The sequence below is a fragment of the Ammospiza nelsoni genome, chromosome 11 (assembly GCF_027579445.1).
Source record: "Ammospiza nelsoni isolate bAmmNel1 chromosome 11, bAmmNel1.pri, whole genome shotgun sequence".
Lineage (NCBI taxonomy): Eukaryota > Metazoa > Chordata > Aves > Passeriformes > Passerellidae > Ammospiza > Ammospiza nelsoni.
The window spans coordinates 17,162,281-17,447,336 of NC_080643.1; the positions used below are offsets into that span (position 1 = coordinate 17,162,281).

General features: G+C 46.2%; 8 protein-coding genes across 11 annotated transcripts; 7 read left to right on the forward strand and 1 right to left on the reverse strand.

Annotated features, from left to right (window-relative positions):
• The first annotated feature begins 1,737 nt into the window (after nt 1-1,737).
• IPPK (inositol-pentakisphosphate 2-kinase) lies at nt 1,738-31,814 on the forward strand. Its single transcript, XM_059480452.1, has 13 exons — nt 1,738-1,892; nt 14,858-14,905; nt 18,550-18,645; nt 19,340-19,406; nt 20,871-20,992; nt 21,346-21,435; nt 22,734-22,792; nt 23,146-23,218; nt 24,334-24,613; nt 25,826-25,976; nt 27,061-27,163; nt 27,646-27,725; nt 28,704-31,814. Exons 1-13 carry the CDS (start codon nt 1,812-1,814, stop codon nt 28,927-28,929), a joined length of 1,476 nt encoding a protein of 491 aa, XP_059336435.1. The 5' UTR covers nt 1,738-1,811; the 3' UTR covers nt 28,930-31,814.
• CENPP (centromere protein P) lies at nt 31,606-146,081 on the reverse strand. 3 transcript variants are annotated; one of them, XM_059480455.1, is made up of 10 exons: nt 146,003-146,081; nt 145,044-145,254; nt 143,813-143,961; nt 143,239-143,396; nt 142,797-142,885; nt 140,022-140,110; nt 135,073-135,169; nt 33,863-33,942; nt 32,176-32,267; nt 31,606-31,961 (listed from the first exon to the last, which is right to left on the reverse strand). In XM_059480455.1, exons 3-10 carry the CDS (start codon nt 143,947-143,949, stop codon nt 31,840-31,842), a joined length of 864 nt encoding a protein of 287 aa, XP_059336438.1. In that variant the 5' UTR covers nt 143,950-143,961; nt 145,044-145,254; nt 146,003-146,081; the 3' UTR covers nt 31,606-31,839. The 3 variants fall into 3 exon arrangements, with proteins under 3 accessions (XP_059336438.1, XP_059336437.1, XP_059336440.1); XM_059480454.1 differs by lacking the exon at nt 146,003-146,081 and having other exon boundaries at nt 145,044-145,339; XM_059480457.1 differs by lacking the exons at nt 145,044-145,254; nt 146,003-146,081 and having other exon boundaries at nt 143,813-144,031.
• Nucleotides 49,412-64,637, forward strand: ECM2 (extracellular matrix protein 2). Its single transcript, XM_059480435.1, has 10 exons — nt 49,412-49,639; nt 52,971-53,250; nt 57,615-57,803; nt 59,041-59,520; nt 59,834-59,949; nt 60,623-60,758; nt 61,521-61,678; nt 61,996-62,135; nt 63,244-63,570; nt 64,231-64,637. The coding sequence occupies exons 2-10, from the start codon at nt 52,995-52,997 to the stop codon at nt 64,433-64,435; spliced, it is 2,007 nt and encodes a 668-aa protein (XP_059336418.1). The 5' UTR covers nt 49,412-49,639; nt 52,971-52,994; the 3' UTR covers nt 64,436-64,637.
• Nucleotides 77,470-93,701, forward strand: ASPN (asporin). The gene is made up of 8 exons (XM_059480320.1): nt 77,470-77,725; nt 82,926-83,196; nt 84,705-84,817; nt 87,100-87,313; nt 87,692-87,802; nt 90,553-90,646; nt 91,719-91,857; nt 92,461-93,701. Exons 2-8 carry the CDS (start codon nt 82,950-82,952, stop codon nt 92,656-92,658), a joined length of 1,116 nt encoding a protein of 371 aa, XP_059336303.1. The 5' UTR covers nt 77,470-77,725; nt 82,926-82,949; the 3' UTR covers nt 92,659-93,701.
• OMD (osteomodulin) lies at nt 107,084-116,361 on the forward strand. The gene is made up of 3 exons (XM_059480191.1): nt 107,084-107,336; nt 109,577-110,529; nt 111,065-116,361. Exons 2-3 carry the CDS (start codon nt 109,599-109,601, stop codon nt 111,382-111,384), a joined length of 1,251 nt encoding a protein of 416 aa, XP_059336174.1. The 5' UTR covers nt 107,084-107,336; nt 109,577-109,598; the 3' UTR covers nt 111,385-116,361.
• Nucleotides 120,738-132,954, forward strand: OGN (osteoglycin). Its single transcript, XM_059480453.1, has 7 exons — nt 120,738-120,998; nt 121,624-121,870; nt 126,604-126,688; nt 128,622-128,780; nt 129,267-129,469; nt 130,042-130,137; nt 130,440-132,954. The coding sequence occupies exons 2-7, from the start codon at nt 121,709-121,711 to the stop codon at nt 130,608-130,610; spliced, it is 876 nt and encodes a 291-aa protein (XP_059336436.1). The 5' UTR covers nt 120,738-120,998; nt 121,624-121,708; the 3' UTR covers nt 130,611-132,954.
• A 313-nt stretch (nt 146,082-146,394) lies between the features above and the next one.
• Nucleotides 146,395-156,646, forward strand: NOL8 (nucleolar protein 8). Of its 2 annotated transcripts, none has more exons than XM_059480392.1 (17): nt 146,395-146,452; nt 146,831-147,013; nt 147,154-147,216; nt 147,992-148,070; nt 148,330-148,477; nt 149,294-149,362; nt 149,663-151,489; nt 151,776-151,892; nt 152,222-152,341; nt 152,661-152,745; nt 153,079-153,223; nt 153,725-153,808; nt 154,387-154,661; nt 154,871-154,997; nt 155,447-155,517; nt 156,180-156,262; nt 156,573-156,646. In XM_059480392.1, the coding sequence occupies exons 2-17, from the start codon at nt 146,875-146,877 to the stop codon at nt 156,624-156,626; spliced, it is 3,486 nt and encodes a 1,161-aa protein (XP_059336375.1). In that variant the 5' UTR covers nt 146,395-146,452; nt 146,831-146,874; the 3' UTR covers nt 156,627-156,646. The 2 variants fall into 2 exon arrangements, with proteins under 2 accessions (XP_059336375.1, XP_059336377.1); XM_059480394.1 differs by having other exon boundaries at nt 146,403-146,408.
• A 71,670-nt stretch (nt 156,647-228,316) lies between these two features.
• Nucleotides 228,317-229,734, forward strand: LOC132077988 (PHD finger protein 7-like). Its single transcript, XM_059479807.1, is given in 7 exon segments — nt 228,317-228,534; nt 228,611-228,784; nt 228,786-228,825; nt 228,827-228,972; nt 229,187-229,300; nt 229,447-229,584; nt 229,722-229,734. Coding segments are annotated over 7 exon segments (843 nt in total).
• The last annotated feature ends 55,322 nt before the right edge of the window (nt 229,735-285,056 follow it).

The following is a 285,056-nucleotide window of genomic DNA, read 5'->3' on the forward strand; positions in this document are numbered from 1 at the left end:
GAAACTTTGCAAACACAGATGACAGAAGCCTACTTTAAAGAAATCACTGTCATTGTTTTAATCTTTATCAAATAGTCAAAGGAGCAAGATTAATTTTTCATGTAGGCATGTATAGTATGCTAAAAAAAGGAAAAGTCATCAGTTAGTATTTTAGCACATATTTTGTTTAACTCCTGTTTTTTAAGTTTTAGTGAAATTTTTAAATTTTAGTGAAACTGGATGATGTATTTAATTATACCACACACATTTAAAAAAATGATCAGTGACTCATTGCAGATTTATGCAAGTTTTATTTTCAGCCTTCTAGGTGCATTTTCTCTCTCCATAAAAAAGGCACTGTTTACTTCACTTTGACTTTCTTTTGAAAAGCTACAATAGAGAGACAAGTTTGGGTACTATCCAAATTATACAAATGTTCATTATACAGAGGAAAGCTTTGGAGTGTTAATTACCTCTTTTTGTGCCAGCCTGGCCCCTGTCATGAAGAGCCTTGTGAGGACACAGGAAAGAAAAGAGGGAATTTCAGAGAACCCTTAGGGATTGTTTTAAAATGGTCATTGAAGGGTAAAGTTTCGCTGCTTGTGGTCAAAACTCATAGTCATAAAAATTACTGGATTAAGGGTTCTAAAATTTAATCCTGTGCTTGTGATAGGGAGTTTGGATTTTTAATTGTTTTCTATTTATTGTAAATCATGTATGTGTATATTCATACTTGGGAAAACAGCTTAGTGTTTAATTTTTAAAGAATGTTACACAGATGTTCATCTTTCTGCTTCTAACATTGGGTATTTTAATCACTTGGTATATTGGAGCACAAGGCTAATTAAACAGACACTTGACTGCAAGAGAAAACATCTGTAAAACTCAAACCAGCGTGACTGGAAACTGTGGCTGAACAGACATGGAAGGGACTGCCCAGGGGGATGCTGGAGTCACTGGAGGTGTATAAGGAAAGACTGGATGTGGCACTTAGTGTCGGGTTTAAAGGCGGTGACTGGTTGTAAATTGGACTTGATGGTCTTGGAGGTCTTTTCCAGCCTATTGATTCTGTGAAATGCAATCCCAAAGGGCTCAAATCCTGCCCTATGTTGGATGTTGGACCATGCACAGAGCCTCTGCCACAGCTCATCTTCCCCACAGTGAGCACGTTGTGTGTGCACCCCACACCGCAGAACACTCGGAGCTGGAGGGACCCATCGGGACCAGAGTCCAGCTCCTGGACAGCCCAAAATCCCACCCTGCCCCTGAGAGCAGTGTCCGAACTCTGCCGGAGCTCTGTCAGCTCGGGGCTGTGACCGAGGGATGCTGCTCAGTGCCCGACCCTGCTCTGGGTGGGCTCCTGACAAAGATGAGGTCTCTCTCCAGCCTCCTTCTCTCCAGGCTGAACAAACCAAGTGCCCTCAGCTGTTCCTCATAAGCCTTTCCCTCCCGGTCTTTCTGCATCCTTAGGATGCTCACCAACAACTTAGTCCGTTTTTTTACAGTGTGGCGCCCAAAACTACACACAGGTGGAGGTGAGAGCCCTGCAGAGCAGAGCGGGACCACGCTCTCCTTTGACCGGCCGTTCCCGGAGGCAGAAGATGATTTTCCGCCGCCGGTCCTGCCCGGGCGGTGCCTGAGGGCTCCCGCTGCTCCGGCAGCGCTGCCCGGCCCCGCCATGGCGGCCCCGGCGGCGCTGCCCGGCTCCAAGATGGCGCCCGCGGCGGGCGGGACTTCCCGCGGCCGAGGGCGGGCGGCGCAGCCGCGATGGTGGCGGCGTGAGGCGGCGGGGCCGGCGGCTGCTCCTGCCCTCCGCGCGGCCCGGGCCGGGCATGGAAGTGGAGAAGATGGATGAGAATGAATGGAAGTACCACGGGGAAGGCAACCAGAGCCTCGTCGTCTCACACTGCCAGGTACGGGGCAGCCCCGAGCCGGGCCCGCGTGAGGGGGGCGGCCCGGCGGGAGCGGCCGCTCGGCCCCGGCGCCCGCCCTCGCTGCTTTCTTTGCCGGAGCAGTTTTCTGTCCCGGGGAGATCGGGCCCGTCCCGTGGGGAGGATGAGCCGGCGTTTCCCCGGGCCCTCCGTCACGGCCAGCAAGGATGGGAGCGAGAGCAGCCGGTGGCCGGGCAGCTGCCGCCTGGAGATGGGAGCTGTGGGGAAAAGTGCTAAAAATTCGCCTCTTCCACCATCATTCCCGGGTGTGGGTGATGTGACAGGAGAAAGCGAGCTGCTGAAGGCGTGTTTTTCCCTTTGTCACCGACTGTGGCTCGGTGAGGAGTTTGAGCCCTCGCTGCAGTGCTGGGCCGGGCTCCGACTCTCATTGAGGTTTTTGGCTTTGCCACGGAGCTGCCGTGCCGTGACCCCGCCGGGCACTTCATCCCCATTCTCCCGTGTACCTGTTGGGCTGGTTTTTTGTTTTGTTGATTTTTTCCCCTTTTTGTCTGGGGTTTTTTTTGGGAGGTGGGAGGGGAATGGACGTGTATTTTATTTAAAAATACCAGTAAAATAGATTCAACACTTGAAGCAGAAATGATTAAACAAAGCTGAATCCAATCGAGCAGACTCTGTGTCAGTTTATGCTGACAGTGTATTCGTGCCCCCCTTACATGTGCATTATTTACTTAATACAGTGGAATACATGACCCTTAAAGGAGTTTATTCCTTTTCTAAAAAGTGCCTGTGGCTGTGTTTGTGCTTTAAAGATGTATTTGTATTTTAGTTTAAAAGCTGGTATGGATTTGCCACAGAATGTTCTTGATGACTCATAGATCAAAACTCAGCAAAACCAGAATGTTGAAATGTAGGATTTTTGTAGAAAAAGATCTATAATAAGAGTTGAATCTTGAAAATAATTTTTTAAAATTATGTCTAAATGAATGACTGTAAAGGATGGATTATTTTAATGTCTGTTTTCTGTGTTATAAGTATGAATTAGATGTAAAATATTAACAAATACCAAGCCTGAGAAAATGCTAGAAATCTTGTGGTGCTCTCCAAACTTTAGGAGGGCACTTCTGTGGCTCCGGCTTTTTCCCCCTCTTTTTCTTTATATCAAACACTATTTATAAGCTATTTTTGTGGAAGAAGAACATGTGTGATTTTGTTTCCTGTCACATTGAACCTTGAAAAAGGCAGTGTAGAAACTTCTCAGTCACTGGATGACGGGAACCAGGATAAATAATGGATTATTAGTGATGTAATTGTGATTATCTTTAAAGACGTGGAAAGTGAGGAAGTCAGCCAGTGATTCAGAATAGCTGCTGAGCGTGCCAGTTCTCTCTTTAAGAAGATGCTAAAACTTTTTAAAGTTAGAGTGAAAGTGAAATAGATACATTTTTTCCTTTATACACAACTTTGAAACAGGAGAGCTTACATTTTGGATCTTTGTGTCTATTGATGACAAGGTCTGGTAAACCTGAAGCCTATAAATACTATTTAGATGTTAATTGTAACTTTGTGTCTCTTAGGAACAGGATATGCTTGCACCATTAATCATCGTGCTTGTGATCACCAGTGTGGAGGGATCAGCAGCACAGCTAAGACATTTTGACTGTTCTCACTTCATCCTGTAGCTTCCCAGTTCATGTTTTTTGTGTATCAGTGCAGGAGGAAGGGACAGGGATTTGGTGGTGGTGGGAGAGACGTGAATGGATGCTCAGATACAAGTGAGAGGCCAGATTGGAGCCGTGCATGTGCTTGTGGTTCCCATGTTCTGATGTGGTGTTTTGAAATGTGGAGAGAAAGCTGCTCCCTGCCTCTCTGTGTCTAAGCCTCTCTTCCTTGCTTTTGGAAAATTTGAGAAGTTTTACTTTTTAAACTACAACAAAAAAGTGAATCCCTGTCCTTTTGGAGAAGAGGGCATGAGCTGCTTGGCCTGTCCTGAGACGAGGTCTGGGCTGTTGTGTTTGAGCTGCTGCTCTCTGCCCCGTGCCTTGGAGCTGAGAACAGCAGTGCAGGCTGTGTGGGCTGGGTGGGCAGCCTGGCTGGACCCTCCTGCTGCAGCCTGTGGGGCTGTGCTGGCCTGGGCATGGACAGGCAGGGCTGTGGGACCCGTGCTGTCACAGGGAGCTCTCCTGGGCTTAGGGCTCTGCTCAGTTCCTGGGGTTGCTCCATTCCCTGTAGGTGCCCTTTAAGACTTGAATGTAAGGCATTGTTAATCCAGAGAGTACCAAATGAAAAAGTTGGTCATGGAAAAGTCACATGGCCAGCACACAGCTCTGCTGGCAGGAGCTGGCAAGCCCTGGACACCGGCGACACGCAGCCACTTTCCAGCTTTGTCTGGCACTGGGATGTGCTGGCATCCTATGGAACGGGCTCTGCTCTTTCCATGAAAGTGCTGTCAGTGCTCTCTGTGCTTTTTCCTCTTGCTGGTTATTAATCCTGCAGGGTGTAACAGTGACAGGAGTGTCACTGTGTGCTGAAATCACTGCAAGTGCATCTCTGCTCCCTGTCCCTGCAGTGCAGGATAAGGATCCTGAGGCACACCAGGGGCTGTGCAACACATCTCTTCTTACAGTGGTAGCTTTACAGAGTTACTTTAATTAGTTTGGCAGCATTTAGGCAGTGATCCGGGGAGTGAAGATGGAATGCCTGCCCAGCATTTCCAGTTCCCATTGTTATCACTGGAGCTCTGTGCTCGTTTGCTTGATGAGCACTCAAACTTCTGCTTTAATGAGTTTTTAAAGTTTCAGTTCTGGAGACTCTAAAGTTCCAGAGGATGTACAGAACTATGGTATAAATGTCTCTGGTAGTCAGGCTTTTCCTTTTGGTTTTTATTGAAGCTGTGAATGAATGAATTCAAATTGAAACTGAGTTGTGGTCAAAAGGCCTTTGTGTAGTCTTGCAGTCTGCTGAAGTGCTAGAATGATCAGACAACTTTCCTGCCTCATGATTCTAGTGTGAAATAAAGCTGGTGACTGTGAGGTGTTGGTGAGACATCTGTGCTGCAGGACAGATACAGATACAGCTCCACAAACCCTCAACCAAGCACCATCACAGCCATCCAGGTGCTTTAGAAAGGAGGTTTCTTTTTCACAGAGTTTTTTAGTGGAGAGTCACTCCTTCTGCTTCAGATTTGGCTTCAGATTTTATTAGAAAGAGAGCAAAGCAGTGCTTTCCCTCCTCCTCCCTCCTCATGAGCAGCAGAGAGGGTTCAGAGGAGCTGCTGCAGGGCTGTTATCTCCTGGTTAGCTGTTGTGTCTTTCTGCAGCACAGATCAGAGCTGGAAATCCTCCTCTGGAGTTCTGCACTTGGGTCAGTTGCTTGCTCTTATGGAACACTTAACACTTCATTTCAAAAGGCTTCAGGAGATGTTTGTAGAAAATAGTGTAAGCAGCTCAAGGAGTAATAACTTGGATTTCCTTCTGCTGTTGAAACATGTGCTGGTGGTCTGCAGTAGCTGCTGTATGACGTGGAGTATGTACATTCCTCCTGGCCTCTCTTTTACTTCTTGTGTGTTGGGATATTGTGCTAACCAAAACCCTCATTTTGAAATACATTTGAACATTAAACTTGTGTTTCAGGGTGAGTATGGGGAAGTGGAAAGTAGGAGGCTTTTCCCCCCAGCTTGGTTTTTATTCAGTGAGATGGTCTAGAACAGCCTTGTCATGCTGTTGCAAAAGGTTGTGGTTTATGGCTTCAGATGCCTGGATTGTTAGTGTTCATCTGCTTTGTGTCTTGGAATGTTTGCAGCTCCAGCAGATTTCTTTGGGTTTTGGTACAGGACTTAATTAGAAAAACGTGAACCATCTCCACAGCATCTGTGAGCTTACAGGTAGGGAAAGGAGAGGAGATGGAGAAGGTGAGGGAAGCAGCTGAGGAGTCTGGATGAGGGAGTCAAGGCAGGTAGTGAAGCTCACAGAAGATTCTCAAATTTGTGCCTGTATTAGACAAATAATATGTCTCTTTGTGATATTTATTTTCCCTTCAGGACCTGTAGTGAAGATGCAGGATGTCCAGTGCTGCTTTAGAATCCTTCCCAATCCTTGTGCTGGCTGCACAGGGGCCTGCAGAGGAGCAGGGAGAGAAGGGATCTGGTGTTTTAGCAGCAGTCTCTGCTCTCACTGTGTGTGCAGCTGCTTCTGCTGGCACCTGCATTGTGATGGCTGCACAGCAGGGCAGGAGGTCACTGTCTGCAGAGAGGCATTGGGTTTGGGACTTTGCAATAACTCTGAGAAAGGGATTTGTGTCAAATCAGGGTAGATAATTGTTCCTCATAATGCCTTTGCATTATGAAAGAGTTTTTCTGTGGCTGTTGGTTGTTTTGTTTATAAGAGTAATGACAAGTTCAGTTCTGTTGCAATGAACTGACTTGAGGAGAGGACGGGATTGTGTGTTTAGACAGAAGGGTGTTGCTGAAAGAGTTGAAAGCTTCTGGTTGGAATGACTTCGTTATGTGCAGCTTTCCTCTGCTCTTGTTTGGCAGAAAGGGATGATGCTGATCATTACTTGCTGTCGTTGAGGGAATCTTCTTAAGGTGCTTTTTCTGATGATGTCATTTTGTACAAGGCCCAGAACTCGTGTGGCCTGTTTCTTCTCTTGTTTTTCTGTGTGGAGCTGCCTGAATCTGTTTGTGCTATTGAAGTTTGTGTAAGTACTGATGCCCCCCCAAACTTCTGAATTGTTCCTGAAAAATTCCAGATCCCTGACTAGAAAGCAATTTTTTTTTCAGCTGTGTTCTGTTTTCTGTTCAGTTGTGTTCTGATTGTTTTTTTCTTTTCATTAATATCTATAAATGTCTTGATTTCATGAAAATATAGAACAGGATGATTATTTCTGTATTAAAGAATCTTCAGTTAGGGAAATTTTGCTGTTCCCGTGGATATAAATACAATAGTTAATTAATAATGGCCTCTCTGAATTTTGCTCTGATTAAACATGGCTACATTCTGGTCTCTTAGTTCTTTTACAGAAAGATATTACCAGAAAGAGTAAAATGCAACTTGTATTTATTGAATTTTAATTTGACTAATTGGGAAAGGCACAGTTATGGTAAGACTTGAACTTAAACATCTTTGTCTCCTTGATGAGATTCTGGTGTTTACATTCCAAACCTGTGCTGATGCCTGCTTCTGATGCATTTGGCAATCATGTAATGTAGGGAGGAGTTCTGCATCTGATTCTGTAGAATTTTCTGTCTCTTCTGCTCGATGTTTGGGTTTTGTTTGTTATTTTTTAATTTCATAGGGCATTTCTTTGACCTGGACTCTCCAGCATTGTTGTTTTTTTGGGTGTGTGTGTATCTCAGCAGTGTCTAACAAAACAGTGTTTAACAAAACCCCCACACCTGCACCCCTTTTGCCTGCTTAGACAAAGGACAGGAGGACAGTTTGATGACTGAAGGGAATAGTCCTTCTTTCTTAGATGATTTTTTAGCATTTTATTTACTTATTGCAAACAAGTGGAGGAGCTTCTGCCCAAATTGACTGAAGCAGCTCTGAAAACCAGTTGAAAAAGCCAAGTGTGTAATCAGGGTGTGTAATCAGTGAAAAGAGAGGAAGAGATGCCTGTCCTGCTGGGAACAACAATGAGGATTTTATGAACAGAGGGCAATCACCAGTTTGAGGTGGAATTTGGGAACTTTTGTGACACCTGCATTAAACTGTTGGATTCCTTGCACTGACCTTGGCTAATTGATATTTACATGCACATCTATGGTCAGTGGATGAGAAAAAAAAGTTTTGTATTTGTTTGTGTTTAATTCTTTGGCTAAACAGGTACAATGTGACTGTGGATGCCATAACTAATTGACCTAACTCTACTTGAGTACAATCTGCAAAGGTTTTACTGTAAACAAAGAATTAAAAGTTGAAAGTACTTCCAGTTCTGTGAATTAGCTGTGAAGCTTTTTATTGACACACACTTCTCCAAAGTTATTAGATTGAGTCAACATCAAGGAATTTTAATTCTGTGTCAGGATTTCAATTCAATATTGTACCAGTGGTTAACTGTAAATTTTTCTTGTGTTTCCCAGGTTTCTGCAGTGCAAGGATGCTCTGAATGCAGAGTGGTTCAGTGCCTTCCATGGAGTGCAAGGGAAGGTGGCACTGGGTGGCAGGGCTGCATGTGGAGAGGAGAGAGAGCAGAAAAGCAGCAATTAAAACTTTTCTTGTAAGAGTGCCTTAAGTTTTGTAGATGCAGATGGGGAAGCACAGCCTGAGTGTGGATGGAGATGGGAGACAGAAGCTCTGCTCCAACACTAATCCCAAATGACAGCAATCATTTACCTGCAGCAGCAGCAGCACCTCGCTCCTCCCTGCAGAATACTTATTTATTTCAGAGGTGCTCTCTTTTGCTAATAATGAGGGTTGGAGCAGACTTGTCTTTTGGTGACCTTCTTTGGAAATTCAACTCTACTGTGGGTCAGTTTTTTTCCTTTTTTTGGTGTGACTTTTGAGAATGCTGAAGGAAGGCAATATCATTAAAATGTAAAACCAATCCCAGTCTTGCAGTCAAACTCAGGAGGTCATTAGCCTTGATTAAAAATGATCCTGTTTTTTTCTGGTTGGATTCAGTGCTGGCTCAAACATGAATGAGTTCCTTTTGCAGTTGAGATCAAGTTGTTGTCTCAAAAATATTTCTTTTGTGTCTGTAGCAGGTGCTTGCAATGCAGTGCTGGAGTTTCTGTGCCTTTTCTGTATCTGCCCTCACTGACAGTGGCTGTGGGTTGAGTAAAGCAGCCTGGCTGACCCAAAGCTGTGTAGGAGTGCTCAGTCTGAGCCTGCTTCATTCACTCTTTTGGTTCTTCCTCCCTCCCAGCCTTTCAGTGGATGTGTCTGTGACATGGAATAAAGTGTCAGGGAGGTGTCCTGACCCCCTTCAAGTGTCCTCCCCAACCTGCCTTTTTTTGGGAAGGAGCAGTCACTGGGTTCTGCATGAGCACAAAGTGGCTTAGCTGCCTTCTGCTTGGCTTGTTCTGGATGCTGAGGATTATTCACTTGTTCTAACTGTCCATTTAATTATTTAACTCCGTTCTAATCCCTTTTACTGTTTGACTCTGTATTTCCTGCCCCCATTAATAATTTCCTGGAATGCCTGCTTTCCCCTGCATGCCGTCAGATGACTTGGCAGCTTAAAGCTGGGGTGAGTGTGCTGCTGATAGAGGGGGATTCAGAGCAGCTGAAAGGGAGGGAGCTCAGGGTGTGTTTTTATGTTCTGATTGCTACAACTCACCTGTCTGACAGATGGATGAGGCATTTCATGTGCTTTTAAATGTTAAGGAGCATTTTTCCTTGTTTCCATGTGCTGTGCTCCCCAGGCAGTGCCAGTGCACATGAGGGTCAGGCATCAATGGGTTTATTCATCCTGCTCTCTCTCTGGTATGTGTTTGCACCTCATAGCAGTGGTGTATCACTTGATATCACTTCAGGTGATCTGATTAGCTGCTGTGGCTGAAGGGCAGACATTTCCTTCTCACTCTTGCAGAGTGCAATCATTAAATTCTCTCAGAATTGGTACCATCTGTGCGTTGCAAGGTTACAGAGGCTTAGCTATAAAGTGAAACCTGAGGTAGTGCTTGACTCTCATGGGAATCAAGATTATAACCAAGCAGGAAAATAAATTGTAATGAGCACCTGAATTCTGATGCAAGCTGTGAGCTGTGTGCTAAAGAAAACAAGTGTCATGGGGGGTTTGCTTTCAAATAAGGGTTTGCCATATTGAATGGTGTAAAGCCAGATGCCATGCCAGAAATCCTTTATTCATGTTAAGAAATAAAACCATTGTTCTTCAAGGACTCCTGTGCTAAATAAAAGAGTATTGTTCCTATTTCTGAATGCTTCTTTGCACTATGTGTGAGCAATTGCTAAACTTCCTCCATACTGGCAGGAAATGTAGCTTTCCTCACTTTGTTTTGTGTGATCTTATCCACCTTGTGTAGAACAAAACTGAGTTGGAAAACAATTGTGCATGATGCTACCCGTGTATTTCATTCAAAAGCTGCAAAATTTTCTAGTTCTTAGTTTGTTTCCATCTCTCATAACCCTTCACATTACACAGCACACTGACCCTGGATGGAGAGACCTTTAAAAATGTCTTGTGTTGAGTGCCATGAAGGTAAGCTTTGGCTGAAGTGCCTGGGCACTGTGGTGGGCATGTTTCCACTGAGTTCCACCATTTCTCAGAAGGACAAACTCTCCCTGTCACTGGCTTTTCTGAGATGTGAAGATAACACTTCTTTGTCCATTTTTCTCCTTCCCAGAAGTTGCATTTTCTGAATAGAAAACCATTGTTTTCTGTTCAAACCCCTGAAGCTAGAATTGGAATTGAAGGGGTTGTGGAATTTAAAAAGTCAGAATAATTTTTTTACTTGGGAAATAGTGCATGCAGCTGCAGTGTGCCACTGCAGGAATTGCTTAATATCAGCTAAACAATTCCACAGTTCATGTTGAGCACCCTTGGAACTGTCAATAATCAATATTTGCTTATCACTGTGTTCAGTTTGCCTCCCTCCCTTGGGCTGACAATCAGAATGTGCTTTCTGTAGGTGCCATTGCTGCAGGTTGTTGTAAACCCTCAATGATTGGGTGGCACTGAATAACCACAGGGGTAGCTCTGGCATCCTTGGAGCTGAGTTTGGTAAGTTCTTGGTAGCTCTTCAGGGTCAGCAAAACAGTGAATTAAATAACCAGGTATAAAGAAATTCAGAGCCTTCACAGACACTATTTTCTCCAAAAGTGTTTGACTTTGTATCTTCATCTCCTTTGGCAGTGGCTGGTGGTGGTGTGTGAAATTAGTTGCAAAAAATAGCAGAGTAAGAATTGTAGAGAAGATTTGTTACCAGTCTTGGAGAGTGTTTCACACCTTGTTTATAATTGGAAACTTGTGACTTTAATATGCACAACTTTTAAAGAAAGATGTGTTTAGTTACTCTGTTTCTGTATTTTGGGCCGTTTTAAGCAGCAGGTAGGTAACTTTGTCATGTGAAATTGCAAACAGAGCCTGCAAAAACACTGGTCAGTTTTTAGATGCCAGAATTTATGAGGTGTTGTGGAGTGAGGGGGATGATGGCTGTGGGAAGGGGGGAGCAGTTCCTTTTAGGAATTAAAAAGTTGCATCTCAGAGTCCTGTTCTCTACCAGTGGATCTTGCATTTGTGAGCCCAAGTTGGGAATGGAGGAGATGAGAATCTTTTCCAGTTGGGAAGGAGATGTCAGAGTAGGGCTGTGCCTCCAGACAAAAGCAGTTAATGTGATCTGCTCAGAATAATAACAGAGTCATAACAAATGACGTGAACCTGCTTATTTAGAGAAGGAGCAGCTGATGTTTCCCAGGCTTTGTGTTTGGACAGGCCAATTCTTTGTGTTTTTGTACAGAAACTTATTCTAAACCTGAGTGAGCAGAGGGAAAATACACATCTTTCTGTATATCTGAGCACTTTTATCAGCAGTTGAGCTAATTTTTTTCCCGTTTCTTTCACTGCCACCAACTCTTATCTAGATTTTTGTTACTCATGTAGCAAGAGACCTGAAAAAAACCATGACGCACACGAGGTTGTTCCCTGAGGGGGAATATCAAGATTATAGATTTGCCCCAGTTGTGTTCAACTTTTCAAAACCCTCCAGTTCAGGAGGCCTGCATTTTATGTTAGTGAGGTCATAGAATAAGGTCATTATCAAACACCAAGCTGTAAAGAAACAAATGTAAGCTTTTATCCTGGTTTCATAATTCTGCTGCCTAATCCAAAGTACCTGGATTGATTCCAGTCATATTTTGGCCGAGCTACCAAGGATTACTTTATTTTTTGGATTTTATTGGGTAAGATTAATATAATAGCTATAGTAACTGCTCTAGAGAATAAAAATTTTTACAGGTGAGCTTTTGGGGGCCAGGCCCAGGACACACGAGGACAAGAGCTGTGCTTGCCACTGATTTGGAGCATTTTCACAGCTCCTTCTCTCCTCATTGGCAGTCCTTGACTTGGTTCCTCTAAGCCCAGCAATGGTTCGCTGATGGGTGTCAAAGAGGGGTTTGCCCTTCTTGGTGGGGCTGTAACTCCAAACGCTGTGGTCTGCGATGGAGCTGCCCCAACACCTCTGGTTACATCACCTCAGCCCCAGCCTTGTGGATGTGTTTTAGAGACACAAGTTTTGTATCCTCGTTGCTAATGTTTGTTTTCAGTTTTCCATAACAATTGGGAAGGGTTGTTGTTGTAGCCTAGTAGGGCCCGGAGCCACTGAGAACATTGTTATCTGCCATCAGGCTGCTCTGCTCCCATGTGAGAGTTGTCCTTAAATTCCTTATTTGAGAGTGAGAGCTGCAGTGTGTGATGTTCTGATGGGTGCGTTATTTTTAGTCTTTTGTCACTAAATGGAGACTGAACATATGCAGGGATTAAAAAAAATTGTAGAGAATTCTTCCTTTGAATTCATAATTTTTCTAACTTATCTTACATCATAAGATATGAAGCCTTTTAATGTTGTATGTGTTACATTTGCCTACATCCATGCACTGTTTCTTTTTTTCTCCTTTGCTTGCAGCCTGCTTTTTTCATCTTTTTATCTCTCTGGGGCTGTTACCCAGCTCACTGAATGCTGTGCTGGTGCCAGGTGCCTCTGTGAGCCCTTCCACTGTTTCAGGAGAAGGAAATGCAGGGAGCATTAGGATCTAGTTGAGCTGATTCTCAAAGTGCTGAGGAGTAGTGGCAGCCTCCTCAGAGATCCTTTGGAATTTGGGTCATTCTTGTGCATGCAGATAAGTATGGCACATATTTGATGTTCAATCTGTAAATATAAAAAAAATTGAAGGCATTTTAAGATAACTGACTAAAAAACCTCATGGCAACAACCACCCACAATATTTCCAAGTAAAGAATCAGCCAAGTGAATCAGAAATGCAATAGCATGAAAAATGTGGGCCAATATTTTTGGTGGTGATGCTTCTGAAGCTGTTGGCACCTGTGGCATCTGATGGATTAACCTTGGTGCTGTGGAGCTGCTATTGAAATGCACAAAGGGATGTAGCTGGCTGGAAACTTGCCTCAAAATAGGAAAGAAGTGCTTGGAGGGTTTTTTGATGTTTGGTTTTGGGGTGGGTTTTTGTTTGTTTGGTGATGGTTTTGTTTTTTTATTTCCTCTAACCATCTAATAGTCTTACTGAAATGTAGTCTGGGCTGGCTGGTCTAAGTGCATCTGTGAAGTTTGTTTGAACAGTGCTGTGTTTCCTTTTGACATCTGTAGGCCAGCAACATGTTCTTCTTTTGCCATATGTAATTTCGGTCATTTTGCCAAATCAGAAATAACTTGCTGATGAACAAATACTGTCCTGAGTCAGGTTTTCCAGAGCACTGCTTGGAATCATGGCTGGGAACTGATTAAAAGATAAATATCTACACTAGCCTTGAAAGATTACAGAATCATGTTTCTCAATGGATTAGAAGTGATAATCAGATCACTCCATCACTGATCCACTTACTAATGAATAATTAAAGCAGGAGGCCCAGATGGTTGAAACACTGTAAGAATAACACACTGCCCACAGAGCCACGGGCTCACCAGGCCTGTGCTCATCATGACAGAGGAGAGGAAGTGTCACCAGCACCTTGTCCAATCCAGGGGACTGTGATTCCCACTCTGGTGGCATCTCCTTTGCTCTTGGGGCACTCATCTTGCAGGACAAATCAAATTAACAGCAAAGTATCCTTTCATGTAAGAGTGTTTTCCAGACGTTGTGGTGGTGTGAGGCTTCATAGATCTGGAAGGGGCCTTGTCTGGCTTTCAGTGGCAGTATCTGAACCTGGACCCAGTTTTGTTATTGTTTTGGATGCCACATTGTCATTAGTTTTGCTTGTTTCCTCTTTCTCTCCATGTTAGTAATTAAAGATATCTGCAGCTCTGTCCCTCAGCCCTTGCAGAAACAGCTTTCAGCTCTGAAACATGGAACAGATCTGGTGCTGTCATGCTATGGGGAGTTTTTTAATGGCAAATCATTTGGAAGGGAAAAAGCTTGGATTCCATAAACCAGACATTTTGTCTGCATTGTCTTTGTCAGCAAATCTGAATGTACTTCTGTGGGAGTGCTTTAAATGGATTTAATCCTTTTTGGAGTATATTGGGAAGGCCCAAATGGAGACAGACTGGCTGAGAGGTAACTCTGGAAAACAGAGTTTGTCTCTACCTTCTGTGGTGCCCAGTTGTTGGTATTGTACCCAGTGTACCTGGATAGGCTGAACTGCATCCATATTTACAGTGGAAGTAAATATCTCTAATATCAGCTATTCAGGCAGACCAGAGGCAGGGCTGTGTGTTGCCTTTTAAGGCTGCAGGTGCCTTGACACTGTGTCAGACTTTGATTTTAATTTGTAACATGTCAAGCTTTTTGAATTGTTACAAAACTGATAACAATTGTAAAAATTACAAAAAATTAGGGAGTTTTTCTATGGTTTTAAGGTAAAATATTTGGACACCTGCTATATTTGTTCCTGTGTTAGATATTTACTCCACAGCAGGGTGTAGTTTAGGGTTGTGTAGCTGCTGCTGGTAACTTGTGTGTCCTTAATAATTTGTAATGCTCTGCTGATGCTGTGAGTGCAATGGGCCTTGTGTCCCTTTTGGGGAGCTTTGGTGCACAAATACCAGGGTGGGGGTGTTTGTGGCTCCATGTGAGCTTTCCCAGACTTTCAGGGCAGTGCTGTAAGCTGAGGGAACATTTCCCTGCTGTACTCAGTGACTGGGAATGCAGAGTGGCTGCCTTGTTCAGCTGATGGCATTGCTGGGTTTGATTTCAGCTGGTGGATTTGATTTCAAGGTGAGTGAAATAACCATCTAAAATGTGCTTTTCTGTTTGGTTTTTTCCCTTAATTTCTCAGAGGGGTGCACTGGGGAGTCAGACAATGGTGGTGTTAATAGATGCTAATGGATCCCTGTTCTTTGCTGTTTTCCTCAGCGCTGTGTGGTGCTACGGTTCCTGAAGTCCCCTCCCAACCAGAACAAGGTAAGATTTAAACCTGTCCTGAATGCCCTTGGGTAAGCTAATAGCCAGGGTGAGGAGAAACAAGAAACCTGTGAAAGAGCTGTGGCTGGCAGGGGTGAGAACAAATGGCTGTTTTGAAATGTGCCTGTGTTTCAGGGGCTTTGGCAACAGGAGGAAATCTGAGGTTGCCTTGTGTAACTGGGCTGATGTGAGTGCTCATAGCACGGGCTCTGTGTGGGGCAGGGCAGAGCTTTCAGTGTAAATGTTCCAAATCCACCTGTGGGAGCTCAGGGATGCTGAGCAAGAAAGGAATTTTCCTGGCTGTGGGCAGGTGGGACAGAACAGGAGCTGCACATAGCTGGTGCCACGGTCAGGGTCTGCTGTTCACCACCCGTTCAGGAGCTAAAAAGCCATGGAATGGGAGCAAAGACATGAAATGTTCACAGAATTCCTTTGTCAGTGAGTGACTGAGTGTCCTAGCTGTGACAATCTCCCAGTTTCTTCCATGGTACAATAGCAAGGTTTTGCTGCTTGAGAAGGAGCTGAAGTGAGTTACTTTAGATTTCTTTTAACAGGGATAAAAGATGATCAAAAACCAAAGGTGGAGCATAAACACAGTGTTCCAAAGAAGAAAAATGAGAAAAGAGAGCGCAAGGTTCAAATTGTTTCATTTTCTCAACCTTGAGAGGAGTCTTTAGGGTGTGTTACCTGGGAGATGCAGGGCATGGCTTGAGTTCCAGCAGCCCTGAGCCATGGCTGTGTGAGGCACAGGGACATGTTGTTCTGAGGAGGGACATCCTGAAAGCATTGGGCTCTATGGGAACTGCTGTGTGCCTCATTTTAGGAAAATAGAAACAGGGATGAATGCAAAGTAAATATCTAGAAAGGGCATTTTATTGCTTTAAATCAGGGAGATAAATGTGAAAAGCATCCAGTTTTACAAGGGACAAGTTGCTAAAGCAGAGGAAGGCAAAGTTGGTGAACACAGCATATGTATGAGTTACTTGATGGTCTTTCTGCTGCTACTTAACTTGAAAAAAGGCCTGGTAAAAAAAAGTATGATTCAAGTAGATTTTTGAGCTGCTTCTATTGGCAGGATTTCAAAAATGTATCTTGTGCTTTGGTAGTAGCCCAAGATAATAATGTTTAGTGTTAACAAGTGCAGTGATGAGCCCAGAGCACCAAAAGAAAGGAAACAGTGCTTATCTCAACTTTTAGTATAGCAGGAGAGGACTAGACCACAACTTTATGTAAAAAGCCAGTCTGTTGGAGTTTATTTAAGAAAACAGAACCCTGAATGCCTGCCCCTTTTCCTTGCTAGTTTTCCAATTTTTTAATTTTAACTTCAAAGAGATTGTTGCACAGTAATTGTATTTAACAAATTGACAGAGTATGAGAGAGTCACAGAGGAAGGCAGGAAGTGACTGCTCAGTTTCCACAGCACTGGGGCTGGGCAGTGAGGCTGGAATGTGATTCCAGGGCTGCATTCTGGGGAGAGCTGGCTCCAGCTCTGCACTTGCCTTGCATTGGGAGTGTGTGGACTTGGTGATGCACAAAACCAGAAGGTTTTGTAATTTGAATATATTTACTTATTCTGGTGATTGATTTTTTTAAAGGGCCATTTTTTCTTGGAGCAGAACAGAATAAATATTTTAGCATCAGATCAGTAAACAAAGCCTGGAGAATCAGTTTTGGGATAAACTTGCACATAGCAAGAATGACAGGGAAAATGTTTTGGTTTATTTTTTTAGGAATAATCTGTATTCCTGACTTAAACAAAGTGAGTTAGGTTCAGAAATGTTCTGTTCTGTCTGTGCATGACATCACAGGTCATGCAAGGTAAACAATGCTGAAGGAAGCAGTTCAAGCAAAATATTTTCTAGTAATACACACACTGAAATTCAGATGTGAACAAATAGGTCTCAGTCTCTTCTGCCTAACTCCTTTGGGAAGGGTAAAGAAGTCTGGATGCTGCTTTGTACATTTAATTATCTGTTTAATTATGAATTTGGGATTAGATAATCCAGTAGTTGAATAAGTTGGTATTATTGTGCATTGTAACCTTGTTGTTATGATTGAAAAACACTCAATGTAACTGCAGAGCTTGCATTGCTTGAATAGAAAGTCAAGTGTCAGCCTCAGGGAGTGCTTTTAATTGCATATTGCTATGTTAGTGTGTGATCTTCTTCATGAAGGAATTAAAGTTATTGTGTAAAGCCTATTTGAGTTTTGGTGAGTGAGCTGGCAGTAATTATGGGTCCTTCAAAAGCTTTTCATCTTAGTGGTTTTTGATGTTAAAAGGTGATGCCCAAGTAGCCTGTTAGTTGTTTTTTGTTTCATTTAGGTATATCAAATATACTTGCTCTTAAAAGACATCTTAAGCTTGACTTATAATTTTATGGTTGTATTGATATTTTCAATTGGTGAGTCTCTCCATGTAGTAAAAGTGACAGCAGTAAATTTTAATGAGATGTTTATTTCTCAGTCTGAGAGTCTGTGTGTCTGTGTTAACCCCAACCAAACACAAACCTGGGGTGCTGTGTACGTCAGCAAACCAGGCCAGAACCATCTGTGAATGGGAATGAGCTGAGATTTCTGTTCCTGATGGGATGATGTCATGTTCCCTCTCACCACCCAGGATTTGTGTAGGTTAAGGAAGGGACTTTTGTCATTTGTGTAAGTTAAGGAAGAGGCTGTTGTCATTTGTGATTAGTGCTGGATGTGGTCTTTCCTCCTTTCTCTAGGCTATGTCAGTGTCTGGGTGTTGTCCTCTAGTATTTTATTTCCTCTTACTCTGCTCTGTTTATATATTTTCCTCCTGCTCTCGTTTTTCCCCTTTGATTTGCTAACATGTACCCAAGTGTTGCACTTTCTTTTCCTCCACTTACTCTTATTGTGAGGTTTGAAGAGGGTTTGTGTGTGTGTTACAAAAGGACAGAGCAGCTTTGAGGTTCTCTGTGGTAACACTAAAATACCCAGCAGAGAGGCAGAGTGTGCTGAGTGCAGGCAATGGGATCATGCTGCTGTACAGCTCCTTTGCTGGGAGCGTGTCCAGGTCTCACTGTGCACTTGTCCCTGTCCTGCTTCCAGTTCTCGTGAGTTTCCTTTCTGGCTTTTGGCATCTTGTGTCACAGAAAACCTTTCCTTATGAAATTACAGAATATCACAGTAGGGTAAGATTTTTCCCTGTGTGGGGCAGGATTTGGGACAGATGGAGAGTTCTGTACCTGTTCATGCCAAGGGCTGGAATATGGCTCAGTCTTTGTAGCTGTTCTCTTCCCAATCTCCAGGATGTGTTTTGTAACACTCCAAGCCTCTTCTGCTCTGCAACTTTGGGCAGCTGGAGTTCTCTGAGCTCTTTTGAGAATAATGGTCAGAGTAGGTGTTGAGCAGTCTCCCCTTCTTCCATCTTTATCACTTTCTCTCCCCTTTGTCTCCTGAAGCAGAATCATCTTTTGTGACCATTTTTCTGTGTGTCCCAGCCCTGAGGTGGCAGTAGGGACACAAATTCAGCACCTTTGATGTGTCTGTTTGACTTCAGTGTGCACTGAACTGCCAAGCCCAGCAATGCAGTTATTTGTTGAATCACTGACCAGGATGTGTGTGTGTTCTGCAGGGTTTTTATTGTTATTTTGGAGTTCAGTCACTGCATTTGTGTCTTCCAGACTCCAGAGGAAATACTACACCATCTGCAAAACATCGTGGACTTTGGAAAACATGTGATGAAGCAGTTCTTTGGGGAGAACTATGTTCACCATGGGGTAAATGATTTGTTTTTAAATAAATGGCTTAGGCATTGTAAACACTGAAGTGTTTGGGGGAACACAGAGTGCCAGTGAAAGGAACTAACAGGGTTTGCACACACACAGGAAGCATTGGGATGCAAACAGGAACCTGCTCTGTGCTGAGGTGATTGGATTGTACTCAGGGCTTTGGCTGAGAAGTGTGGTCATTGCTCTGCTCTGCAAGAGGGGTGTGTGTGAGAGAGATTTTTAACTGCAAAACAGGGAGAGAAACCTGGTTCATCTAAATTGTTGAGGTTTCTGTGCAGTCAGAGATCGCCATTTCCCTTGCTCTGTTCTTCAGGGCAGCCAGATCTTGTTCACTGAACACCAGATCAGTGAAAAAGTTACAGCTGCACCTGGAACTGAGTTACACATGGTTGGGATGTGACACATGGGACTTTTCCACTTGTGGAAAGGACAAAGTGCTGCAGGTTCCTTCTCACACATCAAACTTGCACTGAAAATGCTCTTTGCCATGCATTTATTGAAATCAGTGCTTGGGTTTTATAGAGGAGCAGGTGTTCACAGACAGTGAATCAGAGGGAAAGCTGCTGACTGCGCACTTCAGTGTGCTTTGTGTAACCCACTGAACTTTGCTGCTCCATTTCAAGATTCTCAAACTGGGTATTAATTTTTGCATTAAAATGTTTACTTTTTTGTTCCCCAATAGGAAATTATTCAACTGCCTTTAGACTTTGTAAGGCAGCTCTGTTTGAAAATCCAGCCAGAGAGGCCAGGTAAGTGCCAGGGGTGGGATTAGAAAGGGGCTTCCTCAAGCTGTAAAACATTTTCCTTTGTTCTAAAGTAAAAAAAGCATCACACTACTGAATATAAGGAAACTTTTTTTAATATCCAGACAATGATAAGTTGAAAATTTGTTGTGGAAAAAATGGATTCTGTTCTGGAGTGAAAAGTAGTCTGTGATAGCTCTAAAATAGGCAAAGAGATTGGCCCTGTGGTGTCTTATGTTCCCAAAAGTTCCTGAGAATGGCCAGAAACTCCTGCTTTAGCAGAACTCCTTGAAGATAAATACAGTTTTAAATCAAAGTACTGTAGTCAAGTGCTTCGATGCCTTTAATCCAGGAAAAAAAAAGGAATTAATTTACATATAGTGAGCACAGGTCCACAGTGCCAGGAACCAGTGAGGAAAGTAAATAGTGTCTAATAAAAGTGTGGTGGAAGGGAATGATAGAATTTAGTTTTATTTTTCCAAGTTAACCTTTGTGTGCCCACAGCTGCTGGGGATTGCAGTGTGCTTGTGGGGAAGTGTCCAGGTGCTTCACAGCAATGAATCTCACTGTCCATTTTTAGGAGGAATTTTTTTTTGAAACCTCAAGGATTTTTTTTTCAATGTTACTCTTCACATAAGCCTGTGTAACATACAAAAGAGCTTCTCTAATACTTCAGATTCCTGTGCCTTTCTGATTTGGCAAGTGGCTTTCAGCTGTGAAGGTGTGAAGGATGTACTTTTGCTTAAATTTAGAAAAAGAAAACAAACCTCAACATTTGGTTGGAGACAGAAGGCTTCTTGCTCATCCTGGTGAAGCAGTATGGCATGACAGGCTGGTGCCTGAGGCTTTGGTTTCTCAGATTTATTTTTTCTATTGCAGTATATTTTTCATTTTTCTTACAGTGGAAACTGTAGCAGGAATGTGTGTTCTGTGTGTCTGTTTAATAACAGGTACTTGGAAATCTGGGGCTGTGTGCTCTGGTTAACTTTGAGCTACAACCTCACAGACCTTTCTGTGTCCCAAGGGATGCACATGGAGAGAGGTTATTCAGAGGATTTTTATGCAGAATACCTCTTGGGTTTATGATATTCCTGCCAGTTCTCAGATCCTTTTGACTCAGCTGAGGGTTGGTAGGTCATGCATAGTAAGCAAAGGGGAGATCACATCTTTGAATAAATACATGAATGAGTCACTTCACCTGTTGTTGGCCAATCCATTTCCTTGCTGTTTCAGACCTCACCTTTCCTGGGCTGAGCTGGGAGCTGGCCATTACCAGCAGCTCTTGGGACAGTTTTGAGGGAACTGAAACCAGGGTTGATAATGGGGAGGGCAACTTTGTGCAAATGCATAATTGTGCAAATGCAGCTTTGTGCAAATCGCGTCCTGTCCTTCCCCGCTCGTTCCCACGCGGTGACCGAGCAAACGCCCCGGCGCTGATCTCCCTGTGGTGTTTGTCCCCTGCTGTGGCAGAGTGTCGCTGTGACAAGGACATGGACACGCTGAGCGGTTACGCCATGTGCCTTCCCAACCTGACGCGGCTGCAGCCCTTCCGCTTCGCCGAGCACCGGCCCATCCTGTGCATCGAGATCAAGGTGTGCGGGGCGGCCCGGGCCGCGTTTGTGCTCCTGCACCGCGCTCTGGCCCGCGGGAGGGCGCGGGAGGGCGGAGCTCCTGCTTCACTGGCACCCACGGGAGGGAACAGCTCCCTCTCTCTTCCAATTCCCGTCTTTTGAAACCTGGGAAATTCCCAGGTATTACATACAGGCTTTTCTGTGGGCCACAGCAGTTTGGCATGTCGTTATTTTAAAAAATAATTCAGCTTTTAAGTGCTGGTATTTTTTATAATTTTAAAACATTTTCCTTTAACTGGAAATATTTGCATATTGCCTTTATATTTTTATAGAGACATTTGTATTTACAATCTTGTTTTGTTTGTTTGTTTTAGCCAAAGTGTGGCTTCATTCCCTTTTCCAGCCATGTTTCACAGGAGATAAAGCACAAGGTGTGTCGTTACTGTATGCATCAGCATCTAAAGGTAATTATTAAGTCACCCTGCTTCCCTTTGGCTGTACTGTGCTCTATTTGCTGTTCCAGGCTTGCTTTCCTGTTGAAACTTGCTCAAATCTCTGATATGACTAAAGCTGGTAGGAGGATACACAGCTGAGTTGCTGGGTGTGAATTTATTTAGTGAGAGATGGAACAAGTTCTGTGGGAAGCTGGAAGCAAACAAATACAATCTCAGCCTTTGGGGACTATGAACGCTGGGATTGGGTCAGCTGTGATGTGGAACTTCCTTCCCAGCTCAGCTCCCCAAGTGCATTCTGTGACTGAGAACAAACAGCACTTAACAGGCAGGGAGTTCGTGGAGCTGTGCCTGCTGGGACTCTGGAATGGAGTGACTGTGGCTCCCTGGGATTTAATGTGACCCTTTCTCCTTTGTTGTTGGGAAGGATGAAAGTTTGACAAGAAAGTCTCACAGATACGGATGCTTAGCAGAAAGATTTTTAAATGTAGAGTCTGATGAAGGAATAGAGATGGAAGCAAGTTTTGATATAGCAGAAAAGAATTGCTGAGCCAGTCTGACTGGATAACCAAGGAGGCAAAGGATGTGTTAGTTAGAAGGGGATTTTATGGCTTAGAGCAAAGGATAAACCCACCTCAAACAAGATGATGTTTTTACCAAGCAGAAAGACAGCACAGGCAAACAAGTCAGCAAAGCTGCAAGTAGAAAAAAGGTCTCAGAATTTTCCACTGCAAGAAAACTGAATAACAACTTCTAGCTTAGACTGTAATGTAGTAACTGTTAGTGATTGGAGAACAGTAACATGAATATGGTAATTATAGCAGTTATGATAGGCTATAGATAAAAGTTAAGGTATAGATTGGTTCTACTGTATGAAGATGCTCAGCAAAGAAAAGTGTGAAATGCATTGTAACCAAAACCAAAGTGTCTCCAGGCCTGGCTGCAGCTGGAGCTGAAGCTGTGGGCACAGCTCTGTCACCCACAACCCTGGACTGCTGTAACCTCTTGGATGGAATAAACTGCATTTTGGATACAATAAACTGCATTTTGGATACAATAAACTGCCTTTTGGAGAGCCCCTGGGTCCCACATCTCTCATTCAGGCTCTTACACCTTGTGAATGCAGTTTGAGTGACTTGAGTTAAAAATGACTGGGAAGCACCCACAGTGGTCCTGAATTTTGTGTTCAAAGTGGTTTAAATGTCCTGACCTCTGAAGGCAGGATGTCAGTGGCACAGAGCTGGCTGTTAAAATGGGGGGCAGCCGTTCCAGGCAGGGAGGGTAACAGAAGTGCTCTGGCTTTCCCACAGGTAGCCAATGGAAAATGGAAACGACCAAGTAAATATTGCCCGTTGGATCTCTTCTCAGGGTAAGGATTCTGTAATTTTGCCCCCCTCCCCCCCAGAAAAAATCTGCATTACAGATTTCTTGCTTGGATTACTTTGCCTTTCACTGAGGTGTTATGGGTGATCAATGCTGGCTTGTCTGGACCTTTACAGTGATTATATAATCTGCTGTTTCCCCCTTACACCCATCTCAGCAATCAGAGCTGCCTTTTGCAGCATAACATTTCACCCAAGAACTGTTTAGTGTACTCAGATCTGAAGTTCACTTTGCCTTTGCCATGACCTCAGTGTGAGTAATGTGTTCAGTGCATGTGCTCATGCCAAGTGTGAACATCCAAAGGCTGTGATGAAACATTCTTGGCTTTGTTTTCCCTAGAAATAAACAAAGAATGCACTTTGCTTTGAAGAGCTTATTACAGGAGGCACAGAACAACCTGAAAATATTTAAGGTAAAGTTAAATGTTCTCTGCTTGCTTTTTTTGCCTTGGATTTTAAACAATTTGACTTGAGCATCTCAGCAGTCAAGATCTTCTTACAAACCTACCTAGTCAGACCATCACTGTTGGACCCCATCAAGAGAAGGAAATGGGGAAGTTCTTAGATTTCAGATGAGGACAGAAAATTAATAATAACCCAGAATTCACAGACTCAGAATATGGGATTGTCCAAGTCCAGCTCCTGGCCCTGCACAGACACTCCAACAATCCCACCCTGTGGCTGAGAGCATTTTCCAAATGCTCCTGAAGCTCTGGCAGCCTTGGGGCGGTGACCATTCCCTGGGGAATGAATTAGTGGGAAGGAATCACTGAGGAGCAATTAACAGAAAAGGACTCTTAAGGTGACCAAAGTTTTAAAACTTTATGTACTGCTTCAGGAAGAAGGAAATGGAGAACTTGGCATGCTGTTGCAAATACTTTGTTGTAGATTCCTGTTAGAGCACTGATGCAGACCTCACTGAGGAAGGAAAAAGTGGCATTCCATGACAGTCACGTAGGAAAAATATGAAGCAGTAACTGATGATTTGTGGAGATTTTCAGATTAATTCTAGGAAACAAGATTACTTCAATTTATTTCCAATATTAAATCAACTATTTGAATTACTTAAACTTCTATGATCTGCCCTCTTTTTGTACTACTATCATACCTTTTCTGTCCCCTTTCACAGCCTTCCCTTTGCTGGTCTGGGCTGGTAAAAAAGGGTGTTTGACACGGTGCTTCTTCACTGCTAACATTATTCAGAAAGAAGTGATAGGAAAATGTGCCAAGGATCATTCCCCTGTATTGTTCTGATTCCTCACAGGCCATTGAGTTGGGAAGGTAGCACTTGATTTAAGCAGTTTTGGTTTTCATTCAGGGGTTGTTACTGCAGGCTCTGATTAGACTTAAGAGGAGACTGAGATCCCAAATCTTTAGGAGATTGGGAATGTTGTGTGTCTATGTGCAGATTATTAAGATAATAACACTTTCCTATGCTTAAAATACTAGACCTGATGCTCTGAATAGCTCAGTATGAATAACCTGACTTCCTGATGTGCCTAAAAGCTTCTTTTTCTCCTTGTTGCAGAATGGGGAGCTAATTTATGGCTGTAAGGATGACCAGGACTGTGTGTGTGACTGGAATGAACTTGCTCGTCACCTCAAGCCTTTCTTTTTCCCGTGCAACGGGCTGGCCAGCGGCCCCCAGTGCACCAGGACCGTGGTGAAGGAGCTGATCCACGTCATCACCATGGCCCTGCTGAGCAGCACCGACTCCTGCAGGGCAGGGGACATGAAAACAGTTCCCATCTCACAGGGGAGGAGCTACTGTGAAGCAAGTGCTTTTAATAAGGAGCTAGTAAGGAATGGTAAGGGATAGTGGTGTAAAAACTGTCCATCATTTACTGTTGGTGGAATCCCAGCGTGGTGAGGGCTGGAAGGGAACTGCACAGGCCACCCAGTCCAGCCCCTGCCATGGGCAGGAACACTTCCCACCGGAGCAGCTTTCTCAGAGCCCTGCCTGATGTAACAATTCAGATCTTTGTCTCTTGGTTATCAATACTGATATGAGAATGGAAACAGGGGAATTCTGGTGGCATTTAAAAAAAGAGTTCTGAGCTGCGTAGCTGCCAGATAATTGTTGTTAAAATAATGTGGCATTGTAGTGAACACTTACAGCACTGTATCTAATAATATCTAACAAATAAATAAAAATAAATTCAGGAGGTGGTACAGCAAAAAGGGAAGAAAACAGCAGTTTGAGCTGATAACAATCATAGGTATTCCAAATGACTGAGGAATTTTCATGTTGTATGTGATGAAGTTGGGCTGCTTTGGCTGGTTTATTACAACTCCTGTACTTTGCCTTTCTCTGCTGCTCCTGTCAACCCTCACCAGGGCACAGCTCATGTTCTTTTCTTCAGCTGCTCTTCTCCTGGTGAAGAGAGGTCTGAATACCAGAGGGAAGAGGAATGGGAAGTGAGAGCAGGAAAATTGTTAATTATGTTAATTCCTCAGTGCATAAATTCTGTAAAGCTCTAATTATTCAAGATGCTGCCAGTTGTCCTAATTATACAAACAGCACATTTCTTTCTCTGCTTTTGAGGAAGACCTTTTTCACTGCCCATGGTTTGTTGTAGTGCTGGAGGAGGAGCTGTCCTAGAGAAATTACAGCAAATACAATTCATTACACTGTATAGAAAAGACCCCAGAGCTGAAATGCTGAATTACTGTCAGCAGTTGATAGTGCTCAAAGTGCACTTGTGGTGGCTTCAAACTCAGATGAGAAATTTCTCTTGTGGACTCAGAATGAGTAGATTGCAGTGGATGTGGGTGTGTTTTGGTGTTTGTTTTTTTAGGTAGTTTGTAGAGTTTCAGGTGTTTTCAGTCCCAGATGAGCTGTGTAAATGTGCAGGTCAGCAGCTGCACCTCGCACTTTTGCTTGGTAACTGAAGTGTTTTGAGGTTTCCCCCTACCTGTGACTGGACAAAAAAGTATTTAGACTTTTAAACAAGCATATGTAATGGCAAATTGAAGTTAAGGCTTGTGTCTGCCTTATTTTAAAATGCATTTTCTTCTAGGTAAACATAAGTTGGAAAGCTCTGGTTTACCGAGGGGTTGTCTCCTTTATAAAACCCTTCAGGCTCAGATGCTCGACATGCTGGATATTGAAGGACTCTATCCTTTGTACAGTAGAGTTGAGCAGTACTTGGAGGAATTTCCTGAGGAGAGGTAAGACTTGGTGGCTTTTCTTTGCAGTCCTGAGTAACCAGGGCTGCAGGCAGGATTGGCTCTGTGCACACTCTGTTCTGCTGTACCTTCCTTCATGGCACTGCATGTTCTGAATTTCTACCTGAACTTGCAGCTCATGTTGGCCACTTTGGCCTGAATTTTAAAGTAATTATTATGGAAAGTTCACAACAGGCTGAGAGAGGAGAACACTCTCTCAGTACTGGGGGTTGTGTATTTGCAGAAAGGTGCAGTGGAAGGGGTGGTTCCTCCTGTCTCCAGTACCTGCAGAGCTGGGAGAGTCTGCAGGGATAATGATGTTCTGAATGATGAATGCAAGCTGCTGTGGTTTTTTCTCAAATAAGGCTTATTAGTGTAATTATAATTGCTGCAAGCAGCCTCCACTGGGCTGCTGTTCCTCTCCTGTGCTCACACGAGGGCACTCTGGCTTCACTCAGGAGCTGCTGCTGCTTGTGCAGAGCACTGGGAAATGAGTTCCTGGCTCTGTGGGGGTTTGTGTGGCACAGACTGCCCTGGGAGGGTTCAGCTGCTCAGCAGGGCCTCAGCTGTTCAAAGGGGGGAAAAAGGGGGAGCCCAGGACACCCCCATTAGCACATGGTGTTGGAGCAGGGCCCTGTCAGATATGCCTCTGCCCCCAGTTTATACTTCTTACATACAAAATAATATACATATAAAAATAGATATCAATATATTATATATTTCTCATATATGTATTTTCAGCAAGGATTCTGGAGCTCCTGCAGACTGCTACAAATTTTGAAACTTACCCATTTTTTTGCCAAAACCCCATAATTTTGCAGTGGCAGAGATGGCAGTGGATTAAGAATGATTCATGTTTCTAAAACCCCACACTACCCAGATCCTAAGCAGCAGCAAATCTTGAGTGATTTGAGAATAGCAGGGACTGTTGTGATGTTGGCTGGCAGTGGGTTAATTCTTGGATATGTTTATCAGTGTCCTTGTTGGGCTGCTCTAATCTGAGTGTCTGGGCTGCTGAGGAAAGCTCACACTGAAAACCAGCACATCATTTTGGCTGTCTGTAAATCTTCTTTTAACATTTATTTAGAAGTACATTGCAGATAGATGGACCTTACAATGAGGCGTTCTATGAGAAGCTGCTGGACCTTTCCCTGGAAGATGATGGGACAGTGGCATTTGCATTAACAAAGGTACTTCTCAACTTCTGACATTTTTTGGTCTGTCATTGTTAATTATTCAGTCTCACTGAAAGGGCTGGATGATGGCTGGAGGCAGCACTGCTGGTTTGTTGGGGTCTGTGCAGTTAAAGTGCTTCATTGCAGTTAAAGGGTTCATCTTTACAGCAGAAGCAGTTAAAAACAAGCTTGTAGCACCAGTTCCTGAGAGAAAAATAAAACTGTTTATTTACTTTTTAAACTGAGGAAGCATTTGCAGGAACTGGTGCTGCTTGGCCTTTAGGAGCATGATCTGCAGGAAATAAACCTGACTGTTATACAGGATGCTGCAAAAGCACCTGCTCCTGCCAACCTTCTGTTCCAGAGAGAATTTCCTGCTCTTAAAGTGCCAACATACCAAGTCAGGGAGTGCAGTGCTGCTTTTTGTAAGGAACAGGATGCTTTACTCAGGAAAACAGCAATCTGAGAGAAAATGTGTGTTATGTTCTGTTGTACAGGTGCAGCAGTACAGAATAGCAATGACTGCTAAAGACTGCTCCATCATGATTGCCCTTTCCCCCTGCCTGCAAGATGAATGGTAAGAGCTGCCTGTACCTGCTTTGGAATGGCTCCAGTTGTTTATAAATTGGGATGTTTGTACTGCTCAGGCAATTCAATCACTTTAGAAAATTGTGGGATGTGTGTGGGGGGTGGTTTGTCCAAATATTTGGCTGTGAGCATTTTACTATAGTTCTGATTTAAGACATTTAGGACCAGTGTCTCTTTCTAAAGAGTTTTAAGTTGATCAAAAAGATCAAAAGTTTTATTCCCTTCTTAAACTTTGAATTGACTGTTCATAGCAGCTCTGGATGGTTTTTACTAGGTACAGTTTTTCTGCCTCGGTGCTCTCATAGGAGAGATTTTTCAAGCTGAGTTGCCTTTAATGGCCTAGTTAGAATAAAACCAAAGCAATAATCAAGAGGTGACAGCTTTGGCTGTCAGGCAGGAGGCTTTGCCACAATATTGTCCCTTTTGGTTTGTGTCAGCACAAATCTGTTCTTCTGCAGGGGCCTTTGCTTCAGCAGAGCCCTTTTATTTTTAGAGAATGCTGTTTTCTGCATTTGTCCTGCAGTTCTCCAGAGCAGTGTTAGTGATGGACATGACTTGTGCAATGGCTGACTTCAGAACTCCTCCATCCCTCAGCATGCTTGGACAGCACACTGAATGTTTTATTACCTTGAGCCTCAGTAGGAGTTGCAGTCCCTTTTCTGCTTTTGCTGTTAATGAGGCTGTTGCTTTGCATGCACCACCTAGAAACAGCTTAGATTTGCTAAATACAGTAAATGAGAGCAATGTTTGCCTTCAGCTGTGTGGGAGCTGAAAGGAAAATGAAGAGGTGCCAGCAAGGTCCATCAGGACTGGTAAAGCTGGAGTTTCCTAAGGGCTACATTAGCTGCAGTTTATTTTCTTGGGCTCCCACAAAAGTTCTAAGATAAACATTAGAGTCACTTCTGTAAAGGGACACATAAATTACAAGTACTGGTTTCAGTGACTCAGATGTGGTTTTATTTTCCAGCTCTGAGCAAAGACCTGTGGTACTGACATCCAAATCCAGATTCACCTTCTCTGTTTCTGTGCTGGACCTGGACCTGAAGCCCTATGAAAGCATCCCCCACCAGTACAAACTCGATGGAGAAATAGTCAATTATTACCTGAAAAATGTACAGGCCAAAGAGGACCCAGTTATGTCCAACCTCTTCAAGGAGAATGAAGACTGCACATTAGTTCTCCATAAAGTGTAACCGTTCCCTTAAGGTTATTTTTATTCAAACACATGAGAAAGTGAAAGATTATTGGAATACAGTTATGGTGATTTTTTTTTCCCCTTTTCTGTTGTGTTCAGTGCATTTTTCAGCTGTGAATGTTTTTGCTTTATGAAATGATTTCTAATGGGTAATGCCTTCTCAGAGAGCTGGGATAGCACTAAGCCACATGTTTGCTAGATAACCTTAATGAATGTATTTAATGTGACAGAACAGGTAATGTGCCATACCTTGGAACTAGAGGACAGATCAAATTAATATGGAAAGTCTACTTCCTTAGAATTGAAAGAGCACAGAATGAAAGGTTTCCTCAAGTATTGCACTAACATAGAAAGCCTAATTACTAACAAGAGAATTACCTTGGACCCTGTGCTTTGAGTGTCCCTCATCCCCACTAAAGGAGGGAATGCTTTGGCACAGCCTGTACAACACTTTAGCATTAATCCACTGGAAATGCAACCATGCAGAGGCTGCTCTGGAACTGCCCTGGCACTGCAGAACATTTCAGTACTAATGCATGCACTAGGAACACCAGGCTGCCTCCAGGAGCTGTGTGATCACCTTGTATCGACCTAAAGCTTCTGAAACAAAGTGCAAAGGGTTAAGGTAAGCAACCTTGAGTTTTACATGATAGTTGGGCTTAACTCACCTGCCATGCTGGTTTTTATTGTCTCTATACATGATATGCTGCTATTGGAGGTGAAACCACAGCTTGCTCTTGCCTGATTTAAATTGAGCTCTAAGAAGAATATGTTCTGAATTTTACAGATCATTTCAGGTCCTTCAGATTGTGTCAAACATTGGCACTATTACACTGATGCCCCACACACTGCCTAGCCTGAGCAGCTGCTTTCAGGCTTCTTTGCTGGAATGACACAGGAAAAAGGTGACAGAACCCCATTTTCTTCCCTGCAGTGGGTCAGTCTTGTGCCAGTGCTGCAGATGAGCAGTGCTCTGTGCAGCTCAAGGCTGGGGAGCTGCTGCAGCAAAGCCATCCTTGGGGCAGATCCTGAGCTGGAACTGAAGGCTATGTCCAAACCTGAGGGTGCATTGATAAAATCTGCAGCTCTGTTTCCCTCAAGGATCCCTCAAGGATCACAGCCCCAGTGAACAGCTCTTACCTGGATACAGCCTGTGCTTACCAGCAATGGTGTTCAGGGTCCTAAAAACAGATTTATATTGGGATCCAACTGTAACCTTTGAATTGTTCCGCTTTACCTGAAATTCAAAAATAGGACCCCTGGATCTTGGCACAACTCAAGAAAGAAAAGTGAAACACAGAGCCACCACTGTCCCCCTGTGCCAGAGAGCTGAGCTGGCAGTGCTGGCACCCAGTGCCAGGAGCCCTTCTGGGGCAGGGCCTGAGCTGTGAGACTCCAACAGTGCAATGGGCAGGAATAACCCCTTCTTCCCAAAGAAAACCTGGAGGAGGAGAGCTCCTTACAAATCCAGAAACCCTCCAGCTATTAGAAAGAGGAGGAAGGAAGGACCCTGCACAGCTGGGAAGTTTCCAGGTTTTTATGCTGTAACTTTACACACAATTCATATGCAAACAGCAGTGTCTGTGCTGAGCAAACAGTTTCATTTTCAGGCCAGGAGGAGGGAGCTAAAGATGAACTGAAGGTTACACAAAACTGGCTCAACCAGTTCCATGGCAGTGGAGAAGTGGGAAGGAATTTTGCCTGAGTACTGGATTCCAAACTTGAAGTGAGCCTGCCTTATCTGACAAGATAGAGCTGCAATTCATCAAAGCCCCATCTCTGGTGTTGATCTGGTCTGTCAGTTCCTCCTAACCTACCAGAACAGTGGGACACCATTTCAGTGATCAAATAGTGGATGATTACATTTATGGGATTAGAAACACACTGTTGCTTTAGTTCAGACTTCACCTCTTTCCCCATTGCTGCATGGGGTGGGTGGTTGTGCTCCAGCAGCTCTGGCCTTGGAAAGGAGGGCCCGGAGCTGCTGGGTTTGGGCTCTTGTTCCAGCAACTGTTCCTCCCCACCTGAGAAGTTCCTGACTTCAGTCACATCACTCTGGCTGGGTACAGTGCTAGTGCAGAGCAGGAACTCCTGCAAACACTGAGAGTTCCCAGATGGGCTCATGGCACATCTGATGGAAGTGAAGGGAGAGGCAAGACATTTGTCTGATCTGTTTTATTTCTTCAGGGGTGAATGTGTGAGAGGTGATGCTTTGGTAATGTGTTGTCAGGATTTCCTCCTGCAATCAGAGATGCAAAGGAAGGGCTGCAGGGAGCAGGGGGTGACTGGCTCACCTGTTCCCAGGGCTGGCATGGCCCCCTCTGGGTTAGATTGATGCTGTCTCAACACACATTGTGGAACAAAGTTACTTCATACAGTTACCTTCAGGTTTTTTAGCACTGTATGTCTTTGAAATCTTCAAACTGTCTTCTTCCACCCTAATTTAATGAGAAAGCTGTTTAACTCTTTGTTCTAGGAGTCTCTTACTGTTCTTTTGTCATTTTAAAATCACTGTACTTTTACAGAGCTGTGAAATGAATTGGATTTTTATGGACTTGATTTTGACAGTGCATGATCTTTTAACAATTTCCAGGTATCTAGAAAATGTTAAGAAGATAAACCACTCTGGTACATTAATGATTCAGAAAGATAAATTTATAATGAAATCACTCTGTACATGTAACTATTTTATTTGGCATTTTTGTATTTAAATGGCTGTATTTATTTTCATGTCATGACAATTTATATATAACGTGCCATAATTGTACAGATAGCATGTTTTATGAGTATGGTTTCTAAATGGAAAATAACTTAATGTTTATATTCAATAAAATTACAGACCGTGTAACACAATATCTTAATTAAAACTACTTTTGAAATTGCTACCTGGTGTAAGCAGTGCTGGCCTTCACTGTCCTGAGCCCAGCACTCGGATCAGGTTCTCCATGGCCGCCTCGATGCCGAAGAGCCGGAGCGCGCTGCGGAAGCTGCTGGGGATGCTTTCCACGCTCCTCATCCTCTGCTCCAGCACTGCAGAACAAACACAGCACGGCAGGTTACGGCAGCAGGGGGTGAAGCAGGAGCCTGCAGGCAGACAGCCTTTGTGAGCCCCTGGAGATTGCACAGGAGGTGAACTGTGCTGAATTGGGGTGGGTTTGTGTGGCTGGGCTCTGGGAGCTGGAGTTCCATGGCCAAAACCAGGGCCAGGCAGTTCAGGAACAGTCCCTGAAGTGATTTGGATTACCTTGCTCTGGTACTTTGGGCAGCAGGTCCAGGACAGGTGTAGTGGTCCCTTCTTCATCAAGATGGATCTTCCAGACGATCACCAGTTCAAACCTGTAGCAGGTGCACAGCAAAGGCAGCTCAGGTTAACCAGGTGCTGCTTTGAGGTTCCTTCAAAGCCAAAAGTGTAGCAGTCAAGAGGCTCAACCTCGTGCTCTGCAACAAAATCCACCTCACATAATGCCACAAACCATCTCTGGATTTGGGAAGCAGCAGCACATCAATCCAATGACAAGGAAAGGCTCTGGCTACATCCAGATGTGCACAGGGCAATAAAAGTGAGAGGAAAGCAAAGAAGAGAGAGCACTGAGTGTCCCCTGGCTCTACCCCTCATGTAATATCTGCACTCAGGATCAGGTGCTGAGAACAGGAAACTTGTTTCAGAAGTGCTGGCATAAATGGTGATGTGCTGGGTTTGGAATAAGGGCTACCCTGCTACTCATGGCCTTGTTAGACTAATGGCAGGTAGAATCTGTCCAAGGCCTACACTGCCTTCCTGCAGTTCTTTGCTTAAAAAAGAAAGCTGGACATCATTCCTTCTCCAGGAATAGTGCTGGTTGTGCAAAGCCAGCCACGATTCCCAGCTGTCACAGTGGGATGGGATCCCTGCACCATCCTGAGGGAACAGTGAGGCAGGAGCTGAGTCCAGAACAGCACCCACAGCAGAGCTGCTGCTTTAGAGCTCCCTTTGTTCCCTCCACCCCTCACCTCCCTTACTGGAGGAAAGGCTTTCCCAATCCAAAGCTGTCTGCACGCTGAGTCACTGTGAGGAGCAAGGTCCCTTTCTCAGCCCATCATGATTCTAAGAGTTTCCTTCCAATGTGATTTGTCAGCCTTTTGCTACTTCATTTTTACAAATCCTTTGGGAATTTGTGCACAGCTTGTTCTGGGATTTTGCAAACAAATTTCTATGCCAGTCTGGTTTCTACCAAGCCACTGAAATGACTTTTATATTGCTGTGTTTCATGACTGTGGGTGAGAGGGAATGAGGATAATGGGACTGGCACCTGGCACCAGAGGAGAAAGTGTAAAATAAAGCAAGTTCTACCCTATGTGGGATAGTTTAAGAACAATTCATTCCTGCATCCCCAAGTTAAAGCATTTAGTTTTAAAGGGCAAGTTTGGCTGAATGAAGCAGCATCATCTCTTAGGGTTTGTTTGCTAATTCTACACACAAACAAAATGAAGGGAGCTGTGCCTTATTTCCATGTAAATGAAAGCATGTTAAAGCAAGGTGTAACAGGAGAAGGGAATGGTCTGATCCTGTCACAAAATACTTACTTTTCATGACACTGACACTGATAGTTAGACCATTTAACTGTAAGGATTTTTTTCCCCTGCTGAAAATCCCAAATGAACATCTCTCATGGGGAGGCCAAATAAATCCCATGTACCTGGTAGGTAATAATTCCTTATCTAACTGATTTCCTTCTAAAACAATGGAAAAGTGGAGCCACAGCTGCTTTGCTTCCATTGCACAGTAAATGCCTTTTTCCTTCTGTTCTTTAATGGCAGGACACCAAGGCAATGGTGAGGAGCTGGGCTTTGCTGGGATGGGATCCCTGCACCTCCTGCCACAGCACAAGGCTGCTGCCCTGCCTGTGCAATCCCTCACCTGTGTAAATACAGAAATGCATTTATTGGCTTACCCAGGAACTTTGGGGTTCTTTAGAATTATAAAATCTCCCAGCAGTCCTTCTGGAAGGGTCACAATGTCAGGATACTTGGCCTGTGAACAAAAAAGTTCAATTGATTAATAAAAATCACAGCAGATAAGGTGGTTCCTACCCAGCCACAGTGGGTTGCACTAAGTTAAGAGTAACAACATTCATTCTCTGAAATTCTGACCTGTTGGTTTCTTTTTTTTTTTAAAGATCCTTACATAAAACCCAGGAAATCTTGGAAAGAAAATTTTTATTTTAACTAAATTTGTTAATTGGATTTAATAACAGTTTATAATACATCATCATGTCACCCCTTGCCTCTGTGAGCGATGACAGGTTGCTGGTACACTCTGCTTTGAGATGGATACCAAACTTTGAAAGAGTAATTGAGCCAATGAAATACCAAAATACCAATGTTAGCAACAAATGGGACAACAGCACATGATCAAACATAAAAGTACTGGCCCCTATTAAAATTCCATGTTTCTGGGAATTATTTTCAGTTACTACAATGTGCAAAGGTTGATGGTTGCTCCATTACTTTGTTAGTCCATCTCATGTGTTCCACATGTCTTGTGAAAGCCTCAGAAGTTCAGAGCTCTTTCAAAAGCACTCCCAGCTCTGCATGGGTGCTGCAGGTGCCAGGTTACCCAGAGAATGGGGCATGCCCAGACCCCCAGCACCAAGGAACAGCATCCTACAGGGATTGCTGCTGGAAAAGGAAGCAGAATGGAGCCACAGACTGCAGGGCTGTGCTGCTTGTCCTGCCTCGTGTGCTGGACACAAAGCTGTGTTCCAAACCCTGCAGTTTATAAAGTGTGAAAAGTCTCAGCCTGAATCATTCCCAGAGCTCCCAGCACAAGCAGCAGCTCTTGTGGAAAAGGAGCAGGAGAGCTCAGCTTGGAGCAGCACTGGAGAAAATGAGTTTGGTTTTATGGGATTACGCCTCATCTGGCAGAGCAAAATTGCTACCAGATGTGACCTTGCTCTGGTTTAGGAATTTCTGACAAACTGAAGGGGGCTGTGCAGGATGCCAAATGACATACAGCACATGGAATTTGCTCATTTTCATTTCAACCCAGGATCCAGTACTGTATTGACTGTGGGGATAACAACCATGATCTATGCTGGGAACACAGACACCGAAGGGAGGACTCTGAGCAGGGCAGTTCCAGGGTCAGAAGTGTGGCTGATCAAGGGTCACTCATCCAGCACAGCAGGGATCCTCTTCCAGCTTTACTCCCGATGGAATTATGCCCATTTGATAACAAAAGTTTTCCAGGCTTTCCTCCTCAATAACCCAAGCCTGATTTCCACCATGAGCCTCTCCTTGCCTGGTGTCAGGGGCCTGGGAGGATCCAGGGATCCTTTAGCTCCAAGCTGTAGATACTGGAAATGCAGGATTAGCTTCTACCTGGGACTCAGCTTGTGCATCCCTCATTGACAAGGGATCCTGAGTATCCCATAGCTGAACACCGAGTCACACTTCACCTCACCCACCCACACATTGGCAACCAGCACAGAAAACAGAGCAGAGGAACCAGATAAGAGCTACAATGGCCAAAACAAAATTAAATCCTTCCAGGGCTGTCTCAGGCGTTCCTGTGCAGCTGACGTGTTCCCCCAAAGCTTGGGGGGGAATATTTATGTTCCATAGAAGCCAGAGGCAACTCAAGGAAAGCCCAGTGCATGATTTTCTGTGGCAGAGCTTCCCTGTACCTGGGAGAGGGAGCTCAGTGAGTTCTGCACACAGCCAGGGCCGTTCTGTGCCTTCCCTTAGTGCCGGGGTTCTGGCAACCAACCTGAATGCTGTGAGAAGCCAATCCTGTGTGAAATTCAGGATTTGGGATAAAATCCAGCTTTTCAGTGGGAAAGGTCATATTTGAGCTATCTACAAAACACACAAAAAGCCAAACCACAAATACCTACATGCCTGTTTGCTGTAACCCAGCCCTGGCAGTGGTGAGGCAGCCCCGGATCTGTGCGAGGATCCCGCTGCCATTCCCACCTTCCACCAACACCCACGGGGGCAGGAGCAAAGCACCACACCCAGCATCAAGCAGCACCTCAAACATGACAGCTCCAGGATGAACTCTGGGAAATGCAGTCATGCAATCTGCCTCCAACTCCACACAGAAAATACTGAGTACAGGCTCTGAATCACAAAGTTAAAAATGTGGGGATCTGGCAGTGACTGCACAGCCAGGCACAGAGTGGGCATGGGCAGATCCCAAACTCTCCCTGGGTACCACATCACCACCTCTTCTCTGCTGAGCAACTTTCCAAGTTTTCCTTGAGGAAAAGAAAAGCTGAGCAATAAAACCAGAGTAACAGAATGAGCTGAGCCACTGAAAGGTCTCTTGGGAAAGTCAGGAGCTCCTGAGGGATCTCGTAAACCAGGGAAAGAGATCCCATCAAGGACACAATAGCAGATGGGAAGGATCAGCTCAACTGCATCAAGCAAAACCTGACTTTCATCAAGAAATAGCTTTCCTCAGATGACTCTTAAATGTCAGCTTATGATCAAAACCAAAAGTCCAAGCTATTATTACTCCTAGACGGAAATTGCTTTTCCAGCTCCTCCAGGAGTCCAAGCAGGGAATCTTATGGGAACTTTCGTCTCAAACCACAAAGTGACTGTGCTGATGGAATGCACAGCTTTGCCTTGCTCCCATGACAGATTTTACACACACACCAAGCCATCCCAGGGAATACACTTGTAGCAGCTATTTCTCAACAACATACATTATTCTGCAGCTGCACTGCAATTTTCTGCACACAAAATCTCTGCTAAGGAAAACGTTATAAATGTGTTCAGCTTCAAAGCTGTAGCTACAAATACAAAGCAAAATTGGCAAGAGAGATGCCAGATAAAAGCAGATAAATTGCTTCTGTCCCACTTAGCAAGAAAACACACAACTGCTCCCAGCTGGACCAACAGCTCCCTTTTACTGGTAATTCTGAAATTGCTGCTCTGGCAGGAGGATGCATATAAAGAGTTATGGTACCAGAGTTCCTCTATAGAGAGAAGCAATTTCTAAACCTGCCCAGGAGGCTCTGACTGGGCTCTGATTTGGGTGATTTCTCTGTATGGTTTGCTCAGCTAGGGCCACGTTATCACCCACTGAAATCACACAAGGCTGGGAACACCAAGACCTCAAATCCCAGCACAGCTATAGCACCAGTAATTTTTGAATGAATTTCACTAAAGCAATAAAGGCACATTTAAAAAGTGGAAGTTTCTCACTTTGTGCAACTAAGGGAACTGTAACCAAGAACCCTTCAACTAAATTACACCCCATAGAAACATTGTATGGATTGGACTGGATTTACGAAGCTTCACCACTCATAATTAAGTCTCAGAATAAATACAGCTCCCCTCTTCCCATCTTGAGGGAAAGTTCCTCAAGCAAACCAGTCCTGCTGGTGATCCCTGAGCTGCCAACCACCCAAACCTCTGGCGCCAGCGGAACCAAAGGACGAGAAGGGCACGAGGGCAAAGTGGTTTTGTCCAAAATGATAAAGTGATTTTGTCCCCGTGGCAGTCCCAGCCCACCCCCCATCCTCAGCCAGGCTCAGCCCTCTGCTTTTAAAACTAAAATCACAAGTGACACGACCAGCATGCAAGTGTCACTTTTTAGAAGAGGGAAGGAGAATTTTGGGAGCAGATTTGAGGGCCTATTAGAAAGTCTGACAATGGCAAGTAGTGACAGCACACAGGGAATTGCTTCCCCCTGCCAGAGGCAGGGACAGATGGGGCATTGGGAAGGATTAATTCCCTGTGAGGGGAGGAGCCCCTGGCACAGGGTGCCCAGAGCAGCTGTGGATCCCTGGCAGTGCCCAAGGCCAGGCTGGATGGGGTTGGAGCACCCTGGGACAGAGGGATGAGAGGATCTTTAAAGGTCCCTTCCAACCCCAGCCATCCTGGGATTCTATGCATGACAGTCTGAATGCCACCCTGGACAGGGCAAATCTTTGCAAACATTGACCAGAATCTCTCCCAGGCTCAGGACATGCCTGGTTCCCTCCTGCAGCACAGGCACAGCTGGTTGGTTACTGGGATAAAAACTGCTCTGCACCCCCCTGGTTCAGACCTGCCCAGATCTGTGATTTGGGTCCTTGATCCCTTTGCCAAGATTCAGTTTTGCAGATCAGCCCTGCACAGGTACCTGAAAGCACTGACCAGCAGCCCCAAATCTAGGGTGCTAAAACACAAACAAATCCACGTCCTCGCAGGGACTGGAGGATTTTCTCAAAATCTCAGAGGTTCTGATGTGAAAATAAAACATTGCTCAGTTCTGTTTCAGTCTCTATGCAATACTGCATAGGGAAATGGAAGATATCAGCAATTAGGAATCAATCAGATAATCCACATAACCAATAACACATCTGAAATCATACCATTACCAAGCACACAACACTGAACTGTCATTTCAGAGTCTGCAACAGCTGATAAACCTTTAAACAACAGAAAATTGGAGAAATCATGTCACACTAGAGCCTGTGCTCACTGTCAGTGAAATCCCTCTACTTTATTCTTCCTTTCCTTTCCTTTCCTTTCCTTTCCTTTCCTTTCCTTTCCTTTCCTTTCCTTTCCTTTCCTTTCCTTTCCTTTCCTTTCCTTTCCTTTCCTTTCCTTTCCTTTCCTTTCCTTTCCTTTCCTTTCCTTTCCTTTCCTTTCCTTTCCTTTCCTTTCCTTTCCTTTCCTTTCCTGTTGATTACAGCCTCTCTTTTTTGGCCCCTGCTCTATTTCCATTGCCATTTATTTTCCTCCTTCCATATTTCCATAACATTATTATTTTTCGTGCTTGACTCCCCTGAGTTTACATGATTCAGTTTGTCACTATGCTCACAATGTGACCAATAATTTTCCATAATTTTTGTATTTTTCCTAATTGGATCTAGGCTGTAGGTCTACAGAAGAGCCAACCCAGCATAACCAAGGCCTGAGTACACAAAATTCTGTGTCTCATTTCCTTTCAATATCACTTTGTCATTTGGCAACCATGTGTTTATCTGCAACTTAATTACAGCAGACTGGGAATAAATTAAAATACATACTGGAGGTTTATTTTTGTGAGGAAAAATAGAATTAAATGAATATGAAACCTCAGGAAGAACAGGAAGGGGTAGATAATAAACAGAGAACACAGAGGCTGCAGATGCTTTTTTTTCCACTTTTTTTCTTGCTGGGCAAGAGACAAATCTTCTCTCCAGTATTTCTCTTTAAAATTGTTCACTAGTTTATGAATGTTTTAAGCCCTACATTTTCCAGCTTAAAATTCTTGGGTTTTTTAGGCATTTTATTTAAATTTTAAAATACACTGAGCTGGCAGTAGAGGCAGGGCCTGGCCCAGCTCCAAGCCCAGGGCACAGAAACTCCTTGGGATGCTGTGGGAGGGCACTGACCCTGCCCCAGGACATTTATTTTGGGGGATATACCCAGAAAACCAGCAGAGCTCAGCAGTTCTGTTCTCCCTCCACAACTTCACTGACATATCAGTTTTCATTCTGTTTATTTTGAGTCCCCTGCCCTCCCTCTGCAGTTAGGTATAATTAAATATTTTTGATGATAAACTTCATGAACAGCACCATTTGGAAGTAGCAGAGATGTCAAATTTAGCAAGAGATGATGAGCAGCCAAGGACAATAGAGAGATGAAAAATTATGGAAGGAAAAAAGATGTCATATTGCAGAGCAGCATGAAGCATCAACAATTTGTGAAGAAAGAATTGTGAGTCAAATTTTCAATAATCTGAAGGAAGTAGACTGCAGGAAAGGCATTTTTAGGAGACAAATTAAGCCAAGTTTGTGTTTTCTTCCATTACAACAGAAGCCAGATACCTCACGGATCTTTATTTTTTTTCTGTATAAAAGTTGCTGCAAGATTCTCTGTAAGCCTTTTTGAAGTTTCAATAAAAGGATCCAGAATTGCATAAAGCAATTTGGATTTGAAATACCACACAAAAGTTGATTATCAAATGTGGCCCAACTTGCTTTTGTAGTTTACATTATCAAGCTCACCCAGACAGCGCAATTTAAACATCAGCTAAATAAAAGCATCTGAATTTAGTTAATGACTTGGCTACAACACTGTGTTAGTTTTTTCCCAAGTAGGCAGATTAATTTAAAAAATAAACCATAGGATATAATGAAGAACATCTAGTTCATCTAAATTAGCTCAAGGTTAGACATTTACTTTTAAAAAAGTGTGATTAAAGGAAGTTTTTAAACAAGGTACTCAGCTTATGTCCATCATTTACTGTTGTGGTTTTTTAATCTTTCTTGAAGGTCTCACGAGTTATTTGCTTCTGTGTGGGCAAATTTATCTTACCTGGTAAACAGAGATACATCCATAGACCCACCTGGAACATCCAAAATACCATTTTCATTTCTCACCAGGAGCTCTAAACTGATTGAGAGGTCAGTCTATCACTCAGAGCAAACTGTCCCACAGCAGAGGGGATTTGGCCAAAATCTGCCTGTGCTGTCCTGTGGGTGTTAAGGAGCAGCCCAGCCCTGCCCTGCCCTGCCCACAGGAGGAACCTGGGCTGGCAGAACACAGCCCAAACCCCTGTGGGACTGGCACTCCAGGAAAGCTGAGCTCCAGCTGCAGCCCCACCTGGATTTGCTCTCAGTGAGGAATGGCAGAGTCCACAGCACAGCTCCTCCTGAATGTGCACAACAATCACCCACCAGCTCCAGAAAATCAGATTTTCCTTTAACTTACACAGCTCTGTCCATGTGCATCCTCCTTTCACAAACACCTCTGCAGTATTTCTATTATTCTTCCTGAGCTTTACAAAAAGGTTTAACACCTGCATTAGGTAAAAAGTGAAGCTTTACCTATAAATCTATATTTCCTATAAAACACATACTGCAGACACACTGAAATCCTTCCCACAAGACATCCAACCTCTTTTAATGGTTCTACAAAGCATTACACTTTGGACAGACTCCACAGAAATTTGCCACCCAGTAGCTTTCATTTGTCTGGTTATTTACAATTCTCAGCTGCTTATGTGAAAATAAATATCAGCATGCAGTGCTGAAGTGCCTGTTGCTATCAACAAGGGCAGGAACGGGTCCAGCTGAAAAGCCTTTGGAAGCTTTGAACCCCCTGAATTCTTTTCATGTCATACCCAAACACAGCCCTTCAGATCTGTCTGTCAACAACACATTTCAGATTTCCAAACACATCCTTAGCACAAACAAGAGGGACACAGGAAATATTCTTGAGAAGACACAAACATCTGCAAGAAGAGATCCACCAATTTATAATTATTGTATGTGTGTGAGGGTAAAGTTGTCAATCCACTCCTGAATAACAGGCTTGCAAAATTGGTCATCTATCCTCAAACTTTGATCTACTCAATCAATTCCATAAGAAAGCCACAAAACCTCCCCAAAAAACCAAAACAGAAGCAAAAATAAGGAATACTGAAAACCTGTAGCACTGTATGTGTGCAAACTTTGTTATACTTTTGACCAAATCTCTCACAACAAATTAGAGATTTGGTCAAAATTATAACAAAGTCTGCACACATACAGTGCTACAGGTTTTCAGTCTTCCTTATTTTGACTCAAATATTTGTGTAGAAACGAATTTAGGGCAGGGAGAATTCTTTAGTGCGTCCAGGAGGAGAAATCAGAGGCAGCTGCCAGGCAAAAACATCTCCTTATGCTCCACCTTATTTGGTTTATAAAGGCCAAGGCTGCACTGCCCAGGAATGTTGTGTGATGCATGTGGATAAATATTTGTTTCATTGCTTAGGTACTGCAACAACACAAAGAGCACTCACTGACAATACCAGTGCAGCTGCCAGTGCATTTCATTCACTCTCAATGCAAACTTCAGGCATTTCATAATTTGAATTTCAATTGCTGGCCTTGCAGAAACATTTCAAAACTGTTGGTAACAATATGTTCTGTTCTGGTAGAGGCCCAGTTGAAAGGAAAGCTGTTAATATTAAAACTTTCTCTTTTTCCTTCTTCAGTTTCCCAAGCAATCAGTTCAGCTCTCCTGTGTTTTTAAATCTCAAAGGAAGTAAAGTGACCCAAACATTCCTGTGTGCAAACGTGGTGAATGTTTCAAGTTTTCCTTATGTACAAAGCAGGAGCTTGGTCCTAGAAGCTGAGGAATAATGCCTGCTGCAGCCTGGATCCTGGAGCACCAACCTTTCCCAGCCTTTCACACAGACTGATCTGAGGAAGGAGCCCTCAACCCTCTTGAGTAAAAACAGTTCAAGAAAAAGGAAATTAAAGCAACAGATAGAAGGAAGATTTCCATTCCCAGAATTTAAACATGAAGCTACCCCCAGCTCATGTAAAAAACAAGGCTGTAACACTCAGTCTCCATTCCCAAAGCCAGGCCCAGTCCCAGAGCAGGAACTAAAAGGAATATCCAGACATTCCCATGGAAAACTCGAGAAGAAAGGCAAGCATCATAACGTTTAAAATGGAGTTCTGGATTACTTCAATATTCATTTTTCCTGTAGAAAGACCTCTGGATGACTCTTCCCAAACACACTGAGCTCTAACATCTGAGGCCTCCAGCATATTCTTCACCTTTGGCTTTTCCTATTTCCCCCCTCCCTGTTTTGGACTCAGCTCCTGCATTAACATTTCTTGCAGCTGCCCCTGCCAGTGCAGAAGTAGCACTGTCTAGACTATGCACATATTTGTGCCTCCTAAAACCTCTTAAAATAATTCCAATTGTAGCTGCACAGCCCCTAAACCTCCAAAATCACATTTCTGATCTCTAGCATATCCCTATGAATTCAGAGTTATTGTCTAACTGTTCAATCCTTATTAACTCACAGGATCTTTCCTGCTAATTCCCATGAGACAAAAATACCATAACATTTGGTTCCCCAAGTACTTGCTGGGAATGGACCTCATAAAATGTCCCAGCTCACTGAAACAAAATCAGTTTATTCCACCTTGGACAATTCACATTGTGTAATAGAAGCAAAGGCCATGAAATACAGAAGAAATAGCAAATAAATAATAGAAAAGTATAATATCCAGGGCTGGGACTCACAGGGATCATTGATATCAAAGCCTGTGCAAGCATTTCCACAGGGATAGTCCAACAGGGAAGCTGGGATTGTCTTGGCAGAACAGGAATTACAAGGGAACTCAGTTCTGCCCCCAGCCCCAAACTTCTCATCTTGTATCACAAAAACAAAACTCAGTGTTTCAGAAATAACTCTACTTGTTCTCCAGCCATTTGATGATTCCCCCAGTTCCCAAAGGCAAGGGAACACGCAGCATTTAATGTGAAGAACAGAGAGAAATCATAATAAAAATGATTGGCAAAGTCTGTCTGATCCTGGGAAAAACCCAAACCACACCAATGTTCTCCTTCAACAAGACATGTTTATAAACTATACCCAGAGCCATCCAGAAAAACAGAACCTGCTCAGAGGTCTTTTTTGTTTGTTTTTAACATTTCCCTCCTGGAAGATAACAGGGGAACTGTGCTGGAGTGTCAGGAGACACACAACTCCTGTTTGTTTGGAGTGGCCAAAGTTTGGCCACGAATGCCCATCAGACCATAAAGAAAACATAATTAATCACTTAATGGGTGTTTTCAACTTGCAGTCAATTCTGAATTTTGTGCACTCTGGAATTATAAATCTCCAGAAAGGTGATAATCAGAAATACCAATATGGTATTAATAGTTACATTCAAAAATTAGATATCTGTACAGACACATACACAAATGTATTCTGCCATTCTGTCCCTCCAGACTCTCACTGCAGAACTGCTGTACAAATAATTTTTGTCATTGTCCACCAATTCACCCAACAAACCATTTGATGCTACTGTTTGTAATGGGAAAAACATGAATCAACAGGCAAAGACATCTCATTTTTAAATCTAAAAGGAAACCACAGCAAACTTTGTAATTGTCCTCAAAGTGTCTTCTTGTCCCAGCTGCCAACAAATCCTTCGTTTTGACTAAAATACTTCAAAATATTTGTGTCCTCAGTTTACATCTCCTTCCTGAGACAGTCTCTCAGTGGACAGGCATCCTGTTACTAATTCCTGCTTAAATTTAAAACCAAGGGGAAAACATCTGAGGCCCCAAACAACAGGGATATCAGCAGCAAGTCACAGGAACCCAGCCCTGTATCCCCATTGACATTTCAAAGCACCAGTTTTATCTGTAAGATCAAGCTCAATTTTCACATGTCAGTTCTGATACAGTCTGAGATGGAAATAGTGCACAAGAGAAGCTTAAAAAAAGATGCATTCACTTTTTAGAGAAGTACATAGTGTTTTATATGGAAATGGAAAGTGCAACCAAGCACGAGGAAGAAAATGGAAACCAGATGAGAAGAGCAAGCAAATAGAGAAAGACCACTAGAATAATTACATATTCTTACTTTCGATAATTAATATATTTAAAATGCAAACTTCTCTATATTTAATTTTTTCAGTATTTCCTATATATAAATGACATATTTCTAGATAGAGTTATTTAAAACAGAATTTTCTCGCTGCTCCCTATAGCCCAATCTTTATTTAAGAGAAACACTGTCCCTTTGCTCTGGTGGGATGTAGCTGCCCTTTGAAGAAATGGAACTGGGTATGAGAAGTAAAAACATCAATGAAAATCTATGGAGGCTTATGGCTCATGCTGGAAACTGAACAACTGCTGCAAAACACAATTATTTCAGAAAAAAGTTGGAAACGTCCAAGTCCTATCGATGAGTAAAAATGCTCATTACTGGCACAGGAGGGAACCAAACCCAGGCTGAGCTCTTTGTGCTGTTTCACACACAGAGGATGTGCTGAGTTCAGTATTTTGTAAAAACATGAGTCAGCACATAGCTGAAATAGAACTACCCAACACACAGGGAAGTGTCACCATTTGAACCCCAAAAAAGAAGTGATGTTATTTGACAGAAAGGCAGGAGGACAGGGGAAAGCTTCCATGTTTCCTTCCAATGGGGTTTAAAGCGGTATAAAGCTGTATTTATTCAGGGTAGGTGGGCACCTTGCTTTGGACCACCATAGGGAACAGCTCCAGGTAATGATATAATAAAGATTTCTGTACATTTCTTCACTAATGCACATAGAGGCAATATGTAAAAGCTTAAATTTCAGGTAGCTCTGAAGAAAGGCTTTACAAATCTCACTTCATCTGTCTGGTCACTGGCATTTCAGATACAGTGTGAAAAAAACATACCACAAATTAAAACTGATGCTGTGGGATTGAACAGGAACCTAACCAAGAGACAATGAGTTGTGGCAATAATTAGTGTCCTCAGAAAGTTATACTAATGAATATTAATATTCTGCAATTAGGATTCAGTTACAGTTGAAAATTAAGCTTTTTAAAACGTAAATACCTCCCAGCCACACACATCTCCCATTGCAATTTTAGGTTTATTCCCACATAACGATGTATCCCATGCTTTTTGCAATGTATTGTTAATATTTGTAAATATGTGAAGAAAATCTGTGCTTAATATCTCAAGGTTTACCAGCAGTATCTCATCTTTTCCTATATTTTTTCCATAAGGATATTTGTGACCACAGATTGCAGAAGGAATGCAGTAACTGGTACAGGTTTCAGAAATGCACTGTGCTGCCAATCCCAAATTCCCCATCTCATGTTTTGTGCTGACTTTAACAGTTAGAACAATTTTTCCCCATTGCTACTTTTTTCCAACTATAAACTTGTGTGTTTGATGTTAAAAAGAGTAAACCACATAAGCAATTGCAAAGTTTAGGATTCTGTCTTTGTCTCTGATCAAAACCAGGCAGCAACCTGCATGGGTTCAACATGACAACTAAGAGTAAAGCAATTTAAAAATGTAATTACTTTCTTATATTTCATTGGCAGGTTAAAAAACTGCTGCAGTAATTTTCAGTTGTCTCTTTTTATTCCAATTCTTGAACAAAGCAGAAATAACCTCACATTCCTGAATGTGGATGTGTTTTTTTGACTCATGGAAATGATATTATGATCAATGTTTTAATTAAATAACAGATCCAACTTCAACACAGCCCTTCTGTAAATAACACAGCAAGCCAAGAGGCATAAGTAAAATATCTATTCATGATATAATGTGAGAGAAAGTTGTTAAAAATAAGGATGACTGTGGAACATTTAAATCCATAGAATGTTCTTTTGGTGCCAGGTGAGACATGGCAACAGGTACAAAGGTCTGGAGTTCCCACCAAGGAAATGGATATTTTGCAAGCATATAAAATTATCAGAGGTCAGCATATGGCTACTGCTCACCTACGGCAACATAAGGGAGATACCACAAAGGGTTGCTGTAACATGCAAAGGCAGAATATTGCAGAGTTAAAAAGGGAGGATGGGAAGTATCAGCTTTCCTTTGATGCTCAAAACAAAGAGGATAGGACAACCAGATTGTAATTATTAAATAAAGGTATAATCCTGCAAAATGGAGTCAGTAGGGAAGTTGTAAACCTTGGCTGAGTATTTTGAAATGGCTGAGAAAAGAACCTGTGAGGGTGAAAGGGGAGGAGAGGGAATAAAGGAATAGAAGATAAAGCAAATCATGAGATCTGGGCAGCCAAGAGGAGTCACCCCTGTCCTTGCTGCCTTTCCAACCAGCAGGACAAAGCCCTGCTCTGGCCCCTGCCCTGCTCCCAGGCTGGACTCACTGGCCTGCCTGAGCTCCTGAGTGCAGCCAGGGGAAAGGTGGGCAGGAGATTCCAGCACCACAGAATGGTCAGGCCTGGCTGAAGTGAACCTTTGATTTCCTCTGCTCTGCTCAGCCAGGCTACTCCTGTCATCCACTGCCTCAGTGAAGGCAATTCCTGCTCCCATCCCACCTGGTCTGGCCATTCTGCAGATAAAAGATTCCATTTCTGAAAGGGATGATACAGAACTGAGTTTCATGGTCTCTGTATGCTGTGACCATAACCAGTACTCTGGACTCTTCTATACTTTCTACACTTAAGTTGGTCTAATAATTTTTATTTTCAAGATATCCTTCTTCTACTCCTTCAGCCTGCTGGCTTTCTTTGATGACAAAGATATTACACTGCAGGCACCTTGAAGGCTTTTGAGAAACAGTTTTTCCTCCTGTTTCACCATTCTCCATGTATTGAAGTAGCCTTTCAAACAGAAGATGAAAATCTATAAGCTCTTCTCAGCATCACAATTCTGTTAATTTATACATTAATTTGGCCTCCTCTGAGGTTTAGAACAGGGGCACAATAGTGAATGTTTTTCCTCCCTCCATTGCCTCCTACAGAAAGACGCAAAATTGATAAAAAGGAAAACAACAGCAGTATTATTGTACACTGACTAACAGTTCTTGTTGTGAGAGGAAAAGAGAAGAATCCGTGCCAGAGGCTCCAGCCTTCCACAGCCATTTCTCACCTCCTATGGCTCTTGCTCAAGACACAAACCAACAGTGGCAGTTTGCCCTCAGATATAAAATCATAAAAAGTTATTCTAATTATTTTTCATTGCTGTTTAGTCTGCCTCTTCTCTCCTCAAAGGACACAGTTCCACATTGAGGTACTTTAACACACCAAAGCACTCCCATTGCACAACTCAGCCCAACAACTGGCCATGGGACGGACAGGCATAACACAAATTGCAGATGAAGCAGAGATTGGCAGCTTGCTCTGTACTTTTGGATGAACCATTCCCATAAAACCAGTCAATATCAGATCTGTGAGGACACAGCAGTGTTTGCACTCACATAGAAACCCAGCTGAATTGTGCATGTCTGAAAGAATTTGCCATCCTAGTCTGAACTTTTAGCAGAATATACAGCATTTTTTCTTTAGTTATTATGACAGGCAAGATTATGTGGCACATTTTAATGTAAATAACAATATTAAAGCAAATCTAATTATTACTCTTACATAGATTCAAATCTTATTGAAAGGCAGCAGCTGATGTCCATTCTCAGACACATTATTTTTCCAGTTAAAATTTCTAAACCTTCTTGATACCAGGCAGCCACAGGCCATTCTTTACCAGCTCCTACAATTTCCAAGTGTTACTGCTCATTGCAGGAAGGTGCAATGCCATTTTCATGAAGAGGGATCTGTATCTCTGCAGATCCCTCAGGCTGTCTTTATTTTCTGAATGGAAGTTGAGAAGATAAGCAAGGGCCTCACAGACATGCAGTGAAAATCCTAAATGCCCTAAGCTGCCTGAAGGATCTCTTAAGGTGTGTCTGAAGCTACACCTCACTAATGAAGACTTGGGGCAGTTCAGCCTGGAGAAGAGAAGGCTTTGGGGACACCTCAGGGCCTTTCCAGAGCCTGAAGGGGCTCCCAGAGAGTGGGAGAGGGGCTGGGGACAAGGACCTGGAGTGACAGGACATGGGGGAAAGGCCTTAAGGTGAAGAAGGGCAGGGTTAGATGAGATTGGGAAGGAATTCTTCCCTGTGAGGGCCCTGGCACAGGTTCCCAGAGAAGCTGTGGCTGCCCCTGGACCCCTGGAAGTGTCCAAGGCCAGGCTGGACACTGGGGCTTGGAGCAGCCCGGGATGGTGGAAGGTGTCCCTGATAATGGGATAAACTTTAAGGTCCTTCCATCCAGATTTTCACTCCATTTTTTATGTGACTGTCTCCTTTCCTTTCAAACAGCTTCAGATTAATTACCAAAGTTTAATATTTCTTCTTTTGCCTTTGCAAAGCAGAGCACAGTAGGGACTGGATGCCTATTTTAAGAGACAATGTGTTCTCCCAGTATCTTTCCACCACACACCAGTTAACAATTATGGTTAACTCAATGGTTACACCATTCCATGAGTATCTGTCTAAATATTCCTCAGACTGCGAGTTCAAGGAAACTACAGATGTTTAATGTCAGCAGAACTCAGAAAACTTGGTGTCCCAGGTGAGTTTGTCATTTTGAAGCTCAGCAGACCCATCCCACACCCCCTGGACCCTCGGAGCGAGCTGGGGATGCAGGAAAAGGCTCTGCTGGCACACACAGGACTTGTGGTAATGTATCCTTAACTCCCTCCCTTCTCCTCTCTGGATCACCAACTTCCCTGCAGCTTCTGCAGGACTGAGCTCCAGGATCATGTTTCAGGATGTAATTAGCCTTACAAAGAGAAAAAATGAAGGGAAAGTGCTTCAGTAGTTTTATTTTCCATGCATAAGCTGCAACTTGCAGTGAAATCATTGCTGTAAATGGACAAAAGAAAAACTTTCCATGCTAAAACCTCAACAAAAAGGCTTGCTGCTTATAGATGACAGGCTTTAAGTGCAGGAGGGGATTAGGAAAACATGAATTGAAAAAAAAATTATAATTTTAATAAATGTTTTTATGAAAAGGCTACATCTGCCAAAGTGTATTAGATCTTCTTATTTTATTTAAATCTACATTAAAGTCGCGCCACCTGGAAACGAAACTTCCAAATACATAAAGCAGCACTGAATAAAACACACATTTTTTGTTTCTTGTGCAAACACTCCATTTCCTTGTTCCTTATGTGACTGAAAGCCCTGGAAAAGGATTTCCAGCTGTGCCTTGTCAGCCTCGGGACCAGAGGCATTGTGCTGCTCCTCATTTGCCCGAGCGAGGTTCCAGCACCAGCACGGGCTCTGCTCACAGAGCTCAGCCCTGGCTCCCCTGGGGAAGAAGCTATTCCAGGCTTAACTAAGGAATCAGCTCACATGTTTCAACAATCCCTACAGTTTCTCTGTTTGTTTTAAAGATATCACTGAGATTTTGTTTCATTTGCAGCGGGAGACTAAATGACAGCAAGCAGAATCTGCTGTTAGGTTAGATTACAAGGTAAAATGTTTTCCATTTTAAATTACTGCTTAAAGCATGGTGTTGAATGGCTTAAACTTCATGTTAACTTTGCAAATATGTAATATTTGAAATGAAATGATGTGGGCTATTTTTAGCAATACTGAAGAGAAATGCCTTTCTAGATAAAGTGTGCAATACCCGTTGAGCTGCTTTTTGTTCTGTCTGAATGTTTGCCACTCACATCCAACTGAAACTAACAGAGTGTGCAACTGGTCTGGCTGCTGTGGATAAATGTAATTAATTTCTGTGCAATGCATTTAAAAAGGATGAGGGAAAAATCTTGGTAAAGCACTTTAACCCCTGTGTGTCAGGAGAACACTGACTTAGAAATGTGTTTGAATTTTGACTGAATGGATGAAGATAGATTATTTAATAAATTCTGATACTCTGGCATTTCTAAAGGGTCTCTCCTTTAAAAATTAACTCTGTCTGTTAGCATAATAGGAAACTGACAGGTACTGAAGATAAAGGTACAAATTACTGAACACGTTACAAAGTAAAAGTAAATGCTTTCACATACTGTTCCTGATCTAAATATTTGTGGGTGAAATGAAAAAAGGCACAGCAATGCAGCCATGTTGAAACTATCTGGCAACACAAACAGTTAATGATTTCATTACAGTGGCTATCTATAACTGTATTTTACTATGCAATGATTTATTATGAAAGTCATAAATTGAATAGTCTGAATTTCCCCCAAATTAAAATTTGGCTGGCACTACACAAAATACAGCCTCCTGAGAGAAATCTGAGGATCCCAGACACGGGCAGGAAAGGCCCAAAGCACCCAAGGCCTTTCACAATTTGGGCCTTAAAATGTGAGGCAGCACTTATCAACTAAGCCAAGGAAAGGAACCCAGTAGCCCAGTGTTTTGCATGCAAAGAACATAATTTAGTTGAAAATAGCACTATTAAGCTTTCAGTGCTGAAGAGTTAAATTGGTGTTAAAAATGAGCATATTAACTCACATATATGAACAGAATTAGTTTATAAAGACTTTTTTTTGGGGGGGGGTGTGGTGTGCTTTTTGTTGTTTTGTTTCTGATTTTTAAAAATTTGTGTTTATAAAGTACTTTATGAAACCAAGTTTCACTTTATAATAATTTGCTTTTCTATAGAATTTTACTCTTCAAGTTCCTAGCAAAACATCTTTTAATGTACATTAACATCAGTACAGTTAATGTAATATAATTCACTCTATATTATTCCTGACTTTTAAAAAGAAATGAAGAATGGAAAAGTGTTTCAGTCATGCCATTATGTGCCTCTGACCACAGGAAGAAATGGTTAAATGTTAGAAAAGCCCAAGTGCAACGTAGCAGCATTGTAGCTGCACAGCTCTGGTGTTATTATAGAGTATCCCAGAAAAATGGAACCATAATTAAGATGTCAGAAACTTGACAGAATGAACACACATGGCCAAGCCTTTCCTTTGTACATCCAGTTTTCCCTGAGGGCTCTCAGTGTGTCTCAGCCCAGCCTGTGGAACAGAAGTTTCCTGTGTAATTTTACAGCCACTCATTACCACGCAAGGCAGACACCAAAGGCTTTGGCTCATTCCTCCTGAGGCACTCAGAAATGAGCACTTTCTCAACAAGATCAGGCATTTCCAGTGCAGAGGGCAAGCTTCTGCATCTATCTGAGATGTTAACTAGCAGTAATTGCTGTAAATAAAAAGCCATAGAGTCTATACAGCATTTTGGAATACATGATTTCTGAGGGGCAGAAAGCAGCAATGTAAAGTTTGGATTAATTTCAAAACCTGATATTCCAGGAGCTGCTGTGAGGATTTGTGTGAGACACTTGCATCTCAAATTCCCTTCATATAGAAATAAAAATATTAACTTCAAATCCTGCAAATGAATACCTAAACTTATGAAACCATTTTAATTTTAAAATAGTTGAACACAGAAACTACATTATTAAACAAAAGTAAAATACATACTCTTAAGCTGATTTATTGCCAACTTCTCATTTTAAAACACGAGAATAAAAAAATATATGAGAATTATGATGTGGAAAGCATGGAAAACAAGCAATCAATCACATGGCTTATATTAAAGAACAGTTAGACAACTTGTACCAAAAATGTGACCTGTTCTATAAATCAGAAAATACCAAGATGAACAAGCTTTTAAACAAAATCTAATTCAGGCAAAGCCACAGTTCAAGTTCCTGAAATAATACTGCCCAATATTTACACAATATAATTATAATAAGATTAACTCCAAAGTGAAAGATGACATGCAAAGCCAGACTGATGAACATGAAGAAAAAGCATTTTTGAATCCCCTCAGAACTTCCTCAGAGAAAAGCCACGGCCATGCTCTAAGCCTTGTCTTGGCCACAAAGCCCAAGAGCTCCAAGTCCTTCACTAATTCCCACTCTCCCAAGAACACAAATGTCTCCTGTCTGTGCTGTCTCAGTTAAAACAGGCCACAGGACAGCAGCGTTTCCTTTTTGCAAGGATTATGCAACACAGATCATTAATGACCTTGGTTGTACAGGCTCTTATTTCCACACCGGTACAGCAATCCACTGCTGGATTTCCTTCCTTGTGTGTGCTCCTGAATCCTGACTGCTCTGTTTTGGAATGCCACCTATTGGTGACAGTAAATGTAATTTTTCTGTCATGATCATAAGAAGGCTCAATTATTTTGAATTTTTTAATAAGTAAATGCAGAACACAACCCATACTAGAGCCTACACTTCATAAAAACTTCCACTGGAAAAGCAGTTGTGGGATGTCACAAATAGCACAAACTTCCTGAAGGTCTCCTCTGAAGAACCAAGCAGATCCTGTTAGAGAAGAGGATGGCCAGAGATGGATGGAAAAGCAACATCTCTTCATTTACAGTGAAAAGACACCTTGCACAGAAATGCCAACCCAAGAGCATTTGGGGCAGCACATCACAAATGAATTGGCATTTTTTGGTTACCTTTCCACTCCTACACTCAGAACTTACAACACTCTGGAAGAAATAAAAAAAGGAAGACACACTTTACAGAACTCTCAGGAAGTCCCTTGCTGGGAGCAGCAACAATTACTGAACAGCCAGTGCTCTGGCACTGAAAATCTAAACCACCTCTGCAAGTGCAACCCCAAACACAAACCAGCACCTGTTTGATGGTGACTGTTGAGAATCACTACAATCAAATTGGTCATTGGAGCTCTCAGAGGGCAACTTCTTTCCAAGGGGAACCTTGGTTATAGTGACCTACCATTTCTTAGTTCATCTGCCTTGAAAAGTGCTGTGTGACTGACATGGCCCTAAAAGCTCTGATTTCCCTCTTTTTTTCCCCATTCCAGGGCACTCTGTGGGACCCATAGACGATGCAGGCACCATCCCTGCTCTGTTACTTCCTGCTCCTGTGGCTGTGCAGGGATCTGTGCCCAGCTGAAGGAGGCACTGGCAGGAGGCAGAGGAGGAGGATTTCCTCCAGGGCAGGGCACAGGAGCCCCAGGGCAGCGGGGCTGCAGCGCCCGGGGCCCAGGATCCCGCTCCTCACCATCGATGACAACGTCATGGGCGTCTTCGACTCCCTGGTGGGGCTGGGCCAGCATGAGAGCACCTACAGTGTCTTACCAGGTGAGAACACAGCCCCTCTGCTCTGCTCCTCATTTCAGACAGATCAACTCTTTAAAGCTTTATTTTAGCTCTAATGTTTGCAGGAGTCCCATGACCAGGGAAGAGATGAGAATCTTGACTCCATGTTTCAGAAGGCTGATTTATTATTTTATGAGAAATACTATATTAAAATTATACTATATTATATTAGAACTATACTAAAATAATAGAGGGAAAGGACTTCATCAGAAGTCTAGCATGGAAAGAAAAGGATGATAACAAAAGCTCGTGACTCTCAGAGAGTCTGAGCCAGCTGACTGTGATTAGCCATTAATTAGAAACAACCACATGAGACCAATCCCAGATGCACCTGTTGCATTCCACAGCAGCAGATAAACATTGTTTACATTTTGTTCCTGAGGCCTCTCAGCTTCTCAGGAGAAAAATCCTGGCAAAAGGAATTTTTCAGAAAATATCATGGTGACACTCTACTTCCACACATTCCTGCTGCTTCTGCAGTGATTCTGCAGTAGGCATTATGAGGCTTTTTATCAAACCCTGCTTTGCCAGATAACAGCAATATTTCCCACAAGTTTTCTGCATTATTTTTTATCTTAATGAACAAGAAATTTGTTGGGGTATTTTCATAATTCCCAATGAGTTCCAAACTTGTGTTCCAAGTTTGAAGGCCATTTTGAAGAATTTATTGCTCAATATATCTCCTAAGTCAATTAACATTTCACTGAGGCTTCAACAGCAGTAACAACAGTGTTAATTAAAATAGATTCAGATTTTTATTTTTACTTTATGGGTTGCATTTTTGAAAAGCAAATTGCATATGCAAACCTTCAGGAATATTTCTTGATTTTGTAAATAACACTTGGTAGTGGCTGCAATATGGAAGTTACACTATAAACAAGACCCTTATGATGGAAAACTGAGTTAAAAGAGAAAAAAATCCTACTCATTCAACACAAGACCACTCTTATGCTCCATCTATATTGACAACCCAGATTTATTTAACAGAAGTTCAGTAGTATGATTTATACCTAACTTGCCTTTTTGGTGATCCAGAGATTTTCACCTCTGTATTTCTGTATCCATAAATAATATGATATCTGTATTTATGGATACAGATATTTCCATTCCTCCATCAAGATATCACACACTAAAATATTTATATGCAGTTTAATGAATTTTATAGAAAAAAATCAAAACAGAATGCTCTGATTCCCATATTCTATATATAAATAATAATTATCTATTTTTATAAGCAAGAATTAAAGCCTTTCAGTGTGTCACACAACAGACATGACCACTGGGTTAAGAGGTCTCAAATGGCCAAACATAAATCAGCCACAGTTTCTCCACAATTACTGTTTGTTGTGAGTCCTTACTTCAGAAAGGCTGAACCATTTCAAATCAAGTATTTGAAGAAAGGGGTTAGAATAGGAAAACTAGCAAAACTCTGGACTATGGCATTTTCAGTGTGTATTACAACATTATACATATTACTAATGTCAAACATCTAATTTACAAATATTTTTAAAGTTAAACAGAGGAAAATACCATGTAAGTAGCATACACTTCATGTAAGATATTCCAGGGTTTCTGTCAGGACCATCAGTCATGCTGAAATAATGCACAGCTCTTCCCCCTCCCCACCCCGCTTGTTTCTTTCTATCTGGACTTGCATCCAAAAGCTGAGCTCAAACCACTGAACTCATTTTATTTGGAACTCCATGCTGAATTTACACCATATTTCCAAAGGTTAAAAGTCCTGTGCTCATCTGCCAAAGACTGGAACCACAAGGTATTTTTTAGTCTAGCTTTTAAAGTTCAAAATTTTTTCAAGTTAATGTCAGATTTGGAAAAAACAGAGCCTATTAAATAATAGAACACTATTATTAATCATGCTTCAGAATAGAAGAAAATGCAATCCAAACATTAATTTCCATTCTCTTAGCTACTTGTTTTGCTCTTAGTAGACTAAAAAAAACCCAAACCCACCCAAATTTACAGATATATGCAGGATGAAAATTAGCAGCTAAATGGAGGTTTAACAGTAACCAGACATGTAATTCCTCCAGACTAGAACCATGTGAACATTCAAATTAAATCAAACAGTTGGCCACAGCATGAGGTAATTTGCAGTTGTCCATTAGGCAGAGCAGAGTAGGATGTTCACTGCTGCCCCATCTCTGATCCCTCTCACCCCACCAAGCTGAAGTGACTCAGTGGTCAGCAAATGTGAGGAGCATCTCAGCACAGCCTTTGTGTCTCACAGGGGTTCTGGGAATCCCAACAGTGCCAGACAGCAGCTCTGCAATGCACCCAAAAAGGGGAAAACCTTTGTCTGAGCACACACTGCTCCTGCCTTTTATGCAACTCTAATGTACACAGGGAAACAAAGGATCATTTGTTAAAGAAACCTGCAAAGGCCAAGCCTGATAACTCAGATCTTTATGCTTATTCAGACAAGATTTGCTTTGACTTCTGATACACTCTGGTAGCTAAAACAAAAGAAAGAATTTTAGGAAGCACGGAAGAATTTCCTTCTCAGGCCAGATTATGCTCTTCTGGAACAGTCATTGTTTTATTGTTTAACATGAGAAAGTGCAGGATTCTTTTTGTGTTTCTTTTGGAGGTTATTTAAAAGAAGTATTGTGGTGTACTGGCAAGCACATAAACCCCAAAGTCAGGATCCAGCAAACAGCTGGATTGCAGATACCTGGGTGGAATGACAAGGGACTTAAAGCCAGCTAACACTTGGCCTGGGTTAATTCCTCTCCTCCAGTTGACATGGCTGGAGTTGCTTAGAGCACAACTTTATGCAGCTGAAACGAGGCAGAGATGTCCCAGACTTTTGAAAAAACAAGATGCAACTACTCAAAACTTCAATTTCTTGCTTTTGTCATCATAAGAGCAATTTAAATCAAAGCATTAAAAAAATATGGAATATAGAGATCAACCAAACTGGATGATTCTGGTAATTAATTTTTACTGTAGAAAGCAGATTGATATCCAGTGGTCTTTGAGTAGAAGGAAAAAGAACTTTTGTTATGAAGTAGGACTACCTTGAAAGACTATGCAAAATGCCTCATTTTGAAACAAATATTAATACCAGAGACATTTAAAACCAAATATTTACAATAGTCTTACAAGGTTATTAGGAGGCTATCCCGAATACTCTTATTAGAATTAAACACCCAGGCATGGAGCAGGGCAGAGTATGGGAAAACAAACCCTGCAAAGAACCCTCCAAAGACAATTTGTGCACCACAAGCGAAAGTCTCTTGGCATGCAGATTCAGGTGAGAAAAGATTTTTCCCCTGTATTAAGTTTCATTTTAAGGAGGAAGTCAAACTGAATAGGAAGAGAGGAAATTTCTTCTTCTTTATATGCAGGGAAGCACAAAGTTAACTTAGAAATGGGTTCTCATCTCAAAGCAACACTTCAGCAATGCATTCTCAGGTCAGTTAGAAAGAGGAAAAGGAAGGTGTGAGGGAGTTCAGCTTCTCAACAACATTTAGAGGTACACACAAAAATAGGAATATTTGCATGGGATGAAGAATCTCAGCCTTGGTTTTCCTTCTCTCAAAAGACCAAAAATAAAAAAGCAACGTGCTAAAGTGCAATGTTTAGCCTGGGGTCTGGGTGAGAACTGCCCAGGGAAGATTCTGAAGTGAACTCCACCACTGGAAGGAAAGGGAGACTGGGATTACTTTCCTTCCCCAGTCTCTGTGCTCTCCAGATCACCCCCCTACTGAATATCTGACCAGAGCTTACAAAATTACATTTCTTTCTGAAAATTTGAACTGTATACCCTGGGGAAATCTCAATCTTTTGTAGATACATATCCAGAAATTTGGGAGACAGAGTATTTCATAGCACAAGTTGTTCTAGATTACTGCTTTTATAGCAAAGAGGGATTTTTGGTTTTTTGTTTTTCAAATAAAGCAAGTTACAGGGAAGTGGAGATTTTTGCCATCTTATCAGTCATCCTGGAATGGAACTTTACTTCCACCAAGCCTATGAACTGTCACTATAAACTGAATATTGTTACCCTCCCAGTTCTGCAGGGCCTTAATAAAATTTTCTCATTTAATGTGCAAGATACTAGAAAAGATCTGTAGTGCACAAGAGAGGAATAGAAGAAAGTCTGGAAAAAATATTGAAGCTTTCCATAAGTGGAGATTACCAATAAGCTGAAGAAAATATAGCTATGAAAAGTAAGGAATAATGATAAGATCCTTTGAATAGGGTGTATTTTACATATTTTCAAAATGAGAACAAAATAGTAGTGCTTCTTTCCAGAGCTGTAAATGAGCCCTGTTGGTTCACTGTAAGCTGTTTACCTGCCATGTCCCATTTTGTGTTCCCAGGGAAGAAGGGGCAGTGCACAGCCAACGGGATGATCATGTTCGACAAGGCCGTGTGGTCTCCCCAGCCCTGCGTCACCTGCCTGTGCTCCCAGGGCCAGGTGATCTGTGACACCGCCATGTGCCACCCTCTGACATGTCCCCACACCGTCATCCCTGCAGGAGAGTGCTGCCCAGTGTGTTCTGACACCGGTATGGGACACCACAGATATTTAAAACCTTCCATAAACACCACATTTAATGATCTCAAGAGTTACAAGGCACACATTATCCTGAATTCCATGGTTAAAGCAGCTCTTCAGAGTTTCTACTCAAGTTGATCTTGGTTTCTCCGAGTGCTATGTTAGATGATTTTGATTCAGCATTTAAAGAAAAGATGATGCTAAATATGCAATAGTAAAGATAATTGTATTTCTTTTTTTACTTCCCCCCTACCTTTACAGAACTTTGTAAATGTACAAAGAAATAACATCTATTTATATTTTCTATCCCACTTCCATTTACAAAGGATCAATCAATAACTACTGGTCATTACTGATGTATTACACATACAGAGTGGTAATTCTTTGTTAGAAGTGCAAAAACCTGCAGCAGTTTCATGTAAATCAAGAGAAGAAAGTCAATTCCCAAGAGAAGCTCCAGAACTACAATTTTGGTATTTCACAATAATTTAAATAAAACTGGTACCTTTAAAAAGAAAAGGAATGGAGGAGATAAACATGAGATGGGATTCCCTTCCTTTCCTTCCCACACTCCCAGTATTTTATATCTGCAAAGTACTGAACTCAATCTTCTCCTACTGTAAGAACTATTTATCCTCATGTGTATATGCATGTGACACTCTGAGATGAGACATCATAGGAATTCTCTGTAGAACTGTAAAAGTCACGTTGACTGAGACATTTAAACTCCTTTTATTAGAATTGTCCTGTTATGGAAGTAAAAACTGCATTTTGGTAATGGAGTTAATGCATTTCCCTGGTGAGATCCCCACCTGCAGCCAACTCCTCCCCTGACAATCCCTTTTGGAGAACAAGTCTTGACCTTTGTGAATTTTTTCCAAATTAGCTCCCACTTCCAGACACATTATTTTTCCTCTTTAGACACCTCCATCAACACAAACCTCATAATTAATAGTAAGTCAAAAGAGGAAGATAATGAAAGCTATATTAATTTTTCCACCTTTTTGTCTGGAGTTCTCAGGAATTGCAGCTGTGTACAAACTCTTCTGTATAGTTACCTTCATAATTTCTCAGTCAAGTGTCTCTTTTCTCAAGCAGCAATTTAAGACCACATTTTTATTCTTCGAAACATATTCTAAGAGGAATAATCTATAGTCATAATTTTCTACAGTATGTGGGAAACAGTGCTCACTAATCTTTTAGTTTCATCAGACTCTCTTGTCTTGTTTTATTTTTTCCCTCATCAGCCTCCTCGCTGGACTCCAGTATAATTGCACTGGATGCCATCAGTGAGATGTCTGGTGACTCCCCAGAGCCCAAGGACCTCGACACCACCAATGTTCTGCCCTCAGCACAGACTCACATGGAGAAGGATGAGCTGCTCCCAACAGCAGTGACAGAGGGCAGAGACAAGGAGGGGCACAGGAAAGGGGAGAAGAAAAGAAAAAGGAAAGGCAGAAAGAATCGCCGGAGGCACAAAGGGCGGCACAGAGGGAGGCTGCCTGTGCCCAGAACGGGAGCTGCAGGAGATGAGCAGGATGACAGTGATGAAGATGATGGTGCTTTCAGAATTCCATCTCATTTCCCAATTCCTGTTCCACCCATAGAAACTCCTCCTTTGCCATCTGGATGTTCCACCTCAGACACCACAGTAAGCTGCATTAATGCCAAACTTACACAAATACCTCCCATCTCAGATCCAGACCTAACGAGTTTAGACCTCACAGGTAATTAATGGATCTAATTTGCATGACTTCTCTAACATCATCCACCCTAAAATGCAGTCAACAGCACTGTTAATGCTTTGTCATTCCTTAATATAGACAAGTTTTAGAACTAAATTTACAGCTATGCCTTTAAAACAAGAAATGAAAAGCATTAGATTTGCATGCCAGTGTTTAAATACTAAGATAAATACATCTACACAAAATTACTGTCCATAATGCTATTTTTGTGATATATTTTCTAGATGCAGTATTACACACCTCAGGTGCAGACTGTATTTCATTACTGAAACTTTTTTCTTGCCTTCTGCCCCAGGAAATAGCATCACTACTATCTCAGATGAAGCATTCAATGGGGTACCTAATTTGGAATGGATTGATCTGAGTAAAAATAACATTACCTCTCCTGGCATAGGTCCCAAAGCATTCAAAGTAAGAAAGCATGGCTCCTCTGCTACCCTCTCAGTAATTGCTGCTTAAAATAATGTTTTTGCTTTTCAGTTTATGGATCTAAACTACTTTGCACCTTGTATAATAAGCATTGTATAATTCAATAGCTACTTTGAGAAATCTCTCACCATAATCAAGAATTAAAATTGAGATATGATAATTTTTCATACCAATCTTTTAAGCTAGCTTAAGCATAATAACCCTCAGTTACTGAAAGCTGTTCTCCTTCTGTCTGAGGAAATTTGCTGACCTACAGAAAATGATCAGTTTGCTCACAGATTAAGAGGATAAGCATGTAATTTCTAAATGCATGTACTTTGAAGTCCTAAATACTGCCCAGCGTAGTCAGGCAATTCTTCCACAATTCACAGAGAGCAGCAGGAATGCAAACAATGATCCCGGGGAACCACAGCAGGGCTGTGGGGAAGCTCTTTGAGTCACATGTCACATTAACTGCACTTTTGTTAATATTTAGCAGAAAGTAACTTATTAATTAGATTGACAGGAAAAAATAGTTTTTAATTCAGAACACTGGATACTACTGCACTGCTGCTGAAAAACCTTACAGAGTGTGTATTAAAGAAACTCTTAACTCAATATTTATCTGCATATATTTCTCCTTGATAATATAAATGCTCTTCCTCCCTGTGATAAGATCCTGAAAAAGCTGAAACGTTTGTATTTGGATGGAAATATGCTGGCACTTATTCCCTCTGAATTGCCATCAGCTTTGGAAGAAATAAAAATAAATGACAACCAACTTCATGCCATTGATGAAGACGGCTTAAAAGGTATTTTAAAAAATGAAAATCATATGAAAAGTCAAAAATAAATTTGGAAGGCTGAATGTTGAACCTGGTTTGACATAGAAAAATAATTGCTAGCTTTAAAGTGCCATGTCTTTAAAAGCAGCACAAGCTGAAAGACTTGCATGACAAAGTATTTAAAAATTACATTTTCCCTTATGCAACTGCTCCTCTCCCAAAGCAGTTTATATTTAAGGTCACTGAGTGGAGGTGAATTTGAAGCATGTTGAAGACACCAACTATCCCCACCTTTAACCTGATGGCTTTTCGTGTGGTGGAACCATTTTAGTTAATTTCAAATTGCATGGAAGTGAACAGAATTTGATGCCCATGCAAAATAAAGGAGAATATAATTGGAGTCAACCATGATAATTTGAAGCCAGTTTAAACACAGGCTGATAGAAAAAAGAGAAAAAAAAAGGAAAAGGTACCATCCAGGTCAGAATTTGATGGACTTTTTTGCTTGTTTTCCTCTCCTGCCAAAAGGGTCCCATCTAAACTGGATCAGCTGCTGCCCTTTCCATTTGGATTGGGAGAGGAAAATGTAAATAAAGCTGTGGTCAATCTCTAAAGCTCTACAAACCTATGAACAAGTCCAAGATTATGAGATAATAAAATCAGTTCATTTTTATTTTTCATTGCTGTGAACTGATCTGGGTAATGTTTAAGACTGTTAAATTATGAACATGTATTTTAACAAGATATAAGATGGCATTAATTAACTGAAATGAAACTTTTTCTCCTTAGGTTTAAAGAACTTGGTCACTCTGGAATTAGAAGGAAATAAACTTAGTGAAGCAAATGTCAGTCCTTTGGCCTTTTATCCCTTGAAAAGCCTTTCTTATTTGCGACTGGGAAGAAATAAATTTAGAATTATACCACAAGGTCTTCCTGCCACTCTTGAGGTAAAAAACCCCAAAACAACCCAATACTAACAACAACAACCCCCCAACAACCCCCCAACAAACACCCAAAGGGATGTAATTCCTTCTGTTTGCCCTTTCAAAGCAATATGTATTCTCACAAATGAGAAAACAAAACAATTGCTCTGAGGAATTGTGTTTCTGAGGGTCCCGCTCCAGGTACAAACTGCCTGGTTCAGATTCAGAATTAACATAGACCAGGGAATACAGGGGACAGGTGATTGCTGCGCTTGGAATTTGCAATGGGAAAACTCAGCCCATTCTGATCTCACAAATTTTCTTCCCAAATGCACTTACAGGAGTTATATCTTGAACATAATCAAATTGAAGAAGTGTCAGAAATTTGTTTTAACCATACCAGAAACATCAACATCATTGGCCTAAAGCATAACAAATTAGAAGAGCACAGGATAGCACCTTTGGCTTGGATAAACCAAGAGTAAGTACCAAACATTAAGAATACATTTATTTAATTTTTCTCTGTTTTTAGTGGGTCAAATAATCAAATAAATATCTGCACTTCATTATTTTTAACTTAGAGTTGTAATTATGCTTTGATTTATTTTCCTTTGCTAATTTTTCTAAATTTCCTTTGCCTAATTATATAATCTAGAAGATACTCAGTCAGCTGTCAAATAGAAAGATCTTCTACCTCAAATCTGTACCATATTAACATAAAAGTCAATATTTTTTTCTGACCACCCATTCAAAGATGAACATTAATTATAAATAATACTATATACAATTATATGGTAATTTAGTATTGATACATAATTATCTCAAAGGTAATTTAAAAATAATTTAATACTATCCTAGCCTTATTTCCCATTGGATTAAAAACTATAAAAGTCAATAAGATGAAGGGAAGATTGTTCAGCTGCATTGTCTAAGAGCAGAATATTAGCACAGTGAGCAATGAGAATGCAAGCAGTAAAAGATGATAGTGCTTTTGATTTTCCTGCTAAATAATTTGCCAAGCTGAGCAGGGTACTTGACCATCACTGGCACTGCAGCCCTATTCCTTGATTCCTGAACCTGTGAATTCCTGAAGCTGAAAACAACCATGCTGCTACTACTGACAGCATCTCTCATGCCTGGAAATGCAGCACAGGGGACTGATTCATTCAGACAATTCCATTTCACATGGGCTTCAGAACAAAGCTTAAAACTCCCTGTTAATGAGATAATGACTGAAATCCCAAGGTTATTCCAGCTCTTCAGTGTAACTCATTATTGCAGCAATCCCAGATTAGTCCCATGGGATTGCCCTGTACTGACCCCCCCCGCCCTTATTACTGGAGATCTCTTCCCATCAACAAAATTCTTGTGCTTGATTGGTAATTAATGACTTAATTATTTATATTCCCAGAATAATTATGCACGATCATATTCCATAAACACATTTTGCCCCATTATCAGGATCAAATTTCCCTTGGAAATGTCATTCCCTGGCAATGCCCTGAAGCAGAGCCTTGCACAGACACAGCACTGCCAGGCCAGGAGCTCAGAGGGGTTTCAGCTTCTTTTTGTTTTCTCCTTTAATGCAGGAACTTGGAATCAATTGACCTCTCTTACAATAAGCTGTATCATGTTCCCTCCTACCTGCCCAAATCTTTACTCCATCTGGTGCTTATCGGGAATCAGATTGAGAGAATTCCAGGCTATGTGTTTGGCCACATGAGGCCTGGGCTGGAGTATCTCTACCTGTCCTTTAACAAACTCACTGATGATGGCATTGACCCAGTGTCGTTTTTTGGAGCTTATCACTCCCTGAGGGAGCTCTTTTTGGATCACAATGAATTGAAGGCTGTACCCTTTGGCATTGATGAAATGAGAAAACTACGTTTTCTAAGACTCAACAACAATAAAATAAGGTAATTTCCAAACTCTTTTTACATTAATGACATTAAAATAAATAAGATATGCTTTGCTTTAGGAATTTGTTATTTTAAAGTAAATATTTGTTAAAAAAAACTGAAGAAGGAGCTGAATACTGAGTTTTCTTTTACAATATTTCTTAATATACTAGAAGTGAGATTTCCCCCTTTCTCACAGTTACTGAAAATGCTCATCACTAGCAATCACCAGCTTTTCTGCTCCTGGAGCAGATCTCCAAGTGATAACAAAATAATGAGAGGAGTCAGCAGCTGGGGTCACCTAGTGAGCAGGTTCCACCAGCCCCAGCTCTGGAGCCACGTGCTCCATCCAGGCTCTCTGTGCTGTTTTGTAAAACAAAGAAATGGCAAAGAGAGAATTCCCATGTGTCAGAAAAGGTTTTCATTCAGCAACACATAGCAATATTTTCCTCAGGAAAACTCAGTATATAAATGAGAAAACAATGCAGAGAGAATGTTCAAAAGAATGGCTTTTCAAAGTCCTCAGTAAATATGTAATTGAGAAAATTTAATGTACTGAGGAAGTTAAAATTTTCAAATATCTAAATAGACAGCAACTCTAAAATAAAAGATGAAGTTGAGAGTTCTCTGCAATGATTTAGAACATGATTAGAACATGGTTCCTCCCTTGTGTCACAGGAGGGTGCCCCCAGAACGCATCTGCAGGACTCAGAGCCACCACGAGGACGAGCATGACCACAGCGAGGAGGAGCATGAAGATTCCCACCTGGAACATGTTCACCTTGAAAACAACTACATCAACACAAGGCAGCTCTCCCCACATTCATTTTCATGCATAAGATCCTATTGCAGTGTTGTTCTTAAACCACAGAAGACCAAATAAACCCCCCCAAACCTGCACTGCAACCCCCATCTCTAGCAAAGCAGTTTTATTTATTCTCTCTACTCACTGGTCTGCTTATTTTTGATTTAAACCCTTCCTGCCATAAATATGATACTGTATATTATCTACTGAAGTAAGGTAGCAGTGTGTTTCTTCATATTGTTTCATTATAAAACCATTAAATGTAAAAATTGAAGCTTAAGACTATGAGATCTATTTTTATTTCTATTAACAGCATTCTGCTTAAACACAACAGGTCAAACTGTGCCCCCAGGCACACCCTCTGTAAGATCAGATTTTATGATTTAAGAATATAACTAAACCCTCAGCTTGGTTCTATCTTATTTAACTGAATTTAAAACATTTTAAATGGTACCATCAAGTGCAAAAATTGTATATAAGAGATAAAAATCCTTGAGCTATGAACGTTCTAGCAATGCAGGAATCAAATTTCTTGAAACATACACAGGATTGGATTTTCTACCAAACATTTTGCGGTGTTAAGCTCTCTTCCAAGTGAAATTTTAAGAAAAAAAATTAAATTATTTGTTTTAGATGGCCCTAAAAACTTCCTGTATTCAAGCACAGATTCTGATGACCTAGAGGAATGAAAAATTCATTTCTGTCTGGATGTTTTTTTTTTAAGCAAAGCATATTTTAAATTTTTAAAATTATTTTTAAAGTCACAGTAATAGGTTCCATTCATTTGTATCATAGTTAGTTTGTTAGATTTTTATATTGTACAGGATGTGTAGTCTTATAATAAATTTAAGCAAAACACCACCTATTGCTGCAAATATTTTCTTTTAAGTAGAATTCTTCTCTTATCAAACATTCAGACTCCTAAGACCCAAAAGAAATTCTCCACTGTGTTTGCATGGGATAACACCACTAAAATACAGATTAATTGAGATTTATTCATATTTTTTCTCCAAGGTGTGCTTTTCACTATTAAGATACCATAAAAGTGAATTTTATGCAAGTGATGTGACTAAGATTATTCCTGTGGGGGTTTAGTACAATGAGTACCAAGCTTGCCTGGCATCGCTCTGTGGAAGTTGTTCCTATGAGAAGCTCTCAGCAGTGGGATGTGACCTAAAGTGAAGTTACAGCACCAAAGTAAAGCCCCAGTAGTGAGACAGAGAATGAAGGGAAAATGTTCTCAAAATGGAGCACAAGAGTAGCAGAGGCAGGAGAACAAGCAGGAGAAAGAAGCCAAGGGATGAAGGACACAACAAATGGGTGGGTGCTCACTTCAGAAATACATAGCAATTACACTTGCACAACATTTCCCTATGGAAATGGAAGCAGCTCAAATCCACTCTTCAAAATTACCAATTATTTTGGAAGTGGAATGGGCTTTACTATAAAACTCTCATCACTTCTAAACAGAGCTTGAAAGAATTTTATGAACCAAGTAAATGGGATTGTCACCATTTTACAGCTTGTGACTCCAGGACACAGTGACCTGAGAATTCTTGGTCAAGATAAACATGGGAACAAGTTTGGAATCTTTGGCCACCAGTATGGTAAAAATATGCAAGGACAGCTCATCATAAAACCACTGTAGTTAGTTTATTCTCTAAAATATATTTGAGCAAATAATTAATTTTTGTAGGTTTACATTGGAAATGAATATACTTTGAGAAGGCCATGGGATTGAGAGTGGAATAATAGTTTTGCTAAGTGTTATCAGACTCAGAAATCTTATTAAATAGTGTATATATCATATATATAAAAATAAATACTGTGAGAGCTTTCACAGCAAGTCCCTGATGAGAATTGCTATGAGGGAGATCCTGCTAAGCCAAGCCAGTAACATTTCTGCTAGGCAATGGGATCCGGGGGATGCACAGCAGCATTCTCATTTCTCCTGTTCTCCACACACAGATGACTTCTACTCACAGATAAATTCAAGAGTGAACCAGCTGCAACTTTCTAAGACTGCTGAGATGCCCCATTAGAATTTTACAAACATTTCAGAGAGGAAACTGCTTATAGTACAGTAAAACCCTGAATATGATGTTTTCAGTAACCCAACCAGAGATCTGAAGGTGTGAATGTTGAAACTACAAGAGGGAAAGATATTTTACAGTCAGTAAGAGACCAGGATAGGAGAGGTTAGGATTCAATAGCCACAGCAATTCCAGACCCACAGTGCTATGTGGCCTAAGAGGATTTTTGGGAGTTTAGAATTCCTCTATTAGATTTCTAAGTTCTGACTTGCATTGTAGACTCGAGTATCTCACAACAAAATTTTGACAAGACTGGCTAAATCTCATTATAAATTGAAACAGAGCAGAAGACATCCTTTGGTCATCAACAAATTAATATAAAAGGTATAGATGTTGTTTTTAGTGAGTAAATGATGATGGAACTTGGAGGATCTGCCTGACCATGTACAGGCACTTCTGGTATGATAAAAACTGTGGAGGTCTCCAAAAAAATAATGTTGTTTCCATGGAAGCTTGGGTAGATTTCTGAATTTGAAGGAACAATTAGAGGTAATGTTTTCTCTAAGCAAGGTAAAAGAGCTTTCTTAGGGAAAAAACTCAACAAAAACCATGCAAAAGCCTCAGAAAAATAAAGGCACCGAATATCTCCCAAAATGAGATTTTCATTATTAATGTCCATGTGTTGAGGTTATTAGAATCACTGAGACCCCAAAAATGTTGAGTTCACACTATCTACCCTTCTCCACTTTCCTATTCAATTTAATAGAGATCCCTCCATAACAAAGCTACAAATCACTCAACTCTGCCCCAAAAAGGAGTTGCTGTGTGACTGCTTGGTTTCTATTTGCCTGTGACAAAGTGAATTTCACTCAGCTAATTCACTCTCACAGTAACACTACAGAAAGTGGTTGATGTAATTTCTGAATTTCGATTCTGAAATACCCATCATGCTTGCAATTACTGCAAAACCCCTCAGAACACTAAAAGAAAATACCTATCAGAACTAGGAAACAGAATGTTAACATTTTTCTACTAAAAATTTGTGCTTTTACTGAAAGAAATCGATGAACTTTAAAGCTCTTTCAAGTCACAGCTTTATAAACAGTTACATCACAGCAAGAAAATAAACAGTTTATCATCTGTGTCATGTGGTAATACCAGCCTTAACTGGTGGAAACTCATCTGAGAAAACATTTTCTCATTTAAGTACTATGTTTATATTCCAATGTATACAATTTTCAGAAAAGTCTACAGGCAGAAAAATAGTAAAATTATGAGTAAATGCTACCAAAATAATTTCACACAATATTCCTGATAACTTTCTGCATGAAGCAGTTTGCAGAGAACAAGTCTGCTCACTGTGGGTTTGCAGACCAATGCAATTTCTTGTCTTCTGGAAGGTTCCTCAGGAAGCTTCAAAATCTCTCCTCAGTTGGAAGTGTAACCCCAGGGAGTGAGGGGTTACACCCAACCAACCAATGTGAAAACAACAAAGAACTTGAGGTACCAACATCTGATACAACTTCTACACCACCTCTCCTCACTGAAGTCATGGATCAGGTTTTGGAAGCCCAAACCTCAGGTCAAATCAGTGCCCTAAGGGGTCAGAACCACACCATGGCCACCTTGTAGCACATCCCAACCACAGAGGTGAAGCCAACCCTCTGGAAATAGTGAATGTTTTTAAAGACATTTCTTTTAAAGCTGGTTTTGGCTGCAGGAAGCATTTAGAAGTTTAGTGAACTGTGTAACCAACCCTCACCTGGAAGAAGCCCTGCATAACAGTCTCACTGTCTTCTTGTAAAGTGAAAAAGGTACAAACATCCATGTAAAAAGATTTATAATAACATGTTGGACTTGCTCAGCAGACACACATTTCTGTTTCCTAATGAACAAAAGAGATCCCTGCTTTTATTGCATCTTTAGTAACATGACCCCTCTCTTACAGTTAGTTACCATTGAATCCCAAACTCTATTTCAAGGCTTTAATTTTACTTCTCTTGGCAGACTGAAGACCATTTTAAATGGGGAAAAAACAGCAGACGTGAAATAAGAGCTCTGATTTAAAGATGTCAACAACTGCTGTTCAGTCTCAAGGTCCCAAAGTATTGTGGAAAAATGTTGGAACACTTTTTCCATCTAAAAGTAGCGAAGATGTCACTTAAAAGCCTCTAAAATGTATTAAACAGAGCTCCTTTTCCACATTAAGAAACAATCATATGATCAAAATGAACCTAGCTTTTTATTTTCCCAATAAATTAACATCCTACTCCTGAGTTTTATACCACTTCAGGTACCAAGAAGCTATGTTCAAATGCCTGCAAGTACAATTTGAACAATTTTGTTACAACTGCTATAATGAAATTCAATGGAAATATGGTGTTTAATGTTCCCAATAACCAGGTTACAAAGTCTCATTACAGATGCAATGTTCCTTGCTAACAGACACCCTGTTCTACATTACAATTCCATCAGGAGAGATCCATAAAGACACAGCACTGCTCTGTTATTTTCAATTTAAGAAGTGAAAAGCGAACATCAAGCAGAACTTTTTATAAAAATCTCCCGTTCTACATGATGCAAGAATTACTGGGTCACTAAATTACCTTTAAGAACACATTCTGCACCATTGTGTGTCTCTGAAAGAATTTACAGACTTGAGTACTGCATAGAACATTTTGACCACACCAGAAACCAATGAACAATAAATTATCATCCCTTTTATGATATGAAATACTCCAGTTAGTAAAGCAAAAGTAAACCAATAGATTTACTATCTCTATTTTGTCAACTTTTTCACTCAGTAAATGTGCTTCTCTCAACTGGATAATGTTTGATCAGTTTTAAAAGGATCCCAGAATATTCTAAGCTGGAAGGGATCCATTGGGATCCTTGATCCAACCCCTGCACAGACACTCAACAATCCCCAACCCCACCCTGTGCCTGGGAGTGTTGTCCAGACATTCCTGGAGCTCTGGCAGCCTTGGGGCAGTGCCCTTTCCCTGGGGAGCCTGGGCAGTGCCCAGCATCCACATTCCTGATTCCTGAACCTTCCTGATACCAGCCTGAACCTCCCCTGACACAGCTCCAGCCACTCCCTTGGGAACGGCAGAAAAAAGCCAAACTACCTCAGGGTGAATCTCTAAATGAAACATCTGTCCCAAAACCACAGCTTTACTTTGCCTCAAGGAAAATGGAAGCAAAGGAAGCCCAGAAACAGCAATGCCCTTTCTCAGCAGAAATGCCACTGTCCAAGCTGGGGACTGGCCTAGCTGGGCTCTGACCTGGCTAGGACAGTTCTGCTTATGCATTTCCCATAGAGCCAGCCTCATCCTGCCTAACTGCTGCTGCACAGAATCCTGCACATTTCCATAAGTATTCCCTGACTTTATCAGCCTGTGAACAGTTCATAAAGTTTCCCAACACACAATCTGGTCACTGCTCTGGAGTTCCTTGGAGCAGCACACAACTGCCTCTGCTCTGCAGTCACGTCTGGTAAAAATTCCCACAGTGGGGTGTGGCAGGGTAATACAGGATAATAAGGGGAATAATGATAATAACAACAATAATAATAATACAGGATACAAAGGGGAATCTCATTTGAACAGAGAGATAGATGGGCTGAAGGCTGAGGGCAACTTCACCTCTTGCCACAGCCCATTAGCTGAACATTGGTGAATAAGCTCACACAAACCATCCCATTTCAGCCCCTCAACTAAAACCAGCAGCAGAGTTTGAGCTGTATTTCCCACAGGTCTGTCCTTCATGGATGCTTCTCTGTGGGAATCCAGAGTGTTACCTCCAAATCAACTGTCCTGGTGACTAAAATCAGCAATTTTCACTTATTTTTATTTGGGAGTTCTATGGGTAATAAGGTTTATCTGGGGCAGTGACTTCAAAGCTCTGTATTCAGGAACTGCAATTTTTTCAGCTGGAGAAATGTTGTGCATAACAATTAATTTGAAGACCATGTTAATGTCAAAGAAAAGGAACAATGTCTCTTCCTCAGACTGCAGCTTCCTTCATAAACCTTTCTTTTCTACAAGAGCATAAATTCTGCAGAGCTACTCTGGCTATTAGGAGCAAAGCAATTGGGGGGAATGCCTGATTATTTATAAAGTCCAATAACCTTAGGATGGACTCAAAACATCACCTGGTGCTTGGGAGGTACAGAGGCTGTGCTCTTCAGTCTCCCATAAAGGCAGTGATGTCCCTGCCCAGGGCTCCATGTCCATTCCTGTGGCTTTGCCAAACAAACATTCCCTGTAGCCTCTACAAGTGAGCAAATACTCAAGAGTTGAGAGAATCCCCCCAACAATATCCTTCCAGTCTGCCTGAGCCATCCTGGCTCCATTCAATAAATAGTCTTTTTCCCCCAAGGATTTAAGGATTAAAGTAAATTAAAGCATTCAGAGTTGGATTATTTAAAAGGTTCATTTAAAAACCATTTACCTTGTAATTTCTTCCCCAATAGTCTGTTATGTAAGGAACTTCCTACAGCCACTAAGTAAACAATTACTGTAGTTTGGCAGAATTTCCATTTGTTTGGTGTTTAATTCTTTGTGCAGGATGCAGATTTCCACACAGCTACTGAATGCAAAATTCTGATTCATTACTTGTGTTTTAGGCTGTTATTTATATTAATGTAACTTTGATAAAGTGAGTTATTCAGACCAGCTCATAAAACACTGTTTCCTACAATGCACTTTGAAGCAGTTCTGTTAATTCAGTGAAAATAATTTTCATTCCAAGTGTGCAGTATTATGAATATATACACAGAAATCTGTAGGTTTTCCATGCAATATTACTGAAACAAATCTATGTTTCTCTGTGAGAATTTTTCATATGATAGTAATGCATAAAAGCTGACTTATTTTTTCCACAAGACAGATATTTTTCTCAAAGGAGTAATACTGAACACAGCTGTGGAAATATTAGATCTTCAACAACACTATCAACAAAGACAAGAATCTTCTAAGTGAGTTATGTAATGGTATTTTTAAAGGATTAAAATTAGGAAAAAGGATTAAAACACACTATTTTTTTCACAGCAATTTCTCCAAACCCCTGAAAGTTGGCTATGCATATCTCTCATCCTCACCCTCTGGCCTCACAAATTCTGTTCCTTAAAAACTGACAGGGAACAGCCCTTGAGAACATTTTGTGGTTCTCACCCCCTTATCACTGACAGTTCTATATAAACATCTATGGCTTCCCTCTAATGCAGGATGGCTCTGGACTTACTCAGGTTATTCCCTACAAGTCTTCCAGGGAAAACTCTCCCTTTTCCAGCTCACTTTGGCTCTCATTACAAAGAACTCAGGAAACAAGACTTTTCCTCTTTCAATTAGACCAATTATTTTTTGGGTCTATATGAAACATTAAAATCCACTTCACCTTCTTGCACATTTCAGCTGAACTATAAATGTTTCATGAAGTATTTCCTTCTATTGTGAACCTGCCACCCATTGATTTCTTTAGTGTTGGTCTAGTTTTAGCATTGGAAATATCAAATAATTACTTGACAACATATGGGTCCAAATTAATCTGCATTGCCTGTATTCTGTATTTGTTTTGAAGGCGATTTTGAGAGCCTCTGGTAAAACCTTAAATTACAGAAACAGTGATTAATTCCCATTTTAGCTGAATTTAATTCTTTCCAACCCGAGCAAAGAACATTCTCTGGTTTTATGTGAGGAGATGTACATCTTATGCATTAATTGGAAAAAATAGAAATTCTAACAACCATGAAGCAAAAGTATAGTCACAGTATGAATTAAATGCTGAGAAATGCCCATGGCAGGAGGCTGGAACTAGATAGTTTTTAAGATGCTTTCAAGCCCAAACCATTCTATGATTCTATGAAATTGCCTGTTAAACAAAATAAAAGTTATTCATTAAAATGTTACTTTCTAAAGTCAAGGCTCCTTTGTTCTGCTGTGGTAAAACCAAATGGAAATCATCCTTTGTAGAACACAAGTGTTCAAAAAGAAAATAATACTGTCTACTTTACAAATTGCTCTACAAAAGGATCTCTTTTTCCATACCACAAGCTAATATGCAATTATGACATATGTTTTCTTTCAATTTACATAAATATTTCCACTGAGTGGTAAAAGGAGCTTCTGTCATCCGGTGGATTTCTGTCTCTGACAAAAAGCAGTGCAAACCCACCCAGGGAAACAAGCTTCTTAACTAACTCACTCCTGTATTTGCAAAAAAGTACCTTTGGAAATAGTGTATTACGACATCTTTATGACAACCCTTCTCAACTAGTTTCTACATGCTCTTTTGGCTTAATTTAGGAGTCTTTATCTCCCTATTTTTTCATTTTTCATTAAAAAAAATATAGTGATAGGACTTATTAGTGATTTTCCCCTACAGATGGAAGAGGAAAATATGAATGCTAAAAATCAACAAAACACCTTATGGTATAGAAACAATTAAAGCAAATTTAATTGCCTTTTAAAAAATGCCCGCTGAAACATAATATAGATTACATGTTACCTACAATTTAAAAGTAAATTATGAGAAAGTAATACTAAAACTGCACCAGCAGTAGTCATTAGCTAAAAGTAAATCAGACTTTTTCAGAAGGCTCCCAATTTCTTGGGAGTATTTAGAACTAGACCCAACCCTTCATGACAGATTTACTGCTTTTGTGTTGATGAGAAACAAATGAAGCCCTCTCAGAAAATTCCCACGGATGAAAACATACATCTGAACACAGGCTGAACTAATTAATGTGACAGGGAAATCACTTCTTGAATCAGAGTGTACCTTCCTTATTATTAGTAATGATACTAATGATCAGAAACTAAATAAATGCTTTCATTTCTGCTATTCCAAAGTGAAAAACTGTGTGCTTCAAAACTTGCAAACAAATTGAGTTTGGAGACCTTCCTAGAGACTTTGTTACTCTTTCCATCTACAAAACAGATGTGCTCGAAGTACATGCAAACATTTACAGACCTGGGTTCTTCATTAGACAAAGAAGTGTAAATTGTAGTTAATTACTGTCTCAGGAATGTGATATTCACTGCTTCCACTTCTAGCAGTCAATCACAAACTGAGTCAAAGTCTTCTTCTTTTGGGCCTTTGGATTTTTAATTAATATATATTACTTTAGTTGATAAGTAAAGTTCAGAAAATCTACTTCCAAATTAAACTATATTCTCTTTTCACTCTAACATGCTTTAAATTAATTTTTTTTTCTGGATTAGATGGTAACATTTATTTTTTCTTAAAACTAACAACTCACAGGAAGTTGATGACAGTCCCCATTTTAAGAGTTTTTTTATGGTCTGAACAATAGGAATCTACCAAAGGCTGTCTAAGAACATGAAATCATTTACATTCCATATCATCCATCCTCTTTGGTAAAACCTAAGGGAAAATTGAGCATTTGAGGTGATCAAGATTTGGGGTTTAAGGCATTGTTGAACTTTGGCAGAGTAAATGCTCAATACCCTGTGAGGAAATGTTGTTCTCAGTCCAGCTTGTATTCCGGAACAGAAAATTTTCCTTTAGAACTCATTGTTGGAGTGATTCAGTGGTTTGGCACTGGTTGCAGAGTTTTTGATTTTAACTACTGTTTGATTTTCCGTGAAAGAATGTCTGCTGTTTTCAATGTCTCTAAGGCAGATAAATACCCATATTCCATAAAAATGCCATGTCACATTATCCAAAGCTGTGAGCAGCATCACAAGCACGACTGACAATTGACACATACTGACACCCAAACTCATTTCAAGACCTTCAGTGATCAGACAAAGCAGTTTCCTGTTCCAGTTTTGTGCATAAACCTTTCCACAGGACCAAGAAGAAGAGCATCAAGGTGGAAATAAGCCAGGTGGGAGCTTCTGAAATTGGCATTCCTACACTGAGGGATTTGTATTAATCTGTAGCCTGAGACAGAACAAAGTTAAGTGATGCTCCAGAGGCAACAGAAACTGTCTGCAAGGTGAAAAACCCTTCAGGTGATGTTTTGCCTTTCCAGTCATTCCAGGTCAGCCCATCCTTGCATCCATGAAAGCCATGAGGAGCCTGACAGCGCCATGGATGTACAGACATGTACACGTGACTTTACGGCTCTTTTTGTACACAAGCTCTCAATATTGCAAGTTATGACCCGCCCTGCAATATTGCTGTGTTGCTAACAAACAAAACATCAGGGACTGAGGACTTTTACTGCAAAGGAAACTGTATTTTTGATGTAGTTTTTAAGTCAGCTGCCAACAACATGCTAAAAGCTATTAACAAGCAAAAATTGTTTTATCATCATGTGTGATGATAAAATAAGATTTTTACTATATTTATATATAGATACTGAAGAATCAAACTGTACTACAAGAAGCTGAAGGGCAGATTTTGTATACTCAGCTGGGTAAATGGTGTAGTCCAGCCTGAGAGGAGCCAGAATTTAGCTAAAACCAAAATATGTGACCACACCGCACATGGAGCGGTTGTGAGCACGAAATGAATATGTCATGTTATTAAAATGTGATGGGCAGGCTCCAAGGCAGCTTTGTGCAGTTGATGTTAGATTCATCACATTATGTAAACCACATTTATAAACAGTGCTAGAAAATGAAAAAGTACTTAGTTTGCTTTACGATAACAAATGTATACAGGACTGGCTTAAAACAGATTGCAATGGAAGCATTAACCACATGTGGCAGCATATGTTTGCTCTCTCAGACATATCAAGTAATACAAAATACAGTCATTTTCAAAAAGAAATGAAAGGTAGCAGTTTGTATCACTGATGAGATAATTTCAAATAGAAAACACCATCCAAATTCTTTTTCATCTGCATATTTCACCATCATGAGACAGTATTCTGAATCACATATGTGTTGGATATACTTCTATTCTTTGCTCAAAAATCAATCCCCAGTACTCATAAACGTTACATAAGTATTTTAAGGCAAAACAGAATTCTAATTTTCAACCGATTGTCTCGTTGGTGGAAAAAGAAATCGCTGAAAAGTTCTGAGCAAACAGTCTGACCTTGTATAATCTATTTGTTATTTAAACACATAATCTTTCTTTGGAAAACATACCAACATTTGCCTGCAAAGAAAATACTCTCAGACTACTAGTTTAAGTATCTCTCTTCATTAAGCCCCCAACAACATGCATTGAAAACCCAAGACATTGAAAATGTGCTGCAAATGTTTAAATGAACAGGCTCATAAAGTGGATTGAGAACCACTGGTTAAGTTTTAAGTACTGCTGTCAAGAGTAACATCTGAAGTTGAGAGTTGAGCAGACAAGAGACCTGAGAAGGTGATTTCTGGGCATTTTATCCTAGATTGCAATTGTATTCACACCAAAATACTGGATCCATGTCTTGAGATATTAAACAGTTGCATTATAAGACCAGCATGTGAACTATATTTATTTCTTCTCTACTAATACTATATACTGGACAGAATTGATGGATAATCCACTTTAAGGTAAGACTGTTCTATTTTTTTCCAGATACTACCACTTTGTGTGTCACCTTTATTATGTAACTGGCTAGGACAAACTTTATACACAGAGGAATGTGTTCCTACCACCAGAAGCAACTAAAAAGAGAAAATAATAATAAAACCCCTGAGCATTCATCCAAAATTGAGATGTTACTAAACCTCAAAAATAGTTTGCTGCAAAACCAGAGTGAGCTGAAACTGCTGATTCAACACTTTGCTACTGAATGAAGTGAAAAAAGAAACCAGTACATTTATATCACAACCCTCAGGCCCTGCTCTCCTCTATTGAACAGCCAAGAAAATGTTGGAGGGTTTTTTAAAACAGCAATTTAATACTAATTTCCTCAAGTAAACTCATCCAAACCAAGCTATTGAAAACACAGGGGAGTGTTTGCTTAGGAAGCTTTGGTTTCTACAAGCAGGCAAGAGAAAGCAGATATATGCAATTTGAGATTTCAAAAAAGCTTAAGATCACCCTTAAGATTTTTCTGTGGGAACGTGATTGCTTTTGAAATTGTAATTTTATTCCTTGGGAAAAGTGATAGGGAGACACTTTATCATGATCCATCTGTGCTACTGAAACTGGAACACATCAAAAGCAGTGCTGCAGGTAACACAAGTCTTGTCTTGGTTGATATCACAGCACCAAAGTTTTAAGTTTTGGCACAGAATCTTTTTTTTCCCTAAGAAAGTAACAGTAGACAAAATAGCTATTATGCAACATACAGGCATTTTGCAAACAACACATTACATGTATAATAAAAAAAATATCCCAAGTAAAATTTCCAGGCTTTTTTTTTTTTTCCCAAAGCAAGATGAGACTTTTAACATAGAATGCAGCTAATTAAAGAAACAGATGAAGTCAGATGTGCACAGAACCGGGTATAATGTACTGGAAATTTAAAGACACAAAATGCTTCCCTGACTATGAAACTTGCTTTAGGTAAACTCCATTAATTAAACATTTTTGAAGTTTACATAAACAGAGGCCCATGAAAAGTAAACAAAGAATAACGCAGTTTCTAAATACTGTGATGCACTCGTCAGTACAAACCTTGTAACGGGGCAAATTCTCAAAGACTTGGTTTTAAACCCTCAACTTCAATCACAGAATACTGCAAATCTTGTCTCTATTTTCATTAATAGATATGCTTTATTTCCCACACACAGGGGACAGAAATTAGCTATATTGATAAAAATCTTTAGATCAGTTTACATTCTTGAACCCTTGTACCCAGCCAGATTGCTGCCCTTGAGAGCAGAGCTAAAATTTATACACAGCTACACAATAAAATCCTAATTTTCTAACTTTAGAAAGGTTTGGCAGCCTGCAGGTCACTGCAGGCTACTGGTTTACACTGCCACTGGCTGAAGTTTTATAGCTTTACTCATGTCACACTTTTAAAAGAATAATGGCTAGTGAAATCATAAATAAGTGGGATTCCACAGCAGGAATGACCTGAAATGGACCTCACTGTACTTCCAATGGCCTGATGTCAACTATTATTAAACTACAGGTTTTATAAAGTCTTCCACTAGACGTCTAGAGTTAAGCCAGAAGTTTTGGCTCTAATACAGGCAGTGATGAAAAACATATGAGTGGTAACAAGTCGCCTCAATATCATTCTGCAGTACTAAGATGGGCTAATCTGAAGCAGCACTTTACTCTGGTATCACCCACGGTGCCAGAAGGATCAAGAAGCTTGGAAGTGGATTTTTCTTTCTATATGCTTTGCATTTCACAGAACTCACTCTAGCTTCCTTTTTCCCTGCTTTTTGGTAATATGAAATAACTGGACATAAGGACGTTAGGTGGATTATCCCAGTGCTTCTGGAAGAACTTCCAAACCTGCAAGGTATGTCCAGTTTGAATACCTATTCTATATAAACAGCAGCAGAGAGTTAAGCTGGCAGTCGCTATGTGCAGATTAGTAATATCAGATAATTTAGAATTAGAAATACCATTTTTTACATGGAACATTTGAAAATTTACTTGCTGAAATACTTGTGTGTTTACTACATGTGAGCTGAAAAAACAAATAGAGCTATAGTGAATTATTTAACTGTCAAAGACTTGTCAGAAAAATGTTACAGTTGACCATAACACTTTTTCTCAGTTATAACCATGTATGAAAATCTACTCTACAACAACAACAACAACTCTACAGTAATCACTCAGTGTCAACTTTCTGTAATTTGGTATTCAAGTTGGTGGGGGTTCTTAAGTACATATCAGCAAAGTAATTAAAAACAACCCAGGAAAAATGAACTGTAGATGAACTACAAGCTAAAAATCCTCATAGATCATTCAGTAACAAGAGTCAAGCAGCTCTCCATAAAAAGTAAATACTCTGTAAACACAGCCTATTTTATAAACATCCTCTTAATTATTACTGCTCAACTTCAATATTGGGCTATTTCTGTCAACAGACATTTCTGCAGTAATCTTACGAACAAAAACCTTCCTCCTGTTTTTCTTCAGCAATTTAAGTAAATCAATGGAGTAGATAAAGAGTTAAACATAAACTCCTTTTATTTCTGGATTGGGACAATGACTAATAGAACCAGAACTATTTTTAAATATAGATTTCAAAACACTTATGGTCTTGCCTTTCTTTGGACAAAATCTGTGCACAGAGCAATGATTTGTGTTATTAATGAACACAGGGACTTTTCTTTGCCTCTGCAAAGACCACCACTGGGTCATTTAAGCATTTCCTTTTTAGAAATAATGCCATGGGAAATTTGTCTCTGTACCTCGGTAACAGGAGTGATTTCTAAATATAATTTAGAGTCTTTTCAAGATTTAAAAACTTCATGTATTAACTCCTTCAGTATCATAACTGATAAGACAGCAAAGTCTACAGTGCTGGACTGGTTTGCAGCTGCCAAGCAATTCAGAGTTATTTGTTGTTGGGTCTCTTTGTGCCCTCTTCCCACGCTAACAACACAACTTCTGTTCTCACTGAAAGGGATTTTCTTCCCATAACTCATGTTTGGAATTTTCACGTCACAGAAATATGGGAATTTCCCACATAAAACCTTAAGGCTTTTAATCATCTTAAATTATACTGTGACATCACCTGTATTTAACAATTTATAAATTATAATTAGTAGCATAAAAAGTGCCTGTGTTCCATGTGTAGTTTGGGTATAGATGACCACATTAGTGAGGACAAGTGTGTCCCAAACAACCAGTGTAATGATTTTTGGACAGTTACACACCTCAGGAAAGCACTTAGAGCATCTCTCCATGTGAAGTGCACTCCACATTCAGTCACCTCACCTTGGGGTGGCTCATGTTCCAGGGAGAACATGCTCAAAAGCTTTTTGTCCTCAAGGATAAGAAGGATTGACATAAAGAAGGAACAATGGAGCTTGAATTCACCACAGTCCTTGTCAAACTCATTCTCAATGTTCTGTCTGTTAAAACAAGAATGGACAAAGCCAGGCTTTGTCCAAGTGACAACCAGCTGCTCAGGGATCATTTAACAGAGCACTTAAATCTGCCTAACAGCTTGAATATGTCAGGAATGGCTCCCCCATTGCTCCTCCTTCCTTCTCTTTCCATTTCATGTTCCAGCCCTGTCAACAAGGCTGTTCCACCCTTTCTATTGTGCTGGTTCTTGTACTCCAAAGTGACTCAGTTTCTTCATTTGAAAATAATGATGGAGATTTTTGTTGTTCACATTAGTTTTGTGCTGGTGTGGTGAGTTCAACCAGCTCAGTGAACAGCCTGAGTGGAAGGGCTGGTACCAGAGAGCTGGCAAGGAGCACAGTCAGGCTCAAGTGGCAGCAGAGGACCATGAGCACAGCTGCACCTACACCTTCTGAAACAGTGTTTTATAAAATCTTCATGACAGTATTTTCAGAAAGATCCCTTGGATCTCAGATTTTAGGCTTTCTTTTAATTATCTTATTCTTGAGGTTTAAGCATGCAAAAAGTTTGTATAAGTTCTCTGAGAAGCACTGAAGAGTCAGAGCATTTTTAGTCATATCAGCACCTATTTACTGGGAAGCTCAAAACCTCAGGCAGGGAAGAACCATTCCCACACCTTCATAAAACTCAGTTCTTTAGGATCCATTCCTTGGCATTTCTTTGGCCTGTGCAAACCTGGAGTCAAGCTTGATGATCATTCCTAACTACAAAGCCAATAACAATTTCTTAAGGGCAAGATGAGAAGATGAAGCAAGGACTTGTTTCTTTAAAATGAAAAAAATCCCAACTCAGGTTTCCTTACATAAAGGGACTTGTTTTCAATAGATTTAACTCACAGAACTGATATATGTCACCAGTGACACATTTCAACACTACTTTTCTAGAGCTTTGTGAGCAACACATGTTTCTCAAGAGTTCAAATTGGCCACTACTCCAATTGCAGCCTTAATCTTATAATACTTTGAAAGCCTAATTTTTGGCTATGTGGAAGGAAATATGCAATCCATTTGCTACAGATGCAAGTGTGGGAGCAGATTTTTAGGTTGTTTCATAAGAGAACTTTCTAGCAGCAGATCCAAAAGAACATTTTAGGAACATACATGCAAGTTTATCTTTTAGATGCAGTAAAACTACAGTCTCTCAGAAATTGAAGTCAGCAGGGACTTGGGAAGTCCATGTCCCAAGACATCATCACACTTGATATCCTGCATATGGAAATGGTGTCTTATCACTGGTGGTCCACAGGGCATTTTGGCACTTGGGACCTAAACTGCCAGGGAAGAACAGAGGGCCAGAGAGCTCAGGTGTGGCAGCCCAGCCATTAAAGCACTTGTCCAAGAACAAGAAGAACTTGAAAGTCTGAAAGGCTTCCAATTCCTCATCTCTTAACTGATGGTATGACTAAAGTACTGAAGATTTTGGCCTTTTTCTGAAGCTGAAATTGAAGACTGAAAAGGCCAAATATTCCAAAGGTGCACAGCCAGAGATGACAACAATTCTCTCCAAAAAAACAAACAGAGGTTTCACACCTTCTTCCCAACACTGTTTATATCCAAAGAGTCTTTCAAGGACAGGCATTGTAAGGGATTGCAAGAACAACCACAAAATTCTTTCTAGGAGCATTGCAAGAAAACATTACTATGAACACAAAGGAAAATATATGGGAAAAATACATGTGAAGATTCTTTCAAGAGAAAGATCCTTTTACCATCAGTAAAAGTACATGCACTACCTGAATGGGCATGCAACTGAAATATTATGGGAAATATCAAATTTAGCTATATGCTGTTTACCTACAAGATACAAAGTACTTTGTGATTCTGATTTCAGGCATATATTTGGGGGAAAGAAGTTCACTGCATTCTTTTTATGTTATCTGAACACTGTTAGCTTTCTTCTTTTTAAACTCCCTGAAACAGACACAGATATAGAAGCAGCAAGGTATGCAGGATATTTGCATTTAGTGATGTTATGAGTCCCCTCTAATAAACATCAAAATGACTCTGCACAGACAAAAGTTGTATAAACAAAACCTCATTTTGAATAAGCCAAGTCAAACCCTGGTACAAAGCAGAGCACTCCTTTTCCTGCAGTGGAGGACCAATGACAAAATGCCAACATAGAGGCATTTTTCACCTCCAAACAGATCAGCAAGCATTTCATTAGGTGATCAAACAAGAACTGACACCCTTTTAGTATTTCCTTAAAGAGGCCTATAATAGTCTAAAGAGGCCTATAATAGTCTAAATAGAAACATTTTTATAAACCCTCTTGGTTTGTAGAGAACATTTTTCGCTTCCAAATGACTTCTGGAATTGGGAGTTGAAGGGAAACAATGTCAAGCTGAGAGCTGAATCTACAACATTTTCTCAGAGTTTGTAGCATTTTTGGGAATTCTTACAATCTCCATTCTCCTGTGCACATAGTTCTGTGGGAGCAAGGGAAAAAAAACCCCAACAAACAGAAAAGCCCCTACCTATGTTGAAAAATTCACATACAAAACTACGAGATAGCTTTTCTTCTGGATGTAAATGAAGTCACTGATTTCCACTGACATGGATTTCTAATAGGCAAGTCCTTCCCAGAGAAAAGAGCCCTCCTCAAACAGCATCAAGAAAGAATTGGGTTTGGTCAGTCTAGAAAAGAGAAATTTTGGGGTGACTGAATTGTGGCCTTCCAGTGCCTGAAGGAGCCAACAAGAAAGACAGAGAGAGACTTTTTCCAAGAGTCTGGAGTGACAGGACAGGGGGAATGGCTTCACACTGGCAGGGAATAGGTTTAGACTGGATATTGGGAAGAACTCCTTCCCAGTGAGGGTGGGCAGGCCCTGGCACAGGTGCCCAGAGCAGCTGTGGCTGCCCTTGGATCCCTGGCAGTGCCCAAGGCTGAGCTGGACAGGGCTGGGAACCCCCTGGGACAGTGGAAGGAGTCCCTGCCATGGCAGGGGTGGAATGAGATGAGCTTTAAGGTCCCTTCCCACCAAAAGTGTTCTGAGATTCTACAACTCTGTGAGATGCATTGCATGCAGAGGTGAACTTCTATCAATGTCAATAACAAATGACTGGAACATGGGAAAAGCTCAGGACTGAAAACTTCAGATTAGACTAGGAAGAGTTTAATTAAAGTGTTTAGGGAGTGGAATATTGAGTGTTTAGGAAGTGTCCTGCTGAGTGCATTTTATGCACTGCTAATCAAGTCCTTCCCAATTTCATAATCAATGCACATAGGTTAATATATCTGACTAAAAATATTTTTTCATAGACAGCAAATAAAAGAAATCATATTCCAAATTCTGGTAAAGTTTACTACAAAAATTCCACTTCAAAGCTTGAAGCAAATGATGATGTTATTTGTAAACAAAAATAAAATACTTTGATATTATATTAATGCCCAATGAATTTAAGTTAATATTATGGGTAATTTTATAGTATTAATTTATATTTAAAGGATTTTTATATCCTTCATATACTAAATGAACCTCAATGTTCACAACAGGCTTTTTTTCAGGACTAGATGGTGTGGTAGTGAATGAAGTAAACAGTTCAATAACTTCATTTGCTGCTCCCTATTCACTGATTCTGGTGTTTGTTTTTTTGTTTGTTTGTTCACTTTCCAAGATTGGTTATCCTGATTAAGAAGATATGAAAGAATACACACTCCTCCTCTTCTTGGCTTTGTGCTCTGCCAAATCTCTCACTGGTCCTTCATATTTTACACTGAAGAACATGATGCTCCAAGATATGGAAGACGACGACGATGATGACGATGACGACAATTCTCTATTTCCAACCACTGAACCCATTCTACCACTGATTCCTTTTGATCTGTTCCCAACGTGCCCCTTTGGATGCCAGTGCTATGTGAGAGTTGTCCATTGCTCTGACCTAGGTAAGAATGAATTTGTGTGTCTGTCCTCCACTGGATTCTCCTTTGGAGGATTTGTCTTTTAAAGGATGAATTATTATGTGGGCACATAAATGGGATGCAAAGTATTCCCTCAGCTGAACTTCCATCAAAGTCAGCACCCCTGGTAACCACTTAGCCAAAGGCAAATGTGCTCCTGTCAGTGATGCAGGTACATCCCAGTCCCTAAAAGTGAGTTCATTATTAATTGTGGCAATTTCAATTATTGCTCACTGAAGTTTTCCTATCATTCAAGGCAGCCAAAGGACTGTGCTCCCACCACCAGCACAGTGACAATGACATTTGTCCTCATCACAGCCCTGCCACCTTCCTGAGCTTCATCCTGGACTCTCATGTCTTAGAAACAGTCTCCATACATAAATTGCTGGGGTTTTAAAAATGTGTTATTATTAGGGAATCAGAAACTTTTGGTGACAGCAGCAAACTGTGGTTAATGTATCTGGTCTACAGATTTCAAACCACTTCACATGAGTTCACACATAGAAAAATCCCACATTAGTACACTTCAGCTTTAGATAACTGCAATCTATTAATTAGAGAATAATTGTTAATAAATTGGACAGCATTTAGCATTTAATGCATCAGCATTTCCACTCAAAAGAAAGTTACTGTCCCTGTTGAGCCTTTTCTGCTGATTCAGGATCTCAGATGGCCTGAACTGCAGTGGTTTGTAACTGAACAGAAAACTGGGATGGGGGAATAATGCTACTGGTACTGATTTATGTTAATGATCTATGGTACTTGTAACGTGTTATGTTAATGACTTCTGGTACTGATTTGTGTTAATGGTTTCTGGTACTGGTACTGATTTGTGTTAATGGTTTCTGGTACTGGTACTGCTTTGTGTTAATGGTTTCTGGTACTGGTTTTGATTTGTGTTAATGACTGCTGGTACTGGTACTGATTTATGTTAATGACTACTGGTACTGAAGCACTGGCAGTGGAGACGCCCCTCTGCCCACACCAAGAACAGGCTTCTCAGCCCTGCCATGACCTGAATGAACCCTCAGCAGCTGCCCCAGTGCCATGGACAGGGCAGGGCAGAGGCCCAAAGGAGCACTAAGCAGAGACCCCTGAATCCACAGCCCTGCTCCTCAACAGGGAACCACTGCCCTGGATTCCTGAGGGATCCTTTCTCCAGACACTAAACAGTTGCTCTGTAGGACAATCCATGCTCTGAGGATTATTTCACAGATGCAAAGAGTCCACAGTGAGCAGTCCCCATTAAGCTTTCATGGTCAGGGGCAGAAGCAATTGCTCCCAAAACCATGCACACGTTTGTGGTACATTCTTACATCTTTAGATTTTCCCACTATCAAAAATTCACTTCTACCCTTTGCTTTACGGCTGCTCATATTTTCTTCCCCACCATATTCATTAACAATCTTATTGTGTTTTGATGTTTGGCAGTTAATTTCTTTGGACTTAAGCACAGCACATGATGTTTCTGTTTATGTCACATACTCATGTAGGTTTGACATCAATTCCTCGCAACATCCCACCAGATACTCGGATGATTGATCTTCAGAACAACAAAATCAAAGAGGTCAAGGAGAACGATCTCCAAGGACTCACATCACTTTATGTAAGCTTGCTATTTCCCAAGTTTCCCAGTTAAAATATAAATGTTATTTCCTTTTCCAATCATATAGATTTAAGAAGTCTAATGCCTGCATATTTGAGAGCTTCCACATAGTAAGAAGCAAATACTTTGAGTTGTAAAAGCTACTTTCTACAACACTCAGAAAATAGATCTAACCAAAAAGATTCTCAAGAATTTTCAGTTCTTAGCATGCACAGAAACATTCCCTACATTTCAAAGGCTGCAAGGCAAGTTCCCCTTTTTATCTGCTTAGATGGAAAATAGCAGAAAGAATTTAATCACATTTTCTGAGGGTATTTTCAAAAGAACAGAACATACAGCTAACTCATACAGCACTGAAACAAAAGATACAAATCCAGCTGACCTGAACAGAAAACAGAAAAAAACTGAATTACTGGAAAAGTCAGGGGTTTTACCCCTAATTTGTTACCATGCTCAATTATGCATGTGGTGACAGGCTTTGAAACAAATATCCCTGGCAACTGATAAATCTAGATGTTTACAGTATGCAATAATCCCTTTTGATGATGAAAGGAAATGAGAGTTCCAGAGGGCTGGGAAGTAGATTAATTCTGCTTTAGAATATTTATTTCTATTGGATGTCACCATAGATCCAGTATCCAGATCTAGTTCCACTAACAAATACTGACCATTTAAAATTTTTCTCTCTAAAACCCAAATCTGTTCCATAACTGACAGCAAATTAAGTACATTCTATTCTCCCTTAGAAAGACACAAGACACACAAACTAACATAAGGACTGCTCCCAACACAGTAGGAAGGAATTCTCCCCTGTGAGGGTGGGCAGGCCCTGGCACAGGTTCCCAGAGCAGCTGTGGCTGCCCCCGCATCCCTGGCAGTGCCCAAGGCCAGGCTGGATGGGGCTTGGAGCACCCTGGGATAGTGGGAGGTGTCCCCACCCATGGCAGAGGTGGCACTGGATGGATTTAAGGTCTTTGCCAACCCAAAATCATTCTGTGATTCTATAAAACAAATCCTTTCATTCATATTTGGTTTCTGAGCAAGATCTGAAAATTTACAAGATCTAAGTGTTTATGAATGAGTTTGTTAATTATTATGGCCTAGGACAGGACAGAAAAACCAGGAACTCTATAAATTCAGAGCTGGCAACAAAGCATTTCCTATTCTCTTGTGTCTGGGTGCAGAATGGTCTCAGCAGCAAGCAAAAGGTAACTGCACAAACTGTGGTTTATATTCTGTGTAAAAGACCTAAGAGTCTCTTATCTCCAATGACTGAGAAAGCCACTGGAATCCATCAGCAATCACATTAAAGACCAGAGTCACCACTTAATTATGTGATAGCTGAGCACACCAAGCTGATTTGCTTTTCCTCCTCGGTTCATTTGTGGCAAGGCCAAACAACATTTTCACTGAGAGCAAAGTTTACTTTGTACAACTTGGCTCAGTCCTGGAGTCTGCTTAGCAAAGGCACAGATGGCAACTTGGATTAGGAAGGAGCATTTCCTGTTTATTTCCTTGAGCTAACCTCATTTTTTTCTGGGGAAAAAATAAATCTTGTTTGCTCTACGTTTTCCCCCACACAATTCCTAAGAAGAGATGACTCCAAGAAATAAAAAAGGAACAGAAATTAATAGCTTAAGTATGGAAATGCAGAGATGTGACTTGACATGCAGAATCATTTCAGATAGTGTGTATTTTCCTGTCTGTAGTAACTCATTACAAGCTCTCTGATAACACATAGCAATGAGGTAGAAGCTGCTGCCAAAAGATTCATGTACTGTATAGAAGAGAGACACTGAAGTTCACAGGAGCTGGAAAAGCCAAATAAAACAAATTCATGTGTCATATAAAGATTCTAACATCTAAGAAACTCAGATTAAAAAAAACTTCACTTTTACTTTGCAGCATTATGTTAAAATAAAAGATGAGATTCTGAGTTTTGAGAATCTGTCTGCATTAAGGAACAATAGCAGTGAGGTATATAAGCCCATACAATCCCACTAAATATTTGAATACAAACATATTGTTTTGCCAGTTCTCATGATTCATTGGCACCTTGGCAGCTCTACCTTCAGGTTAATGATCCAGGTTCTTCTTTGTTTTTCATAATCAACTGAAATGCCCAAAGCATCTACAAAGTGCTGAAGTTTGGTAGGATGGAAAAATAAAATAGTTTAAACACTTAATTGCTAGATTACATTTCAAATTCATGCCTTCAAAGTCATAGTCATAACAGTCCTGGATAAATAAAGCTTTCTAATTGCTCTTTCCATCTCTCCTAGGCACTGGCTTTGAACAACAATAAAATTTACAAGATCCATCCCAAGGCCTTTCAACCAACAAAGAGGCTACGACGACTGTACTTGTCCCACAACCAACTGACAGAGATTCCAACAAATCTGCCCAGAACTCTGGTAGAGCTCAGAATTCATGCTAATAAGGTTAAGAAAATCCCCAAGGATGTATTTAAAGGAATGAAGTCTCTACATGTTTTAGGTAAGCCTGATTAAGCAGAACAGAAAATTTCTTTACCAAAGATGGAGCATATTATACATCATTTCCATTCAAACATTTCCCCAAGGCACAGCTTCCTCTTAAAGAGATATCCATGCTGTGGGAATACCCTCCACAATTTAGTTTCTATGTGAAGTTGCTGCAAAGGTTAAGTTTTGGATAATCCTGCAAGCCAAGTAACACAGCCTAAATTCCCTGAGAGCTGAGACACCCCTCAGAACACACAATCAAAGCTAAACATTAATGAGTGCTTGGAATATCAGAGATCAAAAATAAATTTAAATCAGCTCTTCATAACTTAGTCGAACCTACAAAAAAATTCCTATGCCATAAATGTTTTTCCTTTTCCCCCTTGGGCAGAAATGAGTGCAAATCCTCTTAACAATGATGGAATTGAGCCAGGGGCATTTGAAGGGGTGAATATCTACCACATACGAATTGCAGAGGCCAAGTTAACTTCAATTCCTAAAGGTAGGTCTGCTTTCCCTTTTCTAATTTACTTACACCAGCACACTCCTTAATAAAACGCTTTAACATCTGAAGGATTATTAAATTCATAAATTCTTTTCTATCCTCATTACTACCAGACCACCTTCTACCTTTTCTTTTTGAACTTTATATCCAATTCCCCATCCCAGAAGAGTTTATGCACAAACAGCACAAACACAGTGCAGTGCACACCCTCTCCCACCTTCTCCCTGTCAGCACATCCACTCCTCTCACAGAATGTCCACACACTTGTCTTAGGAGTAACAATACAAAGAAATTCTTAATTTGATGTCACTTCACATCTTTCACATGTCAGCCTCTCAAAAATCCTCACAGAGAAAGGATAAACTCCCTGATATTTGATCAGGGATATAAGGGATGCAAAATTCCTTTACAGATTTAAAATGTAACCCCAAAATTTCTAAATTTACTTTTGAATATTTCACATCACACTGAACCTCAAATACAATGTTCAATGTAGTTTTGCTAAGTAAAACTTAATATTTAATTAAATTTGCCATATACAAAATACAACATAAATACAAAATCAAATCACTTTTCCATGTAAAAAAACCCCAACCTTGAAATTTGGAGGTAAAACTAAATTAAACCACTAATTTGATGAATTGCTGACCTCCACACACTCAAATGTAGCATAAAAGAGTTCAGTACAACATTCCACCTGCTTTTTCTGCAGGTCAGCGTGGTATTGAACCAAACTCTCATGATTTTCAACCACTCAAAACTACCAGCTAAGAAAACAAGGAAGGAAACAAAGCAAAACACTGTGTTCTGTGCTCTAACTCCCAGGGAAACAATGTTGGCCCCTGTATTTATTTCTGATCATTCAGATAAAGAACTTGCTTCTTATTAATCTCTTCCTGTATATATGCATATATATACATACACACATATATGTGTATATATATAGATGCATATATATCCACACGTATATATGCATACGTATATGCATATACATATACACGTGCATATATATGTGTACATATAGATATACAGGAGAGACAAAGAGAACAAAAAAAACCTTGTAGAAGAGAACACTAAAAAACCCTCAACAATAATCAAAACCAACTCACCCCAACTGTTCAGATAACTTTAAAATCAGAAGGTCTCTGTCTGCCTAACAAAAAAACCCGAAAAAACAAAACCCATCTAATATAAGCTCCTGTCACTTAGCACAAAAAACATCCCAATGTAAAATGATTCCAGTTTTGTCTTTGTTAGAGAGAAATCTCCTATAAAGACATACAGCATGAGATCCAAAATGCGGTGTCAGATACATAAACAAACCAAACCAAACATGATTTCATGGTGAACTCCTTCGCCACAAATGCAAGCTGAGTTTGCAGATGCTTCTCTCTGCAAATGCTACAATAGCACAAAGGTTTAAAAAAATGTAGCTTATAAAAGGTACTAAAAATGTGCAGTGGACAGGTGGGTGGCCTTCCTCTGGATATTGTCACTCAGGCACCCGGAACTGCGGGCTGGAACGCAAACTGGAGCGGAGCCCAAACAAAAAAACTTTATTGCAAGGGGAATAAAGGCAGGCTGGGAGCAGCCCCGTCCCTGCAGAGCCGGGAGCAGCGCTCCTGTATTGCAAATAGAATAAAGGGATAAAGGATAAAGGCAGGCTGGGAGCAGCCCCATCCCTGCAGAGCCGGGAGCAGCGCTCCTGTATTGCAAATAGAATAAAGGGATAAAGGATAAAGGCAGGCTGGGAGCAGCCCCATCCCTGCAGAGCCAGGAGCAGCGCTCCTGTATTGCAAATAGAATAAAGGGATAAAGGCAGGCTGGGAGCAGCCCCGTCCCTGCAGAGCCGGGAGCTCCGGCAGCCCCCGAGGGCAGCGGGACCCGCTCGGTGCCGGGGCCATCCCCACCGAGGCTCGGGTAACTGAGCCCAGCACCAGCAAACAAATCCAGCCTGGGATGAGCTGCCCTTGCCCTCGCTAAGAGGATGTTGTGGAAAGATTCGCCACCTCCTGGTCCACCAGTCTGGATTTGGAATTTTGGAAATGCAAGAGTAAATACTCTGGCATGGGAAAGAGCTATCAAATAGCACAGTTCTGCTTAGAGTACTCCAAAACCTTTCCTTCCAGTCACATCCTAGCAGCTGTAACAGCACAACTGCTACATCATGTAGAAAAAAAAATTACAGATCTTGAAAAAACTGTCCCTGGTTCCACAGCCTTTCACTACAGACTCTGAGATAAATGCACAAATCACAGGATCAACATCTTTGACAATGTAACCATGAGAGTTGTTATCAAGGAAGCCAGAAAAAGTACCAAATTTTGGAACTCTTATATCTCTTAATTAGCATATGCTTTTCCACAGCTTATTTTTTGAAAAGTTATTATTTAAACCAAATTATATTGGTGATTTTCTTAATTAACATACTTATATGTAATATAATTACATTATGTATAATTTTATATATAGGTAATATATTTTATATATATGAAATACATACTATAGATATTACATGTATACATATATTACACATATACATATATATGTGTATATATGTAATATATACATATATATGCATACATATTATACATATATACATATATATCTAATACAGATTTCTTTGATGCAGACAACCACCCCAAGATTCTTCTATTGGATTCTTCTAACCCAATTCTAAACACAAAGGAAATAAGATTTTGGATAAGTTGACTTGTTTTTTTCACACTGTGCATTTTTTTCATCAGGTTTGCCCTCCAGTCTTCTGGAGCTTCACTTAGATGACAATAAGATCACAGGAATTGAAGTTGAGGATTTTAACCGCTACAAAGACCTACAAAGGTAAAATTCCCAGGCTGAATCCTTTTATTTGCTAAAATGTCATGCCCAGCAAGATCTCATTTTTGATACTTCTCTTGTTAATGAGAGAAAAAAGAATAAAAATTGTAGGTGTTTTGTTAAGAATTGCTCTAAATAAGACCCAACTTTAAAACCCAAACACACCCCCAAAGCCCCACATAAGTCTTGTTATTACATGTTTTGCCAACAGTCTGCAACAGAAACATAGAATAAGAACAAAATTAACTATCCTAAGTTCTTCTAATTCTTAAAAAATTACTCTTGTAAATACAGCAGTTGGTGAAGGAAACAACAGCTTTCAAATGCAATGAGGTTTAAAGAAAAATCTGTGTTTCTGAGGAATGTATCACTGAAATAGGAGAGACGGAAGTTCTCTCTGTAAAGCTCAGTTAAGAACTCTGAAAATATGGCTGAGCAGGACTGGATTTGGTAACAGAAATTACTGAACTGCCTTTAGATACCAAATTCAGCTTCTGAAGCAATCAGGAAAGAATGGAGAAAAAGGAGATGGCAGGATGGGCAGAAAGAGCAATTCTGAATGACCTGAGGCTAGAGAAAAAAATAGAAGGAAAATCTGGAAATAGGAAAGAAGGTAGTCCTGCTTAGTAAAAAACCTTTATATTTTAAAAATGGGCTACACATTAAAACCACCTTTCTAGACAAGACTTGCTATTTGGCTATTTATTAGAACTTATTACAGTGACTACACTTTGCAGCAGTACTACTTGGTAAAATGATATGATTAACCTCACAAGCAGCTTGATGTTTATAATTGAAATACTTGCCGCTATAATTACAAAAACTGCATGCAAAACTGAACATTTGCTTACATCAGATAACTGATAACTGCTTTAAGCCAATCTTTAAGTGGAGTTCAAATTACGTTAGGTCAATGGTGATTTTTTCTTATCAAAGAGAAGATTTCATCATGTTTTTACAGTTCCTTTCTCCCCCTGTATTTACTCCTGTGTATTTCAATCTTAAAAAAAAGCTCTTCAATGCTGTTGTGAATCTCAATTAGTCTTTAATTAAATGTTCCTTGTACTATTTCTAGGCTAGGCCTTGGCAATAATAAAATCAAAGACGTGGAAAATGGAAGTTTTGCCAACATCCCAAGTATACGCGAAATCCACCTGGAAAAAAACAAGCTGAAGAAGGTTCCTCCTGGATTACCTGAACTGAAATATCTGCAGGTCAGACACTGAACTTATCAGACAGCTCTGGGAGTTCTGAGTTGTTTGGCTTTCCCACTGTCACACTGATTAGGTCACAATCAAAAAGCACAATTAATTGACACATATTTTTGCCATGACTCTCCTACTAAGAGAGCCAGAAATCATAAAAGTTTATTAAAGAAATAAACAAAATCAAATTGCAGGAACATTTCCTAGGAAAAAAAAAAAAAGGACAAGAAACTGCTACACCCAAAAAATATTTCCAGAAATGAGAATTTAATACTACTATATTCTTCATTGTAATCAAGAATTATAGTTTTTACTACCTCATTATAATTCTTACTACAAGAGAATATAAAGTTGCATTTTAGAACCAAATTCTGTAAGAATAGAGTCCAATTCTTCTAAAAACACACAAAATGCCATATGACTTCTCTTTGTGGGAGAGACTGGGGCAGAAGGAAGACTTTTTAAAAAAGATTTAATCTAAGTGTTAAGGTCTTATAACTCTCAAGGTCTGCATGGAACTGATGTTTTAGCAAACCTCAGTCACCTACACGCTAAGGAATATTTTTCCCACTTTCATTCAACTCCAGTATTTTTCTGTTCCTACTGCTGCAGGTGGTTTTCCTCCATTCCAACCACATTGCCAAGCTGGGAGTGAACGATTTCTGTCCCACAGGACGGAGGAAGAAGAAAGCTCTGTACAGCGGCATCAGCCTCTTCAACAACCCCGTCAAGTACTGGGAGGTGCAGCCTTCCACCTTCCGCTGCATCTTAGCCAGGAACAGTGTCCAGCTTGGCAACTTCCTCAAGTGAGACTCAAGTTGGTCGTTTCAAAAAGCAACTCGTCCAAATCAGTTTTACAATACTTGAAATTTGCAGGAAAATGCGGATTTTACGCTATTTAACCGTTTACAAAGTATTTGCTATTTCAGAGGTAATTAATTAGAAACAATATGTTAAGTAGGATCTGTTGTAGTATTTGACAATGTTCAATCTACATTTGAATAATTTAAACAAAAGTTTTGATAGCTTACAGAAGGACTCTTAGAAGTGGAACTGGAAACTGTATTTGATGTTTCCTATTATAGATGTTCAATGCCTTCCTTAAATCACATCATTTGGACATATTCTTTCTTTCAAATAAATCCTAAAAATCATGTGGAAGTGACTTTTTCCACAGTTAGGAAACAGAGACCTAGATTCTCTCCCAGAAAGTGTTGTAAGAAAAGTTGCAAAACCAAAAATTACCAGACTTCAAGGGCAATTCCTTGTGCCACTTTTGATAATGAGCAGAGATGCAATAAAAAGCTACAATATTGTCAGGTAGTTGTCTCTAAGCTAGAATATATTCTTACAATCTTTTAAGTGAGATAAAGACAAGTTTCATGTCGAGAACAGATGAAAAGTCTTTAAAAGCTGTTGGCAATTTTTCCTTTCAACTTCAAGAAGAAAATGTCCTTCGATGTTTTGCTATTGATAGAATTGGATGCAGTCTGAACATTAAAAGTAGGATTCAAGATTTATGATATGCTTCAAGCTTAATAGGAATGACTATTAAACTCCCTTTAGCCAGCACAAACATTTTTCTTTTATCTATAACAACTGTAATAGTGTTTTTCATTTTATTCTTTTCCTCTTTATATTTTGATATCACACGGGTTAAGGATCTCTCCTTAATGGAATTCCCTTACAATTGCCAAAACCAAGCAGCTGGAACTTGCCTGCCCTGCCTTCCTGTGCAGGGCAGCACACAGAACTCTCAATTCTGACAGTACTGTATCAAATGGATATTTTAGATATCTATTTAGTGTATATTTGCTATTGGGATTCAAAATAAATTAAATAAACTTACAGAATACCTGCACGTGTTTCCTTTATTACGTGGTTGCTCATGTCAAAATGTTCTGAGATTCTAACCAAGCATCTTTGTGACTCTTCTCTAGACACTTCCGCTAGTGCTCCTTTTTCCAAACCGACAGAGCTTACAGGAAATTAATTGCTGCTGATTTGCAAAGTTCAAAATCCAACACTTTGGGAAATGGCACACACTTGTAGAAGAAAATACTACACAGAACTCAATTCCCAATCTCTCAGCCCTCCTACCATCCTCCCAAGCACACTACACAATTAGCATCAAGTCTGAGTTCTTTTCATCTGCTGTATCTCCTGGTAGTTAATATTTTGTTAGCATCACTCTGCTCATGAGAGAAACTATGTGAAGAGAGGAGGCAGAGCAGACCTGGGAGGCTTTTACTGAAGAACAATATTTGCAAATAGAAATTCTGTAACACACTTCAAAGCAAAACAAAATCAAAAGACTAAACAGAACACAAAATTGAAATCTGCTGATGACCGCGCATCTTTCTATTCCTGGCTTCTGGAGATGTTTCTAAGGAGTGCATTTCCTAGCAAACATCAACATTCCCTTAGGGAGAGACTCCCCTGCCTTACAGTACCATAAACAACTCCTAACTCCATGCAATGTTAGTAAATACAACAGATAACTGAAAAATCATTACATTTTTATGAATCACTGGTTGATATCCTGCTGTACTGGTTACATCATTTCAGCAATGTCAACATCAGCAGAAAAGCTGATTTCAATCTGTAGCTTAACTGAAAGAACAAACAATATTGTATAGTAGATTTTTCTACACTAATTCACTGGTAAGGTTTAAAAGGAAGCACAGAGAATGCAAACAATTCCTTATATAATCAGGGTTAATGCAATGGACAACAGGAACCCTCATGCTCTCTAAGCCTATGAATTCTGTACAGGTATTTGTGTAAGAATTTCACCAAATTTAAGTCTGCTACTGAACTCCTACTATAATGGAAAAGCTTTGAAAAAATATAGTAAAGTCCTAAGTCCATACAGTCTTGATCTTGTCCTTCCAGAGCCTTAAAAACTCTCTTGCCTTCTCACTCCTTCCTCTGGCTGTGCATCCAGACTTAGAAACCTCTTTCTCCAGTCAGCACCCATAGATTCATAGAACATTCACAGAAATAGCTGCAGCACTACTTTTGAAGAAACTACCTCTACCCTCACTCTTAATAAATAATCTCCAAACGATTTTATCAACTGCTTAGGTTTGCACTATCTTCTGGGCAAATTCAGCCAGCTTAGAAGCTTAAAAAAATTTCATCTGTGACTTAAAAACCACTGAAAATTTTGCATTACAACAGGGAAGCATCAAATGGTTCATTGTAACAATTTCCTGTAGATTTTATTTTTAATTAATTTCCTAGATCACCTCAAATTGATAGGATGCCTTTCACTTAAAAGGAAAAAAGACTATGCTCAACGACCCTCTACTATTTTCAGATATCATTCTTCAGCTGGCATTTGTGGTAATAATAATTAATAACTTCCACACCTTGCATCTTTGGCCTGCTTTAACACAGACAGGTGGATTTGTCAGGCACACAAGCATTATGATATAAAATGCACCTTACACAGTTTCAGCCATGGTTTCTGAACATGGACAAAAATGTAATTAACAGAATATTAATTAACTGATGATACCACACTGGTGTTCAACGATCTTCCCACAGAACAAGGCATTTCAGTATTGGCAGATAGGAAGAAAATCTGTCAAGAAATCAATTCCACATTTACATTCTCTACAAATGTTACTGGAAAAGGAAAGGGAGAAAGAGAAACTTGATATAAATCCTTCTCATTACTTATTCCTTGTACAACTATCTACATTTGTCTAATTAAAAAAAAATTTATTCCATCTAAGATTTTCAAACTTTAAAGGACTTCTCTACTCTGAAAATCTGCCAGGTCCCTACACAACAGTTAACAAATTTCACCAGAGGGTGGCAGCCTGCTGCTAGAAATAGAAGGAAAAATCATTCTAAAGAATGAATGACAAAGACTGTCAGAGCACTGGAAGAGCCCAGTAAACCTCACAAACATTGATTAAGTAGAGGGGCCCGTTTGAGTACTAAAGTACTGCTGCTAAACCCTATTCTACCCTTAAATTACCAAGGGATGAAATAGTCTCATTTTTCCAAGTCTTCTCCCCATCCCTTTTCCCAATATCAACCTTCTTAATGCAGCACTTCAAACACAGCAATACAAAGACTATTGCAGCATTAGTAGACAAAGAGAAGCAAACTTCATAAGGTACAAAAGCTTAAAGAAGATACTACTAAATCATTATTTCAACTTCCACCATCAGCTGTGGCAAATATACACAATATAAATCAAAACATACCTTCAATAAAACAAATTTTCTTTCCTATGATCCAGGTGCTTTCTCCTGCTGCTAGACTGAGTTAAAGAAGGTGAAGGTTTATTTTATTTCCTTTTTCCAGTATTAATAGTGTCTTCCTACTCTGCCCAGGATGAAGCCTGCAGGAATTCAGTGTATCAGACAAGCTGGCTAGAAGTGTCAGGAAGGATGGACAGAAAAGGAGCACAGCTTTTGGATCTCACTGCCTGGTCTTAAGAACAAAGAGTTGCAAATTCCTAAAGGCACAGTGAAGTTTGGGTGGATGAGCAGGCAGTGAGGTGGACAGACATGGGCTGGAGGGCAGCGAGCCCAGAGAGGCACGAGGTGAATTCCAGCTGGAGGTCAGGAAGTGCCAGGGGTCAGTGCTGGCTCCAGCTCTGCTCCCAGGCTCCATCATCCATCTGCCTGACAGGGCAGAGCACCCTCACAAGGTCACTGCTGACTGATACGTGACTCTCTGGGGTTATGCTGCTGGAGAAATGGCCAGCAGTGTAGTTCAGCTTAGGGAAGCCCAAAATCTTGTCCCTGGTGAGGAATAACCCCCTGCACTGGTGGCTGATGGCTGACCTGGACAGCAGCTTTTCAGGAAAGGATCTGTGGGTCCCGCTGGACAAACTGAACATGAGCCAGCAATGTGTCCTTGTGGAAGGATGGCTCCCTGTGAAAAGTGTATATTGTATGTCTCTATGCAGATATTTACCATATGTATTTTGATGTATTGATCAGTAGTGCTGTATTAACATTTTAATAATATGACAAATGTAGTCTTGTAGTTAAAAGGTAACTTTTGTAGTTAAAATAAGAACTGTGTTAGTGGGATTTTTTTAAGAAAGGAATGAGGGACTCACACCAGATAGCAGCCCCAAGACACCTAAATCTTTCAGAGAAAGAGAATTTACTGTCCTTTTGTCAAAGAAACAAACTTCCCATCTCAAGGGTGCTGTTATGATTAAAAGGAAGAAGCTGACACTGAACAGATAGAATCCTGTATTTGAATGGAATTTATGCATCACATATGAAATGTATGAATATGCAACAGGCTGTTGTTTTTAAGGGTTAATCCTCTGTTAATGGGGGTCCTTTCTCAGGCTCATGCTGCCCAGAAAAGGTACCTGGATGTCTGTAACTCTTTGTCTCTATTGTCTCATATTGTCCTAATTCAAATTGTCCAAATTATTATTACTCTTATTGTATTACTATTTATATAACCATTTTATTACTATTAAACTTTTAAAATTGTAAAAGCAAGTGATTGGCATTTTTCACACTCCCAGTATCCTGGGCTGCTTTAAAGGAATAAGGACAACTCCTCATTCCCAGTGTGGCTGTCACTAAGTTATCGTTTGTCTGGAGTCCTATGGATTTGAGTGGTGCAAGCCTCAGTCCCTGCAGCTGCTCTCCAGCTCACACCACAGCACCTCTGTGCTGCCGAAGGCCAGAGCTGTGTGTGCCAAGGGGTCACTCACAGCTCTGTCCTCTCCTGCCTTCCATCTGCTCCTAAGCAGGATTTGGAACTGTCCCTTCCCAGCTGAAGGACCTCTCTGGAGCACTTTCCTCTGCCCAGCTGCTATTTTCCACAAATTAATAACAAGCACATAAATATTTCTCTCTATCCTGTGTCAAAATTGGTTATAATTGGTAGTAAGGATTAAAAGATACTGAGTGAAATAAGTGACAAAGATAAAAGGTTATTTTCTTTAAAAAAAAAAATCAAGAAGGGAAAGTTTGGCTATTTTAAACAGAATGGAAACTTCCAGAATGTTTCATGAGTATCCCATTAGGAATTCCTGCACCTGCATTTTTCAAAAGTGAGTGAAATGACTCAGACCAGAGCAGTTGAAAAATGTAAACTAAGAAGTGCAATTTTTAACCCTTCATATCTGTTTGCTAAAGCAGCAAAATCTCAGGTACCTAAACCAGGTTGTGCATAGAAAATCAGATATGACTTCACTGTTAAGCAACTTCAGAATAATTTACTATAATCTCAAAAATCATTTACCATGTCCTAAAAAGAAACTGCTGTTATCTCTTGAAGATACTCCATATTCATTCCATTGCCATTTAAAATATTGCACTATTTATCCAGAAAAACTATGGTACACTGCAACAGACCAAATAAATATTAATATTTTCATTTCATTTTGATGAGAATTTAACAGCAGCATGATAATAAAAGCAGTACTAAACTAAAAATAATGAAATTGTGTTCTGAAGGCTCTATTATTTTTCCTCATTCTCTATGTTTAGAATTTAACATTGCTTCTTGGGCTTGTGTTGGGACTTTTTCCCTCCTTTCTGGGGAGACCAGAGACTTGAGAACAAAGCTGCTAATAGGAAACATATGGAAAAGTTCTGGAGTAAATGAAAATCTGACTTGAATTCCAAATGCCACGTATCACATACCACGGTCTAAATTATCTGCTAAGATAAATGCAAGATTTACCCTCCATACTCAGTGAATCATGTGAGATGGAAGACAAGGTTATGTATGAAATAAACAAAACCAGACTTGCATGATATTAAAGAGATTTCCAAAACTAATCAATATTTTGAAGTGAGTTGGGATGTTTCTCAAAGCCCATGTGAGCCAGTAAAAGATTGGCGCAATGGAACATGCTGCCCTGCTGCAGACAGCCTTGCTGCAGATTTTCACAGAAAATGTGAACATTCCTACCCAAGTGAACAGTCAGGCTCTGCATTTAACCACTGGGCTGCTGAGGTTGCAGTGGGAACCCCACACAGCCAGGTTCTCCTACGCATGAACACTTTCCTGTCCCAAATCCCTGTCCAGGGGAAATGTGACAATTTCAATGTGACAAAATGAGATTTCTGGCAGAGCAGCACTGGGGACTCAGTTTTGATGAGAATCTCACACATTTCCACAGGCAGCCAAGCTTTGCCCACACTCCCTGTGCAGCAGGGAATTGAACAAGCCTGGATGCACCAGAGTAAGCAGATAAACAAAGACCCCCTGGAGAAGTGATTCACACACCTGGTTCATCCCACCTGTGCTACCCAGCACCTGCACAAAGGTTTCTATCAGAATCAGGCAGAAACACTGCAATCAACAGTTTCTCCTCACAATTACATTTGCAGGAACTATTACAGTGTTACAGTCTCTGCTAAGAATGGAAAAAATCTCAGCTGTCAGGCTGCCAGAGGATGGAAAATTTCCAGCGGGACAGAGAAGGAGCAAGTCACAGACACAAGCATGGACTTGCCTCTTAATTCTTCAGCTGGTGTTATTTCCAAAAGCTGTTTAAACATAAAGACCAATGAAAATATTTTTCTTCCAGAAACACTCTTCACAGAACACTTTAACTCATTTGTGGAAAAAAACCCCAACTGGCCTGCCGTTCTAAAAGATAGCATTTTACCAAAATTTATATCTTATTTAGGCCACCAAGAACATCCAGTCACCATTATTATCCTTCTGTCAGCTCTATCTTATCTCCTTTCTATTCTCCAGGGCAAAACAAGGAACAGACTGAATGAGGGAGTTACCAGTTGGTAAAAAGGGCCTAATTTTAAGCATGAAGAAAACACTTTTGTATTAATCTCATAAGAAGATGTCCAGATTCAGGAAGTGACAGAATCATCTAGTATTCTGCAAGAATAATAAAAGCAATTGTCTATACTCATTTCTCCAGCAGCAATATTGTGATGCAGCTTAATTATTACTTGCTTTAGAAAAATTTAGTGATTAATACCTACAAATTAATAACTTCAGGAAAGCTTGGCTTTTTGGAATGCATATTTTTCATTTATAGTTTAAGCTAATACATTCAGTTTTTATTTAGATGTTACCCTCCTTTAAATTAATATTACTGGTATCTTATATTTCCTCAGATACTAGATTTTGCAAGGAAAAAGCCTTTTGACTTAACTCCATTAAAAAATTACTAACATAGAAAAAGAAAGTCAGATAACTTTCAGAAAAACAGCAAAACTAAGTGTCAGTACAAAAGTAGAATATTTTACCCCCATAGTCCCTGGCTGCATAATGCTGTCCTTTAATAGGAACCAGCAGGATCATCATGTAATAGGATGAATTTTGAGATGAAAGAATCAGGGCACTTTTAGAAGCCATTTTCCATGCAAGCACCTACCTAACCTGGGCAGTTAATGATCTCTCTGACAAACTATGCTCCTGTACAGTGGCCTGGAAATTTGAGATGTTTGATATGAAGATAAAATCTGTTGTGATGCCACACGGAAGAAAACACTTCAAACCTCTCACCACCATTATCACACCAGACCCCAAAAGCACTTTCTTAACCAGCATGCCAAGAGATCCCTTGTTTCCCCTGTCAGGACCACAGTTAACAATGAGCATTTATAAACCCACAATTTTTTTATTTCAGAAAAGTAAGTCTGATCTAAACCCAATCTTCAATATCCTTCTTATTGCTTCCCTCTAATAGATGGAAGAAAAAAAGTAGTCACGCTTTATAAAAGCCCTTTTATCATTATTTATACGAAAGTCACAAACAAAGTGAGTATTTTAAAAATATAAAATGTTTCTTACCATAAACTAACTACAACTCTTGGTGCTGTTTTCCTTGAGCGCATTCCATTGGAGCACACATGTGTAAGGCAATATTTTATTACTCCTGTTTCAGGAATGCTTTGCCTTAGCAACACTGTGTTTTATGGATTCATACTACTTCTAGTGCCTTGTGCTTGGGACAGAAAGGGTAATGTATGCTTCCCACTTGAATAGTTCCCTCCCAAAAGCAGAATGCACAGGAACCTGAGAAGAGGAGAAAATGTGAGCATGGAAAACACATCTGTCAGATGTGCAGCTGCTTTGTAAAGGCACTGCTCTGTCCTTCTAAAAGGCACCTTTCCCCTCAAACATCTCACCATGGCTAAACCCAGTATCTACTTCAGTCATTAGCAGCTCAAAACAACTATCCCAGTCCCCATTCTGGGGCTGCTTTCACAACACACAGACTTATTTAGAAGTTTCAGCATTAAGCCAAGTGTTTGGCAAAGATGTGAAGGGAGATCTGGACAGCTATCTTGCATTAAAAGTGACATTTTTAAAGGGAACTACTACTATCAGCTCAGTCCTGTTAAAGTTTAATCACTCAAAGCACTGATTTCATGCCATTCCCTTACTAAGACCCAATTAATATGTTTTTCATAATTGATTTTTTTTAGAACAAAAACATCATGGATGCTTATATTTTGGCTACAAACAGCTTTAGGCATTTACTCCACTCTTCAAAAAGCAATAGGAAAGGCAAGAGAAAGTGTTGGAAGCAAGACAGAACAAGGACACACTTGCCAGATTACTATGGAAAATCTGTAATGTCCAGATCAACTTTTCCTCCTTAATGAAATGGAAAGAGCAGTTGTGGCTGCCCCATCCCTGGCAGCGGCCAAGGCCAGGTTGGACAAGGCTTGAGAAGGAGCCTGGGATAGGGGATGGTCCCTGCCCATGGCAGGGGCTGGAGCTGGATGTGCTTTCATCATTCTGTGATTCTCTGAGTGCTGGTTTAAGTGTGAGCCTTGCTCAAGCCTTCCCAATAAGGCCTTTTAAGGATCCCACAACAGGTAAGAGAAGAAACAACTTCCAGCCAGAGTGATTGGATCAAAATAAGACCCCCCCAGAGCTCTGCCAAGGAGGAGCTGTGACTCACAAAATACTCAAACCACAGAGAAACCCTTTTGATTTGATTAAATCCCATAAATCAAAACACACATTTATTTTATATGTGAAGCACAAGCATTGCTTCCAAAGGACCATTAATATTAAAGAAAGCCCAAGCAAAATGGAGATCAAAATGGAGAGTAAGCAAAGGAAATCAAGAGTAGAGAGATTATATCTTTCCTTATAAGACAATTTGCCAGGGTACAGAATGATGTGTAATAACACCTGGTGTTTCTGTGAAAGCTTCCAAGTCACAGATTCTGGCTGCATTAGAACTGCACTGCAGGCCACAAAGGCAATGTGGTGCCAGCTTTATAAGGTTTCTGCTAAAAGGAGAGGATTTATTCTCTTTAAGAAAAAAGGGATAATAAAAATTAAGAACCATTTTACAGCCAATGTTCCATTTCCAGACTATAGGAGAGAGCTGAGCAGCTCCTGGCAAAACCCTCTGCACCACCAGGCAGGACAGTTGTATTTGTTAGAATATTTCTAGAGCAATAGGTATTTAAGAAAAGAAACACATTCTGTAGTCATTGTAAAATCAAAGACCATCACTTTTAAACACACTCCAAAGAGTAAATAGGAAGCACTTTCCATCACGTACAAGGGGAAAATTTCTGCTAATGCAAAACATTTTCCTACTCATGATCATTCAGGAATGCTTTGGCAAATAACTTAGACAACTATCCTTTATCCTTGCCTGGAAGTGCCTAAAAAACCCTTATAAACATATGATTTTCAGATTGGATACAAACCTGAGAACAATCTGAAGTTGCAAGCACATTTTCTAACTCTTTAACCAAAACTGCAGGAAGTCCTTAGCCATAAATGAATGAAGCAAGCTAATGAGTAAGGTATAAATATAAATTATTATGGTAGAATTCACATGATCTCTTGTAGACATCTACCAGTTTAGGGCACTAAGTCACCAGTTCTGCTCAAAATAAGTAAGAAGTGCCTGCTTTGGAATAGACACAGCTCCGTTACCTTCCTCACTTTCTTCCCTTCCAGAACACTGTGTTCTTTTATTTAAAATGTTTATTTGTGAGTGCAAGACCCCTGTCATATACTGTGATCACTGATATGATTTTATATAAGACACAAATCAGACAAACTAAAGACTCTGTTAAAGTTTGAGGTCCAACTGCTAATACTGCAGAAAATGAATATACCTGCACCAGTAAACAGTGGTTGCAAAACCAGACAAATATTCCCAGAACTCCACATGGGAGGAAAACACAGCCCAAAGTCATCTTGGAACAACCAAAGCAGGCTGTATAAAAATACAGAGTATAACACAAGGCATATTTATTAAACAAGGTACTCAATTACTAGAAACACAAGTGTCAGCTGACAACAGCAACTCTCCTCAGCAGAGATTTATAATTTCATACAGTTCAGGGTATTTTAGAGTAACCAGACACTGTTTGCTACAGATAATATTGCTTACATCAATTTTCAGCTTGTTTTATTATTCCAGTGTAAATTGTTTATGACTACTTGTTACTGTGTTAGTAGAAACATGATGAGTACACTACAACCCTATTTAGAAGCCTCTTCTGTAGAAAGTAAAATCTATCTATTTCAAAAAACCATAACCTCTCCCAATACACTATTAAATCCTTCTAAGAGTTCTAATCCAGCAATATATTCAGAAAAATGTTACATCCCTCTTCTTCTGTCAGTCCTTCAAAGTCAACTGTCCACTACCATAAACTGAAATTGTCATACAGAAAACCTCACATATTATAAATTTGAACATGCCAGGAAATTTGATACTTTGCTTTTGCAGTACCAATTGTTCCTTGCACATGTTCATGCCCACGTGTAACCAATCTCTAATGAGATCAGAGCTCCTAATGTATTGTTTCTAGATGCAGAGATGCTTCCAGTGAATTCAGCCCTAAAATTCAGTGTATCACTCTTCATTAGTAGAAGTTACTCAATAATTTCCTATGAGATTATAATTAATTCCCATGCTACAAGGTCAATAAGCTCAACTGTTTTAAGTTGCTCAACATGTTCTTCCCAGGAGCTCTTAGCAAAACAAAGCAAAACATTGAAAACAAGCTGCACAAGATGTGGATTGCCAGAGTTTGGGTCTCATAATACCACCTACTAAATGGGAAATAAATAGGGACCACACAACAAGGTTCAGGTCAGAGGCAACAGAAAGCACCACACAGGGCACAGCTCTGTCCTCCTTGACTTTTTTAAACAGATCAGGCCTTGTCTCAGCTCTGTTGATATGATTTGATGGCCCCTTTTCCATAACCTTTAAAAACACACTTTCCCACAGGGACACTTCTCTGGAATTTCCATTCCATGAAGAGCAGAGCACCACCAAAGCCTGGGAGGGCTCGGGCTGGGCTGGAGGCTCTGCAAGAACAACACCTTCAGCATCTCAATTTGCTGAGCTCTACACTGCAGTCTGACTTTTCAGAGGGGTTCTGGCACAGGGTGAATAAATCCAGCAGCCACTACAATGTTCAGCCAGCTCTGCTGAAGGCAAGCACAGGTAAGAAGCGCCTCTGGAATTCCCAGAGGCTGCAGTGGCTGCTGACAGCAGAGCTGGGCTGCCAGTTAAGGCCTGAAAATTGGGATGCCAAGAGCTCCTGTGCCTACAGTGTGACTGAAGTGCAGCCCAGCCTCAGTGACACTGCCTCCAGCTGTTTGCTACCCACAGGCTTTACAAGGAACCAAATTACAGCCCTCACAGTTCCTGGTTATATCTGACTGTGCACTGCCTTTTTTACTGGGCCCTCACTCACAGCAACAAACATCACCAATTCTTATCTAAACCACAGAATTCCTTCAAAATTGTCAACTGAAGACTTTTACATTCTGAGCTTGAGGCCTTTTCAGACATCTGATAGCAGGCCCAGACTTTTGCAATTCTATTAAGATCATGTGTCCAACACAGACCTCAGGCCTAACTTCCTCAGCATGGCTTCATTTGAGTTCCCTAAACTCTTTATAAACAAAACGCACTTTTTTTTCCCCTTTTATACTTTATAAGGACTATTATAAATTCTGGAGGGAAAGGAAAAAATAACTTACCAAGGAAAACCCACCAAACACAAAGAAACCTAAGAATCTTTTACAGTCAGACAGTGAATATAAGGAAAAGGCTAAATAACTGAAAGTAATTTATACTTTCTTATTATCAGGGCCACTCACCTCATGGCCACTGGTGATCTTTTCTACTTTATCCCAAGAACATTTTGACTAAAATCTGGGAATTTTAAATGTGTTCAGTAGACCATACTCAACTAGCTAAAACCCCTTAAATTAATAAAATAATAGAATAGCCTTTCTTGTGTCTTCAGCTCAGGAATAAAATTGGAAAAGCTGACAAGTCTAATAAGTTGAATACAGTTAATGGAGATGGTGAAATTGCAAAGATTTTAATTGATGTAAAGGATCCATCCAAGTTTAGCTAAAGAAAATAAATCAGTTTGAAGACAACTCAGACTTCTAGCTTGCCATACATCCCACTTTGCAACACAACTGCATGAATAAAATGATGAAGAAATTACAAATCAACATTAAAAATAATTCCTTCCAAAGCATTCTTAAAACTAAAAAACAAAACATGCAGAAATCCAATAAATTTTCACAGCCTTTGAAACAAGAAGTCTTACATGAAGGATGCTAAATTTAATCCCCTCATTATCTGCCTTGTAAGGAAATTCCTGCCACACCATAAATGAAAATGAAGACCAAACCACACAATTTGACCAAGATCACAAAGTATAGACTTGTTTGTCTCCAAAACAGCCCTTGCCACAAAACAGGAACTGAATCTTAATATATTCCATGGCTAGAGCTGCATCAGCCTCTGAAGCTCAATGTGCTTCAAATCAAGAGCTTCACCACAACTTTTCAAAGGACAGACTCTTCTGTCCTGCCAACTTGACTTTTTAAATTCAGCATGAGATTTTAGATCTCCTAAGAGCTTAAGAGATTTTGGGACACAATCAGTAGTAGAAAACAATACAAAAATATCAGGTATGAAATTAGAACTCTAATTTTTATCTTTGGATAAAATAGTTTTATGTATGCTTTACTTATAACTGTTATTAGAACAAAGCTTCCAAAAATATGTGCCATGTTCTTTGTCTTGTGCTTAAAAAACAGCCAAACTTTGTAGCAGCCAGTAACATTTTACCAACTGGTCATAAAAAACTTGGTGGGGCTTTTTTCATCTCTCACTGTGTATGTATTCTATTAATTATTTAAGAAAAAAATAATTACTGGTTTTGATTTAGTGCTACAATTCAACTATTTGTGGCACCATTACTCAAGGACTAGGGAGTTTTAATTTCTCTCTTTCAACCTCTCCCTTGTATTCTGCATTTCTTACCATGACTGCTTTAGTTTATTTCCAGTTTTGCCAACTCCTACGATATCAATTTGGTCATGGTGCTTTTCTGAATGTTAGAATTACATATGAATTACCTTCTTATATGTATTCTTGTCATCAATATTAGAGAAGAAACTTGAAAAGGCTGAGCAAATCATCAGCTTCATGAAGCTCAAAGACAAAAGATGTAAACTTACCACTGCATTTTAAAAAAAGTTATGATACTTCTAAGGCACTTTTTAAGAAGAATTTTTAAGAACCAGATTCTTCCTTGTGAACAGATTTTGAAATAAAGTAATTCTCTTACTAAGCCAAAAGCATAATGAAATGCTTTGGATAAATCATACACTTAAACCACATCACAAAAAAAAATTCCATTTCCTCCATTTTTTTAATATATCACAGGTATTTAGGTATCATACAGCAGCAAAGGCAGATAACTGTACCTTCTTTCTTTAATTCCTCTTAAAACCTAAGATAAATATTTGTCTTGAGTAAAATGGTTTATGTTTCGTGTCCTAATTACCCTTTGCACAAGATTTATGCTCTGTCTATGCAACTTAGCAAAAAAGATGTTGGAGAGTTACTGTGAATGCTCAACTTGAACCCCACCACACCAACAGCACTGTATAGAACAAATCCTTTGCAGGAAGGAGACAGGACATGGACATTGTGAGGGCAAAATAAGGAAGATGTTTATAGAGCTTATTTACAGCACATGCTTCCCCTTGATTTTGGTAAGGTTAATTTTTTTACTGTTTCTTAACTTCATCCTCAGAGGACAAACCCTTCACAGAAGTGAATCACTGCAGCTGAACCCACACAATGAACTAATAACCTCTGTAATCATTTTTGAAGCCTTATTCTCCTTTTTTTTTTTTTTTTTTTTTTTTTGTTTAATGGGAGTTAGTAACTGAAAGAATCTTGCCAATTACATTGAAGGGATTTGAACAAAAGGAGAAATTGCTTCACAGCCTTATGACACAGCATCTACAGCAAGTGATGATGTGGCACAAAGCAGTTTTTTAGATTTTACTGGCAAATCAGAAGTGAGGCCACAAGGCTGTTATTTTGTGTTGCCTTCCCACAAGGCTCCTTCCCACAAAATATGGCTTAGACAAACCTTTTGTTCCTCCAGCTGGAGTAGGCTATGTCTTAGATGATTTCACCAGCACAAGAACTTGCTGCCCTCTACAACTTGAACTTCTCAGACATCCAAAGAGTAAGTTTTCTTGGTAAGCAGGAATAAAATGAACTGATTGTGTTATGTTTCAGTGAAGAGTGATTCATGCATGTTATATAATATTTAGTTTTCTGCTTGCAAATACAATTACTGAGCTCTGACTTGATTACAGATGGTAAAGAATCAAGCTTTTAAGATTTTTCTATTGTTTTTCAACTTTGTAATTATGTTTTATCATATTGTGTTCTGACCTGCATTTCCTTTTATCAAGTTTCATGAGTGTTTTAAATCTAGTTAAGTTCTTAGAAATATTTCATGAAGAGGTGTCCGTGTCCCAGTGCTCTGAGACACCACCTGCAAGCCTGGCAGGACAGTTACTATTCTATCAGTAAGACACACAGCTACAGCCAAAATACCAAAATGTCTCCCCAAAACCAGCTCCTCCCTCTCCATTAAACCTGTGGGAGACTTTGGTACACATTACTTTTTATTTGTCATTTCATCTGATGGGAGCTCTCTTCACATTGCAAGTAGATCAATCCCACAATGGCCTTATTCCTCAGAGTGAGAAGATTTACCTGAGTTGTCCTTCCTCGTTTCTAAGGACAATTGTGGCATCAAGAACAAAAATTATTAATTGGAAGTTTTGTGATATGAGAGAATAGAACCAGAAGGTGAAGCTCAAGTTCTGGACTGCAACTGAAGAGGGAGGAATCAAAAGGAAACAAAGAACATGAAATAGGCAAGGGGGACAGACTGGGGTCTGTCCCACAAAACCAGAAGGCAGCTGTGGGAGTTAGAAATAGATTTTAGATAGACACCAACTGGACTGATTAGAAGATATTTTGATATCACTGCCTGAAATGTGAAACCCAGCAAATTCCTCCTGAAGCACAGAATTCCTTCCCACCCCAGCACAGTGCATTTATGCAGCACTGTGGTGCCAGGCTGCTCTGTGTCTTTGCTAATTGGTAATTAGCTCAGACATCCCACACTGCTGCAGGGATATGGAGTCCCTGGCTTTGCAAAGGACCTACCTGGAGAGCAGATCCTGGCTCCAGTCAGACCTGGTTTAAGGTTTTCATCAGTTATCAAACTCAACTGCACTCAAATGCAAAGTTAGATGTGCAGGTTAGGCAATGCCCCATGGTGACACCAGCCACTGGCACACACAGGCTGTGGCACAGAGCACAATTGCAAGGATGCAGCAAATTCCAATTGTTTGTTACTACTTTTCTCCTTAGAATTCTCTCTGTGCTGTTCAGTTCATAGCATACATCACCCATTAGGTAATCACCACTAGGAATCACCAGAAATGACTGCTTGTCTCATCTCCTTTGTTACTGAGAGTGTTCAGTAAACAAATATTGACAGAGTCCCTTGGGTATGGAACATATATGAAAAACATAAAGAGAATAACTGCTTTTCTCTCTCTGCTTCAGGGTATACTGAGCAAAGTCTCTTAAATTTTTCCATGACTTCTGTGCTTTGACTTGCAGTGTAACATTTTGACTCACTGCTGCTTAAATTGAACAGCTTGACACGATTCACAACTCCCATTCTGCCAAATAACATGATTCCTTTGACTGCATAAAGTGCTCTAAAAAGTTAGACTGGCTTTGAGCATCAGAAATTTGACCTGCAAAATGATTTGCGTTTCACAACATCAGGATTTCATCTGAGAAGGGTATTTGGGAAGTAAATTAGTTCACAGCTATAAAGAACATATGATTACAGAAGCAGAAGAAGACCACAAAGTAAGTTACTACTAAAGATTTATACCATGTGCAGTGCACGATGGTTGAATTGCACTGGCTTTAAATAAATGATGGAACAGAAAAATCACATCATCCTCAACACAGTACTAAGTTAGTTATGTTTTGTACAAAATAGAAAAACACCATAAAATGCCACAGAACATAAAATTTGCAAAGCCACATAGCTTTCTACTTTACATAACATACAATATTTCCAAGTAATCTACTTCAATATTCTTTTTATAGAAACAATCCTGTTATGGTACCCCTCAGTACCAAGCAGAGCACAGGTGGACAGCTGACTTCAGACTTGCCTGAAGTCAGACCAGTAAACCTTCAAGGACAGTAAATTTTTAATGTGGAAGGTACAGATCAGAACTTGGGTTTCCTAGTAATGTCACAGACAGTGTTGCCAAAAAAAGACATTATTCTACAAACTCCATTAGATATTGCTGCTACTTAAAACTTCTGTGCTATTTATTTTACAACTATCTAAAACTTAATGTTTCTTCTCATCAACAGGTCACAACATATCAATTTAAATATGAGGATTCTGAGCCACCTATTGATCCTCCACCTCCTCTGGGCTGCTTTGGTCTTTTGTCAGTATGAAGACTATGATTTTGAGGATGAATATGGTGGGGAGCCAGATCATCAAGTTCCATATTATTTTAACCCAGATGCTCAAGTTGAAGCTCGTTTTCCTTTCCCAGTTGAGTGTGCCAAGGAATGCTTCTGTCCACCAGCTTTTCCCTTATCCATGTACTGTGATCACAGGAAACTCAAGACAATACCAAACATCCCCAATCACGTCCAACAACTTTACCTGCAAAACAACAACATCGAAGCTGTGCCTGCAGGACCATTCACTAATGTTACCTTCATAAGGGAAATTAACCTCAGCTACAACAATATTAAATTTCATATGATTGACCACGGTGTTTTTGCCAAACTTTCACACCTAGTGCAACTTCATTTACAACACAATGAATTGGAAGAATTTCCATTCCCTCTGCCCAGCTCTCTGGAGAGGCTCCTCCTTGGTTTCAATAACATTTCCCGGTTACCTGCAAACGCATTGGAAGGATTGCCCAACGTGACCACCCTTGACCTTTGCAATAACTTACTGGATGACTCAGTACTCAAAGAAAAACCCTTCTCAAACATGAAAAATTTAATGCAGCTCAACTTATGCAACAACAAATTACAGACAATGCCTCCTGACCTGCCACCATCACTTCGGCATCTTTCTCTTGAAAATAACTCCATTTCTCATATTCCAGAAAATTATTTCCACAGACTCCCCCACATCATTGCTCTAAGAATGTCCCACAATAACCTGCAGGACATTTCACACAACACCTTTAATCTACCCAACCTTCTAGAACTTAATCTTGGACACAACAAATTGAAACAAGTGTTCTATATTCCAAGAAGTTTGCAGCATTTGTACATTGAAGACAATGAAATTGAAAGTAGGTTGATGGTTAAACTTTGTAAAAAGCAATAAACTTAGTGGATTTTGGCATTGGTTGTGGGAGGAGTGTGGGGAGAATATCATCCTATATTCTCTGGGATGCAATATAAACACATCCTCAGTCAATTGAGATCAATTTGAAATTAGAGAGGATTTAATTTTTGAAGCTTTCCTCTAAGTCACAGTTCTTTGTAAAAGTTAATACCAGTTTTTCATGTAACAGGTAATTTTTTTAATTGCTTCTGCTTTAGCAACTGATAAAAACATACAGAAAAAAGGAATTATGAAAATATTTCATTCTCATAAAAGAGTAATTACAAATCCCTTACCTCACAACCTTATCTTTTGCAACCCCCCAAACTGGTACCATTGTCAGCTGAGAAATGATTTAAAACAGAGAAGGGTTATATTACTGTGCACCACAAAACCATTTTTTTTTCCATTTTAGATTTTAAAACATAAGTTTCACTTTGCAATAGTGAAAAACATAACCACTTTTTGCATTTTAATTCATATTTTTCACTCCCTCACAGACATCAATGTTACTGTGATGTGCCCAACTCTGGACCCACTGAACATCAAGCAGCTGACCTACATACGGGTGGACCAGAACAAGCTCACGAGCCCCATCAGCACCTACGCCTTCTTCTGCTTCCCTCTCATCAGAACCATTTATTATGGAGAGCAAAATGTCACTGTCAGCAGGCCAAGCCAGCTCAGAACACCGGTGTTCCGGCGGTTCCTGACACCAGAGGAATTCCAGGAAGCAGAAGACAATCAGGAAACGGTGAACCAAGAAACCGAAGAAAATCAGGAAGCAGAGGACAGCTATTTTCATCCTTACTATCACTGAAGTAATCAGTGTTAATAGGTATATATGGAAACTTCTCGTTAGTCTGGGTTATTCATATCTGTGATAGAAAACTGGGCAGTTTGGGATATTCAAGATGAATCTATAAAGTGGAGATAGGAGTTTAAAGTAGGTAAATGTCCTATTATTGGTGTAGTAAAAAACAATACTAGGAACAAAGAGCACTCACCTGAGCATTAGATACAGGTCTGACACATAACCTGACCTGGGTTGATGATGGGCTCACCTTTGGGTGAGCAGCCAAAGTGAATGAAAATTGACTTGAAATTCTGTTCTAAAGTGATCCAATTGCAAAATGACTAAAATATAAATCAGTGTCATAATTCAATAGGAACAAGTGATTAAGGCCCAAAATCCATCCAGCTCTACATCCTATTGCTAACAGCAGTAGCAAAAAGATGCACTAGAGAAAAGGACAAGAGACTGAGATTTCAAAATACTTCCAAAAGGTTCCTCCATATCTCCCAGAAATCCAGATATTTCTTCTTCCAATTTCTAACTGGAGAAGGACATCACAAATACAGAGCTGCAAACCTTCCCCACATTATGTTTCAAGTGTCCTGCCAAGCTGTATTCTAATATTCACTTCTTTGGATGTCCTTTAACTATCACAGTCTTTCAAAGGAGATTTCAGCTTATTACTAACACAGGCAATAAATAATCTTTCACCAAGCTGCTGGGATCTAGGGAAAAGCATCTGCATTAACACAACTGAACCATTAGCATTTATAATTTCCCTATGCTTCAGCCCATGTTATTTTAGAAGACATTGTAGAAATGTAACGGAATCTTTGCATTTAGAATTATTCATCAAGTAGGACAGTTACAAAGAAAAGCATTGCAGGCTACTTTAACTATTAATTTAACTATTGATCTATCCCAGTTAGCTGTATTCTGCTTCAAAGGACAATCAACATTGCTTTAAGAAACCTGAAGAAAACTTTGAGCTATGCAAACTTTTGTTATATCTTATGCCTAGAAACAGATCCAGATAACTACAGGGAAAGATAACATTATAAAGCACTTTATTGCCTTTTTTTATCACTTAGTTTTTCAGCACTTTTTCCCTGATTAAGCTTTGCTAGCTGTGAGGAAAAAAAAAATCCCTATTTTCAACAGCAAAATGAAATTTTTGCAAGTGATAGATCCATACATCATACTATCAACTTGGCATAATGTTATGTAGTTGTCCTACACTTCAAGTACAATATAATCAGATTTCTATTAGAATATAGGCAGGTTTCATTTTTTTCCTCTTTGAATTTCAGGGCTTTTTTAGGCCCATAGTAATATTTATGGTTTCTGATGTATCAACTGAAATATTAGGAAATGAAAATACTTAATTACTTCTTTTTAAGAGAGAGATTAACTGTAAAGCTATGAATATAAACTTTAAGAATATATATAGACTTTAAGGACAACTGGTTGTAAGAATTTGTGGGTACAAAATTTATTCTATTGTTATTAATTTGTGGATCTTCAGTCAACTAAATCGAGAAATCTGCTCCTCTCTCCTTCCCCTTTTTCTTATCTGCATTCTGAGCAGATCCAGCATTCATAGCAAACTATTTTATGGTCATCTCACAAATTCACAGTGCTACAGAATGTCTGCTTTAAAAAAATTATTATTAATGTTTATCACTCAAACACCTCTGGGTTTCTGAAAAAGGAACATATACATGTATTCATTCCTTAAGTACTCAATATAATTTATGTACACTATATACAAGAATTTAGATATATCTACAACTTTATTGCTTTCTTAATACATACATGTAGTATATTAACTTTTCAACTACTACAGATTTTAAGTGAATGGTGCACAAAATGCAAATCTAAAATAAGAGGCTTTTTTGAAAGGCTTGCTCAGCTTTAAAAATAAAAGAACACTATCCTGCTATAGTGAATATTACATCTTTTATCACAAACTTTTTGCTTTTTAAAGACATTTATGAAAAAAGCTTGGCTTTAGTTTTAAAGTAGAAGTCAAAATATTGATGTATACATTTCTCAGAGTCAGACTGGAAATTATTGAAAACTTCAGAACTGTCTTATTACACTTGACTCATTCAGGTGGAACATGAAATTTGTATTACAAGCAGAACTATTATAATTCACTTTTCTTTCAATGAATATTATCATATAATCTGTAGCACATAGGACACTTATTTCAGAAAGGCTTTTACAGTGGACAGAGACCTAAAGACTTGGTAGCCTTAGAGAAATGACAATTATAATAAAGTACTGGATTAATGGATATCTAGCTGAGTGAAATTTGCTCTGGTAACACAGGGGATGCTGTCTGTAAAAGCCATGATGTTTTTGCCTTCCAAATATCTTGGAGTTCTCTGAGGGAATCATGAAGGATATGGAAAAGGGAGATCCTGGTCCAAACAGCCTACAAAAATTCCTAAAGGTCATTAAGGAAATTAAATTGCCACAGATTAAAAGCAACATCATGAACAAAATTCTAATAAAATATGAGAAACAGCTTAAGAATAAATGGTCAGCTCTTGCTGTGGAGGGAATCCCACTGGTGGGAACTTTGCAGAGGGCCTGTGCTGGGATTTATTCCATTTAAAATGCTAGCAAGAGATAGACAAACCAGGCTGAGAAGTGAGATGCCAGCATTGAGTGCTAAGTGTTGCTGGAGAATGGCTGCAAAAGTCCTCAGGATGCTAAAACAGCCAGGTGAGCTCATCACAGGTAAATGAGAAGTGAAGTGCATGGAAATTATGATCTTGGTTCCACATTAAAACTAATGAAGGGTGACCTCACCAACACCACTCAGGGAGCAAGACTCAGAAGTGCTCCAGTAGCAAAAGGTGTTCAGTGAGAACTGGCTCAGCACCCAGGAGTCACAAAAAGGAAACTCACATGTAGAGAGTATGCAGAGACAAATGGAAAACAGGAGACACCCAGACACTGCCATAAATCTGTGCCTCACCCAGACATTGAATGCAGTATTGATTTCCTAAGGCTCAGGTAGCTGGTGGAATTACACAGGGCATGATTGGAAATTATTAGAGCAAGGTCACCCAAGGTAAGGATTGGCTTCTATATCAACAACATGGAATGCATGCACTAGGGCTCAGCACAGAGATAGTTGAGGGGGTACAGGAGATACCCACAAAATTATGGGTTGGACTGACAGCAAGGGTCTGGGATCTGCTCCAGTACCAGGGAAGGAGCCACCAAATGAAGCTCATGTGTTCCCTGTACCCAAGGACACAGTGGGTGCAGCAGCAATTTCAGACATGGTGTTGAGAAAAGACACAGTAATTGTGTTCCTTGGAAGACACCCATTAAAGGTTGCTTAAGGAAACACAGTAGGGACTAAAGTGCTGAGCTGAAAAGAGCTGGGGAATGAAAGAACATTTGAAGACAGGACAGAGACAAGGACCATACATCATTGTTCTGTTCTCTGTCTTCCCAAAGCATCTGTTCATGGGCACTGCTGCACACAGAATATTGTGCACTAACCTTTATTATTAATTCCACACCAGTTCTGTGTTGTCACTATCCTGAACCATGGTAATGTGCTGGTTCTGCTCCTCACTACCACTGCCTTGAGACAATGTAAAACACACCTGCTTCATGTTTGCTCTGGTACCTACTGACAAAATATACAGTGTTTTTAAAGCAGGAAATAGGTTCATAAACGAAGAACTAAACATGCTATTGATTTCATCAGTAACAGCAAAACCTAACAATGAAACAGCTTAATGAGTTTGTTTACAGCACAGCCAGAAAATACAGAAACAAAGCTTGATCTGAGTTTTAACTCTGCATCTCCATGAACAATACCGGTAAAGTGCCAACCACCAGAAGTTATTATAAAAATCACAAGAAAAGAAATAGAAGTAGTTTAATTCAACTGTTTATACTCCTTTCTTTAGCCTCAAAAAAGTGGGAATATACTTTGCTTCTTCCTGATAAATATTTTTTACACTTTGCTTCAATGCTTTGATAATAAAAGTTATGTGGGTGAGCACAGAAACTCCTTTAGAAAAAACAGATGTTTTACAGTTCACATTTTCTGCCTTAGTTTAACATATTCACATTCCACTTTTACAATACAAATCCATTTCCTTCTTTGTTGTCTAACCTGATCATTGTGAGCTATAAGCATAGGCATTTCCTACCTGAAAAGCAGGAAAGGGCAATATACTATATTTTTAACCAAAAAAGTACACATTGAAGAGATTTCACTATCATTTTCCAATACTGCTGCAAGAGTATGAACTATTCAGCTATAAGCCAATTTGTGCATACACTATTGCAACTTATGGAATTCCACAAATACAAACACTTTAAATGTTTTAACTGTTTCGCCCAAAATTTATATTTCTAACAACCTAACTAATTTAAAAGGAAAATAAATAGAAACACAACCTTGTAATTAATTGCATTAATTCATCATCCACAGAGGAAAAAAAATCAATTCCCCTATTCTACAAGTACAACACAAGGAAAGCAGATAAATGTGAGGATGAGCCATGAACGCAGTAAAGCAGATGCTATGAACAACACAAGGAACAGATGCCTGGAACACTGAAGTAAAATATGGATAAGGCAAATGATTCTTGGAGCCCTGACTCAAATGTCCCTGTGGACATAGTAACAGCTCTCAACAAATGATGGTATTGTCATAAGGAAGTAATGCCAATTCTGGAAGGAATTCTAAGAAATTGTAATAAATTGCAGTAGGTTGGCTTTTGGTTCAGGATGTAACTGATGTCACACAGCAAAGCTCAGGAGAACATGTGTTCAACAGAGGTCTGGGTAAATAGCACTGTTACTCTGGTTATTTCTATTTGTTAACCATAGTTTGATTTCTGTTTAATATTATGCATGATTTTTGCAATGTGCTTTATTCATTTATAACATAGTAACTGATAAAAGTTTTTCTCTTCCAGAAATGCAAGAAATAAAGGTAATGTCTTCAGCCTTAAAAAATTCTGATTATAAATCAGAAACATATGGAAGTATGTTCATACAATCACTAGGTCATTTTTCAGCTGTCTTCATTTTGCAGCTGGTGGCCCTAACAGCGACCTAAACTGATTTCATTCACTGAGCCTTGGAAATAGTTGCAACTTTTCATAAAAATCTGGAGGTGTTTATGCATTTCATTTCACGTACTTCTTTAGTGATTCTGAATCTTGAAGAATGTTCTACATTTTCTGTCTAGGACATGAAGACACTTATTTTAGATCTAACACTACCTCTGAACCCTCCTCCCTCCCTCAAGGGTGCTGAGTTGGAATTGACTTTGCTTTACACAACTCTTCTGTAGCACCACCTTCAGTTCTCAAAGCAGCAAAGAAACCAGGAGATTGCTCCCTCCTCCCTCTGGGATACTTTTAGTTCCCAGAATAAATACAACTCCATCATCATTACTGACATTAAACTAGCTTAAAAACTATTTTTACACCCTCTATCAGGACCTTAACAAAAAGCAGAAGGGAATGAAGGAGTCTGAGATGTTTCATATCATACATTTATGCAGCAGCAAAGAGATAAAAGTAGTTTTAGAAACTAGAATTAATCCCACATAAATATCAAAAGAAAAGGCTTGTGTTTTAGAAAATAAAGCTTGTGTAGAGAACCATTCCAAAAAGTTATTTCTTTTAGGTTACAAAAGGAGAAAATAAAAATAGAGCCATCAAGTTAAGTTCTAACACAATGCTTTTGCCCTCTTTAACAGCCAATCTCTCACTGTTTGCAGATTATGTACATGTTATCAGGCTGCTGCAATAACTGCCTTTTCCTCCATAAAACCTTTTCTATTATAATTACTCCAATCCAGAACAGCTGGTCAACATTGTGAGGTGTTTAAATCACACTCCACACAAGTTATGCCAAGGAACCTCCAACGTTGCCTTCCACATGAAGCAGAAATATCACACACAAAAGAAAATCCAGCATTGTGCCCAGGTCTCTAAATACCCAAAAATCTTTAAAAGCTTTCCTAATTTGTCCTCATCTCATTCTGTCTTGCACAGATGTCTGGCCAAGAGAAGACACCGACTTTGAGCATTCTCAAAGGGATTCCCAGCACCCACCACAAGCACAGGTCAGCTGAGTAATAATCCAAAGTATTTTTTTTCAAGAACACTTATAAACAGTAAAACTCAGAAATGGCAGAAGTTGCCAATATCATCCTTTAGAGACTGGGATACAAAATGAAAGCCAAGGTCTTTAAGCAGCTGCAAAATGCACTTCCTCTGCCTAAACATGGAGAAAACCCAAGTTATTTAAAAGAATATCAGCTTTGGTTTATTTCATAAGGAATATCTTGATAGCAGCTTTATGGGACTCTTCCTAGTGCTGCCTCAGCACAGCACAGGTAAGGCCCTGTGGTTTTTCCTCCCCATTTTTCTTTTCCCAGTGTTCTGCCTCCCACTGCACAAGCACAAGTCCTCACACAGGCAGTGCCAGCCCCTGCCCCCATGCAATTCCTCCAGGCACCTTGGAGAAGTAATTTCCAACCTGTCTTGTACAGAGCAAAGTCTACCCCCTCTGTATTGACATATAAACTGAATTCTAGATTATTTCCCAGATGCTAAAGATTTAGTCAGCAACATGGATAGTTTGGATAGCTACCCTAATTTCTGTAGTGCTCTCCTATGCTTTTGCTACCTCTGCCATCCACACCCACCCAGCTTCTCACTTTTTCTCCTCCTAGTCTTTGTTGTCTAACATGACAGAAGAAAACCTTGGGGAACAAATGTTACACCTATTCTGTATGCAACCCTTTTCACCTAAAGCTAAGTTTTCCTGACAGCAGAATCCAGAGACCAGAATCCAATCCCATTAATCTTGCCTGGGTTCTATCCACTACAAGAAGTCTTGTGGTTCATTTACACCTTCAGCTACACTTTATATCCTTACAAAATGACAATTTGACTACTGTTCAAATTGAAGTCACGATTCCATGTCAACAAAATTAGGAAAAATTACCTTTTAAAATTACTAACATCCAGTACAGCTGAAAGTATTTTGTGGGGAAATCAGTCAGTGCAAATGAGACATCATAGGGAAATCAAGAAATACGTCATGGACACAATCATCAAAAACTGGAGTTCAATGAGTTAACAGCAGAGCAGGCTTAGGTTTCCAGAAAAAAAACCTCCTTCCAAGTACATGGATACTTGTAACCAGAGTCCAAGCAAGAGACACTTATACATCCAATTTCCAAGCACTAACAGTGCCTAGAAAGCACTCCCTGCTTGCCAGGCTGCTTCCTGTGAGCTCCCCTACTGCCAATGCATATGAACCACATATTTCATCTCACATGATTTGGATATTTTGGTTATTTCTATTCACTCTGAGCAGGAAAAAAGCAGTTGAAGGAAGCAATACTCCCCTTCCTTGTTTGCAGCCACCCGTGCCACCCCCATCCTTGTGCTGCTCTGAGCATCTGCTACATGTTCAGACAAAAACTGGTTTTATCTGACAATATTTGCTGATGCATTTTCTTCTTTCATGACAATGCTGACAAACTATGGGACAAGGTTACAGCTTTATTTGGCACTGTGAGCTACTCCTTGATGACATCACACCAAATGAACTACTTAACATCTCCCTCCTTGAATATATTTGTAAGGAAGTATTGATGAGCTTCTGAGAGGTGCCTCTATTGCAGAGAGTACACACATGACAACCTTTTTGTGATAAGCACACAATCAAAATCTTGCGATCTTGATGAACACAGATTTTTCACATTTTGTGCAGAAGCTGTTCCTGAAGTTGTCTAAAAATTCAGAGCCTCTTCTCCTCTTGGAGATCAAAACAAACACATCTTTCCTTGAATGAAGACTTCCTACATTTTCAAGGCCTCATTTATCTAGTAGTTTTCTCTCATTTTTGAAAGTTGTCATATGTAAGGAAAAGATAAAGCTATTCCTAAAACTTTCTATGTAGCTGTGAAATCTAGGATTTCAGTACTCAGAAAATAAATTATCATAAAACTATAACAAATATATTTAATATTTTATATCTTGCTTTCAGCTTCAACACTTAGTAGTTTTTTTCCATTAGAATAGCTATCCTTTGGTTACATTTAAGCTCTGGAAACATTTGGATGCCCCAGAGACAGAGGAAATCCTAATGTGGATGTTTGGCAGATGGGTGGCAGCTGGAAGGGGTGAGTACAAAGCAGAGCTGTGTCATTACTTCCCAGACAGGCAGGAGGGATGCAAAGCTGGTACTGACACTGCAATTTCACCCCTTCCAAACTCCTGGTGTCATTGCTCCAGCAGAGAGCAATCAATGGGATTCAGGGCCCAGTTTCCATTATTACTGAGCCTCTTCCCTTCACATCTCATTTTATCATCACAGCATTATCCCAGAGCAAGCTTCAAATCCAAACTATCCCATTGTTAAATTTGCATATGAACTAGCTACAAACGTTTTAATAAAATCCAAATGAGTTCAGAAACCGGTGGTATTGTAAACCCAAAAAAATTTTAGACAGCAACTGGCTCTAGTCACTCTGCAGATTTCCTACAGACATTTGGCTGCTAAACAAGGCAGCATTTAAAAGAAAACTTAACCAAAAGGTCCACAGTTTATCACCAGGATTACTCTAGGGGAAAAAAAAAGAAAAAGGTATGACAATAAAAGAGAAATGTAAATTTGGATATATTCCCACTAGATTTTATTGCTACATACTTTTTAAAGACTTGAGAAAGCTACTCTATAAACGTTCAAAGTTGGTCATCTGTCTCCCATTTGTGCTGACTGCCAAAAATTCATAATGAGGAAAAGGATGGGGGAGGAAGAAATGCATTACAAATCCAGAAAACTGCTGCTCATAGCTCAGATGGAAATTCTACACCTGGACAGTGTTCACTGAGTTATCTGTAAAACTGAAGTAGAACTTTACTCAAACCAAGTATTTTTTGTGAAATTAGTTTTTCAATAAACTTTCTAATAAGTTAATTAATGAAGGATTTAGACACATTGTCTGAAAATCTCAACACAAATACATGAAATTCTAAAGAACATTTTTCCAGAGCTCTTGAGACTGAAAAGTTTCCATTTCATAGATAGGTAAAACTTCTCTAAACATATACAACTCATAATAAAACATTTCACTATTCACAAAATGTGACTAATACAACAGACGTGTGTTTTGGCTCTACCTCTGTCTCAGAAAGCAGCTGCTTTGTCTCTAGGCTGAAGCATTTCACAAAATGGATAACACATGCCTTATTAGAGACCTCCAGTTTGCACAATTAATATTTCATTTACAGAAAAAGGCTTCGCACATATAAAGAGCAAAGCAGAAAGCTGCCATTTTAACAAGGATTACCAAGAGTAGGATGAGCTACACGGGCTTAGCATTTGCAAATGTTATGCAAAGTACAACCCCCTGCTCCAGGATATTACCTCTCACCCTGGGAGAGAATGCTGGTAAAGCATTTCTACCCCATAGAAAGCACTTTTCAGACTCAAACTTTGAGAGAGCATTCAGTTCAACAATTTGGATGTAATGCATAACTTGAACCTAAAGTACACTGACAAAAGAGTAACTATAGATAAGGATATCTGGTGTTTCAGTGAAGAGCTTGGAATCTGCTAAAAAGGTAGGTGGACTTTTTTCCTAAAAGTAGATTAACTCAGAGCTTAAATAAAACTAGAGTAAAGAGGAGAGAAATGCTGTGCAAAGATTTATTTTTTCAAATATTGCATGCATATTTGTAATGTTTCAAAGATCATGTTTGCAGCCTCTTCCCCTTTCCTGCCTGAAAAGTGCCCATCCTGTATAATATCCTGAGGGTATTAAGTTATCTTCTCTTGTTTAGTCTCACATGTAAAGTAAAAGACAATGAGAGGCTTTTGTTATAGAGCATTTGGGTTTGAAACCCCTTATTTTGACAATAAAGAAAAATGCATTTGAACCTCAAATATTTTAATTAGTTAATCTATATATATGCCAAATACTTAATATTAACAAAATTGTCTTGCTTTTAACAAAAATAAACTGGGAAACAAACAAATGCAATTAAGAGAATATTTTCCTATTTATTATAAAATGTTTATTATTTCCCAGTTTCTTCTCATGTTAAGAACAGGTTTTATAAAGTTAGAGTTAATTAAAGGATACCAAGAGTTAAAAGTTGTTCCATGTTCCTTATGTGTGAGAAACCACTGCCAACAAGTACTCTAGGCTTTAAATATTGTTTTGACGGATTGCATTTTCATTTCCAGTCCCAAAGAAAGTGTTCTCCAGAGTCCAGGCACGAGCAGATCTTCACCAGCTCCCTGAAAGCCTCATACATCGTTCTGCGCAAGAATGGAGACTTTGCAGGCTACTTTTTTTTTGTTTGTGTTTGTAACTTTGGTAAATGCAGCACCACCTCTACAGCAAGAATCACTCTATGAGTATGATACAGATGTTTCCATGGGAAGCCTGACCCAACAAGATTATGAAATGCAATCCAAGGATATAAGAAAGGTATTTTATTTATATTTTCCTTTTAATATTTTTAACTAAAATAAGCATTATATGAAAAAGGTGTTATGTGCATGCATGTGAGTTTTATGGAAAAGTTCTAAAATAACAGGGAAACATACAATGTGTTCAGACATAGGGAAAGCCACTCAAACTAAAACCACAAAAAAAAAAATTACCCTTGCTACAGTCTGAGTAAGCCAAGAAGGCAGGCTTGCACAAATAAGGCTAAAGCATCATTTTAACTCTGCTGTTCTTATGTGCCTGCAATCATAAGAGTTTCAAGAGCAGGATGCATTAATTACTAGCTCAACAGTTTTAACTATGTTGTATTAACTCAGTGAGTTTGCTTAAGAATAAGAAAGGTGATTTTTTTTTTTTTTTTAACTACCAATGCAATAATTGGAACCCCCCCCCCTTTTATGGAACATAATCTGCCAGTATAAACCACAGTTCCTCCTTTGACCTGCCAAACTATCAAGTTTCTTCCTTAGTTTTTCAGGGGTCTGTGGTTTGGGTTTTTTACAGCTCAACAGTTCAGCACTCCCAAACTTCTATAGAATTCTATAGAATGCCCAGTGCTGGAGGAGCCACTTATGCATTAACACTTTGAGGGTCTTAGTAAAAAGAATATCCCCTACATCTCAGGGCACTCTCAGCATCTCCCAACAGAATGTTTTTGTTGGGTGCTCCACATTCCTGCCTCTGAATTTCAAGACAACAGCAGAAGACACAAAGCCAGGGCAGAATTAAGTGAAGTGCCACAACCTCAGCTGCCAGGGACAGTTACAAATGTCACACCCCCATTCAGTCCTAACCAGTACACACCAAGAGAGAAGGAGATACAACACTGATCAGGGAGAAAAAACAGCAGCAACTGTACCAAGAGTAGTTGCCAAGGAAAATACCACAGATCCAAACCAAGTGGTAACAGCCCAGTATGAACAGCTCAAGGAGGTTTTCATTAATATTAACTGTACTTGTTACAATAACTTAGCCTGATAAGCAAGAAAAATAAAACAGCAAAAGATAGTAAGTAAAAAATTGCAGTCTAAATACAGAAAAATCCCTTTTGTATAGTTTTTAATATTTCCCAAATTTACTTAAATTACAGCTCTCTATTGTTGATGAAAACAATCAGCTACATATTTATGGCAAATAAACGTCTAAGGTATTTTTAAATCTGACATTTGCCACAGTGATGAAGTAACATGTTTTCATAAATCCATGAAAAAGGGACTACATAAATGACTCTTAACTAATTCCTGACTATCCACTCAGAAGTGAGTCTTTAAAAAATACTAAACCTATTAACTTTAACCAGTTAGGCAGAGCATCAGATTACACTGATCAATAAGTTGCTTACAGAAGATTGCTGCTGCTTCAGTAAAGGAAAAAGGAGTTTACCTACATGGAAATGGTGCCAACAGATGTGCCACAGACAAATCAAAGTCCTCCTGGCAGTGCTATAAGCTGCAGGTCTTCTGAAGGCCAACAGTTCTGCTTAGGATAATTCTAGGAATGTAGTCAGTCATTATTTCCATCAGGTCGGGTCTCTATTGACATGTTTTCATTGCAAAATAATAAATGAGTTCCTTATGTGCAACAACTACATTGACACAAGTGCCAGTGTTCCCAGTTTACATCATGGGGTGCACAAACAGATCTTCTATTCATTTATTGCACTGATTTTACTCCCCGAATATTCCAAGTGTTAACTGGAACTGAAATGCATGCCAAATCTTTCCTCAAGCATGCCCAGTCAGAAATCTGTCTTGCATACAAATTTAACTCCTTACTGTATGCTTGAACACACTGTTAGAAAAAAGTGTTTTTAGTAAAACATCACAAGAAATTTATTACTATGATTATTTGAAACCACAGTCATACCAGTCTTGAATAAAATTTGAGCAATTTAAAGCACAAAATCTTAATTTCCACAACAGAACAGAACCACTCAATTAGATGCTGTCTCACATGTGGACTAACTCATTTCATTGAGCATAAACTATCAGACCTTTGTGTTATAAGATGAATAAATTATAATGCAGAAATTTGAAGATGGTTGGAGTATTTAGATGTAAAGTGTTAATGTGTCTGTACAGTAAAGTGGAAGAGGCAGGTGGAATTTATGTATGTGAGTAGGCCAATATTCCTTCAGTGCATTCCTTACATAGGCAAGTAATGAACTTGTGGTTATAATCCAAACAATCTTGTGCACTGATACTCCATAGTGAGGAATTTTTATGGCTGATCAGCAAATACTTTTTAATTTTAGGAATTTAATGGTATTCTGCAAATTACCAGTTTTAATTTCAATGACACTTCCCACTGGCAGAGATTAGGAGTACATTGCATTAAGCTAAGAACTCCCACCAAAGACTACTTTGATGGCTCAAGTAGGAGACTGGGACAGATAAGCTGTGCCAGCAAACGTTAGTAAATGTCCCTCAGGAGCCAAACCAGCTGCAGCCATACAAGTCCACTTGTTCCATGAGCAGTCCATGCACTCAGAAATTTCTGCTGGCACAGATACCTCAAGGGCCACGTCTTCATGTGCCTAATCAACCTATCTTTGTGAGCTAACTCCTGCAGAAAGCTTCTGGGAGATTTGCTGTTTGCTGGAGTGTAGCTGGTAAGCTGACACCCCCAGCTTCCCTCCACCCAGCATTCTGGCCAAACTGCTGCCAGAATCCTACTGAGAACCTTAAACTTCCTAACTGAGAACCCAAAAACTTCACTAGGACAAACCAAGCTAGCCCAAACCAGAGCCAGAGCCTGGAGAGGCAGACGCAGGGAAGAGCCAAGGGACAGATGATTCACAGGCTACAAAAGGGTCAAAATGACAGAGGCTGGCCAAGATATTTGTTTCTCAGGCTTTCTGTCAAGCCTGAGGGGTTTGTTTTACAGAATAAAAAAAATTCCCACAAGTAAAGTACACTCAGGCAGCTAAATACCAAATAAAACACAGTATCAGAAGGAGCCTGGATGCTCTTACCTGCACATTGCACTTACAGGTGAACCACCTGTGTCCCAGAAGGAGGGGAGAGTGGGGGGATTAAGAAAACTAAAAGGGGTTCATTTGTCAGCACCCCCAGTGTGCAAGCAGCTCTTCCACAGAGCACTCCTGCCAGGGCCTGATCCTTAAGCATGTTTAAAGCAAAACATCTTCCACATCTCACAATGCTCTTTCCTGCATGTGTTTCCAATAGCCACACACACCAAAAAACATATTGGGTTGTTCTGTCCTACAAATATTCCCCATTTAAAAAAAAAACCAAACCAACAAACAAATTATGCAAGCCAAAAACAACCACCACAGTCAAACTGAAATCCCCTTAACATTACCTCATGCAAATGACAGTATAAGGCACTGTATCTATACTGTAAATACAGTAATAATAGGTATTTCTCTAAAATTGCTCCAATGCCTAATGAAAACCTGACTGCTGTTCTCTACATCACAAGAGGCCACAAAACCTCCTGCAGCATTATAGGCTGAGGATGGTGTGGCTGGACAGTGCCCAGGCACAAAGGGACGTGGGGGTGCTGGTTGAAATGACCATGAGCCAGCAGAGTGCCAAGGAGGCCAATGGCTCCTGGCCTGCATCAGGAATGGTGAGGCCAGCAGGAGCAGGGAGGTCGTTCTGCCCCTGCACTGGGCACTGCTGAGGGCACACCCTGAGTGCTGTGCCCAGCTCTGGCCCCTCAGTTGGGGAAGGACCTTGGGACACTGAGCACATCCAGAGGGGACAATGAGGCTGGAGAGGGGCTGGGAACACAAACCCTGTGAGGAACATTTGAAGGAGCTGGGGGTGCTCAGCCTGGAGAAAAGGAGGCTTAGAGGTGACCTTATCACTCTGCACAGCTCCTGAAAGGTGCCTGTGCTCAGGTGGAGCTGGGCTCTTTCTCCAGGCAGCCCTGACAGAATCAGAGCACACAGCCTCAAGCTGTGCCAAGGGAAATTCAGGTTGGACGTTAGGAAAAAGTTTTTTACAGAAAGGATGATAAAGTTCTGGAATGGCCTGCCCAGGGAGATGGTGGAGTCACCATCCCTTGATGACTCCATCTTGAAGGTCTCTTCCAACCTAGTGATTCTGTGTGAAGAGGCCCTTTCTGTGAGCAGCCCACACCTTAAAACAGACTAACATGCAGATAATGGAAACTCAATTTCAGCCAATACCTGCAAGGAATGTATTTATAAACTAAGTTGTCCTGCAACTGAAAAGATGTGATGACTATCTCCAGGAGGAATTTTGAATAACTTGAAATGCAAGGACATCTCAGTCATTTTACTGAGATTATTTGGGTAAAATAACGACAAAATACAACTTAGACTCACAAGAATCCTACTGAGTTTTGCATTATATGCAAAATCTTGATCTTCAAAACTCTGTTTGTAAACATCCACCACTTAGATATTCCTTCCCACCATATAGACTATATTTTCTATTTCTATTTTGTGTCTACTGTTCTTTCCTAAAGAACTTGAGTTTTCTAAAGAGCACTGGCAGCACCTTCCCTTCTTGCCTTTTAAAGTGAGTAGTTTGTGTGTAAAAGTAACAATACATCACCTTAGTCATCCAACCTATAAAAGCATTTTAAAAAGTAAGTATGATAAGTAGGTATATTGTAAGAAGTTCACTTTAAAAAGATGTTATTTCAAATCCTTGTAATGCTCTGTGGCTTTTTGTCTGTGGTTTGTGTTTTAAAACATCAATTGTTCTTTCAAAAAGGCTGGAACAAATGTTTCTCTTCACACCTCCCTAATGCTACAAAGTGATGACAGCCAACTTGATGTCCCACCAACAAAGGACACAAGTAAGTTAACTGATATGAATAATGTGATGTCTAAGATATCCAAAAGAATGTTCTAACATACAAATCTAAAGTGCAAAGGATAAAGGCTACAGAATTAATGTTTTTGTTTATGAATATCTTTCATATCTCCCGTGGAAAACCTTGTAACTTCTGATGGAGCAGGCTGAAAAATTTAAAGGATCCTCAGGTAAACTCTGAATACACAAAGCACAGCTTGTAAGCATCTCCACAGACTTGCCCAGTCATATTTGCCATTGAGATGCACCCAAGTTAAATAAGTTAGACAAGACGACAAAGAAATAGAAAATACATCCCCCAGTAAGTTCCACAGTTTAACCCAAGTGATGATGAAATACTATGTGCTTAAATTATTTCAACAGATTTATTTGAACAATTGGCTATTCTCAAAGTTTACATCTGATGATCAGGGAGGTCAATGTTTAAAATACATCAGGAATGTTCTTCCCTTGTCAAAGCTTCCTACAGGCTCTGGGTACATTGTCCAGATTTCTCCTAACAAACCCCACTGCTCTCTGCACACAAAAAGGACAGTTTTTCTGCCAAACAGAGCAGACAGAAAAAGAAACACTTATTTTGTGTGTCTATGATATAAACTTCCAAAAATAAGTGATGATTCAGCAAGACCAGTGGACTGTCAGTGTCTACCAAAGTGCTAATTCAAGGTTAATTATTGCCAAACAGCACCTGTCAGCAAGGCCTCATCAAAACTGAGCAAGTCTCCAAGAACATCAGAGCTTCTAGACATTGCCTTTTTAACAGTGACAACGTTGTTTGACATTTTCCATTTCCTACACAAACATGAAAACAAGCCACTAAATAAAAAAGCCCCAAATCACCAAACAGGGCAGAACTCTGCAGCCTAAAAATTATGATATTCACAAGCTAAACCTCAAAATCTTCATTCTGTTCTCTGCAGTGCTGCTGTAAGAAAAAGAATTACTCTTATGTACTGGCTTCCCAGTATTGACCTGCTGCTTTTGTAACTCCTCACTGCTTGCAGAAGGTCCTGTTTTGCTGTGTGGTGACAACTACCCCATGGAATGACCCTGCTGTCTGCACTGCACTCACTCCAGGGTGGAAGCCAACCAAAACTCTCAAAATATAGAGAACACAGCACAAGACAACAGTGGAGATGAAACAGGATTCAAAGCCACATTCATTACATGTATTTGAATATTGCTGGCAGAAAAGACTAGAGCAAAGCAGAAGTTACTGATACTTTACTACTGTCCATGAGGACTAGCACAAGCCAGAAAGGTCTCAAACTACATTACAAAAACTTTCTCTACTTAAAACAACAGCTGCAAAAACCTCAGTATAAAACCGATAGAGAGATAGAGATTGTGCACAGGGCTCTGAGCAACCTGGTCTAGTGGAAGGAGTCCCTGTCTGTGGGTTGGAATGAGATGATCTCTAATGTCCCTTCCAACCTAAACCATATGTGATATATAAACATAATTGCTGGAGTTTTGATCAAAATGTTTAGACAGAAGAGTAGCTAGGAATAACACAGGCTATTGTGTGGCCTGCCAGAAATGCTCCAATGCACTGCCAGGTGTTTCTCCTTGTGGGTTTGGTTCCAAATGTGATATTTAACATGGTCAAACTTGCAATTGTCACATTCACCATGCTCTCAGCCATCTAAAGATTTAAACTGAATTCAGGCCAATTAATAGCATGTCACATGCTCAGGTAAGAACAGAGATTATACACAGAGAAATCATACACAATGAAAAGAACAAAAAACTCCAAACAGTTGAGAAGATAAATCTTCTCAGAACTTGATGCAAATAGAATTTTTTTGAAAACCTAACAACAGGAAATCTTAAAAGACACTAGAAAAAAGCATATTTTGAGTAAGCAGGCTGAAGCGAGTTGAGCATGCTGTAAGTGTGCTGTGCCCTGCTGGCAGACCTGCCCACGTGTTTGCTGTGCGTGTGCCTGAGCGGCTCCGTGTACTGCGAGGAGATCGACATCGAGGCCGTGCCCCCCCTGCCCAAGGAAACCGCGTATCTCTACGCCCGCTTCAACAAGATCAAGAGGATTGCAGCCTCAGACTTCGCTGACATCAGTGAGTGACACCCCACTTTCTGTCTCTGCTTTAGAACACAAAATGGAAAGGCACAATGAACATGCATTTTGGATCCTGTAAACATCTTAATATTCCCAAACATCAGGTAAAGAGCAGATTGCTAAAAGTAAAATTCAGCTCCGTATCCCAGACAGTCTTAAATGAGCAGGTGTTATTTTTCCTTCAAATGCTCCAGGGACAGCTCTGCCAGCTATCTCACTCCACAGCATGAGAAATTCTGTGAATAGCTGAAATCATGTTATCTCTAAGACAAAAAGAAGGATGCAGAGTATTTCCCTTTATAATTTTTTCTAATTTAAGACCAGGAAAAAACCCAGATGTCAATTTTAATAGCATTTGCATTTGTAGATCACAATTTAGATGCTGCAGCCAAAAGTACAACATTTAGCATATACAGCCATACACATTTCACATGCCATGTAATTATAAAGTCGATACTTAGATTTTAATTTCTTTTGTGTAAAGCTACCTTGAGAAGAATTGATTTTAGTGGAAATAGGATAGAAGAAATAGAAGATGGAGCCTTTTCAAAGCTTCTGCTGTTGGAAGAACTTTCTCTTGCTGAAAATCGACTTGTAAAACTTCCTGTTCTACCTCCCAAACTAACATCACTTAATGTAAACCAAAACAGAATCAAGAGCAGAGGAATCAAAGCAAATGCTTTCAAGGTAAGGAAAAACCCAATAATCTAGGTAATCGAAGTAACCACAATTACTAACCAGACTATTCAGTCTGCAAAAATTATTTTTTTTTTTTTTGTAATCTAAGAAACAAACTAAGATGAAGCAGCTTTTCAGCTTTTGCTTTGCTTTTAAGGCACTCTGGAATATCAGTCATTTGTGCACTCAGTCTCTCATGTCCTCCATATAGGAAAGAATTTTCTATGAAATATCTCACCTGCTTGCTTTCTCTCTAACATGTAAAGAAAAAATATCCAGAAATTGATGGCTTAGAGTTCTGAAGACTGCAGAAATACTAATAAACAATACACATATAGTACTTTATAGTGATCTCAACTTTTAAAACCAACATGCTGACACTGAAATTTCCCAAACATAGAAGGTTTGTTCTATGAATTTCTTGATAAAATAGAATTCAACATTCACAGCAAAAGAATGGCTTTTGTTACATCAGTTCACAGGTTATGTGATCAGAAAAAATTACTGATTTCTTGTAACAGGCATGAGTTACTTAACCTCAGGTAGTACCAGCATCAGTAACCTCTCTTTCTGTTCAACAGAAGCTCACAAATTTGGCCTACCTCTACTTAGGACACAACGCACTGGAATCTGTGCCCCTGAACTTACCGGAGAGTCTGCGCATTCTTCACCTTCAGGTATTCCCAAAGCATTTCCTTAACATTCTCTTAGGAAACACCCCAGGAGTTATACACTTCAATCAAACTTATTCTATTTTAAAACAGCTCCCACTACAGTTTTTCACTGCACCTCAATAAAACCATTTACCATGCCAATGTGTATGGCCATGACCATCTAGAAACTCAGAAGATGCCAATTGCCATGCAAGGATTTATTATTAGTTTCTGTACATCAGGGATAGGAAATGGCCAAAAGAACCTCTAATCTTTTATCAACAATGCCTGTATGGATTTATTTATGAGAATGTTTTGGTTTGCAGTACAACAACATCACGAGCATCACGGATGACACGTTCTGCAAGTCCAACAACACGCGCTACATCCGCACGCGCATGGACGAGATCAGGATGGAGGGCAACCCCATCGTGCTGGCCAAGCACGTCAACGCCTTCTCCTGCCTGAGGATGCTGCCCGTGGGCACCTACTACTAACCCTGCTGGTGCCAGCCAGGCATCCAACAAGGATCACTTCTTCCTCTGTTTACAAGCTCATATCCTCTCCCTTACTAATGCTCTTTTCCCTGCTTACCCAGGAGCTCCTGCTAGGTTGCACCGTTCTCTGAAATAACCATTTCAGTTACTTTACTACTTATGGTGTCCCTCATGCTTTCAGAATCTTTTCTGTTAATGAAAGTGTAAAAATATATATATGCACACACATTATCTCAATTTTTATTTCACCACATACTCTTTAGATAAAATCACACAAAACTGCTTATTCTCATTCTTTACCAGCACTCAGAACAACCACCACACTTTACTTTCAGATAAATGCAGGATTTTCTATGAGCAAACCAAAGGGGAAAAATATTTCTGAATTCTAATCCCACTCTTTTAATCTGCAGTGAGATCTTTTCAGCTGACCTTCAAAAGTGTATTGGATGAAGATGCAGATGAGAGAAAGTTATGTTTAGAAACAGAACTTCTCAAAGCTTAAATTCATTAACATTTTTCAAAAACTTGATTTGTGGTAAATGAGAATAACTCCTATTTAGGTTTAGTACACCAAGCAACATAGCAACTAGAACTTTGCAAAGATGTTTTAGATTTCCTTCTACTATTCTACTTTGAAATTAACATGTGTTTTATTTTTACACAATGTATTTTTAAGTGAAATATATATGTTTTGCTGAGCTGTTCTCACAAGAGCTGTTTTTGCAACATCAGCTTCCTATTTTAAAAGAACAGTCTACATACAGCATAACAGACTCAAATACCTTTGTTATTAACTAATGATGTCAACCAAGCCCTGGTTCCACAGCTCCTCCTGACAGGAAATGTGACAATACAGTTAAAAGCAAAGCTGAATTCATGTGTTTATCTGTAAATAAGTATGATTTCATCTAGATGTCAGAGCAAAGAAAGAGATTTACCCTTCTGCAACAATACTTCTGATCATTAGGGAAAAATCAAATCAGACTTGGAAGCTACAAAGAAAAGTTGATTCCATCACTAATCTGAAATCAGAGGTAACTTCAACCATTTCACTCAATGCCTTGAACCTATGCAGTGTATTAAAAACACAAATTGACTTGTGCAGGCCTTGACACTCAGTTTATCACTGATAAAGGGTACAATGCTTTTAATTCCTCAACTGTACATTTCTGACATCCAGTTTCTCCCTTCCAATAGCTACCGCAGGTGGAAAGCCTCCAGACAAATGAATGCCAAAGGTGTGCTAGTTATTATTACCACATCCACTTTGTACTAATTTTGAAGCTAGTATAGATTCCTAATTAGTAGAAATAGTTAAGCATCAAATGCATGATGACGTATCACTACATCTAAAATATTGATTTTACAAAATATTTTGTATTAGTTTTATTTATCTTATTTAGCTAAGCCTTAATTTGTTAGTGCTTGTGCTATGGGGAATTGATGGCACTTAATTCTGAACAGATATTTTTGCCCTGAACCCATTTCCCAAGAAAAACAGCAACCCCCAATATTTTCCATTTAAAGTTATTTAGTGTAACAAGAAGGAAATTCCATTGTCTTAATTGAGAACAAAACCAAGTCCGGCAGCAATACTTGGTTTTCATTTTTCCACATAAATCATAAAACTTTGATGTTCCCAGGTCTTTATCAAAACATGAAAAACAACTTCAAAGCATATAAAAATACATTCCAATGTCAAGCCAAATTTCTATTTGGAAAAAAATAAACCCATCAATTTTCTCCCATCTCTTGTGATAAATGCCCAAGATGGAAAAAACACAGCTGTAAGTGTAATAATGTTACATAAGCAGCAGCCCCTGATCTTATTCTCATCACAAATCACTGCTACTAAAACTCTTTTCAGTAAATCACCAAAATAAATAAATACCAGTAAATATCACCAAAAATGTGTATACACAAATAAATGCATGTTTTTGTAATATATACACACATGTAAACATTCCAAGACCTCCCTACTACCACACAATTAATTTCACATTAAAATGTTGTATATATTTCTGAAACATACTAATTATCATCAGTAACACTGATTAATGCTCTAAACACTTTGTGAGCAAACCAAAGTAGACAAGTGGAACCTCCTGAATGTCTCATGCAGGCACCAAGTTCTCTGATGTGTTTTCCTTTATTTTCCCCATTCACAGCAAGTTAATCAAAACATGAAGTGAGAAAGGCTTCAGCAGGGAGGATTTCCACCTCCTATTTCTGTGACCTGTACTAATATCAAGCTGAATGAAACCATTTTATTTTTTTCCTATCACTCATTTCTGTTCTGAAATTCCAATAAAACTTGAATGTTTGTTCTTGTTTATCAGTATCAGCTTCCACAATCTGCTTTTCCAGCCTTGCCAACATGTCTCAGTTGTTCAGCCTCACAGCAGACTAAGGTTAGGAGGTTATTTGCAGAGGTAAATCCATTTTACAGACATATTTATTGTGACAATAGCAAATCCTGCCATACAGAATACTTGGTGAACATCCCACTTGCTCCTTCAAAACCTATTTTGAATTGACCTTGAATTGCCACAAATCTCAAAACATCCAATATTACTTGAAGTACTCACCCACTTGTACATTATCCCTTTCTTCTCAGGTACCAAAACAGGAAAGAAAAAATAAACTACCTTTGGTGTTTTTACTCCACACTCTGAGGAAAGTATCAGAAACTATTTTATTTCTACATAAAAGCCTTGGCACTTGTTTTCTTAAAAAAAAACTCACATTAATAGAAAAGCTATAAACCCAAGACTCCCCCCCAGGAGTTTTCTCTCCAAAACAGGAGAGTCTAGAGAACAGGTAGGGGGAAAAAATAAATACACAAAATTAAAAAGGAGTCTGTAATCTTTGTAAGTGTGAATATTAACAGGATAGACTCTTGAGTTGGTATTATGCATATATTAACATATATCTAATTGCTTTCCCACAAATTACTGAAACATTAAACTACAAATATACATTCTCCTTGGCAATCCAGTTATTTGAATTGCCAGATTTGAACCTTTTATTAATTCTCTTACCTGAGAAAGTCTTCTGTTTCAACATTAAATTATTAGCAATGCTAACAAAAATAAGAAGGTCTAAAATACTTTTCTTAAGAACAGTCAGTCATATTTGGTAAATACTCTCCCAAATTGGTTTGTCTTTCAACTTTACCTTTGTCTTTGACCATGGAAATAAAACTACCTTTAGAAAGAACATCTGTAATACTGACAAACTTGTAGTGTCTTCAATGAATTATCTTCACACATCTTCTAGCAATTAGTAGATAATTTCATTGTTTATACTCAACATATAAACAAACATTTTTAAAAACTGCTTATATAACAACAATTTGAAGATTTCTCCAAAACTCTTTCCTTTTTTTCCCTTGTTATTATATTTTAAAATGAGAAATATTTACAACAACCAAATCACTGTCCCAGAAACCACAGTGACTGCTGATCTAAGGATCAGAAAGCATCAAAGGAAGCTGGAAAAAACAATTGCAGAGCCCTAAAGCTCTTGGTGCTCTACCTTTTCTGTGGAGGGATTAGAGAAAAGCCCTAAGACAAAAGCCAACAGGATTAGGCAATGCCAGTTCATTGCTCAGCTGAGGACTGGATTTTTTTTTTAGTGCAATCAGAAAATTGAAGTAATTTTCTGATTGATAATAGAAATTGATTCATTCAGCACAGAACTCAAAGGCCTAAAAGGCTGAAAAAATAGGAAAAGGTGCAGCTCCCACATGATACTACAGCTGAAAAGTAAAGATGGTGTCAAGTTTAATGACAGTAAATTCTTGAGGTATGTAGCACTCAGCCAAGAAACCACAAACAATTAAGCAGCTAAACATTCATCTCCTACATAAAGTATCATGTAAGATGTTTTGTGTCTGTAAGACTGCAGTATTTTTACTCCAAGGATTAGTTGTTTATCTTAAAACCAGCACAAAGCCAAAACAAACGAGGCAAATAGTGGTAATTTAAAACTAAGCTCAAATGCTATTTTCCAGTTAGGAGGGAGGAACAGTTTATTTCCCACGCAAGTAAAACACTCCAGAACTGAAAGTGCTGTCATCCAAACACACACTGACACATCTTCAAGAGAAACAGATCTAATCCTTCAAAACCAACATTTATATGCCAAGGACTACAAGTGTTATTTTCTTTTAATTTCTTTTTTTTTAAATCAAAATAAAATAGAATACCAAAGCAAACCAAATACTCCTTCACAGAAAGGCAGAGTCTTATTTTCCTCCACCCATGAGGAACACAGCAATTGCTGCTCAATTGCCCCTTGAACACAGCAAATTTTTAGCTCCTATTCTCTTCATCACCACATACAAAATTAAGATCCTACATTCTGCTAAGCCAGTTCCACTTCCAATGCTCTGTCTTACTAAACTTCTTAAACCAATAAATATTGTACTAATAAATAAAGGGTGGATAGGCACTACCTTGAAATGCAGGAAGGTGTGTCTACGATGCTCATACCACTCAGCATAGGTTGAAAGGCTTCTGAAAAATGTTATAAGATCTCCACATTCTTCAATGCTATAAAACAAAAATATACTGTTTAACCCACTCATAATCAGAGCTATCAATCTGATGGCCTAAAATTCACACTTAAAAAAATTTCATTACTATTGTTTGAATATGAAGTAGAAATCACCCAAAATAACAATTACAAAGCTGAAAAAAAGCTGTAGTGTAATGATTGAAAAAGAGGTTGAAGAACACTTTCCTAAACCAGTGTTTCCAGTGTTTGTCTTATATGTAAAATATGGCAACAAAGCAGTCACCTGCAAAATCTTAGTTTGGTTTTATTCTTGTTTAACTCATTTTCTAAATAAATTCTAAGATGTTGCATAGTAAAAGCCAAACCTGCAAAATGGTAACATTTCCCAAATTGTGTCACTAACATTCAAATATTCCCAAAATCTTTGTCCTAGCCAACTAACTCTACATGACATGTTACCTGCCTCTGCTTTTCAAGATTAATTCAACTTTCCAAGATTACCCTTGCAGCTTCACTAGGAAGGGAGGCCTGATGACACAGGGCATCTAAACCAAAACTTTGGTCAGACAGTTAAAGCTTGATGTGATCTTGTCTCCAGAGCAGAGGGGCTCCAGCCCTCTGAACACCTTCCTCACTCTCCTCTGGATCTGCTCTAACATGTCCATGTTCCTTCTTATGCTGAGGAGGGGAGAATGGGAGGGAAAGATAGATATAAATGTTGATTTTTCAAATTTCTAGTATGAATCAGGAAAGAGAAAGGAAAAGAGACAATAGAAGGTGACAAACTGTCAGGCAGCAAACCACACATGCAGGGTTGTTGGGGGAAAAAACTCATCAAGGGTGTGCAGTTTTCACTGCACAAATGCAGCCAGAATGCAAAGGATGCAGAACTCCACAAAAACCACATCAGGATAGCTGAAGTGACACAATTATTTAAACATAAGGGTGAAAGGCTTCATGCCATTGTTGATATGAGCCACAGACTACTAGCCATCATCAAAACACACCTGGCAAACACTGTTTTGGAAGTACAAATATTTATTTTGGTTACTAAGATAGGATTTCACAAGTTTACAAAACCTGACTGAGGAAGATACCTGACTGATGTTTGAGAATATTTCAGGAAGTTAGAGTATTTAAATTCTAATGTAAATTTCACTTCTAACATCCTGAGATTAGCTATTCTTTTTTGGATTTTCAGACTTGAGGCACTCACAGAATGGCTGCAACAGTGAATTACCCAGTCAGTTCAGCCTTCCCAGGGAGAGCTGTGTTTTCAATCCTGCTCTATTTAATATACAGAACAGCAAACCTTAACCAGCTACACAAAGAAACTGAAAAAAAATACATTAAGGTCATTCAGATATTGAAAATGTGAAAGAAAAGCCAAACAAGTTTTATCCCAGCCTGGAAAGAACAGCATCATTAAAGGAAGTTACCACAGCAGTCACAGCTGCCAACAAAATCAGGCCAAGATGAAAATTGCTGGCAGCAGTGGGAGAAGTGAGTCCCTGGAAGGACACAGACACTGCTTTACAATAGCTCATTAGCCCTGCTCTGGGAGCTGGTTTGAACCACAGCTCTGAGTTGTACATGTCCAACTCCACTCATTCTATAGGAACTGTGGACCTTGGTAACAACTGCCCACATCCAGGCCTGGAGAACAGATCCCACACAAACTGCTCTGGGCTTCCTTAATCTCCACTCGTGGGAAAGGGAACACAAAGCTTTGGTACCAAACTACACACTTGGAATTCTTTTTGAAGAACTTGGCAGTGTTTATAAAATCCACATTTAGGCTATTTAAAATACTATCACAAACACTGTGACCTTGGTTTAACATGGTTATTAGTTTATTTCCTTTTTGCCTCAAAATTGTTTTTAGGTAAGGCAGCAGATAATTTTCAAGGCTGGATCATCAACAGAAAGAAAAAGCTTTGGGCAGAAGTTCAAAGAACCAGTTTCCAATGTAGAAGTTAGTCAACCAATATATCTGAGGATGCACTTTTCTCACATAGCACTGGCTAAATTCAAGATAGAAAACTGAACTCAGTGTTTAGAAAGGGGAATCTGTTGGCAAGAACAGCTGTATGTGAATGCATAATGGCAAAGGAGTAAGAGTTCACCACTTCAGTGAACTGCCACAGCATTGAATCTACCCATAAGCAGTAATTCCTAATTAGCCCAAATTAGCCTAATTCCTCCTCCTGAAGTCAACTACACCAAATATTGAAATACCAAGGAAACATGGTATACAATAACAAGGTAGTAAGAGCGTGGATGGTAAAAATTCAAGTCTTTTTTTATTTTGAAGGAATTTAGCATTACAAAAATCCACTTGGAGCAGAAAACATCTGTCTCCAATGCCAACATCCGTGTTACAGAGAAGTCATCCAAAACCACTGAAAAGGATATTCAGGCAGAGAGTGACTCTCAGCTGAAAATCATGGGCTGTCCATCCAAACACACTTTCAGAAAATATCAACAAAAAACAGAGGTATATAGGAAATTTACCTGTTGTAAGAGTACCTAATCCTCCTTTAATGTGTTCCTTTATGTATTTTAAGGGAGAAAATCAATTTTGACTCACTGCACAATGCAAGACTTCCTACATTAGCATAGAAAACCAAAGCAGACTCAAAGCTGGGGGGAGAATTCCTGCTTCCCTTCATTTGCAGAGGACTTTGCCCGTGCAGCCTTTAATATAATGCACATTTTCTAAATCCTGCACTCTGACTTATAGATTCTAACTAGTTAGTAAAAAGAAAGAGCAATTTTCATACTGCTTAAAATCTCTATTTGCCTAAGCAACCCATGCAAAGGTAACTCCCCCAATAATTAATGGGGTGCCAAGTCTAAAAAAGGAAAACTGACTGACAAGAGTTTTTTTAGATGTTGTGGTTCTCAACATTAATAAAGTGTAAGTGGTCCAAAGGGGACACATGTGAAACCCAAAAAAGACAACTAAATATTGTGATTTCATTTGCATACATCTCCTATCATTACAAAATAATTAAGAAATTATATAAAAATATAACCACTTTTAAAAAATGTACAATTCTTATATAGAAATGTACCATTTATATATTACAGCAGTACCTGCAGACTGCTGAATTTTTTGTTTCATTTAAAAAGATATTGTTCAAGTGTTCTAGCATTCCCCTATTTTCTTCCAAAGCAGGAACTGAATGCCAGGTTTTTAACTCTGCTGTTCTTAAAGACTATTTTCTGACATGTATTATGAAAAAAAAAAAACATACCCCAAAAAAATTTTAAAACTAGGGAGGAAAAAAAATCCCTGCCAGGAGACAAAACAGAACAGAAGTAGACAATGGATTTGGCAAGACTGGGCCAAGGAAGCAAGAGAAGAAAAACTGGTAGGGAGGCTGAAAATGAACAAAACAGCAGGAGACCAGACTCAGCTGGTCAGGAATGGAGGGAAAAGAAGGGAAGAAGTAGGAATTTCAGGAGCAGACTAAAAAACAAAGAGCTAGTTGGGAAAAGTCTGAAACTGGACATGAGGGGATTACAACTTGGAAAAAGAAATGAGGAGTAGCCCAACAAGGGGATTGAGAAAACAGGCCCTGATGGGACATGACAGACTCAATGGAGCAGGGGGTGCTCTCAAACAGAACCTGCCAGCATCAGCCCTGGGCTCACTGCCTCACACTGCACAGCACAGGGCACACAGGAAATGTGACATTTGAAGGTGTTATGGGGGAACAAGTTTGGGTTGTTCCCTACCCCCAGAAGGATTTTTCAACCTGCTGACCCCATTGATCCTATTGGCTGCAGGGGTATCCACAGTCACAAGGCCAAGGTGGCACTCAGCAGCCAGCACTGCCTGCTTTGCTGACATCTCCTATCATTCATGAAAACTTGTGCTTATTTGTGACTACTGGCACAAGGTGAAAAGGAGAAGAGACAGGGATAAGAGAGCAGGGCTGCAGCCAGGATGAAATAAAGTCTGCCACTACTTCAACACATTCCTTTCCAGTGTGACTATGAAGTTCCAATACACTTCTGCTGTCATAAAATAGTCATGAATAAAACAGGGCAATTTCCTCTTCTAAATCCCACTTCTTGAGAGCAGTCAAGTGTTCTTCCCAGTTTCACCACAAGCTTTAGCAGATTTTTATGGAAATCTCAAAGCCTTTAAGTAAAACAGTTTTCAGTAGAGACTACTGAAGCCTGAGGTAACTCAACAGACCCCTGTTGGCCCTTCTCCCTCCCCAAGACCAAAAAAATAACAGAAAGCAAAAGAAGCAACTGAAAAAAAAGAATTAAATCAATGACTCAGTGATGATGGATTTGTTCTCAGAACAGCTTGCGAGCACAATTCAGTGGAATACTGCAGACAAATAATTTGATCATTTACTCCTCATGTTACCACAAGAAGTTGGCATACTCCAGAAAATAATAAGAAACAGCATTCATTCATACATTTAAGTTCCAGTGTGTTAATTTTCTTAAGCTATTGCACAAATACACTAGTGCATGTTTTTAAATTACATTTTTTAAAGATATCAGTGAAATAAATCCTGTTACCAATAAGAGAAATAGAACTGAGAGCTGAGAATCAGAAACAGGCAAACACTGGAGAGGGGTTCTGGATGTGCATTTCAGGCATTACCCACAGTGCAGCTCACACAGAGTCTGAGGAACAATTACATAACACGAACTTGTAAAGGTCCTTGCAGAGCTTAAAAATCACATGCCTGCCATCTTCTCTCCAGGATACAGAAAGGGATGGAAGTGTTTAGGCTGGGCTAAGGACACATCACATAAAGACACTGGCTGCCAGCAATTCACATGAAAACTCAGTACTGCATTTACTGTCCCATATCCCACACAATAACTACCCTTGAACAAAAAATTCCATCTTACCGTGACACAAACTTGCTCATATTTGAATCTTCTCTGGATTCCACTTTGATGCTGAGATCACTAACAACAGCAGACACTTTCTCATCCTTCTAGATTGGAGAAGTAACAACAAAATATTTTAGAAATTGCTCAAGTGAGGAGAAAACTGTGTCTATTTGCATATAAAAATATAGAAAAAAGTAGATATTAATGCTAACTACTATAATCCTTAAAATAGCATTTTTGAAACTACGGTTTGTGTGTGTGAACAGTTTCTTTCATTTCAAGAGTAGCACTATTATCCACACAAGGCTTTTGGAATAACACCTGAGTTATTAAGGAAGGTTCATTACTTCTTTTCACATCAATCCCACTTTAAGATTCTGTTCATATTCCAACACAACCTTGAGCTGCCACATACACCAGAAAGTTAACATATAAAGTTTTAATCTGTTCATTTTGTGCTGGTTTTTTAATTTTAAACCTTATAGTTTTGTCTCAAAATATTGCCCTTTTTTACAATCACTGTTACTCAGAAATATGTGTGGGATAATAAAGTTATTCTAAATTAATTAATAAGCTGTAAAAGAATGAGAAAAGGTGGTCAGAGTAGAAAGAAAGCCACAAAATAAGTTAAATCTCTTTTCTATGCATTCTTGAGCACACCAAAGCAATGGATTCGATAACAGTGAATGAAAAAGCTTAAAATCATGTTTTGAAAACCACAGAAATGTCTCACTTTAAACTTCTTTTACTAAGTCACTAGAAGCAGATGGGAATGGTAAGAGAGGGCTGCACACCCATCTCAGCAGCCCCTGTGCTGCCTGGACAGAAGCTCTGCTGACACTGCCATCACTAAAGATGGGAAAAGCACAGCCAGGCACTACAGAGATTGGTGGATGCACTAAATGACATCAAGAAAAATCATTTCAGGTTTAGAGCACAAGGTTCAGTAGGGGGATGGAGCTGTGGAGAAGCTGCCAGCAGTCACAAGCTGACATGCCACCTTCTGAAGGGACTGGTGTGCCAATGGGGGGGGTTACTAACCTGCCAAAATGCCTTTGTGAGGCCAAATAAAAATATTTACAAGGAAATCTTTGGGCAAGAAAAATTCTTTTTAAATCATTGCTTTCCCAAAAGGCTCAGACTTGTTTTGGCTGATTTTCAAGCTCCTCTCCTCTCCTCATAATATCATGAAGCTGAGCTAACTTCTATTGTGACTTCACTACTAGAATAAATAGCTACAGTTAACGGTGTGAAAAAATTATTCCCGACCTTCTGTGCATACCAACAGACCTGTTACCTGCTGGGCACTTCCCAAAAACAGCTTTTGCTCCTCAGGACAGGTGAAACTGGTTATAACTGCACTGCCTTGTCCATGCTAATGTCAGGACAGGTTATTTTGTATGTATGATCACTTCCAGCAAACAAAAAAAAAAACAAAAAAAAACACTCATGCAAAAAATCAGCTCAAAATTATACTTTTACAGCTGAAGTGAGGGTTTAAGTATATACACACCTGGTACTCCCTATCCCATCAGCATTCAAAGTAGCCCAAATTTGAGACATTAGGCAGCCAAGTGCTGCCGCTCAGTGGTGCAACGGCTTTAAGCACCAATACCATCAGCAGTGAGTTTAACACCCAGTAACCCCTCTGAGCCCCAAAGATGCCATCATGCTGCAGGAGATGCAGCTGAGAAACATTCTAAGTGCAGTTTTAGACAAGCAAATGTAAAGAGGCATCATGAAGATCACAAGTTTTAAGTCACAAATGGACTTCATAAGTTGCCATTCAGCTGAACTCTTGCAGTTTCAAAGGATAAAAATCCATGTGGGGCTACCTAAATATTCAATTCCCAAATTCATAATATGGAATAGGAAAGACATTTTTACTGCTCACTCTCAGTCCTATCTCATTAAATTAAAAAAAAAAACCCAAAAACCTAACAACTTTAAAGCTGAGCTGAAAAATCAAGTTTTCATGATGTTAGAAATACCATTACAAAGTACAAGTGTTAGAAAAATGCTATTGCAAATTGGGGTGGAAGCTGTTTTCCTTTGCTTAGCATCTTGAATTCTGTGCAAAGAATAGAGTCTTATAAAAGAGCTCCAAGAGCTCCCTCCCAGAAAATCTGCAATCATTGGTGTAACTTGTGGCAGTGCAATGACTATTCACACTAATGAAGCACACACAAATATAATCAAAGGGAAAAAAAAACCAACCCAAACCAACAAAAAGAGCTGCTGAAGTTTGTAGTGTTTTAGCTTTTGCTGTTCCTTCCAGAGAGGTAACATGTGGCATCTTCCAACTTCCAGAATAAGAAATGAGACAATAGAATGTGCTGTGTGGGATGAAAGCTGTGCTGGGCCAGGCCTCAGTGGGCACCTGGCAGAGCTGAAGGACCCCAAGTGCTCTCAGGGCATTACCTCAGTGTCAGGCTGCAAGAGCATCCTGCAGGGAGCACCCTTTGGGAAGGGAAGGTGATACAGGCTTGGCAGTACTGGGTTAACAGTTGGGCTTGATCGTGAAGGTTTTTTCCAACCTAAATAATTCTATGGCAACCACTTTGTGGCTCAACAATAAACCTGACCTTCTATCAACCATCAACTACCTTGCTCAGATGCACACAGAATTCCTAAGTCGGCTCCAGATGTTAAAGAGCCAAAAGAACACATTGAATCTCAGATAAAACAATTGAAGGTTTCAGCTAGAAAAGGAAGCAGGGATATTGGTCCATTTGAAGTGTTGTTTGGTAGTTGTTTTTTTTTTTTTTTAAAGCTTACATTGACCCTTACCTGCATTTCAAGAAGCTGGAATTTCACTTGAAAAGGTATGGAGTGACACTTCCCTGATAAGCTGTGCTTCTGCACTGTCCTGTTTAGAGCTGTTATAAAACCAAGTTAGCAAAACAATCAATTACACTTCTATTCAATAACTACTGCATTTCTTCCTTTAGTCATATTTAGAGTACCCACTGTTACCACTCCTCATGTAAAGAAGTTTAATGTGCTAAAAAATACCAACAACAAACTCCACTTTCCCCCTGTGCAAAGCACAATAGTAGTCCGTCCCTTTCCCATCAAGGAAAGGACAATATTGACTCAGAAACTATTCTGTCAATGAACCAAATCTTACTGTATTTCAAAGTAATTGTCTTTCTGCTAACAGAGAATTAGAAGAGAGGTTTGCAGATGAACTGCAACCAGTATGCTCAGTAAAGGGCACAACACTGCTTACTCTTTTCCACTGTTTTCTTGGAATGACTTGTGAAATGAAACCCAGTAAATTCCATTAAAAATGAGAGATCTGATTCTAGGCTTTCAAGCTGAGCTTTCAGGTCTGATGGAGATTCATGTCCCTTGGTTTCCCCCTCAGTTTCTTCTTGGAGTGATTTTCTAGAATGGAAGAAAAAAAACCCAAAAGGTCAAAATACCCAGACCTAACATACTAGTACAGCAATATCATTAAATAAAAGGCATTAGTAATGGGATCTGATGGTTTTCAGACCCAAATCAGTTTCTAAGAAGTAAAGTTTCAGTTGGATCACATTGCTGGAAACAATAAACCTATTCTAACTTAAATAAACTCTTTCCATTCACTGCCAGGTAGACACAGCTTTTACTCCAAGTCTGGAGGTACAAATGCCCACTTAGAGATATGTGCAAAAACATCCAAGCAAAGGGAGCTAAGATGCCTTTACTCATATAAGTGACTTATTTTATCCATGGAGTTTACATTTACAAAGTCCTAACATCCCAAACAATTTTGACAAAGAAATTCTGTTAATCTAACAAATGAAAAAAAAGCATACATTGCCTTCAGTATCTCCTCCTCAGAAAAGAAGGCAGATTCTTGTCGCAAATCTTCATACTTTTCTGTCAGCAGCCTTATTTCTTCTTCCAGTGCCTGGATTTCCTTTTCATAAGCTTCAAAAACACCCTTGTCCATTTCTCAGAATCACTGCATAAAATAAGGATTTTTCTCAGGAACAATCAATTTTCTAAAATCACAAATATAACATTAGGCAATTGTTTCAAGATACAGAGCACTGCAGAGACAGAAGCTAAATTAGGGATCTAATGGAGTCAAAGGCTTTAAGAACTGTTTAATTAGTCATGATTTGATCCAGGAGTGCACTCAGCTGTTTTACATTTGCTGTAACAGAACAACAAGCTGCTCCACAGGTAAAAACCAATTGCAATCAGAACCCAGCTTTGGCCAATTGCCCTAATGACTCACCTGGGCAGACCAGGCACAGCTCCTAACACAGAGTAAGCAGCAGTACAGCAACACTGCAAACACGTTCCCAATAATTTAAAAAAAACCCCTCAGTTTTCAGGAAAAATAATAATCTGACATTCAGCCTAGCTACAACACATTCAGAAGCATGTGAAAGATATATGCAGCTCAGAATTAATGTGCTAATACTTTGACCAGGAAAAACCCAACATTTAGTTTTGTGTGTTTTTAAACCACCCCTGCTCTATGTGGTGTGCATTTCCACACTAACATCATTCAGTCAAAGGGGATGAGGGGGAAATTGCATTTTATTTGTTTATTTTCTAGGAAGCAGTGCCTTTATAACACACATAAGAAAACAACATCAAAAGCACGCTTTGCTTTAGAAACTTGGTTTTTTATGTGAGTAAAGGAAGCATATGCAATTAAATAATCACCCAGTGCTCACCAGATTTTTTTGGACTGGATATGGTGAAGAAAGTCATGGTCACAATAAAGAGTACGGTGTGAAAAAGGAAAACATTACCACAGCCAGAATGTTATCCCAGGACAGCTGATGCCTCTTTTAACAACAGTAACGGGAAACATAAACTACTTAGAGCTACTTAAAATCAAGGATTTCACTAGGCAGCAGAAGACTCAAACACTAATTATGACTTCAAAGATTTTATATCTAGAAAAAAATACCTACACTTGAATCAAGTAAAACAGAACTTTTACAAACAGTTCTCCTCTTATATATCACACGTGTATATTTACAAGTATCTGTGCATTAATATCACATCTTTCACATTTTGACGTACCTGCCCGTTTACAGCTCCGAGTATTTGACTTTATGCTGCCCCAGGAGGAGCTGGGAAGCGCTTTGGAGCCTTTGTGAGAACCGATCCGGTGCGTTCCGTGCACGCTGCTTCCCTGCGGAGTTTCGGACCCTCGCAGGGCGATGCTGAAATCGCGACTCGCCCGAGGAGCCGGGGCTGACCCGCGCCGAGGCTCGGGGGTGACAGAGGCGCCCTGGGGGGGAACGGGTGTCCGAGCAGGGCAGTGCGGAGCCCGGGGAGCCCCGGCAGCCGGCCCTGAGAGAGGAGCGGAGGGAGCCGGCGCTGAGGGGAGGGCGGTGAGCGGTGGGAGCCGGCGCTGAGGGCTCTGAGGGGAAGGGAGAGCTCAAACCCGGCGCTGAGGGGAAGGCAGTGAGCGATGGGAGCCGGCGCTGAGGGGAATGGAGCGCTCAGACCCGGCGTGGAGGGGAAGGCAGTGAGCGGGGGAAGCCGGCGCTGAGGGCTCTGAGGGCAGGGCAGTGAGCGATGGGAGCGGACGCTGAGGGGAAGGCAGTGAGCGGGGGGAGCCGGTGCTGAGGGGAATGGAGCGCTCAGTCCCGGCGCTGAGGGCGCTGAAGGGAAGGCAGTGAGCAATGGGAGCGGGCGCTGAGGGCCCTGAGGGGAATGGAGCGCTCAGTTCCGGCGCTGAGGGCGCTGAGGGGAAGGCAGTGAGCAATGGGAGCCGGCGCTGAGGGCTCTGAGGGGAATGGAGCGCTCAGTTCCGGCGCTGAGGGCGCTGAGGGGAAGGCAGTGAGCAATGGGAGCCGGCGCTGAGGGCTCTGAGGGGAATGGAGCGCTCAGTTCCGGCGCTGAGGGCGCTGAGGGGAAGGCAGTGAGCAATGGGAGCCGGCGCTGAGGGCTCTGAGGGGAATGGCGCGCTCAGTCGCGGCGCGCGCGCCCCGCACTTTTCGAACCGCGCGCCAACTCGCGAGCCCGGGCGCTACCACAGCTGCTGCCCCAGCGGGTGGCGCCGGCTGCGCCTTCCTTCCCCTCCCTGTCGAACAACAGCCGCTGGGAAATAATTCCCGAGCTCTCTATCATAAATAAAAGTAAAAAAGCCTTGCTTTGTCTGCTGTTCCTTTGTTCACGTCAATTTCTGCTCGCGCGTTCCGGAAAATTCCCCCGCTCTTCTTCCTGGTTTGTCACTTTCAAAGCGTCCGCTGCCACGGGAGCCAGCCCCCGTGTTCCCAGCACACCTGACCGGCCGGAAACAGGAACCCAGCGGAGGCGAGCGGCCGATCGGAATCCAGCGGCACGAGGAGGCGGAACCCTTTTTCTCGAGTGAGGGTTGGGAAAAGTTGCGGGGGGGAAGGTAAAGCGGTGGCGCTCTGAGGTTCGCACATGGCGGCGGTGAGGCCGGGCCGGGGACACAGCCGGGGCCGGGGTCCCTCAGGGTGCGGATCCCTCGACATTTCCTGGGAGGGGAGGGTTGGGCTGTGGGCTGTGTTCCCACCCTCGGGAACCCTTGGGTTATATTATAAAGAGCCGTTTGTGCTTATTCTCTGTGCTGTATGTGCATCTGCTCTTACGCTGTATGTGCATACGTTTATATAGCTCAGTTATATGGCTCAGTTATAGGGTTATGTGGTTTAAAAAGCCCCTGAGCTCCGGTTTCCTGCAGCAGCGCGGGGTTTGCTGTGTTACCCACTGCAACTCAAAGGAGCGCTCTGCTCATAAGGTTCTTCGCGGCTTTTAATGCACTGATTTGTCCCCGATTCGCTGTTCTAATCGCGTTAATTTGCGTGTCGCTGAAGTGTTTTGTCTCCCCGCAGAGGAACAGAGGGTGTGTTCTGGTGTGACACCGTGCCTCGGCAGCATGGAGAAGGAGCAGGTTTCCAAACGTCTCTATGTTGGAGGGCTCGGCCACACGGTTTCCAAGGCTGAGCTGGAAGAAAGATTTGGCAAATTTGGGCATGTTTTGGAGGCAGAGATTATTACTAGGAAAGATGATCAGGGTAAAGTTTTCTTTCAGTTTTTAAAAGTTATTTGCTTTTCTGTTTGGAGCATGAAATGGAATTTTTGCTTTAGAGACATTTCAGTTTTAAAGGAAATAATGAAACTGCATCAAGCTAACTTAATGTTTGTCATTGATCAGGGAATCCTACGAAAACTTTTGCTTACATCAGTGTCAACATTTCTGATGCAGATCTGAAAAAGTGTAAGTACTTTTTTGGTTTTGGTTTTTTTTTTTTTCTTTAGCTATGTTTTTGAGCCAAGTTACATTGCTGATAGCTCATCTTATATTGTCACATCCAGCTGTGGTCATGGTAGAGCCTCTTTCATGTTGCTGTCAGGTTGATTTTAGTTTCTTTAAGCTGCAGCTTTGTGGAAGCTGCTTTGCTGAAGTTTTCAGAAATTGCTGTGAGCAGATGGAAAAGATCCCTTGTGACTGAAGGAGGTATTTGTGAGTTTCAGAGCCTCAGGGAATGGTCTGCATGGAAGGGACCTTAATGATCATCTCATGATGGATGAGTCCACAGCAGGGACTCCTTCCACTGTCCAGGGGGCTCCAAGCCCTGTCCAGCCTGGCCTGGGACACTGCCAGGGATCCAGGGACAGCTGCTCTGGGCACCCTCTTTGTTTGTTCTAAGCCTTTTATGCCTCATGAGCTTTCATCAGATCTATGAAACACTGAAATTGATTTCTGTGAGAGGACACCCAAAGGAGAGCTGATGTAAAGCTCCTTCTGCAGTGTGCCCTGCCTCTGGGGAATGCTGCATTGGGCACTTCTGAAGGGAGAACTTCAGCTTTGGCTGTACATCTGCTGGTTTATTTGGATTTTGGCCCTTTCAGATGCAGCACTGACCCAAGTGAGCAGTCAGGTACAAGGTGGTGCTGAGGGAGCCTCAGGCTGTCATACAAGGAGACCCAGTGAACTCTGAGTGCTTTTTTTTTGATGTAGAAAATATTCATTTCCCATCTTTGTTTTGCAGGCATGTCAGTTTTAAATAAAACAAAATGGAAAGGGGGGACCCTGCAAATTGAGTTGGCCAAAGAAAGCTTTTTGCACAGGTAGAAACCAATATTTTATGTTGTTGCTAAAACTGCCTTTTTTCTGCTTTTCTGATAATGTCATGGCTGTAGTTTCATTTTGTACACTCTTATTGTTTCAATTTTGATGGATTCTCTGGGCTTTTGCTTTACCTTTGATGCTCCCTCAGAGGTGATGGGGTTCATCCCCTGAGGGGGGGAATTGCTGTTCTGTGGGAGGGGATCACTGCCAGCTCCAATCCTGCACCTTTTGCCATGGGTGATGTCCTTTCTGGTACAGGCTGGCCACAGAGAGGGAGGAAGCAAAGCTGCAGAAAGAAAAACCACAGAGAAATGACCAAATGTGCCTGTTGGAATCACTGAAACAAAAGGGAATTGTGGATTTCCACATGAGAGCAGTACCAGGTACAGAGGTGCCAGACCATAAGGTATGGTGGGGTAGATGTGCAAGAGAAATAAAACAACAAAAACCAAGCTCATTGCATCTAAATTCATGCCAAATTTATGATTTATGTAAAGAAACTTCATGATTAAGAGTGACAGTCCAAGCTGTGGAAAGTACTCTGAGGAAATAGCTTGTGTGTGGACAGAAGAGGGCTCCTGTCATTCTTTGCAATGAGTGGAAATGATCATGGTCGTACTGTCCACTGCCCTGTTCCTCATTTATGCTGGGAATATGCTTGTGTCACCCTTAAAAGCTTCTAAAGGGAATTATTTCCATGCACCACACAGCTTTTGGTGGCTGGGTTGGGCTTCAGCACAGGATCAGGGTCTGGCCGTGGTTACAAAAGTAAGAATGAAGTCACCTGACATGCAAATTTAGGCAACAATATTGATATTTATTACAAAGTTTTCAAAACTGTTTGCTAAGCACAGAGTGGTTTTTAAAATATTTTTTGTGAGAAGCGAGAAAAGAGCAAAATAATAGTGATCCTGTCTTTGTAGGTACCCTTGTCAATTCATAAACCAGAAACACCGTGCTGAAAACACTTGTAAAGAAATTTAGTTCTTTATTATGTCTCTTTATTTGTAGGTTGTAGAAATTTATTTTTTGGTTGATTTTGTTTTGTTTTGTTTTTGAGAAGGCTGGTCAAGTTGCATGGTAGGGTTCACTAAAGAGAATAAAGAATTAATCGCATGTGGTTCTTTATTAGTGTTTTCGTTATTCAAGAATAAACATTTGTTTTATTTCAGAGTTACTTCTACTCCTTTATTTAACACTGACTATTTTTCTTTTCTTTCAGAAATGGGTTGTTGGAAAATTTGGCAGAGTCTTGCCTATCCTGCACCTCAGGAATCAACAAAAAAATAAAATATCCTTTTCTGATTGTTTGCCCTTGAACACAATTCCCTTCCTTCTTTTGTCTTATGGGAAAACATTACTTGACAGTCCTAATTTTTACCCCTCTGTCAAGCTTAATTTACTGAAAACCCTGCAGTAAGTTTGTGTGACTTGAGCAGTTGTTTCACACTGCATTTAGTTGCTTAAAGCCTTATGTTCATAGCATGAGGAAAGATTCTTTGCTGTCCTTCCCTGCAGAATTCAGCCTCCTCATAAAGCCCTGGGTCTGCAGGAAGAACTGGGGACTTTGAGATCCTTAACTCATTCTCACGTGGTGAAGTACGACCCCTCCAAGTACTGCCACAACCTGAGGAAGCTGGAGGCAGAGCTGGCACCTGCAGCCCCTGTGGCCCAGCTCACCTGGAGCCTGCCAGGGGGGGATGGCAGCAGGAAGAGGAGAGGAGAATCCCCCAGGAAAGCTCCAGGGAAACGGAGGCAGCCCCTGGATGGAGCAGCTCTGCCCTCTGGGTGCCCCTCACGGCCCAGACACACAGACTCACCCCGGCTCGGCCAAAGATCAAAACCCAAACCTGCTGAGGAGCTGGAATTGTCTCCAGCAAGGAGAGTTGATGGGAAAATATCTAAAAATGCTAATGGAGTTAGAGCCAAAAATAATAGCAGTGTTTCTGATAGTGACATTGATTCTGAAGAGGAGATCAGAGCAATGGTGAAGAAAGAGGCACAAAGACAGAAAGCTGAAAATGTTGAGACTGAAAGTGAGCACTTGGAAATTGTTGGGGATAATTTTGAATTAAAATACAGTAGCCACTGGTCCTTAAGCAATTCGGATGCCATGAAGAAAGCTATCAAAGGAAGTAACAAAGAGAAAGAGGCAATGGAATGTGATAATGGTTATGATTCAGCAGATACAGATGAAATTATTGCTGAAAGTAAAACTCCAGAAGACGCGAAACAGGGGAGGATGAAAAATAAAGAAATATCAGCTAAAAAAAAAAGTGGTTTGGTAAAAAGCTCCTCATTGAAACCTTGCAGTTTAAAAGAAGAGCACACCGAAGGAAAAGGGAAAAGCAAAAAATCCAGAATTGCTGCCTTGCAGAGTACAGCAGAGACATGTGACAGTGACAACTCTTGTTCAGAGTCTGAAACCAGCTCTGATTATGAGTCCATGATGCAAAACTGTTACCACCTAGACCTTACCTTGGATGACTTAAAAGCACTGGCCACAGAAAACACTGGGACACCTGCAGAGGGGTCAGGCAGTGAACAGAGTCCTTGTCAGACCAGTGCTGAAGATAATCCCAAGGGTAATACTGTAAATAAACCAAAACTTTCTAAATCTCACCCTGCAGTTAAAAAAAACAACATCTGTCCTGAAGATGTGCTGGCTGATATTTTAGCAGGGGAGGAGGATGCTGTTGAGGAAAGCTGCAAGGGACAGAATAATTCACATTTGAAATACCAGCCCTTCAGAGGACTAGGGTCCCTTTGTGTAAAAGAGTCAAGTAAGGACAGCACTGGCTTAAAGAAGAAGTCTGTAGAAAGTTTGGGAGGTGAAGCTTGTACATCTCATTTTGGGGAGAAGTCATCCAAAAATCGGCCAGAGGACCATCCCTTGAGTTCACTTGAAGTCAGCAGCAAAAAGAGACACAAAGTGCCTTTTGAACACCATGAGGAGCTGTCAGCTGATGCCTCCTCAGCTGCTCAGAGCCTTCAGCCTGGTTCCAGGCCTCATTTGCAAGGGAAGAACAAAGGTGTGAGTTCCAAAGATCAAAATTCAGAGCACAGAGCTGCTGCTGCCAGAACTGATCATGGTGATGGGAGCAGTGACATGGACAGTGATGCTGCAGGGGCCCAGGAGCACCTTAAACAGCAGCTGAAGAGCCCAAAACCGCTTTCCAAAACATTAAAGAGGAATACAAGCCAAAAAAGCCCAGAATGTGAAGGTAATAAAGGTGGGAATGAGAACACCAGCCCTCGGGAAGATAAGGAGCTTTGTCTTCGAGCTGCTGCATCAAGGGAGCCCAGTACAACAGAAAAACAGCTCCAGGATAACCAGAGGAGACTGGCAGCTCTGGAACAGAGACACAAAGAAAGGGAATTACAGAAGAAACTCATTCAAGGAGCTCTTTCAAATCTGGTAATTAATTACAACTTCTACCTGAATAGTACACAATACAAGGAAGTGGGTAATTAATACATGTGGGATAAGATGTTTTAAAATCATAATCTGGAATTTCTAATGATGTTGCCAGTTTTCTTTTCAGAGTATACAAAATGCTGCATACCCCTCCCTGCAATACCTGTAGAGTTGCAAGAGGAATAGTGGGTTCCTCTTTTTGTGTCATGAAAACAACTTTCAGATAGTTGTGTCTGAGCACAGCAGGTATTTGATGTGTTTGACTTGACAGCTGACTCTTTCCTAGGACAGGCAGCCAGCAGGACAGCACAAACACATCATATTCGATTCTGATGTGGAAGATGAAGCTGAAGTGGATGAGGTGTTGAAAAAGGATGGAAGTTTGGGAAATGGGCATGGAGAAGTAAGTGTTACTGGGAAAAAAATCAGTATGACATAATCAGAAAGCTGAATTTTTATACCAAACTATCTCATATTGTAACACCTGAGTTTCCCTTTGCATGGGTATTTTGCCTATGGTTAAACTCAATAGTTGTAGCTGTAAAGCAGAATTGTACAAGGTGTGTGGACATGTAAGATTTGAAGCACAACGATCAAGAAGGAAGCTGGTTGTGCAAGAAATCTGCTTTTTCAGCTGAACTGGAGAGCACATGAACAAAGTTGGTACTGATTTACATTGTCTCACTGATGTGAACAGCTGCTTTTTTCTTCTTTTCTGTTTGTGTGACAAAGGATAAGGCAGCTCCCAAACCTTCGGGCAGACTGTTTGAGAGCAGTGAGGATGAGCAAGAGGATACGGATGATGAGCGATTCAAAATTAAGCCCCAGTTTGAAGGCAAAGCTGGTGAAAAAGTGAGTGAAGCCATTACTGTAATTTAGTTTTCCTCTAGGTCTCCATAGCACCTCTTCAGGAGAACATAATTTGTCTTTTCATTCTCTCTGAATATGATTTTGATGAACTTAAACCAGAATTCCCATAAGGAACGACATAATGTGTGGTGGGGAGTGGGAGGCATTTCTCTGACACTGTCATCTTCATATACAAAGAAATTACTGACAAAGGCATCAAAAGCTAAACATAAAGAGTATGTTGCCATTGTTATAGTAAAAAAAAGTTACTGAATTATGACTTTCTTCTCCAGTGCTTAATGCATCTGTTTCATTTGTTCAGCTCCTGCAGCTGCAATCTCGCTTTGGCACCGATGAAAGGTTCCGAATGGATGCTCGATTCCTTGAGAGTGATAGTGAGGAAGAAGGTAAAGCTGATCACATTTCCTTCTGTTACTACTGGCCACAGAACCTTCCAGCAGCCTTTCTTGCTGTACTGGGATCTTGTGTAGAGCATCTGTCAGTGTCAGGGTTGCACAGTTGTTAAATAAATGCTCTGACTTTGCCATGAAATAGAGGCTTGTGACATTTCTAATGAAAGGTTTTCTACAGTGCAAGGCAGGAAACCTTCAAGTAGCTTCAAGATAAAAGGAAGTGATGTGTTCATAGGTGTGAGCTCTACTAGTGCTATAGTAAATGTTATGCATCCCACATGACAGGCTTAGCAGAGTAAATAGAGAATGTATTTCTTTTTCTCTTAGCAGAGACAAACAGCGTAAAGGCAGATGAAGAAGAGGAGCTTGCTGCAGAGAAAAAGAAAAATCTGCAAATACTGGGAAGCCTCCTGAATATCAACTTGGAGCAGCCCAAGCCAAATAAAACAGCCACAAGTGTGAAGAAATTCAAGTATGAATCATCTGCTATCAGTAAAGAAGGAGATTTAGGAAGGCTTAGGAAGGAAGCTGAAAGATCCTGAAATCTTTGAATTTTGGAAGATAGGCATAAAGGGTTCTTGTGTGTTGTTTTAGGTTTCTTACTCCACTAGACCATTTGAATCTATGCAGTGTTTGGTACTAGAAGAAATATATCCACATCTGTATGGATAGCTGTATTTATGCAGCTCCTCAAGAGATGATCAAGTGCAGGTCCTCAATACATAACAAAAACGTGAGGGCTGTGTTTAATCGGAAGCATCACAATTTGATTAAATCCACTTCTTATATGTTTCCTGACCCAGACACTGACTAGAGGGTGCTTTCTAACTGCCAGTTACATTTTGGATCAATTCAGACCTTGTTTGGTAAAGGAACTAATGTGAATCTTGCTCTGACTGTAAAGTTTTGAGATAGCTTTCATTTTGGCATTTAGATTGCACACTGGTGTTTCTTTTTCTTTCTATTTTTACAGAGATATTAATGCCCTCCGTTATGATCCAACAAGAGAGGACCATGCAGTTTTTGAAAGGAAACCAAGTGCTACAGAAAAGGAGAGGTAGTATTACAGCTTGGTAACTAAGTTGTGTTTCTTCCCATGGAAAGATGGTTATACCAACAGACTGAGTTTGAAACCATGCAGATAGATCTGATTCTAATTTAGTTCTCTCTCCGGTTGCTAAAATCAAGATATAATAGGAACTCTGACTACTAAAACCAACATGTAGTGTCATCTTTCCTTCCTACTCCATCTACTTTCTGGATGCCATTTTCTGTTCTCACTGAAGGTCAGAAAGGTCAATTCAGGAACTTGGAGATTTGCAGGTCTGTGGGAAAAGCTTAACAAATCTATATTAAAGATTTGATCAGATTAGGAAATCTGTGCTACCGTGATTTCTGTGTAACCGTGTAGTCAGTGAAAAGTCACTTAAGGATGTGGCTAATTAAAAAGGACTCTGGTTCCTGCCTTTACACTCCAACCTCAGATGTTTCCCCAGTGCTTACCCTTGATTATGAACCACTCCTTAATGGGCTTGGATATGCTTAGGGAGATATTCAGAGCAAGGTGGCTCTTAGGGAAGCTGTGTCTGAAAAGGACGTGTGCTGTGTTGCTATCCTTGAACAATCTCATTTCAGTAGAGCCAAAAGGAAGATGAAAGAAGAGAGTGAGACACTGCCTCAAGTGTCTGAAAAAATCTATTATGATATTGCTGCCGACTTGAAAGACTTGTTTGGATCTTCAAAGAAAACACCAGAAAAGATGGAGGAAATACCCTGGGACAAAGAGGATGCACAGGACTCTGCCCCAGATGACCATTTGGGACCTTTGCCTGATAATGACGCTGCTCTGGAGACGAGTGCTTTCAAGTTTTCCTTCTTTGGAGACACGGAGGAGTTGGGCATCAAAGAAGGTAAGACCAAAATGTCTGAGATCCCTAGAACAAAGTAGAAAATACTGGAGCAGAGATGTAGCTTAGAAAATCTGGCAGGGTCAGATTCTGTCCTTCCTAAATCTCTCTTCTCCACTGTAAGTATTTCATGTGAAAGGAGGAATTTTTCCTGACGAGTAGAGGAATAATCTGGTTTTGGCTTTTTTTCTCTATTGGTGCTGTCATTGCAGAGCCTTACGCGCTTGGGACAATAAAGCCGGTAAAAGCCACATGGCAAGAGGATCCACGTTTCCAGGACAGCAGTTCTGAGGGTGACGATGAGCCTGAGATGACAGAAATGGAACAGGACCAAGAAATGCAAGTTGCATTTCTCTTTGCTGTTTACTTGGCTGTAGTAGTTGGATGCTGTGGGAATATTAATAGCAGCACTCAGGGAATGGGAAAGGGACATTGCACACCTCTGAGCAATGAAAGTCGTCTTGGAAAACCGTGTGTGCTGCACACAGTCAAAACTCCCAGCAGCCCATTGGATGTGAATGTGAATATGGAAAGAAAGAGTAGAGCACAAGAAACTAACAGGGTCATTTTGCTTTGACCAACTCCAAACTGAGTTTGGCCAAAAGCCCAAGACACAGTCAGTTTTCTCTTTAAAAGAGGGTTTTGTAAAATAAAAAGCTCTGTTGGGTTCCTAGGGAATAAAGCTTTTCAATGGATGCCATTTCTCTGAAGCACTACAGGTTTAACTTGTGTTCATGAAATTTGATAGTACAATTTAGGATGCTCAAATCCCTTTTTTCCTTTTCTAGGTTTCTTTCTTTACCACGCACAGAAAGTGCTAGAGCTTTTTTCTTCTCCAAAGATGATGAACGCCTTAGAGGTACGACAGAATTTCTTTATCCCTTTTTGTATTTTCTATTAATGGAATTGAGTGAGGAGGAAAAAATGCTGCCTAGTTATCCAAGTTTTCTAGTCAAAATTTGCCACCCTCACTTGTGATCCAAGTTGTGGCAGAATCCTGTGAGAAAGTCCTGGCAAAATGAAGGTCAAGCAAATTTCTGGCTTTCTTTTCTTTCAGACAATTACCCAATAGGAATCTGGACTTTTAGAGTTTACCAAAAACTTAGTCACTTGACAGGTTACCTACACATTTTGGTTTCTTGCCAGCGTATCTTAGTGAACTGCAGTCTTCCAGCCTGCTTTACAGAGTGTGTTGAAATGGAGAGCTCAGGCCTCAGCAGGCCTCATTTCTGGGGGAAGATGTGGGGTGCTGGTGCTGAGCTTCTAATGCAACAGCTGCAATTTCAGTGCAATTCAGACTGCAGCCTGTTGAGGGAAAGTGCTGCTGCCTTTGATTGTTCTTAGCACACCAGGCTGCCGTAGGGAACATTTCTGCTGGAGCCAAGGTGTGGTGGGGGCAGGAGAACAGGAAGGGTGTGAGAATTGATTTCTGATTTTAGTGCTGCGTTGGACATGATTGTTAGAAGCAGCAGCACAATCACATGTGTTTAAGGCTATTAATTGGACGTTTCTGTTGTGCAGAAGGCCCGAAGTTATTCTGTAGATCTGAAGAGCTCAGTGAAGAAAAAGAGGGTTGGGAAGACAAACGTAGATTATTGCTTGAGGTGAGTATGGAACATCTGTTCCCTGGTAAGCCAAGGTGAAAATGAGCGGGGGGAGGGATTGCAGGTATGAATGTGCATGCAAAATTAATTCAGGACCTCAAGACGTGCTTGAAAGTTTTTAACGACTAACTACAAATATTTTTTACTCTACTGCTGTGCATAACATCATGTTGTGTTGTCCAGTCAGGTAAACCACTGCTTCTCTGTATGTTAAAGCAGCAGCTACTTAACTGTATATAATGAATGTATTTTAAGAGATACAGTGAATTCAAAAACTTCTAATACTATGTTGTATACTTATCACTTTCAGGAATGCAGGAAGAAGCACAAGGATGCCAAAAGAAAAGTGAGAGCAAAACAATAAATTTTCTTTCACAGATCAAAACCTTTTCCTTTATTGTTCCTTGAAAGTGTTGCCAAACAAGGTTACTTTGAAAATGCTTTCAAAGCTCTGACAGGGATCAATATCAGCAAAGCCTGTTAGGCCGTGTTTGGGAGCTGGGGCTGAGGCTCTCGTGCCCTGGGGAGCCACGGGAAGGCTCCAGGCCTGAGTGTGCGGCCAGGCCGGGGCCATTGAGCTGCAGCCCATCCCTGGTGGATGCAAGGGCAAGCAGGAATGCCAAGGGAGCCCAGGGCCGGGCCAGGCCAGGCCAGAGCAGTGCCCCCAGCCCTCCAGGAGCGGACGGGCTCTGCCAAGCCCAGCCTGGGCACTGCCCCCAGCCCAGGGACAGGCGGGTGCTTTGCCCGAGGGCTGGGCCCAGAGCAGCAGAGCTGTCACAGCCCCAGCTGGTTCTGGTCTTCGTGAGGCCTGAGCAGGGCCCGTGGGTGCTCTGGGCTGTGCAGGAGCAGCACAGGAGCAGTGGCCAGGGCCTGGGGAGGCACAGGGCTCAGCCTCGGCACGGCGACACAGCATGCAGGCTGCAGGGGACAGAGCCAATGGCACGGGGCACGAGCAGCTCTGTGGGGCTCAGAGCTTGCAGCAGCCTTGGCCCCAGGGCTGCTCTGTCCCTGCCTGGCTGATGGGCAGGGCTGGAGGCCTTGCAGAGCAGGGGCCATTGTGGGCACGGCTGTCCCAGGAGCTGCCCCCTGGCCCAGCTGGGCCCCACTTGGGCAGGAAGGAGGCTCCCAGCCCCGGCATGGCCGAGCAGCTCCTGCCTCCCACTGCCTCTGCTCTGATCCCCACGCTGCCTGCTGCCACAAGAGGCCCTGGGCCAGGCTGTCAGAGGGCGGCTTTGCCCTCACCTGGCTCCCTGGCACCAGGGCCCTCCTGCTTGCTGTCAGACATGGCGTCACTCTGGAGTGAGTCGCTGTCCTCGAGGGACGTTGTTGCTGCGAGGTGCAGATACTCTCTGTCTAGGGGAGAAGGAATTGAGGGGGGGATTTTGCAGGACAGGCCCAAAGCCGCTGCCGGCTCCCAGCCCACAGAGCTGCCTGCTGGAGGAGGGAGGCTCCTGTGCCAGGGCCTCTGTGCCAGAGCCGCTGGGAGCCAGACTTTGTCCCGGCTGCTGGGCCAGCCTTTCTTTCCTGCTGTCTGGGCTAAGCTCTGGCAAACCTCCCCAGGCACAAAGCTCCCTGCCCACCTTCTCTGCTGCCTCCCTCACTGCAAGTAGGAGATCTCACAGGAGAAACTCCACGAGTCTAACGTGGCGTTTCTCTTGCCGAAATTGCAGACTGGCAAAGAGCTGCAGGCAAGGGGAGGAGCTGATGAGGAGAGGGCGGCAGGAGCTGCCCATTGCAAAGGTGGAGGGAGCACCCAGAGCCACTCACCATGCAGAACCTGTGGACACAGAGCCCACTCTTCTGCTGTTTGTCACCGCACATGTCCGGGTCAGCCTCGGCATGGCGACACAGCATGCAGGCTGCAGGGGACAGAGCCAATGGCACGGGGCACGAGCAGCTCTGTGGGGCTCAGAGCTTGCAGCAGCCTTGGCCCCAGGGCTGCTCTGTCCCTGCCTGGCTGATGGGCAGGGCTGGAGGCCTTGCAGAGCAGGGGCCATTGTGGGCACGGCTGTCCCAGGAGCTGCCCCCTGGCCCAGCTGGGCCCCACTTGGGCAGGAAGGAGGCTCCCAGCCCCGGCATGGCCGAGCAGCTCCTGCCTCCCCCTGCCTCTGCTCTGATCCCCACGCTGCCTGCTGCCACAAGAGGCCCTGGGCCAGGCTGTCAGAGGGCGGCTTTGCCCTCACCTGGCTCCCTGGCACCAGCGCCCTCCTGCTTGCTGTTTCACAGGGCAGCTGTCAGCAGTCAGTCCCTGTCCCTTGAATGATGTGGTCACTTTGAGGTGCTGATCCTCTCTGTCTATGTGAGCCCTGCTCCTGCCCACCTTCTCCTCCCCTTGTTGCATTGAGGAACACTGCAGTGTCCTCTTGCTGTTCCTCTGCTGATTGTTGGGTGAGGCAGGTGAGCCAGCAGGACAGGCCCAGAGCCTCGAGGTTTGGTTCATGTTTTAACCTGCATGGATCTCCTTTAAACATAGGTGGAGAAGAAGGAGCAGGCATCTCAAGTTGCTTCAGTTTCTACCAGTAAAAGCAATGTGTTTGTGCCTGCTACCAGCAGAAAAGACATGTTTTCCAATAGCCTATTACTAAAAATTTGCCTTTCCATTGAACCAGCACAAACGCATCAGGGATCAGCATCCATTGGCAGAATGATCACTTCTTTAACTAACTACTTACTACAGAACTACTAAAAACCACAACACTACATTTACTAACTGATGGCTTCCATCGAATCTAAGCACTCAACTCTCTTTATGAGGGGTATTTGAGGGACAACTGTAACAAATCCCATTATTAAATTCATAGCACTGGACAAAGGAATACCTGACTGCTTTTTAAGACTTTAATGTACTAGCAAAACTACACAGCTGAACCATTATATTGTCAAAACTTTTAGAAGGTATTTTCACCCTCATGTTTCTGATGATATAGTTGAGATTATATAAATAATTAGAATCTGTATCTTTTCAGTTTTCCCATTCATGCCCTGAGTATTTTGGTACATCTTCATTTTCTTTTCAATTCTATGGTTTCCCTCCGGTGTTTTAAATCAGATGTTTTAATATTTTGCTATCTGTGCTGCCACTCCGTCGATCTACTGAAGAGGGCCAAGCAGTGCCAGTCTGCCGGCAGGTCCCAGAGGTCGCTCCTTCGGGCGGCCGCGGGGCAGGAGCGGCCCCGGCGCTGCCATGGCCGGGCTCCCCTCAGCTGTCGGCACTGCCAGCCCGGCGCTGCCATGGCCGGGCTCCCCTCAGCTGTCGGCACTGCCAGCCCGGCGCTGCCATGGCCGGGCTCCCCTCAGCTGTCGGCACTGCCAGCCCGGCGCTGCCATGGCCGGGCTCCCCTCAGCTGTCGGCACTGCCAGCCCGGCGCTGCCATGGCCGGGCTTCCCTCAGGAGCTGGCAGTGCCAGCCCGGCTCTGCCAGGGACTCTGGCACTGCCACGGCGCACGGCAGCTCTGGCACTGCAGCCTCGGCCGGCAGCCAGCTCTGAGGGCTGGGACCCCGCAGCGGCCGCACGCTTCTCCCAGAGCCCGAGCAGCGGCTGCACGCTCCCAACACCGAGCCGGGAATGCGCCCAGGAACAGCGCGGGCACGGCTCTGGGCACGAACCGCCCCGCCCCTCACACCCGCCCGCCCCTTCCCGCCCTCCGGCCCCGCCGCGCGGCGCCCGCGCTGTCATGGCGGCTCTCGCCCACAAGGCGGCGCCCTGAGCCCTGCAACGGCGCCGCGAACCTTCTGGCGCTCTGGAAGGCGCGGGCCCGGACCCGTTGCAAACTGGGCCCTACGTCCCATTTCCTGAAGAAAACATGTCCTGTCATGCCTGGGCTTTACACACTTCCAAGCCTGATCAACAGGAAGAGACGTTTAACCTGTGACACACATAGCAGCCTACAAGCTCGAAGTGATGGCCAGGGGTTAGAAAAGCAAAGTACTTGTTGCTAGAATTGTCTTCCAAGACTCCAGGCTGGGCACGTTTCACTGATCTCAAACCCAGAGGGGGGTTGACAAAGCTTGGGAAGAGGGATTCCCACTGATAGTGGACACAAAGGATGCAGAATTTCACTTGCTTTAAAATTTTAAAAGTTTAATAGTAATAAATTAGTTATAAAAATAAGAATAAAAATTAGAGAAAAAATAATTTGGACAATTAGAGGTAGGACAATAAAGGGCAATTAAAAAAGCAAAGAATTGCAGATGTCTGGGTGCTCTGCTCTGCCTCAGAAGACACTTTGCTAACAAAGGATTAACCCTTAAAAGTAATAGCCTGTTGCCTATTCATATATCTCATACATGATGCCAAAATTCTTTTCAAACAATGGGTGTTTTCTTGTTCTTGTCAACCCCTCCTTCATCTTGTAAATCAATTGTCTTGGTCCCTCAAAGTCTGGTTCTTCCCGATAAGGAGGCAATATTTCTTTTCTCAGAGTTTTGGTGTCTTGTTACTGTTATCTCTCCATGAGCTATTTAGAAAAAGTATCTTACATCACAGAGTTTCTGTAGCCTAAAACTATATTCACCACACTACTTTAAAAGATTAGCATAGCACTACAAAAAAGGATGAATACAACATAACTTTCCAACATCACACATATAGTATTAATTTTAATATTTGCGAAAAGCCAATCATATAATATGCATTTTCCACACCTTCTCTGCTCCTTCTTTTTCTCAATATATATTGTAAACCTGACTAAAAAAACTAGTTCGAGCCACAGTCAGTGCCTTATTCTGAAAACTTACAGCTGACTAAAAGGTTTAGTGCCTTACAGAGCAGGTTTGAGGCCCTGGAACTGGAGGGACAGACAAGTGATGAAGCGGGCAAAAGTCCTTCTGGAATAGAGGGGCACCTCGGGCAAGTCAGGCAACGCCATGCATTGAGGTGACCACCTCTGTGCCAAGGGAAGGCAGGGTGCTTGCAGGCCTTCCCAAAAGCATCTCAAGGGAAGGTTTCCATCTGCCCTGCCCTGTTTGCTTGACTTTAGCTGAATCTTTCTCTCTCTGAAAGACAGGAAGCTCAGGTGTGTTAGGAGAATACTGTGAGCATTGGCAGAGGTGAACGGTCAGGAATCCAGAGGCTTGTGCAACTCTCTTCCATAGAGAGTCCCTTGTTGTATATTTCCAAAAAAGCAGAGCCTAAATGGCAAGTCAGCGATTGGGGAAATGCAGCACTGAGACAATAAAGCTGTAACATGCCCTGTTTTGCGAGGGACAAGTAAGACAACCAATGTTCAAACAACACATACTGAGAAGATGAAGAAGAAAACCTAATTTTTCTAAGGTTTTCTAATGTTTATTTTCTTCTCTGTGCCTTTTGAAGACTGCCTATATCCTATTTTCATTCTTTTCTTTTTTCCTGTCTTGAGAATGAATTTTGCATTCTGGATATTTTAAGTCAGACATAAGAAAAGTTCCATATTGTTTGACAATCATGAAAAGGTAAGTTTAGAGGTAACATCCATTGTCTTTGATGACTGGATCAGACTCAATTTTAAATACCCTTGTATGTCAGGCTCATATGCAAAGATGCTAGATTGATCTTGGAAGGGCATTAAACCAAGAAACAAGTACTTCAAAATCTCGGGAGGTGGCTGCCATGGTGAGTTCCATGAGGTGTCACGGCCCCAGCCCCGCTCCATGGCCGGTGTCCCTGAGGTGTCACAGCCCCAGTCTTGCTCCATGGCCGGTTTCCCTGAGGGCTGACAGCCCCAGCCCCGCTCCATGGCCGGTGTCCCTGAGGTGTCACGGCCCCAGCCCCGCTCCATGGCCGGTTTCCCTGAGGTGTCACAGCCCCAGCCCCGCTCCATGGCCGGTGTCCCTGAGGGCTGACAGCCCCAGACCCGCTCCATGGCCGGGTTTCCTGGTCACTTCGAGGTGCTGTTGCTCTCTCTCTGTGGAGAAAGTACAGGCCAGGGAGCTTGCAGAGTAGGCCCAGAGACACGAGGGCTCTACTCCCTGCTCAGCCCTGTGTCAGCCCTGCTCCTTCCCTCCTTCTCCTCCCGTTGTCAGGTCGCACTGACACTCGGCCTGAGCCCAGCGTTCCCTTTTGGGGCCAAGGGAAATCTCTGCTCCTGCCTCTGGCACAGGGCGCTCTGCCAGCAGGTCAGGGAAGGAGACAGCCCCGGAGAGAGGCATGAGCAGTGGAGGAAAGCCAGCATCACTGCAGTCTTGCAAAAGGACACCAAGAAGGAGCCAGGAAACTGCAGGCCCATAAGCCTCAGCTCCATCCCCAGAAAGGAGACAGAACAACTCCTCTTGGACGCCATCTTTAAGCCTGTGGAATAACAGGAATGGAAACCATGCTTGACCAATCCCATAGGCACCTGTGCTGCAGTGCCTGGTTGGGCTTGTGAGGGGAGAGCAGTGGCTGTTGTCAGCTGGGACTTCAGCAAGGCTTTGTCCCTGCCTCCCATAACAGGCCCCTGAGGCAGCTCAGGGACAGTGGGGCAGAGAAGTGGACAGGGGAGCTCCAAACTCAGGTAGCTGTGAGCTCAGGGGGCCGTGCTGGGCCCAGACTTGTTTGCCTTATTCCCCAGGGACCTGGCAGAAGGGATGGAGCGCTCCCTCAGTGTTTGCTGATGGGACAGAACTGGGAGCAGGGCTTGAGGCACCACAAGGCTCTGCTGCCCTTCAGTGAGACCTGGACAGGCTCGAGAGTTGAGCAGAGAGGAACCTAATGAAGTTGCACTGGGAAAAGCCTCTAGAAGAGCTTCAGGCTTTGTAATGACCAGGCAACAGAAGTGTTTTAGTGTAGTGGAGTCTATAACGTTGTCTTGTAATGTCCAATGAGGGAAACCACTGCTTCTCTGTATGTTATCGAACCAGTCCCTTGTATGTACGTCAAGAAAGTCTTTGAGAGAAACATGAAAGAATTCAGAAACCTGCCCTGATATTTTTTTGGATCTTCACGATTTTCTGGAATGCAGGGATAAGTGTAAGGATGCCAAAAAAAAAAAAAAAAAGTGAAAGCAAATCAATAAATCTTTAAAAACTCAGAAGCCTCTCCTGTTTGCTCCTTGAAGAAGTTGCCAAACAAAGTCACTTTTGCAATCCTTTGAAAGATCTTGCAGGAAAAAAGCATTGGCCAAAAGTGCTGCCCTGTGTTTCTGAACAGCAACATGCATTTTGTGTTGATGCAAGGTCTGTACCAAGGCTTCACGCAAAGTGTGTACTAGGGCTTGGGTTTTTGTGTGTGTGTGCTTTGAATGTGAGTCTTTGCAGGACTATTAATAATTAGACCATGCACTGAAGAGAACATGTTACTGTGTTGTGCTGTCCAGTGCTGAAGAGGGTTGAGACAGAGCAGGTAGCTCTGTGTCTGTGTGTGACTTGCATGAGCAGCACGGGAGCAGTGCCCAGGGCCTGGAGAAGCAAACGGGTTCCCGGTGCTGAGGACACGGTGTCCAGAGCTCGGGATTGTCCGGCCAAGCTCTTCTGGCTCCTTGTGCTTCGAGCCCTGGCCGGGAGCCCTGCAGAGCCCCGGGTGCAGCTTCCCAACTTCCCCCTCTGCCTCCTCCCTGCCTCCAGGGTAAAGGCACTCCCTGGCATTGCACTGGCTGTGCCTCCCTCCTAGAGCAGGGAAGGGATCATTTCCCAGCCAAGGTGACTCTGCCATGGAGACAGGAAAATGGACAAACTCCTGCTGCCCCAGCATCAGGCAGCTGCAGGGTGTCCCTGCCTGTCAGCCCCTGCCCTGCTTCCCAGAGATGCCACTGATTGTTCTAGAAGTCATGGATCTGGATTTCCAGGAGCATGTTTGCAAAGACACGAAAGAGAAAAATTGACAAGAATTGTTTGTGCTTCTCTTGCTGAATTTTTCCAATGTATTTTCTAGTAGGAAAGCACGGACCAAACTGGCAAAGTTTATATAATGTAGGAAAAACATCCTCCTGTATTTGACTTGAGTGGAGGACAGTTGCAAGCTCTCCTGTCAAATGTACACACAAAATTCTCAGTGCATTTTGTGTTCTTTCCACTGAGTCAGTCTAAAAGATGACCTTTCTCAGAAGCTTAATACTAATTTTTCCATTTATATGAAATGTGAAAGTTGTTAGTTCATAGGATGACAGATAACTGAGGTCTGGAGGCAGCTGTGGTGGTGTCCAGGTTTATCTCCAGTACCCAATGGTGATCAGCAGCAGCATCAAATCAGGTTCATCTTAGTTTTCTGCAGACAGGTCTAGAGGAAAACATCAGTTCACCTAGAGCAGGATTTGAATCCCTGCAGTGCAGCTGCCTCCGCAAGGGCTCTCTGGGCCACCGCCTGCCAGGGGCAGGAGCAGAGATTTCCCTTGGCCGGGGCCAGAGCCCTGGCGTGGCGGTGCCTGAACAGCACCTCCCTGCCCACAGTGCCACCCCGGATGGCTGCCCCAGGGCCTGGCATTTGACCCTGCACTTGCTGCCGGATTCCCGGCCGTGCTTCCACCCCGAGCAAACGCTCGGACCCAGCTCAGAAGCTTGGTGCCCGAGGGGGCCGCCACAAGTGGTTTCCAGGGAATTGAGGCCATGGCTGCCCTATTTTGGGTACACGGTTCTGATGTCATAGTGGCCATTGTGACCTGTGCCACCAAGGCCACAAAAGGGGACGCTGGGCTCAGGCCGAGCGTCAGTGCAACCTGACACCGGGAGGAGAAGGTAGGGCGGGGACGTGGCTGCCCAGGGATCAGAGGGGCCCCACACCTCGGGGCTCTGGGCCTGTGCTGCAGTCTCACCTGCCTCTCCCTTCCCAGAATCAGCGGAGGAACAGCCAGGACACTGCGGTGTTCCTCAGCGCGACAACGGGAGGAGAAAGCGGACAGGAGCAGGGCTCACGCAGGCCTGAGCAGGGAGTAGAGCCTCGTGGCTCTGGGCCTGTTCTGCAAACTCCCCCCCCTTCTTTCTCCCCTAGACCGAGAGTACGGTCCCTCAAGGACAGAGACGAAGTCCCTCGAGGACAGAGACGAAGGACAGACAGTCGCCATGTCTGGGAGCAAGCAGGAGGGCCCTGGTGCCAGGGAGCCAGGTGAGGGCAAAGCAGCCCTCTGACAGCCTGGCCCAGGGGCTCTTGTGGCAGCAGGCAGCGTGGGGATCAGAGCAGAGGCAGGGGGAGGCAGGAGCTGCTCGGCCATGCCGGGGCTGGGAGCCTCCTTCCTGCCCAAGTGGGGCCCAGCTGGGCCAGGGGGCAGCTCCTGGGACAGCCGTGCCCACAATGGCCCCTGCTCTGCAAGGCCTCCAGCCCTGCCCATCAGCCAGGCAGGGACAGAGCAGCCTTGGGGCCGATGCTGCTGCAGGCTCTGAGCCCCGCAGAGCTGCTCATGCCCCGTGCCATTGGCTCTGTCCCCTGCAGCCTGCATGCTGTGTCGCCGTGCCGAGGCTGACCCGGACATGTGCGGTGAAAAACTGCAGAAGGGTGGGCTCTGTGCCCACGTGTTCTGCATGGTGAGTGGCTCTGGGCGCTTCCTCCACCATTGCAATGGGCAGCTCCTGTCACCCTCTCCTCATCAGCTCCTCCCCTTGCCTGCAGCTCTTTGCCAGTCTCCTATTTCGGCAAGAGAAACGCCACGTTGGAGTGATGGACTTTCTCCCACGAGACCTCCTAATTGCAGTGCGGCGGGCAGCAGAGAAGGTGAGAGCCTGACAAGAGCAGGAAGACTTGTGCCTGGCGAGGTTTGCCAGAGCTTAGCCCAGAGTGCAGGAAAGAAAGGCCGGCCCAGCAGCCGGAACAAAGTCTGGCTCCCAGCAGCTGTGGCACAGAGGCCCTGGCACAGGAGCCTCCCTCCTCCAGCAGGCGGCTCTGTGGGCTGGGAGCCGGCAGCGGCCATGTCCTGCGCCCTGCCCGGAGCCCTGCGGCTGCCCGGGGAGGCCTCGAGGCTGCTGCTGCTGCTGCTGACGCGGCTGCTTGGCTCTTTCCAGCGCTGCTGCGTCTGCGGCCAGAGCGGGGCAACCATCATGTGCTGCACGGAGGACTGTGACAGATGGTTCCACCTGCCCTGTGCCAAGGAGGGCGGCTGTGTCAATGTATACCTTATTCCGTTCAGGTACCTCATCTCTCTTTATGACCACCCCTGGGGAATGATCCAGCATTTCTCACTTTCGCCATCCATTTTCCTCCAGGTCCTTCTGCCCTGAGCACCGTCCAGAGCAGGTGGTGGAGGCGACTCCTGAGCCGGACACCGTTTGCCTCATCTGCCTGGAGCCTGTGGAGGACAGAAAGACCTTCACAACCCTGGTGTGCCCAACGTGCAAAAGGGCCTGGTTCCACAGGGACTGCATCCAGGTAGGAGCCCTCCCCTCAGCCCCGGGGCACAGCAGGTGCTCAGCAGCAGCAGCAGCAGGGCCTCGCTCAGCCTGCCTCTGTTTGCCCTGCAGGGACAGGCCTTGTGCGCTGGTGCTTTGTATTTCCAGTGCCCCCTGTGCAGAGATAGTGGGGAATTCCCTGTTGAAATGCTCATCTTGGGGATCCGAGTCCCCTTCAGGTTGGTGTCCTTCTGCCTGGCCCACCAGGCAGGAGGGTGCAAGTGCTGTGCTGTGCCAGGCCCTGCCCCAGGAGCCCTGGCCGTGTCCTGTCCCATCAGTCTGGGCTTCAGCTTCACCCCCAACTTGGAAAAGCTCTGGAGAAAGAGCTGATACACCATGGAGCTCCGTGAGGGAGAGCAGCAGAAATTCATCATCACTTCCTTTCTCCATCAGAGACCCAACATGGGAGGACAACGATGCTTTCGCAGATCTAGGAGTGAGGCACGGCCAGTGCAACGCCAGGGATTGCCTTTACCCTGGGGGCAGGGAGGAGGCAGAGGAACGGGGGTAAGTTGGGAAGCTGCACCTGGGGCTCTGCAGGGAACCTGTGTCTCGGCAAGGGCTCAGAGCGGGAAGAACCGGAAGCGCTTGGCCAGACAACCACGTGCTGGTACACTTTGTTCTCAGTGCTATGAGCCTGTTTGCCTCCCCAGGCCCTGGCAATTGCTCCTGTGCTCCTCCTGTGCTGCTGAAGGCACCCACCGGCGCTGCTCTGGCCTGAGGAACAGCACACAGAGATGGGAGTGTGACAGCTGTGCTGGGCTCGGAACATGTATGAGTCAAAGTCCCCGGTGTCCCTGGGCTGGGGGCAGTGCCCAGGCCAGGCTTGGCAGAGCGCAGCATCCACTGCTGGAGGGCTGGGGGCACTGATCTGGCCTGGCCTGGCCGGCGCCTGGGCGATCTTTGACATTCCTGCTTGCCCTTACAGCCGCCAGGGATGAGACAGAGCTCAATGGCCCCAGGCCGGCCAGACAGTCAGGACTACAATCTGCTCATGGCTGGTCAGAATCTGAGGCCATCAGCCCCAGCTCCCACAGCCCTGTGCCATTGGTGCTGGTTTCCCCGTCTCCATCTCCAGAGACGGGCAGCCACAGCAGGCCCCACCACGCAGCATGGCAGCAGGCGCTGCCATCTTCCTCACTGGACACCAGCAGCATCAGCAGATCAAGGGCAACACGCAGCACGTCCCCTGACCCTGAGGACAGGGTCCGTTCCAGACGTGCTGGGCCCAGCCGCAGGCGAAGCTGCTCTTGCCGGCAAAGTCGTGCCCAGAGTCCACCTGTCCGCTCCAGGAGCCGCTGTGACAGGAGCAGCGGGACAGGGCCAAGGGCTGAGAGGCCCAGGCGAAGGGAGACACCATCACGGACATCCCCCAGACGCAGGTGCTCCCGCCAGCAAGGCTGGGCCCAGAGTCCACCTGTCCGCTCCAGGAGCTGCCATGACAGGAACAGAGGGACAGGGCCAAGGACGGAGAGGCCCAGGCGAAGGGAGACATGGTCAGGGCCATCTCCCAGACGCAGGCGCTCCCGCCAGCAAGGCTGGGCCCAGAGTCCACCTGTCCGCTCCAGGAGTGTCTGTGACAGAGGCAGTGGGACAGGGCCAAGGACTGAGAGGCCCAGGCGTAGGGGGACATGGTCCGGGCCATCCCCCAGACGCAGGCGCTCCCGCCAGCAAGGCTGGGCCCAGAGTCCACCTGTCCGCTCCAGGAGTCGCCGTGGCAGCAGCAGCAGGACAAGGCCAAGGGCTGAGAGGCCCAGGCGAAGGGACACATCATCGGGGACGGCCCCCAGACGCAGCCGCTCCCGCCAGCAGCGCCGGGCCTCGGCTCAAACTGTGCGGTCCAGGAGTCGCCAGGACAGGAGCAGGACGACAGCAGCGAGTTCTGAGAGGCCCAGGCGTAGGGGGACGTGGTCGGGGACATCGCGCAGGAGCAGCCGCTCCCACCAGCGACGTCGGACCTCAACTGGGACCTCCAACAGCAGCACGTAGCGCAGTCATCTTTTCTTTCTAGGCCGTGTGTTCCTTGCCGGAAGTGAAGGTGAGAACGGTCAGTGCAGGGACCCTGAGATGTGCAGCTCTGTAAGCAAACCCGATTAGCTCTTGATGTTTCTACTGGCAGGAAGAAGTCTGTGCTAAATACCTTGATATCTGTGTAACCGTGTAGTCAGTGAAAAGTCACTTAAGGATGTGGCTAATTAAAAAGGACTCTTGGTCCTGCCTTTACACTCCAACCCAGTGTTTCCCCAGTGCTTACCCTTGATGATGAACCACTCCTTAATGGGCTTGGATATGCTTAGGGAGACATTCAGAGCAAGGTGGCTCTTAGGGAAGCTGTGTCTGAAAAGGACGTGTGCTGTGTTGCTATCCTTGAACAATCTCATTTCAGTAAAGCCAAAAAAAGAAGAAAGAGAGTGAGACACTGCCTCAAGTGTCTGAAGACAACTTCTACAGCATTGCTGCGGATTTGAAAGAGGCCTTTCAAAGAAGAAACCAGAATAGACGGTATTTCCTCCGTCTATTCTGGTTTCTTCTTTGAAAGACCTTCAAAGAACAAACCAGAACAGACTGAGGAAAAACCCTGGGACAAAGAGGATGCACAGCACTCTGCCCCAGATGACCATTTGGGACCTTTGCCTGAGAACGATGCGGCTCAGGAGATGAGTTCTTTCAAGTTTTCCTTCTATGGAGGCACGGAGGAGTTGGGCATCAAAGAAGGTAACAGCAGAACCCTTCTAACAGTGCCATTGCTAAGGAAGAGCTTCTGGCAGGCACTGTAGGGCAATATGGTGTAAAGAAGGTCAGGATGCAGGGGATTTTCAGCAACAGAAGTCAGTAATTAGGCAGAAGCATTTTGATCTTCATTTCTGCTTGCCAGGGCTGTGGTAGATTAATGAGAGGTGCCTCATGCTTGCATCTCAGGAATTCTGAAAGGCACGCTTTGAGAAGGCATTGGGGTTTTTGCTGAGCGGTGAAAAAGCTTGTTCTCATGCCCTGAATTCCTCAAACAGGGAAAAAGGTGACACACCAGTCATATCAAGTTTCATAGGACCTCACAAGGCTTTTAAGGAAATGTGCGTTAATGTAGGGGGAGGAGCAAAGTCCGAGAGCTGCCCCCAAGATCCATGAATATTCTGTTTGTTACTGAATTCTACTCTTGGACCTTTAGAAAAAGGAAATGGAATGACACATGATCATTGGGGTGTCCTAACCTTAGATAAAATGAGGCCGTCTGAAATGAAGATGAAACAACATTAACTCTAGTCCCAGTCATGTAGGAGAGAAAAGAAACCCCGTGAAGTTATCCAAAATATTAAAAAACCCAATGCAACAGCACAAAGCAATGAGCCCCCCAGACTTGTGCTGAACTGAGAAGGTATTCAGTGTCTTCTGAATGCAATGAGAAATGTTTAAGAATACATAAGGGATTCCTGGAACAAACTGGAAAATACTGGAGCAGAGATGTAGCTTAGAAAATCTGGCAGGGTCAGATTCTGTCCTTCCTAAATCTCTCTTCTCCACTGTAAGTATTTCACGTGAAAGGAAGAATTTTTCCTGACGAGTAGAGGAATAATCTGGTTTTGGCTTTTATTCTCTATTGGTGCTGTCATTGCAGAGCCTCACGCGCTTGGGACAATAAAGCCGGTAAAAGCCACGTGGCAAGAGGATCCACGTTTCCAGGACAGCAGTTCTGAGGGTGACGATGAGCCTGAGATGACAGAAATGGAACAGGACCAAGAAATGCAAGTTGCATTTCTTTTTGCTGTCTACTTGGCTGTAGTAGTTGGATGCTGTGGGAATATTAATAGCAGCACTCAGGGAATGGGAAAGTGACATTGCACACCTCTGAGCAATGAAAGTCGTCTTGGAAAACCGTTTGTGCTGCACAGAGTCAAAACTCCCAGCAACCCATTGGATGTGAATGTGAATATGGAAAGAAAGAGTAGAGCACAAGAAACTAACAGGGTCATTTTGCTTTGACCAACTCCAAACTGAGTTTGGCCAAAAGCCCAAGACACAGTCAGTTTTCTCTTTAAAAGAGGGTTTTGTAAAATAAAAAAGCTCTGTTGGGTTCCTAGGGAATAAAGCTTTTCAATGGATGCCATTTCTCTGAAGCACTACAGGTTTAACTTGTGTTCATGGAATTTGATAGTACAATTTAGGATGCTCAAATCCCTTTTTTCCTTTTCTAGGTTTCTTTTTTTTACCACGCACAGGAAGTGCTAGAGTTTTTTTTTTCTTCTCCAAAGATGATGAACGCCTTAGAGGTATGACAGAATTTCTTTACCATGTTTAATATTTTGTTTTTCCTTTTAAACCCTTCCTGTAATTCAGTGAGGTTGAAAAAACGCTGCCTAGTTATCCAAGTTTTCTAGTCAAAATTTGCCACCCTCACTTGTGATCCAAGTTGTGGCAGAATCCTGTGAGAAAGTCCTGGCAAAATGAAGGTCAAGCAGATTTCTGGCTTTCTTTTCTTTCAGACAATTACCCAATAGGAATCTGGACTTTTAGAGTTTACCAAAAACTTAGTCACTTGACAGCTTACATAGACATTTTGGATCCTTTCAGGTATTTAAATCATCTTTGTCTTTTTCCTCTCTTTCTGGTGTTACCGTTAGGAATGTTGAGTGTTCTTGTCAGCCACATATGTCCCTGTGGTTCTTTGTCCTAATGAATCTGGGGCTTTGTCTTCTGAATCCAGTGAATTTTGTATTTAGAAACAAAGAAAACAACATCCAAAGGAAACATGCACAGTCCCCAAAACCTGCACAGGCCACCAAAACAATTGCTGGTTAGATTTTGTAGAATAGAATATTAAGACAAGCTTAAAGGATGTGCCTTCCATGAGATTGATTCCATAACTCTGCTGAAATGCACTGCTGTGTTCACACAGTTCCTGGCCTGCAATCTTCCAGGCAGCCTGATTCACAGGGTGTGTTGAAATGGAGAGCTCAGGCCTCAGTTCTGGGGGTGCTGGTGCTGAGCTTCTAATGCAACAGCTGCAATTTCAGTGCAATTCAGATTGCAGCATGTTGAGGGAAAGTGCTGCTGCCTTTGATTGTTCTTAGCACACCAGGCTGCAGTAGGGAACATTTCTGCTGGAGCCAAGGTGTGGTGGGGGCAGGAGAATAGGAAGGGTGTGAGAATTGATTTCTGATTTTAGTGCTGCGTTGGACATGATTGTTAGAAGCAGCAGCACAATCACAAGTGTTTAAGGCTATTAATTGGATGTTTCTTTTGTGCAGAGGGTCCGCAGTTATTTTGTAGATTAGCAGAAGTCAGTGAAGAAAAAGAGGGTTAGGAAGACAGACGTAGATTATTGCTTGAGGTGAGTATGGAACATCTGTTCCCTGGTAAGTCTAGGTGAAAGCTGAGCATGGGGAGGGATTGCAGGTATGAATGTGCATGCAAAAATAAGTCAGGACCTCGAGAAGAGCTTCAAATTTGTAATGAACAGGGACGAGAAGTTTTGTAGTGTAGCGGTGTGTATAAAACATCATGTTGTGTGGTCCAGTCAGGTAAACCACTCCATCTTTGTGTGTTACAGGAGCAGCTTCTTAACTGTATGTAAGGACAGTGAATGTAGAGACTTCTCCTCATAGTGGATTCAGGAACTTCTCTTTAGAATTTGTTAGATTTTCATTATTTTCTGGAACGCCAAAGGAAGCATTAGGATACCCTATAGGAAGTGCAAGCAAACCAATAAAGTTTTTACCAATGAGAAGCGAGTCCCGTTTGTTCCTTGAAAGTGTTGCCAAACAAGGTTACTTTGAAAATGCTTTCAAAGCTCTGACAGGGATCAATATCAGCAAAGCCTGTTAGGCCGTGTTTGGGAGCTGGGGCTGAGGCTCTCGTGCCCTGGGGAGCCACGGGAAGGCTCCAGGCCTGAGTGTGCGGCCAGGCCGGGGCCATTGAGCTGCAGCCCATCCCTGGTGGATGCAAGGGCAAGCAGGAATGCCAAGGGAGCCCAGGGCCGGGCCAGGCCAGGCCAGAGCAGTGCCCCCAGCCCTCCAGGAGCGGACGGGCTCTGCCAAGCCCAGCCTGGGCACTGCCCCCAGCCCAGGGACAGGCGGGTGCTTTGCCCGAGGGCTGGGCCCAGAGCAGCAGAGCTGTCACAGCCCCAGCTGGTTCTGGTCTTCGTGAGGCCTGAGCAGGGCCCGTGGGTGCTCTGGGCTGTGCAGGAGCAGCACAGGAGCAGTGGCCAGGGCCTGGGGAGGCACAGGGCTCAGCCTCGGCACGGCGACACAGCATGCAGGCTGCAGGGGACAGAGCCAATGGCACGGGGCACGAGCAGCTCTGTGAGGCTCAGAGCTTGCAGCAGCCTTGGCCCCAGGGCTGCTCTGTCCCTGCCTGGCTGATAGGCAGGGCTGGAGGCCTTGCAGAGCAGGGGCCATTGTGGGCACGGCTGTCCCAGGAGCTGCCCCCTGGCCCAGCTGGGCCCCACTTGGGCAGGAAGGAGGCTCCCAACCCCCGGCATGGCCGAGCAGCTCCTGCCTCCCCCTGCCTCTGCTCTGATCCCCACGCTGCCTGCTGCCACAAGAGCCCCTGGGCCAGGCTGTCAGAGGGCTGCTTTGCCCTCACCTGGCTCCCTGGCACCAGGGCCCTCCTGCTTGCTGTCAGACATGGCGTCACTCTGGAGTGAGTCGCTGTCCTCGAGGGACGTTGTTGCTGCGAGGTGCAGATACTCTCTGTCTAGGGGAGAAGGAATTGAGGGGGGGATTTTGCAGGACAGGCCCAAAGCCGCTGCCGGCTCCCAGCCCACAGAGCTGCCTGCTGGAGGAGGGAGGCTCCTGTGCCAGGGCCTCTGTGCCAGAGCCGCTGGGAGCCAGACTTTGTCCCGGCTGCTGGGCCAGCCTTTCTTTCCTGCTGTCTGGGCTAAGCTCTGGCAAACCTCCCCAGGCACAAAGCTCCCTGCCCACCTTCTCTGCTGCCTCCCTCACTGCAAGTAGGAGGTCTCGTGGGAGAAAGTCCGTCTCTCCAACGTGGCGTTTCTCTTGCCGAAATAGGAGACTGGCAAAGAGCTGCAGGCAAGGGGAGGAGCTGATGAGGAGAGGGCGGCAGGAGCTGCCCATTGCAAAGGTGGAGGGAGCGCCCAGAGCCCCTCACCATGCAGAACCTGTGGACACAGAGCCCACTCTTCTGCTGTTTGTCACCGCACATGTCCGGGTCAGCCTCGGCATGGCGACACAGCATGCAGGCTGCAGGGGACAGAGCCAATGGCACGGGGCACGAGCAGCTCTGTGGGGCTCAGAGCTTGCAGCAGCCTTGGCCCCAGGGCTGCTCTGTCCCTGCCTGGCTGATGGGCAGGGCTGGAGGCCTTGCAGAGCAGGGGCCATTGTGGGCACGGCTGTCCCAGGAGCTGCCCCCTGGCCCAGCTGGGCCCCACTTGGGCAGGAAGGAGGCTCCCAGCCCCGGCATGGCCGAGCAGCTCCTGCCTCCCCCTGCCTCTGCTCTGATCCCCACGCTGCCTGCTGCCACAAGAGGCCCTGGGCCAGGCTGTCAGAGGGCTGCTTTGCCCTCACCTGGCTCCCTGGCACCAGCGCCCTCCTGCTTGCTGTTTCACAGGGCAGCTGTCAGCAGTCAGTCCCTGTCCCTTGAATGATGTTGTCACTTTGAGGTGCTGATCCTCTCTGTCTATGTGAGCCCTGCTCCTGCCCACCTTCTCCTCCCCTTGTTGCATTGAGGAACACTGCAGTGTCCTCTTGCTGTTCCTCTGCTGATTGTTGGGTGAGGCCGGTGAGCCAGCAGGACAGGCCCAGAGCCTCGAGGTTTGGTTCATGTTTTAACCTGCATGGATCTCCTTTAAACATAGGTGGAGAAGAAGGAGCAGGCATCTCAAGTTGCTTCAGTTTCTACCAGTAAAAGCAATGTGTTTGTGCCTGCTACCAGCAGAAAAGACATGTTTTCCAATAGCCTATTACTAAAAATTTGCCTTTCCATTGAACCAGCACAAACGCATCAGGGATCAGCATCCATTGGCAGAATGATCACTTCTTTAACTAACTACTTACTACAGAACTACTAAAAACCACAACACTACATTTACTAACTGATGGCTTCCATCGAATCTAAGCACTCAACTCTCTTTATGAGGGGTATTTGAGGGACAACTGTAACAAATCCCATTATTAAATTCATAGCACTGGACAAAGGAATACATGACTGCTTTTTAAGACTTTAATGTACTAGCAAAACTACACAGCTGAACCATTATATTGTCAAAACTTTTAGAAGGTATTTTCACCCTCATGTTTCTGATGATATAGTTGAGATTATATAAATAATTAGAATCTGTATCTTTTCAGTTTTCCCATTCATGCCCTGAGTATTTTGGTACATCTTCATTTTCTTTTCAATTCTATGGTTTCCCTCCGGTGTTTTAAATCAGATGTTTTAATATTTTGCTATCTGTGCTGCCACTCCGTCGATCTACTGAAGAGGGCCAAGCAGTGCCAGTCTGCCGGCAGGTCCCAGAGGTCGCTCCTTCGGGCGGCCGCGGGGCAGGAGCGGCCCCGGCGCTGCCATGGCCGGGCTCCCCTCAGCTGTCGGCACTGCCAGCCCGGCGCTGCCATGGCCGGGCTCCCCTCAGCTGTCGGCACTGCCAGCCCGGCACGGCCATGGCAGGGCTTCCCTCAGGAGCTGGCAGTGCCAGCCCGGCTCTGCCATGGACTCTGGCACTGCCACGGCGCACGGCAGCTCTGGCACTGCAGCCTCGGCCGGCAGCCAGCTCTGAGGGCTGGGACCCCGCAGCGGCCGCACGCTTCTCCCAGAGCCCGAGCAGCGGCTGCACGCTCCCAACACCGAGCCGGGAATGCGCCCAGGAACAGCGCGGGCTCGGCTCTGGGCACGAACCGCCCCGCCCCTCACACCCGCCCGCCCCTTCCCGCCCTCCGGCCCCGCCGCGCGGCGCCCGCGCTGTCATGGCGGCTCTCGCCCACAAGGCGGCGCCCTGAGCCCTGCAACGGCGCCGCGAACCTTCTGGCGCTCTGGAAGGCGCGGGCCCGGACCCGTTGCAAACTGGGCCCTACGTCCCATTTCCTGAAGAAAACATGTCCTGTCATGCCTGGGCTTTACACACTTCCAAGCCTGATCAACAGGAAGAGACGTTTAACCTGTGACACACATAGCAGCCTACAAGCTCGAAGTGATGGCCAGGGGTTAGAAAAGCAAAGTACTTGTTGCTAGAATTGTCTTCCAAGACTCCAGGCTGGGCACGTTTCACTGATCTCAAACCCAGAGGGGGGTTGACAAAGCTTGGGAAGAGGGATTCCCACTGATAGTGGACACAAAGGATGCAGAATTTCACTTGCTTTAAAATTTTAAAAGTTTAATAGTAATAAATTAGTTATAAAAATAAGAATAAAAATTAGAGAAAAAATAATTTGGACAATTAGAGGTAGGACAATAAAGGGCAATTAAAAAAGCAAAGAATTGCAGATGTCTGGGTGCTCTGCTCTGCCTCAGAAGACACTTTGCTAACAAAGGATTAACCCTTAAAAGTAATAGCCTGTTGCCTATTCATATATCTCATACATGATGCCAAAATTCTTTTCAAACAATGGGTGTTTTCTTGTTCTTGTCAACCCCTCCTTCATCTTGTAAATCAATTGTCTTGGTCCCTCAAAGTCTGGTTCTTCCCGATAAGGAGGCAATATTTCTTTTCTCAGAGTTTTGGTGTCTTGTTACTGTTATCTCTCCATGAGCTATTTAGAAAAAGTATCTTACATCACAGAGTTTCTGTAGCCTAAAACTATATTCACCACACTACTTTAAAAGATTAGCATAGCACTACAAAAAAGGATGAATACAACATAACTTTCCAACATCACACATATAGTATTAATTTTAATATTTGCGAAAAGCCAATCATATAATATGCATTTTCCACACCTTCTCTGCTCCTTCTTTTTCTCAATATATATTGTAAACCTGACTAAAAAAACTAGTTCGAGCCACAGTCAGTGCCTTATTCTGAAAACTTACAGCTGACTAAAAGGTTTAGTGCCTTACAGAGCAGGTTTGAGGCCCTGGAACTGGAGGGACAGACAAGTGATGAAGCGGGCAAAAGTCCTTCTGGAATAGAGGGGCACCTCGGGCAAGTCAGGCAACGCCATGCATTGAGGTGACCACCTCTGTGCCAAGGGAAGGCAGGGTGCTTGCAGGCCTTCCCAAAAGCATCTCAAGGGAAGGTTTCCATCTGCCCTGCCCTGTTTGCTTGACTTTAGCTGAATCTTTCTCTCTCTGAAAGACAGGAAGCTCAGGTGTGTTAGGAGAATACTGTGAGCATTGGCAGAGGTGAACGGTCAGGAATCCAGAGGCTTGTGCAACTCTCTTCCATAGAGAGTCCCTTGTTGTATATTTCCAAAAAAGCAGAGCCTAAATGGCAAGTCAGCGATTGGGGAAATGCAGCACTGAGACAATAAAGCTGTAACATGCCTTGTTTTGCGAGGGACAAGTAAAACAACCAATGTTCAAACAACACATACTGAGAAGATGAAGAAGAAAACCTAATTTTTCTAAGGTTTTCTAATGTTTATTTTCTTCTCTGTGCCTTTTGAAGACTGCCTATATCCTATTTTCATTCTTTTCTTTTTTCCTGTCTTGAGAATGAATTTTGCATTCTGGATATTTTAAGTCAGACATAAGAAAAGTTCCATATTGTTTGACAATCATGAAAAGGTAAGTTTAGAGGTAACATCCATTGTCTTTGATGACTGGATCAGACTCAATTTTAAATACCCTTGTATGTCAGGCTCATATGCAAAGATGCTAGATTGATCTTGGAAGGGCATTAAACCAAGAAACAAGTACTTCAAAATCTCGGGAGGTGGCTGCCATGGTGAGTTCCATGAGGTGTCACGGCCCCAGCCCCGCTCCATGGCCGGTGTCCCTGAGGTGTCACAGCCCCAGTCTTGCTCCATGGCCGGTTTCCCTGAGGGCTGACAGCCCCAGCCCCGCTCCATGGCCGGTGTCCCTGAGGTGTCACGGCCCCAGCCCCGCTCCATGGCCGGTTTCCCTGAGGTGTCACAGCCCCAGCCCCGCTCCATGGCCGGTGTCCCTGAGGGCTGACAGCCCCAGACCCGCTCCATGGCCGGGTTTCCTGGTCACTTCGAGGTGCTGTTGCTCTCTCTCTGTGGAGAAAGTACAGGCCAGGGAGCTTGCAGAGTAGGCCCAGAGACACGAGGGCTCTACTCCCTGCTCAGCCCTGTGTCAGCCCTGCTCCTTCCCTCCTTCTCCTCCCGTTGTCAGGTCGCACTGACACTCGGCCTGAGCCCAGCGTTCCCTTTTGGGGCCAAGGGAAATCTCTGCTCCTGCCTCTGGCACAGGGCGCTCTGCCAGCAGGTCAGGGAAGGAGACAGCCCCGGAGAGAGGCATGAGCAGTGGAGGAAAGCCAGCATCACTGCAGTCTTGCAAAAGGACACCAAGAAGGAGCCAGGAAACTGCAGGCCCATAAGCCTCAGCTCCATCCCCAGAAAGGAGACAGAACAACTCCTCTTGGACGCCATCTTTAAGCCTGTGGAATAACAGGAATGGAAACCATGCTTGACCAATCCCATAGGCACCTGTGCTGCAGTGCCTGGTTGGGCTTGTGAGGGGAGAGCAGTGGCTGTTGTCAGCTGGGACTTCAGCAAGGCTTTGTCCCTGCCTCCCATAACAGGCCCCTGAGGCAGCTCAGGGACAGTGGGGCAGAGAAGTGGACAGGGAAGCTCCAAACTCAGGTAGCTGTGAGCTCAGGGGGCCGTGCTGGGCCCAGCCTTGTTTGCCTTATTCCCCAGGGACCTGGCAGAAGGGATGGAGCGCTCCCTCAGTGTTTGCTGATGGGACAGAACTGGGAGCAGGGCTTGAGGCACCACAAGGCTCTGCTGCCCTTCAGTGAGACCTGGACAGGCTCGAGAGTTGAGCAGAGAGGAACCTAATGAAGTTGCACTGGGAAAAGCCTCTAGAAGAGCTTCAGGCTTTGTAATGACCAGGCAACAGAAGTGTTTTAGTGTAGTGGAGTCTATAACGTTGTCTTGTAATGTCCAGTGAGGGAAACCACTGCTTCTCTGTATGTTATCGAACCAGTCCCTTGTATGTACGTCAAGAAAGTCTTTGAGAGAAACATGAAAGAATTCAGAAACCTGCCCTGATATTTTTTTGGATCTTCACGATTTTCTGGAATGCAGGGATAAGTGTAAGGATGCCAAAAAAAAAAAAAAAAAGTGAAAGCAAATCAATAAATCTTTAAAAACTCAGAAGCCTCTCCTGTTTGCTCCTTGAAGAAGTTGCCAAACAAAGTCACTTTTGCAATCCTTTGAAAGATCTTGCAGGAAAAAAGCATTGGCCAAAAGTGCTGCCCTGTGTTTCTGAACAGCAACATGCATTTTGTGTTGATGCAAGGTCTGTACCAAGGCTTCATGCAAAGTGTGTACTAGGGCTTGGGTTTTTGTGTGTGTGTGCTTTGAATGTGAGTCTTTGCAGGACTATTAATAATTAGACCATGCACTGAAGAGAACATGTTACTGTGTTGTGCTGTCCAGTGCTGAAGAGGGTTGAGACAGAGCAGGTAGCTCTGTGTCTGTGTGTGACTTGCATGAGCAGCACGGGAGCAGTGCCCAGGGCCTGGAGAAGCAAACGGGTTCCCGGTGCTGAGGACACGGTGTCCAGAGCTCGGGATTGTCCGGCCAAGCTCTTCTGGCTCCTTGTGCTTCGAGCCCTGGCCGGGAGCCCTGCAGAGCCCCGGGTGCAGCTTCCCAACTTCCCCCTCTGCCTCCTCCCTGCCTCCAGGGTAAAGGCACTCCCTGGCATTGCACTGGCTGTGCCTCCCTCCTAGAGCAGGGAAGGGATCATTTCCCAGCCAAGGTGACTCTGCCATGGAGACAGGAAAATGGACAAACTCCTGCTGCCCCAGCATCAGGCAGCTGCAGGGTGTCCCTGCCTGTCAGCCCCTGCCCTGCTTCCCAGAGATGCCACTGATTGTTCTAGAAGTCATGGATCTGGATTTCCAGGAGCATGTTTGCAAAGACACGAAAGAGAAAAATTGACAAGAATTGTTTGTGCTTCTCTTGCTGAATTTTTCCAATGTATCTTCTAGTAGGAAAGCATGGACCAAACTGGCAAAGTTTATATAATGTAGGAAAAACATCCTCCTGTATTTGACTTGAGTGGAGGACAGTTGCAAGCTCTCCTGTCAAATGTACACACAAAATTCTCAGTGCATTTTGTGTTCTTTCCACTGAGTCAGTCTAAAAGATGACCTTTCTCAGAAGCTTAATACTAATTTTTCCATTTATATGAAATGTGAAAGTTGTTAGTTCATAGGATGACAGATAACTGAGGTCTGGAGGCAGCTGTGGTGGTGTCCAGGTTTATCTCCAGTACCCAATGGTGATCAGCAGCAGCATCAAATCAGGTTCATCTTAGTTTTCTGCAGACAGGTCTAGAGGAAAACATCAGTTCACCTAGAGCAGGATTTGAATCCCTGCAGTGCAGCTGCCTCCGCAAGGGCTCTCTGGGCCACCGCCTGCCAGGGGCAGGAGCAGAGATTTCCCTTGGCCGGGGCTAGAGCCCTGGCGTGGCGGTGCCTGAACAGCACCTCCCTGCCCACAGTGCCACCCCGGATGGCTGCCCCAGGGCCTGGCATTTGACCCTGCACTTGCTGCCGGATTCCCGGCCGTGCTTCCACCCCGAGCAAACGCTCGGACCCATCTCAGAAGCTCGGTGCCCGAGGGAGCCGCCACAAGTGGTTGCCAGGGACCTGAGGCCATGGCTGCCCGATTTTGGGTACACGGTTCTGATGTCATAGTGGCCATTGTGACCTGTGCCACCAAGGCCACAAAGGGGGACGCTGGGCTCAGTTCGAGCGTCAGTGCGACCTGACAACGGGAGGAGAAGGTAGGGCGGGGACGTGGCTGCCCAGGGATCAGAGGGGCCCCACACCTCGGGGCTCTGGGCCTGTGCTGCAGTCTCACCTGCCTCTCCCTTCCCAGAATCAGCGGAGGAACAGCCAGGACACTGCGGTGTTCCTCAGCGCGACAACGGGAGAAGAAAGCGGACAGGAGCAGGGCTCACGCAGGCCTGAGCAGGGAGTAGAGCCTCGTGGCTCTGGGCCTGTTCTGCAAACTCCCCCCCCTTCTTTCTCCCCTAGACCGAGAGTACGGTCCCTCAAGGACAGAGACGAAGTCCCTCGAGGACAGAGACGAAGGACAGACAGTCGCCATGTCTGGGAGCAAGCAGGAGGGCCCTGGTGCCAGGGAGCCAGGTGAGGGCAAAGCAGCCCTCTGACAGCCTGGCCCAGGGGCTCTTGTGGCAGCAGGCAGCGTGGGGATCAGAGCAGAGGCAGGGGGAGGCAGGAGCTGCTCGGCCATGCCGGGGCTGGGAGCCTCCTTCCTGCCCAAGTGGGGCCCAGCTGGGCCAGGGGGCAGCTCCTGGGACAGCCGTGCCCACAATGGCCCCTGCTCTGCAAGGCCTCCAGCCCTGCCCATCAGCCAGGCAGGGACAGAGCAGCCTTGGGGCCGATGCTGCTGCAGGCTCTGAGCCCCACAGAGCTGCTCATGCCCCGTGCCATTGGCTCTGTCCCCTGCAGCCTGCATGCTGTGTCGCCGTGCCGAGGCTGACCCGGACATGTGCGGTGAAAAACTGCAGAAGGGTGGGCTCTGTGCCCACGTGTTCTGCATGGTGAGTGGCTCTGGGCGCTTCCTCCACCATTGCAATGGGCAGCTCCTGTCACCCTCTCCTCATCAGCTCCTCCCCTTGCCTGCAGCTCTTTGCCAGTCTCCTATTTCGGCAAGAGAAACGCCACGTTGGAGTGATGGACTTTCTCCCACGAGACCTCCTAATTGCAGTGCGGCGGGCGGCACAGAAGGTGAGAGCCTGACAAGAGCAGGAAGACTTGTGCCTGGCGAGGTTTGCCAGAGCTTAGCCCAGAGTGCAGGAAAGAAAGGCCGGCCCAGCAGCCGGAACAAAGTCTGGCTCCCAGCAGCTGTGGCACAGAGGCCCTGGCACAGGAGCCTCCCTCCTCCAGCAGGCGGCTCTGTGGGCTGGGAGCCGGCAGCGGCCATGTCCTGCGGCTGCCCGGGGAGGCCTCGAGGCTGCTGCTGCTGCTGCTGACGCGGCTGCTTGGCTCTTTCCAGCGCTGCTGCGTCTGCGGCCAGAGCGGGGCAACCATCATGTGCTGCACGGAGGACTGTGACAGATGGTTCCACCTGCCCTGTGCCAAGGAGGGCGGCTGTGTCAATGTATACCTTATTCCGTTCAGGTACCTCATCTCTCTTTATGACCACCCCTGGGGAATGATCCAGCATTTCTCACTTTCGCCATCCATTTTCCTCCAGGTCCTTCTGCCCTGAGCACCGTCCAGAGCAGGTGGTGGAGGCGACTCCTGAGCCGGACACCGTTTGCCTCATCTGCCTGGAGCCTGTGGAGGACAGAAAGACCTTCACAACCCTGGTGTGCCCAACGTGCAAAAGGGCCTGGTTCCACAGGGACTGCATCCAGGTAGGAGCCCTCCCCTCAGCCCCGGGGCACAGCAGGTGCTCAGCAGCAGCAGCAGCAGGGCCTCGCTCAGCCTGCCTCTGTTTGCCCTGCAGGGACAGGCCTTGTGCGCTGGTGCTTTGTATTTCCAGTGCCCCCTGTGCAGAGATAGTGGGGAATTCCCTGTTGAAATGCTCATCTTGGGGATCCGAGTCCCCTTCAGGTTGGTGTCCTTCTGCCTGGCCCACCAGGCAGGAGGGTGCAAGTGCTGTGCTGTGCCAGGCCCTGCCCCAGGAGCCCTGGCCGTGTCCTGTCCCATCAGTCTGGGCTTCAGCTTCACCCCCAACTTGGAAAAGCTCTGGAGAAAGAGCTGATACACCATGGAGCTCCGTGAGGGAGAGCAGCAGAAATTCATCATCACTTCCTTTCTCCATCAGAGACCCAACATGGGAGGACAACGATGCTTTCGCAGATCTAGGAGTGAGGCACGGCCAGTGCAACGCCAGGGATTGCCTTTACCCTGGGGGCAGGGAGGAGGCAGAGGAACGGGGGTAAGTTGGGAAGCTGCACCTGGGGCTCTGCAGGGAACCTGTGTCTCGGCAAGGGCTCAGAGCGGGAAGAACCGGAAGCGCTTGGCCAGACAACCACGTGCTGGTACACTTTGTTCTCAGTGCTATGAGCCTGTTTGCCTCCCCAGGCCCTGGCAATTGCTCCTGTGCTCCTCCTGTGCTGCTGAAGGCACCCACCGGCGCTGCTCTGGCCTGAGGAACAGCACACAGAGATGGGAGTGTGACAGCTGTGCTGGGCTCGGAACATGTATGAGTCAAAGTCCCCGGTGTCCCTGGGCTGGGGGCAGTGCCCAGGCCGGGCTTGGCAGAGCGCAGCATCCACTGCTGGAGGGCTGGGGGCACTGATCTGGCCTGGCCTGGCCGGCGCCTGGGCGATCTTTGACATTCCTGCTTGCCCTTACAGCCGCCAGGGATGAGACAGAGCTCAATGGCCCCAGGCCGGCCAGACAGTCAGGACTACAATCTGCTCATGGCTGGTCAGAATCTGAGGCCATCAGCCCCAGCTCCCACAGCCCTGTGCCATTGGTGCTGGTTTCCCCGTCTCCATCTCCAGAGACGGGCAGCCACAGCAGGCCCCACCACGCAGCATGGCAGCAGGCGCTGCCATCTTCCTCACTGGACACCAGCAGCATCAGCAGATCAAGGGCAACACGCAGCACGTCCCCTGACCCTGAGGACAGGGTCCGTTCCAGACGTGCTGGGCCCAGCCGCAGGCGAAGCTGCTCTCGCCGGCAAAGTCGTGCCCAGAGTCCACCTGTCCGCTCCAGGAGCCGCTGTGACAGGAGCAGCGGGACAGGGCCAAGGGCTGAGAGGCCCAGGCGAAGGGAGACACCATCACGGACATCCCCCAGACGCAGGTGCTCCCGCCAGCAAGGCTGGGCCCAGAGTCCACCTGTCCGCTCCAGGAGCTGCCATGACAGGAACAGAGGGACAGGGCCAAGGACAGAGAGGCCCAGGCGAAGGGAGACATGGTCAGGGCCATCTCCCAGACGCAGGCGCTCCCGCCAGCAAGGCTGGGCCCAGAGTCCACCTGTCCGCTCCAGGAGTGTCTGTGACAGAGGCAGTGGGACAGGGCCAAGGACTGAGAGGCCCAGGCGTAGGGGGACATGGTCCGGGCCATCCCCCAGACGCAGGCGCTCCCGCCAGCAAGGCTGGGCCCAGAGTCCACCTGTCCGCTCCAGGAGTCGCCGTGGCAGCAGCAGCAGGACAAGGCCAAGGGCTGAGAGGCCCAGGCGAAGGGACACATCATCGGGGACGGCCCCCAGACGCAGCCGCTCCCGCCAGCAGCGCCGGGCCTCGGCTCAAACTGTGCGGTCCAGGAGTCGCCAGGACAGGAGCAGGACGACAGCAGCGAGTTCTGAGAGGCCCAGGCGTAGGGGGACGTGGTCGGGGACATCGCGCAGGAGCAGCCGCTCCCACCAGCGACGTCGGACCTCAACTGGGACCTCCAACAGCAGCACGTAGCGCAGTCATCTTTTCTTTCTAGGCCGTGTGTTCCTTGCCGGAAGTGAAGGTGAGAACGGTCAGTGCAGGGACCCTGAGATGTGCAGCTCTGTAAGCAAACCCGATTAGCTCTTGATGTTTCTACTGGCAGGAAGAAGTCTGTGCTAAATACCTTGATATCTGTGTAACCGTGTAGTCAGTGAAAAGTCACTTAAGGATGTGGCTAATTAAAAAGGACTCTTGGTCCTGCCTTTACACTCCAACCCAGTGTTTCCCCAGTGCTTACCCTTGATGATGAACCACTCCTTAATGGGCTTGGATATGCTTAGGGAGACATTCAGAGCAAGGTGGCTCTTAGGGAAGCTGTGTCTGAAAAGGACGTGTGCTGTGTTGCTATCCTTGAACAATCTCATTTCAGTAAAGCCAAAAAAAGAAGAAAGAGAGTGAGACACTGCCTCAAGTGTCTGAAGACAACTTCTACAGCATTGCTGCGGATTTGAAAGAGGCCTTTCAAAGAAGAAACCAGAATAGACGGTATTTCCTCCGTCTATTCTGGTTTCTTCTTTGAAAGACCTTCAAAGAACAAACCAGAACAGACTGAGGAAAAACCCTGGGACAAAGAGGATGCACAGCACTCTGCCCCAGATGACCATTTGGGACCTTTGCCTGAGAACGACGCGGCTCAGGAGATGAGTTCTTTCAAGTTTTCCTTCTATGGAGGCACGGAGGAGTTGGGCATCAAAGAAGGTAACAGCAGAACCCTTCTAACAGTGCCATTGCTAAGGAAGAGCTTCTGGCAGGCACTGTAGGGCAATATGGTGTAAAGAAGGTCAGGATGCAGGGGATTTTCAGCAACAGAAGTCAGTAATTAGGCAGAAGCATTTTGATCTTCATTTCTGCTTGCCAGGGCTGTGGTAGATTAATGAGAGGTGCCTCATGCTTGCATCTCAGGAATTCTGAAAGGCACGCTTTGAGAAGGCATTGGGGTTTTTGCTGAGCGGTGAAAAAGCTTGTTCTCATGCCCTGAATTCCTCAAACAGGGAAAAAGGTGACACACCAGTCATATCAAGTTTCATAGGACCTCACAAGGCTTTTAAGGAAATGTGCGTTAATGTAGGGGGAGGAGCAAAGTCCGAGAGCTGCCCCCAAGATCCATGAATATTCTGTTTGTTACTGAATTCTACTCTTGGACCTTTAGAAAAAGGAAATGGAATGACACATGATCATTGGGGTGTCCTAACCTTAGATAAAATGAGGCCGTCTGAAATGAAGATGAAACAACATTAACTCTAGTCCCAGTCATGTAGGAGAGAAAAGAAACCCCGTGAAGTTATCCAAAATATTAAAAAACCCAATGCAACAGCACAAAGCAATGAGCCCCCCAGACTTGTGCTGAACTGAGAAGGTATTCAGTGTCTTCTGAATGCAATGAGAAATGTTTAAGAATACATAAGGGATTCCTGGAACAAACTGGAAAATACTGGAGCAGAGATGTAGCTTAGAAAATCTGGCAGGGTCAGATTCTGTCCTTCCTAAATCTCTCTTCTCCACTGTAAGTATTTCACGTGAAAGGAAGAATTTTTCCTGACGAGTAGAGGAATAATCTGGTTTTGGCTTTTTTTCTCTATTGGTGCTGTCATTGCAGAGCCTTACGCGCTTGGGACAATAAAGCCGGTAAAAGCCACGTGGCAAGAGGATCCACGTTTCCAGGACAGCAGTTCTGAGGGTGACGATGAGCCTGAGATGACAGAAATGGAACAGGACCAAGAAATGCAAGTTGCATTTCTCTTTGCTGTCTACTTGGCTGTAGTAGTTGGATGCTGTGGGAATATTAATAGCAGCACTCAGGGAATGGGAAAGTGACATTGCACACCTCTGAGCAATGAAAGTCGTCTTGGAAAACCGTTTGTGCTGCACAGAGTCAAAACTCCCAGCAGCCCATTGGATGTGAATGTGAATATGGAAAGAAAGAGTAGAGCACAAGAAACTAACAGGGTCATTTTGCTTTGACCAACTCCAAACTGAGTTTGGCCAAAAGCCCAAGACACAGTCAGTTTTCTCTTTAAAAGAGGGTTTTGTAAAATAAAAAGCTCTGTTGGGTTCCTAGGGAATAAAGCTTTTCAATGGATGCCATTTCTCTGAAGCACTACAGGTTTAACTTTTGTTCATGGAATTTGATAGTACAATTTAGGATGCTCAAATCCCTTTTTTCCTTTTCTAGGTTTCTTTTTTTTACCACGCACGGGAAGTGCTAGAGTTTTTTTTTTCTTCTCCAAAGATGATGAACGCCTTAGAGGTATGACAGAATTTCTTTACCATGTTTAATATTTTGTTTTTCCTTTTAAACCCTTCCTGTAATTCAGTGAGGTTGAAAAAACGCTGCCTAGTTATCCAAGTTTTCTAGTCAAAATTTGCCACCCTCACTTGTGATCCAAGTTGTGGCAGAATCCTGTGAGAAAGTCCTGGCAAAATGAAGGTCAAGCAGATTTCTGGCTTTCTTTTCTTTCAGACAATTACCCAATAGGAATCTGGACTTTTAGAGTTTACCAAAAACTTAGTCACTTGACAGCTTACATAGACATTTTGGATCCTTTCAGGTATTTAAATCATCTTTGTCTTTTTCCTCTCTTTCTGGTGTTACCGTTAGGAATGTTGAGTGTTCGTGTCAGCCACATATGTCCCTGTGGTTCTTTGTCCTAATGAATCTGGGGCTTTGTCTTCTGAATCCACTGAATTTTGTATTTAGAAACAAAGAAAACAACATCCAAAGGAAACATGCACAGTCCCCAAAACCTGCACAGGCCACCAAAACAATTGCTGGTTAGATTTTGTAGAATAGAATATTAAGACAAGCTTAAAGGATGTGCCTTCCATGAGATTGATTCCATAACTCTGCTGAAATGCACTGCTGTGTTCACACAGTTCCTGGCCTGCAATCTTCCAGGCAGCCTGATTCACAGGGTGTGTTGAAATGGAGAGCTCAGGCCTCAGTTCTGGGGGTGCTGGTGCTGAGCTTCTAATGCAACAGCTGCAATTTCAGTGCAATTCAGATTGCAGCATGTTGAGGGAAAGTGCTGCTGCCTTTGATTGTTCTTAGCACACCAGGCTGCAGTAGGAAACATTTCTGCTGGAGCCAAGGTGTGGTGGGGGCAGGAGAATAGGAAGGGTGTGAGAATTGATTTCTGATTTTAGTGCTGCGTTGGACATGATTGTTAGAAGCAGCAGCACAATCACAAGTGTTTAAGGCTATTAATTGGATGTTTCTTTTGTGCAGAGGGTCCGCAGTTATTTTGTAGATTAGCAGAAGTCAGTGAAGAAAAAGAGGGTTAGGAAGACAGACGTAGATTATTGCTTGAGGTGAGTATGGAACATCTGTTCCCTGGTAAGTCTAGGTGAAAGCTGAGCATGGGGAGGGATTGCAGGTATGAATGTGCATGCAAAAATAAGTCAGGACCTCGAGAAGAGCTTCAAATTTGTAATGAACAGGGACGAGAAGTTTTGTAGTGTAGCGGTGTGTATAAAACATCATGTTGTGTGGTCCAGTCAGGTAAACCACTCCATCTTTGTGTGTTACAGGAGCAGCTTCTTAACTGTATGTAAGGACAGTGAATGTAGAGACTTCTCCTCATAGTGGATTCAGGAACTTCTCTTTAGAATTTGTTAGATTTTCATTATTTTCTGGAACGCCAAAGGAAGCATTAGGATACCCTATAGGAAGTGCAAGCAAACCAATAAAGTTTTTACCGATTAGAAGCGAGTCCCGTTTGTTTCTTGAAAGTGTTGCCAAACAAGGTTACTTTGAAAATGCTTTCAAAGCTCTGACAGGGATCAATATCAGCAAAGCCTGTTAGGCCGTGTTTGGGAGCTGGGGCTGAGGCTCTCGTGCCCTGGGGAGCCACGGGAAGGCTCCAGGCCTGAGTGTGCGGCCAGGCCGGGGCCATTGAGCTGCAGCCCATCCCTGGTGGATGCAAGGGCAAGCAGGAATGCCAAGGGAGCCCAGGGCCGGGCCAGGCCAGGCCAGAGCAGTGCCCCCAGCCCTCCAGGAGCGGACGGGCTCTGCCAAGCCCAGCCTGGGCACTGCCCCCAGCCCAGGGACAGGCGGGTGCTTTGCCCGAGGGCTGGGCCCAGAGCAGCAGAGCTGTCACAGCCCCAGCTGGTTCTGGTCTTCGTGAGGCCTGAGCAGGGCCCGTGGGTGCTCTGGGCTGTGCAGGAGCGGCACAGGAGCAGTGGCCAGGGCCTGGGGAGGCACAGGGCTCAGCCTCGGCACGGCGACACAGCATGCAGGCTGCAGGGGACAGAGCCAATGGCACGGGGCACGAGCAGCTCTGTGAGGCTCAGAGCTTGCAGCAGCCTTGGCCCCAGGGCTGCTCTGTCCCTGCCTGGCTGATAGGCAGGGCTGGAGGCCTTGCAGAGCAGGGGCCATTGTGGGCACGGCTGTCCCAGGAGCTGCCCCCTGGCCCAGCTGGGCCCCACTTGGGCAGGAAGGAGGCTCCCAACCCCCGGCATAGCCGACCAGCTCCTGCCTCCCCCTGCCTCTGCTCTGATCCCCACGCTGCCTGCTGCCACAAGAGGCCCTGGGCCAGGCTGTCAGAGGGCGGCTTTGCCCTCACCTGGCTCCCTGGCACCAGGGCCCTCCTGCTTGCTGTCAGACATGGCGTCACTCTGGAGTGAGTCGCTGTCCTCGAGGGACGTTGTTGCTGCGATGTGCAGATACTCTCTGTCTAGGGGAGAAGGAATTGAGGGGGGGATTTTGCAGGACAGGCCCAAAGCCGCTGCCGGCTCCCAGCCCACAGAGCTGCCTGCTGGAGGAGGGAGGCTCCTGTGCCAGGGCCTCTGTGCCAGAGCCGCTGGGAGCCAGACTTTGTCCCGGCTGCTGGGCCAGCCTTTCTTTCCTGCTGTCTGGGCTAAGCTCTGGCAAACCTCCCCAGGCACAAAGCTCCCTGCCCACCTTCTCTGCTGCCTCCCTCACTGCAATAAGGAGATCTCACAGGAGAAACTCCACGAGTCTAACGTGGCGTTTCTCTTGCCGAAATTGCAGACTGGCAAAGAGCTGCAGGCAAGGGGAGGAGCTGATGAGGAGAGGGCGGCAGGAGCTGCCCATTGCAAAGGTGGAGGGAGCGCCCAGAGCCCCTCACCATGCAGAACCTGTGGACACAGAGCCCACTCTTCTGCTGTTTGTCACCGCACATGTCCGGGTCAGCCTCGGCATGGCGACACAGCATGCAGGCTGCAGGGGACAGAGCCAATGACACGGGGCACGAGCAGCTCTGTGGGGCTCAGAGCTTGCAGCAGCCTTGGCCCCAGGGCTGCTCTGTCCCTGCCTGGCTGATGGGCAGGGCTGGAGGCCTTGCAGAGCAGGGGCCATTGTGGGCACGGCTGTCCCAGGAGCTGCCCCCTGGCCCAGCTGGGCCCCACTTGGGCAGGAAGGAGGCTCCCAGCCCCGGCATGGCCGAGCAGCTCCTGCCTCCCCCTGCCTCTGCTCTGATCCCCACGCTGCCTGCTGCCACAAGAGGCCCTGGGCCAGGCTGTCAGAGGGCTGCTTTGCCCTCACCTGGCTCCCTGGCACCAGCGCCCTCCTGCTTGCTGTTTCACAGGGCAGCTGTCAGCAGTCAGTCCCTGTCCCTTGAATGATGTTGTCACTTTGAGGTGCTGATCCTCTCTGTCTATGTGAGCCCTGCTCCTGCCCACCTTCTCCTCCCCTTGTTGCATTGAGGAACACTGCAGTGTCCTCTTGCTGTTCCTCTGCTGATTGTTGGGTGAGGCCGGTGAGCCAGCAGGACAGGCCCAGAGCCTCGAGGTTTGGTTCATGTTTTAACCTGCATGGATCTCCTTTAAACATAGGTGGAGAAGAAGGAGCAGGCATCTCAAGTTGCTTCAGTTTCTACCAGTAAAAGCAATGTGTTTGTGCCTGCTACCAGCAGAAAAGACATGTTTTCCAATAGCCTATTACTAAAAATTTGCCTTTCCATTGAACCAGCACAAACGCATCAGGGATCAGCATCCATTGGCAGAATGATCACTTCTTTAACTAACTACTTACTACAGAACTACTAAAAACCACAACACTACATTTACTAACTGATGGCTTCCATCGAATCTAAGCACTCAACTCTCTTTATGAGGGGTATTTGAGGGACAACTGTAACAAATCCCATTATTAAATTCATAGCACTGGACAAAGGAATACATGACTGCTTTTTAAGACTTTAATGTACTAGCAAAACTACACAGCTGAACCATTATATTGTCAAAACTTTTAGAAGGTATTTTCACCCTCATGTTTCTGATGATATAGTTGAGATTATATAAATAATTAGAATCTGTATCTTTTCAGTTTTCCCATTCATGCCCTGAGTATTTTGGTACACCTTCATTTTCTTTTCAATTCTATGGTTTCCCTCCGGTGTTTTAAATCAGATGTTTTAATATTTTGCTATCTGTGCTGCCACTCCGTCGATCTACTGAAGAGGGCCAAGCAGTGCCAGTCTGCCGGCAGGTCCCAGAGGTCGCTCCTTCGGGCGGCCGCGGGGCAGGAGCGGCCCCGGCGCTGCCATGGCCGGGCTCCCCTCAGCTGTCGGCACTGCCAGCCCGGCGCTGCCATGGCCGGGCTCCCCTCAGCTGTCGGCACTGCCAGCCCGGCGCTGCCATGGCCGGGCTTCCCTCAGGAGCTGGCAGTGCCAGCCCGGCTCTGCCAGGGACTCTGGCACTGCCACGGCGCACGGCAGCTCTGGTACTGCAGCCTCGGCCGGCAGCCAGCTCTGAGGGCTGGGACCCCGCAGCGGCCGCACGCTTCTCCCAGAGCCCGAGCAGCGGCTGCACGCTCCCAACATCGAGCCGGGAATGCGCCCAGGAACAGCGCGGGCTCGGCTCTGGGCACGAACCGCCCCGCCCCTCACACCCGCCCGCCCCTTCCCGCCCTCCGGCCCCGCCGCGCGGCGCCCGCGCTGTCATGGCGGCTCTCGCCCACAAGGCGGCGCCCTGAGCCCTGCAACGGCGCCGCGAACCTTCTGGCGCTCTGGAAGGCGCGGGCCCGGACCCGTTGCAAACTGGGCCCTACGTCCCATTTCCTGAAGAAAACATGTCCTGTCATGCCTGGGCTTTACACACTTCCAAGCCTGATCAACAGGAAGAGACGTTTAACCTGTGACACACATAGCAGCCTACAAGCTCGAAGTGATGGCCAGGGGTTAGAAAAGCAAAGTACTTGTTGCTAGAATTGTCTTCCAAGACTCCAGGCTGGGCACGTTTCACTGATCTCAAACCCAGAGGGGGGTTGACAAAGCTTGGGAAGAGGGATTCCCACTGATAGTGGACACAAAGGATGCAGAATTTCACTTGCTTTAAAATTTTAAAAGTTTAATAGTAATAAATTAGTTATAAAAATAAGAATAAAAATTAGAGAAAAAATAATTTGGACAATTAGAGGTAGGACAATAAAGGGCAATTAAAAAAGCAAAGAATTGCAGATGTCTGGGTGCTCTGCTCTGCCTCAGAAGACACTTTGCTAACAAAGGATTAACCCTTAAAAGTAATAGCCTGTTGCCTATTCATATATCTCATACATGATGCCAAAATTCTTTTCAAACAATGGGTGTTTTCTTGTTCTTGTCAACCCCTCCTTCATCTTGTAAATCAATTGTCTTGGTCCCTCAAAGTCTGGTTCTTCCCGATAAGGAGGCAATATTTCTTTTCTCAGAGTTTTGGTGTCTTGTTACTGTTATCTCTCCATGAGCTATTTAGAAAAAGTATCTTACATCACAGAGTTTCTGTAGCCTAAAACTATATTCACCACACTACTTTAAAAGATTAGCATAGCACTACAAAAAAGGATGAATACAACATAACTTTCCAACATCACACATATAGTATTAATTTTAATATTTGCGAAAAGCCAATCATATAATATGCATTTTCCACACCTTCTCTGCTCCTTCTTTTTCTCAATATATATTGTAAACCTGACTAAAAAAACTAGTTCGAGCCACAGTCAGTGCCTTATTCTGAAAACTTACAGCTGACTAAAAGGTTTAGTGCCTTACAGAGCAGGTTTGAGGCCCTGGAACTGGAGGGACAGACAAGTGATGAAGCGGGCAAAAGTCCTTCTGGAATAGAGGGGCACCTCGGGCAAGTCAGGCAACGCCATGCATTGAGGTGACCACCTCTGTGCCAAGGGAAGGCAGGGTGCTTGCAGGCCTTCCCAAAAGCATCTCAAGGGAAGGTTTCCATCTGCCCTGCCCTGTTTGCTTGACTTTAGCTGAATCTTTCTCTCTCTGAAAGACAGGAAGCTCAGGTGTGTTAGGAGAATACTGTGAGCATTGGCAGAGGTGAACGGTCAGGAATCCAGAGGCTTGTGCAACTCTCTTCCATAGAGAGTCCCTTGTTGTATATTTCCAAAAAAGCAGAGCCTAAATGGCAAGTCAGCGATTGGGGAAATGCAGCACTGAGACAATAAAGCTGTAACATGCCTTGTTTTGCGAGGGACAAGTAAGACAACCAATGTTCAAACAACACATACTGAGAAGATGAAGAAGAAAACCTAATTTTTCTAAGGTTTTCTAATGTTTATTTTCTTCTCTGTGCCTTTTGAAGACTGCCTATATCCTATTTTCATTCTTTTCTTTTTTCCTGTCTTGAGAATGAATTTTGCATTCTGGATATTTTAAGTCAGACATAAGAAAAGTTCCATATTGTTTGACAATCATGAAAAGGTAAGTTTAGAGGTAACATCCATTGTCTTTGATGACTGGATCAGACTCAATTTTAAATACCCTTGTATGTCAGGCTCATATGCAAAGATGCTAGATTGATCTTGGAAGGGCATTAAACCAAGAAACAAGTACTTCAAAATCTCGGGAGGTGGCTGCCATGGTGAGTTCCATGAGGTGTCACGGCCCCAGCCCCGCTCCATGGCCGGTGTCCCTGAGGTGTCACAGCCCCAGTCTTGCTCCATGGCCGGTTTCCCTGAGGGCTGACAGCCCCAGCCCCGCTCCATGGCCGGTGTCCCTGAGGTGTCACGGCCCCAGCCCCGCTCCATGGCCGGTGTCCCTGAGGTGTCACAGCCCCAGTCTTGCTCCATGGCCGGTTTCCCTGAGGGCTGACAGCCCCAGACCCGCTCCATGGCCGGTTTCCCTGAGGTGTCACGGCCCCAGCCCCGCTCCATGGCCGGTTTCCCTGAGGTGTCACAGCCCCAGCCCCGCTCCATGGCCGGTGTCCCTGAGGGCTGACAGCCCCAGACCCGCTCCATGGCCGGGTTTCCTGGTCACTTCGAGGTGCTGTGTGGGATCTCAGCACCTCAGGATGGAGGTGCAGAGAGGCCGAGACCACCCTTGGGGGGCTCGGGAATCCTGGAATGTTGCCAGAAGTGTCTGGTGGCAGGATTTTGATCCTACACAGGAGATGAGACCTGTATGAGGACTGGGAGGATTCCACTGGGTGAATGGTGAAGGGATAAGTTAGTTAAAGTGTAAAACACGTGGTTTAGGATTTTGGTACAGGGGGGTCTAGAGAAGTAAGATGGAGGAATTGGGGCGTGTCCTGTCCTTCTTCTTCTTCTTCTTGGCCTCCATTTTCTGTGGTGGTGGTGGCACTTTGGGATTGGTCATTACTAAAAGTGCACCGGTTAATAAGGGTAGAAGGTATTGGAGTAAAATGATAAATATTGTACACGTAACTTAGGGTATAAAGATAAGTGACCGCCCGGGGGCTTCGAGAGTGTGCCCATGGCTGACTTGCTGTGCAGACCTCTGTCGGGCTGAAAGAAAATCTTTTAGATAAACAATTAATAAACACCAAGACCGAGACAAGATCAGAAGTCTCTCCTCGTCCTTTGAAGCATCGGCTCTCCAAGGCCATCCCTGGGCCTTTCCAGGCCACCAGAACAGCAACACAGAAAACCTTACAGTGCTGTTGCTCTCTCTCTGTGGAGAAAGTACAGGCCAGGGAGCTTGCAGAATAGGCCCAGAGACACGAGGGCTCTACTCCCTGCTCAGCCCTGTGTCAGCCCTGCTCCTTCCCTCCTTCTCCTCCCGTTGTCAGGTCGCACTGACACTCGGCCTGAGCCCAGCGTTCCCTTTTGGGGCCAAGGGAAATCTCTGCTCCTGCCTCTGGCACAGGGCGCTCTGCCAGCAGGTCAGGGAAGGAGACAGCCCCGGAGAGAGGCATGAGCAGTGGAGGAAAGCCAGCATCACTGCAGTCTTGCAAAAGGACACCAAGAAGGAGCCAGGAAACTGCAGGCCCATAAGCCTCAGCTCCATCCCCAGAAAGGAGACAGAACAACTCCTCTTGGACGCCATCTTTAAGCCTGTGGAATAACAGGAATGGAAACCATGCTTGACCAATCCCATAGGCACCTGTGCTGCAGTGCCTGGTTGGGCTTGTGAGGGGAGAGCAGTGGCTGTTGTCAGCTGGGACTTCAGCAAGGCTTTGTCCCTGCCTCCCATAACAGGCCCCTGAGGCAGCTCAGGGACAGTGGGGCAGAGAAGTGGACAGGGGAGCTCCAAACTCAGGTAGCTGTGAGCTCAGGGGGCCGTGCTGGGCCCAGCCTTGTTTGCCTTATTCCCCAGGGACCTGGCAGAAGGGATGGAGCGCTCCCTCAGTGTTTGCTGATGGGACAGAACTGGGAGCAGGGCTTGAGGCACCACAAGGCTCTGCTGCCCTTCAGTGAGACCTGGACAGGCTCGAGAGTTGAGCAGAGAGGAACCTAATGAAGTTGCACTGGGAAAAGCCTCTAGAAGAGCTTCAGGCTTTGTAATGACCAGGCAACAGAAGTGTTTTAGTGTAGTGGAGTCTATAACGTTGTCTTGTAATGTCCAGTGAGGGAAACCACTGCTTCTCTGTATGTTATCGAACCAGTCCCTTGTATGTACGTCAAGAAAGTCTTTGAGAGAAACATGAAAGAATTCAGAAACCTGCCCTGATATTTTTTTGGATCTTCACGATTTTCTGGAATGCAGGGATAAGTGTAAGGATGCCAAAAAAAAAAAAAAAAAGTGAAAGCAAATCAATAAATCTTTAAAAACTCAGAAGCCTCTCCTGTTTGCTCCTTGAAGAAGTTGCCAAACAAAGTCACTTTTGCAATCCTTTGAAAGATCTTGCAGGAAAAAAGCATTGGCCAAAAGTGCTGCCCTGTGTTTCTGAACAGCAACATGCATTTTGTGTTGATGCAAGGTCTGTACCAAGGCTTCACGCAAAGTGTGTACTAGGGCTTGGGTTTTTGTGTGTGTGTGCTTTGAATGTGAGTCTTTGCAGGACTATTAATAATTAGACCATGCACTGAAGAGAACATGTTACTGTGTTGTGCTGTCCAGTGCTGAAGAGGGTTGAGACAGAGCAGGTAGCTCTGTGTCTGTGTGTGACTTGCATGAGCAGCACGGGAGCAGTGCCCAGGGCCTGGAGAAGCAAACGGGTTCCCGGTGCTGAGGACACGGTGTCCAGAGCTCGGGATTGTCCGGCCAAGCTCTTCTGGCTCCTTGTGCTTCGAGCCCTGGCCGGGAGCCCTGCAGAGCCCCGGGTGCAGCTTCCCAACTTCCCCCTCTGCCTCCTCCCTGCCTCCAGGGTAAAGGCACTCCCTGGCATTGCACTGGCTGTGCCTCCCTCCTAGAGCAGGGAAGGGATCATTTCCCAGCCAAGGTGGCTCTGCCATGGAGACAGGAAAATGGACAAACTCCTGCTGCCCCAGCATCAGGCAGCTGCAGGGTGTCCCTGCCTGTCAGCCCCGGCCCTGCTTCCCAGAGATGCCACTGATTGTTCTAGAAGTCATGGATCTGGATTTCCAGGAGCATGTTTGCAAAGACACGAAAGAGAAAAATTGACAAGAATTGTTTGTGATTCTCTTGCTGAATTTTTCCAATGTATTTTCTAGTAGGAAAGCACGGACCAAACTGGCAAAGTTTATATAATGTAGGAAAAACATCCTCCTGTATTTGACTCGAGTTGAGGACAGTTGCAAGCTCTCCTGTCAAATGTACACACAAAATTCTCAGTGCATTTTGTGTTCTTTCCACTGAGTCAGTCTAAAAGATGACCTTTCTCAGAAGCTTAATACTAATTTTTCCATTTATATGAAATGTGAAAGTTGTTAGTTCATAGGATGACAGATAACTGAGGTCTGGAGGCAGCTGTGGTGGTGTCCAGGTTTATCTCCAGTACCCAATGGTGATCAGCAGCAGCATCAAATCAGGTTCATCTTAGTTTTCTGCAGACAGGTCTAGAGGAAAACATCAGTTCACCTAGAGCAGGATTTGAATCCCTGCAGTGCAGCTGCCTCCGCACGGGCTCTCTGGGCCACTGCCTGCCAGGGGCAGGAGCAGAGATTTCCCTTGGCCGGGGCCAGAGCCCTGGCGTGGCGGTGCCTGAAAAGCACCTCCCTGCCCACAGTGCCACCCCGGATGGCTGCCCCAGGGCCTGGCATTTGACCCTGCACTTGCTGCCGGATTCCCGGCCGTGCTTCCACCCCGAGCAAACGCTCGGACCCAGCTCAGAAGCTCGGTGCCCGAGGGGGCCGCCACAAGTGGTTGCCAGGGACCTGAGGCCATGGCTGCCCGATTTTGGGTACACGGTTTTGATGTCAGAGTGGCCATTGTGACCTGTGCCACCAAGGCCACAAAGGGGGACGCTGGGCTCAGTTCGAGCGTCAGTGCAACCTGACACCGGGAGGAGAAGGTAGGGTGGTGACGTGGCTGCCCAGGGATCAGAGAGGCCCCACACCTCGGGGCTCTGGGCCTGTGCTGCAGTCTCACCTGCCTCTCCCTTCCCAGAATCAGCGGAGGAACAGCCAGGACACTGCGGTGTTCCTCAGCGCGACAACGGGAGGAGAAAGCGGACAGGAGCAGGGCTCACGCAGGCCTGAGCAGGGAGTAGAGCCTCGTGGCTCTGGGCCTCTCCTGCAAACTCCCCCCCCTTCTTTCTCCCCTAGACAGAGATTATCTGCACCTCGCAGTGACAACGTGCCTCAAGGACACGGACTCACCACAGAGTGACGCCATGTCTGGGAGCAAGCAGGAGGGCCCTGGTGCCAGGGAGCCAGGTGAGGGCAAAGCAGCCCTCTGACAGCCTGGCCCAGGGGCTCTTGTGGCAGCAGGCAGCATGGGGATCAGAGCAGAGGCAGGGGGAGGCAGGAGCTGCTCGGCCATGCTGGGGCTGGGAGCCTCCTTCCAGCCCAAGTGGGGCCCAGCTGGGCCAGGGGGCAGCTCCTGGGACAGCCGTGCCCACAATGGCCCCTGCTCTGCAAGGCCTCCAGCCCTGCCCATCAGCCAGGCAGGGACAGAGTGGCCTTGGGGCCGATGCTGCTGCAGGCTCTGAGCCCCACAGAGCTGCTCATGCCCCGTGCCATTGGCTCTGTCCCCTGCAGCCTGCATGCTGTGTCGCCGTGCCGAGGCTGACCCGGACATGTGCGGTGACAAACTGCAGATGGGTGCGTTCTGTGCTCACAGGTTCTGCATGGTGAGTGGCTCCAGGCGCTCCCTCCACCTTTGCAATGGGCAGCTCCTGCCGCCCTCTCCTCATCAGCTCCTCCCCTTGCCTGCAGCTCTTCGCCACTCTTCTATTTCGGCAAGAGAACCGCTACGATGGACTCCTGGGATTTCTCCCACGAGATCTCCAAATTGCGGCCTGTCGGGCGGCACAGAAGGTGAGAGCCTTACAAGAGCAGGAAGACTTGTGCCTGGCGAGGTTTGCCAGAACTTAGCCCAGACTGCAGGAAAGAAAGGCTGGCCCAACAGCTGGGACAAAGTCTGGCTCCCAACAGCTGTGGCACAGAGGCCCTGGCACAGGAGCCTCCCTCCTCCAGCAGGCAGCTCTGTGGGCTGGGAGTCGGCAGCGGCCATGTCCTGCGCCCTGCCCAGAGCCCTGCGGCTGCCCGGGGAGGCCTCGAGGCTGCTGCTGCTGCTGCTGACGCGGCTGCTTGGCTCTTTCCAGCGCTGCTGCGTCTGCGGCCAGAGCGGGGCAACCATCATGTGCTGTGTGCCGGACTGTGACAGATGGTTCCACCTGCCCTGTGCCAAGGAGGGCGGCTGTGTCAATGTATACATTACTCCGTTCAGGTACCTCATCTCTCTTTATGGCCATCCCTGGGGAATGATCCAGCATTTCTCACTTTCCCCATCCATTTTCTTCCAGGTCCTTCTGCCCTGAGCACCGTCCAGAGCAGGAGGTGGAGGCCACTCCTGAGCCGGACACCGTCTGCCTCATCTGCCTGGAGCCTGTGGAGGACAGAAAGACCTTCACAACCCTGGTGTGCCCAACGTGCAAAAGGGCCTGGTTCCACAGGGACTGCATCCAGGTAGGAGCCCTCCCCTCAGCCCCGGGGCACAGCAGGTGCTCAGCAGCAGCAGCAGCAGGGCCTCGCTCAGCCTGCCTCTGTTTGCCCTGCAGGGACAGGCCTTGTGCGCTGGTGCTTTGTATTTCCAGTGCCCCCTGTGCAGAGATAGTGAGGAATTCCCTTTTGAAATGCTCATCTTGGGGATCCGAGTCCCCTTCAGGTTGGTGTCCTTCTGCCTGGCCCACCAGACAGGAGGGTGCAAGTGCTGTGCTGTGCCAGGCCCTGCCCCAGGAGCCCAGGCCCTGTCCTGTCCCATCAGTCTGGGCTTCAGCTTCACCCCCAACTTGGAAAAGCTCTGGAGAAAGAGCTGGGACACCTTGGATCTCCATGAGGGTAGGGCAGCAGAAATTCTTCATATCTTCCTTTCTCCATCAGAGACCCAACATGGGAGGACAACGATGCCTTCGCAGATCTAGGAGTGAGGCACAGCCAGTGCAACGCCAGGGATTGCCTTTACCCTGGGGGCAGGGAGGAGGCAGAGGAACGGGGGTAAGTTGGGAAGCTGCACCTGGGGCTCTGCAGGGAACCTGTGTCTCGGCAAGGGCTCAAAGTGGGAAAACCGGAAGTGCTTGGCCAGACAACCACGTGCTGGTACACTTTGTTCTCAGTGCTATGAGCCTGTTTGCCTCCCCAGGCCCTGGCAATTGCTCCTGTGCTCCTCCTGTGCTGCTGAAGGCACCCACCGGCGCTGCTCTGGCCTGAGGAACAGCACACAGAGATGGGAGTGTGACAGCTGTGCTGGGCTCGGAACATGTATGAGTCAAAGTCCCCGGTGTCCCTGGGCTGGGGGCAGTGCCCAGGCCGGGCTTGGCAGAGCGCAGCATCCACTGCTGGAGGGCTGGGGGCACTGATCTGGCCTGGCCTAGCCGGGGCCTGGGCGATCTTTGACATTCCTGCTTGCCCTTACAGCCGCCAGGGATGAGACAGAGCTCAATGGCCCCAGGCCGGCCAGACAGTCAGGACTACAATCTGCTCATGGCTGGTCAGAATCTGAGGCCATCAGCCCCAGCTCCCACAGCCCTGTGCCATTGGTGCTGGTTTCCCCGTCTCCATCTCCAGAGACGGGCAGCCACAGCAGGCCCCACCACGCAGCATGGCAGCAGGCGCTGCCATCTTCCTCACTGGACACCAGCAGCATAAGCAGATCAAGGGCAACACGCAGCACGTCCCCTGACCCTGAGGACAGGGTCCGTGCCAGACGTGCTGGGCCCAGCCGCAGGCGAAGCTGCTCTCGCCGGCAAAGTCGTGCCCAGAGTCCACCTGTCCGCTCCAGGAGTCACAGTGACAGGAGCAGCGGGACAGGGCCAAGGGCTGAGAGGCCCAGGCGAAGGGAGACACCATCACGGACATCCCCCAGACGCAGGTGCTCCAACCAGCAAGGCTGGGCCCAGAGTCCACCCGTCCGCTCCAGGAGCTGCCATGACAGGAACAGAGGGACAGGGCCAAGCACTGAGAGGCTCAGGCGTAGGGGGACGTGGCCAGGGCCATCCCCCAGACGCAGGCGCTCCCGCCAGCAAGGCTGGGCCCAGAGTCCACCCGTCTGCTCCAGGAGCTGCCATGACAGGAACAGTGGGACAGGGCCAAGCACTGAGAGGCTCAGGCGTAGGGGGACATGGCCTGGGCCATCCCCCAGACGCAGGCGCTCCCGTCAGCAAATCTGGGCCCAGGGTCCACCTGTCCGCTCCAGGAGTGTCTGTGACAGGAGCAGTGGGACAGGGCCAAGCACTGAGAGGCCCAGGCGAAGGAGGACATGGTCAGGGCCATCCCCCAGACGCAGGCGCTCCCGCCAGCAAGGCTGGGCCCAGAGTCCACCTGTCCGCTCCAGGAGTCGCCGTGGCAGCAGCAGCAGGACAAGGCCAAGAGCTGAGAGGCCCAGGCGAAGGGACACATCATCGGGGACGTCCCCCAGACGCAGCCGCTCCCGCCAGCAGCGCCGGGCCTCGGCTCAAACTGTGCGGTCCAGGAGTCGCCAGGACAGGAGCAGGACGACAGCAGCCAGAGCTGAGAGGCCCAGGCGTAGGGGGACGTGGTCGGGGACATCGCGCAGGAGCAGCCGCTCCCACCAGCGACGTCGGACCTCAACTGGGACCTCCAACAGCAGCACGTAGCGCAGTCATCTTTTCTTTCTAGGCCGTGTGTTCCTTGCCGGAAGTGAAGGTGAGAACGGTCAGTGCAGGGACCCTGAGATGTGCAGCTCTGTAAGCAAACCCGATTAGCTCTTGATGTTTCTACTGGCAGGAAGAAGTCTGGGCTAAATACCTTCATTTCTGTGTAACCGTGTAGTCAGTGAAACGTCAGTTAAGGATGTGGCTAATTAAAAAGGACTCTTGGTCCTGCCTTTACACTCCAACCACAGATGTTTCCCCAGTGCTTACCCTTGATTATGAACCACTCCTTAATGGGCTTGGATATTCTTAGGGAGACATTCAGAGCAAGGTGGCTCTTAGGGAAGCTGTGTCTGAAAAGGACGTGTGCTGTGTTGCTATCCTTGAACAATCTCATTTCAGTAGAGCCAAAATAAGAAGAAAGAGAGTGAGACACTGCCTCAAGTGTGTGAAGACAACTACAGCATTGCTGCGGATTTGAAAGAGGCCTTTCAAAGAACAAACCAGAATAGACGGTATTTCCTCCGTCTATTCTGGTTTCTTCTTTGAAAGACCTTCAAAGAACAAACCAGAACAGACTGAGGAAAAACCCTGGGGCAAAGAGGATGCACAGCACTCTGCCCCAGATGACCATTTGGGACCTTTGCCTGAGAACGACGCAGCTCAGGAGATGAGTTCTTTCAAGTTTTCCTTCTTTGGAGGCACGGAGGAGTTGGGCATCAAAGAAGGTAACAGCAGAACCCTTCTAACAGTGCCATTGCTAAGGAAGAGCTTCTGGCAGGCACTGTAGGGCAATATGGTGTAAAGAAGGTCAGGATGCAGGGGATTTTCAGCAACAGAAGTCAGTAATTAGGCAGAAGCATTTTGATCTTCATTTCTGCTTGCCAGGGCTGTGGTAGATTAATGAGAGGTGTCTCATGCTTGCATCTCAGGAATTCTGAAAGGCACGCTTTGAGAAGGCATTGGGGTTTTTGCTGAGTGGTGAAAAAGCTTGTTCTCATGCCCTGAATTCCTCAAACAGGGAAAAAGGTGACACACCAGTCATATCAAGTTTCATAGGACCTCACAAGGCTTTTAAGGAAATGTGCGTTAATGTAGGGGGAGGAGCAAAGTCCGAGAGCTGCCCCCAAGATCCATGAATATTCTGTTTGTTACTGAATTCTACTCTTGGACCTTTAGAAAAAGGAAATGGAATGACACATGATCATTGGGGTGTCCTAAACTTAGATAAAATGAGGCCGTCTGAAATGAAGATGAAACAACATTGACTCTAGTCCCAGTCATGTAGGAGAGAAAAGAAACCCCGTGAAGTTATCCAAAATATTAAAAAACCCAATGCAACAGCACAAAGCAACGAGCTCCCCAGACTTGTGCTGAACTGAGAAGGTATTCACTGTCTTCTGAATGCAACATAAGGGATCCCTGGAACAAACTGGAAAATACTGGAGCAGAGATGTAGCTTAGAAAATCTGGCAGGGTCAGATTCTGTCCTTCCTAAATCTCTCTTCTCCACTGTAAGTATTTCACGTGAAAGGAAGAATTTTTCCTGACGAGTAGAGGAATAATCTGGTTTTGGCTTTTATTCTCTATTGGTGCTGTCATTGCAGAGCCTTACGCGCTTGGGACAATAAAGCCGGTAAAAGCCACGTGGCAAGAGGATCCATGTTTCCAGGACAGCAGTTCTGAGGGTGACGATGAGCCTGAGATGACAGAAATGGAACAGGACCAAGAAATGCAAGTTGCATTTCTCTTTGCTGTCTACTTGGCTGTAGTAGTTGGATGCTGTGGGAATATTAATAGCAGCACTCAGGGAATGGGAAAGTGCCATTGCACACCTCTGAGCAATGAAAGTCGTCTTGGAAAACCGTGTGTGCTGCACAGAGTCAAAACTCCCAGCAGCCCATTGGATGTGAATGTGAATATGGAAAGAAAGAGTAGAGCACAAGAAACTAACAGGGTCATTTTGCTTTGACCAACTCCAAACTGAGTTTGGCCAAAAGCCCAAGACACAGTCAGTTTTCTCTTTAAAAGAGGGTTTTGTAAAATAAAAAGCTCTGTTGGGTTCCTAGGGAATAAAGCTTTTCAATGGATGCCATTTCTCTGAAGCACTACAGGTTTAACTTGTGTTCATGGAATTTGATAGTACAATTTAGGATGCTCAAATCCCTTTTTTCCTTTTCTAGGTTTCTTTTATTTACCACGCACAGGAAGTGCTAGAGTTTTTTTTTTCTTCTCCAAAGATGATGAACGCCTTAGAGGTATGACAGAATTTCTTTACCATGTTTAATATTTTTTTTTTCCTTTTAAACCCTTCCTGTAATTCAGTGAGGTTGAAAAAACGCTGCCTAGTTATCCAAGTTTTCTAGTCAAAATTTGCCACCCTCACTTGTGATCCAAGTTGTGGCAGAATCCTGTGAGAAAGTCCTGGCAAAATGAAGGTCAAGCAGATTTCTGGCTTTCTTTTCTTTCAGACAATTACCCAATAGGAATCTGGACTTTTAGAGTTTACCAAAAACTTAGTCACTTGACAGCTTACATAGACATTTTGGATCCTTTCAGGTATTTAAATCATCTTTGTCTTTTTCCTCTCTTTCTGGTGTTACCGTTAGGAATGTTGAGTGTTCGTGTCAGCCACATATGTCCCTGTGGTTCTTTGTCCTAATGAATCTGGGGCTTTGTCTTCTGAATGCAGTGAATTTTGTATTTAGAAACAAAGAAAACAACATCCAAAGGAAACATGCACAGTCCCCAAAACCTGCACAGGCCACCAAAACAATTGCTGGTTAGATTTTGTAGAATAGAATATTAAGACAAGCTTAAAGGATGTGCCTTCCATGAGATTGATTCCATAACTCTGCTGAAATGCACTGCTGTGTTCACACAGTTCCCAGCCTGCAATATTCCAGGCAGCCTGATTCACAGGGTGTGTTGAAATGGAGAGCTCAGGCCTCAGTTCTGGGGGTGCTGGTGCTGAGCTTCTAATGCAACAGCTGCAATTTCAGTGCAATTCAGATTGCAGCATGTTGAGGGAAAGTGCTGCTGCCTTTGATTGTTCTTAGCACACCAGGCTGCAGTAGGGAACATTTCTGCTGGAGCCAAGGTGTGGTGGGGGCAGGAGAATAGGAAGGGTGTGAGAATTGATTTCTGATTTTAGTGCTGCGTTGGACATGATTGTTAGAAGCAGCAGCACAATCACAAGTGTTTAAGGCTATTAATTGGATGTTTCTTTTGTGCAGAGGGTCCGCAGTTATTTTGTAGATTAGCAGAAGTCAGTGAAGAAAAAGAGGGTTAGGAAGACAGACGTAGATTATTGCTTGAGGTGAGTATGGAACATCTGTTCCCTGGTAAGTCTAGGTGAAAGCTGAGCATGGGGAGGGATTGCAGGTATGAATGTGCTTGCAAAATTAAGTCAGGACCTCGAGAAGAGCTTCAAATTTGTAATGAACAGGGACGAGAACTTTTGTAGTGTAGCGGTGTGTATAAAACATCATGTTGTGTGGTCCAGTCAGGTAAACCACTCCATCTTTGTGTGTTACAGGAGCAGCTTCTTAACTGTATGTAAGGACAGTGAATGTAGAGACTTCTCCTCATAGTGGATTCAGGAACTTCTCTTTAGAATTTGTTAGATTTTCATTATTTTCTGGAACGCCAAAGGAAGCATTAGGATACCCTATAGGAAGTGCAAGCAAACCAATAAAGTTTTTACCGATTAGAAGCGAGTCCCGTTTGTTCCTTGAAAGTGTTGCCAAACAAGGTTACTTTGAAAATGCTTTCAAAGCTCTGACAGGGATCAATATCAGCAAAGCCTGTTAGGCCGTGTTTGGGAGCTGGGGCTGAGGCTCTCGTGCCCTGGGGAGCCACGGGAAGGCTCCAGGCCTGAGTGTGCGGCCAGGCCGGGGCCATTGAGCTGCAGCCCATCCCTGGTGGATGCAAGGGCAAGCAGGAATGCCAAGGGAGCCCAGGGCCGGGCCAGGCCAGGCCAGAGCAGTGCCCCCAGCCCTCCAGGAGCGGACGGGCTCTGCCAAGCCCAGCCTGGGCACTGCCCCCAGCCCAGGGACAGGCGGGTGCTTTGCCCAAGGGCTGGGCCCAGAGCAGCAGAGCTGTCACAGCCCCAGCTGGTTCTGGTCTGCGTGAGGCCTGAGCAGGGCCCGTGGGTGCTCTGGGCTGTGCAGGAGCAGCACAGGAGCAGTGGCCAGGGCCTGGGGAGGCACAGGGCTCAGCCTCGGCACGGCGACACAGCATGCAGGCTGCAGGGGACAGAGCCAATGGCACGGGGCACGAGCAGCTCTGTGAGGCTCTGGGCCTGCAGCAGCCTTGGCCCCAGGGCTGCTCTGTCCCTGCCTGGCTGATAGGCAGGGCTGGAGGCCTTGCAGAGCAGGGGCCATTGTGGGCACGGCTGTCCCAGGAGCTGCCCCCTGGCCCAGCTGGGCTCCACTTGGGCAGGAAGGAGGCTCCCAGCCCCGGCATGGCCGAGCAGCTCCTGCCTCCCCCTGCCTCTGCTCTGATCCCCACGCTGCCTGCTGCCACAAGAGGCCCTGGGCCAGGCTGTCAGAGGGCTGCTTTGCCCTCACCTGGCTCCCTGGCACCAGCGCTCTCCTGCTTACTGTCTCAAAGGGCAGCTGTCAGCAGTCAGTCCCTGTCCCTTGAATGATGTGGTTGCTTTGAAATGCTGATCGTCTCTGTCTATGTGAGCCCTGCTCCTGCCCACCTTCTGCTCCCATGATTGCGTTGAGGAACACTGCAGTGTCCTCTTGCTGTTCCTCTGCTGATTGTTGGGTGAGGCAGGTGAGCCAGCAGGACAGGCCCAGAGCCTCGAGGTTTGGTTCATGTTTTTACCTGCATGGATCTCCTTTAAACATAGGTGGAGAAGAAGGAGCAGGCATCTCAAGTTGCTTCAGTTTCTACCAGTAAAAGCAATGTATTTGTACCTGCTACCAGCAGAAAAGTCATGTTTTCCAACAGCCTATTACTAAAAATTTGCCTTTCCATTGAACCAGCTTGAACATATCAGGGATCAGGTTCCATTGGCAAAGCAATGACTTCTTTCACTAACTACTTTCTACAGAACTACTAAAAACCACAACACTACATTTACTAACTGATGGCTTCCATCGAATCTAAGCACTCATCTCTCTTTATGAGGGGTATTTGAGGGACAACTATAACAAATCGCGTGAATAAATTCATAGCACTGGACAAAGGAATACCTGACTGCTTTTTAAGACTTTAATGTACTAGCAAAACTACACAGCTGAACCATTCTATTGTCAAAACTTTTAGAAGGTATTTTCACCCTCATGTTTCTCTTGATATAGTTGAGATTATATAAATAATTAGATTCTGTATCTTTTCAGTTTTCCCATTCATGCCCTGAGTATTTTGGTACATCTTCATTTTCTTTTCAATTCTATGGTTTCCCTCCGGTGTTTTAAATCAGATGTTTTAATATTTTGCTATCTGTGCTGCCACTCCGTCGATCTACTGAAGAGGGCCAAGCAGTGCCAGTCTGCCGGCAGGTCCCAGAGGTCGCTCCTTCGGGCGGCCGCGGGGCAGGAGCGGCCCCGGCGCTGCCATGGCCGGGCTCCCCTCAGCTGTCGGCACTGCCAGCCCGGCGCTGCCATGGCCGGGCTCCCCTCAGCTGTCGGCACTGCCAGCCCGGCGCTGCCATGGCCGGGCTCCCCTCAGCTGTCGGCACTGCCAGCCCGGCGCTGCCATGGCCGGGCTTCCCTCAGGAGCTGGCAGTGCCAGCCCGGCTCTGCCAGGGACTCTGGCACTGCCACGGCGCACGGCAGCTCTGGCACTGCAGCCTCGGCCGGCAGCCAGCTCTGAGGGCTGGGACCCCGCAGCGGCCGCACGCTTCTCCCAGAGCCCGAGCAGCGGCTGCACGCTCCCAACATCGAGCCGGGAATGCGCCCAGGAACAGCGCGGGCTCGGCTCTGGGCACGAACCGCCCCGCCCCTCACACCCGCCCGCCCCTTCCCGCCCTCCGGCCCCGCCGCGCGGCGCCCGCGCTGTCATGGCGGCTCTCGCCCACAAGGCGGCGCCCTGAGCCCTGCAACGGCGCCGCGAACCTTCTGGCGCTCTGGAAGGCGCGGGCCCGGACCCGTTGCAAACTGGGCCCTACGTCCCATTTCCTGAAGAAAACATGTCCTGTCATGCCTGGGCTTTACACACTTCCAAGCCTGATCAACAGGAAGAGACGTTTAACCTGTGACACACATAGCAGCCTACAAGCTCGAAGTGATGGCCAGGGGTTAGAAAAGCAAAGTACTTGTTGCTAGAATTGTCTTCCAAGACTCCAGGCTGGGCACGTTTCACTGATCTCAAACCCAGAGGGGGGTTGACAAAGCTTGGGAAGAGGGATTCCCACTGATAGTGGACACAAAGGATGCAGAATTTCACTTGCTTTAAAATTTTAAAAGTTTAATAGTAATAAATTAGTTATAAAAATAAGAATAAAAATTAGAGAAAAAATAATTTGGACAATTAGAGGTAGGACAATAAAGGGCAATTAAAAAAGCAAAGAATTGCAGATGTCTGGGTGCTCTGCTCTGCCTCAGAAGACACTTTGCTAACAAAGGATTAACCCTTAAAAGTAATAGCCTGTTGCCTATTCATATATCTCATACATGATGCCAAAATTCTTTTCAAACAATGGGTGTTTTCTTGTTCTTGTCAACCCCTCCTTCATCTTGTAAATCAATTGTCTTGGTCCCTCAAAGTCTGGTTCTTCCCGATAAGGAGGCAATATTTCTTTTCTCAGAGTTTTGGTGTCTTGTTACTGTTATCTCTCCATGAGCTATTTAGAAAAAGTATCTTACATCACAGAGTTTCTGTAGCCTAAAACTATATTCACCACACTACTTTAAAAGATTAGCATAGCACTACAAAAAAGGATGAATACAACATAACTTTCCAACATCACACATATAGTATTAATTTTAATATTTGCGAAAAGCCAATCATATAATATGCATTTTCCACACCTTCTCTGCTCCTTCTTTTTCTCAATATATATTGTAAACCTGACTAAAAAAACTAGTTCGAGCCACAGTCAGTGCCTTATTCTGAAAACTTACAGCTGACTAAAAGGTTTAGTGCCTTACAGAGCAGGTTTGAGGCCCTGGAACTGGAGGGACAGACAAGTGATGAAGCGGGCAAAAGTCCTTCTGGAATAGAGGGGCACCTCGGGCAAGTCAGGCAACGCCATGCATTGAGGTGACCACCTCTGTGCCAAGGGAAGGCAGGGTGCTTGCAGGCCTTCCCAAAAGCATCTCAAGGGAAGGTTTCCATCTGCCCTGCCCTGTTTGCTTGACTTTAGCTGAATCTTTCTCTCTCTGAAAGACAGGAAGCTCAGGTGTGTTAGGAGAATACTGTGAGCATTGGCAGAGGTGAACGGTCAGGAATCCAGAGGCTTGTGCAACTCTCTTCCATAGAGAGTCCCTTGTTGTATATTTCCAAAAAAGCAGAGCCTAAATGGCAAGTCAGCGATTGGGGAAATGCAGCACTGAGACAATAAAGCTGTAACATGCCTTGTTTTGCGAGGGACAAGTAAAACAACCAATGTTCAAACAACACATACTGAGAAGATGAAGAAGAAAACCTAATTTTTCTAAGGTTTTCTAATGTTTATTTTCTTCTCTGTGCCTTTTGAAGACTGCCTATATCCTATTTTCATTGTTTTCTTTTTTCCTGTCTTGAGAATGAATTTTGCATTCTGGATATTTTAAGTCAGACATAAGAAAAGTTCCATATTGTTTGACAATCATGAAAAGGTAAGTTTAGAGGTAACATCCATTGTCTTTGATGACTGGATCAGACTCAATTTTAAATACCCTTGTATGTCAGGCTCATATGCAAAGATGCTAGATTGATCTTGGAAGGGCATTAAACCAAGAAACAAGTACTTCAAAATCTCGGGAGGTGGCTGCCATGGTGAGTTCCATGAGGTGTCACGGCCCCAGCCCCGCTCCATGGCCGGTGTCCCTGAGGTGTCACAGCCCCAGTCTTGCTCCATGGCCGGTTTCCCTGAGGGCTGACAGCCCCAGCCCCGCTCCATGGCCGGTGTCCCTGAGGTGTCACGGCCCCAGCCCCGCTCCATGGCCGGTTTCCCTGAGGTGTCACAGCCCCAGCCCCGCTCCATGGCCGGTGTCCCTGAGGGCTGACAGCCCCAGACCCGCTCCATGGCCGGGTTTCCTGGTCACTTCGAGGTGCTGTTGCTCTCTCTCTGTGGAGAAAGTACAGGCCAGGGAGCTTGCAGAGTAGGCCCAGAGACACGAGGGCTCTACTCCCTGCTCAGCCCTGTGTCAGCCCTGCTCCTTCCCTCCTTCTCCTCCCGTTGTCAGGTCGCACTGACACTCGGCCTGAGCCCAGCGTTCCCTTTTGGGGCCAAGGGAAATCTCTGCTCCTGCCTCTGGCACAGGGCGCTCTGCCAGCAGGTCAGGGAAGGAGACAGCCCCGGAGAGAGGCATGAGCAGTGGAGGAAAGCCAGCATCACTGCAGTCTTGCAAAAGGACACCAAGAAGGAGCCAGGAAACTGCAGGCCCATAAGCCTCAGCTCCATCCCCAGAAAGGAGACAGAACAACTCCTCTTGGACGCCATCTTTAAGCCTGTGGAATAACAGGAATGGAAACCATGCTTGACCAATCCCATAGGCACCTGTGCTGCAGTGCCTGGTTGGGCTTGTGAGGGGAGAGCAGTGGCTGTTGTCAGCTGGGACTTCAGCAAGGCTTTGTCCCTGCCTCCCATAACAGGCCCCTGAGGCAGCTCAGGGACAGTGGGGCAGAGAAGTGGACAGGGGAGCTCCAAACTCAGGTAGCTGTGAGCTCAGGGGGCCGTGCTGGGCCCAGCCTTGTTTGCCTTATTCCCCAGGGACCTGGCAGAAGGGATGGAGCGCTCCCTCAGTGTTTGCTGATGGGACAGAACTGGGAGCAGGGCTTGAGGCACCACAAGGCTCTGCTGCCCTTCAGTGAGACCTGGACAGGCTCGAGAGTTGAGCAGAGAGGAACCTAATGAAGTTGCACTGGGAAAAGCCTCTAGAAGAGCTTCAGGCTTTGTAATGACCAGGCAACAGAAGTGTTTTAGTGTAGTGGAGTCTATAACGTTGTCTTGTAATGTCCAATGAGGGAAACCACTGCTTCTCTGTATGTTATCAAACCAGTCCCTTGTATGTACGTCAAGAAAGTCTTTGAGAGAAACATGAAAGAATTCAGAAACCTGCCCTGATATTTTTTTGGATCTTCACGATTTTCTGGAATGCAGGGATAAGTGTAAGGATGCCAAAAAAAAAAAAAAAAAGTGAAAGCAAATCAATAAATCTTTAAAAACTCAGAAGCCTCTCCTGTTTGCTCCTTGAAGAAGTTGCCAAACAAAGTCACTTTTGCAATCCTTTGAAAGATCTTGCAGGAAAAAAGCATTGGCCAAAAGTGCTGCCCTGTGTTTCTGAACAGCAACATGCATTTTGTGTTGATGCAAGGTCTGTACCAAGGCTTCATGCAAAGTGTGTACTAGGGCTTGGGTTTTTGTGTGTGTGTGCTTTGAATGTGAGTCTTTGCAGGACTATTAATAATTAGACCATGCACTGAAGAGAACATGTTACTGTGTTGTGCTGTCCAGTGCTGAAGAGGGTTGAGACAGAGCAGGTAGCTCTGTGTCTGTGTGTGACTTGCATGAGCAGCACGGGAGCAGTGCCCAGGGCCTGGAGAAGCAAACGGGTTCCCGGTGCTGAGGACACGGTGTCCAGAGCTCGGGATTGTCCGGCCAAGCTCTTCTGGCTCCTTGTGCTTCGAGCCCTGGCCGGGAGCCCTGCAGAGCCCCGGGTGCAGCTTCCCAACTTCCCCCTCTGCCTCCTCCCTGCCTCCAGGGTAAAGGCACTCCCTGGCATTGCACTGGCTGTGCCTCCCTCCTAGAGCAGGGAAGGGATCATTTCCCAGCCAAGGTGACTCTGCCATGGAGACAGGAAAATGGACAAACTCCTGCTGCCCCAGCATCAGGCAGCTGCAGGGTGTCCCTGCCTGTCAGCCCCTGCCCTGCTTCCCAGAGATGCCACTGATTGTTCTAGAAGTCATGGATCTGGATTTCCAGGAGCATGTTTGCAAAGACACGAAAGAGAAAAATTGACAAGAATTGTTTGTGCTTCTCTTGCTGAATTTTTCCAATGTATTTTCTAGTAGGAAAGCACGGACCAAACTGGCAAAGTTTATATAATGTAGGAAAAACATCCTCCTGTATTTGACTTGAGTGGAGGACAGTTGCAAGCTCTCCTGTCAAATGTACACACAAAATTCTCAGTGCATTTTGTGTTCTTTCCACTGAGTCAGTCTAAAAGATGACCTTTCTCAGAAGCTTAATACTAATTTTTCCATTTATATGAAATGTGAAAGTTGTTAGTTCATAGGATGACAGATAACTGAGGTCTGGAGGCAGCTGTGGTGGTGTCCAGGTTTATCTCCAGTACCCAATGGTGATCAGCAGCAGCATCAAATCAGGTTCATCTTAGTTTTCTGCAGACAGGTCTAGAAGAAAACATCAGTTCACCTAGAGCAGGATTTGAATCCCTGCAGTGCAGCTGCCTCCGCAAGGGCTCTCTGGGCCACCGCCTGCCAGGGGCAGGAGCAGAGATTTCCCTTGGCCGGGGCTAGAGCCCTGGCGTGGCGGTGCCTGAACAGCACCTCCCTGCCCACAGTGCCACCCCGGATGGCTGCCCCAGGGCCTGGCATTTGACCCTGCACTTGCTGCCGGATTCCCGGCTGTGCTTCCACCCCGAGCAAACGCTCGGACCCATCTCAGAAGCTCGGTGCCCGAGGGAGCCGCCACAAGTGGTTGCCAGGGACCTGAGGCCATGGCTGCCCGATTTTGGGCACACGGCTCTGATGTCAGAGTGGCCATTGTGACCTGTGCCACCAAGGCCACAAAGGGGGACGCTGGGCTCAGTTCGAGCGTCAGTGCGACCTGACAACGGGAGGAGAAGGTAGGGCGGGGACGTGGCTGCCCAGGGATCAGAGGGGCCCCACACCTCGGGGCTCTGGGCCTGTGCTGCAGTCTCACCTGCCTCTCCCTTCCCAGAATCAGCGGAGGAACAGCCAGGACACTGCGGTGTTCCTCAGCGCGACAACGGGAGGAGAAAGTGGACAGGAGCAGGGCTCACGCAGGCCTGAGCAGGGAGTAGAGCCTCGTGGCTCTGGGCCTCTCCTGCAAACTCCCCCCCCTTCTTTCTCCCCTAGACAGAGATTATCTGCACCTCGCAGTGACAACGTGCCTCAAGGACACGGACTCACCTCAGAGTGACGCCATGTCTGGGAGCAAGCAGGAGGGCCCTGGTGCCAGGGAGCCAGGTGAGGGCAAAGCAGCCCTCTGACAGCCTGGCCCAGGGGCTCTTGTGGCAGCAGGCAGCGTGGGGATCAGAGCAGAGGCAGGGGGAGGCAGGAGCTGCTCGGCCATGCTGGGGCTGGGAGCCTCCTTCCAGCCCAAATGGGGCCCAGCTGGGCCAGGGGGCAGCTCCTGGGACAGCCGTGCCCACAATGGCCCCTGCTCTGCAAGGCCTCCAGCCCTGCCCATCAGCCAGGCAGGGACAGAGTGGCCTTGGGGCCGATGCTGCTGCAGGCTCTGAGCCCCACAGAGCTGCTCATGCCCCGTGCCATTGGCTCTGTCCCCTGCAGCCTGCATGCTGTGTCGCCGTGCCGAGGCTGACCCGGACATGTGCGGTGACAAACTGCAGATGGGTGCGTTCTGTGCTCACAGGTTCTGCATGGTGAGTGGCTCCAGGCGCTCCCTCCACCTTTGCAATGGGCAGCTCCTGCCGCCCTCTCCTCATCAGCTCCTCCCCTTGCCTGCAGCTCTTCGCCACTCTTCTATTTCGGCAAGAGAACCGCTACGATGGACTCCTGGGATTTCTCCCACGAGATCTCCAAATTGCGGCCTGTCGGGCGGCACAGAAGGTGAGAGCCTTACAAGAGCAGGGAGATTTGTGCCTGGCGAGGTTTGCCAGAACTTAGCCCATACTGCAGGAAAGAAAGGCTGGCCCAACAGCTGGGACAAAGTCTGGCTCCCAACAGCTGTGGCACAGAGGCCCTGGCACAGGAGCCTCCCTCCTCCAGCAGGCAGCTCTGTGGGCTGGGAGTCGGCAGCGGCCATGTCCTGCGCCCTGCCCAGAGCCCTGCGGCTGCCCGGGGAGGCCTCGAGGCTGCTGCTGCTGCTGCTGACGCGGCTGCTTGGCTCTTTCCAGCGCTGCTGCGTCTGCGGCCAGAGCGGGGCAACCATCATGTGCTGTGTGCCGGACTGTGACAGATGGTTCCACCTGCCCTGTGCCAAGGAGGGCGGCTGTGTCAATGTATACATTACTCCGTTCAGGTACCTCATCTCTCTTTATGGCCATCCCTGGGGAATGATCCAGCATTTCTCACTTTCCCCATCCATTTTCCTCCAGGTCCTTCTGCCCTGAGCACCGTCCAGAGCAGGAGGTGGAGGCCACTCCTGAGCCGGACACCGTCTGCCTCATCTGCCTGGAGCCTGTGGAGGACAGAAAGACCTTCACAACCCTGGTGTGCCCAACGTGCAAAAGGGCCTGGTTCCACAGGGACTGCATCCAGGTAGGAGCCCTCCCCTCAGCCCCGGGGCACAGCAGGTGCTCAGCAGCAGCAGCAGCAGGGCCTCGCTCAGCCTGCCTCTGTTTGCCCTGCAGGGACAGGCCTTGTGCGCTGGTGCTTTGTATTTCCAGTGCCCCCTGTGCAGAGATAGTGAGGAATTCCCTGTTGAAATGCTCATCTTGGGGATCCGAGTCCCCTTCAGGTTGGTGTCCTTCTGCCTGGCCCACCAGACAGGAGGGTGCAAGTGCTGTGCTGTGCCAGGCCCTGCCCCAGGAGCCCAGGCCCTGTCCTGTCCCATCAGTCTGGGCTTCAGCTTCACCCCCAACTTGGAAAAGCTCTGGAGAAAGAGCTGGGACACCTTGGATCTCCATGAGGGTAGGGCAGCAGAAATTCTTCATATCTTCCTTTCTCCATCAGAGACCCAACATGGGAGGACAACGATGCCTTCGCAGATCTAGGAGTGAGGCACGGCCAGTGCAACGCCAGGGATTGCCTTTACCCTGGGGGCAGGGAGGAGGCAGAGGAACGGGGGTAAGTTGGGAAGCTGCACCTGGGGCTCTGCAGGGAACCTGTGTCTCGGCAAGGGCTCAAAGCGGGAAAACCGGAAGTGCTTGGCCAGACAACCACGTGCTGGTACACTTTGTTCTCAGTGCTATGAGCCTGTTTGCCTCCCCAGGCCCTGGCAATTGCTCCTGTGCTCCTCCTGTGCTGCTGAAGGCACCCACCGGCGCTGCTCTGGCCTGAGGAACAGCACACAGAGATGGGAGTGTGACAGCTGTGCTGGGCTCGGAACATGTATGAGTCAAAGTCCCCGGTGTCCCTGGGCTGGGGGCAGTGCCCAGGCCGGGCTTGGCAGAGCGCAGCATCCACTGCTGGAGGGCTGGGGGAACTGATCTGGCCTGGCCTAGCCGGGGCCTGGGCGATCTTTGACATTCCTGCTTGCCCTTACAGCCGCCAGGGATGAGACAGAGCTCAATGGCCCCAGGCCGGCCAGACAGTCAGGACTACAATCTGCTCATGGCTGGTCAGAATCTGAGGCCATCAGCCCCAGCTCCCACAGCCCTGTGCCATTGGTGCTGGTTTCCCCGTCTCCATCTCCAGAGACGGGCAGCCACAGCAGGCCCCACCACGCAGCATGGCAGCAGGCGCTGCCATCTTCCTCACTGGACACCAGCAGCATAAGCAGATCAAGGGCAACACGCAGCACGTCCCCTGACCCTGAGGACAGGGTCCGTGCCAGACGTGCTGGGCCCAGCCGCAGGCGAAGCTGCTCTCGCCGGCAAAGTCGTGCCCAGAGTCCACCTGTCCGCTCCAGGAGTCACAGTGACAGGAGCAGCGGGACAGGGCCAAGGGCTGAGAGGCCCAGGCGAAGGGAGACACCATCACGGACATCCCCCAGACGCAGGTGCTCCAACCAGCAAGGCTGGGCCCAGAGTCCACCCGTCCGCTCCAGGAGCTGCCATGACAGGAACAGAGGGACAGGGCCAAGCACTGAGAGGCTCAGGCGTAGGGGGACGTGGCCAGGGCCATCCCCCAGACGCAGGCGCTCCCGCCAGCAAGGCTGGGCCCAGAGTCCACCCGTCTGCTCCAGGAGCTGCCATGACAGGAACAGTGGGACAGGGCCAAGCACTGAGAGGCTCAGGCGTAGGGGGACATGGCCTGGGCCATCCCCCAGACGCAGGCGCTCCCGTCAGCAAATCTGGGCCCAGGGTCCACCTGTCCGCTCCAGGAGTGTCTGTGACAGGAGCAGTGGGACAGGGCCAAGCACTGAGAGGCCCAGGCGTAGGGGGACATGGTCAGGGCCATCCCCCAGACGCAGGCGCTCCCGCCAGCAAGGCTGGGCCCAGAGTCCACCTGTCCGCTCCAGGAGTCGCCGTGGCAGCAGCAGCAGGACAAGGCCAAGAGCTGAGAGGCCCAGGCGAAGGGACACATCATCGGGGACGTCCCCCAGACGCAGCCACTCCCGCCATCAGCGCCGGGCCTCGGCTCAAACTGTGCGGTCCAGGAGTCGCCAGGACAGGAGCAGGACGACAGCAGCCAGAGCTGAGAGGCCCAGGCGTAGGGGGACGTGGTCGGGGACATCGCGCAGGAGCAGCCGCTCCCACCAGCGACGTCGGACCTCAACTGGGACCTCCAACAGCAGCACGTAGCGCAGTCATCTTTTCTTTCTAGGCCGTGTGTTCCTTGCCGGAAGTGAAGGTGAGAACGGTCAGTGCAGGGACCCTGAGATGTGCAGCTCTGTAAGCAAACCCGATTAGCTCTTGATGTTTCTACTGGCAGGAAGAAGTCTGGGCTAAATACCTTCATTTCTGTGTAACCGTGTAGTCAGTGAAACGTCAGTTAAGGATGTGGCTAATTAAAAAGGACTCTTGGTCCTGCCTTTACACTCCAACCACAGATGTTTCCCCAGTGCTTACCCTTGATTATGAACCACTCCTTAATGGGCTTGGATATTCTTAGGGAGACATTCAGAGCAAGGTGGCTCTTAGGGAAGCTGTGTCTGAAAAGGACGTGTGCTGTGTTGCTATCCTTGAACAATCTCATTTCAGTAGAGCCAAAATAAGAAGAAAGAGAGTGAGACACTGCCTCAAGTGTCTGAAGACAACTACAGCATTGCTGCGGATTTGAAAGAGGCCTTTCAAAGAAGAAACCAGAATAGACGGTATTTCCTCCGTCTATTCTGGTTTCTTCTTTGAAAGACCTTCAAAGAACAAACCAGAACAGACTGAGGAAAAACCCTGGGACAAAGAGGATGCACAGCACTCTGCCCCAGATGACCATTTGGGACCTTTGCCTGAGAACGACGCAGCTCAGGAGATGAGTTCTTTCAAGTTTTCCTTCTTTGGAGGCACGGAGGAGTTGGGCATCAAAGAAGGTAACAGCAGAACCCTTCTAACAGTGCCATTGCTAAGGAAGAGCTTCTGGCAGGCACTGTAGGGCAATATGGTGTAAAGAAGGTCAGGATGCAGGGGATTTTCAGCAACAGAAGTCAGTAATTAGGCAGAAGCATTTTGATCTTCATTTCTGCTTGCCAGGGCTGTGGTAGATTAATGAGAGGTGTCTCATGCTTGCATCTCAGGAATTCTGAAAGGCACGCTTTGAGAAGGCATTGGGGTTTTTGCTGAGTGGTGAAAAAGCTTGTTCTCATGCCCTGAATTCCTCAAACAGGGAAAAAGGTGACACACCAGTCATATCAAGTTTCATAGGACCTCACAAGGCTTTTAAGGAAATGTGCGTTAATGTAGGGGGAGGAGCAAAGTCCGAGAGCTGCCCCCAAGATCCATGAATATTCTGTTTGTTACTGAATTCTACTCTTGGACCTTTAGAAAAAGGAAATGGAATGACACATGATCATTGGGGTGTCCTAAACTTAGATAAAATGAGGCCGTCTGAAATGAAGATGAAACAACATTGACTCTAGTCCCAGTCATGTAGGAGAGAAAAGAAACCCCGTGAAGTTATCCAAAATATTAAAAAACCCAATGCAACAGCACAAAGCAACGAGCTCCCCAGACTTGTGCTGAACTGAGAAGGTATTCACTGTCTTCTGAATGCAACATAAGGGATCCCTGGAACAAACTGGAAAATACTGGAGCAGAGATGTAGCTTAGAAAATCTGGCAGGGTCAGATTCTGTCCTTCCTAAATCTCTCTTCTCCACTGTAAGTATTTCACGTGAAAGGAAGAATTTTTCCTGACGAGTAGAGGAATAATCTGGTTTTGGCTTTTATTCTCTATTGGTGCTGTCATTGCAGAGCCTTACGCGCTTGGGACAATAAAGCCGGTAAAAGCCACGTGGCAAGAGGATCCATGTTTCCAGGACAGCAGTTCTGAGGGTGACGATGAGCCTGAGATGACAGAAATGGAACAGGACCAAGAAATGCAAGTTGCATTTCTCTTTGCTGTCTACTTGGCTGTAGTAGTTGGATGCTGTGGGAATATTAATAGCAGCACTCAGGGAATGGGAAAGTGCCATTGCACACCTCTGAGCAATGAAAGTCGTCTTGGAAAACCGTGTGTGCTGCACAGAGTCAAAACTCCCAGCAGCCCATTGGATGTGAATGTGAATATGGAAAGAAAGAGTAGAGCACAAGAAACTAACAGGGTCATTTTGCTTTGACCAACTCCAAACTGAGTTTGGCCAAAAGCCCAAGACACAGTCAGTTTTCTCTTTAAAAGAGGGTTTTGTAAAATAAAAAGCTCTGTTGGGTTCCTAGGGAATAAAGCTTTTCAATGGATGCCATTTCTCTGAAGCACTACAGGTTTAACTTGTGTTCATGGAATTTGATAGTACAATTTAGGATGCTCAAATCCCTTTTTTCCTTTTCTAGGTTTCTTTTATTTACCACGCACAGGAAGTGCTAGAGTTTTTTTTTTCTTCTCCAAAGATGATGAACGCCTTAGAGGTATGACAGAATTTCTTTACCATGTTTAATATTTTGTTTTTCCTTTTAAACCCTTCCTGTAATTCAGTGAGGTTGAAAAAACGCTGCCTAGTTATCCAAGTTTTCTAGTCAAAATTTGCCACCCTCACTTGTGATCCAAGTTGTGGCAGAATCCTGTGAGAAAGTCCTGGCAAAATGAAGGTCAAGCAGATTTCTGGCTTTCTTTTCTTTCAGACAATTACCCAATAGGAATCTGGACTTTTAGAGTTTACCAAAAACTTAGTCACTTGACAGCTTACATAGACATTTTGGATCCTTTCAGGTATTTAAATCATCTTTGTCTTTTTCCTCTCTTTCTGGTGTTACCGTTAGGAATGTTGAGTGTTCGTGTCAGCCACATATGTCCCTGTGGTTCTTTGTCCTAATGAATCTGGGGCTTTGTCTTCTGAATGCAGTGAATTTTGTATTTAGAAACAAAGAAAACAACATCCAAAGGAAACATGCACAGTCCCCAAAACCTGCACAGGCCACCAAAACAATTGCTGGTTAGATTTTGTAGAATAGAATATTAAGACAAGCTTAAAGGATGTGCCTTCCATGAGATTGATTCCATAACTCTGCTGAAATGCACTGCTGTGTTCACACAGTTCCTGGCCTGCAATCTTCCAGGCAGCCTGATTCACAGGGTGTGTTGAAATGGAGAGCTCAGGCCTCAGTTCTGGGGGTGCTGGTGCTGAGCTTCTAATGCAACAGCTGCAATTTCAGTGCAATTCAGATTGCAGCATGTTGAGGGAAAGTGCTGCTGCCTTTGATTGTTCTTAGCACACCAGGCTGCAGTAGGGAACATTTCTGCTGGAGCCAAGGTGTGGTGGGGGCAGGAGAATAGGAAGGGTGTGAGAATTGATTTCTGATTTTAGTGCTGCGTTGGACATGATTGTTAGAAGCAGCAGCACAATCACATGTGTTTAAGGCTATTAATTGGATGTTTCTTTTGTGCAGAGGGTCCGCAGTTATTTTGTAGATTAGCAGAAGTCAGTGAAGAAAAAGAGGGTTAGGAAGACAGACGTAGATTATTGCTTGAGGTGAGTATGGAACATCTGTTCCCTGGTAAGTCTAGGTGAAAGCTGAGCATGGGGAGGGATTGCAGGTATGAATGTGCTTGCAAAATTAAGTCAGGACCTCGAGAAGAGCTTCAAATTTGTAATGAACAGGGACGAGAACTTTTGTAGTGTAGCGGTGTGTATAAAACATCATGTTGTGTGGTCCAGTCAGGTAAACCACTCCATCTTTGTGTGTTACAGGAGCAGCTTCTTAACTGTATGTAAGGACAGTGAATGTAGAGACTTCTCCTCATAGTGGATTCAGGAACTTCTCTTTAGAATTTGTTAGATTTTCATTATTTTCTGGAACGCCAAAGGAAGCATTAGGATACCCTATAGGAAGTGCAAGCAAACCAATAAAGTTTTTACCGATTAGAAGCGAGTCCCGTTTGTTCCTTGAAAGTGTTGCCAAACAAGGTTACTTTGAAAATGCTTTCAAAGCTCTGACAGGGATCAATATCAGCAAAGCCTGTTAGGCCGTGTTTGGGAGCTGGGGCTGAGGCTCTCGTGCCCTGGGGAGCCACGGGAAGGCTCCAGGCCTGAGTGTGCGGCCAGGCCGGGGCCATTGAGCTGCAGCCCATCCCTGGTGGATGCAAGGACAAGCAGGAATGCCAAGGGAGCCCAGGGCCGGGCCAGGCCAGGCCAGAGCAGTGCCCCCAGCCCTCCAGGAGCGGACGGGCTCTGCCAAGCCCAGCCTGGGCACTGCCCCCAGCCCAGGGACAGGCGGGTGCTTTGTCCGAGGGCTGGGCCCAGAGCAGCAGAGCTGTCACAGCCCCAGCTGGTTCTGGTCTTCGTGAGGCCTGAGCAGAGCCCGTGGGTGCTCTGGGCTGTGCAGGAGCAGCACAGGAGCAGTGGCCAGGGCCTGGGGAGGCACAGGGCTCAGCCTCGGCACGGCGACACAGCACGCAGGCTGCAGGGGACAGAGCCAATGGCACGGGGCACGAGCAGCTCTGTGGGGCTCAGAGCTTGCAGCAGCCTTGGCCCCAGGACTGCTCTGTCCCTGCCTGGCTGATGGGCAGGGCTGGAGGCCTTGCAGAGCAGGGGCCATTGTGGGCACGGCTGTCCCAGGAGCTGCCCCCTGGCCCAGCTGGGCCCCACTTGGGCAGGAAGGAGGCTCCCAGCCCCGGCATGGCCGAGCAGCTCCTGCCTCCCCCTGCCTCTGCTCTGATCCCCACGCTGCCTGCTGCCACAAGAGGCCCTGGGCCAGGCTGTCAGAGGGCGGCTTTGCCCTCACCTGGCTCCCTGGCACCAGGGCCCTCCTGCTTGCTGTCAGACATGGCGTCACTCTGGAGTGAGTCGCTGTCCTCGAGGGACGTTGTTGCTGCGAGGTGCAGATACTCTCTGTCTAGGGGAGAAGGAATTGAGGGGGGGATTTTGCAGGACAGGCCCAAAGCCGCTGCCGGCTCCCAGCCCACAGAGCTGCCTGCTGGAGGAGGGAGGCTCCTGTGCCAGGGCCTCTGTGCCAGAGCCGCTGGGAGCCAGACTTTGTCCCGGTTGCTGGGCCAGCCTTTCTTTCCTGCTGTCTGGGCTAAGCTCTGGCAAACCTCCCCAGGCACAAAGCTCCCTGCCCACCTTCTCTGCTGCCTCCCTCACTGCAAGTAGGAGGTCTCGTGGGAGAAAGTCCATCTCTCCAACGTGGCGTTTCTCTTGCCGAAATAGGAGACTGGCAAAGAGCTGCAGGCAAGGGGAGGAGCTGATGAGGAGAGGGCGGCAGGAGCTGCCCATTGCAAAGGTGGAGGGAGCGCCCGGAGCCCCTCACCATGCAGAACCTGTGGGCACAGAGCCCACTCTTCTGCAGTTTGTCACCGCACATGTCCGCGTCAGCCTCGGCACGGCGACACAGCATGCAGGCTGCAGGGGACAGAGCCAATGGCACGGGGCACGAGCAGCTCTGTGGGGCTCAGAGCTTGCAGCAGCATCGGCCCCAGGACTGCTCTGTCCCTGCCTGGCTGATGGGCAGGGCTGGAGGCCTTGCAGAGCAGGGGCCATTGTGGGCACGGCTGTCCCAGGAGCTGCCCCCTGGCCCAGCTGGGCCCCACTTGGGCAGGAAGGAGGCTCCCAGCCCCGGCATGGCCGAGCAGCTCCTGCCTCCCCCTGCCTCTGCTCTGATCCCCACGCTGCCTGCTGCCTCAAGAGGCCCTGGGCCAGGCTGTCAGAGGGCTGCTTTGCCCTCACCTGGCTCCCTGGCACCAGTGCCCTCCTGCTTGCTGTTTCACAGGGCAGCTGTCAGCAGTCAGTCCCTGTCCCTTGAATGATGTGGTCACTTTGAGGTGCTGATCCTCTCTGTCTATGTGAGCCCTGCTCCTGCCCACCTTCTCCTCCCCTTGTTGCATTGAGGAACACTGCAGTGTCCTCTTGCTGTTCCTCTGCTGATTGTTGGGTGAGGCCGGTGAGCCAGCAGGACAGGCCCAGAGCCTCGAGGTTTGGTTCATGTTTTAACCTGCATGGATCTCCTTTAAACATAGGTGGAGAAGAAGGAGCAGGCATCTCAAGTTGCTTCAGTTTCTACCAGTAAAAGCAATGTGTTTGTGCCTGCTACCAGCAGAAAAGACATGTTTTCCAATAGCCTATTACTAAAAATTTGCCTTTCCATTGAACCAGCACAAACGCATCAGGGATCAGCATCCATTGGCAGAATGATCACTTCTTTAACTAACTACTTACTACAGAACTACTAAAACCACAACACTACATTTACTAACTGATGGCTTCCATCGAATCTAAGCACTCAACTCTCTTTATGAGGGGTATTTGAGGGACAACTATAACAAATCCCATTATTAAATTCATAGCACTGGACAAAGGAATACATGACTGCTTTTTAAGACTTTAATGTACTAGCAAAACTACACAGCTGAACCATTATATTGTCAAAACTTTTAGAAGGTATTTTCACCCTCATGTTTCTGATGATATAGTTGAGATTATATAAATAATTAGAATCTGTATCTTTTCAGTTTTCCCATTCATGCCCTGAGTATTTTGGTACACCTTCATTTTCTTTTCAATTCTATGGTTTCCCTCCGGTGTTTTAAATCAGATGTTTTAATATTTTGCTATCTGTGCTGCCACTCCGTCGATCTACTGAAGAGGGCCAAGCAGTGCCAGTCTGCCGGCAGGTCCCAGAGGTCGCTCCTTCGGGCGGCCGCGGGGCAGGAGCGGCCCCGGCGCTGCCATGGCCGGGCTCCCCTCAGCTGTCGGCACTGCCAGCCCGGCGCTGCCATGGCCGGGCTCCCCTCAGCTGTCGGCACTGCCAGCCCGGCGCTGCCATGGCCGGGCTCCCCTCAGCTGTCGGCACTGCCAGCCCGGCGCTGCCATGGCCGGGCTCCCCTCAGCTGTCGGCACTGCCAGCCCGGCGCTGCCATGGCCGGGCTCCCCTCAGCTCTCGGCACTGCCAGCCCGGCACGGCCATGGCAGGGCTTCCCTCAGGAGCTGGCAGTGCCAGCCCGGCTCTGCCAGGGACTCTGGCACTGCCACGGCGCACGGCAGCTCTGGCACTGCAGCCTCGGCCGGCAGCCAGCTCTGAGGGCTGGGACCCCGCAGCGGCCGCACGCTTCTCCCAGAGCCCGAGCAGCGGCTGCACGCTCCCAACACCGAGCCGGGAATGCGTCCAGGAACAGCGCGGGCTCGGCTCTGGGCACGAACCGCCCCGCCCCTCACACCCGCCCGCCCCTTCCCGCCCTCCGGCCCCGCCGCGCGGCGCCCGCGCTGTCATGGCGGCTCTCGCCCACAAGGCGGCGCCCTGAGCCCTGCAACGGCGCCGCGAACCTTCTGGCGCTCTGGAAGGCGCGGGCCCGGACCCGTTGCAAACTGGGCCCTACGTCCCATTTCCTGAAGAAAACATGTCCTGTCATGCCTGGGCTTTACACACTTCCAAGCCTGATCAACAGGAAGAGACGTTTAACCTGTGACACACATAGCAGCCTACAAGCTCGAAGTGATGGCCAGGGGTTAGAAAAGCAAAGTACTTGTTGCTAGAATTGTCTTCCAAGACTCCAGGCTGGGCACGTTTCACTGATCTCAAACCCAGAGGGGGGTTGACAAAGCTTGGGAAGAGGGATTCCCACTGATAGTGGACACAAAGGATGCAGAATTTCACTTGCTTTAAAATTTTAAAAGTTTAATAGTAATAAATTAGTTATAAAAATAAGAATAAAAATTAGAGAAAAAATAATTTGGACAATTAGAGGTAGGACAATAAAGGGCAATTAAAAAAGCAAAGAATTGCAGATGTCTGGGTGCTCTGCTCTGCCTCAGAAGACACTTTGCTAACAAAGGATTAACCCTTAAAAGTAATAGCCTGTTGCCTATTCATATATCTCATACATGATGCCAAAATCCTTTTCAAACAATGGGTGTTTTCTTGTTCTTGTCAACCCCTCCTTCATCTTGTAAATCAATTGTCTTGGTCCCTCAAAGTCTGGTTCTTCCCGATAAGGAGGCAATATTTCTTTTCTCAGAGTTTTGGTGTCTTGTTACTGTTATCTCTCCATGAGCTATTTAGAAAAAGTATCTTACATCACAGAGTTTCTGTAGCCTAAAACTATATTCACCACACTACTTTAAAAGATTAGCATAGCACTACAAAAAAGGATGAATACAACATAACTTTCCAACATCACACATATAGTATTAATTTTAATATTTGCGAAAAGCCAATCATATAATATGCATTTTCCACACCTTCTCTGCTCCTTCTTTTTCTCAATATATATTGTAAACCTGACTAAAAAAACTAGTTCGAGCCACAGTCAGTGCCTTATTCTGAAAACTTACAGCTGACTAAAAGGTTTAGTGCCTTACAGAGCAGGTTTGAGGCCCTGGAACTGGAGGGACAGACAAGTGATGAAGCGGGCAAAAGTCCTTCTGGAATAGAGGGGCACCTCGGGCAAGTCAGGCAACGCCATGCATTGAGGTGACCACCTCTGTGCCAAGGGAAGGCAGGGTGCTTGCAGGCCTTCCCAAAAGCATCTCAAGGGAAGGTTTCCATCTGCCCTGCCCTGTTTGCTTGACTTTAGCTGAATCTTTCTCTCTCTGAAAGACAGGAAGCTCAGGTGTGTTAGGAGAATACTGTGAGCATTGGCAGAGGTGAACGGTCAGGAATCCAGAGGCTTGTGCAACTCTCTTCCATAGAGAGTCCCTTGTTGTATATTTCCAAAAAAGCAGAGCCTAAATGGCAAGTCAGCGATTGGGGAAATGCAGCACTGAGACAATAAAGCTGTAACATGCCTTGTTTTGCGAGGGACAAGTAAAACAACCAATGTTCAAACAACACATACTGAGAAGATGAAGAAGAAAACCTAATTTTTCTAAGGTTTTCTAATGTTTATTTTCTTCTCTGTGCCTTTTGAAGACTGCCTATATCCTATTTTCATTGTTTTCTTTTTTCCTGTCTTGAGAATGAATTTTGCATTCTGGATATTTTAAGTCAGACATAAGAAAAGTTCCATATTGTTTGACAATCATGAAAAGGTAAGTTTAGAGGTAACATCCATTGTCTTTGATGACTGGATCAGACTCAATTTTAAATACCCTTGTATGTCAGGCTCATATGCAAAGATGCTAGATTGATCTTGGAAGGGCATTAAACCAAGAAACAAGTACTTCAAAATCTCGGGAGGTGGCTGCCATGGTGAGTTCCATGAGGTGTCACGGCCCCAGCCCCGCTCCATGGCCGGTGTCCCTGAGGTGTCACAGCCCCAGTCTTGCTCCATGGCCGGTTTCCCTGAGGGCTGACAGCCCCAGCCCCGCTCCATGGCCGGTGTCCCTGAGGTGTCACGGCCCCAGCCCCGCTCCATGGCCGGTTTCCCTGAGGTGTCACAGCCCCAGCCCCGCTCCATGGCCGGTGTCCCTGAGGGCTGACAGCCCCAGACCCGCTCCATGGCCGGGTTTCCTGGTCACTTCGAGGTGCTGTTGCTCTCTCTCTGTGGAGAAAGTACAGGCCAGGGAGCTTGCAGAGTAGGCCCAGAGACACGAGGGCTCTACTCCCTGCTCAGCCCTGTGTCAGCCCTGCTCCTTCCCTCCTTCTCCTCCCGTTGTCAGGTCGCACTGACACTCGGCCTGAGCCCAGCGTTCCCTTTTGGGGCCAAGGGAAATCTCTGCTCCTGCCTCTGGCACAGGGCGCTCTGCCAGCAGGTCAGGGAAGGAGACAGCCCCGGAGAGAGGCATGAGCAGTGGAGGAAAGCCAGCATCACTGCAGTCTTGCAAAAGGACACCAAGAAGGAGCCAGGAAACTGCAGGCCCATAAGCCTCAGCTCCATCCCCAGAAAGGAGACAGAACAACTCCTCTTGGACGCCATCTTTAAGCCTGTGGAATAACAGGAATGGAAACCATGCTTGACCAATCCCATAGGCACCTGTGCTGCAGTGCCTGGTTGGGCTTGTGAGGGGAGAGCAGTGGCTGTTGTCAGCTGGGACTTCAGCAAGGCTTTGTCCCTGCCTCCCATAACAGGCCCCTGAGGCAGCTCAGGGACAGTGGGGCAGAGAAGTGGACAGGGGAGCTCCAAACTCAGGTAGCTGTGAGCTCAGGGGGCCGTGCTGGGCCCAGCCTTGTTTGCCTTATTCCCCAGGGACCTGGCAGAAGGGATGGAGCGCTCCCTCAGTGTTTGCTGATGGGACAGAACTGGGAGCAGGGCTTGAGGCACCACAAGGCTCTGCTGCCCTTCAGTGAGACCTGGACAGGCTCGAGAGTTGAGCAGAGAGGAACCTAATGAAGTTGCACTGGGAAAAGCCTCTAGAAGAGCTTCAGGCTTTGTAATGACCAGGCAACAGAAGTGTTTTAGTGTAGTGGAGTCTATAACGTTGTCTTGTAATGTCCAATGAGGGAAACCACTGCTTCTCTGTATGTTATCAAACCAGTCCCTTGTATGTACGTCAAGAAAGTCTTTGAGAGAAACATGAAAGAATTCAGAAACCTGCCCTGATATTTTTTTGGATCTTCACGATTTTCTGGAATGCAGGGATAAGTGTAAGGATGCCAAAAAAAAAAAAAAAAAGTGAAAGCAAATCAATAAATCTTTAAAAACTCAGAAGCCTCTCCTGTTTGCTCCTTGAAGAAGTTGCCAAACAAAGTCACTTTTGCAATCCTTTGAAAGATCTTGCAGGAAAAAAGCATTGGCCAAAAGTGCTGCCCTGTGTTTCTGAACAGCAACATGCATTTTGTGTTGATGCAAGGTCTGTACCAAGGCTTCATGCAAAGTGTGTACTAGGGCTTGGGTTTTTGTGTGTGTGTGCTTTGAATGTGAGTCTTTGCAGGACTATTAATAATTAGACCATGCACTGAAGAGAACATGTTACTGTGTTGTGCTGTCCAGTGCTGAAGAGGGTTGAGACAGAGCAGGTAGCTCTGTGTCTGTGTGTGACTTGCATGAGCAGCACGGGAGCAGTGCCCAGGGCCTGGAGAAGCAAACGGGTTCCCGGTGCTGAGGACACGGTGTCCAGAGCTCGGGATTGTCCGGCCAAGCTCTTCTGGCTCCTTGTGCTTCGAGCCCTGGCCGGGAGCCCTGCAGAGCCCCGGGTGCAGCTTCCCAACTTCCCCCTCTGCCTCCTCCCTGCCTCCAGGGTAAAGGCACTCCCTGGCATTGCACTGGCTGTGCCTCCCTCCTAGAGCAGGGAAGGGATCATTTCCCAGCCAAGGTGACTCTGCCATGGAGACAGGAAAATGGACAAACTCCTGCTGCCCCAGCATCAGGCAGCTGCAGGGTGTCCCTGCCTGTCAGCCCCTGCCCTGCTTCCCAGAGATGCCACTGATTGTTCTAGAAGTCATGGATCTGGATTTCCAGGAGCATGTTTGCAAAGACACGAAAGAGAAAAATTGACAAGAATTGTTTGTGCTTCTCTTGCTGAATTTTTCCAATGTATTTTCTAGTAGGAAAGCACGGACCAAACTGGCAAAGTTTATATAATGTAGGAAAAACATCCTCCTGTATTTGACTTGAGTGGAGGACAGTTGCAAGCTCTCCTGTCAAATGTACACACAAAATTCTCAGTGCATTTTGTGTTCTTTCCACTGAGTCAGTCTAAAAGATGACCTTTCTCAGAAGCTTAATACTAATTTTTCCATTTATATGAAATGTGAAAGTTGTTAGTTCATAGGATGACAGATAACTGAGGTCTGGAGGCAGCTGTGGTGGTGTCCAGGTTTATCTCCAGTACCCAATGGTGATCAGCAGCAGCATCAAATCAGGTTCATCTTAGTTTTCTGCAGACAGGTCTAGAGGAAAACATCAGTTCACCTAGAGCAGGATTTGAATCCCTGCAGTGCAGCTGCCTCCGCAAGGGCTCTCTGGGCCACCGCCTGCCAGGGGCAGGAGCAGAGATTTCCCTTGGCCGGGGCTAGAGCCCTGGCGTGGCGGTGCCTGAACAGCACCTCCCTGCCCACAGTGCCACCCCGGATGGCTGCCCCAGGGCCTGGCATTTGACCCTGCACTTGCTGCCGGATTCCCGGCCGTGCTTCCACCCCGAGCAAACGCTCGGACCCAGCTCAGAAGCTCGGTGCCCGAGGGGGCCGCCACAAGTGGTTTCCAGGGACTTGAGGCCATGGCTGCCCGATTTTGGGTACACGGTTCTGATGTCATAGTGGCCATTGTGACCTGTGCCACCAAGGCCACAAAAGGGGACGCTGGGCTCAGGCCGAGCGTCAGTGCAACCTGACACCGGGAGGAGAAGGTAGGGTGGTGACGTGGCTGCCCAGGGATCAGAGGGGCCCCACACCTCGGGGCTCTGGGCCTGTGCTGCAGTCTCACCTGCCTCTCCCTTCCCAGAATCAGCGGAGGAACAGCCAGGACACTGCGGTGTTCCTCAGCGCGACAACGGGAGGAGAAAGCGGACAGGAGCAGGGCTCACGCAGGCCTGAGCAGGGAGTAGAGCCTCGTGGCTCTGGGCCTGTTCTGCAAACTCCCCCCCCTTCTTTCTCCCCTAGACCGAGAGTACGGTCCCTCAAGGACAGAGACGAAGTCCCTCGAGGACAGAGACGAAGGACAGACAGTCGCCATGTCTGGGAGCAAGCAGGAGGGCCCTGGTGCCAGGGAGCCAGGTGAGGGCAAAGCAGCCCTCTGACAGCCTGGCCCAGGGGCTCTTGTGGCAGCAGGCAGCGTGGGGATCAGAGCAGAGGCAGGGGGAGGCAGGAGCTGCTCGGCCATGCCGGGGCTGGGAGCCTCCTTCCTGCCCAAGTGGGGCCCAGCTGGGCCAGGGGGCAGCTCCTGGGACAGCCGTGCCCACAATGGCCCCTGCTCTGCAAGGCCTCCAGCCCTGCCCATCAGCCAGGCAGGGACAGAGCAGCCTTGGGGCCGATGCTGCTGCAGGCTCTGAGCCCCGCAGAGCTGCTCATGCCCCGTGCCATTGGCTCTGTCCCCTGCAGCCTGCATGCTGTGTCGCCGTGCCGAGGCTGACCCGGACATGTGCGGTGACAAACTGCAGAAGGGTGGGCTCTGTGCCCACGTGTTCTGCATGGTGAGTGGCTCTGGGCGCTTCCTCCACCATTGCAATGGGCAGCTCCTGTCACCCTCTCCTCATCAGCTCCTCCCCTTGCCTGCAGCTCTTTGCCAGTCTCCTATTTCGGCAAGAGAAACGCCACGTTGGAGTGATGGACTTTCTCCCACGAGACCTCCTAATTGCAGTGCGGCGGGCGGCACAGAAGGTGAGAGCCTGACAAGAGCAGGAAGATTTGTGCCTGGCGAGGTTTGCCAGAGCTTAGCCCAGAGTGCAGGAAAGAAAGGCCGGCCCAGCAGCCGGAACAAAGTCTGGCTCCCAGCAGCTGTGGCACAGAGGCCCTGGCACAGGAGCCTCCCTCCTCCAGCAGGCGGCTCTGTGGGCTGGGAGTCGGCAGCGGCCATGTCCTGCGCCCTGCCCGGAGCCCTGCGGCTGCCCGGGGAGGCCTCGAGGCTGCTGCTGCTGCTGCTGACGCGGCTGCTTGGCTCTTTCCAGCGCTGCTGCGTCTGCGGCCAGAGCGGGGCAACCATCATGTGCTGCACGGAGGACTGTGACAGATGGTTCCACCTGCCCTGTGCCAAGGAGGGCGGCTGTGTCAATGTATACCTTATTCCGTTCAGGTACCTCATCTCTCTTTATGACCACCCCTGGGGAATGATCCAGCATTTCTCACTTTTGCCATCCATTTTCCTCCAGGTCCTTCTGCCCTGAGCACCGTCCAGAGCAGGTGGTGGAGGCGACTCCTGAGCCGGACACCGTTTGCCTCATCTGCCTGGAGCCTGTGGAGGACAGAAAGACCTTCACAACCCTGGTGTGCCCAACGTGCAAAAGGGCCTGGTTCCACAGGGACTGCATCCAGGTAGGAGCCCTCCCCTCAGCCCCGGGGCACAGCAGGTGCTCAGCAGCAGCAGCAGCAGGGCCTCGCTCAGCCTGCCTCTGTTTGCCCTGCAGGGACAGGCCTTGTGCGCTGGTGCTTTGTATTTCCAGTGCCCCCTGTGCAGAGACAGTGGGGAATTCCCTGTTGAAATGCTCATCTTGGGGATCCGAGTCCCCTTCAGGTTGGTGTCCTTCTGCCTGGCCCACCAGGCAGGAGGGTGCAAGTGCTGTGCTGTGCCAGGCCCTGCCCCAGGAGCCCTGGCCGTGTCCTGTCCCATCAGTCTGGGCTTCAGCTTCACCCCCAACTTGGAAAAGCTCTGGAGAAAGAGCTGATACACCATGGAGCTCCGTGAGGGAGAGCAGCAGAAATTCATCATCACTTCCTTTCTCCATCAGAGACCCAACATGGGAGGACAACGATGCTTTCGCAGGTCTAGGAGTGAGGCACGGCCAGTGCAACGCCAGGGATTGCCTTTACCCTGGGGGCAGGGAGGAGGCAGAGGAACGGGGGTAAGTTGGGAAGCTGCACCTGGGGCTCTGCAGGGAACCTGTGTCTCGGCAAGGGCTCAGAGCGGGAAGAACCGGAAGCGCTTGGCCAGACAACCACGTGCTGGTACACTTTGTTCTCAGTGCTATGAGCCTGTTTGCCTCCCCAGGCCCTGGCAATTGCTCCTGTGCTCCTCCTGTGCTGCTGAAGGCACCCACCGGCGCTGCTCTGGCCTGAGGAACAGCACACAGAGATGGGAGTGTGACAGCTGTGCTGGGCTCGGAACATGTATGAGTCAAAGTCCCCGGTGTCCCTGGGCTGGGGGCAGTGCCCAGGCCGGGCTTGGCAGAGCGCAGCATCCACTGCTGGAGGGCTGGGGGCACTGCTCTGGCCTGGCCTGGCCGGGGCCTGGGCGATCTTTGACATTCCTGCTTGCCCTTACAGCCGCCAGGGATGAGACAGAGCTCAATGGCCCCAGGCCGGCCAGACAGTCAGGACTACAATCTGCTCATGGCTGGTCAGAATCTGAGGCCATCAGCCCCAGCTCCCACAGCCCTGTGCCATTGGTGCTGGTTTCCCCGTCTCCATCTCCAGAGACGGGCAGCCACAGCAGGCCCCACCACGCAGCATGGCAGCAGGCGCTGCCATCTTCCTCACTGGACACCAGCAGCATCAGCAGATCAAGGGCAACACGCAGCACGTCCCCTGACCCTGAGGACAGGGTCCGTTCCAGACGTGCTGGGCCCAGCCGCAGGCGAAGCTGCTCTCGCCGGCAAAGTCGTGCCCAGAGTCCACCTGTCCGCTCCAGGAGCCGCTGTGACAGGAGCAGCGGGACAGGGCCAAGGGCTGAGAGGCCCAGGCGAAGGGAGACACCATCACGGACATCCCCCAGACGCAGGTGCTCCCGCCAGCAAGGCTGGGCCCAGAGTCCACCTGTCCGCTCCAGGAGCTGCCATGACAGGAACAGAGGGACAGGGCCAAGGACGGAGAGGCCCAGGCGAAGGGAGACATGGTCAGGGCCATCCCCCAGACGCAGGCGCTCCCGCCAGCAAGGCTGGGCCCAGAGTCCACCTGTCCGCTCCAGGAGTGTCTGTGACAGAGGCAGTGGGACAGGGCCAAGGACTGAGAGGCCCAGGCGTAGGGGGACATGGTCCGGGCCATCCCCCAGACGCAGGCGCTCCCGCCAGCAAGGCTGGGCCCAGAGTCCACCTGTCCGCTCCAGGAGTCGCCGTGGCAGCAGCAGCAGGACAAGGCCAAGGGCTGAGAGGCCCAGGCGAAGGGACACATCATCGGGGACGGCCCCCAGACGCAGCCGCTCCCGCCAGCAGCGCCGGGCCTCGGCTCAAACTGTGCGGTCCAGGAGTCGCCAGGACAGGAGCAGGATGACAGCAGCGAGTTCTGAGAGGCCCAGGCGTAGGGGGACGTGGTCGGGGACATCGCGCAGGAGCAGCCGCTCCCACCAGCGACGTCGGACCTCAACTGGGACCTCCAACAGCAGCACGTAGCGCCGTCATCTTTTCTTTCTAGGCCGTGTGTTCCTTGCCGGAAGTGAAGGTGAGAACGGTCAGTGCAGGGACCCTGAGATGTGCAGCTCTGTAAGCAAACCCGATTAGCTCTTGATGTTTCTACTGGCAGGAAGAAGTCTGTGCTAAATACCTTGATATCTGTGTAACCGTGTAGTCAGTGAAAAGTCACTTAAGGATGTGGCTAATTAAAAAGGACTCTGGTTCCTGCCTTTACACTCCAACCCAGTGTTTCCCCAGTGCTTACCCTTGATGATGAACCACTCCTTAATGGGCTTGGATATGCTTAGGGAGACATTCAGAGCAAGGTGGCTCTTAGGGAAGCTGTGTCTGAAAAGGACGTGTGCTGTGTTGCTATCCTTGAACAATCTCATTTCAGTAAAGCCAAAAAAAGAAGAAAGAGAGTGAGACACTGCCTCAAGTGTCTGAAGACAACTTCTACAGCATTGCTGCGGATTTGAAAGAGGCCTTTCAAAGAACAAACCAGAATAGATGGTATTTCCTCCGTCTATTCTGGTTTCTTCTTTGAAACACCTTCAAAGAACAAACCAGAACAGACTGAGGAAAAACCCTGGGACAAAGAGGATACACAGCACTCTGCCCCAGATGACCATTTGGGACCTTTGCCTGAGAACGACGCGGCTCAGGAGATGAGTTCTTTCAAGTTTTCCTTCTATGGAGGCACGGAGGAGTTGGGCATCAAAGAAGGTAACAGCAGAACCCTTCTAACAGTGCCATTGCTAAGGAAGAGCTTCTGGCAGGCACTGTAGGGCAATATGGTGTAAAGAAGGTCAGGATGCAGGGGATTTTCAGCAACAGAAGTCAGTAATTAGGCAGAAGCATTTTGATCTTCATTTCTGCTTGCCAGGGCTGTGGTAGATTAATGAGAGGTGTCTCATGCTTGCATCTCAGGAATTCTGAAAGGCACGCTTTGAGAAGGCATTGGGGTTTTTGCTGAGCGGTGAAAAAGCTTGTTCTCATGCCCTGAATTCCTCAAACAGGGAAAAAGGTGACACACCAGTCATATCAAGTTTCATAGGACCTCACAAGGCTTTTAAGGAAATGTGCGTTAATGTAGGGGGAGGAGCAAAGTCCGAGAGCTGCCCCCAAGATCCATGAATATTCTGTTTGTTACTGAATTCTACTCTTGGACCTTTAGAAAAAGGAAATGGAATGACACATGATCATTGGGGTGTCCTAACCTTAGATAAAATGAGGCCGTCTGAAATGAAGATGAAACAACATTAACTCTAGTCCCAGTCATGTAGGAGAGAAAAGAAACCCCGTGAAGTTATCCAAAATATTAAAAAACCCAATGCAACAGCACAAAGCAACGAGCCCCCCAGACTTGTGCTGAACTGAGAAGGTATTCAGTGTCTTCTGAATGCAATGAGAAATGTTTAAGAATACATAAGGGATTCCTGGAACAAACTGGAAAATACTGGAGCAGAGATGTAGCTTAGAAAATCTGGCAGGGTCAGATTCTGTCCTTCCTAAATCTCTCTTCTCCACTGTAAGTATTTCACGTGAAAGGAAGAATTTTTCCTGACGAGTAGAGGAATAATCTGGTTTTGGCTTTTATTCTCTATTGGTGCTGTCATTGCAGAGCCTCACGCGCTTGGGACAATAAAGCCGGTAAAAGCCACGTGGCAAGAGGATCCACGTTTCCAGGACAGCAGTTCTGAGGGTGACGATGAGCCTGAGATGACAGAAATGGAACAGGACCAAGAAATGCAAGTTGCATTTCTCTTTGCTGTCTACTTGGCTGTAGTAGTTGGATGCTGTGGGAATATTAATAGCAGCACTCAGGGAATGGGAAAGTGACATTGCACACCTCTGAGCAATGAAAGTCGTCTTGGAAAACCGTTTGTGCTGCACAGAGTCAAAACTCCCAGCAGCCCATTGGATGTGAATGTGAATATGGAAAGAAAGAGTAGAGCACAAGAAACTAACAGGGTCATTTTGCTTTGACCAACTCCAAACTGAGTTTGGCCAAAAGCCCAAGACACAGTCAGTTTTCTCTTTAAAAGAGGGTTTTGTAAAATAAAAAGCTCTGTTGGGTTCCTAGGGAATAAAGCTTTTCAATGGATGCCATTTCTCTGAAGCACTACAGGTTTAACTTGTGTTCATGGAATTTGATAGTACAATTTAGGATGCTCAAATCCCTTTTTTCCTTTTCTAGGTTTCTTTTTTTTACCACGCACGGGAAGTGCTAGAGTTTTTTTTTTCTTCTCCAAAGATGATGAACGCCTTAGAGGTATGACAGAATTTCTTTACCATGTTTAATATTTTGTTTTTCCTTTTAAACCCTTCCTGTAAATCAGTGAGGTTGAAAAAACGCTGCCTAGTTATCCAAGTTTTCTAGTCAAAATTTGCCACCCTCACTTGTGATCCAAGTTGTGGCAGAATCCTGTGAGAAAGTCCTGGCAAAATGAAGGTCAAGCAGATTTCTGGCTTTCTTTTCTTTCAGACAATTACCCAATAGGAATCTGGACTTTTAGAGTTTACCAAAAACTTAGTCACTTGACAGCTTACATAGACATTTTGGATCCTTTCAGGTATTTAAATCATCTTTGTCTTTTTCCTCTCTTTCTGGTGTTACCGTTAGGAATGTTGAGTGTTCGTGTCAGCCACATATGTCCCTGTGGTTCTTTGTCCTAATGAATCTGGGGCTTTGTCTTCTGAATGCAGTGAATTTTGTATTTAGAAACAAAGAAAACAACATCCAAAGGAAACATGCACAGTCCCCAAAACCTGCACAGGCCACCAAAACAATTGCTGGTTAGATTTTGTAGAATAGAATATTAAGACAAGCTTAAAGGATGTGCCTTCCATGAGATTGATTCCATAACTCTGCTGAAATGCACTGCTGTGTTCACACAGTTCCTGGCCTGCAATCTTCCAGGCAGCCTGATTCACAGGGTGTGTTGAAATGGAGAGCTCAGGCCTCAGTTCTGGGGGTGCTGGTGCTGAGCTTCTAATGCAACAGCTGCAATTTCAGTGCAATTCAGATTGCAGCATGTTGAGGGAAAGTGCTGCTGCCTTTGATTGTTCTTAGCACACCAGGCTGCAGTAGGAAACATTTCTGCTGGAGCCAAGGTGTGGTGGGGGCAGGAGAATAGGAAGGGTGTGAGAATTGATTTCTGATTTTAGTGCTGCGTTGGACATGATTGTTAGAAGCAGCAGCACAATCACAAGTGTTTAAGGCTATTAATTGGATGTTTCTTTTGTGCAGAGGGTCCGCAGTTATTTTGTAGATTAGCAGAAGTCAGTGAAGAAAAAGAGGGTTAGGAAGACAGACGTAGATTATTGCTTGAGGTGAGTATGGAACATCTGTTCCCTGGTAAGTCTAGGTGAAAGCTGAGCATGGGGAGGGATTGCAGGTATGAATGTGCATGCAAAAATAAGTCAGGACCTCGAGAAGAGCTTCAAATTTGTAATGAACAGGGACGAGAAGTTTTGTAGTGTAGCGGTGTGTATAAAACATCATGTTGTGTGGTCCAGTCAGGTAAACCACTCCATCTTTGTGTGTTACAGGAGCAGCTTCTTAACTGTATGTAAGGACAGTGAATGTAGAGACTTCTCCTCATAGTGGATTCAGGAACTTCTCTTTAGAATTTGTTAGATTTTCATTATTTTCTGGAACGCCAAAGGAAGCATTAGGATACCCTATAGGAAGTGCAAGCAAACCAATAAAGTTTTTACCAATGAGAAGCGAGTCCCGTTTGTTCCTTGAAAGTGTTGCCAAACAAGGTTACTTTGAAAATGCTTTCAAAGCTCTGACAGGGATCAATATCAGCAAAGCCTGTTAGGCCGTGTTTGGGAGCTGGGGCTGAGGCTCTCGTGCCCTGGGGAGCCACGGGAAGGCTCCAGGCCTGAGTGTGCGGCCAGGCCGGGGCCATTGAGCTGCAGCCCATCCCTGGTGGATGCAAGGGCAAGCAGGAATGCCAAGGGAGCCCAGGGCCGGGCCAGGCCAGGCCAGAGCAGTGCCCCCAGCCCTCCAGGAGCGGACGGGCTCTGCCAAGCCCAGCCTGGGCACTGCCCCCAGCCCAGGGACAGGCGGGTGCTTTGCCCGAGGGCTGGGCCCAGAGCAGCAGAGCTGTCACAGCCCCAGCTGGTTCTGGTCTTCGTGAGGCCTGAGCAGGGCCCGTGGGTGCTCTGGGCTGTGCAGGAGCAGCACAGGAGCAGTGGCCAGGGCCTGGGGAGGCACAGGGCTCAGCCTCGGCAGGGCGACACAGCATGCAGGCTGCAGGGGACAGAGCCAATGGCACGGGGCACGAGCAGCTCTGTGAGGCTCAGAGCTTGCAGCAGCCTTGGCCCCAGGGCTGCTCTGTCCCTGCCTGGCTGATGGGCAGGGCTGGAGGCCTTGCAGAGCAGGGGCCATTGTGGGCACGGCTGTCCCAGGAGCTGCCCCCTGGCCCAGCTGGGCCCCACTTGGGCAGGAAGGAGGCTCCCAACCCCCGGCATAGCCGAGCAGCTCCTGCCTCCCCCTGCCTCTGCTCTGATCCCCACGCTGCCTGCTGCCACAAGAGGCCCTGGGCCAGGCTGTCAGAGGGCGGCTTTGCCCTCACCTGGCTCCCTGGCACCAGGGCCCTCCTGCTTGCTGTCAGACATGGCGTCACTCTGGAGTGAGTCGCTGTCCTCGAGGGACGTTGTTGCTGCGAGGTGCAGATACTCTCTGTCTAGGGGAGAAGGAATTGAGGGGGGGATTTTGCAGGACGGGCCCAAAGCCGCTGCCGGCTCCCAGCCCACAGAGCTGCCTGCTGGAGGAGGGAGGCTCCTGTGCCAGGGCCTCTGTGCCAGAGCCGCTGGGAGCCAGACTTTGTCCCGGCTGCTGGGCCAGCCTTTCTTTCCTGCTGTCTGGGCTAAGCTCTGGCAAACCTCCCCAGGCACAAAGCTCCCTGCCCACCTTCTCTGCTGCCTCCCTCACTGCAAGTAGGAGGTCTCGTGGGAGAAAGTCCGTCTCTCCAACGTGGCGTTTCTCTTGCCGAAATAGGAGACTGGCAAAGAGCTGCAGGCAAGGGGAGGAGCTGATGAGGAAAGGGCGGCAGGAGCTGCCCATTGCAATGGTGGAGGGAGCGCCCGGAGCCACTCACCATGCAGAACCTGTGGGCACAGAGCCCACTCTTCTGCAGTTTGTCACCGCACATGTCCGGGTCAGCCTCGGCATGGCGACACAGCATGCAGGCTGCAGGGGACAGAGCCAATGGCACGGGGCACGAGCAGCTCTGTGGGGCTCAGAGCTTGCAGCAGCCTTGGCCCCAGGGCTGCTCTGTCCCTGCCAGGCTGATGGGCAGGGCTGGAGGCCTTGCAGAGCAGGGGCCATTGTGGGCACGGCTGTCCCAGGAGCTGCCCCCTGGCCCAGCTGGGCCCCACTTGGGCAGGAAGGAGGCTCCCAGCCCCGGCATGGCCGAGCAGCTCCTGCCTCCCCCTGCCTCTGCTCTGATCCCCACGCTGCCTGCTGCCTCAAGAGGCCCTGGGCCAGGCTGTCAGAGGGCTGCTTTGCCCTCACCTGGCTCCCTGGCACCAGCGCCCTCCTGCTTGCTGTTTCACAGGGCAGCTGTCAGCAGTCAGTCCCTGTCCCTTGAATGATGTTGTCACTTTGAGGTGCTGATCCTCTCTGTCTATGTGAGCCCTGCTCCTGCCCACCTTCTCCTCCCCTTGTTGCATTGAGGAACACTGCAGTGTCCTCTTGCTGTTCCTCTGCTGATTGTTGGGTGAGGCCGGTGAGCCAGCAGGACAGGCCCAGAGCCTCGAGGTTTGGTTCATGTTTTAACCTGCATGGATCTCCTTTAAACATAGGTGGAGAAGAAGGAGCAGGCATCTCAAGTTGCTTCAGTTTCTACCAGTAAAAGCAATGTGTTTGTGCCTGCTACCAGCAGAAAAGACATGTTTTCCAATAGCCTATTACTAAAAATTTGCCTTTCCATTGAACCAGCACAAACGCATCAGGGATCAGCATCCATTGGCAGAATGATCACTTCTTTAACTAACTACTTACTACAGAACTACTAAAAACCACAACACTACATTTACTAACTGATGGCTTCCATCGAATCTAAGCACTCAACTCTCTTTATGAGGGGTATTTGAGGGACAACTGTAACAAATCCCATTATTAAATTCATAGCACTGGACAAAGGAATACATGACTGCTTTTTAAGACTTTAATGTACTAGCAAAACTACACAGCTGAACCATTATATTGTCAAAACTTTTAGAAGGTATTTTCACCCTCATGTTTCTGATGATATAGTTGAGATTATATAAATAATTAGAATCTGTATCTTTTCAGTTTTCCCATTCATGCCCTGAGTATTTTGGTACACCTTCATTTTCTTTTCAATTCTATGGTTTCCCTCCGGTGTTTTAAATCAGATGTTTTAATATTTTGCTATCTGTGCTGCCACTCCGTCGATCTACTGAAGAGGGCCAAGCAGTGCCAGTCTGCCGGCAGGTCCCAGAGGTCGCTCCTTCGGGCGGCCGCGGGGCAGGAGCGGCCCCGGCGCTGCCATGGCCGGGCTCCCCTCAGCTGTCGGCACTGCCAGCCCGGCGCTGCCATGGCCGGGCTCCCCTCAGCTGTCGGCACTGCCAGCCCGGCACGGCCATGGCAGGGCTTCCCTCAGGAGCTGGCAGTGCCAGCCCGGCTCTGCCAGGGACTCTGGCACTGCCACGGCGCACGGCAGCTCTGGCACTGCAGCCTCGGCCGGCAGCCAGCTCTGAGGGCTGGGACCCCGCAGCGGCCGCACGCTTCTCCCAGAGCCCGAGCAGCGGCTGCACGCTCCCAACACCGAGCCGGGAATGCGCCCAGGAACAGCGCGGGCTCGGCTCTGGGCACGAACCGCCCCGCCCCTCACACCCGCCCGCCCCTTCCCGCCCTCCGGCCCCGCCGCGCGGCGCCCGCGCTGTCATGGCGGCTCTCGCCCACAAGGCGGCGCCCTGAGCCCTGCAACGGCGCCGCGAACCTTCTGGCGCTCTGGAAGGCGCGGGCCCGGACCCGTTGCAAACTGGGCCCTACGTCCCATTTCCTGAAGAAAACATGTCCTGTCATGCCTGGGCTTTACACACTTCCAAGCCTGATCAACAGGAAGAGACGTTTAACCTGTGACACACATAGCAGCCTACAAGCTCGAAGTGATGGCCAGGGGTTAGAAAAGCAAAGTACTTGTTGCTAGAATTGTCTTCCAAGACTCCAGGCTGGGCACGTTTCACTGATCTCAAACCCAGAGGGGGGTTGACAAAGCTTGGGAAGAGGGATTCCCACTGATAGTGGACACAAAGGATGCAGAATTTCACTTGCTTTAAAATTTTAAAAGTTTAATAGTAATAAATTAGTTATAAAAATAAGAATAAAAATTAGAGAAAAAATAATTTGGACAATTAGAGGTAGGACAATAAAGGGCAATTAAAAAAGCAAAGAATTGCAGATGTCTGGGTGCTCTGCTCTGCCTCAGAAGACACTTTGCTAACAAAGGATTAACCCTTAAAAGTAATAGCCTGTTGCCTATTCATATATCTCATACATGATGCCAAAATTCTTTTCAAACAATGGGTGTTTTCTTGTTCTTGTCAACCCCTCCTTCATCTTGTAAATCAATTGTCTTGGTCCCTCAAAGTCTGGTTCTTCCCGATAAGGAGGCAATATTTCTTTTCTCAGAGTTTTGGTGTCTTGTTACTGTTATCTCTCCATGAGCTATTTAGAAAAAGTATCTTACATCACAGAGTTTCTGTAGCCTAAAACTATATTCACCACACTACTTTAAAAGATTAGCATAGCACTACAAAAAAGGATGAATACAACATAACTTTCCAACATCACACATATAGTATTAATTTTAATATTTGCGAAAAGCCAATCATATAATATGCATTTTCCACACCTTCTCTGCTCCTTCTTTTTCTCAATATATATTGTAAACCTGACTAAAAAAACTAGTTCGAGCCACAGTCAGTGCCTTATTCTGAAAACTTACAGTTGACTAAAAGGTTTAGTGCCTTACAGAGCAGGTTTGAGGCCCTGGAACTGGAGGGACAGACAAGTGATGAAGCGGGCAAAAGTCCTTCTGGAATAGAGGGGCACCTCGGGCAAGTCAGGCAACGCCATGCATTGAGGTGACCACCTCTGTGCCAAGGGAAGGCAGGGTGCTTGCAGGCCTTCCCAAAAGCATCTCAAGGGAAGGTTTCCATCTGCCCTGCCCTGTTTGCTTGACTTTAGCTGAATCTTTCTCTCTCTGAAAGACAGGAAGCTCAGGTGTGTTAGGAGAATACTGTGAGCATTGGCAGAGGTGAACGGTCAGGAATCCAGAGGCTTGTGCAACTCTCTTCCATAGAGAGTCCCTTGTTGTATATTTCCAAAAAAGCAGAGCCTAAATGGCAAGTCAGCGATTGGGGAAATGCAGCACTGAGACAATAAAGCTGTAACATGCCTTGTTTTGCGAGGGACAAGTAAGACAACCAATGTTCAAACAACACATACTGAGAAGATGAAGAAGAAAACCTAATTTTTCTAAGGTTTTCTAATGTTTATTTTCTTCTCTGTGCCTTTTGAAGACTGCCTATATCCTATTTTCATTCTTTTCTTTTTTCCTGTCTTGAGAATGAATTTTGCATTCTGGATATTTTAAGTCAGACATAAGAAAAGTTCCATATTGTTTGACAATCATGAAAAGGTAAGTTTAGAGGTAACATCCATTGTCTTTGATGACTGGATCAGACTCAATTTTAAATACCCTTGTATGTCAGGCTCATATGCAAAGATGCTAGATTGATCTTGGAAGGGCATTAAACCAAGAAACAAGTACTTCAAAATCTCGGGAGGTGGCTGTCATGGTGAGTTCCATGAGGTGTCACGGCCCCAGCCCCGCTCCATGGCCGGTGTCCCTGAGGTGTCACAGCCCCAGTCTTGCTCCATGGCCGGTTTCCCTGAGGGCTGACAGCCCCAGCCCCGCTCCATGGCCGGTGTCCCTGAGGTGTCACGGCCCCAGCCCCGCTCCATGGCCGGTTTCCCTGAGGTGTCACAGCCCCAGCCCCGCTCCATGGCCGGTGTCCCTGAGGGCTGACAGCCCCAGACCCGCTCCATGGCCGGGTTTCCTGGTCACTTCGAGGTGCTGTTGCTCTCTCTCTGTGGAGAAAGTACAGGCCAGGGAGCTTGCAGAGTAGGCCCAGAGACACGAGGGCTCTACTCCCTGCTCAGCCCTGTGTCAGCCCTGCTCCTTCCCTCCTTCTCCTCCCGTTGTCAGGTCGCACTGACACTCGGCCTGAGCCCAGCGTTCCCTTTTGGGGCCAAGGGAAATCTCTGCTCCTGCCTCTGGCACAGGGCGCTCTGCCAGCAGGTCAGGGAAGGAGACAGCCCCGGAGAGAGGCATGAGCAGTGGAGGAAAGCCAGCATCACTGCAGTCTTGCAAAAGGACACCAAGAAGGAGCCAGGAAACTGCAGGCCCATAAGCCTCAGCTCCATCCCCAGAAAGGAGACAGAACAACTCCTCTTGGACGCCATCTTTAAGCCTGTGGAATAACAGGAATGGAAACCATGCTTGACCAATCCCATAGGCACCTGTGCTGCAGTGCCTGGTTGGGCTTGTGAGGGGAGAGCAGTGGCTGTTGTCAGCTGGGACTTCAGCAAGGCTTTGTCCCTGCCTCCCATAACAGGCCCCTGAGGCAGCTCAGGGACAGTGGGGCAGAGAAGTGGACAGGGGAGCTCCAAACTCAGGTAGCTGTGAGCTCAGGGGGCCGTGCTGGGCCCAGCCTTGTTTGCCTTATTCCCCAGGGACCTGGCAGAAGGGATGGAGCGCTCCCTCAGTGTTTGCTGATGGGACAGAACTGGGAGCAGGGCTTGAGGCACCACAAGGCTCTGCTGCCCTTCAGTGAGACCTGGACAGGCTCGAGAGTTGAGCAGAGAGGAACCTAATGAAGTTGCACTGGGAAAAGCCTCTAGAAGAGCTTCAGGCTTTGTAATGACCAGGCAACAGAAGTGTTTTAGTGTAGTGGAGTCTATAACGTTGTCTTGTAATGTCCAGTGAGGGAAACCACTGCTTCTCTGTATGTTATCGGACCAGTCCCTTGTATGTACGTCAAGAAAGTCTTTGAGAGAAACATGAAAGAATTCAGAAACCTGCCCTGATATTTTTTTGGATCTTCACGATTTTCTGGAATGCAGGGATAAGTGTAAGGATGCCAAAAAAAAAAAAAAAAGTGAAAGCAAATCAATAAATCTTTAAAAACTCAGAAGCCTCTCCTGTTTGCTCCTTGAAGAAGTTGCCAAACAAAGTCACTTTTGCAATCCTTTGAAAGATCTTGCAGGAAAAAAGCATTGGCCAAAAGTGCTGCCCTGTGTTTCTGAACAGCAACATGCATTTTGTGTTGATGCAAGGTCTGTACCAAGGCTTCATGCAAAGTGTGTACTAGGGCTTGGGTTTTTGTGTGTGTGTGCTTTGAATGTGAGTCTTTGCAGGACTATTAATAATTAGACCATGCACTGAAGAGAACATGTTACTGTGTTGTGCTGTCCAGTGCTGAAGAGGGTTGAGACAGAGCAGGTAGCTCTGTGTCTGTGTGTGACTTGCATGAGCAGCACGGGAGCAGTGCCCAGGGCCTGGAGAAGCAAACGGGTTCCCGGTGCTGAGGACACGGTGTCCAGAGCTCGGGATTGTCCGGCCAAGCTCTTCTGGCTCCTTGTGCTTCGAGCCCTGGCCGGGAGCCCTGCAGAGCCCCGGGTGCAGCTTCCCAACTTCCCCCTCTGCCTCCTCCCTGCCTCCAGGGTAAAGGCACTCCCTGGCATTGCACTGGCTGTGCCTCCCTCCTAGAGCAGGGAAGGGATCATTTCCCAGCCAAGGTGACTCTGCCATGGAGACAGGAAAATGGACAAACTCCTGCTGCCCCAGCATCAGGCAGCTGCAGGGTGTCCCTGCCTGTCAGCCCCTGCCCTGCTTCCCAGAGATGCCACTGATTGTTCTAGAAGTCATGGATCTGGATTTCCAGGAGCATGTTTGCAAAGACACGAAAGAGAAAAATTGACAAGAATTGTTTGTGCTTCTCTTGCTGAATTTTTCCAATGTATCTTCTAGTAGGAAAGCACGGACCAAACTGGCAAAGTTTATATAATGTAGGAAAAACATCCTCCTGTATTTGACTTGAGTGGAGGACAGTTGCAAGCTCTCCTGTCAAATGTACACACAAAATTCTCAGTGCATTTTGTGTTCTTTCCACTGAGTCAGTCTAAAAGATGACCTTTCTCAGAAGCTTAATACTAATTTTTCCATTTATATGAAATGTGAAAGTTGTTAGTTCATAGGATGACAGATAACTGAGGTCTGGAGGCAGCTGTGGTGGTGTCCAGGTTTATCTCCAGTACCCAATGGTGATCAGCAGCAGCATCAAATCAGGTTCATCTTAGTTTTCTGCAGACAGGTCTAGAGGAAAACATCAGTTCACCAAGAGCAGGATTTGAATCCCTGCAGTGCAGCTGCCTCCGCAAGGGCTCTCTGGGCCACCGCCTGCCAGGGGCAGGAGCAGAGATTTCCCTTGGCCGGGGCCAGAGCCCTGGCGTGGCGGTGCCTGAACAGCACCTCCCTGCCCACAGTGCCACCCCGGATGGCTGCCCCAGGGCCTGGCATTTGACCCTGCACTTGCTGCCGGATTCCCGGCCGTGCTTCCACCCCGAGCAAACGCTCGGACCCAGCTCAGAAGCTCGGTGCCCGAGGGGGCCGCCACAAGTGGTTTCCAGGGACTTGAGGCCATGGCTGCCCGATTTTGGGTACACGGTTCTGATGTCATAGTGGCCATTGTGACCTGTGCCACCAAGGCCACAAAAGGGGACGCTGGGCTCAGGCCGAGCGTCAGTGCAACCTGACACCGGGAGGAGAAGGTAGGGTGGTGACGTGGCTGCCCAGGGATCAGAGGGGCCCCACACCTCGGGGCTCTGGGCCTGTGCTGCAGTCTCACCTGCCTCTCCCTTCCCAGAATCAGCGGAGGAACAGCCAGGACACTGCGGTGTTCCTCAGCGCGACAACGGGAGGAGAAAGCGGACAGGAGCAGGGCTCACGCAGGCCTGAGCAGGGAGTAGAGCCTCGTGGCTCTGGGCCTGTTCTGCAAACTCCCCCCCCTTCTTTCTCCCCTAGACCGAGAGTACGGTCCCTCAAGGACAGAGACGAAGTCCCTCGAGGACAGAGACGAAGGACAGACAGTCGCCATGTCTGGGAGCAAGCAGGAGGGCCCTGGTGCCAGGGAGCCAGGTGAGGGCAAAGCAGCCCTCTGACAGCCTGGCCCAGGGGCTCTTGTGGCAGCAGGCAGCGTGGGGATCAGAGCAGAGGCAGGGGGAGACAGGAGCTGCTCGGCCATGCCGGGGCTGGGAGCCTCCTTCCTGCCCAAGTGGGGCCCAGCTGGGCCAGGGGGCAGCTCCTGGGACAGCCGTGCCCACAATGGCCCCTGCTCTGCAAGGCCTCCAGCCCTGCCCATCAGCCAGGCAGGGACAGAGCAGCCTTGGGGCCGATGCTGCTGCAGGCTCTGAGCCCCGCAGAGCTGCTCATGCCCCGTGCCATTGGCTCTGTCCCCTGCAGCCTGCATGCTGTGTCGCCGTGCCGAGGCTGACCCGGACATGTGCGGTGAAAAACTGCAGAAGGGTGGGCTCTGTGCCCACGTGTTCTGCATGGTGAGTGGCTCTGGGCGCTTCCTCCACCATTGCAATGGGCAGCTCCTGTCACCCTCTCCTCATCAGCTCCTCCCCTTGCCTGCAGCTCTTTGCCAGTCTCCTATTTCGGCAAGAGAAACGCCACGTTGGAGTGATGGACTTTCTCCCACGAGACCTCCTAATTGCAGTGCGGCGGGCGGCACAGAAGGTGAGAGCCTGACAAGAGCAGGAAGACTTGTGCCTGGCGAGGTTTGCCAGAGCTTAGCCCAGAGTGCAGGAAAGAAAGGCCGGCCCAGCAGCCGGAACAAAGTCTGGCTCCCAGCAGCTGTGGCACAGAGGCCCTGGCACAGGAGCCTCCCTCCTCCAGCAGGCGGCTCTGTGGGCTGGGAGCCGGCAGCGGCCATGTCCTGCGGCTGCCCGGGGAGGCCTCGAGGCTGCTGCTGCTGCTGCTGACGCGGCTGCTTGGCTCTTTCCAGCGCTGCTGCGTCTGCGGCCAGAGCGGGGCAACCATCATGTGCTGCACGGAGGACTGTGACAGATGGTTCCACCTGCCCTGTGCCAAGGAGGGCGGCTGTGTCAATGTATACCTTATTCCGTTCAGGTACCTCATCTCTCTTTATGACCACCCCTGGGGAATGATCCAGCATTTCTCACTTTCGCCATCCATTTTCCTCCAGGTCCTTCTGCCCTGAGCACCGTCCAGAGCAGGTGGTGGAGGCGACTCCTGAGCCGGACACCGTTTGCCTCATCTGCCTGGAGCCTGTGGAGGACAGAAAGACCTTCACAACCCTGGTGTGCCCAACGTGCAAAAGGGCCTGGTTCCACAGGGACTGCATCCAGGTAGGAGCCCTCCCCTCAGCCCCGGGGCACAGCAGGTGCTCAGCAGCAGCAGCAGCAGGGCCTCGCTCAGCCTGCCTCTGTTTGCCCTGCAGGGACAGGCCTTGTGCGCTGGTGCTTTGTATTTCCAGTGCCCCCTGTGCAGAGATAGTGGGGAATTCCCTGTTGAAATGCTCATCTTGGGGATCCGAGTCCCCTTCAGGTTGGTGTCCTTCTGCCTGGCCCACCAGGCAGGAGGGTGCAAGTGCTGTGCTGTGCCAGGCCCTGCCCCAGGAGCCCTGGCCGTGTCCTGTCCCATCAGTCTGGGCTTCAGCTTCACCCCCAACTTGGAAAAGCTCTGGAGAAAGAGCTGATACACCATGGAGCTCCGTGAGGGAGAGCAGCAGAAATTCATCATCACTTCCTTTCTCCATCAGAGACCCAACATGGGAGGACAACGATGCTTTCGCAGGTCTAGGAGTGAGGCACGGCCAGTGCAACGCCAGGGATTGCCTTTACCCTGGAGGCAGGGAGGAGGCAGAGGAACGGGGGTAAGTTGGGAAGCTGCACCTGGGGCTCTGCAGGGAACCTGTGTCTCGGCAAGGGCTCAGAGCGGGAAGAACCGGAAGCGCTTGGCCAGACAACCACGTGCTGGTACACTTTGTTCTCAGTGCTATGAGCCTGTTTGCCTCCCCAGGCCCTGGCAATTGCTCCTGTGCTCCTCCTGTGCTGCTGAAGGCACCCACCGGCGCTGCTCTGGCCTGAGGAACAGCACACAGAGATGGGAGTGTGACAGCTGTGCTGGGCTCGGAACATGTATGAGTCAAAGTCCCCGGTGTCCCTGGGCTGGGGGCAGTGCCCAGGCCGGGCTTGGCAGAGCGCAGCATCCACTGCTGGAGGGCTGGGGGCACTGCTCTGGCCTGGCCTGGCCGGGGCCTGGGCGATCTTTGACATTCCTGCTTGCCCTTACAGCCGCCAGGGATGAGACAGAGCTCAATGGCCCCAGGCCGGCCAGACAGTCAGGACTACAATCTGCTCATGGCTGGTCAGAATCTGAGGCCATCAGCCCCAGCTCCCACAGCCCTGTGCCATTGGTGCTGGTTTCCCCGTCTCCATCTCCAGAGACGGGCAGCCACAGCAGGCCCCACCACGCAGCATGGCAGCAGGCGCTGCCATCTTCCTCACTGGACACCAGCAGCATCAGCAGATCAAGGGCAACACGCAGCACGTCCCCTGACCCTGAGGACAGGGTCCGTTCCAGACGTGCTGGGCCCAGCCGCAGGCGAAGCTGCTCTCGCCGGCAAAGTCGTGCCCAGAGTCCACCTGTCCGCTCCAGGAGCCGCCGTGACAGGAGCAGCGGGACAGGGCCAAGGGCTGAGAGGCCCAGGCGAAGGGAGACACCATCACGGACATCCCCCAGACGCAGGTGCTCCCGCCAGCAAGGCTGGGCCCAGAGTCCACCTGTCCGCTCCAGGAGCTGCCATGACAGGAACAGAGGGACAGGGCCAAGGACGGAGAGGCCCAGGCGAAGGGAGACATGGTCAGGGCCATCTCCCAGACGCAGGCGCTCCCGCCAGCAAGGCTGGGCCCAGAGTCCACCTGTCCGCTCCAGGAGTGTCTGTGACAGAGGCAGTGGGACAGGGCCAAGGACTGAGAGGCCCAGGCGTAGGGGGACATGGTCCGGGCCATCCCCCAGACGCAGGCGCTCCCGCCAGCAAGGCTGGGCCCAGAGTCCACCTGTCCGCTCCAGGAGTCGCCGTGGCAGCAGCAGCAGGACAAGGCCAAGGGCTGAGAGGCCCAGGCGAAGGGACACATCATCGGGGACGGCCCCCAGACGCAGCCGCTCCTGCCAGCAGCGCCGGGCCTCGGCTCAAACTGTGCGGTCCAGGAGTCGCCAGGACAGGAGCAGGACGACAGCAGCGAGTTCTGAGAGGCCCAGGCGTAGGGGGACGTGGTCGGGGACATCGCGCAGGAGCAGCCGCTCCCACCAGCGACGTCGGACCTCAACTGGGACCTCCAACAGCAGCACGTAGCGCCGTCATCTTTTCTTTCTAGGCCGTGTGTTCCTTGCCGGAAGTGAAGGTGAGAACGGTCAGTGCAGGGACCCTGAGATGTGCAGCTCTGTAAGCAAACCCGATTAGCTCTTGATGTTTCTACTGGCAGGAAGAAGTCTGTGCTAAATACCTTGATATCTGTGTAACCGTGTAGTCAGTGAAAAGTCACTTAAGGATGTGGCTAATTAAAAAGGACTCTGGTTCCTGCCTTTACACTCCAACCCAGTGTTTCCCCAGTGCTTACCCTTGATGATGAACCACTCCTTAATGGGCTTGGATATGCTTAGGGAGACATTCAGAGCAAGGTGGCTCTTAGGGAAGCTGTGTCTGAAAAGGACGTGTGCTGTGTTGCTATCCTTGAACAATCTCATTTCAGTAAAGCCAAAAAAAGAAGAAAGAGAGTGAGACACTGCCTCAAGTGTCTGAAGACAACTTCTACAGCATTGCTGCGGATTTGAAAGAGGCCTTTCAAAGAAGAAACCAGAATAGACGGTATTTCCTCCGTCTATTCTGGTTTCTTCTTTGAAAGACCTTCAAAGAACAAACCAGAACAGACTGAGGAAAAACCCTGGGACAAAGAGGATGCACAGCACTCTGCCCCAGATGACCATTTGGGACCTTTGCCTGAGAACGACGCGGCTCAGGAGATGAGTTCTTTCAAGTTTTCCTTCTATGGAGGCACGGAGGAGTTGGGCATCAAAGAAGGTAACAGCAGAACCCTTCTAACAGTGCCATTGCTAAGGAAGAGCTTCTGGCAGGCACTGTAGGGTGTAAAGAAGGTCAGGATGCAGGGGATTTTCAGCAACAGAAGTCAGTAATTAGGCAGAAGCATTTTGATCTTCATTTCTGCTTGCCAGGGCTGTGGTAGATTAATGAGAGGTGCCTCATGCTTGCATCTCAGGAATTCTGAAAGGCACGCTTTGAGAAGGCATTGGGGTTTTTGCTGAGCGGTGAAAAAGCTTGTTCTCATGCCCTGAATTCCTCAAACAGGGAAAAAGGTGACACACCAGTCATATCAAGTTTCATAGGACCTCACAAGGCTTTTAAGGAAATGTGCGTTAATGTAGGGGGAGGAGCAAAGTCCGAGAGCTGCCCCCAAGATCCATGAATATTCTGTTTGTTACTGAATTCTACTCTTGGACCTTTAGAAAAAGGAAATGGAATGACACATGATCATTGGGGTGTCCTAACCTTAGATAAAATGAGGCCGTCTGAAATGAAGATGAAACAACATTAACTCTAGTCCCAGTCATGTAGGAGAGAAAAGAAACCCCGTGAAGTTATCCAAAATATTAAAAAACCCAATGCAACAGCACAAAGCAACGAGCCCCCCAGACTTGTGCTGAACTGAGAAGGTATTCAGTGTCTTCTGAATGCAATGAGAAATGTTTAAGAATACATAAGGGATTCCTGGAACAAACTGGAAAATACTGGAGCAGAGATGTAGCTTAGAAAATCTGGCAGGGTCAGATTCTGTCCTTCCTAAATCTCTCTTCTCCACTGTAAGTATTTCACGTGAAAGGAAGAATTTTTCCTGACGAGTAGAGGAATAATCTGGTTTTGGCTTTTATTCTCTATTGGTGCTGTCATTGCAGAGCCTCACGCGCTTGGGACAATAAAGCCGGTAAAAGCCACGTGGCAAGAGGATCCACGTTTCCAGGACAGCAGTTCTGAGGGTGACGATGAGCCTGAGATGACAGAAATGGAACAGGACCAAGAAATGCAAGTTGCATTTCTCTTTGCTGTCTACTTGGCTGTAGTAGTTGGATGCTGTGGGAATATTAATAGCAGCACTCAGGGAATGGGAAAGTGACATTGCACACCTCTGAGCAATGAAAGTCGTCTTGGAAAACCGTTTGTGCTGCACAGAGTCAAAACTCCCAGCAGCCCATTGGATGTGAATGTGAATATGGAAAGAAAGAGTAGAGCACAAGAAACTAACAGGGTCATTTTGCTTTGACCAACTCCAAACTGAGTTTGGCCAAAAGCCCAAGACACAGTCAGTTTTCTCTTTAAAAGAGGGTTTTGTAAAATAAAAAGCTCTGTTGGGTTCCTAGGGAATAAAGCTTTTCAATGGATGCCATTTCTCTGAAGCACTACAGGTTTAACTTGTGTTCATGGAATTTGATAGTACAATTTAGGATGCTCAAATCCCTTTTTTCCTTTTCTAGGTTTCTTTTTTTTACCACGCACGGGAAGTGCTAGAGTTTTTTTTTTCTTCTCCAAAGATGATGAACGCCTTAGAGGTATGACAGAATTTCTTTACCATGTTTAATATTTTGTTTTTCCTTTTAAACCCTTCCTGTAAATCAGTGAGGTTGAAAAAACGCTGCCTAGTTATCCAAGTTTTCTAGTCAAAATTTGCCACCCTCACTTGTGATCCAAGTTGTGGCAGAATCCTGTGAGAAAGTCCTGGCAAAATGAAGGTCAAGCAGATTTCTGGCTTTCTTTTCTTTCAGACAATTACCCAATAGGAATCTGGACTTTTAGAGTTTACCAAAAACTTAGTCACTTGACAGCTTACATAGACATTTTGGATCCTTTCAGGTATTTAAATCATCTTTGTCTTTTTCCTCTCTTTCTGGTGTTACCGTTAGGAATGTTGAGTGTTCGTGTCAGCCACATATGTCCCTGTGGTTCTTTGTCCTAATGAATCTGGGGCTTTGTCTTCTGAATGCAGTGAATTTTGTATTTAGAAACAAAGAAAACAACATCCAAAGGAAACATGCACAGTCCCCAAAACCTGCACAGGCCACCAAAACAATTGCTGGTTAGATTTTGTAGAATAGAATATTAAGACAAGCTTAAAGGATGTGCCTTCCATGAGATTGATTCCATAACTCTGCTGAAATGCACTGCTGTGTTCACACAGTTCCTGGCCTGCAATCTTCCAGGCAGCCTGATTCACAGGGTGTGTTGAAATGGAGAGCTCAGGCCTCAGTTCTGGGGGTGCTGGTGCTGAGCTTCTAATGCAACAGCTGCAATTTCAGTGCAATTCAGATTGCAGCATGTTGAGGGAAAGTGCTGCTGCCTTTGATTGTTCTTAGCACACCAGGCTGCAGTAGGAAACATTTCTGCTGGAGCCAAGGTGTGGTGGGGGCAGGAGAATAGGAAGGGTGTGAGAATTGATTTCTGATTTTAGTGCTGCGTTGGACATGATTGTTAGAAGCAGCAGCACAATCACAAGTGTTTAAGGCTATTAATTGGATGTTTCTTTTGTGCAGAGGGTCCGCAGTTATTTTGTAGATTAGCAGAAGTCAGTGAAGAAAAAGAGGGTTAGGAAGACAGACGTAGATTATTGCTTGAGGTGAGTATGGAACATCTGTTCCCTGGTAAGTCTAGGTGAAAGCTGAGCATGGGGAGGGATTGCAGGTATGAATGTGCATGCAAAAATAAGTCAGGACCTCAAGAAGAGCTTCAAATTTGTAATGAACAGGGACGAGAAGTTTTGTAGTGTAGCGGTGTGTATAAAACATCATGTTGTGTGGTCCAGTCAGGTAAACCACTCCATCTTTGTGTGTTACAGGAGCAGCTTCTTAACTGTATGTAAGGACAGTGAATGTAGAGACTTCTCCTCATAGTGGATTCAGGAACTTCTCTTTAGAATTTGTTAGATTTTCATTATTTTCTGGAACGCCAAAGGAAGCATTAGGATACCCTATAGGAAGTGCAAGCAAACCAATAAAGTTTTTACCAATGAGAAGCGAGTCCCGTTTGTTCCTTGAAAGTGTTGCCAAACAAGGTTACTTTGAAAATGCTTTCAAAGCTCTGACAGGGATCAATATCAGCAAAGCCTGTTAGGCCGTGTTTGGGAGCTGGGGCTGAGGCTCTCGTGCCCTGGGGAGCCACGGGAAGGCTCCAGGCCTGAGTGTGCGGCCAGGCCGGGGCCATTGAGCTGCAGCCCATCCCTGGTGGATGCAAGGGCAAGCAGGAATGCCAAGGGAGCCCAGGGCCGGGCCAGGCCAGGCCAGAGCAGTGCCCCCAGCCCTCCAGGAGCGGACGGGCTCTGCCAAGCCCAGCCTGGGCACTGCCCCCAGCCCAGGGACAGGCGGGTGCTTTGCCCGAGGGCTGGGCCCAGAGCAGCAGAGCTGTCACAGCCCCAGCTGGTTCTGGTCTTCGTGAGGCCTGAGCAGGGCCCGTGGGTGCTCTGGGCTGTGCAGGAGCAGCACAGGAGCAGTGGCCAGGGCCTGGGGAGGCACAGGGCTCAGCCTCGGCAGGGCGACACAGCATGCAGGCTGCAGGGGACAGAGCCAATGGCACGGGGCACGAGCAGCTCTGTGAGGCTCAGAGCTTGCAGCAGCCTTGGCCCCAGGGCTGCTCTGTCCCTGCCTGGCTGATGGGCAGGGCTGGAGGCCTTGCAGAGCAGGGGCCATTGTGGGCACGGCTGTCCCAGGAGCTGCCCCCTGGCCCAGCTGGGCCCCACTTGGGCAGGAAGGAGGCTCCCAACCCCCGGCATAGCCGAGCAGCTCCTGCCTCCCCCTGCCTCTGCTCTGATCCCCACGCTGCCTGCTGCCACAAGAGGCCCTGGGCCAGGCTGTCAGAGGGCGGCTTTGCCCTCACCTGGCTCCCTGGCACCAGGGCCCTCCTGCTTGCTGTCAGACATGGCGTCACTCTGGAGTGAGTCGCTGTCCTCGAGGGACGTTGTTGCTGCGAGGTGCAGATACTCTCTGTCTAGGGGAGAAGGAATTGAGGGGGGGATTTTGCAGGACGGGCCCAAAGCCGCTGCCGGCTCCCAGCCCACAGAGCTGCCTGCTGGAGGAGGGAGGCTCCTGTGCCAGGGCCTCTGTGCCAGAGCCGCTGGGAGCCAGACTTTGTCCCGGTTGCTGGGCCAGCCTTTCTTTCCTGCTGTCTGGGCTAAGCTCTGGCAAACCTCCCCAGGCACAAAGCTCCCTGCCCACCTTCTCTGCTGCCTCCCTCACTGCAAGTAGGAGGTCTCGTGGGAGAAAGTCCGTCTCTCCAACGTGGCGTTTCTCTTGCCGAAATAGGAGACTGGCAAAGAGCTGCAGGCAAGGGGAGGAGCTGATGAGGAAAGGGCGGCAGGAGCTGCCCATTGCAATGGTGGAGGGAGCGCCCGGAGCCACTCACCATGCAGAACCTGTGGGCACAGAGCCCACTCTTCTGCAGTTTGTCACCGCACATGTCCGGGTCAGCCTCGGCATGGCGACACAGCATGCAGGCTGCAGGGGACAGAGCCAATGGCACGGGGCACGAGCAGCTCTGTGGGGCTCAGAGCTTGCAGCAGCCTTGGCCCCAGGGCTGCTCTGTCCCTGCCAGGCTGATGGGCAGGGCTGGAGGCCTTGCAGAGCAGGGGCCATTGTGGGCACGGCTGTCCCAGGAGCTGCCCCCTGGCCCAGCTGGGCCCCACTTGGGCAGGAAGGAGGCTCCCAGCCCCGGCATGGCCGAGCAGCTCCTGCCTCCCCCTGCCTCTGCTCTGATCCCCACGCTGCCTGCTGCCTCAAGAGGCCCTGGGCCAGGCTGTCAGAGGGCTGCTTTGCCCTCACCTGGCTCCCTGGCACCAGCGCCCTCCTGCTTGCTGTTTCACAGGGCAGCTGTCAGCAGTCAGTCCCTGTCCCTTGAATGATGTTGTCACTTTGAGGTGCTGATCCTCTCTGTCTATGTGAGCCCTGCTCCTGCCCACCTTCTCCTCCCCTTGTTGCATTGAGGAACACTGCAGTGTCCTCTTGCTGTTCCTCTGCTGATTGTTGGGTGAGGCCGGTGAGCCAGCAGGACAGGCCCAGAGCCTCGAGGTTTGGTTCATGTTTTAACCTGCATGGATCTCCTTTAAACATAGGTGGAGAAGAAGGAGCAGGCATCTCAAGTTGCTTCAGTTTCTACCAGTAAAAGCAATGTGTTTGTGCCTGCTACCAGCAGAAAAGACATGTTTTCCAATAGCCTATTACTAAAAATTTGCCTTTCCATTGAACCAGCACAAACGCATCAGGGATCAGCATCCATTGGCAGAATGATCACTTCTTTAACTAACTACTTACTACAGAACTACTAAAAACCACAACACTACATTTACTAACTGATGGCTTCCATCGAATCTAAGCACTCAACTCTCTTTATGAGGGGTATTTGAGGGACAACTGTAACAAATCCCATTATTAAATTCATAGCACTGGACAAAGGAATACATGACTGCTTTTTAAGACTTTAATGTACTAGCAAAACTACACAGCTGAACCATTATATTGTCAAAACTTTTAGAAGGTATTTTCACCCTCATGTTTCTGATGATATAGTTGAGATTATATAAATAATTAGAATCTGTATCTTTTCAGTTTTCCCATTCATGCCCTGAGTATTTTGGTACACCTTCATTTTCTTTTCAATTCTATGGTTTCCCTCCGGTGTTTTAAATCAGATGTTTTAATATTTTGCTATCTGTGCTGCCACTCCGTCGATCTACTGAAGAGGGCCAAGCAGTGCCAGTCTGCCGGCAGGTCCCAGAGGTCGCTCCTTCGGGCGGCCGCGGGGCAGGAGCGGCCCCGGCGCTGCCATGGCCGGGCTCCCCTCAGCTGTCGGCACTGCCAGCCCGGCGCTGCCATGGCCGGGCTCCCCTCAGCTGTCGGCACTGCCAGCCCGGCACGGCCATGGCAGGGCTTCCCTCAGGAGCTGGCAGTGCCAGCCCGGCTCTGCCAGGGACTCTGGCACTGCCACGGCGCACGGCAGCTCTGGCACTGCAGCCTCGGCCGGCAGCCAGCTCTGAGGGCTGGGACCCCGCAGCGGCCGCACGCTTCTCCCAGAGCCCGAGCAGCGGCTGCACGCTCCCAACACCGAGCCGGGAATGCGCCCAGGAACAGCGCGGGCTCGGCTCTGGGCACGAACCGCCCCGCCCCTCACACCCGCCCGCCCCTTCCCGCCCTCCGGCCCCGCCGCGCGGCGCCCGCGCTGTCATGGCGGCTCTCGCCCACAAGGCGGCGCCCTGAGCCCTGCAACGGCGCCGCGAACCTTCTGGCGCTCTGGAAGGCGCGGGCCCGGACCCGTTGCAAACTGGGCCCTACGTCCCATTTCCTGAAGAAAACATGTCCTGTCATGCCTGGGCTTTACACACTTCCAAGCCTGATCAACAGGAAGAGACGTTTAACCTGTGACACACATAGCAGCCTACAAGCTCGAAGTGATGGCCAGGGGTTAGAAAAGCAAAGTACTTGTTGCTAGAATTGTCTTCCAAGACTCCAGGCTGGGCACGTTTCACTGATCTCAAACCCAGAGGGGGGTTGACAAAGCTTGGGAAGAGGGATTCCCACTGATAGTGGACACAAAGGATGCAGAATTTCACTTGCTTTAAAATTTTAAAAGTTTAATAGTAATAAATTAGTTATAAAAATAAGAATAAAAATTAGAGAAAAAATAATTTGGACAATTAGAGGTAGGACAATAAAGGGCAATTAAAAAAGCAAAGAATTGCAGATGTCTGGGTGCTCTGCTCTGCCTCAGAAGACACTTTGCTAACAAAGGATTAACCCTTAAAAGTAATAGCCTGTTGCCTATTCATATATCTCATACATGATGCCAAAATTCTTTTCAAACAATGGGTGTTTTCTTGTTCTTGTCAACCCCTCCTTCATCTTGTAAATCAATTGTCTTGGTCCCTCAAAGTCTGGTTCTTCCCGATAAGGAGGCAATATTTCTTTTCTCAGAGTTTTGGTGTCTTGTTACCGTTATCTCTCCATGAGCTATTTAGAAAAAGTATCTTACATCACAGAGTTTCTGTAGCCTAAAACTATATTCACCACACTACTTTAAAAGATTAGCATAGCACTACAAAAAAGGATGAATACAACATAACTTTCCAACATCACACATATAGTATTAATTTTAATATTTGCGAAAAGCCAATCATATAATATGCATTTTCCACACCTTCTCTGCTCCTTCTTTTTCTCAATATATATTGTAAACCTGACTAAAAAAACTAGTTCGAGCCACAGTCAGTGCCTTATTCTGAAAACTTACAGTTGACTAAAAGGTTTAGTGCCTTACAGAGCAGGTTTGAGGCCCTGGAACTGGAGGGACAGACAAGTGATGAAGCGGGCAAAAGTCCTTCTGGAATAGAGGGGCACCTCGGGCAAGTCAGGCAACGCCATGCATTGAGGTGACCACCTCTGTGCCAAGGGAAGGCAGGGTGCTTGCAGGCCTTCCCAAAAGCATCTCAAGGGAAGGTTTCCATCTGCCCTGCCCTGTTTGCTTGACTTTAGCTGAATCTTTCTCTCTCTGAAAGACAGGAAGCTCAGGTGTGTTAGGAGAATACTGTGAGCATTGGCAGAGGTGAACGGTCAGGAATCCAGAGGCTTGTGCAACTCTCTTCCATAGAGAGTCCCTTGTTGTATATTTCCAAAAAAGCAGAGCCTAAATGGCAAGTCAGCGATTGGGGAAATGCAGCACTGAGACAATAAAGCTGTAACATGCCTTGTTTTGCGAGGGACAAGTAAGACAACCAATGTTCAAACAACACATACTGAGAAGATGAAGAAGAAAACCTAATTTTTCTAAGGTTTTCTAATGTTTATTTTCTTCTCTGTGCCTTTTGAAGACTGCCTATATCCTATTTTCATTCTTTTCTTTTTTCCTGTCTTGAGAATGAATTTTGCATTCTGGATATTTTAAGTCAGACATAAGAAAAGTTCCATATTGTTTGACAATCATGAAAAGGTAAGTTTAGAGGTAACATCCATTGTCTTTGATGACTGGATCAGACTCAATTTTAAATACCCTTGTATGTCAGGCTCATATGCAAAGATGCTAGATTGATCTTGGAAGGGCATTAAACCAAGAAACAAGTACTTCAAAATCTCGGGAGGTGGCTGCCATGGTGAGTTCCATGAGGTGTCACGGCCCCAGCCCCGCTCCATGGCCGGTGTCCCTGAGGTGTCACAGCCCCAGTCTTGCTCCATGGCCGGTTTCCCTGAGGGCTGACAGCCCCAGCCCCGCTCCATGGCCGGTGTCCCTGAGGTGTCACGGCCCCAGCCCCGCTCCATGGCCGGTTTCCCTGAGGTGTCACAGCCCCAGCCCCGCTCCATGGCCGGTGTCCCTGAGGGCTGACAGCCCCAGACCCGCTCCATGGCCGGGTTTCCTGGTCACTTCGAGGTGCTGTTGCTCTCTCTCTGTGGAGAAAGTACAGGCCAGGGAGCTTGCAGAGTAGGCCCAGAGACACGAGGGCTCTACTCCCTGCTCAGCCCTGTGTCAGCCCTGCTCCTTCCCTCCTTCTCCTCCCATTGTCAGGTCGCACTGACACTCGGCCTGAGCCCAGCGTTCCCTTTTGGGGCCAAGGGAAATCTCTGCTCCTGCCTCTGGCACAGGGCGCTCTGCCAGCAGGTCAGGGAAGGAGACAGCCCCGGAGAGAGGCATGAGCAGTGGAGGAAAGCCAGCATCACTGCAGTCTTGCAAAAGGACACCAAGAAGGAGCCAGGAAACTGCAGGCCCATAAGCCTCAGCTCCATCCCCAGAAAGGAGACAGAACAACTCCTCTTGGACGCCATCTTTAAGCCTGTGGAATAACAGGAATGGAAACCATGCTTGACCAATCCCATAGGCACCTGTGCTGCAGTGCCTGGTTGGGCTTGTGAGGGGAGAGCAGTGGCTGTTGTCAGCTGGGACTTCAGCAAGGCTTTGTCCCTGCCTGCCATAACAGGCCCCTGAGGCAGCTCAGGGACAGTGGGGCAGAGAAGTGGACAGGGGAGCTCCAAACTCAGGTAGCTGTGAGCTCAGGGGGCCGTGCTGGGCCCAGCCTTGTTTGCCTTATTCCCCAGGGACCTGGCAGAAGGGATGGAGCGCTCCCTCAGTGTTTGCTGATGGGACAGAACTGGGAGCAGGGCTTGAGGCACCACAAGGCTCTGCTGCCCTTCAGTGAGACCTGGACAGGCTCGAGAGTTGAGCAGAGAGGAACCTAATGAAGTTGCACTGGGAAAAGCCTCTAGAAGAGCTTCAGGCTTTGTAATGACCAGGCAACAGAAGTGTTTTAGTGTAGTGGAGTCTATAACGTCGTCTTGTAATGTCCAGTGAGGGAAACCACTGCTTCTCTGTATGTTATCGGACCAGTCCCTTGTATGTACGTCAAGAAAGTCTTTGAGAGAAACATGAAAGAATTCAGAAACCTGCCCTGATATTTTTTTGGATCTTCACGATTTTCTGGAATGCAGGGATAAGTGTAAGGATGCCAAAAAAAAAAAAAAAAAGTGAAAGCAAATCAATAAATCTTTAAAAACTCAGAAGCCTCTCCTGTTTGCTCCTTGAAGAAGTTGCCAAACAAAGTCACTTTTGCAATCCTTTGAAAGATCTTGCAGGAAAAAAGCATTGGCCAAAAGTGCTGCCCTGTGTTTCTGAACAGCAACATGCATTTTGTGTTGATGCAAGGTCTGTACCAAGGCTTCATGCAAAGTGTGTACTAAGGCTTGGGTTTTTGTGTGTGTGTGCTTTGAATGTGAGTCTTTGCAGGACTATTAATAATTAGACCATGCACTGAAGAGAACATGTTACTGTGTTGTGCTGTCCAGTGCTGAAGAGGGTTGAGACAGAGCAGGTAGCTCTGTGTCTGTGTGTGACTTGCATGAGCAGCACGGGAGCAGTGCCCAGGGCCTGGAGAAGCAAACGGGTTCCCGGTGCTGAGGACACGGTGTCCAGAGCTCGGGATTGTCCGGCCAAGCTCTTCTGGCTCCTTGTGCTTCGAGCCCTGGCCGGGAGCCCTGCAGAGCCCCGGGTGCAGCTTCCCAACTTCCCCCTCTGCCTCCTCCCTGCCTCCAGGGTAAAGGCACTCCCTGGCATTGCACTGGCTGTGCCTCCCTCCTAGAGCAGGGAAGGGATCATTTCCCAGCCAAGGTGACTCTGCCATGGAGACAGGAAAATGGACAAACTCCTGCTGCCCCAGCATCAGGCAGCTGCAGGGTGTCCCTGCCTGTCAGCCCCTGCCCTGCTTCCCAGAGATGCCACTGATTGTTCTAGAAGTCATGGATCTGGATTTCCAGGAGCATGTTTGCAAAGACACGAAAGAGAAAAATTGACAAGAATTGTTTGTGCTTCTCTTGCTGAATTTTTCCAATGTATCTTCTAGTAGGAAAGCACGGACCAAACTGGCAAAGTTTATATAATGTAGGAAAAACATCCTCCTGTATTTGACTTGAGTGGAGGACAGTTGCAAGCTCTCCTGTCAAATGTACACACAAAATTCTCAGTGCATTTTGTGTTCTTTCCACTGAGTCAGTCTAAAAGATGACCTTTCTCAGAAGCTTAATACTAATTTTTCCATTTATATGAAATGTGAAAGTTGTTAGTTCATAGGATGACAGATAACTGAGGTCTGGAGGCAGCTGTGGTGGTGTCCAGGTTTATCTCCAGTACCCAATGGTGATCAGCAGCAGCATCAAATCAGGTTCATCTTAGTTTTCTGCAGACAGGTCTAGAGGAAAACATCAGTTCACCAAGAGCAGGATTTGAATCCCTGCAGTGCAGCTGCCTCCGCAAGGGCTCTCTGGGCCACCGCCTGCCAGGGGCAGGAGCAGAGATTTCCCTTGGCCGGGGCCAGAGCCCTGGCGTGGCGGTGCCTGAACAGCACCTCCCTGCCCACAGTGCCACCCCGGATGGCTGCCCCAGGGCCTGGCATTTGACCCTGCACTTGCTGCCGGATTCCCGGCCGTGCTTCCACCCCGAGCAAACGCTCGGACCCAGCTCAGAAGCTCGGTGCCCGAGGGGGCCGCCACAAGTGGTTTCCAGGGACTTGAGGCCATGGCTGCCCGATTTTGGGTACACGGTTCTGATGTCATAGTGGCCATTGTGACCTGTGCCACCAAGGCCACAAAAGGGGACGCTGGGCTCAGGCCGAGCGTCAGTGCAACCTGACACCGGGAGGAGAAGGTAGGGTGGTGACGTGGCTGCCCAGGGATCAGAGGGGCCCCACACCTCGGGGCTCTGGGCCTGTGCTGCAGTCTCACCTGCCTCTCCCTTCCCAGAATCAGCGGAGGAACAGCCAGGACACTGCGGTGTTCCTCAGCGCGACAACGGGAGGAGAAAGCGGACAGGAGCAGGGCTCACGCAGGCCTGAGCAGGGAGTAGAGCCTCGTGGCTCTGGGCCTGTTCTGCAAACTCCCCCCCCTTCTTTCTCCCCTAGACCGAGAGTACGGTCCCTCAAGGACAGAGACGAAGTCCCTCGAGGACAGAGACGAAGGACAGACAGTCGCCATGTCTGGGAGCAAGCAGGAGGGCCCTGGTGCCAGGGAGCCAGGTGAGGGCAAAGCAGCCCTCTGACAGCCTGGCCCAGGGGCTCTTGTGGCAGCAGGCAGCGTGGGGATCAGAGCAGAGGCAGGGGGAGACAGGAGCTGCTCGGCCATGCCGGGGCTGGGAGCCTCCTTCCTGCCCAAGTGGGGCCCAGCTGGGCCAGGGGGCAGCTCCTGGGACAGCCGTGCCCACAATGGCCCCTGCTCTGCAAGGCCTCCAGCCCTGCCCATCAGCCAGGCAGGGACAGAGCAGCCTTGGGGCCGATGCTGCTGCAGGCTCTGAGCCCCGCAGAGCTGCTCATGCCCCGTGCCATTGGCTCTGTCCCCTGCAGCCTGCATGCTGTGTCGCCGTGCCGAGGCTGACCCGGACATGTGCGGTGAAAAACTGCAGAAGGGTGGGCTCTGTGCCCACGTGTTCTGCATGGTGAGTGGCTCTGGGCGCTTCCTCCACCATTGCAATGGGCAGCTCCTGTCACCCTCTCCTCATCAGCTCCTCCCCTTGCCTGCAGCTCTTTGCCAGTCTCCTATTTCGGCAAGAGAAACGCCACGTTGGAGTGATGGACTTTCTCCCACGAGACCTCCTAATTGCAGTGCGGCGGGCGGCACAGAAGGTGAGAGCCTGACAAGAGCAGGAAGACTTGTGCCTGGCGAGGTTTGCCAGAGCTTAGCCCAGAGTGCAGGAAAGAAAGGCCGGCCCAGCAGCCGGAACAAAGTCTGGCTCCCAGCAGCTGTGGCACAGAGGCCCTGGCACAGGAGCCTCCCTCCTCCAGCAGGCGGCTCTGTGGGCTGGGAGCCGGCAGCGGCCATGTCCTGCGGCTGCCCGGGGAGGCCTCGAGGCTGCTGCTGCTGCTGCTGACGCGGCTGCTTGGCTCTTTCCAGCGCTGCTGCGTCTGCGGCCAGAGCGGGGCAACCATCATGTGCTGCACGGAGGACTGTGACAGATGGTTCCACCTGCCCTGTGCCAAGGAGGGCGGCTGTGTCAATGTATACCTTATTCCGTTCAGGTACCTCATCTCTCTTTATGACCACCCCTGGGGAATGATCCAGCATTTCTCACTTTCGCCATCCATTTTCCTCCAGGTCCTTCTGCCCTGAGCACCGTCCAGAGCAGGTGGTGGAGGCGACTCCTGAGCCGGACACCGTTTGCCTCATCTGCCTGGAGCCTGTGGAGGACAGAAAGACCTTCACAACCCTGGTGTGCCCAACGTGCAAAAGGGCCTGGTTCCACAGGGACTGCATCCAGGTAGGAGCCCTCCCCTCAGCCCCGGGGCACAGCAGGTGCTCAGCAGCAGCAGCAGCAGGGCCTCGCTCAGCCTGCCTCTGTTTGCCCTGCAGGGACAGGCCTTGTGCGCTGGTGCTTTGTATTTCCAGTGCCCCCTGTGCAGAGATAGTGGGGAATTCCCTGTTGAAATGCTCATCTTGGGGATCCGAGTCCCCTTCAGGTTGGTGTCCTTCTGCCTGGCCCACCAGGCAGGAGGGTGCAAGTGCTGTGCTGTGCCAGGCCCTGCCCCAGGAGCCCTGGCCGTGTCCTGTCCCATCAGTCTGGGCTTCAGCTTCACCCCCAACTTGGAAAAGCTCTGGAGAAAGAGCTGATACACCATGGAGCTCCGTGAGGGAGAGCAGCAGAAATTCATCATCACTTCCTTTCTCCATCAGAGACCCAACATGGGAGGACAACGATGCTTTCGCAGATCTAGGAGTGAGGCACGGCCAGTGCAACGCCAGGGATTGCCTTTACCCTGGAGGCAGGGAGGAGGCAGAGGAACGGGGGTAAGTTGGGAAGCTGCACCTGGGGCTCTGCAGGGAACCTGTGTCTCGGCAAGGGCTCAGAGCGGGAAGAACCGGAAGCGCTTGGCCAGACAACCACGTGCTGGTACACTTTGTTCTCAGTGCTATGAGCCTGTTTGCCTCCCCAGGCCCTGGCAATTGCTCCTGTGCTCCTCCTGTGCTGCTGAAGGCACCCACCGGCGCTGCTCTGGCCTGAGGAACAGCACACAGAGATGGGAGTGTGACAGCTGTGCTGGGCTCGGAACATGTATGAGTCAAAGTCCCCGGTGTCCCTGGGCTGGGGGCAGTGCCCAGGCCGGGCTTGGCAGAGCGCAGCATCCACTGCTGGAGGGCTGGGGGCACTGCTCTGGCCTGGCCTGGCCGGGGCCTGGGCGATCTTTGACATTCCTGCTTGCCCTTACAGCCGCCAGGGATGAGACAGAGCTCAATGGCCCCAGGCCGGCCAGACAGTCAGGACTACAATCTGCTCATGGCTGGTCAGAATCTGAGGCCATCAGCCCCAGCTCCCACAGCCCTGTGCCATTGGTGCTGGTTTCCCCGTCTCCATCTCCAGAGACGGGCAGCCACAGCAGGCCCCACCACGCAGCATGGCAGCAGGCGCTGCCATCTTCCTCACTGGACACCAGCAGCATCAGCAGATCAAGGGCAACACGCAGCACGTCCCCTGACCCTGAGGACAGGGTCCGTTCCAGACGTGCTGGGCCCAGCCGCAGGCGAAGCTGCTCTCGCCGGCAAAGTCGTGCCCAGAGTCCACCTGTCCGCTCCAGGAGCCGCCGTGACAGGAGCAGCGGGACAGGGCCAAGGGCTGAGAGGCCCAGGCGAAGGGAGACACCATCACGGACATCCCCCAGACGCAGGTGCTCCCGCCAGCAAGGCTGGGCCCAGAGTCCACCTGTCCGCTCCAGGAGCTGCCATGACAGGAACAGAGGGACAGGGCCAAGGACGGAGAGGCCCAGGCGAAGGGAGACATGGTCAGGGCCATCTCCCAGACGCAGGCGCTCCCGCCAGCAAGGCTGGGCCCAGAGTCCACCTGTCCGCTCCAGGAGTGTCTGTGACAGAGGCAGTGGGACAGGGCCAAGGACTGAGAGGCCCAGGCGTAGGGGGACATGGTCCGGGCCATCCCCCAGACGCAGGCGCTCCCGCCAGCAAGGCTGGGCCCAGAGTCCACCTGTCCGCTCCAGGAGTCGCCGTGGCAGCAGCAGCAGGACAAGGCCAAGGGCTGAGAGGCCCAGGCGAAGGGACACATCATCGGGGACGGCCCCCAGACGCAGCCGCTCCTGCCAGCAGCGCCGGGCCTCGGCTCAAACTGTGCGGTCCAGGAGTCGCCAGGACAGGAGCAGGACGACAGCAGCGAGTTCTGAGAGGCCCAGGCGTAGGGGGACGTGGTCGGGGACATCGCGCAGGAGCAGCCGCTCCCACCAGCGACGTCGGACCTCAACTGGGACCTCCAACAGCAGCACGTAGCGCAGTCATCTTTTCTTTCTAGGCCGTGTGTTCCTTGCCGGAAGTGAAGGTGAGAACGGTCAGTGCAGGGACCCTGAGATGTGCAGCTCTGTAAGCAAACCCGATTAGCTCTTGATGTTTCTACTGGCAGGAAGAAGTCTGTGCTAAATACCTTGATATCTGTGTAACCGTGTAGTCAGTGAAAAGTCACTTAAGGATGTGGCTAATTAAAAAGGACTCTGGTTCCTGCCTTTACACTCCAACCCAGTGTTTCCCCAGTGCTTACCCTTGATGATGAACCACTCCTTAATGGGCTTGGATATGCTTAGGGAGACATTCAGAGCAAGGTGGCTCTTAGGGAAGCTGTGTCTGAAAAGGACGTGTGCTGTGTTGCTATCCTTGAACAATCTCATTTCAGTAAAGCCAAAAAAAGAAGAAAGAGAGTGAGACACTGCCTCAAGTGTCTGAAGACAACTTCTACAGCATTGCTGCGGATTTGAAAGAGGCCTTTCAAAGAAGAAACCAGAATAGACGGTATTTCCTCCGTCTATTCTGGTTTCTTCTTTGAAAGACCTTCAAAGAACAAACCAGAACAGACTGAGGAAAAACCCTGGGACAAAGAGGATGCACAGCACTCTGCCCCAGATGACCATTTGGGACCTTTGCCTGAGAACGACGCGGCTCAGGAGATGAGTTCTTTCAAGTTTTCCTTCTATGGAGGCACGGAGGAGTTGGGCATCAAAGAAGGTAACAGCAGAACCCTTCTAACAGTGCCATTGCTAAGGAAGAGCTTCTGGCAGGCACTGTAGGGTGTAAAGAAGGTCAGGATGCAGGGGATTTTCAGCAACAGAAGTCAGTAATTAGGCAGAAGCATTTTGATCTTCATTTCTGCTTGCCAGGGCTGTGGTAGATTAATGAGAGGTGCCTCATGCTTGCATCTCAGGAATTCTGAAAGGCACGCTTTGAGAAGGCATTGGGGTTTTTGCTGAGCGGTGAAAAAGCTTGTTCTCATGCCCTGAATTCCTCAAACAGGGAAAAAGGTGACACACCAGTCATATCAAGTTTCATAGGACCTCACAAGGCTTTTAAGGAAATGTGCGTTAATGTAGGGGGAGGAGCAAAGTCCGAGAGCTGCCCCCAAGATCCATGAATATTCTGTTTGTTACTGAATTCTACTCTTGGACCTTTAGAAAAAGGAAATGGAATGACACATGATCATTGGGGTGTCCTAACCTTAGATAAAATGAGGCCGTCTGAAATGAAGATGAAACAACATTAACTCTAGTCCCAGTCATGTAGGAGAGAAAAGAAACCCCGTGAAGTTATCCAAAATATTAAAAAACCCAATGCAACAGCACAAAGCAACGAGCCCCCCAGACTTGTGCTGAACTGAGAAGGTATTCAGTGTCTTCTGAATGCAATGAGAAATGTTTAAGAATACATAAGGGATTCCTGGAACAAACTGGAAAATACTGGAGCAGAGATGTAGCTTAGAAAATCTGGCAGGGTCAGATTCTGTCCTTCCTAAATCTCTCTTCTCCACTGTAAGTATTTCACGTGAAAGGAAGAATTTTTCCTGACGAGTAGAGGAATAATCTGGTTTTGGCTTTTATTCTCTATTGGTGCTGTCATTGCAGAGCCTCACGCGCTTGGGACAATAAAGCCGGTAAAAGCCACGTGGCAAGAGGATCCACGTTTCCAGGACAGCAGTTCTGAGGGTGACGATGAGCCTGAGATGACAGAAATGGAACAGGACCAAGAAATGCAAGTTGCATTTCTCTTTGCTGTCTACTTGGCTGTAGTAGTTGGATGCTGTGGGAATATTAATAGCAGCACTCAGGGAATGGGAAAGTGACATTGCACACCTCTGAGCAATGAAAGTCGTCTTGGAAAACCGTTTGTGCTGCACAGAGTCAAAACTCCCAGCAGCCCATTGGATGTGAATGTGAATATGGAAAGAAAGAGTAGAGCACAAGAAACTAACAGGGTCATTTTGCTTTGACCAACTCCAAACTGAGTTTGGCCAAAAGCCCAAGACACAGTCAGTTTTCTCTTTAAAAGAGGGTTTTGTAAAATAAAAAGCTCTGTTGGGTTCCTAGGGAATAAAGCTTTTCAATGGATGCCATTTCTCTGAAGCACTACAGGTTTAACTTGTGTTCATGGAATTTGATAGTACAATTTAGGATGCTCAAATCCCTTTTTTCCTTTTCTAGGTTTCTTTTTTTTACCACGCACGGGAAGTGCTAGAGTTTTTTTTTTCTTCTCCAAAGATGATGAACGCCTTAGAGGTATGACAGAATTTCTTTACCATGTTTAATATTTTGTTTTTCCTTTTAAACCGTTCCTGTAAATCAGTGAGGTTGAAAAAACGCTGCCTAGTTATCCAAGTTTTCTAGTCAAAATTTGCCACCCTCACTTGTGATCCAAGTTGTGGCAGAATCCTGTGAGAAAGTCCTGGCAAAATGAAGGTCAAGCAGATTTCTGGCTTTCTTTTCTTTCAGACAATTACCCAATAGGAATCTGGACTTTTAGAGTTTACCAAAAACTTAGTCACTTGACAGCTTACATAGACATTTTGGATCCTTTCAGGTATTTAAATCATCTTTGTCTTTTTCCTCTCTTTCTGGTGTTACCGTTAGGAATGTTGAGTGTTCGTGTCAGCCACATATGTCCCTGTGGTTCTTTGTCCTAATGAATCTGGGGCTTTGTCTTCTGAATGCAGTGAATTTTGTATTTAGAAACAAAGAAAACAACATCCAAAGGAAACATGCACAGTCCCCAAAACCTGCACAGGCCACCAAAACAATTGCTGGTTAGATTTTGTAGAATAGAATATTAAGACAAGCTTAAAGGATGTGCCTTCCATGAGATTGATTCCATAACTCTGCTGAAATGCACTGCTGTGTTCACACAGTTCCTGGCCTGCAATCTTCCAGGCAGCCTGATTCACAGGGTGTGTTGAAATGGAGAGCTCAGGCCTCAGTTCTGGGGGTGCTGGTGCTGAGCTTCTAATGCAACAGCTGCAATTTCAGTGCAATTCAGATTGCAGCATGTTGAGGGAAAGTGCTGCTGCCTTTGATTGTTCTTAGCACACCAGGCTGCAGTAGGAAACATTTCTGCTGGAGCCAAGGTGTGGTGGGGGCAGGAGAATAGGAAGGGTGTGAGAATTGATTTCTGATTTTAGTGCTGCGTTGGACATGATTGTTAGAAGCAGCAGCACAATCACAAGTGTTTAAGGCTATTAATTGGATGTTTCTTTTGTGCAGAGGGTCCGCAGTTATTTTGTAGATTAGCAGAAGTCAGTGAAGAAAAAGAGGGTTAGGAAGACAGACGTAGATTATTGCTTGAGGTGAGTATGGAACATCTGTTCCCTGGTAAGTCTAGGTGAAAGCTGAGCATGGGGAGGGATTGCAGGTATGAATGTGCATGCAAAAATAAGTCAGGACCTCGAGAAGAGCTTCAAATTTGTAATGAACAGGGACGAGAAGTTTTGTAGTGTAGCGGTGTGTATAAAACATCATGTTGTGTGGTCCAGTCAGGTAAACCACTCCATCTTTGTGTGTTACAGGAGCAGCTTCTTAACTGTATGTAAGGACAGTGAATGTAGAGACTTCTCCTCATAGTGGATTCAGGAACTTCTCTTTAGAATTTGTTAGATTTTCATTATTTTCTGGAACGCCAAAGGAAGCATTAGGATACCCTATAGGAAGTGCAAGCAAACCAATAAAGTTTTTACCAATGAGAAGCGAGTCCCGTTTGTTCCTTGAAAGTGTTGCCAAACAAGGTTACTTTGAAAATGCTTTCAAAGCTCTGACAGGGATCAATATCAGCAAAGCCTGTTAGGCCGTGTTTGGGAGCTGGGGCTGAGGCTCTCGTGCCCTGGGGAGCCACGGGAAGGCTCCAGGCCTGAGTGTGCGGCCAGGCCGGGGCCATTGAGCTGCAGCCCATCCCTGGTGGATGCAAGGGCAAGCAGGAATGCCAAGGGAGCCCAGGGCCGGGCCAGGCCAGGCCAGAGCAGTGCCCCCAGCCCTCCAGGAGCGGACGGGCTCTGCCAAGCCCAGCCTGGGCACTGCCCCCAGCCCAGGGACAGGCGGGTGCTTTGCCCGAGGGCTGGGCCCAGAGCAGCAGAGCTGTCACAGCCCCAGCTGGTTCTGGTCTTCGTGAGGCCTGAGCAGGGCCCGTGGGTGCTCTGGGCTGTGCAGGAGCAGCACAGGAGCAGTGGCCAGGGCCTGGGGAGGCACAGGGCTCAGCCTCGGCAGGGCGACACAGCATGCAGGCTGCAGGGGACAGAGCCAATGGCACGGGGCACGAGCAGCTCTGTGAGGCTCAGAGCTTGCAGCAGCCTTGGCCCCAGGGCTGCTCTGTCCCTGCCTGGCTGATGGGCAGGGCTGGAGGCCTTGCAGAGCAGGGGCCATTGTGGGCACGGCTGTCCCAGGAGCTGCCCCCTGGCCCAGCTGGGCCCCACTTGGGCAGGAAGGAGGCTCCCAACCCCCGGCATAGCCGAGCAGCTCCTGCCTCCCCCTGCCTCTGCTCTGATCCCCACGCTGCCTGCTGCCACAAGAGGCCCTGGGCCAGGCTGTCAGAGGGCGGCTTTGCCCTCACCTGGCTCCCTGGCACCAGGGCCCTCCTGCTTGCTGTCAGACATGGCGTCACTCTGGAGTGAGTCGCTGTCCTCGAGGGACGTTGTTGCTGCGAGGTGCAGATACTCTCTGTCTAGGGGAGAAGGAATTGAGGGGGGGATTTTGCAGGACGGGCCCAAAGCCGCTGCCGGCTCCCAGCCCACAGAGCTGCCTGCTGGAGGAGGGAGGCTCCTGTGCCAGGGCCTCTGTGCCAGAGCCGCTGGGAGCCAGACTTTGTCCCGGTTGCTGGGCCAGCCTTTCTTTCCTGCTGTCTGGGCTAAGCTCTGGCAAACCTCCCCAGGCACAAAGCTCCCTGCCCACCTTCTCTGCTGCCTCCCTCACTGCAAGTAGGAGGTCTCGTGGGAGAAAGTCCGTCTCTCCAACGTGGCGTTTCTCTTGCCGAAATAGGAGACTGGCAAAGAGCTGCAGGCAAGGGGAGGAGCTGATGAGGAAAGGGCGGCAGGAGCTGCCCATTGCAATGGTGGAGGGAGCGCCCGGAGCCACTCACCATGCAGAACCTGTGGGCACAGAGCCCACTCTTCTGCAGTTTGTCACCGCACATGTCCGGGTCAGCCTCGGCATGGCGACACAGCATGCAGGCTGCAGGGGACAGAGCCAATGGCACGGGGCACGAGCAGCTCTGTGGGGCTCAGAGCTTGCAGCAGCCTTGGCCCCAGGGCTGCTCTGTCCCTGCCAGGCTGATGGGCAGGGCTGGAGGCCTTGCAGAGCAGGGGCCATTGTGGGCACGGCTGTCCCAGGAGCTGCCCCCTGGCCCAGCTGGGCCCCACTTGGGCAGGAAGGAGGCTCCCAGCCCCGGCATGGCCGAGCAGCTCCTGCCTCCCCCTGCCTCTGCTCTGATCCCCACGCTGCCTGCTGCCACAAGAGCCCCTGGGCCAGGCTGTCAGAGGGCTGCTTTGCCCTCACCTGGCTCCCTGGCACCAGCGCCCTCCTGCTTGCTGTTTCACAGGGCAGCTGTCAGCAGTCAGTCCCTGTCCCTTGAATGATGTTGTCACTTTGAGGTGCTGATCCTCTCTGTCTATGTGAGCCCTGCTCCTGCCCACCTTCTCCTCCCCTTGTTGCATTGAGGAACACTGCAGTGTCCTCTTGCTGTTCCTCTGCTGATTGTTGGGTGAGGCCGGTGAGCCAGCAGGACAGGCCCAGAGCCTCGAGGTTTGGTTCATGTTTTAACCTGCATGGATCTCCTTTAAACATAGGTGGAGAAGAAGGAGCAGGCATCTCAAGTTGCTTCAGTTTCTACCAGTAAAAGCAATGTGTTTGTGCCTGCTACCAGCAGAAAAGACATGTTTTCCAATAGCCTATTACTAAAAATTTGCCTTTCCATTGAACCAGCACAAACGCATCAGGGATCAGCATCCATTGGCAGAATGATCACTTCTTTAACTAACTACTTACTACAGAACTACTAAAAACCACAACACTACATTTACTAACTGATGGCTTCCATCGAATCTAAGCACTCAACTCTCTTTATGAGGGGTATTTGAGGGACAACTGTAACAAATCCCATTATTAAATTCATAGCACTGGACAAAGGAATACATGACTGCTTTTTAAGACTTTAATGTACTAGCAAAACTACACAGCTGAACCATTATATTGTCAAAACTTTTAGAAGGTATTTTCACCCTCATGTTTCTGATGATATAGTTGAGATTATATAAATAATTAGAATCTGTATCTTTTCAGTTTTCCCATTCATGCCCTGAGTATTTTGGTACACCTTCATTTTCTTTTCAATTCTATGGTTTCCCTCCGGTGTTTTAAATCAGATGTTTTAATATTTTGCTATCTGTGCTGCCACTCCGTCGATCTACTGAAGAGGGCCAAGCAGTGCCAGTCTGCCGGCAGGTCCCAGAGGTCGCTCCTTCGGGCGGCCGCGGGGCAGGAGCGGCCCCGGCGCTGCCATGGCCGGGCTCCCCTCAGCTGTCGGCACTGCCAGCCCGGCGCTGCCATGGCCGGGCTCCCCTCAGCTGTCGGCACTGCCAGCCCGGCACGGCCATGGCAGGGCTTCCCTCAGGAGCTGGCAGTGCCAGCCCGGCTCTGCCAGGGACTCTGGCACTGCCACGGCGCACGGCAGCTCTGGCACTGCAGCCTCGGCCGGCAGCCAGCTCTGAGGGCTGGGACCCCGCAGCGGCCGCACGCTTCTCCCAGAGCCCGAGCAGCGGCTGCACGCTCCCAACACCGAGCCGGGAATGCGCCCAGGAACAGCGCGGGCTCGGCTCTGGGCACGAACCGCCCCGCCCCTCACACCCGCCCGCCCCTTCCCGCCCTCCGGCCCCGCCGCGCGGCGCCCGCGCTGTCATGGCGGCTCTCGCCCACAAGGCGGCGCCCTGAGCCCTGCAACGGCGCCGCGAACCTTCTGGCGCTCTGGAAGGCGCGGGCCCGGACCCGTTGCAAACTGGGCCCTACGTCCCATTTCCTGAAGAAAACATGTCCTGTCATGCCTGGGCTTTACACACTTCCAAGCCTGATCAACAGGAAGAGACGTTTAACCTGTGACACACATAGCAGCCTACAAGCTCGAAGTGATGGCCAGGGGTTAGAAAAGCAAAGTACTTGTTGCTAGAATTGTCTTCCAAGACTCCAGGCTGGGCACGTTTCACTGATCTCAAACCCAGAGGGGGGTTGACAAAGCTTGGGAAGAGGGATTCCCACTGATAGTGGACACAAAGGATGCAGAATTTCACTTGCTTTAAAATTTTAAAAGTTTAATAGTAATAAATTAGTTATAAAAATAAGAATAAAAATTAGAGAAAAAATAATTTGGACAATTAGAGGTAGGACAATAAAGGGCAATTAAAAAAGCAAAGAATTGCAGATGTCTGGGTGCTCTGCTCTGCCTCAGAAGACACTTTGCTAACAAAGGATTAACCCTTAAAAGTAATAGCCTGTTGCCTATTCATATATCTCATACATGATGCCAAAATTCTTTTCAAACAATGGGTGTTTTCTTGTTCTTGTCAACCCCTCCTTCATCTTGTAAATCAATTGTCTTGGTCCCTCAAAGTCTGGTTCTTCCCGATAAGGAGGCAATATTTCTTTTCTCAGAGTTTTGGTGTCTTGTTACTGTTATCTCTCCATGAGCTATTTAGAAAAAGTATCTTACATCACAGAGTTTCTGTAGCCTAAAACTATATTCACCACACTACTTTAAAAGATTAGCATAGCACTACAAAAAAGGATGAATACAACATAACTTTCCAACATCACACATATAGTATTAATTTTAATATTTGCGAAAAGCCAATCATATAATATGCATTTTCCACACCTTTTCTGCTCCTTCTTTTTCTCAATATATATTGTAAACCTGACTAAAAAAACTAGTTCGAGCCACAGTCAGTGCCTTATTCTGAAAACTTACAGCTGACTAAAAGGTTTAGTGCCTTACAGAGCAGGTTTGAGGCCCTGGAACTGGAGGGACAGACAAGTGATGAAGCGGGCAAAAGTCCTTCTGGAATAGAGGGGCACCTCGGGCAAGTCAGGCAACGCCATGCATTGAGGTGACCACCTCTGTGCCAAGGGAAGGCAGGGTGCTTGCAGGCCTTCCCAAAAGCATCTCAAGGGAAGGTTTCCATCTGCCCTGCCCTGTTTGCTTGACTTTAGCTGAATCTTTCTCTCTCTGAAAGACAGGAAGCTCAGGTGTGTTAGGAGAATACTGTGAGCATTGGCAGAGGTGAACGGTCAGGAATCCAGAGGCTTGTGCAACTCTCTTCCATAGAGAGTCCCTTGTTGTATATTTCCAAAAAAGCAGAGCCTAAATGGCAAGTCAGCGATTGGGGAAATGCAGCACTGAGACAATAAAGCTGTAACATGCCTTGTTTTGCGAGGGACAAGTAAGACAACCAATGTTCAAACAACACATACTGAGAAGATGAAGAAGAAAACCTAATTTTTCTAAGGTTTTCTAATGTTTATTTTCTTCTCTGTGCCTTTTGAAGACTGCCTATATCCTATTTTCATTCTTTTCTTTTTTCCTGTCTTGAGAATGAATTTTGCATTCTGGATATTTTAAGTCAGACATAAGAAAAGTTCCATATTGTTTGACAATCATGAAAAGGTAAGTTTAGAGGTAACATCCATTGTCTTTGATGACTGGATCAGACTCAATTTTAAATACCCTTGTATGTCAGGCTCATATGCAAAGATGCTAGATTGATCTTGGAAGGGCATTAAACCAAGAAACAAGTACTTCAAAATCTCGGGAGGTGGCTGCCATGGTGAGTTCCATGAGGTGTCACGGCCCCAGCCCCGCTCCATGGCCGGTGTCCCTGAGGTGTCACAGCCCCAGTCTTGCTCCATGGCCGGTTTCCCTGAGGGCTGACAGCCCCAGCCCCGCTCCATGGCCGGTGTCCCTGAGGTGTCACGGCCCCAGCCCCGCTCCATGGCCGGTGTCCCTGAGGTGTCACAGCCCCAGTCTTGCTCCATGGCCGGTTTCCCTGAGGGCTGACAGCCCCAGACCCGCTCCATGGCCGGTTTCCCTGAGGTGTCACGGCCCCAGCCCCGCTCCATGGCCGGTTTCCCTGAGGTGTCACAGCCCCAGCCCCGCTCCATGGCCGGTGTCCCTGAGGGCTGACAGCCCCAGACCCGCTCCATGGCCGGGTTTCCTGGTCACTTCGAGGTGCTGTGTGGGATCTCAGCACCTCAGGATGGAGGTGCAGAGAGGCCGAGACCACCCTTGGGGGGCTCGGGAATCCTGGAATGTTGCCAGAAGTGTCTGGTGGCAGGATTTTGATCCTACACAGGAGATGAGACCTGTATGAGGACTGGGAGGATTCCACTGGGTGAATGGTGAAGGGATAAGTTAGTTAAAGTGTAAAACACGTGGTTTAGGATTTTGGTACAGGGGGGTCTAGAGAAGTAAGATGGAGGAATTGGGGCGTGTCCTGTCCTTCTTCTTCTTCTTCTTGGCCTCCATTTTCTGTGGTGGTGGTGGCACTTTGGGATTGGTCATTACTAAAAGTGCACCGGTTAATAAGGGTAGAAGGTATTGGAGTAAAATGATAAATATTGTACACGTAACTTAGGGTATAAAGATAAGTGACCGCCCGGGGGCTTCGAGAGTGTGCCCATGGCTGACTTGCTGTGCAGACCTCTGTCGGGCTGAAAGAAAATCTTTTAGATAAACAATTAATAAACACCAAGACCGAGACAAGATCAGAAGTCTCTCCTCGTCCTTTGAAGCATCGGCTCTCCAAGGCCATCCCTGGGCCTTTCCAGGCCACCAGAACAGCAACACAGAAAACCTTACAGTGCTGTTGCTCTCTCTCTGTGGAGAAAGTACAGGCCAGGGAGCTTGCAGAATAGGCCCAGAGACACGAGGGCTCTACTCCCTGCTCAGCCCTGTGTCAGCCCTGCTCCTTCCCTCCTTCTCCTCCCGTTGTCAGGTCGCACTGACACTCGGCCTGAGCCCAGCGTTCCCTTTTGGGGCCAAGGGAAATCTCTGCTCCTGCCTCTGGCACAGGGCGCTCTGCCAGCAGGTCAGGGAAGGAGACAGCCCCGGAGAGAGGCATGAGCAGTGGAGGAAAGCCAGCATCACTGCAGTCTTGCAAAAGGACACCAAGAAGGAGCCAGGAAACTGCAGGCCCATAAGCCTCAGCTCCATCCCCAGAAAGGAGACAGAACAACTCCTCTTGGACGCCATCTTTAAGCCTGTGGAATAACAGGAATGGAAACCATGCTTGACCAATCCCATAGGCACCTGTGCTGCAGTGCCTGGTTGGGCTTGTGAGGGGAGAGCAGTGGCTGTTGTCAGCTGGGACTTCAGCAAGGCTTTGTCCCTGCCTCCCATAACAGGCCCCTGAGGCAGCTCAGGGACAGTGGGGCAGAGAAGTGGACAGGGGAGCTCCAAACTCAGGTAGCTGTGAGCTCAGGGGGCCGTGCTGGGCCCAGCCTTGTTTGCCTTATTCCCCAGGGACCTGGCAGAAGGGATGGAGCGCTCCCTCAGTGTTTGCTGATGGGACAGAACTGGGAGCAGGGCTTGAGGCACCACAAGGCTCTGCTGCCCTTCAGTGAGACCTGGACAGGCTCGAGAGTTGAGCAGAGAGGAACCTAATGAAGTTGCACTGGGAAAAGCCTCTAGAAGAGCTTCAGGCTTTGTAATGACCAGGCAACAGAAGTGTTTTAGTGTAGTGGAGTCTATAACGTTGTCTTGTAATGTCCAGTGAGGGAAACCACTGCTTCTCTGTATGTTATCGGACCAGTCCCTTGTATGTACGTCAAGAAAGTCTTTGAGAGAAACATGAAAGAATTCAGAAACCTGCCCTGATATTTTTTTGGATCTTCACGATTTTCTGGAATGCAGGGATAAGTGTAAGGATGCCAAAAAAAAAAAAAAAAGTGAAAGCAAATCAATAAATCTTTAAAAACTCAGAAGCCTCTCCTGTTTGCTCCTTGAAGAAGTTGCCAAACAAAGTCACTTTTGCAATCCTTTGAAAGATCTTGCAGGAAAAAAGCATTGGCCAAAAGTGCTGCCCTGTGTTTCTGAACAGCAGCATGCATTTTGTGTTGATGCAAGGTCTGTACCAAGGCTTCATGCAAAGTGTGTACTAGGGCTTGGGTTTTTGTGTGTGTGTGCTTTGAATGTGAGTCTTTGCAGGACTATTAATAATTAGACCATGCACTGAAGAGAACATGTTACTGTGTTGTGCTGTCCAGTGCTGAAGAGGGTTGAGACAGAGCAGGTAGCTCTGTGTCTGTGTGTGACTTGCATGAGCAGCACGGGAGCAGTGCCCAGGGCCTGGAGAAGCAAACGGGTTCCCGGTGCTGAGGACACGGTGTCCAGAGCTCGGGATTGTCCGGCCAAGCTCTTCTGGCTCCTTGTGCTTCGAGCCCTGGCCGGGAGCCCTGCAGAGCCCCGGGTGCAGCTTCCCAACTTCCCCCTCTGCCTCCTCCCTGCCTCCAGGGTAAAGGCACTCCCTGGCATTGCACTGGCTGTGCCTCCCTCCTAGAGCAGGGAAGGGATCATTTCCCAGCCAAGGTGGCTCTGCCATGGAGACAGGAAAATGGACAAACTCCTGCTGCCCCAGCATCAGGCAGCTGCAGGGTGTCCCTGCCTGTCAGCCCCTGCCCTGCTTCCCAGAGATGCCACTGATTGTTCTAGAAGTCATGGATCTGGATTTCCAGGAGCATGTTTGCAAAGACACGAAAGAGAAAAATTGACAAGAATTGTTTGTGCTTCTCTTGCTGAATTTTTCCAATGTATTTTCTAGTAGGAAAGCACGGACCAAACTGGCAAAGTTTATATAATGTAGGAAAAACATCCTCCTGTATTTGACTCGAGTTGAGGACAGTTGCAAGCTCTCCTGTCAAATGTACACACAAAATTCTCAGTGCATTTTGTGTTCTTTCCACTGAGTCAGTCTAAAAGATGACCTTTCTCAGAAGCTTAATACTAATTTTTCCATTTATATGAAATGTGAAAGTTGTTAGTTCATAGGATGACAGATAACTGAGGTCTGGAGGCAGCTGTGGTGGTGTCCAGGTTTATCTCCAGTACCCAATGGTGATCAGCAGCATCAAATCAGGTTCATCTTAGTTTTCTGCAGACAGGTGTTGAGGAAAACAACAGTTCACCTAGAGCAGGGTTTGAATCCCTGCAGTGCAGCTGCCTCCGCAAGGGCTCTCTGGGCCACCGCCTGCCAGGGGCAGGAGCAGAGATTTCCCTTGGCCGGGGCCAGAGCCCTGGCGTGGCAGTGCCTGAACAGCACCTCCCTGCCCACAGTGCCACCCCGGCTGGCTGCCCCAGGGCCTGGCATTTGACCCTGCACTTGCTGCCGGATTCCCGGCTGTGCTTCCACCCCGAGCAAACGCTCGGACCCAGCTCAGAAGCTCGGTGCCCGAGGGGGCCGCCACAAGTGGTTGCCAGGGACCTGAGGCCATGGCTGCCCGATTTTGGGTACACGGTTCTGATGTCAGAGTGGCCATTGTGACCTGTGCCACCAAGGCCACAAAGGGGGACGCTGGGCTCAGTTCGAGCGTCAGTGCGACCTGACAACGGGAGGAGAAGGTAGGGTGGGGACGTGGCTGCCCAGGGATCAGAGGGGCCCCACACCTCGGGGCTCTGGGCCTGTGCTGCAGTCTCACCTGCCTCTCCCTTCCCAGAATCAGCGGAGGAACAGCCAGGACACTGCGGTGTTCCTCAGCGCGACAACGGGAGGAGAAAGCGGACAGGAGCAGGGCTCACGCAGGCCTGAGCAGGGAGTAGAGCCTCGTGGCTCTGGGCCTGTTCTGCAAACTCCCCCCCCTTCTTTCTCCCCTAGACAGAGATTATCTGCACCTCGCAGTGACAACGTGCCTCAAGGACACGGACTCACCACAGAGTGACGCCATGTCTGGGAGCAAGCAGGAGGGCCCTGGTGCCAGGGAGCCAGGTGAGGGCAAAGCAGCCCTCTGACAGCCTGGCCCAGGGGCTCTGGTGGCAGCAGGCAGCGTGGGGATCAGAGCAGAGGCAGGGGGAGGCAGGAGCTGCTTGGCCATGCTGGGGCTGGGAGCCTCCTTCCAGCCCAAGTGGGACCCAGCTGGGCCAGGGGGCAGCTCCTGGGACAGCCGTGCCCACAATGGCCCCTGCTCTGCAAGGCCTCCAGCCCTGCCCATCAGCCAGGCAGGGACAGAGCAGCCCTGGGGCCAAGGCTGCTGCAAGCTCTGAGCCCCACAGAGCTGCTCATGCCCCGTGCCATTGGCTCTGTCCCCTGCAGCCTGCATGCTGTGTCGCCGTGCCGAGGCTGACCCGGACATGTGCGGTGACAAACTGCAGATGGGTGCGTTCTGTGCTCACAGGTTCTGCATGGTGAGTGGCTCCAGGCGCTCCCTCCACCTTTGCAATGGGCAGCTCCTGCCGCCCTCTCCTCATCAGCTCCTCCCCTTGCCTGCAGCTCTTCGCCACTCTTCTATTTCGGCAAGAGAACCGCTACGATGGACTCCTGGGATTTCTCCCACGAGATCTCCAAATTGCGGCCTGTCGGGCGGCACAGAAGGTGAGAGCCTTACAAGAGCAGGGAGATTTGTGCCTGGCGAGGTGTGCCAGAACTTAGCCCAGACTGCAGGAAAGAAAGGCCGGCCCAACAGCTGGGACAAAGTCTGGCTCCCAGCAGCTGTGGCACAGAGGCCCTGGCACAGGAGCCTCCCTCCTCCAGCAGGCGGCTCTGTGGGCTGGGAGTCAGCAGCGGCCACGTCCTGCGCCCTGCCCGTAGCCCTGCGGCTGCCCGGGGAGGCCTCGAGGCTGCTGCTGCTGCTGCTGACGCGGCTGCTTGGCTCTTTCCAGCGCTGCTGCGTCTGCGGCCAGAGCGGGGCAACCATCATGTGCTGTGTGCCGGACTGTGACAGATGGTTCCACCTGCCCTGTGCCAAGGAGGGCGGCTGTGTCAATGTATACCTTATTCCGTTCAGGTACCTCATCTCTCTTTATGGCCATCCCTGGGGAATGATCCAGCATTTCTCACTTTCCCCATCCATTTTCCTCCAGGTCCTTCTGCCCTGAGCACCGTCCAGAGCAGGAGGTGGAGGCCACTCCTGAGCCGGACACCGTCTGCCTCATCTGCCTGGAGCCTGTGGAGGACAGAAAGACCTTCACAACCCTGGTGTGCCCAACGTGCAAAAGGGCCTGGTTCCACAGGGACTGCATCCAGGTAGGAGCCCTCCCCTCAGCCCCGGGGCACAGCAGGTGCTCAGCAGCAGCAGCAGCAGGGCCTCGCTCAGCCTGCCTCTGTTTACCCTGCAGGGACAGGCCTTGTGCGCTGGTGCTTTGTATTTCCAGTGCCCCCTGTGCAGAGATAGTGAGGAATTCCCTTTTGAAATGCTCATCTTGGGGATCCGAGTCCCCTTCAGGTTGGTGTCCTTCTGCCTGGCCCACCAGGCAGGAGGGTGCAAGTGCTGTGCTGTGCCAGGCCCTGCCCCAGGAGCCCAGGCCCTGTCCTGTCCCGTCAGTCTGGGCTTCAGCTTCACGCCCAACTTGGAAAAGTGCTGGAGAAAGAGCTGGGACACCTTGGATCTCCATGAGGGTAGGGCAGCAGAAATTCTTCATATCTTCCTTTCTCCATCAGAGACCCAACATGGGAGGACAACGATGCCTTCGCAGATCTAGGAGTGAGGCACAGCCAGTGCAACGCCAGGGATTGCCTTTACCCTGGGGGCAGGGAGGAGGCAGAGGAACGGGGGTAAGTTGGGAAGCTGCACCTGGGGCTCTGCAGGGAACCTGTGTCTCGGCAAGGGCTCAAAGCGGGAAAACCAGAAGTGCTTGGCCAGACAACCACGTGCTGGTACACTTTGTTCTCAGTGCTATGAGCCTGTTTGCCTCCCCAGGCCCTGGCAATTGCTCCTGTGCTCCTCCTGTGCTGCTGAGGGCACCCACCGGCGCTGCTCTGGCCTGAGGAACAGCACACAGAGATGGGAGTGTGACAGCTGTGCTGGGCTCGGAACATGTATGAGTCAAAGTCCCCGGTGTCCCTGGGCTGGGGGCAGTGCCCAGGCCGGGCTTGGCAGAGCGCAGCATCCACTGCTGGAGGGCTGGGGGCACTGCTCTGGCCTGGCCTGGCCGGGGCCTGGGCGATCTTTGACATTCCTGCTTGCCCTTACAGCCGCCAGGGATGAGACAGAGCTCAATGGCCCCAGGCCGGCCAGACAGTCAGGACTACAATCTGCTCATGGCTGGTCAGAATCTGAGGCCATCAGCCCCAGCTCCCACAGCCCTGTGCCATTGGTGCTGGTTTCCCTGTCTCCATCTCCAGAGATGGGCAGCCACAGCAGGCCCCACCACGCAGCATGGCAGCAGGCGCTGCCATCTTCCTCACTGGACACCAGCAGCATCAGCAGATCAAGGGCAACACGCAGCACGTCCCCTGACCCTGAGGACAGGGTCCGTTCCAGACGTGCTGGGCCCAGCCGCAGGCGAAGCTGCTCTCGCCGGCAAAGTCGTGCCCAGAGTCCACCTGTCCGCTCCAGGAGCTGCCATGACAGGAACAGAGGGACAGGGCCAAGGACGGAGAGGCCCAGGCGAAGGGAGACATGGTCAGGGCCATCTCCCAGACGCAGGTGCTCCCGCCAGCAAGGCTGGGCCCAGAGTCCACCTGTCCGCTCCAGGAGCTGCCATGACAGGAACAGAGGGACAGGGCCAAGCACTGAGAGGCTCAGGCGTAGGGGGACGTGGCCAGGGCCATCCCCCAGACGCAGGCGCTCCCGCCAGCAAGGCTGGGCCCAGAGTCCACCCGTCTGCTCCAGGAGCTGCCATGACAGGAACAGTGGGACAGGGCCAAGCACTGAGAGGCTCAGGCGTAGGGGGACATGGCCTGGGCCATCCCCAAGACGCAGGCGCTCCCGTCAGCAAATCTGGGCCCAGGGTCCACCTGTCCGCTCCAGGAGTGTCTGTGACAGGAGCAGTGGGACAGGGCCAAGCACTGAGAGGCCCAGGCGTAGGGGGACATGGTCAGGGCCATCCCCCAGACGCAGGCGCTCCCGCCAGCAAGGCTGGGCCCAGAGTCCACCTGTCCGCTCCAGGAGTCGCCGTGGCAGCAGCAGCAGGACAAGGCCAAGAGCTGAGAGGCCCAGGCGAAGGGACACATCATCGGGGACGGCCCCCAGACGCAGCCGCTCCCGCCAGCAGCGCCGGGCCTCGGCTCAAACTGTGCGGTCCAGGAGTCGCCAGGACAGGAGCAGGACGACAGCAGCCAGAGCTGAGAGGCCCAGGCGTAGGGGGACGTGGTCGGGGACATCGCGCAGGAGCAGCCGCTCCCACCAGCGACGTCGGACCTCAACTGGGACCTCCAACAGCAGCACGTAGCGCCGTCATCTTTTCTTTCTAGGCCGTGTGTTCCTTGCCGGAAGTGAAGGTGAGAACGGTCAGTGCAGGGACCCTGAGATGTGCAGCTCTGTAAGCAAACCCGATTAGCTCTTGATGTTTCTACTGGAAGGAAGAAGTCTGGGCTAATACCTTCATTTCTGTGTAACCGTGTAGTCAGTGAAACGTCAGTTAAGGATGTGGCTAATTAAAAAGGACTCCGATTCCTGCCTTTACACTCCAACCACAGATGTTTCCCCAGTGCTTACCCTTGATTATGAACCACTCCTTAATGGGCTTGGATATTCTTAGGGAGACATTCAGAGCAAGGTGGCTCTTAGGGAAGCTGTGTCTGAAAAGGACGTGTGCTGTGTTGCTATCCTTGAACAATCTCATTTCAGTAGAGCCAAAATAAGAAGAAAGAGAGTGAGACACTGCCTCAAGTGTCTGAAGACAACTACAGCATTGCTGCGGATTTGAAAGAGGCCTTTCAAAGAACAAACCAGAATAGACGGTATTTCCTCCATCTATTCTGGTTTCTTCTTTGAAAGACCTTCAAAGAACAAACCAGAACAGACTGAGGAAAAACCCTGGGACAAAGAGGATGCACAGCACTCTGCCCCAGATGACCATTTGGGACCTTTGCCTGAGAACGACGCAGCTCAGGAGATGAGTTCTTTCAAGTTTTCCTTCTTTGGAGGCACGGAGGAGTTGGGCATCAAAGAAGGTAACAGCAGAACCCTTCTAACAGTGCCATTGCTAAGGAAGAGCTTCTGGCAGGCACTGTAGGGCAATATGGTGTAAAGAAGGTCAGGATGCAGGGGATTTTCAGCAACAGAAGTCAGTAATTAGGCAGAAGCATTTTGATCTTCATTTCTGCTTGCCAGGGCTGTGGTAGATTAATGAGAGGTGTCTCATGCTTGCATCTCAGGAATTCTGAAAGGCACGCTTTGAGAAGGCATTGGGGTTTTTGCTGAGTGGTGAAAAAGCTTGTTCTCATGCCCTGAATTCCTCAAACAGGGAAAAAGGTGACACACCAGTCATATCAAGTTTCATAGGACCTCACAAGGCTTTTAAGGAAATGTGCGTTAATGTAGGGGGAGGAGCAAAGTCCGAGAGCTGCCCCCAAGATCCATGAATATTCTGTTTGTTACTGAATTCTACTCTTGGACCTTTAGAAAAAGGAAATGGAATGACACATGATCATTGGGGTGTCCTAACCTTAGATAAAATGAGGCCGTCTGAAATGAAGATGAAACAACATTGACTCTAGTCCCAGTCATGTAGGAGAGAAAAGAAACCCCGTGAAGTTATCCAAAATATTAAAAAACCCAATGCAACAGCACAAAGCAACGAGCCCCCCAGACTTGTGCTGAACTGAGAAGGTATTCAGTGTCTTCTGAATGCAATGAGATATGTTTAAGAATACATAAGGGATTCCTGGAACAAACTGGAAAATACTGGAGCAGAGATGTAGCTTAGAAAATCTGGCAGGGTCAGATTCTGTCCTTCCTAAATCTCTCTTCTCCACTGTAAGTATTTCACGTGAAAGGAGGAATTTTTCCTGACGAGTAGAGGAATAATCTGGTTTTGGCTTTTATTCTCTATTGGTGCTGTCATTGCAGAGCCTCACGCGCTTGGGACAATAAAGCCGGTAAAAGCCACGTGGCAAGAGGATCCATGTTTCCAGGACAGCAGTTCTGAGGGTGACGATGAGCCTGAGATGACAGAAATGGAACAGGACCAAGAAATGCAAGTTGCATTTCTCTTTGCTGTCTACTTGGCTGTAGTAGTTGGATGCTGTGGGAATATTAATAGCAGCACTCAGGGAATGGGAAAGTGACATTGCACACCTCTGAGCAATGAAAGTCGTCTTGGAAAACCGTGTGTGCTGCACAGAGTCAAAACTCCCAGCAGCCCATTGGATGTGAATGTGAATATGGAAAGAAAGAGTAGAGCACAAGAAACTAACAGGGTCATTTTGCTTTGACCAACTCCAAACTGAGTTTGGCCAAAAGCCCAAGACACAGTCAGTTTTCTCTTTAAAAGAGGGTTTTGTAAAATAAAAAGCTCTGTTGGGTTCCTAGGGAATAAAGCTTTTCAATGGATGCCATTTCTCTGAAGCACTACAGGTTTAACTTGTGTTCATGGAATTTGATAGTACAATTTAGGATGCTCAAATCCCTTTTTTCCTTTTCTAGGTTTCTTTTTTTTACCACGCACAGGAAGTGCTAGAGTTTTTTTTTTCTTCTCCAAAGATGATGAACGCCTTAGAGGTATGACAGAATTTCTTTACCATGTTTAATATTTTGTTTTTCCTTTTAAACCCTTCCTGTAATTCAGTGAGGTTGAAAAAACGCTGCCTAGTTATCCAAGTTTTCTAGTCAAAATTTGCCACCCTCACTTGTGATCCAAGTTGTGGCAGAATCCTGTGAGAAAGTCCTGGCAAAATGAAGGTCAAGCAGATTTCTGGCTTTCTTTTCTTTCAGACAATTACCCAATAGGAATCTGGACTTTTAGAGTTTACCAAAAACTTAGTCACTTGACAGCTTACATAGACATTTTGGATCCTTTCAGGTATTTAAATCATCTTTGTCTTTTTCCTCTCTTTCTGGTGTTACCGTTAGGAATGTTGAGTGTTCTTGTCAGCCACATATGTCCCTGTGGTTCTTTGTCCTAATGAATCTGGGGCTTTGTCTTCTGAATCCAGTGAATTTTGTATTTAGAAACAAAGAAAACAACATCCAAAGGAAACATGCACAGTCCCCAAAACCTGCACAGGCCACCAAAACAATTGCTGGTTAGATTTTGTAGAATAGAATATTAAGACAAGCTTAAAGGATGTGCCTTCCGTGAGATTGATTCCATAACTCTGCTGAAATGCACTGCTGTGTTCACACAGTTCCCGGCCTGCAATCTTCCAGGCAGCCTGATTCACAGGGTGTGTTGAAATGGAGAGCTCAGGCCTCAGTTCTGGGGGTGCTGGTGCTGAGCTTCTAATGCAACAGCTGCAATTTCAGTGCAATTCAGATTGCAGCATGTTGAGGGAAAGTGCTGCTGCCTTTGATTGTTCTTAGCACACCAGGCTGCAGTAGGGAACATTTCTGCTGGAGCCAAGGTGTGGTGGGGGCAGGAGAATAGGAAGGGTGTGAGAATTGATTTCTGGTTTTAGTGCTGCGTTGGACATGATTGTTAGAAGCAGCAGCACAATCACAAGTGTTTAAGGCTATTAATTGGATGTTTCTTTTGTGCAGAGGGTCCGCAGTTATTTTGTAGATTAGCAGAAGTCAGTGAAGAAAAAGAGGGTTAGGAAGACAGACGTAGATTATTGCTTGAGGTGAGTATGGAACATCTGTTCCCTGGTAAGTCTAGGTGAAAGCTGAGCATGGGGAGGGATTGCAGATATGAATGTGCATGCAAAAATAAGTCAGGACCTCGAGAAGAGCTTCAAATTTGTAATGAACAGGGACGAGAAGTTTTGTAGTGTAGCGGTGTGTATAAAACATCATGTTGTGTGGTCCAGTCAGGTAAACCACTCCATCTTTGTGTGTTACAGGAGCAGCTTCTTAACTGTATGTAAGGACAGTGAATGTAGAGACTTCTCCTCATAGTGGATTCAGGAACTTCTCTTTAGAATTTGTTAGATTTTCATTATTTTCTGGAACGCCAAAGGAAGCATTAGGATACCCTATAGGAAGTGCAAGCAAACCAATAAAGTTTTTACCAATGAGAAGCGAGTCCCGTTTGTTCCTTGAAAGTGTTGCCAAACAAGGTTACTTTGAAAATGCTTTCAAAGCTCTGACAGGGATCAATATCAGCAAAGCCTGTTAGGCCGTGTTTGGGAGCTGGGGCTGAGGCTCTCGTGCCCTGGGGAGCCACGGGAAGGCTCCAGGCCTGAGTGTGCGGCCAGGCCGGGGCCATTGAGCTGCAGCCCATCCCTGGTGGATGCAAGGGCAAGCAGGAATGCCAAGGGAGCCCAGGGCCGGGCCAGGCCAGGCCAGAGCAGTGCCCCCAGCCCTCCAGGAGCGGACGGGCTCTGCCAAGCCCAGCCTGGGCACTGCCCCCAGCCCAGGGACAGGCGGGTGCTTTGCCCGAGGGCTGGGCCCAGAGCAGCAGAGCTGTCACAGCCCCAGCTGGTTCTGGTCTTCGTGAGGCCTGAGCAGGGCCCGTGGGTGCTCTGGGCTGTGCAGGAGCAGCACAGGAGCAGTGGCCAGGGCCTGGGGAGGCACAGGGCTCAGCCTCGGCACGGCGACACAGCATGCAGGCTGCAGGGGACAGAGCCAATGGCACGGGGCATGAGCAGCTCTGCGGGGCTCAGAGCTTGCAGCAGCCTTGGCCCCAGGGCTGCTCTGTCCCTGCCTGGCTGATGGGCAGGGCTGGAGGCCTTGCAGAGCAGGGGCCATTGTGGGCACGGCTGTCCCAGGAGCTGCCCCCTGGCCCAGCTGGGCCCCACTTGGGCAGGAAGGAGGCTCCCAGCCCCGGCATGGCCGAGCAGCTCCTGCCTCCCCCTGCCTCTGCTCTGATCCCCACGCTGCCTGCTGCCACAAGAGGCCCTGGGCCAGGCTGTCAGAGGGCTGCTTTGCCCTCACCTGGCTCCCTGGCACCAGCGCCCTCCTGCTTGCTGTTTCACAGGGCAGCTGTCAGCAGTCAGTCCCTGTCCCTTGAATGATGTGGTCACTTTGAGGTGCTGATCCTCTCTGTCTATGTGAGCCCTGCTCCTGCCCACCTTCTCCTCCCCTTGTTGCATTGAGGAACACTGCAGTGTCCTCTTGCTGTTCCTCTGCTGATTGTTGGGTGAGGCCGGTGAGCCAGCAGGACAGGCCCAGAGCCTCGAGGTTTGGTTCATGTTTTAACCTGCATGGATCTCCTTTAAACATAGGTGGAGAAGAAGGAGCAGGCATCTCAAGTTGCTTCAGTTTCTACCAGTAAAAGCAATGTGTTTGTGCCTGCTACCAGCAGAAAAGACATGTTTTCCAATAGCCTATTACTAAAAATTTGCCTTTCCATTGAACCAGCACAAACGCATCAGGGATCAGCATCCATTGGCAGAATGATCACTTCTTTAACTAACTACTTACTACAGAACTACTAAAAACCACAACACTACATTTACTAACTGATGGCTTCCATCGAATCTAAGCACTCAACTCTCTTTATGAGGGGTATTTGAGGGACAACTGTAACAAATCCCATTATTAAATTCATAGCACTGGACAAAGGAATACATGACTGCTTTTTAAGACTTTAATGTACTAGCAAAACTACACAGCTGAACCATTCTATTGTCAAAACTTTTAGAAGGTATTTTCACCCTCATGTTTCTGATGATATAGTTGAGATTATATAAATAATTAGAATCTGTATCTTTTCAGTTTTCCCATTCATGCCCTGAGTATTTTGGTACATCTTCATTTTCTTTTCAATTCTATGGTTTCCCTCCGGTGTTTTAAATCAGATGTTTTAATATTTTGCTATCTGTGCTGCCACTCCGTCGATCTACTGAAGAGGGCCAAGCAGTGCCAGTCTGCCGGCAGGTCCCAGAGGTCGCTCCTTCGGGCGGCCGCGGGGCAGGAGCGGCCCCGGCGCTGCCATGGCCGGGCTCCCCTCAGCTGTCGGCACTGCCAGCCCGGCGCTGCCATGGCCGGGCTCCCCTCAGCTGTCGGCACTGCCAGCCCGGCGCTGCCATGGCCGGGCTCCCCTCAGCTGTCGGCACTGCCAGCCCGGCACGGCCATGGCAGGGCTTCCCTCAGGAGCTGGCAGTGCCAGCCCGGCTCTGCCAGGGACTCTGGCACTGCCACGGCGCACGGCAGCTCTGGCACTGCAGCCTCGGCCGGCAGCCAGCTCTGAGGGCTGGGACCCCGCAGCGGCCGCACGCTTCTCCCAGAGCCCGAGCAGCGGCTGCACGCTCCCAACACCGAGCCGGGAATGCGCCCAGGAACAGCGCGGGCTCGGCTCTGGGCACGAACCGCCCCGCCCCTCACACCCGCCCGCCCCTTCCCGCCCTCCGGCCCCGCCGCGCGGCGCCCGCGCTGTCATGGCGGCTCTCGCCCACAAGGCGGCGCCCTGAGCCCTGCAACGGCGCCGCGAACCTTCTGGCGCTCTGGAAGGCGCGGGCCCGGACCCGTTGCAAACTGGGCCCTACGTCCCATTTCCTGAAGAAAACATGTCCTGTCATGCCTGGGCTTTACACACTTCCAAGCCTGATCAACAGGAAGAGACGTTTAACCTGTGACACACATAGCAGCCTACAAGCTCGAAGTGATGGCCAGGGGTTAGAAAAGCAAAGTACTTGTTGCTAGAATTGTCTTCCAAGACTCCAGGCTGGGCACGTTTCACTGATCTCAAACCCAGAGGGGGGTTGACAAAGCTTGGGAAGAGGGATTCCCACTGATAGTGGACACAAAGGATGCAGAATTTGACTTGCTTTAAAATTTTAAAAGTTTAATAGTAATAAATTAGTTATAAAAATAAGAATAAAAATTAGAGAAAAAATAATTTGGACAATTAGAGGTAGGACAATAAAGGGCAATTAAAAAAGCAAAGAATTGCAGATGTCTGGGTGCTCTGCTCTGCCTCAGAAGACACTTTGCTAACAAAGGATTAACCCTTAAAAGTAATAGCCTGTTGCCTATTCATATATCTCATACATGATGCCAAAATTCTTTTCAAACAATGGGTGTTTTCTTGTTCTTGTCAACCCCTCCTTCATCTTGTAAATCAATTGTCTTGGTCCCTCAAAGTCTGGTTCTTCCCGATAAGGAGGCAATATTTCTTTTCTCAGAGTTTTGGTGTCTTGTTACTGTTATCTCTCCATGAGCTATTTAGAAAAAGTATCTTACATCACAGAGTTTCTGTAGCCTAAAACTATATTCACCACACTACTTTAAAAGATTAGCATAGCACTACAA

Excerpts from the sequence above, each read along its gene's own strand:
- OGN (XM_059480453.1), top strand. The coding sequence starts at position 121,709 with ATGGAGACTTTGCAGGCTACTTTTTTTTTGTTTGTGTTTGTAACTTTG. Across the intron at positions 129,470-130,041 it reads TCAAAGCAAATGCTTTCAAG|AAGCTCACAAATTTGGCCTA; the intron begins GTAAGGAAAAAC and ends TCTGTTCAACAG. Across the intron at positions 130,138-130,439 it reads TGCGCATTCTTCACCTTCAG|TACAACAACATCACGAGCAT; the intron begins GTATTCCCAAAG and ends TTTGGTTTGCAG.
- ECM2 (XM_059480435.1), top strand. The coding sequence starts at position 52,995 with ATGCAGGCACCATCCCTGCTCTGTTACTTCCTGCTCCTGTGGCTGTGC. Across the intron at positions 53,251-57,614 it reads CACCTACAGTGTCTTACCAG|GGAAGAAGGGGCAGTGCACA; the intron begins GTGAGAACACAG and ends TTGTGTTCCCAG. Across the intron at positions 60,759-61,520 it reads TGATGAAGACGGCTTAAAAG|GTTTAAAGAACTTGGTCACT; the intron begins GTATTTTAAAAA and ends TTTTCTCCTTAG.
- OMD (XM_059480191.1), top strand. The coding sequence starts at position 109,599 with ATGAGGATTCTGAGCCACCTATTGATCCTCCACCTCCTCTGGGCTGCT. Across the intron at positions 110,530-111,064 it reads TGAAGACAATGAAATTGAAA|ACATCAATGTTACTGTGATG; the intron begins GTAGGTTGATGG and ends ACTCCCTCACAG.
- NOL8 (XM_059480392.1), top strand. The coding sequence starts at position 146,875 with ATGGAGAAGGAGCAGGTTTCCAAACGTCTCTATGTTGGAGGGCTCGGC. Across the intron at positions 151,490-151,775 it reads AAGGAGCTCTTTCAAATCTG|GACAGGCAGCCAGCAGGACA; the intron begins GTAATTAATTAC and ends ACTCTTTCCTAG. Across the intron at positions 156,263-156,572 it reads AACGTAGATTATTGCTTGAG|GAATGCAGGAAGAAGCACAA; the intron begins GTGAGTATGGAA and ends TATCACTTTCAG.
- CENPP (XM_059480455.1), bottom strand. The coding sequence starts at position 143,949 with ATGGACAAGGGTGTTTTTGAAGCTTATGAAAAGGAAATCCAGGCACTG. Across the intron at positions 142,886-143,238 it reads CAAGAAAACAGTGGAAAAGA|CTCTAAACAGGACAGTGCAG; the intron begins GTAAGCAGTGTT and ends GTTTTATAACAG. Across the intron at positions 140,111-142,796 it reads TCCAGCTTCTTGAAATGCAG|AAGGATGAGAAAGTGTCTGC; the intron begins GTAAGGGTCAAT and ends TCTCCAATCTAG.
- IPPK (XM_059480452.1), top strand. The coding sequence starts at position 1,812 with ATGGAAGTGGAGAAGATGGATGAGAATGAATGGAAGTACCACGGGGAA. Across the intron at positions 14,906-18,549 it reads CCCCTCCCAACCAGAACAAG|ACTCCAGAGGAAATACTACA; the intron begins GTAAGATTTAAA and ends TGTGTCTTCCAG. Across the intron at positions 19,407-20,870 it reads AATCCAGCCAGAGAGGCCAG|AGTGTCGCTGTGACAAGGAC; the intron begins GTAAGTGCCAGG and ends CTGCTGTGGCAG.
- ASPN (XM_059480320.1), top strand. The coding sequence starts at position 82,950 with ATGAAAGAATACACACTCCTCCTCTTCTTGGCTTTGTGCTCTGCCAAA. Across the intron at positions 84,818-87,099 it reads AAGGACTCACATCACTTTAT|GCACTGGCTTTGAACAACAA; the intron begins GTAAGCTTGCTA and ends CATCTCTCCTAG. Across the intron at positions 90,647-91,718 it reads CGCTACAAAGACCTACAAAG|GCTAGGCCTTGGCAATAATA; the intron begins GTAAAATTCCCA and ends TACTATTTCTAG.